This window comes from Schistocerca cancellata, chromosome 9 (genome assembly GCF_023864275.1).
Source record: "Schistocerca cancellata isolate TAMUIC-IGC-003103 chromosome 9, iqSchCanc2.1, whole genome shotgun sequence".
Lineage (NCBI taxonomy): Eukaryota > Metazoa > Arthropoda > Insecta > Orthoptera > Acrididae > Schistocerca > Schistocerca cancellata.
In genome coordinates, this window is record NC_064634.1 from 432,856,302 (window position 1) to 433,144,659 (window position 288,358).

Sequence of the window (288,358 nt, forward strand, 5' to 3'; positions counted from 1 at the left end):
GTTCAAATGGCTCTGAGCACTACGGGACTTAACATCTATGGTCATCAGTCCCCTAGAACTTAGAACTACAACCTAACTAACCTAAGGACATCACACACATCCATGCCCGAGGCAGGATTCGAACCTGCGACCGTAGCAGTCGCGCGGTTCCTGACTGAAGCGCCTAGAACCGCTCGACCACCGCGGCCGGTCTGGTACTATCCTCAGTTCGCTATGCACCCTGTGAAAAGATATGTCACACAGTTTGGTACAGTACAGCAGCAGCCATCAAATGCATCAGGACTCCGTTAATATTTTGCTGAAGTGAGTACTGCAAACGTTAGACAACAACTTATGAAAAATACTCCTCTAGTCCAGAGTTATTTGATGGTTCTTGTAGTATTTCACGAAGCTTTGTTGTATATCCGTTCACAGTATGCGTAGATACACCCGAAATCCAGATTGATATGATGACTGCTGTTGTATTTAACCATGCTTTGTGGTACATCCGTTGACAGTGTACATGGGTCTGAGGTTAGCACCAGTGAAGTGACGAAACTGGTAAATTAAAGAAAAATAAATAAGAATTGATTGAAATATCACTGTTGTTTGGTGTTCGTTCTACATACTGTTTGGTCATCCACTGTTCCGAGTTCATGATGGAAGATATTTGAAAAGTTTCTATTTTCTTCTTGTCTAAACTTTTTATCGTCCACATTTCGCTTCCATATAAGGCTACGTTCCAGAAAAATACATTCAGAAAAGACTTGCAGGCACGTAAATATCTATTAGATATTAATAACTTTCCATTCATCAGAGACTTTTCTTATCATTGGCAGTATCCTTTTTACTTCCTGTCTGCTTCGGTCATCGTCCGTTATTGTACTGTCGAAATGGCATACCTTTTAGTGTAGCTTTTCCTATAACAGTACCGTCATAATTGCCTTATATAATTCGAGTTTATTCTATTACCTTTATTACACTTTTGTTGATTATATCCTCATTTCAGGACACAGCTCTTTCCGTCCCAGTGCTCCTCCAGGTCGTTTGCTGTCTCTGACAGAATTACTAAATCATTGGTGATAGTGAAAAGTGTTCATTTCTTCACCCTGCATTTTAATTCCTTCACTCAATTTTACTTTGCTTTTCTTTGTTTCTTGCTCAGAGCGCAAACTGTGTGACAACTTAGCGTGTATCTACCTGCTTCCGGAATGTTCATAGTTTTTTTTTTTACATTGTCTCCGACATTTTCTGTGGAGCTAATACTGTGTGACTTTTTGGGACAGTTGAGATGGGACAGCGCGTGTGAGCATTTGTCAGATCAAGAACAACTGAGTTCATCTCTGTGAACACGGCTGTTGCTGTGTTGCAAGACGAGAGTACCGCAGCATACTCATCAGGAGAGTACAGAAGAAAGGGCAACGGAAGGCCACCGGAAAGTTGAAATGAACTTCTTAATTCATGTTCACGGTGCGCTGAACGAGTGTTCCTAATCCATGACAGGAAAAAAAACACACACACAGCACCAAAACATTTCGCATCCACTTCCGAAATGAGCTACATCCGCCACACAATGCAGACTAACGGCCTCGTTATGCCGTCTGTAATGTAGAAACATTACATAATTTTAATAGAGGCAAATTCACGACTGGTCGGAGCAGGATGCTGCCTATTGCTGCTGGTAGCCTTTCGACGTATACGGTCGTGCCCAATGAAACTCTTCTGTTCATTACGTTTCGACCAGAACTGCGATTGACATCTTCAGAGGGGGCTGCCCCGTTGAGTGTCGCCGATGACGGATTGTACGTCTGAGAGCGACATATATACTGCAGAAAAAGTGGAGTGGCCGAAGTTACACGTGATAAGCAGAAATGATCCTTGTGGAAGATATAATTTAGCTACTGTCCATATGTCGCCAAGTTTCACAGTCCCTTCTTCCCTATTAAAATCATCCCTTGAGGTCGTGTGGACAGTAGCGCTACATAATCGCTAGACTGTTTTTTCCTACAACAAGACGACGGTCATTGTTAAGTTTTATCTTAGCCAAGGAACATCTCTGGTTATCATGTGCAATTCCAGTCTAGCCTTTTTTTTTTTTTTTTTTTTTTTTTTTTTTTTTTTTTTTTTGCTGTAGATTTGTGGCTGTCGGACGTACGACCCGTCAGTCAGCAAACTCATCGGAGGAGCAACGCCTCTGAAGATTTCCAACGAAGTTCTGAGCGAAACGTTAGGAGCAGAAAACTTTAATGGACCACGACCGTATACTCCGAAAAGTTTAACAGCAGCATTGTCATATGGTCGTAAAAGCATTAATTCTGTTCTCATCATCAGGATCCTCTCTTGTTTCTTTGACTGGTTTAGCAAGTCCCTTTTATTGGATCGACTTTATGTTCTGAATTTACTACCCGAAACAAGTGAGACCACGCAGCGCCCATGAAGTTTTATTCCTGTACTGAATTTTGTCTGTTTTGCGTGTTCATCTTCGTCTACATGTGAAGGCTGAAACTGTATGTGTTGTGAGAGGTGTCTGCTGTGCAGTTTCTCATGTGAACGGTGAAAGTAAGGTTACGAGGGTGTATCGTTTCTACGAAAAAAATCTAAATATACTAACAAAATTTAGCAATAAATAATGATAATAGAGTTCACTGATGATAAAATCAGAATTCATTGCGGTAATTCTTGTCAAAAGTCGTGTGGTAAATTCTTTGCACACTTGAGAACTCAAAGGAAAGGAAAAGAGACATACAGATATTTCTGATCGTATAGACTTACTTGCTCGAGGAAAAATATACTTCCAAGAACATCAAAAAATATCTGAGAAACGGTAAATAGTGGATTTTTTAAAAAGTTGAACCCAAATTTTCTCCGTAAACGCCAAATGACAATGGAAATAACTTATCTCATCAAGTGCAGGAGACTTTTACAATGTTGAATTGGTATCAATAAACAAACTTCTATCTACATCGACGGAAAAGTATCACAACACGAAGAAGGAGTGGTGCGACATAAGCTTAAGTTAGTAGGCGTGTTTCTTCATCTGAAGGATGATGTGTGTTCAGATTTCGCGCTAACACCTCGTGCTTATGTTAACCTGTCATCCTGCAGAGTTAATCGCTTAAATATGTTCCCTAGACAAATTTATTCCCGAAATTTCGTTACTTTACATTAATTATTTTCTGGTGATGTTTTGCCGTAAGTGTATTTGCGTTCTTACTTATGCACAGGATAAGCTTTTTCTGTGTAACAGGGAAATACTTTATTGCTTTGTCTGTGTTGTAGGAAAACTGTAGTAGGAAGCAATTCCAAGACAGTCTGTAACTTTTCAGTAACTTACGAAAACGAAGCAAACGACATTGTAGAGATCAAAATGTTTCCGATCGACGGCTGTCAGCGCAGAAAGCGCATTAGGCAAAATCGCCGGGGGCAGTAAGGCAGCTATTAATAAAATACTAGAATAGTTAAAAAAACAAATTAGAAAAAAATTCTGCGACATCTTCTCATTACGTTCCCACATCTTATCTTTCAGATTTTATCGTTCAGATTTTTTCGTTCATTGTATCTCCTAACTACAGGGTGTTCCATTTATCTGATGAACGCAAGCTTGCAGTTGAGTTTGCCAGTCACAGCAGAAGCGTAACCCTGTCGGCTGGGTCCCACTTCTCCCTGTTAATGCCAGTGTCATTCGAACAGTGAATCAAACATCACGAGTGTAACAGTGAAGTCCGCGAACGCAACAAAGGCAAGATCGATTTACTCCATTCCGCAACGAGTGTTTATTTACGATTCGTATGTGCGAACAAAGAGTACTCTCACTTGTCGAGAATTTTTTGAACAGATCTTTCCAGGTTTACTGATTCAGAAAGTAGTGAATAAATTTCGTGGAACCGTAAATTTTCATGACAAGACCTGTAAACGAAGACGTACAGTGCTTTCAGCAGCTCAATTCGATGACATTGTAGACAGCCTGTGAAATTACTACAAAATGTCTCTTAGACGTGTTACACAGCAAACAAATTTTTTGCAACTCTGCACAGAGAGCCGCTAACATACTTAGGCCTGTAAGAAACAGCAGTACAAGAACTTAAAGTCTGTCATTCAACGAAGAGGAGTAGGTTTTGCAGTCCGCAGCTCGTGGTAGTGCGGTAGCGTTCTCGCTTCCCGCGCCCGGGTTCCGGGGTTCGATTCACGGCGGGGGCTGAGATTTTCTCTGCCTCGTGATGACTGGGTGTTGTGTGATGTGCTTAAGTTAGTTAGGTTTAAGTAGTTCTAAGTTCTAGGGACTGATGACCATAGATGTTAAGTCCCATAGTGTTCAGAGCCATTTGAACCATTTTTAGGTTTTGCGAATGCGTTTTTAAACAAGATGAGTTGGTGAAATGGATACTTATCTCATTCTCTTTCTAGACTTGGTATGGTTCAGTTTATATGAGCATGTTATTTCCCAGAACTGTCGATGTTCGAGGGCAGAGAGACCTGATCTACTACATGAGGAACCCCTTCACGATCATAAAATATTTAGTGGCGATAGAGTAACAGGCCAAGTTTCTTCTAACGACAAAGTTAACAGTCAAGGATATGTGCAAAATATTTTGACCTAGTTTTTAGTAAATCGAGTGAAAAGGAAAGACACTTTAGGTTTCTTTGAACAGGATATTGCATTTTGCGACGTGTTCCATGACAGAGTCATTACCAACACTACCTCGTGACCTCGAAGTGCTCATTTCCCCGTGCAATTACTATTTGTGAGTAGCGCTACGGCATGAAGTGTACGCAACAAATCCGCATACGTTACATGAACCCAAGGATAATATACACAAGAGAATTAACTCATTTCTCAAAGAGATATAATTCCTGTTATCAATAATTTCTTGAGTAGATATCAGAAATGCATGGAAAACAGAGGCATGTAGCTCCAACACCTACTCACTTGATGTTGATTAATACAAAATTTATTTGCATACGTTTAAAATTTACACTACCTGCCATTAAAATTGCAACACCAAGAACAAATGCATATGATAAACGTGTATTCATTGGACAAATATATTATACTAGAACTGACATGTGATTATATTTTCAAGTAATTTGGGTGCATAGATCCTGAGAAATCAGTACCCAAAGCAACCACCTCTGGCCCTAATATCGGCCTTGATATGCCTGGGCATTGAGTCAAACAGAGCTTGGATGGCGTGTACAGGTACAGATGCCCATGCACCTTCAACACCATACCATAGTTCATCAAGAGTAGTGACTGGCGTATTGTGACGAGCCATTTGCTCGGCCACCATTGACCAGACGTTTTCAGTTGGTGAGAAATCTGGAGAAAGTGCTGCCCATGGCGGCAGTCGATCATTTTTTGTATCCAGAAAGACCCGTACAGGACCTGCAACATGCGGTCGTGCATTTTCCTGCTGAAATGTAGGGTTCGCAGGGATCGAATGAAGGGTAGAGCCACGGGTCGTAACACATCTGAATGTAAAGTCCACCGTTCAAAGTGTCGTCAATGCGGACAAGAGGTGACCGAGACGTGTAACCGATGGCACCCCGTACCATCACGCCGCGTGATACGCAAGAATGCCGATGACGAATACACGGTTCCAATGTGCATTCACCGCGATGTCGCCAAATACGGATGCGACCATCATGATGCTGTAAACAGAACCTGGATTCATCGGAAAAAATGACGTTTTGCCATTCGTGCACCCAGGTTCATCGTTGAGTACACCATCTCAGGCGCTCCTGTCAGTGATGCAGAGTCAAGGGTAACCGCAGCCATGGTTTCCGAGCTGATAGTCCATGCTGCTGCAAACGTCGTCGAACTGTTCGTGCAGATGGGTTGTCTTACAAACGTTCCCATCTGTTAACTCAGGGATCGAGACGTGTCTGCAGGATCCGTTACAGCCATGAAGATAAGATGCGTGTCATCTCGACTGCAAGCGATACGAGGCCGTTGGGATCCAGCACGGCGTTCCGTATTACGCTCCTGAACCTACCGATTCCATATTCTGCTATCAGTAATTGGATCTCGACCAACGCGAGCAACAATGTCGCGATACGATAAACCGCAATCGCAATAGGCTACAATCCGACTTTTATCAAAGTCGGAAACGTGATGGTACGCATTTCTCCTCCTTAAACGAGGCATCAGAACAACGTTTCACCAGGAAACGCTGGTCAACTGCTGTTTGTAGTATGAGAAATCATTTGGAAACTTTCCTCATGTCAGCACGTTGTATGTGTCGCCACCGGCGCCAACCTTGTGTGAATGCTCTGAAATGCTAATCCTTTGCATATCACAGAATCTTCTTCCGTCGGTTAAAATTCGAGTAGTGTAGTACTGAGGTAGTAGGTGGGCGACTTGTCATCTGATTTGCCTGACAATGTAGTGCTCGATGCCGCCATGCGACTTTGCGTGCGATAATCAGATAAATGGAAAACCCTGTAATCAGCAACTCCCTGTGATCGAATTTCTGCCACGTGAGATTTTTCGTGATCAGCGCCACTACCAAACGTCTCACCAAGCTAGTTGTGGTACTGTTTGACGCACTCCGTTTTCCGTGGTTTTCCTAGTTCACTTGAGGCAACTTTTAGGATTGCTCAATTGAAGAGGGAACGACCTCTCATTCCTCCCAAATCCTTGCATAGTCAGATCTCGTCCTGAGCCTCCAATAACCTCTCCATCAACAAAACACTAGATAGTAACATCCTCTCCTTCTTTCCGAACGTCTATGAAGCTATACATTTGCCCGAACTAACAAGAGCACATTAAACTGTCAATTCTGATTTTTCGTCAAGTGTTTTCAACAGCATTAACGACAAAAATTCTCAAAGTGTGGATTCCCAGGCACTTAATAAACGCGAGGCAAAGCAATTCAATCTTCGAAGAGAAAGAATACAATAGCCTCACTTTCATATCAATGACAATAGGTTTAAGATCCAGAAAAAATCATTGGTGTCAGAGAGTTCATCTCAACCAGTTTCTGAGTGGACATTGCTGCGAAGGGAGCTGCGTGAAATCAAATTTTGGATTCGGGTACTTTGCCGCTGCGCCACAAGAAGGTACACGTCTTCAACGGGCCAAATATTACACAAACAGTAGCAGAGTGGAGCCTTTAACGTGAACCAGCGAGTCTTGATTTTGCCTCCTTTCAAATAGTGGAAGCGGTCAAGCGTACCGGCAGCACATTTAGGCGTTTAACTCGCAGTATGTGGAGGGAGTCGTTCTAGATACAGGTATTTATGTGATATTTTGGAGATACTTGTGAAACTAAGGCTTGTATCTGAGACGCCGGTGAGCTCTACAGTTGTTGAATATGTTTCATACTCGTAAATTTTACGACATTCCCGTAGGCCGAAAATCTACTCTGTAGGGACCAACATGGCTTCCGAAAACATCTATCGTATGAAACCCATCTCGCTCTGTTGAAAAGTCACTGGAAGAATGTACTTCCATGAAATATGTAGTAGTAAGCGTAGACAGCGATTTAAAATGGAACGGCCACAGAAAATGAATCGCGGGTAAGGCAGGTGCCAAACTGTGATTCATTGTTAGAACCCTCAGGAAATGTAGTCTATCAACAAAGAAATCCTGGGCTCCTCAATTAGCATTTCGAAGATGACAGGACAGTGTTTGAGACCGCTCAGAGAGGGTAAATCACTGGCATCACAGGGACTTAAACTCTCATCCTGCACATGGAAGTCACCCACGACGATCCCTCAGCAACGGAGACAGAGAAAGATCTAAGAGAGTAGAAATTAATGATTTCTCCATAGCTACTACTTGGTAATCGCCGTTCAACTGACGATGCTTGTGGAAAGTTTGACCGCCAGCCGGTAGTCGGGAAGCCCACTTAGTTACCGTGCTTGCGACGAAGCGTTCTGCAGTTAATAACTCAATAGCAGGAATGTGTATTCGAATTGTGAACTTGGCAGCGTCAAAGCGGTTCTACTGCAAACTGTGTACGGACACGAACCGCTCTCGCGATAGGAATGTGAAACATGATGCAAATTCCTGGCTGTGCAGACAGCTAGGGATGAACGTGAGTTACAAACGGCCACAAACTCTGCTCCGATGCGGCCTATGCCATTGATATGCTAATTTCCATTAAGGTACGGCTGTTCTCAGCCTACTATCAGACTAATATGGTAAACCGGCTTATGAGGTGCCAACATGAATCGTAATATCCTCGACACACAGGGCTGTGTTGTACTGCAAAGGACCTGCTCATATGAAACGAAATTATCCTAATGCTGCAATCAAGCTATCGGAACATGAGAAAATGTGCACCACAGTAAGACAAACGCATTGTCTGCAGTGAATACACTAATTAAATCTTAACATACAATACTAATGGACAGAGTGAAATATATACCCTATGAAAAAAATAAACAAAAAATTAAGAAACACAAGAAACAACAAAAACGTACCACGAAGGTATTATCTGAAGGGAAAGAAAATCAGTGCATGTGATGTACATGTGCAGACAAACAAATGATTAAAAAGTCAGAAAAACCGGATAATTGTTTGATGAGAAAATGATTCACAACTTGAAAAAATTCAATAAAGTGTTGCTCCACTCTGGCTGTTACGCCAGCAATTATTCTTCGTGGCACTGATGGGTAGAGTTGTCGGATGTCCTCCCCTGGGATATAGTGCTACATTCTGTCCAGCTAGTGCTTTACGTCTTTAAAACACTGAGCTGGTTGGAGGCCCTGCTCATAACGCTTTCGATTGCGAGGGATCTGGCGATCATGCTAACCAAGGTAGGGTTTGGCAAACACGAACATAAGCAGAAGAAACTCTCGCCTTATGAGGGGGAAAATTATCTTTCTAAAATGTAGTCCAACATAGCGGTGTGCTGTAAGGATGCCGCGGATTAAAACCAAACAGATTCTGCTATGAGAAGAGATGACACCCCGGACCAACACTCCCTGTTGTCGGGCCTCGTGGCGGGCAACAGTAGGGTTGGTATCCCACCACTGTGTGGGGCATCTCCAGGCACTTCTTTGTGGGACATCTGGGCTCAGTTCCCAGCAAGACTCATCACTGAACACAGACCAGGCAGAAGACGTATTTGGATACGTCATGGACAGTGGTGGTATGCTAACGTCTGCTGTAAGGTAAGATATCCAAGAGTGATAGTCTGGAGGCCATTTCATTTCATAGGAAGACTCCTGCGGTACCCTTAGAACACAACAATAGTCCAAGTTATTCTGCGCCCAGCTTCGTTGCCCTTCATGGCAGGCAATCTTGGGCTTACATTTCAGCACGATAATGCCCGCCCGCACACGGCAAGTGTTTCGACTGCTTATCTTGCCGAACTCTACCTTGACCCGAAATGTCACCGGATCTCTCCCCAATAGAGAACATTTGGTGTATCATGGGCACGAACCTGTATCGTTCACAATTTTGACGATCTAAATCTGCAATTGAACATTGTCTGGCACAGCACCCTCAGCAGGATATCAAACAAATCCATCAATAAATGTCAAGCCAAATAACCGTATGTGTAAGGGCCAGCGGTGGACCACTCGTGTTTGACTGGTTCAATTTCTAATGCCCTTTATCTTGAATAAATTATGCATTTGAAATTGTAGTCATTTGTTCGTCTGTACAAGTGCATCACATTTACTGACTTCTGTTCCACTCAGATAATTCCTTCGTGGCTGGACTTTTTTTTATTCTAGAGTGTATTTCTTGACTCTTCTCTTGTGACGTGTTCTCTCGGAACGCTGACAGTAAATCATACGGTGATGAAGAACGCTTCTCTTGCAGCGTCTGTCAATGGAGTTGCTTGATCACCTCCGTGGCGCTCCCGTGATTACTAAATTAACCTGTAATGAAACGAGCTCCTCCTATTTGGACGTTCTCTATTTCCTCTCTCGGTCCTGGTTGGTACGGATTCATTACTGACGAGCATTATTCAAGTACTGGTCTAATGACAAAATAGAATGATTGAAAGAAGCTGTCGTGTTTGGACGTTCCCAACCAAACCATAGTGAGTGAAACAGCACAGTAGCTTGACGTAAGCTCTAAAACATATTCAAAACTGTAGGTGTCTCTCTCATAGCCTCGTAACACAGCGTTCGAACAATGTCCCTAAAACGACCCTAACCGAAAGGGACCGGAAGCGAGTGGCTTGCTTTGTCACTGACAATCGGTTCCAAACCAGACTGGAATATCAGTATCAGTAATCAGTGATTGCAGGTATACCTAAACCTGTTTCCGACTGAGTGATACGAAGAGAACTGGATGCAACGGACATACGATGTCGTACATTAGGACAATACCAAGTATTAACAGTGAAACATGAAGTTCCACATCTTCAATGGTCCAAACGACACAGAAAATAGACATCTAGCAGGAGACATGCAATTTGATTCGACAAATATCGAGTTTTCCTCTTTCCCAATGATGTAATTCGTGTAGAGCACCGGCAACTGAACGAATCGTCTTACAAGCAATGTGTGGAGACTCCATTTGAGGCCGAGATCAGTGATTTTTTCGTACCATGACTTACACCTACTCAGTTATAGTAGATGAAACACGAATTTTTAAATTTTTTGAAATGTTCTCTACGAACTGTTTTCCTTTCTTATACGTTTTCATAGTGAGTGTACTGTGGACTATCTCGGCTTCCAAGACGGGAACAGCCGTCTTCACATGCATTGACTGTCAGATCAAGAATTTTCGGATTCCCCTACGTAATGCGGAATTCACCTCTAGATGCCAGGAAAGGCGAACTTTTCAGTGTAAAAACAGAGCAGAGAGTGTTGTGAAAGCAGTAGAAAAGATGTAAGACGAGAATGGATCGTTCAGGGGGCTCAGTGACTTGGAACGTGGAGTACTTAATGGATATTACAAGGGTGACTCACCCATCGAGATATTTATACTCTTCTAAGGCGGCCCAGGTCGACTTGTGTTAATACGACTGTCAAGTTGAAACACGAAGGAACAACCAGTGCTAACCAAGGACAGGCCGACATCATCTACTGACGAACTCGTAGGATGGAACGTCTGCAGTGTAATTGTGAAAAATTGAATGAAATGAGCAGATGGAATCACTCGTCGCTTCCAAACAGATATCAACCGTCCAACTTGCGCAATGACTGCGCATAAACAGTTACAGATAATGGATTACCGTTGTCGTGCAGCCTTCATAAGTCACACACTTCTGTAGTTAATGCAAACCACGCTTTGGGTGCTGTAAAAAGCGACACCACTGGACAGTGCATAACTGGAAATAAGTTGTTTGTAATGATAATTACGCTATACAGAGGAGGTGGTTTTATGATATGGGGGTGTTTTCGTGGTTAGTGTGTTATCCTCCTATTGCGCTTAAGTAAACACTAAATGTGAAAACATATGAAAACCTGCATACAGTAGAGGAATAGTTCGGAAACTGCTTCTCTCAACATAACGAGGCACCCAGTCATAACGCAACATTTGTGAGCCAATGGTTCGTGAACAGTAACTTTTCTAAAATGGAACAACCTGCGTCGAGTCCCTACCTGAACTCAATTTTCGGGTGAGTTAGAACGACGACTTTCCTCAAGACTTCAAGATTTCTGGTTTCGACTATTCAGAAAAAATTTACTATCATGCCTTCTCAGACATTCATATACCTCACTGAAATTGTTTTCAGTAGAGGTCTATTCTTCATAAAGGTTAAGGGTGGACACACCCCAAAATAATGTCCACTAAGATTTGTCCGAATCATTTTAATGAGACAGTGTACATTCCTGGTTTAAAGAACGCTCAAGCCTCCATTCATTTTTATTTTAACTTCCTACATGCGGTGGTGCAGAAGGCCTGCGATCTTTATGCGTATACCCAGCACGTCTTAACTGCAGCTTTTGGCCGCTTTAAGCAATAGTCCAATTGCATGAAATTTTATTTATTTACACACTTTGCTCTTAGCCGAGCTTCAGAATGAACTTAACACAGAGTGGCATTTCAAACGATATCAAGCTTAACTTTGGTTTTAACCCAAAGTTAATTGTTATTATTAACGGCGAAATGTAATTAAGATGCGCCCAGTACACATGCGTCCTACTGAACCTCGATTCAGCCACTAGATCAACCAACCGTAACCCATCAGGAAATGTCTGGGACTGTCTGGAACAACGGGTAAATTGAAGCCATTACTATCCCCAGAACTTTGAAAATCTACGGGATCCAATCATGTTTGAATAGTTTCACTTGATATACCGTATCTAAAGAAACTTGAGTTCTTCGCCGTTGATGCTAGATGCAGTCTTCGGGGTCACAAATTTGTTGTCTAATGTGCTTATTTAATAAACAATTACTGTAGAATTGAATACTATCCACAGTATTGAGTTTGAGTAACTACCCAAAATTAATATGGTGCTACTTGTTGCTCATGAGCGAAAAACATTCGTGCTAATAATGTGTGTAGTGTCAAGAGCGTCATTTTACATATAACTGAAATAGTGAGCTTGATGTAAACAAAAAAATTTACAGCTAGAAAACCACATGTTAGACGACACGCACACACACACACACACACACACACACACACACACACAGGGAGAGAGAGAGAGAGAGAGAGAGAGAGAGAGAGAGAAGGGGGAGGGAGTGTTACGGTGAAGAAGAAGGAGAAGGGGGGAGGGGGATAGACACGTTTTAGACAATACCAAGGTCAATACAAAGCAAAAACATTGTTCCACCTCATTAAAAGGAGTCCATTATCCCAATTAAAAGTAAATACAACAGATGACATATTGCAGTCCCATAGGCTTAGTAGCGTGATCATACACGGTGCACTCACATTAATGCTACCATCGCCTACGTTAGACGCCAACGTTGAATAACCCCTTACAGGTAGCAGGTAGCAGTACTAGCACTAGATGGTATATAAAGTGTGTCGGTGGGACACGAAATTAGTGAAATCGTTAGGGTAATGCGGAAGTGGAACTATTTTTCGGACATACAAAAGGGCATGGTCATTGGTATTGGTCCCAAGGATGGAAGCATTATCACGACGGTTAAGTTTGTAAACTTTTCACGTGCTGACGTTGTTAAGGTATATCCTGCATGGCAAACAGGCCTCTCCACAACCAGCGCCGAGGCAAGTATGGCGCACCACGCGCCGTGGATAACCGGAGTAAACTACGGCTAAGGAGATGTGTGCGGGAGGATAGACATGCAGCTGTTGAGCAACTGACCACACAGATGAAAACGCATGAATATTCGTTCAACAATAGTCGCCCATAGCATCTGAGGATGGCCCCTGAAGCACCAAACCGGTTATGGCTATATCATAAAAGGTGACTGAATCAAAAATAAAAAAATAGTACCTTACATATGATAATACAAGTCACCTGGTCATCATGTGCTGTGTTCCCTCGACAACCTCGTCACATTAATGTAACCACTTGTCAGAAACCTGAATAACCAACTTTTGCGGATGCAGGTTCGAATCCTGCCTCGGGCATGGATGTGTGTGATGTCCTTAGGTTAGTTAGGTTTAAGTAGTTCTAAGTTCTAGGGGACTGATGACCTCAGAAGTTAATTCCCATAGTGCTCAGAGCCCTTTGAACCATTTGAACCAACTTTTGTAGCTCGGGTTACTGCCAGACCTGTCGGAAGTGAGTCAAAGAAATTCAGGAAGGTACCAATAGAGATGTGGAATCATGCCGATTAAAGTGCCGTGCACAGCTGCGACGTGTTTATCGTTTGAGAACCCATGGGGCGAACAGCCCGATTGATGTGGTCCCACACATTTTCTATTGGGTTCTAATCTGCGTAGCTTGGGGGCTCTTCGAACCACCCACTAACAATGCGAGCAGTGTGACACTTGACATTGTCCTCTAGATGCCATCGTGCCCAGGAAATGCAAGCCACATGTAGCGTTGTAAATGGTTCATGCCTATGTTGATCCGCTGTACATTCCAGAAAGACGATATCACCGAAGTAAAGCCACGAAACAATGCCCAGACCACACGGCTCCCTTCCAGTACCCTTCCGACAACTGTTGCAGTGTATTTGGTTTCAGACGTTTCACCTCTCGCATGTCAACGGCCGTATGCCCATGGAGCATAACACGGATTCATATGAAAAGGGCCGCGTGAGTTAGCCGCGCGGTCTAAGACGCCTTGTCGCGATTCGTGCGGCTTCCCCATCGAAGGTTCGAGTCCCCCACCCCTTGGTCATGAGTGTGTGTGTTGCCCTTAGCGTAAGTTAATTTGAGTAAGATTAAGCAGTGTGAAAGCCTAGGGACCGCAGACCTCAGTAATTTGATGCCATAGAAATTTACCGCCACGATATGAAAAGGCCACCCGCCACCTCTCAGCTGACGTCCAGTTGCGGCATTGCGTGCAAATTCCAGTCTTCGCCGAAGATGGGTTGCATTCAGCGTGTGTGCGTGGACCAGGAGCCTGCCGCAGAGGCCAATAAACAGCGACGTTCGGTGAACGGTCGTTGAGGAGACGCCATTAGTAGCACCTTGGTTTATGTGTGTAATCAGTTCCTCAACAGTTACAGGTCTATTCGCCCGTACTTATCTCCGCAGCCATTCTTCACCCCACTCATCAAGGGCCGGGAGTGCATCCAGTTGCCTTAGCGCCGGTTTTGGACAGCTCCATTTGGCCATCAAGATATACTATTACCACGGTAGCACGCGAACCGTTTACAAACTTATCCTTGGCCCGAAAGCCAGTGATCATGCCCTTTCAGACCTGAGATAAATAGCTCCATTTCTGCATTACGACAACAATTGCACTATTTTCGCGTCCCTACGACACGGTTTATATGCGCTCCACTGCAAATGCTGCTAACAGATATGATCTATAATATGTTTTCGTAACGTTTCCTGGGTGATTTCGTCATTTTGGAAGGCAAAATGGGGACCATGTTCACCTCTAAGTGCTGCCACATATGTGAATGGTTGTCGCTTGTTTGCGTCGAACTCAGGCGATGGTCACAGTAATGCGACTGGACTGTGTACCATCTTCTACAGTCAGCGTCTGATTGCATAAATTTTGTCCGTTTTTCGTTGTTTTAATGAACAGACAGATAAAGTAGTCTCGGAAAGTATCAATTGGTGTTTCAAGACACCTAGATTATGATTGAATTATTATAAAATTCAGTATGCACAATGTAGCAGTTCTCTTAGAGCTACAGAAACCATTGAATAAGGAGAACAGAGTGTGCTTTGGCGCTCAAGTTAAGTCACCACCAAAACTGAAAGATCCATGGTCTAGAATAAATGAAGGGCCTCAGGTTTACATGATTACTACCATATGCGATATAAAATCGTGCGTATTTATATTCGCTAATGAGTAACAGAATCATTTTTAGAGGAAACTCAACATATAGCAGCAGCATTTTCGAATTACTTAAGCGTCTTATTAGAAGTATGTCCGATGCTTTCCTGTAGACCATTTATACATTCGGAATAGTTCGGAGAGAATTGTTAATTTGATACCTGTGTCACACTAAAAATATTCATTAACTTGTGTTGTTGAGAACATTCCTGTATCCTTAAGGCTTGGAGATAATAACATAGAACTAACAATCGTAGAGGAGACTTCAAGAAATAAACATAAGTACAGAATTGAGTGAAAAATGTTATTTCACAAGTATTTATTAATGATGCAGAGTATGTTAATTGTCTTACATGTAATGTGTGTGGAGTTTTGGAATGAATTAGAGAACTTATGACAAGTAGCTCCTTGTCCTTTATTTAATTTTTTCTTCACAGATAGCCTCTAAATTAACGTATATTTTTATAATTATCATTAGTACTGTAATACAAACATATATAATAGTTTCACTTCTTTTCACTATACTGCGCTTCAAAAAATGCACAGCCTTGCCTTTTTTCCATACATCAGAGAAGATTTTCCGCCGGCTCCATGTAATACGAGTAACGTGATCTCATGCACACGCTCCTCATTACGTTACAAAATCTTACACACCAAGCTCCGTCTGGAGGCTTTAAAACTGTGTAATAGAAGCTGTAAAATAGTACCCATAAATTGAAAGTAAAACTGGTGAAAAAAAAACAGATAAATTTTGACCAGTTCGTTGTTACTTTTTTATTTGCAAACACAAACTACCTGAGATGTCTGACAGATGGGCCGTAAGTACTGATGTTTCCTTGTGATCTCCAATATTCCAGTCACTACTCTTGTCGCTGCAGCCTAAATGTTTTTAATTAACTGCAAAGATGGTAACAGCCACTAAATAAAACTGTCGACAGTCAAGTGAATGTTGTACACTGTCGCATAAATTGTATCAGATAAAAGTAATAAGAAGAGAATGGAACAGAAGTCGTATACCGTAGGTAGCAGCAGGCCTTATGGTGTAGCAAATTACTAAAGCGGTTTGTCTCTCAAGTTTGCAGAACGGCTACATGGAGCGGAGGAGGATAGAGCAGGCAGAGTCTATAATTAGAGGCGCTACTGTGCAGATGCCGCCGTAATCGCATTTACCGGCTCCGACACTTGGCGTCAGGCGCCAAGAAGAATCTCGCCGATTCCACGCTGCTCAGTCCCCCTCAACTCCCGCCTCACCTCCCTGCTTTCTTTCTTCATGCGTCCTTTCTCTGGGTTCCCTGTTAATCCTGCTTAACATTATTTAAACTCTTTTAGAATTTTAGGTGACTTTCCCGACATCAGCTACCTCTTTTGTTGACAGAGTTGCTTGGTTTGCGTTCGTTGAAAAAGATGTAGTGTAAGAGTAGTACGTATTGTTATATTAGTACTCAGCGGCTCCCTTCTAGATAATGATTTTGGAGAAGAGCGAACGAGTACGAGACAGTGTTGGAGCGTGCGTGGCGTCAGGGTTTAGAAATGCAGTACGATTCTAGTAGGGAAATGACCAACTGTAAGTGTTTCATGGACATTTTGTAAGAACCACGTGGACAATGGTTGGATAAGGTTAAAACTACACGTAGCATTTCGAGTGTTGTAACAGTAGCAAACATCAGACGACTGCAAAAATTTGTAATTGTCGACTTTCGCAGTAAATTGGAGTTAATAAAACGCGCTACTTTGTTTCTCCTTTAGCCACAATATAAACTACACTCCTGGAAATTGAAGTAAGAACACCGTGAATTCATTGTCCCAGGAAGGGGAAACTTTATTGACACATTCCTGGGGTCAGATACATCACATGATCACACTGACAGAACCACAGGCACATAGACACAGGCAACAGAGCATGCACAATGTCGGCACTAGTATAGCGAATATCCACCTTTCGCAGCAATGCAGGCTGCTATTCTCCCATGGAGACGATCGTAGAGATGTTGGATGTAGTCCTGTGGAACGGCTTGCCATGCCATTTCCACCTGGCGCCTCACTTGGACCAGCGTTCGTGCTGGACGTGCAGACCGCGTGAGACGACGCTTCATCCAGTCCCAAACATGCTCAATGGGGGACAGATCCGGAGATCTTGCTGGCCAGGGTAGTTGACTTAGACCTTCTAGAGCACGTTGGGTGGCACGGGATACATGCGGACGTGCATTGTCCTGTTGGAACAGCAAGTTCCCTTGCCGGTCTAGGAATGGTAGAAATATGGGTTCGATGACGGTTTGGATGTACCGTGCACTATTCAGTGTCCCCTCGACGATCACCAGTGGTGTACGGCCAGTGTAGGTGATCGCTCCCCACACCATGATGCCGGGTGTTGGCCCTGTGTGCCTCGGTCGTATGCAGTCCTGATTGTGGTGCTCACCTGCACGGCGCCAAACACGCATACGACCATCATTGGCACCAAGGCAGAAGCGACTCTCATCGCTGAAGACGACACGCCTCCATTCGTCCCTCCATTCACGCCTGTCGCGACACCACTGGAGGCGGGCTGCACGATGTTGGGGCGTGAGCGGAAGATGGCCTAACGGTGTGCGGGACCGTAGCCCAGCTTCATGGAGACGGTTGCGAATGGTCCTCGCCGATACCCCAGGAGCAACAGTGTCCCTAATTTGCTGGGAAGTGGCGGTGCGGTCCCCTACGGCACTGCGTAGGATCCTACGGTCTTGGCGTGCATCCGTGCGTCGCTGCGGTCCGGTCCCAGGTCGACGGGCACGTGCACCTTCCGCCGGCCACTGGCGACAACATCGATGTACTGTGGAGACCTCACGCCCCACGTGTTGAGCAATACGGCGGTACGTCCACCCGGCCTCCCGCATGCCCACTATACGCCCTCGCTCAAAGTCCGTCAACTGCACATACGGTTCACGTCCACGCTGTCGCGGCATGCTACCAGTGTTAAAGACTGCGATGGAGCTCCGTATGCCACGGCAAACTGGCTGACACTGACGGCGGCGGTGCATAAATGCTGCGCGGCCAACACCGCGGTTCCTGGCGTGTCCGCAGTGCCGTGCGTGTGATCATTGCTTGTACAGCCCTCTCGCAGTGTCCGGAGCAAGTATGGTGGGTCTGACACACCGGTGTCAATGTGTTCTTTTTTCCAATTCGAGGAGTGTACATTCCGGTATTAGTCAAATATGGTTGGTTTCCAGGTGATGCATTTTATCACCGCAATTTAGAACCGCTGTATTACATTTTGAAATCATTGCTGGAGATTTACTAATATTTATTCGATGTGCCACTAATAAAAGCAAATACCGATAATGTAGAATCCCAAACCCACAACTCCTGTGGATGTGGTCACCTAGCGGTCGAAGCTCTCTAGGGTTTATCCCCATAGTTTCAATTTTTTGATTGCAGGGATTTGTAACTTCACAAATAACATCAAAAAATGGCTGAGGCTGCCTTTTTTACTCTGTTTATCCCCAATGCCTCAAACTGCACCCACGTCTCAATTACGACTCTTCTTATGATTCAAACAAAATTTCAGATGATTTTTCGCTAAGCTAGTAGCCTATTATAAGAATTCATTCAGATTTTCTAAATGTAATTCGGAGGCTCTCATGCACTGTCTGTTCCGTTTACATGCAAACTGCGTTCCTAATACACTGTGCAACAGAATTAAAGGGTCACATTTTTGAAAGCCCGCAGTAGTCTCCCATTCCGGAGAAGTTTGAAATTTGGCTCAAATGTGTGCAAAAGCGTTACTCCCTGCAACATCATTCTCAAACTCGGCGACCCTTCAGACAGCAAAATGTCGTCACAGGAGAAAAGAAGTCGACAGTTGAGAAGAAGTTCATGTCAGGTGGATGGTGGGTTGATGATATTACATTGGCAACAAATTTCGCCACAAGTCTACTAAACGCCACCTTGGACGTGTCACATGGTACAAAGATCGTTACACCCTCTCGTACTTGCAATTTACCTCTTCTCCTAACACCTGTGCGATAGATACCAGCCAACCTCTTGAACATCCCTCAGATTCTGCGTACCTGCAGGCGGGTACTAGAGCAGCAGAAGAGCACCACTGAGTTGAATGCGTATCGAAGACTTTGGATGACCTCATGAAGCCACCTTAAACGTCACGTGGACATCTGCATTCTGACTTTATTTCAACTTGTGTCAACAACTTGCTGTTTGAAGTGTTACTGATCCTGAGGGTGATAACACAGGGCACCATTACACACTAAGCCTGTAGGCAACTTTGAGCAAATTTCAAAGTTCTACGACACGCGGTTTAAAAAAATACTCCTTTAATTGTGTGTCGCAGTGTATATTGATCGATCCGGGCGGAAACTGGGCGGAAATGGTTTAAAACATGCATAAACGTAAATAACTAAAATGAAGTCTAAAATCAAGCAACATTTCATCAAAAGATGCCACTTTATTACAGGATTATGGAATTGAGTTTTGTCTAGGTAAAGTGTTACAAGAGTTATCCATGTATCTTAATTGGTCTATCATTAATCAAAAGTAAATAGGACATTGAGTTTCCATTAAAATCATTTATCAGGCACGAGTTACTTTGTCCCCGTGCTTCAAAAGAAATACTTCTACTATGTGAAAAGCCATTTCAAAAAAACTGTCGGATAGTAGACGTGCAGTGCTCTTACATAAGAGTTTCCGTGATTTTCTTCAAGCAATTTATGTCCCATAAAAAATGTCACTGTGAATAAGAAATTTTCTGACTTCCTATGCATGTTGGTAAAGGTGGGGATAATTTCTGGAACAGAAAGAAAATACTAAAATTTAAACCACACGAATCAAGATGATAAAGAACATAGAAGTAAAATACCGCTGTAGAAATAGATGGATAATTTTAACCCATTTTATGTAACGGACAAATGTGTGTACTATGCTACGTCAGAACCAACGAAGTTCTTTAACTAAAAATTTTGGTTGTGACAGCCAAAGGGACTCCTATTTGAAGAAATAGATCGAATTTGATGCAATGGTTACAATCTATAATTTTACGTTGATCAATATGATGGGTTCTTTAATTAGCACAATATAATCTCGCTCTTCCGGTAGTATGACACCCCGCAAGCGACTTCTAATATCTGTTGTAACTGTCACTGAATTAGTTTTAAAGGTACAAATGGTATCATTTAGTTCATCATAAATTTCATAATAGCTATAATGCCATTACGTAACCTCCAGAAACGTTTTTACAATATCGACTATTGTTAAGACCTTTAGGAAGACCGAAGAAGAAGTGGAAAGATCAATATCTAATCCGAGAGGTCGTAGCTGGCAAATACCTAATACATGCAGAAAGAAGCAAGAGAATAAAGACAATTTTTATTTATTTTTAGCTCTCAGATTCTAAAGATGATTTCTGGTGCTGGTCGCTGGGAACACCTAAGGGCGCTCATGAGGACTATTATTAAATTACCTTATTACGAATCGTTAAGATCTTACTGCAGCCTCGTACTCTTTCCTGTCTTGCAGCCAACACTGGAACTCGTTTGTCGACTTTTACGAGCGAATTAAAATTCTGCTCGCAGGGAGCAGGCAAAGACCTCCACCACACGCGCTCAGACTATGGAAGCCCTGCCTCTGGAACAGAGATTAGTTTCTCTGAATTAGATTCAAAATTCAGGAAACGTAAGCTCGTTCCGTGAGCTAGTTTTCCGCTCGTCTTACTGCATGTGGTTACCGAACAGGAGCCAGAACAGTGAACAGAACTGCTTTTGTATGTATTTCAGAATTAGCTCGCCAAGTACATCTGCAGATGAAAACCCATACTAATTCCGACCAGCATTCAGTACATGGTACGCGGACAGCGGCTTCCTTCGTAATTGCGATGAGGTTGAGTGTCACAACGTAACAGTGAATGGTAATAGTGATCCAGGCAAACGGGAAGGATTCTTGACCGTCCCCCTATGTTATCCAGTTTTATTGTAGCCGTAGTGTTATCTAAACGTACATTCCTACGCTTATGTAGTCTACAAGCACACATTGTCGTTCTAAGGCATCAAACATGCTTTTGTAAAACAAAGAGACAAACTCATGTATAATCCCTGATGGCTACGAATAAAGCACCCGTAATAGTTATCTTCTATTTGGCTGCTCCGTCGTTTCTCGGTAGAATGTTTTATACATTATGAATGGAAACACACACGACACTGGTGTTATATTCTACAATGTTTAATATTTGTTTCACTAACTGGTAAAATGTTCCACTTATTCACATGCTACATTTTCCTTTATTTCAGTTACTACAATTTCTATTGTTCTGTTAAAAAATTTACTTTGTATAATCAAAGCTTCTTCACTCTCCTGCTCAATATCAGTATTATGTCTTATTTGTTTGTAATGTATGACCTATTAAAGACTAGATTTGCTGTTCAGATACATATTTCGAATATGTCAGTAAATTTTATTGTCCAGTTATTTTCTTCTAAGAACAGTTTTGTAATTTGTCTGTAGGTCGTCAGTCAATGTGTCACATGTTTTATCTTAGTTAAAAACTCTTGCATGGCATTTACTCTGAAATATTAAATCTTGTTTTATTCTTAATTCTAACATTAACATTTTCATTTCTAGAAATGGAGGTACTCTGTAGATGCAATAGTTTAAAATCTTTGATCCAACAAAGTTTCACTCCATCACACACTTATCCTTCTACCTGATGATTGTGTAACAGCCCAAAACCAATTAGTGAATAAATAATAAATTTTGGATAGTATTACACCAGTGTTGTCTGTTATTATTCACAATTATATGTGAATACTTAATGAGAGAACGTTTCTGTATAGTGCTTATTACATTCTCTGGATTCCACTTTAAGTTCTACTAATTCTTTTCAGTATTATTTTCACACACCATGCAAAATTTTTAAAATGAGCTGAGCATGCTTGAAAACAGCCTCCAACCATCATACGTAAAGCAGCGAGAACGGGTTTATAATATCACATTTACTTCAGTTTTCGTGTAGGATGAATGTATGACACAAGAGACATTAAGGGAAGACAGATCGCGCTTTAATGCCAACGGAAGAAAGTGTCTACTGGTTCCCCATTTTCATACTACTAACAGTGCTAGCTGTGATTCACAATGTGAAGGAGAAGATGAACTATTTAATACAGTGCCACTCGCACGTAAACAGCAGGATATAAAAACAGCTTGTAGGTAATTCGGCCAAGCTCTTTCCAGATAAACCATTCGAAAATTCGTTTCGATTTGTGTAGGGGAACCACCGAAATTAAGTTCCGGATGTTGTATGGTGATTTGAATGCACCTGTGCGTTTATCAATATCTTTATCTACATTCTGTAAGCGATTGTGAAGTTCACGATACAAGAGCTTCATATTGTACTGTGTAGAAAAGTCTTTTACTTTTATATTCACCCGTACACCGGGGAAAGAATCAGAGCTTAAATGTTTCTGTGCGCGCAAAAGTAAGTCTCATCTTCTTATTGTATCCCTTACAGGAGAGATACTTGAACGTACATCCCCAGAATCCTTACCCTATACTGGTTCTTCAAACTTCGTATCTTGCTATGGCGGGATGGTTGGAGTCAGTCTTCAAGCGTCTGCCACTCAATTTTTTCGATGATTTATGTAATTCCCTCACATGGATCAACGAATCGTATGACCATTTGAGCTGCGTTTGTTTATTTTCGTTCAATATAAACTGTCAGTCCTGTTAGGTCTGGGTCTCACAAACATGAGAAATATTCTGGATTGACGCATGCGCTTTTCATATGCAATCAGATTTGTAATTGTAATGGTGGGCCATGTGACTGATCCAGCCAACAAGAGGTGGGGGCTATCCAACGGATGACTGCACTGTGACGTTGCAGCGGGGAGGGGGGGGGATCAACAGCTGCAAGTGTATCCAGTCTGAAATCACCCCTGCAGAATACACAGACATGTTGTGTGTGCACGGACACGTCATGTTAGTGCCCGTGCAGCTGTGGCAGAATAACAGAGATGTTTCCCTTATCTACGAACCCCTGTGCCATGGTATTTCCCGGGGTTTTTTGAACATTACGTCAGTCCGGATCACAACCCAGTGTACACATAACATCAAGAACGTGAGGCCGTCCAGTCAGTTCAGGAAACGGAGGAAATTTTTACAATGGTACAATGGAGTCCCACCACCGGTACATAGGCATTAGCCGTCAGCTCGGTATTTAAAAAACAAGACTGTAGCATAAATTATATTCCGAGGCCTTGTACCATTTCGATCTACATCCAGGTGACTCAGTAAGCAGACAATAATGATGTCGTGTAGTACACTTTATTTACTGATTTGGGTACATTTACACGAAAAGATATCACGAACACCCGCAGTTCTCAAATATGACCGATATTGAACCCACACGTCCCTAGGGAAACAAGATTCTAAGTTCGGTTCTCTGTGAACATCTGGTGTGGTATAACTGATGACCTGGTGATAAGGCCTGTGTTCCAACCAAAGCGCATGACAGCTGCAGCATACGCACATTTCCTCATAGAAGACCCACGAGCTCTTTTGGATGACGTGACATTAGAGCAAGAACGGCAGATGTACCTGCAACATGTTAGTGCCTACACAGGATTTAGGTATGTAATATTCACACTAGCCTTCATGTGTGTATAGTTTTCAACCAGCTTCAGTACCGTAATCATCTAAAATTGGACGTATGTTCGCAGGACTTTCTCGGTTTATTTTCGTTTACAGGATCACCTCACAAATTATGCGACATTCCACCTGAACCATTTCACATTGTGAAAAGTAATGATCCTGCATCACTCTCGTTGGGCACGCGCGAAGTTAATCTTACGTCGCAACAGTTCTCTCCGTTCATAAAGACATGCTGTGTTCTGTTTACTAGAAACTTTTCAGTCCATTTAGGCAGCTGATCCAATATTTCATACGATTGTACTTTTGTACACTAGATAGGAGTGCGAAAATGTGTCGAACGTCTTTTGGAAATTAAGGAACACGATATTTACCTGGGCACCGGCACGTGCTACTTACTGTGTCTCGTGGACAAACAGAGTGAACCAGGTTTCAGACGATCGTTCTTTTCGGAACCCATGTTGGTTTCTACAGAGATTTTCGGTTTCGAGAAATGTAATAATACGCGAGCACAATACATTTCCAAAATCCTATGACTGTTGACTTCAGAGATACAGTCCTTTAGTTTTTTGCTTATTCCGAACATTAGGAACGCTTCGCTCCTCAAGGGATTATTGCTGCTAGAACACGGCCACATTCATGATTGATGCCTTCGCTGACGGCTACGTCATTTTTTAGCGGGATGTCTGTCCACGTCACAAGATCACAATGATGCTACAGTGGTGTGCAGAACTTGACAGAAGAGTGACGTTGAGGTCCTGGCCACTAATTTCTCCTAATCTGAACCGGACGAAACACATCTAAGGCGCTATGGGCGGCAGCGACGAACCCACAACCAACCAGCTTGTTATTCACGGGAACTGGGTGACCTGTGTATAAACAACTGGTGCTACATATCTCCAGAAACTTAACAACGACTTGTCAAATTTATGCCACGTGGAATCGCCAATTTATTACGTTCCAAAATTGGAATCATCACGATATAAAGTAGGGGTTATAATTTTTTGTCCTATCAGTACACGTTCTTGTAGATACCAAGAATAGGTGCTTTATTGTAAGCTGTCCCACTTTAGGAGAATCACAGCGCTGAGAGCGCCTAAAGATTATGTGATGGAGAGGAGATAATACGAACCCATAAATGTGAATGTCTGCGATGACACCGACGATGGATGTGCATAGTTGTTGGTATATCTACGTAGGGTATAACAGATAAACATTTACGATTGGTGCTGGAAGCCAAAGACCCCAGAATCCGATGGGGAGCGCGATAGGACACTGCGGGAGACGAACACAGTGGGCCGCAGCTGCTGGGCTGTTTACAGGCCATTACTGCGGCTCCGGCCGTGATTGATGAGCGGAGTCTGCGTGGCATTTCGTCCTCAACTTGGCTGGGGGCGGCCTGGAGGCGGGCCAGGGGCGACCGGAATTCGTCGTGACTTGTGGCGCCGCCAGCAGGAAGAGCGCTGTTTGCGTGCGTGCGCGGGCCGTACCCTGCCTCTTAAGCGGATTACCAGAGTTATCACAATATTTGTGTCTCCAGAAGCGTCTGGCAACTTCTCCGCGGGGGGAACTTGGTCTGGCAAATTTGAGCGCAGAAATGCGGACAGGATGTGGCCCTCGAAGACTCCACTAATGTAGTTAACATTCGCCACGCCCAAGCGTATAACATATTGTGCATGTTTCTAAGTGACTGCAGTTCATGTACGAGGTGCATTCAAGTTCTAAGGCCTCCGACTTTTTTTCTAATTAACTAATCACCCGAAATCGATGAAACTGGCGTTACTTCTCGACGTAATCGCCCTGCAGACGTACACATTTTTCACAACGCTGACGCCATGATTCCATGGCAGCGGCGAAGGCTTCTTTAGGAGTCTGTTTTGACCACTGGAAAATTGCTGAGGCAATAGCAGCACGGCTGGTGAATGTGCGGCCACGGAGAGTGTCTTTTATTGTTGGAAAAAGCCAAAAGTCACTAGGAGCCAGGTCACGTGAGTAGGGAGCATGAGGAATCACTTCAAAGTTGTTATCACGAAGAAACTGTTGCTCGATGTGCGGGTGCGTTGTCTTGGTGAAACAGCACACGCGTAGCCCTTCCTGGACATTTTTGTTGCAGTGCAGGAAGTAATTTGTTCTTCAAAACATTTTCGTAGGATGCACCTGTTACCGTAGTGCCCTTTGGAACGCAGTGGGTAAGGATTACGCCCTCGCTGTCCCAGAACATGAACACCATAATTTTTTCAGCACTGGCGGTTACCCGAAATTTTTTTGCTGGCGTGAATCTGTGTGCTTCCATTGAACTGACTGGCGCTTTGTTTCTGGATTGAAAAATGGAATCCACGTCTCATCCATTGTCACAACCAACGAAAAGAAAGTCCCATTCATGCTGTCGTTGCTCGTCAACATTGCTTGGCAACATACCACACGGGCAGCCGTGTGGTCGTCCGTCAGCATTCGTGGCACCCACCTGGAGGACACTTTTCGCATTTTCAGGTCGTCATGCAGGATTGCGTGCACAGAACCCACAGAAATACCAACTCTGGAGGCGATCTGTTCAACAGTCATTCGGCGATCCCCCAAAACAATTCTATCCATTTTCTCGATCATGTCGTCAGACCGGCTTGTGTGAGCCCGAGGTTGTTTCAGTTTGTTGTCACACGATGTTCAGCGTTCATTAAACTGTCGCACCCACGAACGCACTTTCGACACATCCATAACTCCATCACCACATGTCTCCTTCAACTGTCGATGAATTTCAGTTGGTTTCACACCACGCAAATTCAGAAAACGAATGATTGCACGCTGTTCAAGTAAGGAAAACGTCGCCATTTTAAGTATTTAAAACAGTTCTCATTCTCGCTGCTGGCGGTAAAATACTATCTGCCGTACGGTGCTGCCATCTCTGGGACGCATTGACAATGAACGCGGCCTCATTTTAAATCAATGCGCATGTTTCTATCTCTTTCCAGTCCGGAGAAGAAAAATCGGAGACCTTAGAACTTGAATGCACCTCGTATTACGCACCTTTATTTCTTGTGAACTTCTGACTTCGTGTCTTTATTTTCTTTGTAGCCAACGTAGCCTGCGAAAACTTTTAGGATCATATCTGTGTAGCAAAGTGACGAAAGTTCATTGCTCATAGTTTCTATATGGGACCTTCGACTTTTACTAAATTCAAATATTTTTTTAGTTGCCTGGCGTGCGTCCTCTCTTCCTCCCCCTCTTGTTGGTCAGTTTTAAATGTTATGCTGTAGATCTTCCAGTGTGTGAAGACCATCCGCGTACTCCTCATCTTTCTGTTGATCCACCGGCAAAAAATGAAAGGGAGCGAGATCAGGTTATAGACGTCACCAGGAGACCGAACTGGCCCTGATGACAGTGTCGTATTCACCAAATACCTAATGTACTCATGACAAGATTCTGAAGGCGACGTGCGGTATCGTTCCGCCGTGCTGAAAATATCTTGATCTTCCGTCAGATGATGCATGAATAGATGGAACCGTATCTGGACATGAATAAACGCCTCAGGGAGTTCTTGCCGCGTCTAGTATGTTAATCTGTATATTTCTGCAACTTAAACCGTTGTCATTTTTAAGGGATCGGATCTCAGAAGAGTGTTACGTAAGTTGACTGAATTACGTCATGAAAGCACCACGTAGTCACGGAACTTCCATGTACTACAAGAAAATATGTTGATGTCTATGACTGAAGGACGTTTTTATCAATGTTGTTTCTTTTAGATTGCCGGCCGCGGTGGCCGTGCGGTTCTAGGCGCTCCAGTCCGGAGCCGCGCTGCTGCTACGGTCGCAGGTTCGAATCCTGCCTCGGGCATGGGTGTGTGTGGTCTCCTTAGGTTAGTTAGGTTTAAGTAGTTCTAAGTTCTAGGGGACTGATGACCACAGCAGTTGAGTCCCATAGTGCTCAGAGCCATTTGAACCATTTCTTTTTCTTCAGATAGATGAAACAGTTGATTTCTCTGTAGCCTTTCAGCATCAAGGGCTTACTTCTCGCTATCGTTAATGTGCGATTCTCACTGAGGCGATACGAAATGAAATGTGACACACGGTGCAAACTCGCCATACGAAGCTTAAGCATCTCACTTAGATGTAGTACGTAGATACAAACGTAGCTCAATCGACCTAACTGCTTCGCGCTGATAGACGACAGCGATACAAAGATGATACGATTCTCTGCCGTACTGCAGTACGCAACATGGAGTGTTGGTTGCCCTGTGCCTAACCTAACCTAACATATGATGCATGGAGAGAAAAGATTCAAATTAGTTAATGTGTGTAAGAAAACTATTTAAAGCGGTTCCAGAATGATTCAAAATCATAAAATGTTCAATTTTTATTTGCTTGCCTTTAAAAATCTAAGGAATATCCCCTTTCAATTGATATGTAACTTATTTAGTTCAGAAGACTACAATTCTTTTTAAAATATTTTTGAAGTATGTTTTCTTTAGGTGTGTTCCACTGTGGCGTTGTTAAACTGCTATCACATGTTGTAGTCATGAATCTGCATGCTCATCGTGTACATTATAGTGATGTGAGAGAAAATAAATGTTACGAAATAACTGTTGTGGCTAACCTGTAATAGTTTGATATAGGATACATCGCTCGCTCGATTTTGTGTTTCACATTCATCTACCTTTGGTAATCCTGAAAATATTCGTAGTGAATTCTGTTCATTGAAGTCTCCGTTTTATTAAAGGATAATCATGCGTAAACCTAAAGTGACTAGAAATTCTCTGAAAGCTTTTAAGAAAAGGAGAAATGTTGGAAAGCCAAAGGTAGGTGTCATTACCATGAACAATAAAGACTGCCGGCCGGTGTGGCCAAGCGGTTAAAGGCGCTTCAGTCAGGAACCGCGCGACCGCTACGTCGCAGGTTCGAATCCTGCCTCGGGCATGGATGTGTGTGATGTCCTTAGGTTAGTTAGGTTTAAGTAGTTCTAAGTTCTAGGGGACTGATGACCTCAGATGTTAAGTCCCATAGTGCTCTCAGCCATTTGAACCCAATAAAGACTATAACCAAGTGTGTGAACCTAACCTTGCTGCTACACCTGCCTATTGCAATGAAAGTGAGAAAGAAAGTACTTGGCAAAGCAAGCTTGATAGCGTTAGCAAAAAGTATGAATGTTTTATGGACGAGTCTGATGTGAATGAAATATATAATATCAGTTCTCAGCGGAATTCTTGCAAATTGTGTAAATGTATTTAGTGCCTCGAATGTCGGTCTGGAATTCTATAAGAACCGCGTAGGAAATTAAGTGTGGTAAGCGTTGATACATGACCACCTTTTGCAACAGTGTTGCAGTAGCCACAAATGAAGAAAATGGTAGCCAAATCTATGAACACAACATTAGATTTGTTTATGCCTTGCTTACAAGTAGTAAGGGTGCTAGCGCAGGTGCTGTTTTCTGCAATATGATGAATCTTCCAGGTCCCCCTATTATGTTTATGAACTATAATTTATAGGGTCTAAATTAAAATATGTCTGTATATAATATGTGGAGGAAGCTATTGAAGGGTCAGTGCCGGCCGGAGTGGCCGAGCGGTTCTGGGCGCTACAGTTTGGAACCGCGCGAGCGCTACGGTCGCAGGTTCGAATCCTGCCTCGGGCATGGATGTGTGTGATGTCCTTAGGTTAGTTAGGTTTAAGTAGTTCTAAGTTCTAGGGGACTGATGACCTGAGAAGTTAAGTCCCATAGTGCTCAGAGCCATTTTTTTAAGGGTCAGTAATAGAAAGAGTGATAATAAGGACCTGACTGCTGCATTCGATGGAACTGGCATAAATGGGGGACACGCGTCTCTTCATGGTGTATTTGCCACCAGTACGTATGACGAGAAAGTTTTATATGCAGCACTAATGTCTAAATATTGTAGGTGTACACGAAAAAATGAAGGTACACGTGAAAATAAATGCACAGTTAACTATAGTGGCAGTAGTGGAGGAATGGAAGTGATAGGTGTTGCTAGTAATTTTCAACGTTCTACTGCGTGTGATAAAGTGTGTTATGTAAATTAACTTGCTGTCATTGATTCCGAAAGTTTGAAATATTTTCAAGAACTGAAGCCCTGTGGTGATGATATTGCAGAGCAGAAATTTGAGAATAATACTGGACACGTACAGAAATCAGTGGGGTCAAGACTTAGGCGATTGAAAGCTTCGCACAGAAAACCAAAACTCAGTCATGGCAAAGGGTTGTAAGGGAAGAGAAAGTTAACTGACAGCGTAACTGACAAGATACAGAACTATTATGGAATGTCTACACGGCAAAACAGAAACAGTATAGATGAAATGAAGAAGGCTATTTGGACTCTCTATCTTTTTTTTTTTTTCACCCAATGAAAGTCCCCCATCGTTACTTGTGTCACAAAGGAGAAAACAATTGCTCTTAGTACAACAAGGGATTTCTAACTGGCGAAGTATACACTCACAAACGTAATCTGCCAGATGCGATAATGGAGGTGAGAAGACCTATTTTCAGAGATTTAGCAGCACGTGAACTGTTGGAAAAGTCTGTTCATGTTAAATCTCAAACCCACAATCAGCCACCGCAAGACTATGTTTGTTGGAACAGAAAGACTTCACGAAAGCGTGTGTGATGCTGTTGCTACATTCAGTGATGGCAACGTTGTAAAGTGCAAAGTATTTCGAATTATGGGAACAGAGATAGGTTTCACCATGGTACGAGCGATGCTTGCTTTAGGCAAGGAACGTCTTCTGGCTGCTGACAGGGTTGTAAATAGCATAGAAATACAAGACGGAGTATACAGGAGCCGACCGGTGTGGCCCAGCGGTTCTAGGCTCTTCAGTCTGGAACAGCGTGACCACTATGGTCGCAGGTTCGAATCCTGCCTCGGGCATTGGTGTGTGTGATGTCCTTAGGTTAGTTAGGTTTAAGTAGTTCTAAGTCTAGGGAACTGATCACCTCAGATGTTAAGTACCATAGTGCTCAGAGCCATTTGAACCATTTTTTAAAAAATCTCTGTGTTAAGCTGTAGCCATTACTCCAATATATAGCCAGTGGAAATTTCAACTTCGTAGCTGAAATACTTTCTGAGAAAACACATAATTTATAAGATGCCTTTTAACACTGGAAAGATAGGGCTTTCCAGAGCCCCTTAAGTGGATGAAGAAATACTACAGCCATCTCAGGGGCTAGTTTTTCACTAAACCTTTTACTTTTCCCATAAAAAAATTAAAAGCCATTCTTTCGGGTTCCGCGCTTGTCGTCTGATATTCAGTCTTTCTCAGATGATTTTGATGAAATAATCAGGCAAAAAATGACATATGTAATCTTATAGACTTATTGTTGTATAATGAAATTATTTGTCATTTCACTATGTCATAGTTACTTTGATCCTTCGATGTTAAATAAAACATGGCGCAGATTTTGAAAAGTTTGCTGCAAGGAATGTGTAATGTGTCAGGCAAATCCTACACCTTCCATGAAAACACTGACATGATAAGCAAACCCAGTAGTATGTCACATAGCTCCGAATAAATCGTGACATTAAATTAACTAAAGTAATACGAGTATCGAGTGAGCAAATGGAATACCACAGACTAACACAAGAATGCCTAAATGCATGTCATACCTTCCCACCGTGAGACAGACGCAGTTCCGAGGGGAGAAACGAGAACAGAAGCCGAGAGCAGAACCGTGTTAAGCTGGAAGGCCCTACGATAAGGGATGGACACCCACGTCGCCAGCTAACCGCTAGGACCACCTCCAGCCCATGTTAAAAGCTATAGCCCTCCAGAAGAACAGTATAGATCTTACGATAACACTAAAATGGCCACCCCAAACCGCAAGTTCTAGCGTGAGACTTTTTCGCGTCTCTGTTACGTCAGGAAGACCCCCCAGCCCATGTTAAAAGATAGAGCTCTCCAGAAGAACAGTACAGATCTTACGATAACACTAAAAGGACCACACCAGCTGCAAGTTTTAGCGTGAGGCTTTTTCGCGTCTCTGTTACGTTGCAAACTTTAAAAATATTGCCCCACCATGAACAGTATAACGTTTCTCATTGGGTAGACAGAATTTTTGTAGGGTTAAGGTTAAAACTGAGACCCTGATTGGTCAGATGAAAACACAGCTAGATAGTTTTTTTAAACCAACTTCGGTAAATTGTAGTAAGGAGAAGTTAGGAGAGAGTTGCTTCCGAGACGGCGAGGTGAGCGGAGCTGTGCTGCCTGCCGCCACCTGACGAATACCGACAAGGTAATGAACGCACGCGATGCCACATAACAGCGCATAAAGCTTCACTCAGAACTGCAGAAGTCTCATCTGTTACACCCCCTTTTTGCGTAATACTAGTGTCGATCATCAATTAAAGCTCATGGTGTTCACATTTGCCATTTGAAGTAAAAATCTGAAACGCGATTTTTTTTCTGTTATATAGTTATTGAGAAGCCACACCAGCCACTGTAATTTACGACAAGTTAGATAAGTAATTAAAGATAATTGAGGGTCACTGTAGACCATTTTGATAGTTTTCTCTTTTGTGAAACTTAATTAAAACCTAGCTTATAGATGTGATATGGCATAGGTCACCTGTCGATGCATTGTAGAACTTGGAAACCCATTCAGGGAATATTCGTTCACATTTTTGTTGAACGCAGTTAGTTTTTACCATCCTGTATTAAAACATTTCCTTTTATCAATAGTGCAATTTATAATCAACGTTTTGTGGGTAGAATAAAATTTCCAATGGTAAACTTAACTGCTTTTTCGACGTTATTTTACCAGCTAACTAAAAATAGGAAAGCCTTGAACCCCTTCCACTAAATTTAGTTAGTATTAAGATTCTATTACAGGGAGTGCAGTGGAGCTGATGCTGAAATCATTAAGTATTTGGTTATATCATCGCTAGTCTCACTGAACTCTTCTGCACTCTACATGTCATGTGTGTTCTGGCGTCTCCTTATCAGCAACAGGTTTCAGGTTCAAACCAATCAATTCCCTAAAAAACACGCTCAGAGCGTCGTTGCGCGAAAGTGCTAGGGAGACATGATATAGAACAAACAGACACCATGCAGAATGTTAGAAAATGGCGACACTGCCAGGATAGTGAAATACCATGATTGAAGGTCGACCACATGCCTAACTAGGTCAGAAAAATATCCTGTTAAATAATTTTCGTAATAAAAAGAATTTTTTTTGAAAGGCATAAATAGTTGAAAACAGTAGCTGCAGCGATAGATAGCGAGACATTCTAGCAGAGACAACAGCATAACTAAGTTATGAATATTAAAAATTGTTAGAATTAAGTTTTCTCCTCACTGCAAACGCACAGGTGGCGGGTACATCGTTGACAAGTTGGTTCTGACCCAACAAGTAAGTGAATGGATTGTCACACTTGGGTATAATAAGTGTCAAGTCGTGTGAACAAAAAGTTTATGAAACGCGTGAGATCGTATGTGCGCATGTTGACTCGTAGTAGGGCGCGCGACTTGCTTTTAAAACAGAAAATAAGGGAATCGGAAAGATTAGCAATGGCAAATCGAGACCTTTACTGAATTGTGGTAGAGACCCAGCATGGAAATGGACAGAGCATAGAGGGCAGTACAACAGACGATGCAGTATCGCGAGAAATAGGACATATAACGCACCATAACGAGGATAATGTACGTCAAGGCATAGAAAACATAAGTCAGCATACGACAGAGGAGCAGGGAAGTAGAGAGACAGTCGATGAGGATTCTAACTTGCGTCTTGAATACGTAGAACCCATAGTACAAGTAATCAGAGCTCCCTCACCATAGAGTACAAGGAATGCGAGCGGAAACGTGTCACAGCACAGTTCAATGCAATCGGTTGCGAACCAACACTTGGGCGAAAACACAGAGCGTAGGACGTCGGAAGAAAACGCAATAGGACCCACCAATCTGGCAGAAATATTACAACAAATTACGAAAACCATGACAAGGCACAATAAAGACATAGCGAACCAAATTCAAATTCAGAATGTAGAAACCACGAGACAAATGCGTGCGATTAAAGAACAAAACAAAAAAATTCAGTTACACGTAAGTCATATTGAATAGGAGGCAAAAGAATCTCGAGAAGTGATTGGAAACTTAATAACAGGTCACAATCAATTGAGAACAGACATTGACAAGGTACAAGCGGACGTACAAACATTGCGTAATGACATTCAGGACGAGATCAAAACATTACGTAACAACACCCAGGGAGAAGTCGAGAAACTAGAGAAACAGATAAACGAAATTACTAGACAAGCAGCAGCTACAGCGCGTGAAGTTGTTGAAAACAGTGTGTTACACAAACTTATCACAAAATCAGCGCTGAAAAGATATGATAACCACATAGTCAAAATAGAAGCGCAAACGAAGCGACAATTTCAGAAATTCCGAGCAGAGGTGTTGCAAACCATTGAAGAGCGCAGTGAACAGGATCGAACTAGCACAGAGTCTGCAACCACGTCCGTATCTGTAACAGCACCGGAAAAACAAGCAATTAACGAAGATATTACCCATTTGCGATTCCAATCACAGTCGGAAAGTAACATACGTGAAATCAGACAGCCTGCACAGCAACAAACACTTTTCGTAATTCTTAATGAACAAATATCATCACAACCGCATGCGGAACCACAAATGTATGTTTCAAGACAGTTTGGATCGTGCAATGAATCAGCAAAGTTAGCCAGACAAGATACCGAACTAATACCTGATAATGGAATGCCAGGTCGCGAAGAGTGCATTCAGCTACACGTTCACAGCCGATGGAAGAAAATTATTGCGTACCACTCCAATGATGCTACGCAAGGGTAGGCGAAAGTTACAGTGGGCAATATCCAATGGATCTACCACAACTGGAAAGAACGGCGGGAGAAATGATCAGAAACACAAGTGGCGAAGAATCGCGAATTTCATATGGAACTATAACAAAGTACGACAACGATCATTTCCTCACAGTCAGAAAATTTCAACACTTTCGAGAAGGAAACTCATTACATCCACGATCTTTTATTGATCAATACCGAGTAGGATTACCAGAACACTGGACGCTAGCACACAAATTACACTTTATATGTGCACACATGTCAGGAACAGTCGCAGAAACCATGCAGAATGTTGAAGCGATATGCCGATCGTACGAAGATTTCAGGGAGAAGTTTCTCTCACGATATTGGTCCAGCGAAGCACAGAACAGAGTGAAGTACGAATTATTACAGAATCCATATTTTGAGAATTCAGGAGAGAATAGTCCCGTGAAATTTTTCGAATTAATGGCAAAGAAAAATCAATGCTTAGATGTAGCATACAGTGACGGAGAGTTGATTAAATTATGCGCGATGAAGCTACCATTGAAATGCCAGCAAACACTAGCAGGTCGCAGAGGCAATGACGTCGAAGCATTTAAAGGTATTCTAAGAGAACTAGAGTTTATATTTTCGGAAGATGACGCAAGAAAAAGACGAAGCGCACGTAAAAATGAAAGCAAAAATCAGTGGAATCCACAAGACACAACGAAGGAACAATAATTACGAACCATCTGATAACTTCGCACCAAGGAACGACAATAAATTTCAACAAAGAACCGGTTATGGATTTAGAAGAGAATATGGCAATAACTATAGTTCACCCAGGAACGGCAACAACTATTACAGAGGGAATAACGACAACCGGAACGGGCACTGGAGAACCAATAGACCGACAAATTATCAACAAAGAAACCACTATCAACAAGCGGAACAAGAAAACAGAATACAGATAGAAGAGGTGGAGGTAAAACCACCAAACCCCGAAAAACGTTCGAATTGACAGCTAAGCGCCCATGCCAAAGAGAAGCACCGACCCAGGATAGTTGCAGCACCTTGAACAGAGAAGTAAAAATCTTATCACGAGAAGAGAAGAAGGAAGAAACAAATCCGCAGGGACCAGATGAGAACGAAGACAAGAAAATAACTATATCGTGTTGGGACGAAATTAATTGGGAGAATACCAGAGGCATGCACAACGAATGTAGGAGGAAAGGACGAAGTAATGAGTATTGCAGAGCTGTTTGAGATGGAAATCAGGGAAAGCGAGTTCAATGAGGATAATGGGCTGTCGACAGAAGTTGAAAATAAGTTACTAGTGGGCACACAACCCAACGTATATATTGAAGGAAATTATGAAGCGATATTAGAGCATTTAGATGCGATTATGTGGAAGTAGCGACGAAGAAGGAGAAGATAGACGAGGATGAGGAAAAAGTAGAGGATGTTGAAGAAAGCGTAAATGAAGGAAGAAATAGAGAAGAGGAAATAAAAGAGAGAGAAGTAGCAGTCGAAGCTTATTTTACAGAAAATTCGAATTCACAAGGGAAATTCCTAAAAAGGCTCATGTATGATTCAGTGGAGGATTCGTTGATGCAAGAAGAAGAAGAACTGAACCAACCCTTTCAAATTCAACCAATTGTGAAGGCCATGGTAAAGCATATCCCAGTCAATATTGTAACTGATAGCGGAAGTGAACTGACTGCGATCTCAGAAAATTTATTCATGCAGTGTAATGCCAATGAGGAATTGCCAGTTCTGAAAACATGTATAATTAAAGTAAGAGGTTCTATTAGAAACAATGCTGTGGAAGTTACGAGACAAACAAGGTTAACTCTTTCGTGTCAAGGTCAAAAGATCGAAGCCAACTGCGTGATTATACCTGAACTAACTGTAGATTTGATTATAGGTGCAGATTTTTTAAATGAGAGACGAGCGATAATAGATTTGGGGAAAGATAGCGTAACATTCGGGAATGTCACACTTCTCTTTGAGCAAAAGCTAAAATTAGAAAAAATACCAGTTATAAACAAACAATTAAGAATGACGCGAGATAAAGAGAATGAAGAATTATAATGGTATGCACAAAAGGGGGAATCGCCTCAACTCATGTTAGAAGCCCATAAAGAAATCGACGAAAAATTGCAAGAAGTTCAAGGTATTTCGGAAAACAGTAAAAGAGAATTAAAGGGTATTTTACGAGATAAAGCAGAGGTATTTTTACCTAAGACTGTCAGTATTAAACACTTTCAGTACAAGTTTGAAGTAAAACAGCACAAACCATTTAGAGTGCCACCCTATACAATCCCATTAAGCTACAGGAATGAAGTAATCCAGGAGATATCTAAAATGTTACATGACGATATTATTGAACCAGCTACCTCCACATATAACAGCCCGCTCCATATTGTACAAAAACGAGATGGGAGCATCAGTTTAGTGCTTGATTCCAGACAGATCAACACAATCATAATCACTGAGACAGATCGCCCAGAAAAATTAGAGGAATTGATACAAAACTTCCACGGTGCTAAGATATTTTCATCAATTGATTTACGGAGTAGTTTCTGTCAAATAGAATTGCCACCAGAATGTAGAAAATTTACAGCATTTATCGTATTCGGTAGATGTTACCAGTTTAAACGATTGATATTTGGTTTAAACATATCATCAGCAGCATTTATTAGGGGATTTAATACTATACTCAGTCCTGAAATTTTACAAAAAATTACTTGTTATGTTGATGATGTGATTATAGCAGAACCCTCTTGGGAAAATCACAACGACACATTAAATCAGTTTTTACAGATCATGAAAGAGCATGGGGCCACAGTAAATATAACAAAATCCAAATTTGGAATGCGAGAGGTCAAATTTCTAGGACACATAATTTCAGAGAAAGGGGTAATGCTCGACCCAGAAAAACTAACGGCATCATATAATAAGAAAACTCTCAGAGGATTTCTAGGTCTCACTGGATTGTATAAAAAATTTATTTGGATCGACTCTCTTGCAACACCACGCCTATGTACATTGACTGGAAAAAACACGCCATGGGCATGGGATCAACAAGCCAATGAAGAATTTTTAAAAGTGAGAAACGCACTAACAACAGCACCGATTTTAGCACATCCTGATCTAACACGAAATTTTTGTTTGGCCACTGATAGCGTGAAAACAGGTTTAGGAGTTGCTTTATTCCAAGAATACGAACAGGCAGGGATAAGATCATGTAGAACAATTGCATTTTCCAGTTGGGTACTCACAAAAAGCGAGAAAAACTAATCTGTCACGGAATTGGAAGCATTGGCCATAGTATTGGTCTTCCAACGTTTTCGATACTTCCTATTCGGAAGAAAAACAAAAGTATACACTGACCACAAAGCATTAGAATTTCTGTTATCCGCCAAACTAACTCATGGGAGGTTAGCCAGATGGATGTTAATATTACAAGAATTTGACTTCACTATTACACACATACCAACACCAGTGAATGTATTAGCAGATGCGTTATCACGATGTCGACAAGGTGCATCCAATAACATAGGTTTGGAAGCAGCAGAAGACCAGTTTACAATATACTATACGAAACAAGTACCTTTCGAAAACTACATTACGACAGCATTGAAAAACATAGGCAAAGAACAGGACAAGGATCCCTAAATACCAGGAATCAAACACAAGTGGAAAAGTAAGGATTTTCCAGACATTCGACAGCACTATCTCGTAAAAAACAATGTTTTATTTTTTAGACGAAATGTTGCAACAAACGAATGGTTAATTTATATCCCAGATGAACTAATTAATAAGTACATATGGTATACACATTTAAGTAATGGCCACTTTGGACCTAAGAAATGCTTTTTAAAAATAAAACAAACAAGCCATTTTCCTAATATGTGAAGACGAATTAGAACAGTATTAGTCAAATGCAAAAAATGTATGAGGACTAAATACGTCACTTTCCAAACCAAACCACCTATGTTTCCAATAATCCCTAAAAGATTAAAACAAATAGCTGCAACAGATTTGATGGGGCCCCTCCCACGCACAAAAAATGGATATATTTTCATATTTGTCGTTTTGGAACTTACTTCTAAATATGTTACCTTGACACCATTAAAACGGGCAACAGGTCTTACTATAAGTAAAGCATTTAGACAAGATTTTCTCAGACAAGTAGGTCGAGTGGAACGAATAATTTCGGATAATGGCCCACAATGCAAATCAGTGCAATGGCAGAACACGTTAAAACAACACAAAATAAAACCCATCTACATATCTAAGTACAAACCTAGCGTAAATCCAGCAGAACGATCTATGAAGGACATAGGCATATTATGCCGATTATATGCAGGCAAAAGACAGAATACTTGGGATATATATCTTAAAGATTTTCAAGAAGTAATAAATGAAATGTCACATAGCACTACACTACTACCTCGAGTTACTGTACTTAAAAATATTGAACCCCCAAACATAACCAGAGAAAATGTTAGATTTCCCGTTGTACCACGTAGACAGCACAAACAAGTCATAGCAACAGCACTCTCCAACATCAGAAAGGCAGCCATTAAAAGAAAAGAAAAAGGAGATAGAACAGCAATTAGAAGAACATTCTCAGAAGACCAGAAAGTATTTGTAAAAACACACCATCTCTCCAGCAAACAAAATACATAAGTTTTATGCTGCATACAAAGGACCTGTCATAATTAGCTGAATTGCTCATGATAATGCTGTGGGACTAATGAACCCAAAAACAGGCAGAAACTTAGGACTTCACCATGTGAGCCATATCAAAAAGTTTAAAGATTAATTTTATTACTGGTAAATAATCAGCACAATATTTAAAGATTATGTTGCAGATAAGATCGTCAAGAGAAAGAAGAATGAAGAGAGAGGAAGGTGGGAAAAAGAAAGTAGTTTTAATAAAAACAAAAACATAAATAACACTGATAGTACCATAGATTAAGGTGAAGGGATAAAGCATAGATAGTCTAACTGCATGAAATACTAAAATGCTATACACCATGACACTACACAAAAATAAAAAACGAATTTGAGGATTCTTGTAATCGTTAAGACTCAAAATATCTTAGAATTGTAACATGGAAAGGGCGCCGAAATTTGTAAAGCTTTTAAGAAGGTGAAAACAATGTAGATACTAGACATATGTTAGATGATTATAAGTAAAACTTTTGTAAGAACCATTGTAAAAACTCCAGCAAGGACGAGATGCAACGACCCACAAGTTGCAACACGAGAAGTATCAAGAAAGGAAAGGACGTAATTAGCAAGACACGATTCCTACAAGGCAGAAGTGTCGAGAAAAGGGAAAGGACAGCGAGACTAACAGAAGGCTCTTGTAGCCAAAGTGGGCAGAAAATAAATCTGCTGCCAAGCTGAACCACAGGGTGGCAGAACCCTGCTGGGACAGAACACGGAACCAGACAATGGCAGAACCCTGCAGAGACACAACAGGACACCGAATGCCAGAAGAGTCTCCGAACGCCCCGGCTCAGTGGGGTGAACAAAAAAACGGCCCGATGAGAAGACCGCTTGGGCAAGCCACCACTGGCAAAAAAAAATGTGTAAAAGTCACACTACTGCTATTAAATAGCATGCTGATGCACGAAACTGAAGAAAACTTCCACAAAGTAAAAATGACATGCCCAGAGAAGAACCAAGAAGCAAGTAAGAAGCAGAGAAGAAGCAGGAAGAACAGAAGTTGAAGATTCACAAGACTGAGACCAAGAAATAAGATGGGTGAAGAATAAACGACATACCTTCCCAAATCCCTATTCTATTGTAAACTAGTCGTCTCTGAAGTATTACAACGAAAAACGACCGCTTTCAGCGACACATAATGATGACTTTCACGCATACAACGCCAGTAAACCACGAGATTCTGCACTCACAGCTCCATCCCATTATGGGACATCCACAACAGCAACACACACTTGCAAAGCCAACAAGGAACGACGAATGAAGCTGTACATCAAATACTTGCCCACATTCATCTCGCTCAAGTCCATCACCTTCGTGCAAAAACATTCACCAACCTCATGCTTAAACATTCATAGGATTGTGTGAATGTGTGAAATCAAATTATGTGATGTAGGAATTGTGGAAAAGAAACGTGTGAAAAACTAAATAAGTTAAGCTCACCAGACAGCTAATAAACTACAAAATAACAGTCATTGACTATGGACTTAAGTAAAAAATAGACTATCGATAAAAATAAGTCATTAGTTCTGAAATGGACAGTATATAAAGAACAAAAGTAAGGTATAATAAACACTAAAACTATATGCCACTTATTTTCTCCTCATAAAAATAAAAGAATAACTATATTTTACTTATTTTCTACTTATAAAAGCAAAGAATAAAAAATTATCTTATTGGATGTTTTCCCTTTTTTAAACATTTGTACCATTTGTTAGGTTAATATCTCAATACTTGTGTATGTATATTTGTTTGTCAAAGCAATTCTTGGAAATAATTCTTATTTGTTATTGTAACAATGTTGAAATGAGTCTATAGAAACAAAAACATTTTACTTGTACATGATATTTAGAAGATGTGTTCGAAATAGATTTTACTTAATTATTAGATTTATAAAAACAATATTTCTAAGAAAATCGATGTGAAAGACTCCTCACTTTCTATAACAAACTTCTTAAAAAACAAACTTCACTATTAAATAAAGAAAGAAAATAATTGCAAAATAACAATTATAATAGAATAAAAATATTCTTCCCATGTCAATATAAACATATTTTTGATAATAATGTGGAAGAATATAACAATATAAATTAGTAATACAAACTAGCATAGAACAGAATAACGTGGCTGAGCAGTAGGCAACTAAATTTAGATAACGGAATAATTTTTGACTGGCTTAGACCACGATTCAATCATTGCCCAACTTCAGCACAAAAATTAAGTTCGAAGGGTGGTGATATGTAAGGTGTCAGGCAAATCGAACAACTTCCATGAAAACCCTGACATGATAAGCAAATCCAGTAGTATGTCACATAGCTCCGAATAAATCGTGACATTAAATTAACCAAAGTAATACGAGCAACGAGTGAGCAAATGGAATACCACAGACTAACACAAGAATACCTAAATGCATGTCATACCTTCCCACCGTGAGACAGACGCAGTTCCGAGGGGAGAAACGAGAACAGAAGCCGAGAGCAGAACCGTGTTAAGCTGGAAGGCCCTACGATAAGGGATGGTCACCCACGTCGCCAGCTAACCGCTAGGACCACCCCCCAGCCCATGTTAAAAGATAAAGCCCTCCAGAAGAACAGTACAGATCTTACGATAACACTTAAAGGACCACACCAGCTGCAAGTTTTAGCGTGAGACTTTTTCGCGTCTCCGTTACGTTGCAAACTTTAAAAACATTGCCCCACCACAGATAGTATAACGTTCCGCATTGGATAGACAGAATTTCTGTAGGTTTAAGGTTAACATTGAGACCCTGATTGGTCAGATGAAAACACAGCCAGATAGTTTTTTTAAACCAACTTTGGTAAATTGTAGTAAGGAGAAGTTAGGAGAGAGTTGCTTCCGAGACGACGAGGTGAGCGGAGCTGTGCTGCCTGCCGCCACCTGACGAATACCGACAAGGTAATGAACGCACGCGATGCCACATAACAGCGCATAAAGCTTCACTCAGAACTGCAGAAGTCTCATCTGTTACACCCCCTTTTTGCGTAATACTAGTGTCGATCATCAATTAAAGCTCATGGTGTTCACATTTGCCACTTGATTGAAAAATCTGAAACGCGATGTTTTTTCTGTTATATACACTCCTGGAAATTGAAATAAGAACACCGTGAATTCATTGTCCCAGGAAGGGGAAACTTTATTGACACATTCCTGGGGTCAGATACATCACATGATCACACTGACAGAACCACAGGCACATAGACACAGGCAACAGAGCATGCACAATGTCGGCACTAGTACAGTGTATATCCACCTTTCGCAGCAATGCAGGCTGCTATTCTCCCATGGAGACGATCGTAGAGATGCTGGATGTAGTCCTGTGGAACGGCTTGCCATGCCATTTCCACCGGGCGCCTCAGTTGGACCAGCGTTCGTGCTGGACGTGCAGACCGCGTGAGACGACGCTTCATCCAGTCCCAAACATGCTCAATGGGGGACAGATCCGGAGATCTTGCTGGCCAGGGTAGTTGACTTACACCTTCTAGAGCACGTTGGGTGGCACGGGATACATGCGGACGTGCATTGTCCTGTTGGAACAGCAAGTTCCCTTGCCGATCTAGGAATGGTAGAACGATGGGTTCGATGACGGTTTGGATGTACCGTGCACTATTCAGTGTCCCCTCGACGATCACCAGTGGTGTACGGCCAGTGTAGGAGATCGCTCCCCACACCATGATGCCGGGTGTTGGCCCTGTGTGCCTCGGTCGTATGCAGTCCTGATTGTGGCGCTCACCTGCACGGCGCCAAACACGCATACGACCATCATTGGCACCAAGGCAGAAGCGACTCTCATCGCTGAAGACGACACGTCTCCATTCGTCCCTCCATTCACGCCTGTCGCGACACCACTGGAGGCGGGCTGCACGATGTTGGGGCGTGAGCGGAAGACGGCCTAACGGTGTGCGGGACCGTAGCCCAGCTTCATGGAGACGGTTGCGAATGGTCCTCGCCGATACCCCAGGAGCAACAGTGTCCCTAATTTGCTGGGAAGTGGCGGTGCGGTCCCCTACGGCACTGCGTAGGATCCTACGGTCTTGGCGTGCATCCGTGCGTCGCTGCGGTCCGGTCCCAGGTCGACGGGCACGTGCACCTTCCGCCGACCACTGGCGACAACATCGATGTACTGTGGAGACCTCACGCTCCACGTGTTGAGCAATTCGGCGGTACGTCCACCTGGCCTCCCGCATGCCCACTATACGCCCTCGCTCAAAGTCCGTCAACTGCACATACGGTTCACGTCCACGCTGTCGCGGCATGCTACCAGTGTTAAAGACTGCGATGGAGCTCCGTATGCCACGGCAAACTGGCTGACACTGACGGCGGCGGTGCACAAATGCTGCGCAGCTAGCGCCATTCGACGGCCAACACCGCGGTTCCTGGTGTGTCCGCTGTGCCGTGTGTGTGATCATTGCTTGTACAGCCCTCTCGCAGTGTCCGGAGCAAGTATGGTGGGTCTGACACACCGGTGGCAATGTGTTCATTTTTTCCATTTCCAGGAGTGTAGTTATTGAGAAGTCACACCAGCCACTGGAATTTGCGGCAAGTTAGATAAGTAATTAAAGATAATTGAGGGTACTGTAGTAAATTTTGATAGTTTTCTCTTTTGTGAAACTTAATTTAAACCTAGCTTATAGATGTGATATGGCATAGGTCATCCTTCGATCCATTGTAGAACTTGGAAACCCATTCAGGGAATATTCGTTCACATTTTTGTAGAACGCAGTTGGTTTTTACCAGCCTTTATTAAAACATTTCCTTTTATCAATAGTGCAATTTATAAACAATGTTTTGTGAGTAGAATAAAATCTCCAATGGTAAACTTAACTGCTTTTTCGACGTTATTGTACCAGCTAACTAAAAAGAGGAAAGCCTTGAACCCCTTCCACTAAATTTAGTTAGTATTAAGATTCCTTTACAGGGAGTGCAGTGGAGCTGACGCTGAGATTATTAAGTATTTGGTTATATCATCGTTAGTCTCACTGAACTCTTCTGAACTCTACATGTCATGTGTGGTCTGGCGTCTCCTTACCAGCAACAGGTCCCAGGTTCAAACTAGTCAATTCCCTAAAAAACACGCTCAGAGCGTCGTTGCGCGAAAGTGGTAGGGAGACACGATATATAACAAACAGACACCATGCAGAATGTTAGAAATGGTGTCGTTGGCTAGTGTACTTTTGTAGCAATTTGGCCATACGATGCTGCATTCCAAGTATATTTAATATATAGAATTTATGTTTAACCATGGAAGAAAAGCTGTACCTCTTACCAGTCTCGAGTAAACGTGTCACATACTTTACAAAATGATAGCTGCACCTAACTGTGTAGTCACGTGTTCTTTGCACTGTTCTGAAGTTGTTTGTACTGACTGGCCAATGTAACTGAACAGGGCACAGACACTGTCATAAACAGGAAGGTTTGTTTGAACGCAACAGTGAACTACTACGTTTGGCCGTAATTAAGGATGGTGCGTCGTTACCTTCTTCCAAACTTCGAACTAACTTACCAGCCACCTATAGTTCAACGTGGACTACGAATCAAAGTGGAATTAAGCCTCTTTAACATTAACAAACATTGTAAGAGGTGATACAGACACTAGTGGCCGGTAAGAGTCGTAGAACCAGGCGAGTTTTGATTCCGGATATTTCGTTATGTAGTTCGACGCTGAAACATCGACACACCTAACAGTTGTTAAGATAAAAAATCTGTACATCGCTTGAATGTTGTTTGTGAAACATTCTGAATACCATCAAAGAAGTTCCTTATGTAAATAAAAAGTATTACCTCTCTATCTCAGTAGACTGAAGGTAAACTGGTGTCAAAACTTGCGGACGAAAGTAACTTTCGCAAGATGTCACTGACAAGTAACATAGCTCAATGAAACTTGGTCCATTCACAGAAAAAGCTGCCCTAGTACAGAAGTTACCTGACAGAAATAACACAATCACACGAACAGAAATGACGTTCACATTCACAGACAATAATTATATTCAGGTCATATTTATGATCTCTGCCTCAACATTATAAATTGCAGGCACGGTTCTTAACAGCGTTTGTGTTTACCACGGATATGAAAGTTTACTCTGCAACACGCTCTCATGCTTGCCACAAGGCATATGAGGTGTTCTTGCGGTAGGGCGTTCCTTTTCTCTATCAGCGTGGTTGACAAATACTGGATGATCGTTGGCGCCATGTACACGCCGTTCGCCTTAATGGATCGGCAACCCCTCAGACAATATAGCGTCACAGGTTTCCATACTTACAAGGCGTTCCCTCTCAAGACTGTTTCTATCATAACAAGGACGGTGGACGGCATGACATCCGCCAGCAGACTTCCCTTCTGCCAGGGAACTATTTCCTCCCCTGTGTCACTCGTGTGGAACTGGATTGGCATTTATTCCGCCGTTCACGGGCTATGTAGGGCGGTGCAAGCCAACATGTCTGCAGTTCGCTCCACCGGACCTTTGAGCCCATTCATACTCTTGCTCTTAGCAGTCCATCAGGCATATCCTGGTCCGAAGCCACCGCAGCAGGACCTACGAATTTCCAGCGATTTCCTTTAACGTACCTGTCGGCCAACTGTGCCGAAAGCTCGATATCCGTCATTAGGGATTACAGTGGCATGTCTTTACGTCCCACTACGTTTATTCACTGCGTGATATAGGCATATGTCTGTTAGTGACTGAGAAGTTGTATTACTTTTTATTAAGAAGAGTTATCCTTTGTTATTAAATCACTTTAGTCGTAATAGATGCTTGTTGTTGTTGTCTTATTATTTCTTATCAAGAACAGCAGTAGGTGCATGTGGACTTGCTGCATCACCTTTCCTCAACACATCTCACATGCGCTCGATGGGATTTAAGTAGGGGGAACGAGCAAGCTAGTCCATTCGCCGAATATCTTCTCACTCCATGAGCTCCTCCACCTGCACTGCCGGCCGGGGTGGCCAAGCGGTTAAAGGCGCTACAGTCTGGAACCGCGCGGCCGCTACGGTCACAGGTTCGAATCCTGCCTCGGGCATGGATGTGTGTGATGTCCTTAGGTTAGTTAGGTTTAAGTAGTTCTAAGTTCTAGGGGACTGATGACCTTAGAAGTTAAGTCCCATAGTGCTCAGAGCCATTTGAACCAAGCCACCTGCACTGTCCGATGCGGTCGCTCTCTATCATTCATAAAAATATGCAGCGATAAATGCGCATGGGTAAGCAGTACAGTAACATTATAACGTGTACCGTTATATAATACTTGGAGGTCAGTATGGCCATGCACATTATGCTCATCACCACTGCAACACTTGGACCACTGAAACGATCGAGTTTGTTAATGATGGATGTACCCGCATACGGCTAGGGGTGGGAACATGTAACGAACCAAGGAACATTGACGAACATTATCATAGTTCTCGGTTTGTTATAAGTATACTGTATGGTAGTTACCGTCAGAAGTTGCTTTGCCCTGTAAATATAAAACGTAACTCGTTCCACATCCCATGATGGGATCAACGATACCCGATATGTAAATGAATAAATGATTGAATAGCGCATGAGGTATGTAAATGGAACAGGAAGGAGGCAGTTGTACAGGTATTCAACGTATGCTATGCTATACACTTTGCTTCTGTTTGTAGTTCTAGATATATATTAATATTTTTTTTTTGTTTTCGCTTTCTCTCAAAGTCCATAGACAATGTGAAAGAGGCAATGAGTGGATTAGTTTCTCGTAAGACGACAAAAGCCCAGCATTTTGGGAAACGCAAATCACATGAAGATGTATAGGGACAACACAACTTTAGAGCTTGTGGCAAATCCGTGAGGAGCTTTGCAAGCATATACAGGTTGTGAAACGTGCACTATGAATCTCTCGCTTAGTGAAAAGTACCAAGCGCCTGGGAAGCAGCGCAAGTGATTCCTTTGTATAATAAAGGTAAAAGAAGGACCAGCACGATTTCGGAGCAATATATTTAACGTCAGTTTGCTACAGAATTCTTGAACATATTCTGATTTCGGATGTAGTAAATTTTCTTGAGACTGAAAATCTGTTGTCCCCAAATCAACACTGATTTAGAAAACATCGCTCGTGAGGCACACAGCTTGCCTTTTGCTTACATGATACCCTACAAACCATGTATGGAGGGCTACAGGCAGATTTCGTGTTCTTATATTTACGGGAAGCATTTTACACGGTGAGCCACTGCAGACCGTCGAAGAAGGTCCAAGTATATGTTTAGGTTCCCAGAAGTGTAAATGGCTCGAACACCTCTCATCTTATGGATCCACGTTGTCCTCAATGGCGAGTATTCATCAGCCACGAGGATATTGTCAGGAATGCAACACGGAAATGTGATAGAATCTTTTTTATTCTCTACGTACATAAGTTGTCTCATGGATAGGGTGAGCAGCTATTTACGGTGGTTATCTAATGATGCTGTGGTTGCGGGAAGGTGTCGACGTTGAATGACTGTCGGTGTGCACAGTGTGACTTACATACCTCTTCTAGGTGGTGTGCTGAATGACAGCACGATATAAATGTAGAAAAATGTAAGTTAATGCTAATGAACGGGAAAATCAATACTGTAACGTTTTAATTCTGCATTAGTAGGATGACGCTGGCTGCAGTCACATCGATTAAATATATAAGAGGGAATGTCGCGAAGTGATATGAAAAGAGATGACCACATCAGGTTGGTTGTAGTAAAGGCGAATGATCGGCTTCCTTTTGTTGAGGTAATTTTGGGAAATTGTAGCTGATTCGTATAGGAGACGGGGTATAGAACGCTAGTGCGACCCATTCTTGAATACTTTTCGAGTGTTTGGGATTACCAGCAGGTCGGATTCAATGGAAACATCGAAATAGTTTAAAGATCTTGCTTAATTTGCTATCAGCACTCAAGAACTTTTATTAAGGTCCGATGGGTCGCGAAATTGAAACCAGAGTGAAACTCAAAAATATTTAGTTTTGAAACAGTTAGCTAAAACTTACAACTACGTCTCTACATAGTCGCCGCTAAGACTTAGACGTTCGTCATGCGTTGCACCAATTTTCGAATGCCCTCGTCACGGAAGGCCATCACCTGTGTTTTTCCTCCTATTTTCTACTATTGTCTGCGGATAGTTGTTAGAGCCAGTACGTTGGGTTCATAGCTGGCAGTTTATGTGAGAAGAGATGAAAATCGGAGGAATCCAAGTCCGTGCTGTATGGTGGGCGATCAAACCCTTTTCGTCGGACACGCTATAGAAGCGTCTACAAATGTTGCCCAGAAAATAAATCACCACATTCTGTTTCTGAGCCGAAAACAATGCTACGAATACGAAACGTTAACTATGTGTTATTTGAAGTCTCCTGAGTGAGCGCACCACTCCGTCACTCCCGACAGATGACGTAGCTGCAGAACACTTTCAAAATGGCGCCTGTAGGTGATGAACGTTACAAGAAAAGTGCCGTCATTGAATTTCTCATTGCAGAGGAACAGGCTGTGGTGAATATTCACAAACGCTTGTGCAAAGTCTATGGAGCATCTGCTGTCGACAGAAGTAGTACAGTTAGTCGCTGTGCACGGAGGCTGAGGTCATCAGAAGGCGGGTTGCCGGAGCTCCACGATTTGCACTGGTCGAGGAGATCATCCACATCGCGAGGACAGAGGCATTACGGCTCGAGAAGACATTTTGAAGACGATAAGGAGGTGTTTCTCACAGTGCTGCACTGGCTCTGCCACCAGAACAAGGAATGGTACCGACAGGACATAGAACCTCATGGAGATTAGGTGGAAAAATAGGGTGTGTAAGTAAAACATCATTCTTACATGTCTGTAATTCTCATTAGATTGAATAAAGAATTGTTGAAGAAAAAATATTCGGTGCAGTTTCCCCTGCTGTGTGTGGCGGAGAGCTGTCGAGAAGAGGGAAATGCAATACTTTTAAGTTCTGTGGGTTGCATGAAATCAGGTGAAACCTATTAGCAGGCACTCATATTTGGCAGAAGACACTACTTTCTAGACATATGTAAGTGCTCACTGTGGGCTCAGAGCTCAAAGACCGTCGTGACGCTATCGACGTGCATATTGGAGACGCTGCCCAACATAGCTTAGCAAAGGTAAGCGTAGGCTTCCTCGACCGTTGTCACTGTCAATAAAGGTCTTCTGCGCTGTTGACCGCAGTGTCAGTACATAAAATTGTCCGACGTTTCGACCACTACTATAGGTGGCCTTCCTTACGCATTTGTGCTTTGCTGACTGCTTGAGGAAGATCACTTGGAATATTGGTCGAAACGACGGACTATTTTATATATTTACAATGCGGTTAACAGCCCAGAAATATTTTTTTACATCTGTACAAAGCTTCATCGGATTGTCACTGTGAATTTCATTTCGCGACCGAACGTAATAAAGGAAATCCACAGTATTTCAGAGATGCTCCTGGTGAGTAGATGACGCTCTTTTCTCAAGGCACTATAGCAGAAGTGTCGAGCACCGGCAATCGAGGCCAACTGCAAAACTACTTTACTGCCGCCAACGTATATTTTGCGTACGAACCACGAAGATAAAATGCGTCAAATGAGGGCTCATACAGGGGCTATTAAACAGTCATTTCTCCCTCGCTTTCATTGCGAGTGGAACAGAAAATGTAATGAGATGTTGTGGTATGTGGTACCCTCCGCTATGCATCTTAGGATGGCTTTTGGAGTATGTATGTAGTAAATATAACCTAAAAAACAATATGCTGTACTTGTAAGGCGGAATTCTCTTTCATCCTGCAAAAATAAATATGTAGTATCTGACATAGAACTTTAGATTCTGTACAATGACAGAAGAGACTAAGATTTGATTTGTAATTTGAGATAGAACAAAAGGAATGAACAAATTATTGTGTGTCGATTGCCAAAAATGCCATTAATTGAAAAATGTCATTAATTGGACGCAGCTGAGAAACACCGAGGCAGGGCAAGTCTGTCGTGGAATCTGGATGGAAAGGAATCTTCGCCGAAAACCCCGCTACGTGCCCGCGCAAGTTTTAGTCTGCCGCCTAACGACAGACATCTGCATACGCACAAAAGTCTGACGTCCTACAGAAATGTACACAGCGGGCAAATTAATCTCGGCTTGTTGGGACGAGACAGCTGACTTCCCTCACCCGCGAACGGTAGAGAGGGAGGAGACAAACTGACTCGCAGCACTCAATTACGCCGCAACGGCCCGCCAGGGAGCAGGTCCTGACTGAACGTAATTAGCCGCGGCCGCCTACCGACTGCTGCAACACACTCCACAACGTCCGTGCAGCCTACAGCACAAAGGAGAGAGGTTACTGTGGGAAATTTACCTGTAGATTCTGCTGTCTGCGTGTGGCACATAACAAAGCACTATCCCAAAATACATATGTATGTACTTTTCAAAATGCAGGGCCGTGACAAAGGATACTACAGGAGCATTCATAACCACTCCTTTGGCCACTAAGATAAGGCAAACACTGTTTACATGTTGCTTCCCGGAGTTTGTTTTAATAGCCTACTGCGAAACCTTCATTTCTTGTTACATGCAACGTTCACAGAGGCAAGTGTGTTTCTTCCCTTGGTTCTGCGCATAGGTAAGTTTGGTCTTACCAGGCTTCCAGACACCACTACTCGGGCTTCTATCACTCGCCCGACTTTTCTGGAGCTTCGTACGCAGTTTCGAAAGAGCCCCTTCGTTCATACCGAGCCGTCTAATAATGATAGAGGTACGGGACTCACTTTCTGTAGCGAAGAGGTAGTCTGATTGCATGTTTTAGATCATTGCTCCATTCATACTGCAAAACATTTTGTCCTGTATCAGACTACCTTGTACATCCAGCAACACCGAATGTCTGAATCTGTCGTACGCTCCACGGCGCTCTCTGAAGCCACTGAGCGATTTATACGTGCAACCCTTCAGCAGAACGGATCCAGAAATGCCTTGTACATCTACATCTGCATACATAAAGGAAAAGAGTGTCTTCTCCGATCCAGGGATTCCCCTTTGAAATCACGAGTCATCTTCGTAACACTCGCTTGTTGATCGAACATGCGGGTACAAATCTAGCAGCACACTTATGAAATGCCTCGAAATATATTTTTTAATCTGGCGTGGTGGTCATCCGCAACACTCTGGCAGTACTCTTCCTAGTGTTCTACATGAAGTACTTTTCCTAGTGTTCTATATGCGGTCTCCTTTACAGATTGGAAACTTGAGGACCTGGTGCCTTTCAAGTTACTCCTCACTTTAATAAAATTCTTCCAACAAACCGAAGTGGACCATCGTATTTTCTACTAACTCATTTTGCGTTTGCTCCACTTCATACTGCTTGCAGCGTTACGTCTAGATGTTTAAACGACGTGACCGTGTCAAGCCGCACCCTACCAGTGCTTTGTATACGAACATTATACGATTATTCTCTCTTCTCATTTGTATAAACTTTTATTTATTTACAATTGCAGCAAGCTGACATTCGGCATGGCAAATGTAAATGCTGTCTAGGTCGTCTTGTATCCTCAAACAATCACTCAACAACCACCCCTTCCCGTGTACCACAGCGTCATCGTCAAACAGGTACAAACTGATGCTCATTCCTCTCGTCAGATCATGAAAGAATGTACATAGAGAATAAGAACGGGCCTATCACAATTCACAGGGTCGCTCCTGACGGTACTCTTGCCTCTCATGAAAACCTGCTGTTGAGACCAGTGTACTGGATTCTAGGAACGGCGTTCAGTAAGTGATGTAAAGCGCTATTATCTTGCCCAATTTCGATTTAGAGAATGAGGAATTCGTTATGGTACATCGTTGAATATTCCTGATTCAGCCCTACAGTTTCATGAGGTCCGATGAATGGCGGCCTTCAACAAGGTAACTGTAACAGCGAAGCGTCCCAGGCAGAGAGCTGTCATTGAGTTTGTTTTGGCGGAAAATCAGAGGATCGTAAGTGTTCATAGGAGGATGAAAAAGTCTACGGAGACCCGCCAGTGAACAAAAGTAAGATGTGTCGCTGGGATCAGTCTTGTCACTATCGCAACAAGGTCGTGGAATCCTGTCCGATCTACCGCGTGCCGACTGCCGCACACACCTGGGACTCCTGCAGTATTGTAACGTGCGGACACTCTCATTCGAGGTTATCAACGAATTACAGTCAAACATCTCACTGCTTAACTGGGCGTCTCTGTTGATGCTGCTGACATACTCGTCCACCAGTTAGGGAAGTCAAAAATGTGTGCCCACTGGTTGGACACTCTCATTCGAGGTTATCAACGAATTACAGTCAAACATCTCACTGCTCAACTGGGCGTCTCTGTTGATGCTGCTGACATACTCGTCCACCAGTTAGGGAAGTCAAAAATGTGTGCCCACTGGTTCCTCGCAACGAATTTCTATCTGTCAGGAATTACATGAGCGTAACGAGGTTAATCGTGACAATTTTTTTCGAACATCGTCACATTCGATAAAACGTTACTTCGAACCGGAAACACAACGGCAGTCCATGAAGTGGCGCCGCATCACCTCTCCTCCGAAGACAAGGTTCGAGGCCTCAGCCGTAAAAGTAATGGCAACGGTCTTCTGGGACTCTGAAGGGGTTATTCTGTTTGATGACCTCCATTATGGTTTCTTCAGGAAATTGAAGAAACGACTTCAGTGTATTCTTCACCAGAAATACTGAAACGATATTCTCCATGTCACGCAAGGCTTTACAGCTGTCTGCTCAGAAAACTTCATTGGACTGTACTTTCTCATTCAGCCTGCAGCCCGGAACCCGCATCTTTTGACTTCCGTATGGCCCAATGAAGGATGCCACACAACGTGGCACTACACAAAACTGGCGCTAATACACTCCTGGAAATTGAAATAAGAACACCGTGAATTCATTGTCCCAGGAAGGGGAAACTTTGTTGACACATTCCTGGGGTCAGATACATCACATGATCACACTGACAGAACCACAGGCACATAGACACAGGCAACAGAGCATGCACAATGTCGGCACTACTACAGTGTATATCTACCTTTCGCAGCAATGCAGGCTGCTATTCTCCCATGGAGACGATCGTAGAGATGCTGGATGTAGTCCTGTGTAACGGCTTGCCATGCCATTTCCACCTGGCGCCTCAGTTGGACCAGCGTTCGTGCTGGACGTGCAGACCGCGTGAGACGACGCTTCATCCAGTCCCAAACATGCTCAATGGGGGACAGATCCGGAGATCTTGCTGGCCAGGGTAGTTGACTTACACCTTCTAGAGCACGTTGGGTGGCTCGGGATACATGCGGACGTGCATTGTCCTGTTGGAACAGCAAGTTCCCTTGCCGGTCTAGGAATGGTAGAACGATGGGTTCGATGACGGTTTGGATGTACCGTGCACTATTCAGTGTCCCCTCGACGATCACCAGTGGTGTACGGCCAGTGTAGGAGATCGCTCCCCACACCATGATGCCGGGTGTTGGCCCTGTGTGCCTCGGTCGTATGCAGTCCTGATTGTGGCGCTCACCTGCACGGCGCCAAACACGCATACGACCATCATTGGCACCAAGGCAGAAGCGACTCTCATCGCTGAAGACGACACGTCTCCATTCGTCCCTCCATTCACGCCACGGCACGGCAAACTGGCTGACACTGACGGCGGCGGTGCACAAATGCTGCGCAGCTAGCGCCATTCGACGGCCAACACCGCGGTTCCTGGTGTGTCCGCTTTGCCGTGCGTGTGATCATTGCTTGTACAGCCCTCTCGCAGTGTCCGGAGCAAGTATGGTGGGTCTGACACACCGGTGTCAATGTGTTCTTTTTTCCATTTCCAGGAGTGTAGCATAGGCACATAGGGAACACAGACGACACAGATATGTACGTCTAAGGTATTGGTGATGTTGACAAAACCGTCCCGAATCACATGTGCTACCAAACGCCACTATTTCCTGTTCATGTACCCCGACATCAGTATGATCACCGTGCACACGCACACAGGTCACACAACGGGTTGGCGTACTCTGGACCAAATTCAAATGTGTGTTAAATCTTATGGGACTTAACTGCTAATGTCATCAGTCCCTAAGCTTACACACTGCTTAACCTAAACTATCCTAAGGACAAACACACACACCCATGCCCCAGTGCCCCAGACCGCTTGGCTAATCCCGCGCGGCTACTCTGGATCAGGTGGTCGAACAGCTGCTATGGCCTCCCAATTTGGAACCAGTGCCTGTCAGAACTCTTGAAGTGTCGTAGGGGTTTGAAGACGAGTAACGATACGTCGACCGAGAGCATCCCAGACGTTCTCGATGTGGCTTAGGTCTGGAGAACAGGCAGGCCACTCCACTCGTCTGATATCTTCTGTTTCAAGATATTCCTCCACGATGGCATCTCGGTGGATCCGTTCGTTATCATCCATCAGGAGGAAGTTGGGAACCACTGCACCCCTGAAAAGGCGGAAATACTGGGGCAAAATGACGTCCCGATACACCTGACGTGTTAGTTCCTCGTTCAAAGACATGCAGGTGTGTACGTGCACAAATCACAGTCCCATCGCACATTAAGGGGTTGGTATCTGGTTCCTGGTTCACGCCAGATATAAACCCGGCGAGAATCACTGTTTAGATTATACCTGGTCTCGTCTGTGAACATAACCTGGGACCACTGTTCCAATGACCATGTACTGCGTTCTTGACACCAGGCTTTACGGGCTCTCCTGTGACCAGGGGTCAGTGGAATGCACCTTACAGGTCTCCAGGCGAATAAACAATGTCCGTTAAGTCGTCTGTAGACTGTGTGTCAGGAGACAACAGTTCGAGTGGCTGCGGTAAGGTCCCAAGCAAAGTATCTGTAGTACTCTGTGGCCGTCTGCGTGCACTGATGGTGAGATATCGGTCTTCTTGTGGTGTTGTACACTGTGGATGATCCGTACTGTAGCGCCTGGACACGTTTCCTGCCTGCTGCAATCGTTTCCATAATCGTGAGATCACACTTTCTGGCACACGGAGGGCCCGTGTTACGACCTGCTGTCGTTGACCAGCCTCCCGTCGCCCTAGTATTCTACCCCTGATAACGTCATTTTCAACACAAAGTTACCAGTAGCACGTCTGAAAACGTCTGCACACTTACTCGCTGCACCGTACTCTGAAATGCACCAACAACCCACTGCGTATGTGGACTGCTGTCAGCGCCACCGTGCGAAGACCGCAGGTCAAATGCGCCGCATGGTCATACCCCGAGGTGATATTAGCCCGCAAACCGCCCACCAGAGTGTTGTTTCACCATGTATCAGCATTATACAATACATATTATGAGCATGAGTGTAGGTCCTCCTACTAAGGTGGCGGAAGGCCGTCGCACTGAATGGAGCATTACTAAACACCGTATACTTCTATATTCGTAAGGAACTGCCACCAAACTAAACTCATTGTCAACTCTCAGATAAACTTTATCATAGACCCCAGATATTCAATTCTTGCCACCGAAAACAAAAAATGATTTTTAAAAAATTCTTGCATTGCGAAGAAATATTATTTATGTACACATAATACGATTCTGAGGGAGCTCTCAAATTAAACGCTTAAAATAATGGGTATCAGAAACAGAAAAGCAAATTTGATTCGATAACAAGTTTGTTACGTTCGTTAACTCCAAAACAGAGTTCTTTAACAAATATTTGTTCATGTGATAGCGATGATTCGATTAACATTTATCCATTTCCGCAAGTCACAAATCTGGTCTTTGGTCTCGGCAGGTGGGTCTTATGAAACATCAAGTAGTCCATATTGCATGGCACGCTATCTTGAAACTCAAAACCTAAAAACACCATCAGTCGTACCCCTAGTAAAATTCGTGCAATGAGTAACCATCTACCACTCCACTGCCTACTAAATTGCATACTATTAACCTTTAACGTGCGTTTCCAATAATAACTGTCTATTTTTGGAAACGTCCCTCCAGATTTTTGTCAGACCCCTAATACAATTTTTCTGCGTCGTAACTCACACAATATGTGACACCATTCAGGATTTTGGAAGCGGGTGAAAAGATTATGAATAATGACAATGAACCCGGAACGACAGTTAAGAAAGCTACAATGTTTGTATGAAGTTGGTTCAAATGGCTCTGAGCACTATGGGACCTAACATCTGAGGTCATCAGTCCCCTAGAACTTAGAACTACTTAAACCTAACTAACCTAAGGACATCACACACATCCATGTCCGAGGCAGGATTCGAACCTGCGACTGTAGCGGTCACGCGGTTCCAGACTGACTCGCCTAGAACCGCTGGGCCACACCGGCCGGCTTGTATGAAGTTAAAACGATCCGAATGACCTTCACTTTTTAGATGCAGCACGAAAAGAATATCTACGACAACCGCTGTCCATAGTCGAAAATTAAATTTCCTCCTGCATGGTGGTACGTGCTTTACAGCCTAATTCCGTATCCGTTGAAACGTCGAATAACACAGCTGACAAAATCACACGTAAACAATAAGCTGTTATAAAACTAAGACGGAAAACGGTGCATTATCTGTAGCCTGTTATAGTGACGGTATGCAATACCTTATCTAACTAAAATTATCTCCTTGCTCGAGATTAACTAGAGGATTTCGCGCAAGCCGTAGAAACGGGTTTTCTCCTCCTGAGCTGCTTCTCTTGGAGAGGTCATTAGTATTCATACAGTAGTCACTTAATGTTCTTGTGTATATCAACGCTGAGATTGTTCGATGGAACAGAATACCTAAATGGCCTGGGTAGTAGAATTGCAGAATTGGCATACGTGTGAAATCCCCAGATACGTGAGCTGTTCGAGGATATCTTATGTTACACGAGAGGCGTTCAATAAGTGATGTATCAGTTTTTCTCTGAAAGCAGGTGACTTTATTCAATATGGCTGTACACTATATTATTTCGTACTCTTCTGGCTATGTGTGTTTCTCATTAAATACAAAAATGGCAAAATGAATACCCGCATAATGAAGGGTTTGTCGCTAGCACACACACACACACACGTATATATATATATATATATATATATATATATATATATATATATATATATATATATATATATATATATATATATATATATACGTTGCTCATAAAAATGGCAAAATTCAATTTTCCAGTTTCTTTTAATGAGAAACGTAAAATTTCTATATGCAGGGCGCAGTTGCTTCGCCCGACTACAACGCGATGTTGTAAACACCTCTATGCCAACGCCTCTTCATAGCTCTAGAGACAGCTATTGTTTTCGCCTACAGCCTTTGGCTCTTCGCAGTTGAAAGCTGTCGATAGCGCTGCCACGTGCCAATGATCTTCTTAATCTGACCCGGCTGTAGGAGTGTCCGGTAGTAAAGAATAAATGTATTAAAATTTCATCCATGGTGGGGCATTTTTTCACGCATCTCAGTATTTATAACGTCAATCTCTTTGAATTATTTCTCGTATAACGGTAGATATGTGTAGGTGCATTCAGTGGCATACGTGGATACAGTCTGCGAAATAAGTTTCAAGAAGAGCTCTGGCCAAACGAGTAATATATTTAAACGTCATGCATAATGCTGCAGTTTTTCATTCATCTCAATATTTATGTTATATCTCCCGAATAATGGTAGGTAGCGGTTCTTACTTTCTTAGCGATTGTTGCCTGACTATAAGGGATATGTGTACCACGTTTGGTTGAAATCCGTCCAGTGCATTATCAGATGTGGAACACACACACACACACGCACCCACCCACCCACACACACACACAGACACACACACACACACACACACACACACACATACACACATTTATGATACTGCCTTAAAATTAGACTAAAAACAACTGTGGTGACAAGTAAACTTAAAAAAAAACATTGTTTTCTTCTTTCTTCGATTTACACTCAATCCATACTCTGTACTCATTAGACTGTTTATTCTATTCATCAGATCATGTAATTCTTCTTCACTTTCACTCAAAATAGCAATGTCATCAGCGAATAGTATCACTGATACCCTTTCACCTTGAATTTTAATTTCACTCCTGAACCATTCTTTAATTTCCATCGTTGCTTCTTCGATGTACATATTGAACAGTAGGGGCGAAAGCTACTTCCTTGTTTTACACCCTTTGATACGAGCGCTTCGTTCTTGGAAGTCCACTCTTATTATTCCCTCTTGGCTGTGGTACATATCGTATGTGACTCATCTCTTGCTACAGCCTACCCCTATTATTCTCAGAATTTCGAACGTCTTGCACCATTTTACATTGTCGAATGCTTTTTCCAGGTCGACGAATCGTACGAACGTTTCTTGATTTTTCTATAGTTTTGCTTCCATTATTAATCGCAACGTCAGAATTGCCTCTCTCGTGCCTCTACCTATCCTAAAGCCAAACTGATCGTCAATTAGCGCATTCTCAATTTTCTTTTCCATTCTTCTGTACATTATTCTTGTCAGCAACTCGGATGCATGAGCTTTTAAGCTGACTGTGTGATGGTTCTCGCACTTGTCAGCTGTTGCCGTCTTCGGAATTGTGTGCATGATGCTTTTCCGAAAGTCAGATGGTATGTCGCCAGACTTATACATTCTACACACCAACGTGAATAGTCGTTTTCTTGCCACTTCCCCCAACGATTTTAGAAATTCTGACGGAAAGTTAACTACCCCTTCTGCCTTATTTGATCTTAAGTCTTCCTAGGCTCTTTTAAATTCTGATTCTCATAGAGGCTTTCAATGCATTCTTACCTCCTATCCGCTCTCTCGTCTGCATTTAACAGTGGAATTCCCGTTTCACTCATAATGTTATTACCCTTGCTTTTAATGTCACCGAAAGTTGTTTTGACCTACCTGTAAGCTGAATCAGTCCTACCTACAATCATTTCTTTTTCGATTCCTTCACATTTTTCATGCAAACATTTCGTCTTACCTTCCCTGCACTTCCTATTTATTTCATTCCCCAGCAACTTGTATGTCTGTATTTATAAGTTTTCGTAATCATTTTTGTACTTCTTCCTTTCATCCTCCCTCTTTGATAAGGCTATTGGCAGAATGAGGGCGTCTTCTTATGCCGGAAGTCTTCGGCTGCCAATGCTGATTATTAATCAACTTTTAAGAAGCGGCAGGATTCGAACCCGGGACCAAAAACGTTTTGAATATGAATCAAAGACGCTTCCCCTAGGCCATGGGTGCAATAGCAAGGCAAAAAATAACATTTCCTTTCTCCAATGAGTCATCTTTTCACGTACCTGGCAAACTGAAATGTCATAAGGTTCATAAGAGTCAATCACTGGTGTTACACGTGATATAGACAGAGACACTGAATTTGTTAGATCGGCATGACTGATCCTCTTTTTTTCAGTGGACGTACTATCAGCAGTAATGATTAGTTGGTCATGGTACATGGGGCTACTGAGGCGTACTTGGAGCACCTCAACGAGACACTATATTCCAGCACAATGCGACCATCCCATTTGCCTGTCAAATTTTGAATGAAAAATTCTATAATAGGTGTATTAGACAAGATAGTAGGATTCGATGGCCACCAGTACTAAGCTGCTGTAGCCTTCAACAGGAATTCGTTATGTCTTTTACTTAAATATGCTACCGTATCGTAATCCAGCAACAAGTGGCAGAAATGACATTGCAAAACCGTGGTACACAAAAGATCTTACACAATTCCAGTGCGATCCCAATACGTATGTAACACAAAATGTACATAAGCGTACTTTGATAACCAGACTGAATCTATTGTTGTATCAAATGACTTGTATTATCCAGCTACTTTTCTTCTATAGCACGTAACTTCACCTGGTCGGCATGTTATTATCCGTTTGACAATGGTTTAAATGGTTCAAATGGCTCTGAGCACTATGGGACTTAACATCTATGGTCATCAGTCCCCTAGAACTTAGAACTACTTAAACCTAACTAACCTAAGGACAGCACACAACACCCAGTCATCACGAGGCAGAGAAAATCCCTGACCCCACCGGGAAACGAACCCGGGAACCCGGGCGTGGGAAGCGAGAACGCTACCGCACGACCACGACCTGCGGACGATTTGACAATGTTAGTAATAGAGGAAGGCGGGATTATTTTCCTGTCGCCACCACCCTTCCAACCCCCAATCCTCTCCTACCCTCTCACTGTGAAGGTATTCGTGTACTCCATCTGTGAACACATAGTGTACTTTGTGAAAGTATACCAACGTTTCCGAAATTATGCTGATTGATGTTGATGATGCTGGTTCAGTGTTTAAGGAGACCAAACTGCTTAAATCATCAGTCTCCCATACAGCCCACAGGACGGAAATAGTGTAACCAGTCTGCCTCCGTAGAGAGTACATTCTCCGTGTGGGCATGAGAAAGTGTTCCATACGCCTGCGTACCGTGTATCTGAGGCGGGAAATTGAAACCAGCCCTGTATTCACTACGTGGTGTGCTAAAAACCGAATAAATCCCAAATCAAGCCTCACTGGTACATAGGCCCTCGTTGTTAATCCGCCCTGAAGATTCTATCCCGGATCGACTTGTCTCCCCGAGCCCCTGAAGCAGCGTACTATCGCACGCCGGTATACAGTCTAGATACCTAACACCTTTGCCAACAATGGAATTTGGTGTTCTTAATTGAAATCATGATTTATCACTTTATTTTATCAATATCTCCTCTAGCAGATCTGATACAGATCCATAGAGCGATATAAAAAATAACCCACCTAGTTCGAACAAAAAGTTTGTACACTAGAAGATATTAACTTGGGAAATTTGAAGTTCAGTTTGCCCTGTAAAACAACCATTACTGTACCGCACTCTGTGTGGTACAGTGACGACTTCCTAAGATGAAAGTCGCTGTTTCAAGTCCAGAATCTGGATTTATTTCAAATATGTCGTCACACAGTGTATCATTCGTAGTGCTAATAGAAGTGAGGAAGAATATTTATAGATGCTGATGATGATAATAGATAATATATCAAAACTGTGTGTACAGTAATGGATTCATACTAGGTAACAACAGAAATACTTGCGAGCGCTCTGAGTGGTTACATTCACAGGGAAAACTGATTTTGTTTATTCAGATTAACATGCAACAGACAGTCCATTATGTTATCCGTACTAGAAGAACTTTCGTGTTTCGTCTACCTGCGAACGACGCTCACTGAACTGCTGTCACTTAACAGAGTGACCCAGCGCTATTCTTGTTCTGTGATATTATACAGTGGTGACAAGCAATTATTTTGTGTTTGCATTCCGTTTCAGGACAAGAACATATTTTGCTTCTGCGACTGAAGCACCACGTTCGTAATCAGGAACAGGTCTACCGCGCAGCAGCAGATCTCTGGCAAAGAATTTCAGCAGGATGACTTTACGATGGGAAACACCGCCTGCGTGTTATTACCACTGGACACGAAACGAAACGCTCAGCAGTTCCTGAAGGCGAACAGCTCAGGTGTGATTTATTCCTCCTACGCGATATCACACAATGGTAGAGCAACATCTGGAACCAGCGCCTCCACTATGCTACCTAAATACACCAGTTCCTTTCAGCACCTGTCGTTTATTTCGCGCTGCGCTTTCAACTTCCCTTAACGCATCTCTCCCTCTTTTTTCTTCACAGAACCGCTTTTTATTTGACAGCGTCCCTCATCCTGCCTCAGCGACCTGCTATAATGTTTTTCTACTTTTAGTCTCACTGTTTATAACTATTAAGCACCAACAAAAAATTTCATACCTCACACAGACTTCATATTATGTCTGTATTTCTTAATGGAGCTTTTCTGCAGTAATTACCGTCTGCAACAGAAACACCTGTTTCTGTGACTTGAGGTTCGTTTGGGTGCAACAATTATTGGTTCAGTATCATATGTTTATTTCACAGCTTGAAGGCCATTCTGTACATACGAACAGGTGTAATGTTTTCTATAATTTCACATATTTTGCGTTACGCAAGCCTGGAAAATATATTTGAAGTTATTTTAAAAATCCAAACCAGTCGCGAAAAATAGAGATTACTGTTCGGAAATATTATTGGCTCTAAAAATAAGTGAAGTAACTCATCAATAAACATCTTTTAGAATATCTGTTTCTGTCGACATTCAGGTAAACAATATCAGGCATGATAAGTTTTTAAAACAGTTTCTTAATTCATAAAACTTTTACTTCCGTTCCACGGCTCTTCTATATTCTCGACGTCCATAACTCTATTAAACATGCAAATCCTGTGTAAACAGAAATAGCATGCTAAAAGATAATCGCATGACAACTTTAGACGTAATTTCAACTCTTGGATTTAACTCGGTTTCTGTGCCACCAAGTGTGTGCTTATATTGGTGAAGGGAAATGATCTACTAATGCAGTAAATGAAATAACCAGATTGTAAAAGAGGGTACAATTAAGTTTTCAGTACACATTTATCACACATAGAAGAATGTATTTTATTTGGATATGTGCACAGAAACGCTAGATTTCCAGGTAATGATGCAAGTGATACTACATGGGAGATGTGGAGGCATAAATAAATATAGGTCTTATTAAGCTTGGTTAATAATACAATCGTAGACAGTCGCCGAGGTAGCTGCGCTTGTTAAAGCCCGGATTCTGGGACAGCGAATTGCGCCGGCCGCTGATGGAATCCACCTGGTGTTCTAACGACAAAACTCGGTGTGCCAGCCACTTTGGATGTGTTTTTAGGTGGTTTCCCACATCCTGAATGGTAAATATTGGGCTAGGACAGTAGTCCCACCTCTGTTACATGATTCGCAAACATTTGGAAAAATTTCGCTCATTTTTACATGTATAACACTGTAAAGTTTCACGGTCGGAAAAGTAAAAATTAATAAGATATTGCGAGCTACTATGCCGTTTCGTCTCCACCTGCGGAGGACATTTTGAAGGAGGATTGTGGCTTCTTTGAGTCACCGATTCACACTCACTATGACTAGTCGAAGACAGTTGTGGTACACATATTCCGTCTCGGGGGGTATGCTGTTTCGACAGGAACGGCATTAGTCCATCCCTTAAGTTAAGCACGCCAGATCCCTAATAACATCCCCGATCCTGCGACGCTGTGGGGAAAATACACAAGAAAAAGGAAAACGCCCAACCCCACTACACTGCCAATCAGACGTAGTCTATGCTTCAGCGATTTGGTTGGGAAACGCTGCAATACCATCCGTACAGCCCGGATCGTTCACGATGTGATTTTCACATCTTTGGCGGCATGAAGGGCATGCGTGGCTATTTGTTTTAGTCTGGCAAGGAAGATTAGGTGCGGTTGTGGATCCGTCAGCAGCAGACCGCTTCTACGAAACGGAATCTCTTCGTATCGTCTCCTAGTGTGGTAGATATCTTACCTCGTGTGTTGATTATTTTTCAGTAGAACCATTCCATGGTTCGGTTGTGGTGGGTCTTCTGTTTTCATTTGATTGCCCCTTATCGTATCAGTTGAATGCGACTACATAAGAAAAACCAGTGAAGCAGATGTGTGGCTTCTTTCACAAGAAAAAAAAAATTTAATTAAAGGAAAATTCAGTCACCCACGTTTAATAAACTATGAAGAATTATAGAAAATTAGTTGCAACTTGAAAATACACCGTTGTGAACCCATGTCCATCATAATATATTTTCTTCTTCAACGTGTGGGATTCAGTCCAAAATATTTGGCGGTATCTCTTTATTACGCTCTGTTATGTAGGTTACTCCAGGCTATAACGTATGCATGTGTACGTATGTGTCAAATTTCTTAGAATTTTTCCAATTTTCAGAAGACGAAGTATGCATAATGAGACACTAAACCGCCTCTGTAAGGGAATTAGATCAGTCTCATTACTAAATTTGAGTAGCGAGAGGGAGGTTCAGATCTTATGTAGCCTGTAAAATTTAGGGGAAAAAAATATGGTGGTAAGGTCTTATGGGACCAAACTGCTGAGGACATCGGTCCCTAAGCTTACACACTACTTAATCTAACTTAAACGGACTTATGCTATGGACGACACACACATTCATGATCCAGGGAGGACTCGAACCTCCGACATGGGGAGCCTCACGGACCGCGACAAGACGCCTTAGATCGTGCGGTCTACTCAGCGCGGAAAATTTTAGGAGGATACATTGAGGAAAAAATTCACCTATCTTATGGATTGATCTCCAGCATGCTACAGAGTGAGGCAAAAGTCTGTATACACCCCTATAAAAGTCGAACAGTATTACTAATCATAATGGCTTCTGTAGCTGTTAGCGCAATTTTTCCGAACTATGGTGACAGCGGCGGCCATCTTGGCACCCGCCGTCTTGGATTTGGGTTACCTGTTTCAGACGAAAAGGGGGTCATATTGAACATGGCTTTGAACTGCCTCTTTCTCAGAAATACACATGTGTAATGTTTATTTGTGTAGGAATTATGACTTGTTGTAGCGTAGGACACTTGTCAGAGTCGGCATTGCAGCATATGCTCAACATGACCTCCATTGTGGTGGACAGACAATCGGAGTCTGTTTTGCAAAACCTGCTGCGCGCATCACTGTGGGTCAACAAAGGCACACGCCTCCTCAGTACGGCGGCAAAGATGGTCTCCATTGTATATTTTTACCTCATACACAATTGATTTCAAATGTCCCCACAGATAAAAGTCAACATGTGTATGATCAGTGGACAGTGGTGGCCATTCGATAGGAAACCTCCTACCTATCCAGTGACCTCCAAACTGTTAATCTAGATACTGCCTGACTTACAGTGTCATAGTGGGGAAGTGCACCGTCTTGTTGGAATGATGTTGGTAAATCACCCTGCAGATTCAGCAGCGTTGGATGCGCATAATCACGCAACATGTTACGATACCTCTCCCATCCAAGGTTCCATCAATAAAAACTGTTCCCACGATCCATGTGTCCCAAATCCCATTCCGGACTATCACTTTTCCACCTCCAGCGTCTTCACAGGGATCCATCCACGTGAGATTTGCATCTGACCAATAACGGTCATTCTGCTTGTTTACTTTACCTTGCACATAAACATCAGCTTTGTCACTGATTAACATCTGTCGTATGAAGTTTGGATTCCAGTCACACTGATCAAGAGCCCATTTTGCAAACTGCAATTGCCGATTGGCGTCATCCTCTGAGGATTGATGTGGCAAATGCAACTTGTATGGATGCCATTGGTGTGTGTGAAAAACACGCAGGATTGAACACTAAATGACACTAGATATTGCTGATAAAGGACGCATACTTTGATTTGAACTTTTCACCACAGAACCTATTCCACGAAATTTGTCCACTAACTTGGATACTGTCGGAGAGCGAAATGTCACTTTTCTCAGGATGCAGGGCGCTGAATTCAGCAGCAATCACTCTGGTACTTCGTCCACCAATCATTAACACAATTTAAGCGCGTTCCTGGTCTGTAAGTGCGACTGTGGATCACCTGCAACAATAATTGATCACCTACTTGCAGTTTAAAATTTTAACAGGTCATAGCTCCTATACAAGTAGAGATATCTTAAAATAGATACCACATGTGCATTCCTGAGAAAGAGGCAGTTCAAAGCGATGTGCCACATTACCTCTTTCGTATTGGAAGCACGTAACACAGATTCAAGATGGCGGGTATCAAGAAGGCCGCCGCTGTCGCCGTAGCTCCTATAAGTTGCGCCACCACTTACAACACCCCGTACGAAACGTCATTATAGATCCTCATACAGTTCGACTTTCATAGGCGTGTCTCCAGTTTTTTGTATCACCCTGTAGATTGTGAGACAGGAACGCGATACACAACCAAATAGAATCCGTATGGCGGATGACAGACCGTTTGTCTTGTGTAACAGCCAGCTAGACTGTGATTTTAAGGCGTCTTCCACGCTCCTTTGAGCATAGTCTGGGATGGTCGTCAATAACCACCCCAGAAAGTTAGAGAACTGCAACATCTATAACAACATTTACTCGATTCATATGCCGATGGAAAGCACAACTAAGGCCACAGGAAAGCAATGGAACCATTCGACGATCTGAACAAAGAGAAAGACATAGACTTATAGAAAGGACCGAAATATTTTGTGATACTACGTCAGCTGTAAAGAGCAGTAGCACAGTGCAATGCAGAGATTAGAATATGTTCAAGAAATATGAAGAGATTGACACATGAGAGGAAGTCTTGATGGATCGCATCAAACCAATCCGGGCCCTGACGTCCAAAAAACAAAACAATTTAGACAGACAGTTTGCATTTGGATAGAAGACGGTACGAGTCCCTACTGCTACGATGTAGCTAACAGAAGAGCAATGACTGTCGGAGGTTGACCATCGTTGCATCTCCAGATGAATTTGGCGTCAAACATAAAATATGCCACGAAGAGAACACTTTACCGCCGAATGTAGTTCATGCTTTGAGGTGACTAGCTTTCACACAGCAACTATACATACTTATCTCTGTGGTGCATACGGACAGAAACGGCCACGGCAAAATGATGGTAACACATATTAACAACAGTAATTATTAATAGCAGATTTACAAATACTTAACTGTAGTGTACAGGTTGCTCATGACAGTAGTTCAAATATCACTTGTGCTGATCTTTCTTTAACTCTGGTCTAGTCCTGATTCCAGCTAATGACGACAGCGATAACTTGTAGAACGTCCAATTTGCCTCCTCTCGGTAGTGACAGTTTAAACCATACTGATGAGTCTGAAGTACTGCTTATACTGCGTGGATAGTGTTTCAGTGGAGTCGTGTGTGTATTTACATCCTTGTATCAGATCAAAAACTACAGATTCTCGGAAACGGCCACGCTGAAGAGGTGAACATTGGTGCAGGCGGGTTTCCACGAGAAGCGATGACACCTAAAACTACTTCCAGGGGACTTCGCGCGAAATATTGTGTGATAAAATCACGGAACAGGGACTATTATATTATTACAACAATAATTGAAACTAACGTCCGGAAGAGAGAAACAGTATCCTACTGTACGGACGTGTCTGACTGAGCCAAGAAAAGTGAAATGCATTCAAGTAAATATAACAAAGTAACAGAAAAGTATATCGGTACTGCTATATTGTTATTGTCTAGCGCGTTTTAAGTGGAGCTGATCTAGAAGAACGTGCCATTCTTTCTCATTATCTTGGGAGAAGAGGTAAATTTAACATCTAGCAGAAGCTTGGTGTGTCTGACTTTTCATGTGGGCTTAGTGGACTGAAGAAGGCCGAGTGGTATTCCTTCTTGGTAATCACTGGCGGTACTGAGGATCGTCTCAGCTCGCTAAAGTTAATACACAAACTCGTTCCTGTTACAACTGTGAAAAACTAGTAAATAGAATTACTATGCGTCATATGCGGAAATGAAAAGCGTAGTACAAGTGCTGACGTCTGTAATGCTTTCCTGATGCTTTGCTAAAGGCGTTTGGTAATATTAATGTATTAAACTTCAATTTATTGGAGTACCGCCTCTGTCGGTGGTCCACTCTTAATACGAATTTTAATACAATTGTCCCATTCTCAGTGAGCGTCGTTCCGTTGACTGTCGGCCGTTGAGTGTAGGCGTCAAACTGGACGTAAGCAGATCTACAAGCCCTTTTCACCTAAGACAAATTTTTTAGTAGTATCTCATCACTGTGCTATTCCCACGACATGTTAGTTACCTTATATATGTACTGTTTACGAAAATGAAATATTATCAAGTAATAAACGTATTTTATCGTTAAATTTTGAGCACATTTCACTGTCAAGAAGTGTCAAGAAGTCCATATGGTTACCATAAACAGGTCTACTTTTGTTTCAGGAAGTAGTGAAAGCCTTTAATATTCGCCCTTGTTGGACAACTAAGTGAAAGTAATTCTGTCGAACATCTAATGGATTTAAAATAGCTTCTAATGGGGCAGCGTAAATGCAACATTAACCACTCTATGATCCTCCAGCCTAGATTCTCTCCGTCATGCTTTATAAATTATGATGATTAAATAGTGAAATTAAAATTATCAAATATGCAGCAACCAGTCGCAAAATCATGTATTATTTATTCAATTTTGCAAATCGATTTCAACTGATTAACAGCCATCATCGGTGCCTTCAACCAATATGTGCCCTGAGTAGTACTACTGTCTTAAGCAGAGGTCAAACATAAAGTGATCGCTTTATGGGAGAAGTTCTCGTCACTGTTCGAAGGTCGTCCTCACTGTATTTTCCCTTCCTCTTTCACCACTACATACTCACCCTTTCATCCAATTTCGATCGCGTAGGGAGTGAGCAATAAAGGAAATTAGCTGAAATAAAACACTTACATGTCCCATATCCCTTTGAGAAGCCTTCTGGTGCAGTTTCCCCAACGCAAAATTTGCACGGAACAATTAACAATGAGTCAGCGGCATGACACACAGAGAGTACATTTCGGTAATAAATATGGAAATGGCTAGCCCTCAATTTTTAGTAGGAAGTAAGTAATCCTACGAAAAAAATACAGTGAGCGTGAATGATCAAAAATATATAAACGAAGAAGAGCTTGCATTTCACAACCGGAAGTATAAAACTGAAATCTTCTTCAAATGCAAGGGAAAATTATGAGACGGTGAGCGCACTGGAGTGGATCAAAAAAGAAGTGATATTGCTGAAAGGATGTGAAATATATATAAATCGTAACAAAGATAAGAGAAAGGACTACCATAGAATTGAAAGCTACTCCTGCTACAGCGAAGAATTACGGCTTCCTCCGGAGAGAGCGTGCACTCTGAGACTGGAAGCTATACGACGCCACGGGCGTTGCCGTACTGGCGCCTCTAGCAAGAGGCGCCGGTATGTGCTTCCGGTTTGTTGTGACCGACTGCACAAAGCGTCCTCACCGTATGAGAGGAAAGGCTATTAAGTACGACCTCAAGGAGTCGTTAACTATTTATAAATTTATTATTATTGCGTATCGTTCATTTCGTTATTTGACATTTTATCTTGGACATACTATGATGTACCTGTAATGGATGTTTTTAAGAGTACCACAAGACATGCTTTTGGTCCACCAACTAATCTCACTGCTTTGACGTATTGGTTTTCTGGCATCATTACGCCAGACAGAATGTGAAACATTTTTATGTAATGCTATGAATCACTACCGTATTCCACCACGGACACTTCCTACTACTTCCAACTATGCGACCTAGTAGGCGTGCTGTATTTTTGCGACAATGATATAATAGTGGAATTGTTTCTTTTTTTTTTTTTTTTTTCATGCAACAGGCTCACTCTTGCCGCTAGCTGTAGTACAGCTTGTGTTCCATCAGTCAGTGAATTGCATTTAAACACGAAGATATATTGAACGCCGACGATCACAGTAATCGACAGTAGGGACGTTGAGAATATCATCCCGACGCTACTCTGAATGATTTAGGGAAACCACGGAATACGTGGAGCTGCACCATCTCACTCGTAAGGCGCCTCTAGGAAATGTTTAGAAACAGACGATGCACAATGCACCATTTTAACATCCAAAAGTATCTTAAAATAAGAGGCCTCTTAGGTATAATGATATTTCGCCTGGCCCCGTTAATAACCCTGAGCAATAATATTCCTTTTACAAATAATGCGAATGATGTTATTTACTATATCGTAGGTAATGAATTCCAAAATTAAATTACTTTTTAGCTATTGGGATCAGTTTTCCTTGTGACGCTGTAAGCTCCATCTGTTTACAGGTATTTGGCAGAGATATTGCAACACCACGAGAACATGAATGCAGATGCCATCCAGACCTGCGCGTTTAGCTGTTGTATGGCACCTGCGCGACGTCCTTAATACATTTCAGGTCTCAGTTGTGGTCACAATAGTGGTATAAGTAGTTGCTGAGGCTGCTCTCTCTCTGTCTAGGTCTCAACTTCATCCTCTGAGAAAGTACTCTATTAAGAAATCGCGCCGAGAAAACCTGAGTGATCACATCACTAGTCATTGTCAATAGTTCATGAATAATACCCGCATCTAATTCACCTCTTGTGACGATCTCTTCAGTAAGAGATCTCTTCATTACTCTAACGCTTGTACCCTACGTCGTCAGTTCCTCGTTAGAAGTATTCCAAATTCATTCTTCCCCTATATTTTGTACTCTCTACAGCTCTCTTTAGTACCTTTTAAGCTGTTTCTCCAATGTCCATTACATGTCCTATCATCTTGTCGTCAGTGTTTGTTATATTTTCTTTATGCGCAAGTTCTGGGGATTAATTTCCCAATGCTTACCATGTTAGTCCACTGTATTTCCAAATCCCACCGTTTAGATTGACCTCTTGTCCTGTTTCCCCACCGCCTGTGATTCGCTACCGTACAAAGCTATGCTCCAAACGTCAAAGCTATGCTCCAAACGTACATACTCATAAATTTCTTGCTCGAATGACGGCCAATGTTTGATACCATCGGACTTTTCATGGCAAGGAACGCCCTCCGCCTATTTTAATTTACTTTACGTGTTCTCCTTACTCCGTACATCAAGTCTCGTGTTGCTTTGAAAGTAGCAGAATTCCTAAACTTCGCTTACCTCGTGGTCATCATTCAGTTTTTATTTTTAGCCCTAAGTTAATTCTACTACCCTTCGCTACTTTCGTCTTTCGTCGGTGTATTCTGTACTAACTACACTGCCGGTGCCATTCATCAAGGCCTGTGATTCTCCTTTACTGTAATTCCCCTTCATCATAAATTTTGATCCGGCTCTTGACCCTTCCTTTTATTTTCGACATTACTATTTCCGTGTACATATGGGCTTGGTAAAATCATGGTAACACGCGAGAAATACATGCATGAACATAAATAAAGGTGCCACCCAAGTCTGTACGTGGCGTTGTTGTACAGGACCACGAACGGCACTTTCGCAATGTCATCAATACGTTGTAAGTGGCAGTCTTGAGCAAAACACTGTCCTGTGTTGATATCAGTGCAATATTTCGGAGCTAATTGAGTTAGAATGTGATAAAATTGTTGGTGTTAGTGTGGCGAGCGCTTCGGTAACCAAGGCATCCGAAGTATTTGGTTTTAAAGTGGCACCGTGACGATGGTTATGCCTCATACAAGGAAAGCAGATAAACATCATCCGCGAAGGGTCAGCGCGGATGAAGTGAGTGATGTTAATGGGCAGTCATTGAGGAGGACCGTGGCGAAAGATGAGAGGACGATAACTATGTGTATTCTCGAACCCTTTCAGCACCAAAACAACGCGTAGGGGGGTTCAGGAGCAGGGAATATCAGGGCTAGCTGGGATTCCAAACCGCTCATCAGTGATCCAAATGCATGTAACGGGAACAAGTGATTCAGAAACAAAAAATCCTGGACTATTGAGCAACAAAACAAAGGCACTTGGCCACATGAATCTTATTTAACACCGTTTCCCACTTCAGGCCGTGCTTATGTCTCAAAAGTGGAATATGGAAAGGGTTCGGTGATGATTTTGGCAGCCACATCGTAGTATTCCATGGTTCCCACGGTTGCTCTAAAAGGGACCACTACTGTGAAGTATTATGTGACCAATTTGGCTGATATGGTTTATGCCAATGGTGATTCCGTGTTACAAGACAATACGTACCCTGTTCCGAGAGCTCGCAACGTAAAGGAGTGGTTTTGTGATCACGAAGTTGGATTAGCTCATTTCCCCTGGGCACCACAGTCACCAGATCTCAATATTACTGACCCTTTGTGACCTGCTTTGTAGAGAAGTGTGCGCGATCGCTACTCACCACAGATTGATTACTAGAACGTGTCACTGTCTTACAGGAATAAAATTTTTGTCCACCTCTGCACTTTGTCGGAGGCTTATGCCTTAGATTAATATTTTCGGAGGCTTATGCCTTAGATTTCCTTCCAGAATAGCAGAGTTCTTAAATTTCGACTGCTTCCCAGTCCTCAATTCTTACGTTAAGTTAGTCGCTAATCTTACTTCAGCTACTCATAGTTACTTTCATCTGTTTTCGATTTGCTCTCAGTCCACTTTCTGTTTTCATCTTATCGTTCATTCCGTTCAACAGTCTTGTAATTCCCTTTCAGTGTCGCTGAGAGTAGGAATGTCATCAGCAAATCGTATCACTGATGTAAGACCCCCTTCAGTTTTAATATCCTTCTCGGATCTTTATTCTCTTTCGGTAATTGCATCTTTGGTCTATAGTTTGGACAGTAGGATGAAAGACTGCATCGCCGTCTTACACACTTTCTAAGCAGCCAAAAGAACTTACCTAGGGGACTAAGTTCCGCATTATGTGTCACTGCTAGGTAACATAGCTCGATGAAACTTCTATCATTCTCAGGGAGAACTGTTACAGTACTGCACTGAAGAAAAGTGAAAGAAACATGCATTGAAACGGAAAAAAATCACAATTTTATCCAAAGACAGTAATTACACTAGAGTCTCCGCGATTTATAATGGTCCCCTGGACATTATATAAGGCGAGAGCTGATTCTTAATAGAGTGTATGGTCAACAGCATTGCATTTTCTGTAACGTTCTCCCGTGTTGGACATAAGGCTTCTTAGGAGTTATTGTGGCAAGGTGTTCCATTCTTCCTCTGGCGAGGCTGAAAACTTTTGTAGGTCATTGGTGCATTTGGACCTGCACAGTACGTTTCTCCAACGTATTCCACTCGTGCTCGATGGGACTGAAGACGGAGGAACGGCCTTTCCATTCGCCGGAAATCCTACCGTTCCAAGAGCCCATCCACCTGCGGTCGCCCATTGCCACCAATAAAAATGGAGTAATGGCGGAACTGACCCCAGAAAGTACGCACATGGGGAAGGAGTTTACTCTCACTATAACGTTGACCGATGAATGTACCGTTTCAAAACTGTGGAGATCACTGCGACTATACAACTTTATGCCACCCCACAGCATATCATCTGGATCACGTTAACGATCACGCTCGACGATGTTCTTGGACGCATTATATGACCCGACCTCTTCTCCTATATATGTCCGCCGCTCGTGGTCTCGCGGTAGCGTTCTCGCTTCCCGAGCACGGGGTCCCGGGTTCGATTCCCGGCGGGGTCAGGGATTTTCACCTGCCTCGAGATGACTGGGTGTTTGTGTTGTCCTCATCATTTCATCATCATCCAGGAAAGTGGCGAAATTGGACTGAGCAAAGGTTGGGAAATTGTACGGGTGCTGATAACCACGCAGTTGAGCGCCCCACAAACCAAAACATCATCAACACATCATCTTCTCCTATGAGGGTCCCTAAAGCACTGTCGAGGGTTGGGAAATTGTACGGGCGCTGATAACCACGCAGTTGAGCGCCTCACAAACCAAAACATCATCAACACATCATCTTCTCCTATGAGGGTCCCTAAAGCACTGTCGACCTTGATCGTTCTGGAAGTCCTGCTATTAAAATGGGGAGAACGATAATGTTGCTTGGCACGGCATACTAGTCGGGCATCGTTGTTGTGGACCTGTAATCTCACCGTAATTGCGTCTGTGTCCTTACAGGGCGAGTCCACACATGATACAATTTTTACAAAGGGAAACACGCGGCCGCATCGTAGAGCGCTCCTGAAAAAAGTGGATATTCGGTGAATGCACTGGTGTCCCCGTTATCCCGACATAAACCCCATCGATCACGTGTGAGAGGCGTTAGGGAGGCTTATTGCAGCCTGTTCACATGCATAATCTCCCATCCAACATTTGGCTGCTGCCATGGAAAACGAATGGAACACCCTACTACAAGAACCCTTACCAGCCTTGTAGCCATCAAGGGAATACCTTTTAGAGCAGGAACTGCTGTGTGTGGTGATTGCGCAACCTGTTGAGAAAAAAATTCTGCCTTTTGTAACGTCGAAGAGAAAATTATAAATCGCAGTAACTTCAGGGTATGACTGAATAAGTCATTTCTGTTCGTGTCATTGTGTACTAATTTCACTTAACATCTGTACTATATTGCAGAAGTTCCCCCGACGCACGATCAAAGTTTCAAGTGGTTCAAATAGATCTGAGCACTATGGTTGGTTGGTCTGTGGGATTGAAGGGGCCAGACTGCTATGGCCATTGGTCCCTTTTTCCAAAAAATTGAAACACCCACACATAAGAAAAGAGCACAATGGAGACGACAAGAGACGACACAGGACAAGGAAGACTCAGACAGAGACCAGACAAAAAGAATTAAAATCACACAGAATATGACTGGTTGGCCGACCATAGAGACAAAAAAGGAAAAGCCAATCACCCAGAAACACACTAAAAAGCCCAGTCTAAATTCGTAAGCAAAAGGCCAGACTCAATACAAAAAACGACAAACAGATCAAGTGATAAAAGCCCCCTGCCCGAATAAAACGCAAAACTAAGCCTGCCATAGCCGTGTCATCTGTTAAAAGAGCAGGGAGCGTATCAGGCAGTGCAAATGTCTGCCTGAGCACAATTCAAAGGGGGCAGGCCATCAAAAGGTGGACCACCGGCAAAGTCGACCCACAGCGACATAGAGGCGGGTCCTCATGGCGCAGTAAATGGCTGTGTGTCGAGCGGGTGTGGCCAATGCGGAGCCGACAAAGGACATCTGAGGTCATCAGTCCCATAGACTAACTAACCTAAGGACATCACACACAGCCACACCCAAGGCAGCAGTGCGGTTCCCGACTGAAGCGCCTATAACCGCTCGGCCACAGCTGCCGGCTCAAAGTGTCACTGAGCTATGTTACTTGGCAGTGACACATCGTGCCAAAGCTACTTTCGCCCATAAATTTTGCTGACCATTGTATTTCTTGGCCGATGGCTGCATCGAAGCTAGGTAGAAATCAACATTTGCCTGAGGCTACCGTTAGATGACTCAAGAATTCAGACTTTAAGTAGGATATGAACCCCCAGTATCAACTGAATCTTACAATGTAGGCCCCTGCTGTCCTTGGAGGTAATGCTGACTCCCCAAAGTAGACACAGCTACAGCCGCACGACGTGGGTGGGGTAAGACGGTCGCTGCCGCGCCCCAGGTGGCCGATGGAACTTCCACGTCCGTCTGCCCGCTGCGCACTTCGCCGGCCCGTCCCAGGCTTGGCTGTCAGGAGCGTTTCTTTTATTCGCCACCGCCGCTCGTCGCTATTGTGCGCGATTCCACAATGAGCCTGCCGCGAACAATGGTCCCGGAACCACCGCATTAATGTAAGCGCTCCCGAGTCTGCTGATGATGTGAGAAACAGCCGCCTAGAAACGATTTGGAAAAAAAAAAAAAAAAAAAAAAAAAGCCACTCGCGTGGCCGCCGCAATATTAACCGGGCGAGGTGTCGGCGGACATTCAGCGACACGTGGGGCCCAGTTTTGCACTAATGAATAAAAATAACGGCCAGCACACAGCACCTCCTCTGCCTGTGTTTCAGCTCGAGCAGCGGTGTGCAAATAAAAACGGCAAACACGCTGGGAAGCTGCGGCCTGCAGTCACTCGGCCGACACCGCTATAATCGCTCGCGTAAACAGCGCCTCTCCCAGTGTTTGTGTTTGTAATTACGTCAACCATTTGCAGTCGCGGTTATGGCATATCCGTTATATCTAGATGATGTTTACAAAAAATACTGCCGGAGAATGCGAGCGACGCGGTATTGTTTATCTAGTAACAGGCGCTCGTCCATTACATGTTTAATAACAGGAGCTATAGCGTTGTGTATGTATTTATACCGTTTGGTCTCTTTATTTTGCTCGAGCCGTGATTCCTCTTATCCACCCAACATTTTGTTTGCATTAACTCCTGCAGCTTTTGAACACTCTTCTTGCGCTCATATTTCTTCCTCTTATTTCTACCGCGACGAACATTTTAAAATAGTGTACGAATTCTCTTAAGCGTGACCGATCGGTATCTCTCCATAGAATGCTAACAAACGTCTGAGCATGCAGAATGGATTCTCTAATATGGTACTGTATCGAACATTTTTTGAATGCCCGCGAGTATTCATTCATAACGGATAATGGTATCGCCAGAAGTGCGTCAGATAAGATCGATATGACCACTCCCGTTCTACAAGTACTGTAAACCCGATGTTCTTGCCCCCTTTGTTACTTTGACCACTCATGCAGTTTTACGGCTCCCTGCTGGCTCTACGTTTTGTGTTTACCATATACTGTTTGGCGTTAAAGTTCCACTTAAAAATGCCAAATGGCGCCATGTTGTGTCAACTTTCTTGCCCAACAGTTGGCGAACCTATTGGGACTTACTATTATACACAGATGAGAAACGTTTTGCAACACCTCGGTTCCGAGAATTTCTGAACCTGTACAGAAAAGTGGAATACACATCAACATAAACATCTTTTCCGTCTATTTTATTGCTCATGAAAACCACACATTGCATGTTGTACCACCATACAGCGAGACCTTTACAGGTGATAGTCCAGATTGCTGTACACACCGGTACCTCTGATACCCAGTAGCACGACCTCTTGCATTGATGCATGCCTGTATTCGTCGTGACATACTATTCACAAGTGCATCAAGGCAATGTCGGTCGAGATTGTTCCACTCCTCAACGGCGATTCGGCGTAGATCCCTCAGAGTGGTTGGTGGACCACGTCGCCCATAAAAAGCCCTTTTCAATCAATCCCAGGCTTCTCGGGCTCATGTCTGTAGAGCATGCTGGCCACTCTGGTCGAGCGATTTCGTTATCCTGAAGGAAGACATTCACAAGATATGCACGATGGGGGCGTGAATTGTCGTCCATGAAGACGAATGCCACTCCAGCAAGCTGCCGATATGGTTGCACTATCAGCCGGAGGATGACATTCACGTATCGTACAGCCGTTACGGCGCCTACCATGACCACCAGTTGCGTACGTCGGCCCCAAATAATGCCACCCCAAAACAGCAGGGAACCTCCACCTAGCTGCATTCTTTGGACAGTGTGTCTAAGGCGTTCAACCTGACTGGGTTGCCTCCAAACGCGTATCCGACGATTGTCTGGTTGAAGGCATATACAACACTCATCAGTAAAGAGAACGTGATGCCAATCCTCAGTCGTCCATTCGGCATATTCTTAGGCCCTACTCTACTGCGCGGCATGTTGTCGTGGTGGCAAAGATGGGCCTTGCCATGGACGTCGGGAGTGAGGTTGCGCATCATGCAGCCTATTGCGCACAGTTTTAGTCGTAATGCGAGGTCCTGTGGTTCCACGAAAGGCATTATTCAACATGGTGGCGTTGCTGTCAGGGTTCCTCCAAGCCATAATCCGTAGGTAGCGGCAATCCACTGCAGTAGTAGCCCTTGGGCGGCCTGAGCGAGGCATGTCAGCGACAGTTTCTGTCCCTCTGCATCACCGAAGAACATCGCTCTGGTACACTCTGAGACGCCAGGACACTTTCCTTATTGAGAGCCCTTCCTAGCACAAAGTAACATTGCGGACGCGATCGAACCGCGATACTGACCGTCTAGGCATGGTTGAATTACGGACAACCCTTCCGTATGCCTCCTTCCTGGTGAAATGACTGAAACTGATTGGCTGTCGGACCCACTCCGTCTAATACGCGCTGCTCATGCATGGTTGTTTACATCTTTGGGCAGATTTTGTAACATCTATGAACAGTCAGAGGGACTGTGTCTGTGAAACAGCCGGCCGAAGTGGCGGTGCGGTTAAAGGCGCTGCAGTCTGGAACCGCAGGACCGGTACGGTCGCAGGTTCGAATCCTGCCTCGGGCATGGATGTTTGTGATGTCCTTAGGTTAGTTAGGTTTAACTAGTTCTAAGTTCTAGGGGACTAATGACCTCAGCAGTTGAGTCCCATAGTGCTCAGAGCCATTTGTACCATTTTTCTGTGAAACAATATCCACAGTCAGCGTCTATGTTGAGGAGTTCTGGGAACCAGAGTGATGCAAAACTCTTTTGATGTGTATATAAGTAAAGGTGTGTTACACTCATAATATCATTTAACCGCAGAGCGATAGGTGTTTCCAAGTTTGAGCAGTATGCTACTCGTTTCGTTCTCAAAACAGACCACTGATGAAGTTTTGTTGGCATGTGTATCACTTGCCACTATATTACGGTTTCTGAGGTCAGGGCATGATTTAGCTGCTTCGGGGTTATATTTACCATTGGTCATTGTTACTCCATGATTTCAGATATAAAATTTATGAAGCAATGGTGATGCCAATGACAGTGCGGAACTAAGGAATGCATTCATCAACAATCGGTATACAGACAAAGGGTCTTTTGTAATTGTTAATGTGCCCACAGCTAAGAAAAATAATCGTCAGTCATATATTGCGCAAACTACAGGTTATTGCGTTTCAGACAATGATTTAAGTACAACATATAATGTCGAATATCTGCGGAAATATAGAGTGATGTTCGTTTGGCGATAAGTGCCAGATATTGTTTCAGTAAATGAAGAACAGATGACCTTAACGCTAGCGACAGTGGATGTTTCTAAACAGAGATTTAGGTCTAAAATGGATGAAACTGAAGGTATGACACTTACTAAATTTGGAGTTAGGTGTGTAGTACTGCATCTTAGTACTTTTAATTATATTTGCAATTTTGAAAAAAAAATTTTCAAATTTGTGTTAAATCTTATGGGACTTAACTGCTAAGATCATCAGTCCGTAAGCTTACACACTACTTAACCTAAATTATCCTAAGACAAACACACACACCCATGCCCAAGGGAGAACTCGAACCTCCGCCGAGATCAGCCGCACAGTCCATGACTGCAGTTCCTCAGACCGCTCGGCTAATCCCGCACGGCACAATTTTGAAGATGGGTCATACTTATTTATGTACCGTGCTAGGCTTCTTTTCCTTTATGACGAGTCATAAGAAACTGAAGAAATCTGTTGATTAATGCACTTATTCCTGGGTGATCAAATTTTCATTGTACTTTTGAAATATTGACCAAAAATGAAATGATGGCTGACAATTGCGGTGGAACTATACGTCGGTCAGTGCATCCCTAAATTCAAGTTAACTTTGGTGATGTGCGTATTTTTTCCATTAGCTCCTTTGCGTTTTAGAAAGTATGTTGTACTAATTAGTATATAAAACTTTCATAAAAATTCCTCTTTTCACTAACATAATCTTCGCAGAAGTTAAGAAACAGCCACGATAATCATATCTGAATCCGAAAATCGGTCGACGTATATGGGGTCTACGGTACGTACACGGTGTATCGGATAGGCTGGGCAGTAACCTGAAACTGTTTTTGATGACACTGCTGCGTACGAAAAAGTGTCGTCGTTGGATAGATGTAGGAAGATTCAGGGTCATTACAACAGTTTATTTTTGGTAAATTTACTGTCTCTTGTTAGGGAGCAACGTCTAACGAAGGGTGACATCCATTTGCTTGCTGTGATTCCATCTTGCTGTGTCACTGACGTTTAGGAGAGTCAACTATGATAGATAGTTTCAGTGTTTTGACTAATGTTTGTTCCCTTGATAATTCATAGTTTTCACACGGTAGTTAGAAACAAATAATTTGTTATTTTAATAAATTCATGTTTCTGAATTAAGTTTTCATCTTGTGGCTCTTATACAGCTTTAAAAGTTTAATTATGGTGTCGCTACATACATCACAGAAGCAATTACTGTCGTTGTTACGTCTAGCGTGAACATTCACTAGCCGACACGGTTGACGGATTACAGTCTGTGAGAACACGTATCTGTTTTATTTTTGACGCATGTACAACTGCTGAACACGAGCGTGCCACATGCTACATGACAGACGGTAACATCGCTCCGGTCCACTGACAACTGCCTGTCACCTCAATCGATCTGTAGCTGCTCCAGTGGAATCCAATTTCCGCAGAACAGAAGTCGATGTTTTCCTTTTGCCATACTTGCTTTAAGTACGTAGTTTATGAGAGAAGGATAAGCATGTATTTACACTTACATATACTGATAAAATCCGTACCACATAAAGAAAGGTAACACATGATAGTTGAGACCAGACACTTCTGTTTCATTCTTTCGGCATAATAATCCCTCTCAGAAACTGGGTTACAATCTTTTGAAAGAATTAACACATGAGTACTAATTTACAATCGTATCCTATTACAATGACTATAAAGTTGTTCATATTGAACAGTAAATTTTGTGAGATTCTTTCGGAGAGTGTTCTGAGTCGCTTAAATATGCAATAAGTTTAAACATGTGGGTCAGTATGAAATCTAATTTACATGCGGTCCTTTATATTAGGTCGATGCACAAGTTCGTAGTGTTTCTGTTTTGAGTATTGGTGTTCCGGTTGCTATAAATATTTTTATCGATTATTATATTTCTGTTTATAGTTTACTTCTGCAATCTGGTTGTACATCGTGTCATTTTCTCATCTGGATACAAAGAGTGGAGCTGTGAACGCTGGAATATTGAGTGACAATCCGAGAAATAGGGAATTATCAGATATATTTTTCTGTTTGACTTCAGTAGAAGGGCGACATCAGTGGAGGCAGCCAGAAACATTTGTGCCGAGTATGGCGGTAGTGCCATTGGAGAGAGCTCGGCTATAACATGGTTTTGAAGCAGGATAATTTCGACACTGGTGACTCTCCACATTCAGTAAGACCTTCGGGGTTTGACGAACATCATTTAAATGCATTAATCCAGAATTATTCAAGTCAGTGTACTCGAGAACTGGCAAATGTGATGAACTGTGATCATTCTACCGTCGTGAGACATTTACATGCAATGAGGAAGGCCCAAAAATTGGGAGTGTGAATACCGGAAGCTCCAAGCCAGAGTCACAAAATTCAGCGAGTTGCTGTATATGCATCCATGCTTGCTTGTCATCAGTTGGTTAGTGAACAACACAGGTCATGTAAGTCTGCAGGCTTTCGTGGCCGTTATCACTAAAGTTAATATCTTCTGGGTTATTAGGCTGCGTCATGTTTCTTCTAAAATGATCGACGTTTCGACCCCTCTGCTGGGATCTTCCTTAGTATCTTCTGGTGTCCACTACTGCTGGAACACTATCAGAGGCGAATGTCGCGTCCTCTTATAAAGGGGAAGTTTTCACGTGTTCGTGCTGGAGAAGTGATAGTATTAGTTACAATTCATATGGCCACCATTGGTGGGCCATAGTCATAGGCTAATATTCCCGCTCTGATGCAGAAGAAGGGACGTTGTTAGCTAATCTCCTGTGGATACCATTGGCGGCCAATCGTCACTGGATAGACTATTCCACACTTACTCTGGAGAAGCAGACTTGCTATGGCAAAAAAGGCGTTTCTGGCCAAGAGAAGTCTGCTAATATCAAAATCCGGCCTTAATTTGAGGAAGAAATTTCTGAGGATGTAGGTCTGGAGTACAGCATTGTATGGTAGTGAAACATGGACTTTGGGAAAACCGGAACAGAAGAGAAGCGAAGCATTTGAGATGTGGCGCTATAGACGAATGTTGAAAATTAGGTGGACTGATAAGGTAAGGAATGAGGAGGTTCTACGCAGAATCGGAGAGGAAAGGAATATGTGGAAAACACTGATAAGGAGAAGGGACAGGATGATAGGACATCTGCAAAGGCATGAGGGAATCACTTCCATGGTGCTAGAGGGAGCTGTAGAGGGCAAAAACTGTAGAGGAAGACAGAGATTGGAATACGTCAAGCAAATAATTGAGGACGTAGGTTGCAAGTGCTACTCTGAGATGAAGAGGTTAGCACAGGAAAGGAATTCGTTGCGGGCCGCATCAAACCAGTCAGTAGACTGATGACCAAAAAAAATAAAAATAAAATAACTTAGAACTACTTAAACCCAACTAACCTAAGGACATCACGCACATCGATGCCCGAGGCAGGATTCGAACCTGCGACCGTAACGGTCGAGCGGTTCCAGACTGAAGCGCCTAGAACCGCTCGGCCACCAGCGGCCGTCCATCGGAAAAAAAGTCCACAGGAGATTACCTAACAACTCCCCTTATTCTGCATCAGAACGGGAATATTAGCCTATGACTATGGCCCACCATTGGTAGCAATATGAATTTTATCCAATACTATAACTTCTCTAGCACGAACGCGTGTAAACTTCCTCTTTATAAGAGGACGCGACATTCGTCTCTGACAGTGTTCTAGCAGTAGTGGACACCACAAGATACTGAGGAAGATCCCAGCAGATGGGTCGAAACGTCGATCATTTTAGAAGAAACATGACGCGACCTAGTAACCTAGACAATTTTAACTTCAACATAGGTCAATCCCATACTGTATCGTTACTGTCGACGAGATATGGTGTTTTTATGCTAATATAAGGAAAACAAAGGAATGGTTGAGACCAAACAAAGCAGCAACTCTCTGTACAATGATCTCAGCGCATCCATAAAAGATGGTGTTATGTATCAGGTGGAGCACCGATGGTGTGGTGGTACTACGAATTGCTTCGCAGAGGCCTAACCATAGTCGCTGGGGTTTATTGTCAACAACTGACACGTTTTGCTGGCGCAGTCCAGGGATAAATCCAGAAATACTGCTCGAAATGATGTTGCGTCACGAAAACGAACGCCGGCATTCTGCTATACTGACGAAAAAACTGTATACAGGAGTTGGTTTGGCAATCCATTCATCCATTCCGCAACCACCTTAGTCATCTGACAATTTTTACATTTTTCGTTCACTATCGAACAACCTTCAAAGAGCTTCCTTTAAGGAAATATTTTGCAATGCTGTAGCGTGTAATACATCTAAATTAGTTTCGTGATTTATACTAACATTTAAGAGCATTCCATTTCGTTGGCGAAGTGTACTTATGTATAGATTTGACCCAATTTAAGAGCATTATACAAATTTACTCACATAGATAGCTCTCATTCAAAAAACAAAAACAAAAAGGAATAGGGAAATAAACGCTATTTGCAATGTAGACTGTTTTCCGTTAATTGCGATAGAAGATCGATGTTTTGCCATATATGGCTTCAAAAACTGTTAAATAATGTCAGTACAGTTTGTACACTTAATAATGTTCATTGAGTTATGTTTGGAACACAGAAGATATTCTCAAGCGGAGTCCACGACTTTGGGATCACCGTTTTGTTAGAAAAATGGCTCTGAGCACTATGGGACTTAATTTCTGAGGTCATCAGTCCCCTAGATCTTAGAACTACTTAAACCTAAGTAACCTAAGGACATCACACACATCCATGCCCGAGGCAGGATTCGATCCTACGACAGTAGCAGTTGCGCGGTTCCAGACTGTGGCGCCTAGAACCGCTCGGCCACCCCGGCCGGCTAAAGTTGCATCTTTGCAGGCGAAAGCGCAGTGTAAATGTTCACTGTTCCCACATTATATGCTTGGTACGATGATGTCATGCTCCTGTCAGGTCTTTGTGAACTCCGAGGAATTTAGTCCACTATTCGTGTGACGAGGAATGCCCGCCAACGGGATGTCCTCCATTGTTAGCATCCTGTAAATGAGTCGTCATCAATTGGGGGTGCCAATTCTTGTATCTCTTCCACTGGTTCTGCCCAGTCGCAGTGGTCATCAATCCCAGAGACGTCCTCTGATGCATTTCGATGTGGCTGCCGGATGATTGTCCCTGAGTCTTCCGTCGGCAGTGCTGGGTCTGTGGATGTCAATGAAGAGGGACCGTCTGAAAGGCACGGCATCTGGTCACCATCTGAAGGGATCCTGTCAGCGTCCTCTAAAGGCACGTGTTCAGTGTCAGACATTTCTTCGGCTCGAATAACTTCCGTGTCCCTTAGGCTAGGGGAGGACGTGTCACCCGAACTATGGCGACGCCTTTTGCAACGCTACGGCGATCGCTGTTTGCGTGCCCTGTCCTCTGCCAACTTAGGCGACGCCTCACTGTTTTCGTCTAGCGTTAGTAACGGACCAACAAACGCTAGACGAAAACAGTGAGGCGTCGCCTAAGTTGGCAGAGTCCGTTACTGTTTCGACCTCCACTTCCACGCCGCGTGCCACGTCCTCCGTCTTGAGTCGGTTCAAATGGTTCAAATGGCTCTGAGCACTATAGGACTCAACATCTTAGGTCATAAGTCCCCTAGAACTTAGAACTACTTAAACCTAACTAACCTAAGGACATCACACACACCCATGCCCGAGGTAGGATTCAAACCTGCGACCGTAGCAGCCTCGCGGTTCCGGACTGCAGCGCCAGAACCGCACGGCCACCGCGGCCGGCCTTGAGTCGGCGCTAGGTAATTGTTGTTACCATTCACGCCGGGACCCATGGGCAGCGAGAGAGCTACACGTTTTCTACTAGCCGCTCGGCAAGGAAGCTGGATCGGATTTATGTGTCTGACAGATTAAGAGCTAACGCGTTGGCTGCTGAACTTTAGTTTACAGCTTTTACGGATCACCGTGCATATTTATGCACGTTAACTCTCCCATGGCAGCTTGTGTGGTGGAGCTCTTGGAAACTTAATTCATCCTTGAAACTTCCTGGCAGATTAAAACTGTGTTCCGAACCGAGACTTGAACTCGGAACCTTTGCCTTTCGCGGGCAAGTGCTTTACCAACTGAGCTACCCAAGAATGACTCACACTCCGTCCTCACAGCTTTACTTCCGCCAGTACCTCGTCTCCTACCTTCCAATCCATCCTTGTTGGAGGAACCCGAATGTCACCAGCATGTCTAAGAAACATGGCAGGCATGCAATCGCGTCTGCCGATGCACCGTACGGTTCTTTCATGTTGGCTGCAATGTGGAAAACCGGCGATATGAAGAGCTCTCATAACTTATTGGAAGGAAAAAGCGAAATGGCTCCGAGATACACATTATTATTACTACATGGTGCTCCGTGCCCTGTCCTTCAGGGCCCCATCGTTCGATTGTGCATTTTACCGACCATGAGACGTCGACTGGAGGGACATTTGATCCGTGCTCGGTGCTTGGACAACGTGTATAGGGAACGTATTAACATGCATCATGTGTCCAAGTGACATGCGCGTAGTCGCCAACCTTGATCACAGTGTTCCATGATGGTCACAACAGGACATTGTTTCTGGGTTTCTGGAGCATTATCGCCTCCTTTTCACTGGGACGCCGACGGACGATCGGATGGGAAAAGAAATTTTGAGAAAAGTGCAAACGGAGGTGGATGGTACGGATGCAGAGGCGTTATTGGAACCTCTAACGGAAGATGACATGCAGAGGGCACTCACGAAGTGTGCGGTGCACAAAATCCCCTGGGCCAGATGGGTTGACACTCGAACTGTACTACGAATTTGCGGATTTAATGAAGTTCCAATTAGTGTTGATGTACAATGAGTTGTTGAGCCCTGACACGGACGTTCCGTCGCAATTCATGTGGGTACCGCTCATACCAATACCGAAAACGGCAGGGAGTGCATGCGCCCATCAATTTCGACCACTCACAATACTCAATACTGATTATAACATCTTTGCGTGAATGTTGGCGCCAAGACTCAAGACTGTAACAGCCAAGACTTTACCACAAGACCAGGCTTGTACAGGGGTGCGGAGCAACATCCATTCTATCCTAGGCGAATACCGTGACATGATTTCCCTGTCTCATGCGAGCGGCGTTGGTGTCAGTGGATTTTGATCGTGCCTTTGACAGAATGAACCATGATTTCCTTGACACGACCATGCGACGCACGGCGATACCTCAGGATTTTGTTACCGTCCTCACGCGCCTACTTCGCGGCGCTCCTTCGACGGTGAGAGTCGGTTGCAGAGAGGTAGAACGAAGTACGTAAGGTGGTTGCCCTACGTACGGGGTAGCGGTGCGTAACACGGTCAACACGAATAAAACCAAATTAAGCACAACTGACGAAGGATGGACGCTCTGCACAGTCCATTTACGACGGTGGCCGTCTTACGATGCTTAGAAGTATTGTTCACCCGATCGCTACGGCAATCAGCGGCGGCGAGCAACCGACGTCTAATCCAGCACGTACGACTTCACGCACGCAACAATTCATTTCGAACCCGATACCTGATCCAAAGGGTGAAATACGCTAAGTTTCATTTGGTCTCGCGACTGCCACACCTGGCACCGGTATTGTCAATGCCATATGGTATTGCTGACAGGTTAATGGCGGCCTTTGGTTAATGGGTCAGCCAAAGAATGTTGTTTAAAGTCAAATACGAGACTTTAACTCTCCCAAACCATTCTGCAGGAATGTGCGGAACAAGGCTGTAGCACTGTACCTGCGAGAGACGCCACAGACATGAAACCAACGGCGACACGCCCTCACGTCGGCAATCCTGGACGTGCTCTCTTCCCCCGTGCTTTGAAGCGCCGGTGGCGGTAAGCGCAATATCACCTTCTTTTTCTCACGTTGGACGATTCTTTGTTGATTTTAGTTACGTTCAGTTTCAGATACCTTCTACAGGATCCCCACTACCCGTGAGATACACTCCTGGAAATGGAAAAAAGAACACATTGACACCGGTGTGTCAGACCCACCATACTTGCTCCGGACACTGCGAGAGGGCTGTACAAGCAATGATCACACGCACGGCACAGCGGACACATCAGGAACCGCGGTGTTGGCCGTCGAATGGCGCTAGCTGCGCAGCATTTGTGCACCGCCGCCGTCAGTGTCAGCCAGTTTGCCGTGGCATACGGAGCTCCATCGCAGTCTTTAACACTGGTAGCATGCCGCGACAGCGTGGACGTGAACCGTATGTGCAGTTGACGGACTTTGAGCGAGGGCGTGTAGTGGGCATGCGGGAGGCCGGGTGGACGTACCGCCGAATTGCTCAACACGTGGGGCGTGAGGTCTCCACAGTACATCGATGTTGTCACCAGTGGTCGGCGGAAGGTGCACGCGCCCGTCGACCTGGGACCGGACCGCAGCGACGCACGGATGCACGCCAAGACCGTAGGATCCTACGCAGTGCCGTAGGGGACCGCACCGCCACTTCCCAGCAAATTAGGGACACTGTTGCTCCTGGGGTATCGGCGAGGACCATTCGCAACCGTCTCCATGAAGCTGGGCTACGGTCCCGCACACCGTTAGGCCGTCTTCCGCTCACGCCCCAACATCGTGCAGCCCGCCTCCAGTGGTGTCGCGACAGGCGTGAATGGAGGGACGAATGGAGACGTGTCGTCTTCAGCGATGAGAGTCGCTTCTGCCTTGGTGCCAATGATGGTCGTATGCGTGTTTGGCGCCGTGCAGGTGAGCGCCACAATCAGGACTACATACGACCGAGGCACACAGGGCCAACACCCGGCATCATGGTGTGGGGAGCGATCTCCTACACTGGCCGTACACCACTGGTGATCGTCGAGGGGACACTGAATAGTGCACGGTACATCCAAACCGTCATCGAAATCATCGTTCTACCATTCCTAGACCGGCAAGGGAACTTGCTGTTCCAACAGGACAATGCACGTCCGCATGTATCCCGTGCCACCCAACGTGCTCTAGAAGGTGTAAGTCAACTACCCTGGCCAGCAAGATCTCCGGATCTGTCCCCCATTGAGCATGTTTGGGACTGGATGAAGCGTCGTCTCACGCGATCTGCACGTCCAGCACGAACGCTGGTCCAACTGAGGCGCCAGGTGGAAATGGCATGGCAAGCCGTTCCACAGGACTACATCCAGCATCTCTACGATCGTCTCCATGGGAGAATAGCAGCCTGTATTGCTGCGAAAGGTGGATATACACTGTACTAGTGCCGACATTGTGCATGCTCTGTTGCCTGTGTCTATGTGCCTGTGGTTCTGTCAGTGTGATCATGTGATGTATCTGACCCCAGGAATGTGTCAATAAAGTTTCTCCTTCCTGGGACAATGAATTCACGGTGTTCTTATTTCAATTTCCAGGAGTGTATATCGATACTTGCGGCGTCATGGCAGCAGTGTTGTCGGACTTAAAAAACCAACGAGGGATTGGCGGCGGATTTGGCGAGCCTTCTCCTCACCACGGTAGCGAGATCGTCTTGGTATACATAAATAAACCGCAAGACAGTCAACCGCCAACGATTGTACGACATTCTCATGGTAGTTACCCCGCTCTGTCTTACATGTTGCATGCTGGACACCGACGAACATTCCCTGCAGTGCGGTGAGGTAAAGGATTTTTGGCGGCTGACGCAGCACATCGTGAAACTCCTCCGACGCACCGACGAATCACCAATCACGACGGACGCTTTATTTTTGCCAGACATCGGCAATCCGCTGGATTGGAGGAAACGCAACGCACTACGTGCTCATGTTGATGTTGAGTATTGGCATTATCTACTAGAACAACTTTAAATCATCCGATGTCACTCGAAATGCAAAACGTACTTTGCAAACTTTCTAGTCAGCATGTTTCTTGACCCCCGAAGCGGTGGGGAGTCCAAGGTTTACGTAGTTTCGTGGGGTCGGATATTACTCCCAGTAAAGTGACGAGGATGACACTCCGGCCCTATATTTCTTTACTTTCTTTTTCATACGTGATTCCTTTTCTGAGACATTAAAATACATTGCATTGACTGATACTCAGTCTTAAAAAACGTAAGCACATCGCATAACTGTCACGCTGCTAGTTTCAAGGTAAGAATCAAAACAGATAACTGTTGTAACAAGATTTAAATTATTTTTAAACTAACTTCACATGTACAGCGCCTCCTATTTTCCTTGTTACCTATTAAGTATGCAGACGTACGACTGGTCGACTAGATGAACTGATAAACCCCCCCCCCCCCTCATAGCGGAAGTAATACCGTCTAACTTGTTGAGTCGGTCGAACAAGTAACAAGATGGGTCAATCGCAAAATGATCTATTGTAACATAATATTTTATTTAGAATTAAATTGTTTTTTTCCGTATTATAGACCTAAGTTCATACCTCTTTTGGGTCTCTGTTCTTAAGCGTGTAACTGCCATAAATTATACATATTATTAATGACGTTTATTTGAATAAGATCACTTTATACAGGGTGATATCTGCTCTTATCAATGTCGTTTTATGTAACCCACGATAAGTTGTTCCTATGGGGCAGATGGGACTGTACAAGTCCATTATGAAAAACGAAGAACCCCCAGAACAGCTGCTTAGTCCACATTATTTTACTGGATACATGACCGGTTTCAGAACACTCAAAGTTCCATTATCCGGTGATTTTACTTTTAAACCAGGCGATGGAATTTTAAGTGTATCGAAACCGGTCTTTTACACAATAAAAGATTGTGGATTAAGCAGGTCTTCTGCGGTTTCTTCGTTCTTAAAAATACAACCCGCAACATTACATTTGGCCTTCAAAAACCACGTGCGAGATTTTCACATTCTCTCGATTGAAAAGTGCAGTCTATTGCTCCTTCGGAAATATAAACACGATCTTTCTGCAGGATATTTAAAGTAGTTAAATTTTGTGCTGGGATACGTTTTCGCAGCTGACCACGGTTTTGATTTATTCATAAGAGATGTACAAAAGTGTCCATCAAACGCTTCTCCATCTCTACAGTGATCCCTTACTGGTTACAACATCTAGTATGTTTTTCCTGGTACTGCCACCAACCATTGTATAATAATGACTACACGAACTTTCCCCGATATTTTACCTTTCGTTGTCTCTATTGATTGGGCCTTTATGCCTTCAGCATAGTCGGCTATTTCGTTAAAATTATTAATTTAAACTTGCTCATGCGGAGAATGAAACCAAACTTTTGTAAACATTACCCTGAAACTCAATTAGGTTTGAGGTTTGATCGAAACTTAAAACTTACAAGCACAGTAGTTTCGTAGTCAGAAGGCATGATGGATGCTGTTAAAATTCACAAAATTTTTATGTAAGATTTTCATATTTAGTAGCTTCTTCCTCTTTTGATACCAAAATTGCCTTCCACTTACAATCTTATCATCGTCACCACCTACAGTTCGTGACAGTCACGATGATGTTTGTTTTTTGGGGTGCTCAACTGCGCGGTCATCAGCGCCCATACAAATTCCAAATTTTTACTAACTCCAATTATTTACACAGTCCAATCTAGTCACTGTTACGAATGATGATGATGATGATGATGATAATGAAATGATGAGGACAACACTAACACTTAGTCCCCGGGCAGAGAAATCCCCAACCCGGCCGGGAATCGAACCCGGGGCGTCGTGATCCACAGACAGCAACGCTAACCACTAGCATTCGTGGTAGTGCTGCGTAACTGTCATTTCTGCCATGCCGATCAGCCAATTCTGTGTTATAATCTCCGTCCCCTTCCACTGTTTCTACTGCAAATAGCAGTAATAATAATAATAATAGTAATAGTATATATCAGTTACAACAAATCCAAGATCATTTAATCAAAAATATACATATGTGCAACTATTTAAACTGTTTAATGGTCAAACTCCTCAGACTAAACACAAACGTCGGAAACTCAATCCAGTGTTGCACCTCGTTGGATGTTTCTTGTAGACTCTTGATGACACTGGGGAAAAGTCGTTTCAGACAACCACAAAGATGCTCATTGTCTGAGTGACACCACGCATCGTCAGTGCCACAGACCCACCCCTTCACGTTGTACTTGCACGTACCTTCTTCAGTCTGGTGTCCTTCATGCTGTTTCCACACCTCTTGCCACTTACATTCCACTCAGTGTCTTGGCGAATCCACTATAGAACATTTGAATTTTTATACATATCCTTGTATCCTGTATCTGAGACGTTTCCTAGATACTGAAAGAAATTCTTCGTCAAGAGGAACTTGCTAATTTCTAGAATCTTGCTGGCAAAGGTTGTAGAGACCCACCTTCCGTCGAAGATGAGCTGGACAGATGTTCGACACTTCTGGAAGCCAGCGCGCGGGTGTAGATTTGACCGCACCAGTGATGGTTATCAGTGCTGCATTCAGATAAACGTCAACTTTCTTCACATGAGGGCTGCGGAGCCAAACTGGTGCGCAATATTCTGCTGCGGTGTATACCAACGCAAGGGAAGTTCCACAGAGAACTAATATACTTGGTCCCCACGTTCTATCTGCCCGCTTCCTCATGGCATACACTCCTGTTTGTACAGTAACTAACAGAAGTAATGTTTTCAAAAATCATATTAAATAAACTCAATAATAATGTTGCACTGCAGCTACATTGTAGATCACTTGTCGACGAGGTTTTGGAGACTGCCGCTGGACACCCACGCTGTAGACTGCAGCCGCGGCTCACTCTGTTGGACAGTAACCAGATGCGTTGCAGTACAAACTCCGACGCTTGTGGCTGAGAGCTAAGCCGCGACTCGCTACTGCTGTCAGTGACTAGTGTCAGTGATTCGCCCACTGAAATTTAGAGGCCATGCTGCGTCACCTCCTGGTATGTCCTCAAACCCTAGACACTGCCACAACAAAGCGAACGAGCTAATGTGCTCACAGCCCGGCTTGGAAACCCAGCAGTCGTGCCGCTCTTGCTGCCTAGATACCTGCGCCGTCGAACCTGGGACCTCAGCGTGATCAACCAGTGCTGCACCGTCCACCAAAACTAGTGCGGCGCCGTAGTAAAAGTTGTGAGAGATGAGCGGAGACGCACCTCACACCAGATGCAATGAGATACACAGCTCTGCCAGCGTTACAAGTGGAGGCTGTAGGCGTCGTAACACCTTCGATAACACTACTTGCTCACTACAATTTAAAATGTTCCCTACACCAGTCGACTATTAGTACTACCCTGCCAGAACAGTCCCCAGCGCGGCGTTCCTCCTATCTGGGGACGTGTACGAATATTTTTTTAAATTGTGGTTCTTCAGTTTCTCCCAGAATATTTGCTGAGTTAACAGTCCACGAGTTCGTCCGCGCACCTGATGATTGCGACAGGTTTTATGGCCGAAATATTGTGCACTTTGGACTCTATGAACCGGCGGTAAACCTGTGGACTGTTCGCTAATTTTTAAAATCTTTCTGCTGTCAGTTCTCACACTTACAATCATCGACACTAAAGGAATAATTTAATTACAATCCAGATGAAACTACCGAAAACATTGGCCCACTATTTAAGTAACTAGGATATGCACACGGTATTACAAAATTGAAATACACTCTAATTGATAAAAAAAAAACACACCACGAAGTTTTTACCCGAATAGGATGGAAATCGGTAGATTTTATTTAGAAGCGCAGACAAACATATTATTACATTTTCAGAACTTTTGGATGATTTATTCAAGAGAACGATGGGTCACAATTACAGCGAGACACTAACACGTCGGTCGACTCCCAGCCCTCATGCAAGCAGTTTTTCGGCTTATTATTGATTGATAGCGTTGTTGGGTGCTCTCCTGAGGTACATCGCGTTAAATTCTGCCTAGTTGGCGCGTTAGATAGTCAAAACGTCACGCTGGGTGGAGGATCCAGCTAGCAGTGCTCCAAACATTATTTTACAGTGGAAAGAAAGATAAAACAGTTACTCACTCTGTATGCATGCCGTTAGAGAAAATTTAAACTGTAAGAGCGTTTAAGAATGCTTTCTTCCTGCACACTAACGGATATATGTGTTGTGATGTGTGAGAGTGCCCTGGACCAGGAATCGATCTTGAGTTTCTGCTGTTCGCGAGCAGTTTCCGTAACCATAAGACGATCTGAGCACGGCCCCCAGGTCTGACCAAAATCCGCTGACCCAGTCGTACTATTTCCACGAACCCTTCAGGAGAACCTCTGGTAAAAATTTTCGATATTAATTATAGAAAATACGATTGACAGTGACGTACAGCATGGTTACTTCGTCTTGGTAACAATGACTACTGTTTTTTTACTAATTTTTCAAACTTTTTGGCGGTATCTTCGGGTGTAACAATGGTGAGAAGCAGTTCGGGACCTCCTGAGACATCTAAAGTTCTAGATGTCAACGTTAAATTCAGAAAATAGGCACGAAGGGATCAACAGGAAACTTTGCACATGTTTTGGTTACGAGGAGTAGCGAGAACCTAGGCCACAATGCATATAGAAAACCGGCATCAACAGTCGATGCCCACACAAACTTTCAAACCTTCATTGTGTAACACAATAAAAAGATCTCGTTTTCAAAACCTCGCAACTGTTTCCTATTGCAACACAGAAGTTAATCTCGCTCGTGGATAAAACCCTGCCGGCCGTAGTGGCCGTGCGGTTCTAGGCGCTACAGTCTGGAACCGAGCGACCGCTACGGTTGCAGGTTCGAATCCTGCCTCGGGCATGGATGTGTGTGATGTCCTTAGGTTATTTAGGTTTAATTAGCTCTAAGTTCTAGTGACTAATGACCTCAGAAGTAAAGTCGCATAGTGCTCAGAGCGATTTGAACCATTTGATAAAACCCTCTTCTGTAATGGTTCAGGTCTTTAGCGCCTTGGAACGTACCCTTGGGGTCGGTGAGGATTAAAAAAGCAAGATGTCGACACATGCGGAAACAAGGCATGGAAAAAAGCTCAGGAATTTAAGTTCGAGGTGGGTTAATAATGTAGCATTGTCACGAAGTATCACCACAGTTCCGTCCAAAGTCCCAGCTGACTTGTCAAACAATGGGAAGATCGTCACACCCTTCTCACCAAAATTTCACTCTTTATTTTAATGCCTTTGCGGTGGAGAAGCGAACCACGATGCCCACCGTTAAAATTGCATGGTTTATTTATTTATGGGGCGCCGAGGAAAACATATCAGACACACCGCCGCTCAAAATCGACGTAAAAAGACTCACGGGTGGCATAATGAGCGTCAGTGTAACATTGATTCCCCAACATTTTGTGGTCGAAATCGAGAATTTGCAGTGCGACGAGAAGCCTGACGATGTTCTTGACAACGTTTAGCATAGGTGAACCGTCCTCGAACCCCCATTCCTTCCCCTTACCGAACGGCTCACATAGTCTCTTAAGGATATTGAGGACCTACAAGCACAATTAACGTGAGCGCACCTCTTTGGTGTGTAACGCTGTAACAGTCTTGGCTCTGATGTACGGATTGCAACCGCGACGGACCGTTTTAAATCACTCGACGAAATTTCAACGTGATCCGAAGCAGCAAACCATGCTTTTACTTTTGACAACCCTCTTGCTTCGCACCCTAATGTAGCGCGATCACAGAAGATGCAATATTGTTACATGCTTGAATAAAATAGCGGAGATTCACTCTAAGAACCCTGAAGTCGCAACGCTGTTAGTGCCAACATTGCACCTGGATTTCCTTTTATTTTGACTTTATTTCAACGGAAAGAAACAAAACAGCAGTGGCTGCAGCACACTACTGCCCGCGCCGAACCAGGGCTACACGTGTCTGTATCACTCCACTCCATAAAGCAATCGGTACTCTTAAAGAGTAGGACGACGCCGTTTACCAGTTTTTCACTAGACACAATTCTTCCGACACCTTTGAACCCTTGTATTCTTTGTCTTCTGGTTTCCAGCACTTCCCAATGGAAGTTTGTGTGTGCTTCATCACCTTCACCACATACACTACACCTACCATCCTCTTGCTCAAAACCCGTCGTGTGTAGATGTTTCTTAAACTTCCTACATAGCTCTAACATATGTTTAGTCTGTCTCATGTTCAAGCCTAGGATTACTGAACTTCCCCTAAATATGGCTTTGGCATCACTAGTTTCCCATCTTTTTGCTATTGGGCCATAATCCATGGTTTCTTCGGAACAACATACGTAGTTTTCATTTAACTATAGCCTTAATGATAGGACAGGTTCTGGTATAGTAAATTGAAACGTCACACCTGTCCTGGACAGCCTATCGGTTTGGTCATTATCCGACCGGTGTGGCCGAGCGGTTCTAGGCGCATCAGTCTGGAACCACGCGACCCCTACGGTCGCAGGTTCGAATCCTGCCTCGGGCATGGATGTGTGTGATGTTCTTAGGTCAGTTAGGTTTAAGTAGTTCTAAGTTCTAGGCGACTGATGACCTCAGATGTTAACTCCCATAATGCTCAGAACCATTTGAACCATTTAGAGTTTGGTCATTGCCATTGATCCCTGACTGATCATGGACGCACAGCAGGTTTACCGTGCTGCTTTCTCAAGGTGTTGCGAGGCCTTCGTGGCATTCTAAACCGATCATTGTTCTCGTTGGCGGAGCTGATAGAGGTATGAGGGACACTTGGCTGTCTGAATAAATGTAGATGCTACGATCTTTGTAGCCCCTACGCCAGCTACCCTCCACATTCACCCTGATAGGTGATATTTCCGTCTGGGATACTGTTATCAGCTTTTCCAAAGAGATAGCGGTCTCTAGTCTGGGCTGTGCCCCGTACACCACGGTCCCGGGGCCTCCGTCTGTTTTCGACTCGTCAGTGACACAGATGACGTCTTATACACAGTGTCGTAGTCCGTTCATCCTGTACACCTTACTTCCATTTGTTAAACTGAAACGTTTATTGCAGCAACTGGAAGTTATTGTATAGTCAGCTGGATTTCCCTACCATTTCGATGTTTACCAAATTCCCTATTTTGGTATGGAATTTTGAATAAACTACAGGTATCCAGTTAGATCCACTTTCTAGGCTATATTCTCCTGCCGCTGCCTTCATATTGAACCACAAGTATAATGGGCACAGGTCCAGCATTGTCTCCACTCCAACAGTGTGTGTGTGTGTGTGTGTGTGTGTGTGTGTGTGTGTGTGTGTGTGTGCTACAAATACTGCCTATTTTGGCTAAGCAGGCCAGTTTCTGCATTTTACCAAGCTCCTTAACAGCCATATTCTCTTATACTGCGTTCCGTAATACAGTAGCTACATAAGCTATTCTAAATTTCATTTGCATACTGTAGCCCCATAACCTATCCTAGATCTCATTACAATGAGATTGACCAAAAGTAAACAGATTTAAGTTTTACGAGACCCAAAATATTATTCTCTTTGAATGACTGTTTGGCTTCGTTTGGAATATATTAAGGGTGCCAATTTTATTCTCACTGAGTAACGGGACTTCGAGAATTTAATGACAAGTAGGCTCTAAGTGATTGCAATTCTTGGTATCTTAGTAGGACGGCCGCAGTGGCGGCTAAACAGATGTCCCCCAAGATTATTATTTCCGTTCATACAACAAGACTCGCGGACATTCTCACTGTCAATAACATGTTGAACCTCAATCAAATCTTGAACAAAAATAAGTAATTATTCTCACTTTCAGGAACTTACATTGATATAAATATGTTAATATATCAAGGATCGGAGGAGGAAAGGTAACGAAGACAATGACGAAATAAGAATGTGAGGGAGAAGACGGGTATTGATTTAAAAAGCTCACTTAGTTACTAAACTGATTATGCATGATGATCTTGTGTTTCATATTCGCGAGTTTCTTTTCTTTATCACACCTCGTAGTCAGCTTACTGCATCTATCACAATGCCAGTAACTCTGGCGGAAGGTCAGAAAAAATTTAAAACAAACGTCGGGGTATGATACCGAGACGAAAGCCAACAGGCAGTTCGTGAATGAGTTTGTTTTAATGACAAACTTTGGGCGAGAACAGATAGCCTAATGATTAAGGTGACTATTCAAGAAAAGCAGGAAATGAAGATTCGAGTCCTGGTCTAGGGTAAATTTTCTACTTTAATATTGTTAAGCTTGACGAGCCATGCTGACTTTCTGCTGCAAGATTGACTGTACTGACCTACTTTGTTCTGTCTTCAAAAATAATTTAGTCACAGTACAGGGTGAACCAAAACTCTAGCACTCTTGCTAACAATAGAAGAAGTGTTCATCCTGCGCATGTAATTTCTCTACAAAAATTGCGCTAAAAAGGGCAGTTTGGCGACACTGTAATCGGATGTACGACAAGAATCTTTATTCATTACTGTGTGCCTGTGCTGTCCATTTAATGCAGTGAGTAGATTTTAGCGTTAGAATACTAGATTTCCGGAGTTAGATATGGGGTGTAGATGTAGAAATATACTTTCTAATTTCGATCTGTCGAATAATGCTATCACATATGCTATTTCTTAAACGAGACATATCCTATAACTATAATTTCTTAATGTCAAACATAAGGCTAACTGTCAGAAAAAATCAGGAATTTTCGGTAGTGAAATACCGAAAGTAAATTCACTGTAATAGGATATAAATAACCAGAAACTTTTTAATTGTGGAGATGTTAAGCATAACTTACGTATTGAAATCAGGAAGATCGGCTAGTTGTGACAGGGTGTTTTTCACAAAACATAGTCTCCAGACCGGCTGCTCAAGGCGACCTCTCTGTATTTCCCATCATTTGCAACTTGCTAGATCAAGCTTCTCTGAACTTTTCGAAGGTAACCGAATCCACGGTAACAACAGCAGTATGCATGCGTGCAGTCAGTTCTTCCGCATTCAAACAGAGTTAGGTAAATAAATGTCGTGTGACTAGGGCCTTCCGTAGCGTAAACCATTCGCAGGGTGCAAGTCTTTCGATTTTGACGCCACTTCGGCGACTTGCACGTCGATGGGGATGAAAAGATGATGCTTAGGACAACGCAACACCCACTCTCTGAGTGGAGGTAATTCTCCGACCAAGCCAGGTATCGAAGCCGGGCACTTAGACTGACATTCTGTCACGCTGACCACTTTTTTTTTTTAAACCTCATTTTGTTCCTTCCTGTTCGTTGCCGTGTTTGGGGTGGGCGTCCCATGACACACGTTTAAGTTCCTTATTGATCCATTCACTCAGTTTTTTTTCGTAACAGAGGGCTGCTCACCCTCCGACCGAAAACGATGAACTACCGTGCCGGCGTCCACTCAGCTAATCAGGTGATTATGAGTGAGTGGGCTTCTAGATCTGCTCGAGAGATAATGTCCTGAAGAAATGTAACGTACGTGAAAGTGGTAAGCATGTTGGTACTAATCAATAGCACCAATATCAGAGAGTATACCGTAAACTGGATTCGAACATAGTTAATGAAACCGTGTGAAACAATTCTGTTACACCGTGTGACTGCGATTAGCATGGTTGCGAGGAACTAGCAATGGTAAAAGAAATAGGGGAAGACACATAAGGAGAGTGCTGGAGTTCTTTATCTTTATTTTTTCAAACTACTTTACAGGAATAGTATAACTGAAGAAAAGGAAAGAAATATTGTCAACGAATTGGATTACATAAGGGGAGAGAGGTATTTCTGCGTGGGCCTGAAAATTTGCAATAGTAACAATAAACATCAATTTAGTATTTACAGAAAACCTGCCACCACAGATGTCAGTATTAGCAACTCATCTTGCCACCTCCGCCAACAAAAAATGGCATATTTCAGAACGATGCTACACCGAATTAATAAAAGTACCAATGAGTGAGACAGACCAACAAAATGAAATCAATATAATTAAAACAGTTGCTCATAATAATGGATATAAACCCACAATGATAGAAAAACTCCACAACAAAATGCAGACAAAAACCACAGATCCACTTCACAGCAGTCACTTCAAGCCAAATCAGTGTGCCACTAAAGCCAAACTTAAATATACTGCCAGCCGCGGTGGTCTAGCGGTTCTAGGCGCTCAGTCCAGCACCGCGCGACTGCTACGGTCGCAGGTTCGAATCCTGCCTCGGGCATGGATGTGTGTGATGTCCTTAGGTTAGTTAGGTTTAAGTAGTTCTACGTTCTAGGGCACTGATGACCACAGATGTTAAGCCCCATAGTGCTCAGAGCCATTTGAACCTAAATATACTAAAATTTAGACTTTCACGGCCGGAAATATCATGCCCATTATAATTATTCGGGCTGTTATGCCCTGGTCGGTTGATGAATTTTGTCTCAATTCCCAACGTTTCGTCTCCGACTGCGGGAGACATCTTCAAGGGGGTGCTAGGTCGATGGAAGTTCCACCACACCCACTGGCTCGCTACTGACTGCTGCTAAATTCCGTGTCCGCGCGCTCCCGCGCCGCGGTGTGACGTCACGTGTTTTGAAAACGTCAGTGCAATTGGCCGCTGTCCGTCGCCGTCGATCGCCGTTCTAAACGTTTGGAAGAGCACAAGGGAAATTGTACAAGAGGAGAAACGGAACGATCAGCTGTTGCGGAGCATGCTTTCCAGCCAGGGAACCACAATATTCGTTTCGAGGAGACGCAAGTACTAGCGGCCACAAGCGGATACTACGAAAGGCTCTACAGGGAGGCAATCGAAATCGCTAAACACCCAAATAATTTCAACCGAAAGGAGGAGGGCGTGAAATTAAACGGTATATGGATGCCGATGTTAAAGAAGATGTGTACCACCCATCCACTACTGGGTAATGGCAACGGCGATCGACGGCGATGGACAACGGCCAATTGCACTGACAGTTTCAAAACACGTGACGTCACACCGCGGCGCGGGAGCACGCGGACACGGAATTTAGCGGCAGTCAGTAGCGAGCCAGAGGGTGTGTTGGACCTTCCATCGACCTACGGACCCCCTTGAAGATGTCTCCCGCAGTCGGAGACGATACGTTGGGAATTGAGACAAAATTGATCAAACGACCACGGCATAACAGCCCGGATAATTATAATGGACAAACCTAAGTATGCTACTCTCCCATACATAGGCCCACTTTCATACCAAATAGCAAACTTATTTAAAAAGAAGGAAAACATCACAATCAGCTTTTCCACAAATAATAATTAGAACAAAAAGTAATCCATGATGTAAATACCTCCAAGAGTGCCTACCGTATATCAGGAATATACAAACTCAAATGTGATACATGCCCAAAATTCTACATTGTAAAGACAGGTAGAAGTTTTGAAATTAGATACAAAGAACATATTGATGCTCTCAGACTTGATAACCTGAATAAATCAGCATTTGCAGCCCATATTGCTGAAGAGAACCATGCAGTGGGAAACATTGAGGACAACTTAAAAATTTTGCATCTAGCAGAAAAAGGAGTCACTATAAATATATTAGAAGAATAAGAAGTACACACACACAAAAACAGCATCCCAGACTATATCCTTAACGAACAAACAGAGTTAGCTAACACCCCTTTCCTGATTATTTCCAAAAATTACTTTCCAGCCTCCAAAGCAAATAATATTAGTACACCTATCTGCAGATCAAGTAGCAAATTTACATCTTACTGTAATTCTCATGATGCTAAATGTAATTAAATAATATACTATTTTCCCTATACAGTTCTAAATATATATAAAACTTTATAATTAATTTAGCAATATAAACTCAAAGAAAATAATTCAATGTCTCTGTACTAGTGTAAAAGGCATTACAGTTGTGTAAATGAATATATGATCCTTTCCAAACATAGGACATCATCGTCAAATGTTACGATATATCATAGCATCTGTGATACTCATACGTTTGAATGCTCTTTGTATGTATCAAAACATGTGGTCCGTGGTAGAAATCATCTCAGTGACAAATCTTAAGTGTTCAGTGAGAACAATTTACGTGTGCAACAATAAGAATGCAGAGGGAATGCATTTACATCTGTTGGACGAATTTTATGAAAACAAACACTCGAAACCGACGTTTCACGTAAGTCACATGGAACGAAAATCTGTAACGCAATCATCTGTGTGTGGTGTGTTTATAATTATGTGTTATGTATATTTTAGGACAATCTAAAAAAACACACCACATGTCATAAAGAAAGCATGTAAACCGTCTGAGGATGAATCACAGGCCGGCCGGGTTGGCCGAGCGGTTCTAGGCGCTACAGTCTGGAACCACGTGATTGCTACGGTCGCAGGTCCGAATCCTGCCTCGGGCATGGATGTGTGTGATGTCCTGAGGTTAGGTTTAAGCAGTTCTAAGTTCATGGGGACTGATGACCTTAGAATTAAGTCCCATAGTGCTCAGAGCAATTTGAACTTTTTTTTTTTATGAATCACAACGATTCGAAACCGGTGACAGTACCCTTTGAAAAAGGAACTGAAAGTAAATTTGTGGCTGGTTGCTGTCCTAACACGATCCTAACACGATCAACATTTGTTTTCAAACAACAGCCACGGTCTCCATCATGTCACCATATGACAAAATTACAAAAAAGTTAATCGTTGAATTCGTCTTTAAAACCAGAGTAATAAAAAGGACTGTACTCTCGTTTCTGATGCATCAGCAAATAATAAATATTAGAAAGGTAAACTATAACCAGAGCATAGCTAAGTAGTTCTGAGTGGAAACACACTGGCAGAAAAAAACGTAGCACCCTAAAAGACGGTTACTAGATTGACAAGTGATGTGACTGGTATTTCTGCATTGTATGAGTATATGATAACAAATCTAGACCAATGAAACAATTATGTGATGGTGAATTGTGCACAAACAGTCGAATAAATACCCTGTGTGCTGACTGCGGCGCCAACGCAGGCGTCTGTTCTCGCATGCAAACGATCGCAATCGTGACAAATGTCATCCTACGATAGACTGTCGGAACCGTCATGTACTTATTGTTGTAAATCGGCAATAGTTCTTGCAGGATATGGAGAATGAATAAGTTCTTACTTCACCATGACCCACAAGTGCAGAATCGGTGAGAGATCTGGTGATGTTGCTGGCCAGTGCATTTGTTGTACTCTACAAAGATAACATTGCGTCGAAGCAGCCGTCTTTCAACGTGCTTCTCCTGCTGAAAAAAATACATCACTTTCATTTCAGAGAAATGACAGTTGCATGGGGATAACTACCTCTGCAATGTAGCGCACACTGGTTACTTTACTCACCAGAGACACCAGATGTGACCGCGAGTTGTGACTGTTGGCCCCCGCACCGAGAAGCCTAGGGTGGGACCTGTGAGTTGCGGCCGTCCGCCAGGTAAACGCTGTACCCGTGTACGTCCATCACTCGCATACAGACAGAACCTACTCGGATAAATGAAGACAACAGAGCAGCATTACACTCTCAAGTCAACCGTTTCACGACATCGAATTTGCCATGCTCGGCAATGTAGGTATGCCAGTGATAGCCTGAGCAGAGGCACACGTGATCCCAATGCTGCTGCAGGCAGACGGTCCCACGGCCCTCGGTGGCACAGCAGGTGCAACAGATGCCAGGATTTCTTCTCTGGATGATGTTCAATCGGCCACCGCCGTTCTCACAATGTGTCGGCCTTGAAGTGCAACAGTACCATGGGAATGCCCAGAACCTGGTTTACGGGTGCGGTAGTGCTCGATGAACCACTGTAGAAGCAGCTACACACAGCTGATGCATTGTGCCAAAATGAGCAACAATCCATTGACAAGTCCTTCCAGTTTCTCACAGGCCCACAATACGACCCGTTTCAAATGGCTGAATCTGCGCAAAAGCAGTACGTACGCGTCGTAGGAGCGTGTGTCTACTACAGACTTAGTTTTGCACTGTTCACCTCTAAATGCAGCGTAAATACTGCTTGCAGTGTCGAACCAGAGACTGCACAGACCGGTTTTTGAGCGCCATCTGATCGCCTATGACGGTGACAAATGAATCACGATCACTACAAACCCTCACTATGCACATGATATACTTTGATGCCAGTGAAGACAATCCTTGAGAAATTGCGCTTTTCCCAGCAGAGTACTTGTCTTGGACGTGACTACAGTGTTGCCAGAATGACATTTCCTGACGTCCATTTTATACATAAAATGTGCACGAGACGTAATTTTATTACGCGCGTTTTTACAGTTAGTACGCAAGGAATCGAACTGTGGCGTACGAGCGCGCGAATATGGGTCCAAGCTATATATTCGCTACATAGCAGGTTAAGTATTTCTGAACGACTTTTGGGAATTTCATTTAATTTATCCTCCACTAATTTCATTTCATTTACAGATTTCGTTACAGATAGAGAGTAGCTCAAGTTTTAACAAATCAGGACCGAACGGTTGCTACTTGTTCGCCTCCTCGGACGCCGGTAGCCACTGCGTTCGCATTCAGCCCTCGACAATTGTGCCGGCTCCGTCGTCGCCTTGGGTGCTCCTTTGTGGCGAGGCGGTGGGATTAGGCCGTCCCTCACAGGGCAATAGCGTCCTAATGGCTCGCCCCCCCCGTTGCCCGTCGAGCCCTTCCGCTGGGCCCCTTTGCAAATTGGTCGGCTTACCTGCCCCCGCGGCACGGCGAAGTTGTCCTCGGAGGATCCGTAACCCACAGACACCACGACTGCTCGTTTCTGCGGTCCACCAGCCTGCACTGTGCGGCTTCACATGCACGTTCTACCCTAGTGTCTGAAAATCAGTTAGACAACCGTGAGTCAGTTCGACGTGTTTCGTCTGCACACGCACCTCCCTCATTTCGTAGTGCTACAGGAGGGAGTACGCGCGCTTTCTGAAAAATAATGCTTCCGAAATTTTAATCCTGTTCTTAACATCGGTTGAGATGTTACATGTCATGACATGCCACGCATATCACTCTGTCGACTTTCCCGCTTTGTTGACGCAAGTTGCAACCTCAGCCGCTTGAGAGGCCCGAACTGAAGTGTATACCTGTAATATGGGTGTGTGTAACGCAACTATGTCTGTGGGTGAAAAGCACTCTGACACCCGCAACAGTCCAACACCTTGGGTTCATTGTCATCGAACATCCCCCGTACAACTTGGTCCCATCTGATTTTCATCTGTTTCTAAAATTTAAAGAACTCATTCCAGGACTTCACTTTGATAGAGAAGTGTGGTTGTGGTTCCGTCAACAAAGGCAAACATTGTACAGAGGCGGTACCATCAAACCGGTCTCGTGTCAGGAGAGAGGTGTTCGTCACCATGGTGACTATACTGAGAAGTATATATACGTTGACATGAATAATAAAGATGTAGGATGTTAAAAAGGTTTGTCTTATTTAAAAAGCTTTCAGAGATTTCACATACAAAATTCGGAGGCATTTCTTTTCAGCAAGACTCGGCATATACCGCTGTTTTATAACATGGCATCACTGTGAAAACTCTGAAGCCGCCTACATTATTACACAAAACTATGACAATTATACTGGTAAGTCAGTTTTTAGTTAACAAAACATTGAGCTAATTTCCAGATACCCACACAATGTTGTACAATACCGCTTTTCCTCTCTGTGTTTCAACCGTGAGCTCTTGCGTCTTATGGTAGTCTGGTTAGGTTCAAAATGGCTCTAAGCACTATGGGACTTAACATCTGAGGTCATCAGTCCTCTAGACTTAGAAATACTTAAACCTAACCAACCTAAGGATATCACACAAATCCAAGCCCGAAGCTGGATTCGAACCTGCGACCGTAGCGCTCGCGCGGTTCCAGACTGAAGCGCCTAGAACCGCTCGGCCACAGTTGCCGGCTGTTGTTTCAGCTGCATATCTCGGATATTGTTTACTAGTCGAATACTTCGGACAGTTTTAAATAACGTGAACTTGTTTACAAATTAAACAACAAATGAACCCAAACATCGTTTTTTGCTAAATATAGACATTAACGGATGTGAACAAACAGTTATTGTTTCCCCATTAAATATTTTTTATAACTGTGTTTGTTGTATTGTGTGCGCTAAAGTCGGACAAATACTTTTTAGAGTCACTTTGTATATAGCTAGGACTGCGACGTAAGCCTACAAGTGCAGGGAAACAATAGCATCTACACATTAAACATATACATTATACAACAAATTTAATAATTTTTTAACGTGATTAATGTTCACTGATACAAGAAAAGACGTTACATCTGTAACTTCACTCTGTTAGGCGTCGATTTACCTTCAATTTTCTAAAGTAGCTTATGTTCTTCAGGGTTCAAGCTATCTCCATACCAGATTTCGTAACCATCGTTTCAGTGACTTAATCGTGAAAATTTTGCAGACAGAGCTACCTTCTCTTTTAAGAGTACTAATATGGAAGTACTGATAAACAACGTTGAGGATTGTCCAAGCAAATTCCAGACGTTATCCACTGTTGCACTCGGGTATCAGTAACATGAGATGAAACGGGTGGATGTCTTTATTTGTTGGAAACCCATTTGCGATGTTCGGCCACTTAGCTCAAATTATGTAAATTGAAGGTGAAGGTTGGAGAAGGGAAAGAAAAGGGAGGGAAGGAACTATCGATGTCAGCTGAATAGGAAGTGGTATAAGTCTTTCTATTTGACGCTACTTCGGTCTCTTGCGCGCCGGTTATGAAAAAAAAACTAAAGTCAGGACAACACACACACCCACTTTCGACTCCAGAACATTCGTCACTGTCTTGAACTGAAGCTGGGACCCCGTCATCAAGGGTAAGCAACACCACCATCTTTTGAAGCTTATCTGTAGTTTTATTATCTTGAGCGATGTTGACGATATAAAAACGAAATATGTGCTTTGTCAAATTACCGTTATGTAAAGAATTCACGAAGAAAGAAAATAAATAAATTGTTGTTGAGTTTAGTAGGCCCACAGATTTTATATATTTATATGTGCAGTAACTCAGTTGTCTTCACGTATCCGCTTCTTACACACAACTGCGCTTGAATATCATAATCAAATTTGGCCTAACTTAAAGTCTCCCATGTTCTATATGTAAAGGTATGACGTCTCTGGTTGTCGTACAGCATTTAGATAACGCCTTTGTCGTGCATCTTGAAGCGTTCCAGATGCTACAAGAGGCACGTGACACTCTGTGGCTAAAATGCGGCGGGTTTGTGACGTATATTAGTACGGAAGTTCGGGTTAAACACTCCCAGGATTATGAAAGCACTGTATTCACTACGTTAAAACGTATTACGTAGAACGTGTAAAACAATAAACGCATTTTAACAAATATGATGAAGTTGAAAAGGCAGGGTATATACACTCTTCTCAAAGAGTAATTATTGTTCCACATTTCTCGTTATATTCTTGAAATCAATAAACACGCTGTACTACCCATACTCTGCAGTAGCCTTTGTTCTTCCTCAGCGTTCAAGCTATCTCTACACTAAATTTTATCAAAACCGTTTAAGCGGTTTACTCGTGAGAGAATGTGTACCACAGGCCAGATTTGTTTGACTGGAATTGTGCAGTAATAATACGGATAAATAATCCCAGGGAATCGCTACAAAATATCTGTATGAGGAACGGAATAATATATTGCGAGTTATCTACAGCCCATTTTGACTTGTGACTGGTTTCCGTTGATTTGAAGCACAATATTAATTACTTTCATTATTTATTGTCTGAGGAAATGTTTGCGTAAAAGTGACAAGTTATTTACCATTAGATTCTGTGGTGTTTACCAATCGCAGAACTCGCGTATTCTTTCTACCATGGTACCACAAAGCCCGATAACTCAAATATTTCACAGCTTGTTAACGACTGTACACTGTGCAACACAGTTAAACGCTCACATTTTGGGAACCCCGTAATTGTCTCCCATTGCGACGCTTTAGTTTGAAACGTGTCTCAAAGATACCAAGAACTTTCCCCTGAAATGCTACAACAGCGTGGAGCGCTGTGGCATCACCATCGGGCTAGGCGACGCTTCATACAGCAATGTGTCGACACGCGCGAAAGAAAGACCAGAGCTCAGAAGTTCGTGTGAGATGTAAGGTGGGTTGCTGACGTCACAAATTTCAGCACAACTCTGCCCAACGCCTCCGTGTTATACGACAAGAAGGTCGTCACACCCGTTTTACCCGTATATTGTCCCCTGTACTGACGCCTCTCGATAGAGATCGAAACCACGATGCCCAGCGTTGTAATCTTGCAGTTTTCTTACGCGTGGCGGAGGAAAACATTTCCGACATGCTGGCGCTCAGTGTCGACACGAGAAGGCCTTGAAATTGTGCCTGTTCGGAGACAACCCGCGAGCAGAGTCGTAAACAGGCTATGACGCAGCTCTTGAGTCTGCTAGTAGGCAACACGAACAGAAGATGTTGCGAAGGATTGCCTGTCTGCAAGCATCTACAGGGTGTTTCAAAAATGACCGGTATATTTGAAACAGCAATAAAAACTAAACGAGCAGCGATAGAAATACACCGTTTGTTGCAATATGCTTGGGACAACAGTACATTTTCAGGCAGACAAAGTTTGGAAATTAGAGTAGTTACAATTTTCAACAACAGATGGCGCTGCGGTCTGGGAAACTCTATAGTACGATATTTTCCACATATCCACCATGCGTAGCAATAATATGGCGTAGTCTCTGAATGAAATTACCCGAAACCTTTTGACAACGTGTCTGGCGGAATGGCTTCACATGCAGATGAGATGTACTGCTTCAGCTGTTCAATTGTTTCTGGATTCTGGCGGTACACCTGGTCTTTCAAGTGTCCCCACAGAAAGAAGTCACAGGGGTTCATGTCTGGCGAATAGGGAGGCCAATCCACGCCGCCTCCTGTATGTTTCGGATAGCCCAAAGCAATCACACGATCATCGAAATATTCATTCAGGAAATTAAAGACGTCGGCCGTGCGATGTGGCCGGGCACCATCTTGCATAAACCACGAGGTGTTCGCAGTGTCGTCTAAGGCAGTTTGTACCGCCACAAATTCATGAAGAATGTCCAGATAGCGTGATGCAGTAATCGTTTCGGATCTGAAAAATGGGCCAATGATTCCTTTGGAAGAAATGGCGGCCCAGACCAGTACTTTTTGAGGATGCAGGGACGATGGGACTGCAACATGGGGCTTTTCGGTTCCCCATATGCGCCAGTTCTGTTTATTGACGAAGCCGTCCAGGTAAAAATAAGCTTCGTCAGTAAACCAAATGCTGCCCACATGCATATCGCCGTCATCAATCCTGTGCACTATATCGTTAGCGAATGTCTCTCGTGCAGCAATGGTAGCGGCGCTGAGGGGTTGCCGCGTTTGAATTTTGTATGGATAGAGGTGTAAACTCTGGCGCATGAGACGATACGTGGACGTTGGCGTCATTTGGACCGCAGCTGCAACACGGCGAACGGAAACCCGAGGCCGCTGTCGGATCACCTGCTGCACTAGCTGCGCGTTGCTTTCTGTGGTTGCCATACGCGGTCGCCCTACCTTTCCAGCACGTTCATCCGTCACGTTCCCAGTCCGTTGAAATTTTTCGAACAGATCCTCTATTGTATCGCTTTTCGGTCCTTTGGTTACATTAAACCTCCGTTGAAAACTTCGTCTTGTTGCAACAACACTGTGTTCTAGGCGGTGGAATTCCAACACCAGAAAAATCCTCTGTCCTAAGGAATAAACCATGTTGTCTACAGCACACTTGCACGTTGTGAACAGCACACGCTTACAGCAGAAAGACGACGTACAGAATGGCGCACCCACAGACTGCGTTGTCTTCTATATCTTTCACATCACTTGCAGCGCCATCTGTTGTTGAAAATTGTAACTTCTGTAATTTCGAAAGTTTGTCCGCCTGAAAATGTTCTGTTGTCCCAAGCATATTGCAACAAACGGTGTATTTCTATCGCTGCTCGTTTAGTTTTTATTGCCGTTTCAAATATACCGGTCATTTTTGAAACACCCTGTATGACTGCATCGCTCTCTGTTCAGACGCAGTTCAATAATGCTCAGCAAAAGTGGGCGAATGGAACAGGGAGTGTTGTCGAACAGGGGGGTCTTAGAACGACGCTTTCCCGTTTTATTCGCACATGTGTCAATTTGACATCTCTCTGTATCCACGACACAGGAGAATGCGAAACAAGAGGCCTGCAAAAGCGCAAGCACCCTCCGCCACCTCGTCCAGTGTTTCTCTAATGGTTCCACCCTGTTTACTGAAGCAAACTGCGATGACTACCAATGAGGTTGCTGGCCCGCGATTTGCATTGAAAAGGGTTTAATCGTCCAGAGAGTGTCACTAGAGTCAAAGGTTGTCAGAAACGTGGTCCAGCTGCTGACTGTCGTTTCCGACCGCGAAATCTGTGGGAATCAATGCCCCATGGAAGGGGTGATTTCAGTGACGCCTTTTAAGCCGTCCTGTACGTGTCGATACTGAACGGCAGTGCGTCAGAACTGTTTTCTGCGGTCACGCATAAGAAAACCTCGTGATTTCAACCCTTTCGTCTCAGTTCAGACCTTCATCGCAGAGCGTCAAAAGAAGGGTTTTATGTGGCTAAGTGAGGGTTCGGTGACGTTTCCATCGTATGACACATCCACTGTGGCGTTGGGCAGAAACGCGGTGAAATTTGACGCCAATGTGACGTCATTAACTCGCCTTTCACCTCACGTTAACTTCCAAAGTCTGGCCTCTTTTTCGCATCTGTCGACACTTTTCTGTTTGAATCGCCGTCTACGCGATGCATTCGCGCCATTACAGAGAACGTTACTTCCATCTTTGAGCCAAATTCGAAACTTACTCTGCTAAGGGTCCAGGACTGACGGACAATATGTTACTAGTGCCATTTGTTCCTTAGATCAATCCCACTTCCTTAACATTCTTCCAGTGAATCTCTTCAAGTATAATTTGTTTATGTAGCCACTCCATACCCAGTTACTACGTACTTCATGGGAGTTAATGTTTCCAGTTACCTGTCACCAATAATTTGATCCTTAAGTGGAGGATTTCTCCGCCTATATAGAGCTATTAACGTAGTGGTCAACAGCCAGTCCGTGTACCAGCCATCGAACTCCCACGGTCTTCCTCTATTTCTACAGCCTTCTGACGTTTTAAGCTTTCTATAGACAGCAGCATCGTCTGCAAACAGCCGAAATTCGTCGACCTGTAATGCGGAGGGAGCTATACAACCAGTTATAGTCGTGCATGAAAGATGGATGTTGTTATTCAGTGGTGATGCTCACTTTGTGTAGTCCAGTACCCGCATACCACTGCGTACAATCGTAGCTTATTCGCTAGACCTACACACGTCTCACCACCATCGTAGTAGCATGCTTTTCTTGATCCGAAATATCACAGTACGAAGTGCCAGAGACGGCACTTCTGCGTGGAGACACGTTAGCGTGCCAGTGTATCGTTCTCTGAGTCACCGAAGTGTTCTGATTCCTGACTTGGCATAAACTCTTGATGAGACAGCTGCTTAGTAAATATGCTTATAGAACGTCTCCCATTACATTACCTTGGACGTTGATGGGCAGAAGTATGGGACTAGAATTTTGTCTAGTTTCATGACGTCCCTGCAGGTTGGAATCGTAGTTCTTAACGGACCTACATCGACACTTAGAACGGTGATTTCGGTAGCCCCAGAGCGGAGCTTTTTAGTGCCAGTACTGTTTATCACATACTCAAGGGACGTAGCATACAACGTTGGAAACTCCACGGGGCTGCTCGGAAGTGTTGATGACACCCTCAGGAAAAATAGAGCAACACGACTGTTTAGAAATGCAGAGAGATCTGTAGAGGATCATTTAGTGGTGCATGGACTGGCAGTTGACCCCTAACGTAAGTAAATGTAGTGTGTGGTCATAAACAGTCGAATCGATCTCTTACTCTTCGACTATGTCCAGCAGAACAGATATCACTATTTTTGATACAGCAACTGTAAAAATCAGTATTTCGAGGAAGGTACCGACATCAGTCGCAATTGAGCACAGAAATAATTATGGTGCAAAAGCTGAAAATTTGTAAGAAACGGGCATCGAAAAAGGATTTCCCGCTATACTCGAGTAGTCACCTTAATCACTTCAGCTATCCAAACATACCATACAACCTACATTCTCAGCTTATCTTACACTACTAGGTAGCGTCCCTGTCTTTTAACCTCAGAAGTGACCCACACTATACACACATACCATACCATACCGTTGCTCGGCCTTGGAAGAACTTTTTCGTAACTGGCAATAAGCAACGAGGAACTGTGGGATACGGGAAAACGTCTGCCTTTTAGAGATGTGTGTGGCTGATCTTAATGTTTTACATCGAGGCCGGAGCAGATGTACACCACGGCTCATCCACCGCCCCATACTTATTTTACACTTAACCCATGTTATGAAAGATAGTACGCCAAATTTTACCTTTTAATCTCTTTTTTTTTTTTTTTTTTTTTTTGAAATTTTAGATATGCATCAAGGTTTCACAGTAGTTTACATTGATGCCTCCAAACAAGGGAATTGCACCGGTCATGTCACTAGGATTCGCCTTCATGATGAGCATACCATTCTCTCAGCATAGCTCCACCTGATCCTGAAGATAGCGGAATTGAAGCGTCGTGTTCAGGGTAAACGGCTTCTCATCTGTTTCGATTCGCTTGATGCCTTACAATCGCTGCATAACATGTACCCACTGAGAAGTTGATTCAGGTGATATATGATCAACTGTACTGGCTCCAAACGCAGGGAAAGCAAGTGCCATTCTGGTGGGTGTCAGGGCGTGTGGGTATATGGGGCAATGAACAGGCCGATCGGGCTGTCAAGGAGGTCTGCAGAGGACAGGAAGTGGCACAGTGTCCTATTCCCCCCAACGCTGTCGTTTCTGCACTACATAGAAAGTTTACACAATTGTAAGCTGAGGAATGGCTGGCAGTAACGGACAAAAAGCTGCCGTTGTGAAGTTAAATATCCGGCCGTGGCGTTCCTCCTGCCGGTTGCTCGGGCAGGGTGATGTGACCTACACACGTCTTCGCACTGGGCACTGCCCTCTTTCATATGGCTTTTCACTATGGTGCGAGGATCCACCGTTTGGTGATGCGTGTGACGTGCCAGTCTCTATGCGCCATATTTTAACAGAACAGATTGCATTTTATACTGTGAAGCAAGGCAGAAGCAAATATCGGTGGGGATCTGCCTTCTATTTTGCCTGATGATGAGACGCGTGTCTCTACAGTTTTAAAGCTTTGTGATGTGTCTGGACTCTGTCGTAAAGTTTCAGGTCGGAGGTTTTAGTGTGTTGCAAAGTGGCTGGCTCCTCCTTTTTTATTCTTGTGGCCAGTCAGCCACGTCCATCCGCTACATTGTTTTAACTTCTTCTACCACTTACTTCCTGCTTAGCTAATTTTCCAATATTGGCATGATACTTCACTTCGTACTTCCATGTAGATAGATCGTTTTCCATATTCTGTTACTTTTCGTTTCCGTGCCGTTTTATACTTCTGTTTAGTGTATTTTCCCGACGCTCGTCTCAAATTGTTTTCGCACCAGCGCTGGATACCTTGCAGTCATGAGTCCAAACGGGCACATCCACCAGCACATCAGAACAGAAACCACATTTATATCTCTAAGGTTCACTGCTATGATATCGTCAATGCGTATGCACAGTAGGGTCCAAAAATCTTGTGGGAATAACGGAAACCCTGCGAACAAATGAGGTAAATGGACAGGGACTCCACTTAGTAGCGTGCGATAAGTTGAGAATTGGGATCGGACGGAACCCGCACTCCGGTACCCGAAGGTGTTAAAGCGAAAATATAGGTTCCAGACCTGGTCTCTCACAAATTTTCAGCTCTTGCCATTAAACTATTTCAATTTCCAAATAAAACGCACGGTGGCGCTCCCTTTGATACCGTAAAACAAATTGGAATAAGCGACAGGAGCAGTCTAAAGGGGAATGACCTAAGAAAACTAATTGCAAGGAAAGTAGGTAATAGGGAGAGATTCGCTGGAAAACTCTTAACAAACTAGAACACACCACCGAAAGAATGATTACGACGAAGACATCTGAGAAAACACGGTATTTTGACACTCGTTGTTCCCACGCAAAATTCCCGGCAAGGACGAGAGACCGGGCCCTGGTAGGGGTTCGAGAAGTATTCTCCGCCACATACAGTAAGGTGACTCGCGGAATATAGGGGGTTGTGTAGACAAGGTTTTTCTGTAAGGTTATCTTTCGTTGCTGGTACATCTTTCAGTGCGTGCAGTAAGGGACGATCATAATGTTTCCGTTCGAATGGTGTACAGTCCAGCCGGCCGTTGTGGCCGAGCGGTTCTAGGCGCTTCAGTCCGGAACCGCGCTGCTGCTACGGTCACAGGTCCGTATCCTGCCTCGGTCATGGATGTGCGTGATGTCCTTAGGTTAGTTACGTTTAAGTAGTATAGGGGACTGATGACCTCAGATGTTAAGTCCCTTAGTGCTTAGAGCCATTTAAACCATTTTGAGCTATAAAGTCCAGAATCGGTACGTCACTCGGACTAAATCGCCTCGCCCTTTGAGGCAAATTTCCCACAGCTGCACCAGGTTGAAGATACCCGTTTGGTAAAATGCGGTGTCGTTCTAAGTACAGAAATCTGTAACTGTCTTAAATATTCTTCATCGTCCGACAGGAGGAATCAACGTTTCAAGGCCTTTCTTAATGGACCGAAGGCTTTATAATCGCATGGAGAGAGATGAAGACCATAGGGCGGGTGCTCGACTGCCTCCTGCTTGTCGGTAATGGATGAGGGTGGCCTCGCAGATCGACTGGCATCTTCTATCGAACCGCGAACAGTACGAAAGTTGAAACACCATTCCACTGCGGCGTTTTTCGACGGGCATGTTGCCCCTACACATTCTTCATTCTCAGATGGATGTATGTCTGTCCTTCGGGAGCCGAGAGAGAAATAACAGCTCACTACTCCTATTTGGATGCATTTGACAATCATGTTGCCGTAGTTCGCTTTTCTGTATGTGCCGCGCGGCCCTCAGAATTACATGTCTGTGTTTATGTACCCTCATATACGCATCAATAAACTTCTTCTCTTAAGTAAGTAGGGATTCATCATTCGAGTCACTGTTTTATCGATGGTGCTATCATCCCACCTGCCCCATCCCAAAATCAGGTGTTAAAGGCTATTGTAGGAATATACCTAGTACAGGATCGAAAGGGGGAAACACTGCTCTGACTTTTTGTGATGAAAGTACCTGCGGACACGTTTGAATTATTACTTGCGCCGGAACGTACTTGGACTGGATGATAAAATGCAGAAGTGTGTGTACTGAATCTATGTGAAATCAGGATTTGAATGCAGAAACGTATCATGGAGCGCCGTAGTAAGACAGGATTCGCGCTCAGGATGATGGCGGTTCGAACCCTCGAACCTCCATCCACAAGTAGGTTTTACCGTGGGTTCCCTACATCGCTTAGAGATAGTGACACAGTATTTAATTTAAAAACTTACGGCAGAAATAGCTTGCCATTCTTTCACAATCCGAGCTCGCGTTTCCATAAAAGGTAAAAACGAAGTAATATCAGACACTCATGTTTTTCAGTTCACTTTGCTTCAAAATACATAGCGCGAGGCACAAAGACGAGAAGCCTCGTCGGAAGAGGACAGATCGAGGCAAAACACCACGTCTGTAAATAATTCACGTACCTGCCATTTTTCAGACTTTCCATACGTAACGCCACATTTTCGTTGGCCTGCCCGCACGTCCCTGATATTCGTCGCGGATACAGGAAGTTCTGCTGGAAGCGCTGCATCGCGAGCCACACGAGCCGGATTTATTATAGGGCAACGCTCCCGAGAGTTGAGACGTGCCTGGTTTCGCAAAGTGTGGCCGCTGAGGGTCGGGCTCGGCAGAGCGGCCGATCTTAGAGGAGCAGTGCGCGGTAGGGCGGCTGCGGAGGCCCTGGCTCCACCTCGTCACCCTCGCTCGTATTCAGGCATCGAAGGCGTACTTACAGCAATGTTTCAACTTCCCCAACAACTGAAAGACGTGTTGTAACGTATCTTTGCGAAGCCGGTGGGAACGGGTTGTCATTGAAGTAATTATTCGGTCCTCGTTCCTTCATCTACATACACATCTACATCTGCATCTGTATCTAAACTCAGCAAGCAGCTTAGAGGTGTGTGGCAAGGTACACTTTGCTTACCCTTGCAACGTCCCCACATTTCTGTTCCAGTCACTGATGGTCTGGTTCCTCTGAAAGGGCACGGCCGACTTCCTTCCCCATCCTTCCCTAATCCGATGAGACCGATGACCACGCTGTCTGGTCTCCTTCCCCAAAACCAACCAACCACTGATGGTCCGTAGAAAGAGTAAAAAGAGTGACTGTTTACAAGCCGTGGTATTAGCTCGAATCTCTCTAACTTAACTTTCATGTATATCCGCGCTTTAATGTATTTGTGGACAGTTTAGCGCCATAAAGATGACATACGATTCCAATGAAAAACTAGGGATATGACAGTACACAGGTGAATGGGCTTCTGTTGCTGTAGGGATTCTTCGGCATCACTTTGATGGTCGGACTTTGCTTGGTGTCCATGATATGTAAACGGTTAAAGAAAGGTGACTCATGTTGTTGTTGTTGTTGTGGTCTTCAGTCCTGAGACTGGTATAATGCAGCTCTCCATGCTACTCTATCCTGTGCAAGCTTATTCATCTCCGAGTACCTAATGCAGCCTACATCCTTCTGAATCTGCTTAGTGTATTCATCTCTTGGTCTCCCTCTACGATTTTTACCCTCCACGCTGCCCTCCTCTTCTCCCCAATTCTATTCAACACTTCATCATTATTTATGTGATCTACCCATTTAATATTCAGCATTCTTCTGTAGCACCACATTTCAAAAGCTTCTATTCACCTCTTGTCCAAACTATTTATCGTCCATATTTCACTTCCATACATGGCTACACTCCATACAAATACTTTCAGAAATGACTTCCTGACACTTAAATCTATACTCGATGTTAACAAATTTCTCTTCTTCAGAAACGCTTTCCTTGCCATTGCCAGTCTACATTTTGTATCCTCTCTACTTCGACCATCATCAGTTATTTTGCTCCCCAAATAGCAAAACTCATTTACTACTTTAATTGTCTCATTTCCTAATCTAATACCCTCAACATCACCCCACTTAATTCGACTACATTCCATTATCCTCGTTTTGCTTTTGTTGATGTTCATCTTATACCCTCCTTTCAAGACACTGTCCATTCCGTTCAACTGCTCTTCCAAGTCCTTTGCTGTCTTTGACAGAATTACAGTGTCATCGGCGAACCTCAAAGTTTTTATTTCGTCTCCATGGATTTTAATACGTACTCCGAACTTTTCCTTTGTTTCCTTTACTGCTTGCTCAATATACAGATTGAATAGCATCGGGGAGAGGCTACAACCCTGTCTCACACCCTTCCCAACCACTGCTTCCCTTTTATGTCCCTCGACTCTTATAACTGCCATCTGGTTTCTGTACGAATTGTAAATAGCCTTTCGCTCCCTGTATTTTACCCCTGCCACCTTCAGAATTTGAAAGAGAATATTCCAGTCAACATTGTCAAACGCTTTCTCTAAGTCTGCAAATGCTAGAAACGTAGGTTTGACTCATAATTACTGGAAATTATATGGATTTATCGACTGTCTAAATGACTTTGGGCCGACTAAAACGACATAAGTCCGACTATATGGCAATGAAATACCACAGAACCTCGTTAAAGTGATTACTTGCCTTATCTGTCACTGTTGATAGTAGTTCAAACTGCTGAAATCTGTTGGTAGTATATTAATGTGATAATATGGTGTACTACTACTGACCCGTTGCCTAGACACCCTGCGGTAGTCATTTTGTAGGCTCTAATATTTCCGTTGTACTCGGGAACACCTACCTGCTGCCATGGTCAAATCCAGTCCCTAGGAATGCTATCGCTACAGCTTAGCTAAAATAATTCAGGATAAGAGTAATACTTCTGTTGAACATATACACAGTGTAAGACACACACACTAGTGTGCATTCACACTTTCATAAAAACTGGTAGAAATCTTAAATCACTGTGACATCTGTGTATAGAAGTGTTTGGAAAGATATACTGCTTCTCTGGTTTCTACCAATTGTTACATTTTATGTATTAAACATCCAGTTTACTGTATGGAACTGTGGGGGGATAAACCAAAGTAAATTATTAAATTTATAGAGCAATTTCTACGATATATGACAATCTGAATGAAATAAATGTTTCTCGGGATTCCAGCCACGTCAAGTGGTTTAAAATCCACGAGCTTTCGGCCGAGTTCTCCTAGGCCATTGTCAAGTGGTAACTGTCTTCTGGTTGCTGGTGCCGTCGTCAAATAGCCACGCTGCATTCCCTGACGGAACTGGAACCCTCTCCGGCTCCATATATGGTAATGTTTGCGTAGTGCGGCCACCGCGCCCACTTCAGCCTTCCGATGGCCGGGTCCCACGCTGTGATTAGCTGCAGGCCGCCGTCTTTATCGATTGTGTTGTCACAAACTTTTACTTTGATCGCTTCTTTTATTGTGCTATCCCAAAAACTGTTAGTCCATGTGATAATAGATGTCTCGTCGAATGCGATATGACAACTGTTTTCTAATTCATGCTCTGCTACCGCTGATTTCTCTGGGCACCCTAGACGAAAACATCTCTCGTGTTCTACACAACGCTGTTCAATGGTACGCACAGTCTGTCCGATATACAACGGTCCACACTAACATGGTATTTTATATACTCCTGGCATTCTGAGACGCCTTTCACAGGCCTGAAGAGTTGTCCAAATTTTACTGGAGCCCTGAAGGCTGAATCGATTTTATGGATTTTTAGGAGCCGGATTACTTTTCCTGTCACCACTTGACAATGGCCGAGGAGTACTCCACCGACATCTCGTGGATTTTAAACCACTTTAGGCAGCTGGAAGCCCGAGAAGCTATATCGTCGTGAAGCTATGCACTCCTATGGTCTGAATGAAGTTTGTCATCAAGATGTCCGTTAGTATTCACACAAATGTTGATATTGTCACCTTTGACGTCGGTGATGCATACCGGCACAATCTCGCACGTTTCCAGTTCGTCTGATGGCTCTGCACCGACTGATTTTGGAGCATCTTTGACCTGTCTGGTCACGTAAAAGAGGGCGCAGCTGTTCTAGAAACACTCAGATTCTGCATTGATTCAGACCATTCCTACTGGGTGCTGCAGTTTTCATTAAAAAAAATGTACATATGAAGAAATAACATATGGGTTGGCAGCTTTAGGATCACACGCTCTCGGATATTCAACAATACACCACACCGCGGTTTTGTAGCGGCTGCCGCTATAGTTCAGTGAACACAAGCCTGATGCTTTCGTGCATGCTAGACGAACCTGTGACGAAACGCACTGCTCATATTTCGGTAATTTCTATTTCTTCTACCAGTTTTAGCTGGTACTGTTCCCAGTCTGACAATCGAGTATCGGTCGAATGAGTATCTTGTAACCTACCACATTCTTCGCTGGCCTATTCGTCATGAATCTTACAGCAAATGTTCGTGAGGCATCTGCCTATCCTACGATAAATTTTATGTGGTCGTTCCCATTGAAGTATGTCTGTACACCTAGTGCTACATATTTAACCATCGGATTGTCAACGGGACGGAGGGGGTCCTTTATGACCACCTTTTGAAAATGTTGTTATCTAGTCATGTACATTGCCTACGGCCTTGTCGCAGTGGTAACACCGGTTCCCGTCAGATCATCGAAGTTAAGTCGATTACAAGTCTCTTGTGAGTATCTGGATATATGGGAAAAAGGAAATTTAACATACGAATAACAGTTGTGGGATCGGACTAGCAAGAGCAGGAACGTCGTAAAATGATGATTCAGTCTTGATAGGCCGAGTTCCTTCTGTAACCGAATTGGGACACATATTCAAAGAGGTTTGCCCTTCTTACACGAGGCATAAAGCAATTTTTCTAGTACCAATAGAAGTACAGACGCGTTTCCTGAATAACAAACCTCCTGCGTAATCTTTCCTTATGAGCCTACTACATGCTGTTGAACTAAAACGGAATTCATTTTTATATCCAAGCATATAGCACACTTCATGTCGAATAGTGAAAAAACCTTACGTACTGCAGTATCGATGAGCGTGTCTATTACACAAAAGCTTGCGTAGCGCTTCGTAGCCCTAGATCGTCGCAGTATCGGATTTGTAAGCTCCTGGAAATGTGCTGCGAAGTGCTGCCAGTAATATTTGCCGGAACGCGATTATTCGACTCAGTGAACCCATCAGCGCCAAATACCGCTAAGCCCACCAGACCACCGGCTACGGAAACTTCAGCGACACGTGTTCCCCTCTCCCACTGTCTACTGCGTATTGTTCCTCTCAGTATCACGAGTGCATTGAATATCTTAGATGGTGAAAATTCGTATTGGTGCTCAGAACTAATTTCACAACAAGTGACTTTTAGAAATCAGTGTGCACAGCCTCGATTGTTGAAACGAAAGGCAGCTCCACAGAAACTGAAACGTTTTTTCGTTTTTTTTTTCAGGTTAACCTTGTTGAAGTCAAGTACTAGCCAATCTCTTTCCTTGCTAAGAAAGGAAGGCAACAACAAGAACAAGATCCCGGACATAGATATAGAGAAAACCTCAACTATCAAATGACGCACGTTTATTCAAATCCTAAAATACCGGTAAATTTAAGATTAGCATTTACCCGAGGTCGGTTTTACAAGCGTAGACATATTTAATCCGAATGTCCTCTTTGATTTTGATTTACAAATTCATCTCATCACTAGTTTTGGTAATTCGATATTATCTGAAAGAGAAACTAACCAGTACAGTACTGACACTTTCTAAGATTTTTGAGTTTTTCAGATATCCAGACCTTACACAAACTTTCAATATGTACACTCTCTTACGAGTTTCCTCTCATTATTCGCGATCAAACACTTGCACCTCTCCTTCGAAATAAGTACCTTATCCACCTTCTTGTATAATCTATATTACTGAATGGCTAAAAAGCACACCAATCTCAATTGCACGTTGCTTCCAATGACAACAAATATTTCGTTTTCGGTGTTTTAAACAGTTCCTCCCAGCACGAATGGTGAATATTCAGGGATTAGACAGAAACAATCATTCGAAGCAAAAAATCTAACAGACTTGAGCACTTAAATGTTACTTTACGAACTATGAGCACTTCATCTTTGTTATTGCGAATCAGGTCTCTTGTACTGCAAGCTCTTTGCTTACCATATTTTGAAAAATGGTAATATGGAGCAAAACATGAAAAATATGCTCAGTAAACATGGGCTCTGTAGTGCACATCTTAGGAGATATGAGCAGGTGTTCATCCTTACTGATGCCAAACATCTCTTCTACTAAAGAAGTGCTCATTGCCCGAAAACTGCGCATTTTTGAGCTCCCCATGTTTAACAAATATTCTTGTTTTGCTCCATAATACCTCCTCACAAAATATGGAAAGCAAAGAGCTTGCCGTGGAAGAGATTTATTTCGCAGTATCGAAAATGAAGTATTTCGAATAACACATAAGGTATTCATTTTAGAGACATGTTTACTGGCTTTTTCCCTTAGAACGATTGTTCCTCAATATTGACCGAACCTAAATATTTAAAATGATGTCATACTCTACTCATTAAGGTGCTTTAGCTTACATTAAAAGTTTAGTACAATGAAATGGTTATTAATTTAACAAACTGTGTTTGCATCTTGAAGGAGCATAGCCCCTGTCACACGAATTACATAGACTATATTCCTTTAGCGTTGAAGAATGAGAGCGCTTAGCGCGACTTCCAACTTTCCACATAGTTACAAACATTTCTGAAGCTTTTCCTCGCCTACAGCCCCACTAGTGAAAGGTAAACGTAGAAACACTTAAAAAATGCTTGTTGTTCACACAGATAAGCTTAAGCGTTAAGCTTGATGTTTCAATTTGCTATTATTTTTGTATTAATTGCATTCGTTACCTCGCTGGCAGATACCGATAGATATGACACTTTTGCATCTTCAACCATATTTGTTTTGCATCTTAACGTTAAATTTTTAACATATTAATTCATTTATGAAGTAAATCAGACATCTGGAGGTGTATCATACACGGCAGTTTGCGTCGTCAAAGAATCGGGGATTATGTTACTGGCTAGAATCTGATATGTCAATCACAATCTGCAGCAAAAATACAACCATACCATCTGCCACAGTGGTTATTGTTTCATGGTCTTCGGGGTAGGGCACGCTACAGTCAAATCCAGATTTACGTCTTTTGTGGCAATCAATCACACGTTCCTTCGAAAAGAACAGAACTGATTACCTCGGCCACCATTCTCTTCTTCGAAATTAAGTGCTCCATCGTTAGTGACACAGCCATTGATGAGCTTTTAAATGCTGATCTTTATGCTATAAATGCCTCGCATCAGGATTAGTTCAAATTGCAGACTGGAACCCGAAATTACTATCTAAATAACGACTCAAACTCTCTGTAGGGAAGGAAAAATGGAAGTCGGCAACTGATCAATAAAACTTCCTGCCAATAATTTTTGACTACTACTCCGTCCGAACCGGCCTAGAGGGCCCAACGATATCGAGCGACCGGCGTGTCATCCTCAGCCGATAGGTGTCGCTGGATGCTGTTACGGAGGGGCATGTGGTCAGCACACTGCTCTCTCGGCCGTTGTCAGTATTCGTGATCGCAGGCGCTATTTCTCAGTGACGTAGCTCCCCAATTGGTCTCACGAGGGCTGAGTTCGCTCTGCTTCCCAACAGCCCTCGGCAGATCCAAACGGTCATCCATCCTAGTGCTAGCCAAAGCCGACAGCGCTTAACCTCGGTGATGTGACGGGACCCCTGTTACCACTGCAGGAAGGCCGTTGGCTGTACTTCTATGACTGCTTTTGTAAAATCGATATTTGAGCTTTCTATTACCATGAATTCTGTACAGGCGAATGGAAAAACTAGTAGAAGCCGACCTCGGGGAAGGTCAGTTTGCATTCCGTAAAAATACTGGAACACGTGAGGCAATACTGACCTTAAGACTTATCTTAGAAAAAAGATTAAGGAAAGGCAAACCTACGTTTCTAGCATTTGTAGACTTAGAGAAAGCTTTTGACAATGTTGACTGGAATACTCTCTTTCAAAATCTAAAGGTGGCAGGGATAAAATACAGGGAGCGAAAGGCTATTTACAATTTGTACAGAAACCAGATGGCAGTTATAAGAGTCGAGGGACATGAAAGGGAAGCAGTGGTTGGGAAGGGAGTAAGACAGGGTTGTAGCCTCTCCCAGATGTTATTCAATCTGTATATTGAGCAAGCAGTAAAGGAAACAAAAGAAAAATTCGGAGTAGGTATTAAAATCCATGGTGAAGAAATAAAAACTTTGAGGTTCGCCGATGATATTGTAATTCTGTCAGAGACAGCAAAGGACTTGGAAGAGCAGTTGAACGGAATGGATGGTGTCTTGAAAGGAGGATATAAGATGAACATCAACAAATGCAAAACGAGGATAATGGAATGTAGTTGAATTAAGTGGGGTGACGTTGAGGGTATTAGATTAAGAAATGAGACACTTAAAGTAGTAAAGGCGTTTTGCTATTTGGGGAGCAAAACAACTGATGATGGTCGAAGTAGAGAGGATACAAAATGTAGACTGGCAATGGCAAGGAAAGCGTTTCCGAAGAAGAGAAATTTGTTAACATCGAGTATAGATTTAAGTGTCAGGAAGTCATTTCTGAAAGTATTTGTAGGGAGTGTAGCCTTGTATGGAAGTGAAACATGGACGGTAAATAGTTTCGACAAGAAGAGAATAGAAGCTTTTGAAATGTGGTGCTACAGAAGAATGCTGAAGATTAGATGGGTAGATCACATAACTAATGAGGAAGTATTGAATAGGATTGGGGAGAAGAGAAGTTTGTGGCACAACTTGACCAGAAGAAGGGATCGGTTGGTAGGACATGTTCTGAGGCATCAAGGGATCACCAATTTAGTATTGGAGGGCAGCGTGGAGGGTAAAAATCGTAGGGGGAGACCAAGAGATGAATACACCAAGGAGATTCAGAAGGATGCAGGTTGCAGTAGGTACTTGGAGATGAAGAAGCTTGCACAGGATAGAGTAGCATGGAGAGTTGCATCAAACCAGTCTCAGGACTGAAGACCACAACAACAAGAAACAACAACATTACAGGATGTCAGTCAGTCAGACGAAGACCAAAAGTAGACACATATTACGCAGCAAGCTTCAGGATATGGGCCAATTTTCATTCCTTAATTAATCTTTTCCTCTAGGGCATTGCTGTTTAAATCATTTATTACTCTTTTCTTCACTGACAACAGAATAGTTTAGTCCAATGGGCCTGTGGTCTCTGGTGTTCTTCGTAAAGTGATTGTACTTCATTTTATTACCTACCCACACTTATATTCGTGCCTGTACTGTGATAAAAATACCAGCACATCAATGGAAATGTCTACAGTACGCGCTGTGAGTCTAGTTTGAAAAACAACTTGAGACATTCACTCATGGTTCTTGCCGTCCACAACGGTAATGCTTACTCTATTCTTCTTTCTGAATCGTACATTAGTCTTACCACATACGGGCTCATCTTTCTTTCCTGTAGTGTTATTAGTACGTTGACAGTGATACACAGAATTCGAATACTGCCTGTGATTGAGAACTGAATTTGGTAGAGAAAGGGAATCCCACAGTGATGTGATTGAGCCGTGCACCGCTCGCGTTCAGGCCATTTATTGTTTGTCATCTTCAATTAAGGTACTGCCGCCTCGTTTTCTTATTCCACTTACTGGCGTCACTAACTTCCTGCCGTACTTTCCCGTGAGCGGCAGCAGCAGCGCGTATCGATAAGTGCACTGTCGTACCATTTGTGGAGCGACAGATAGTGTTTCCGGGACGTCGTGTGTCTGGCAGTCAGATGGAGACGGACCAGCAGTGCAGTCGGGACGCAGCAGCAGTGAAGTCTTTGGACGGAGCGACGGTGAGGCTTCGACAGCCAGTGCTCGCCGACCGCTGGCGACACATACGAACCGTCCGAAGGAGGGAGATCGGAGCGGGACGACCGCTGGTGGATCGTTCGGTTGGTCGTCTCATCGATCACGTATATTTGGTCCTTTCAGCGTTTCCGGGCCTTTGCAGTTGTTCGGCTGGCGTGGAGTAGCGAGGATATCTGCGCGGCGCGTAGTTTGGTCGAGGCCGCTGGCGGCGTCCATTTGCAGACGAGGTGTGTGGTGCTGTTCCCATTGCTACGAGGTTCGTTGCTCACCGATCCTGGACGCGAAAGTTGAGTTTTGACTTAATCTACCAGCAAGTCACGACTGTTCACATTGTATGGTTTGGATTTCGTTGTCGGGACATTCCCGCGAGCAACAACGTGTGTTTTCAAGTTGGCAAATTTTAGCCACCATCCGGTGGAGTTTAACTGTACTTGGTTATTTTGAGTATAAGTGCAACAGCGGAATCTTCTGCCTTAACGTTCCGGTTACCTGCCCTGGCCGTTGACGTAAATGCAGGCAGTGTATTTTCCACATCGGGTTGTAGCTGTCCAGCACGGTGTGTAGTTTGACAGCTCAATGTATTGTTGGTTGTTGGCGCCAATACTTTATACGTTATTTCAATGAACACCCTATTGTGCGCTGGTTGGGTGGAGCGGAAGTTATCTTGTCGGTGGGTCCGTTGACTGTCGTTAGTATGAGGTACAATGTTGGATTATCTCAGATGGTGGAAGGAAATCGGCCTTCCTCTTTCAAAGGAGTCATCCTGGCATTTTCCGCGAGCGATTTACGGAAACCACGGAAAACCCAGATTTGAATGTTGGGACGTGGATCTGAACCGTCGTCCTCCCGAGAACGAGTCGAGTGTGCTAACCGCTGTGCCACCTCGCTAGGTAAAAATAGATACCATTTGGGTGTTTTATGTGCGTTCGATCTTAAGAAAGATAAATGAAAACTCTTACCTTATGTGTGATAAAAAGTGCTCCAAGGTGAAAGAACATACCCGTTAAGGATATTTCCTCGTAAAATCGGATGATTGTTTTGAAAATATATACTTTGCAGTCGTATGTACATTTACGTTAAAGACAGAGTCGTGTGACGTCGAAGGAATATTGTTGCCATAAACTGTATATTTCTTGAACGGCTTACAGATAAGACTTACTAAGGTCAGGACGGTAAGAAGAGCGAAGTCGAATGAAGCAAAGGAGAAATGGACAAGTCTGAATGAATAACGGAGATAGCTTTAAAGAGATGAGACAGAAATTTGTGATATACCGTCTACCTAGCGACAAGAAACAGCGCATCTCCCGCAATTAAACCGTCAGCAAGATACGCACAAGTATGAAATTATGGGTACACGTAAATACGAGTGGTAGCTGTGAATTAATTATCGTTCTGGGCAAACAAAGGCAAGTAATTATAATTTTTTCAGGTAAATATCTATGCTTTCGCTACTCATAGAAAATCCCGCACGACAGTAACGTACAACTACACAAGAACAGCCATTTCAAAACGATAAAGTGCAGTTCCGTGCAATAATTCGTTTTCTGCATTTACAGGGGAGAAACGCTGCATCAACCCGTGCTGAGCTGATGGACGGTGAAATAACTTCCATTACTTCTATTGCCTCGGTAGAAGGTCCCAAAATGAAACACATTTGTCTAACTTGTGCAACTGACATTATAAGCCTCCCTAATGCAACACGTTAAATAACGTATGCTAGAAAAGTTTATTGTATGTTATTCCAACCATAGAACCTAATACTTTAAGACTCTGAACGAAAAAAGGTGCAAAAACAATATTAAGAGTAACGCTACTTAAAAAACAAAGACGGCTGTATAATTTTATGGAAGCTCTGCAACAGTAGTAAATACGCTATAAATTAAGAGTCTCGACCTTATACATGTTCGTACGTCTTTCCTAGGTGATTTATCCTGTGCTTAAAAAACAAAGAATGCTGTATAATTTTATGGAAGGTCTGTACCAGTAGTAAATAAGCCATAAATTAAGAGTCTCGTCGTTATTCATGTTCGTACGTCTTCTCTAGGTGACCTATCTTGTAAATTGTGAACTCTTCCAAAGTGGCATATATTAGAGGGACTTCGTATTATTCTTTCAAAAGAATGAATCACCTACGGCAGACCCTGAGAGGCTCATTTTTTCATGCACCTGACGCTGACTAGCTTTATCGTGGAATATCAAAAAGAAGACAAATAACTACGGCAGCTTTTTCATTGAGAATGTTAATTAACTTACAATATTGCAAAATGTTGCAGAATTTTGAACTATAAATGACAGTGGTACTGAGGGAATCCATTCATTAAAGTACAAAACGTAGTTAACGTAATATTATTCAATCAGAGACTACTATTCTTGCAGCCAAGACAACAAGAATGTGTAAGTTTTTGGTCTGGCTCCCAGTAGATTTAAATGCTATTTTTCAGCTTTAATTAGCGTAGCTGTGGGACGGTGGTAACTAAATATTGGCGACCTTTCATAAGAAAGCAAATAATAATACAGCAAAAAAGACTTTTTTCTTATGAGGTTCCTCCATACGTGGCACTGAACTACAGTGAGGAAGTTTCTACGCAGCCATACAGGTCCGTTGTGGCACTACTGAAAAAATCCCAAAACCACATGGTAATCTCTTACTTGGACCTAGTTCTTTGTCTTTGCTCTACTCCCTCGCAGGATCCTCACCTTTCCTTTAGTAATCAGAATGGATTAATTAAATCACGACCCAGTGAAATCGGTAATCAAATTTTGCGTAACGGTATAACTTTTTATAATCAACAGATGTGGGAAATTAGGTTGGTGGAATGCATATAGCATTTTGACATGTTTCACGTAGTTACCATATAACCTCTCGTGCTCTTTATCATTACACAAGTTGTGATGTGGAAAAAGTGTCTGGAATGCTCTGGATTTCTGTGCATGAACGGAGAAATGCTTCCACAATTTACAACGAACAAGGTCAAGATCTCAAGACGCTCAAAAGCTCCAATTGTCTTAGCCACACTGTTTATTGAGCAGCTGCCTAACGCGTTTCGATTATACATCATTTTCATTTTTTCTTTTATTCCATCCTCCCATGCTCTTTATGGGCAGGGGGGTGACTGGCAACGGCGCAAGTAACCCACTGTTCTGCTAACTGACGATGAACAAGGAGCAAATAGTGAACAGATTTACACTCATGTGAAAAGTAAAATGAAGGTTTTTAGATATACGATAGATGACTTCTAGCGCTGATAGCTAAAACCAGTAATAATAAAAGAGAAAGTACGAAACACAATAAGTGCACATTTAAAACATGTTGCCGAAAGACTGACATTTAAGAGAGGAGCTTTCCTGTTAGTGGAAGGCCCTCCCATGACGTATGAAGTCCGTTGTTGAATGGGAAATGGTTGGCCCGTGAGGAGGGTAGGAATGTCATACAAAGCAGCGATGGGGTAGTGTTGGCTATTGGGGCAGAAGAAAGGGTGGAGTAGAGAGGGGAATTGGTGATACTTATAGTTGTTAGGAAAAGGGGATGGAGAAAGAACAGGAGATGGAGTAAGAGGAGATAAGGAAATTCGGGGAGGGGAAAAAGAGGGCGCCCTGATGAGATGGTGAGGTGGATCTACAGCCGGTAAGAAGGGTAAATGTCGGGGCGGAATTCATGATCTGTGAGGAGCAGGTGGTTGAAGTTTAGTTGGCCGAGCATATGGAAGGTGTACACGCCATTTTCAAATGGTGATTGGAAAATATACATAGTATTATTAGTACAAAAGTGGTTACATTGACTCCATACTAGAACTAAAGCATCTACAGAGGTCTTACCATATGCAGCAGATCTCTACATTAAACACACTGCACATATTAAGCATACGGGTACATATTATCTAGTCATGTGTTGTAATCAACAACTGCAAACTAATTCGTGGTGCTGTATGTGGTCTTAAGTGAAGTCGGCAGGTCGGCTATAAGAGGGAGCTAGGGTAGGACTATATCTATCATATCCATATAGTAATTTTACGCATATGCATAATGAATTAAACAAAGATTAAAAATTAAGTATGGATAAAACTAGTAGACTCCTATAGTAATTATTTGAATGACTAACTGCACAGTTAAAGACATTTGTGCTATACTTCATCGCTAGATAGGTCGCACTGCTTATGAAAAATAGTTTAATTATAGGCACGATTAACACTAACAGTAATTCACGAGTACCTCCTCCATTTGCATGCATTTAAAATGTATTTACAAACTCGCATTTATAATAGCAATCAAAACGTTTCCAGAAACAACGAGTAGTCCCCTAACACGCAATCGTTTAAAATTCACTCAAAATGTCAAAAACGCACCGATTGAGGAGGAACTGACGTAATGCTTCGAGATAAGGAAAATATATAATGTCTCGTATTCATCGCAGATATATGCTGAAACCATACCATACTTTTCACTACGATAAAACTGTGGTGATGGAGTGGGGATGTAGCACTGCCTAACGTGGAAAGGGCATCCTACGAAATTCTTACAAACGGAATAACTGCACAAAACGCTCCCCTGACATAACTAAGGTAATGTAAAAGTAAACTAAAACGATACATCATAAAACTAAGAGATTCTGATACATTCCTCCAAAGTCCGGAACGAGGTGTTTTGACAAGGACGTCTGCTCACTTACCCCGTTCAGCCAAAAGTGATTCGGATAACCACCTCGCTAGCGCAGCGACTTCTCTGTGATGTTACGAGACGGGGTGGGTGGTGGGGGGTTGGTAGGAAGATACATTGAGTCTGAGTTGAGCAATCCTACCTCACTCTCCCGTCCTAACTTTTTCATCTGTGTTCGAGTGTGCCTCCTTCTCTGTCGTGTCTACCACCACGCTATCCACAGAACGGTTCCTCTGTTAAAAAAGTACTGGAGAGAGATTCGTTGGGTTTTAAATGTCTGGCAACTCTTTCATTCCAGGCTGCGCTCTTTTTTTATCCTTATTATAGCTTGTTCCTTTCTCTTCGCGTATAACGCGACGTTTCCTAGAGAACGGTTCCTCTGTTTAAAACAATAGGAGTGGGTGAGGTGAAGGGAGGGGACGAGGGGAGATTCGTCGAGTTTGAAAGTTCGAACTCTGTCGCTGCGTGTCTGTCATAGCCCGTTGCCTCCTCTGTCTCCACGTCACATTAATTTTCAAACACCCAGACAATCATCCAATTACAAATTCTCATGGAATGCAGGATGAAGGAAATTAAAATAGCGTTCTCACGAATAAATAAAAATAAAAATTTATCTCTCCACAGGTTTAGTGCCGTGTTACCAGCACAAAATTTAGCGTGGCAGACTTGATGAGGACAGAGCAAACACTATGCGCAAGTGACAGAAGGGTCACGTTACATGAAACGAACGATGAAGTGGGAGAGCTTCCGTCGGTGAGGCGCCAAGAATCGAAAGAGAAATATAAGGCCAGGTGCTCGAAGATTGGCGATCTACGCTCGTGGCGATAGCGAAAATAAAGCTAAAACATAGATGTGGGTCAGTTCACAACGTCATGCACGAAATCCGGAACATGACGAACGTCGTCGCCCATTGGCACCTGCGAATGGTCTCACCCAGTAACGGCTTGTGCAACTTTTACCATTGTTCTACAGTGTGGTGGCATATAGTCTTTTAACTTACAGGGATAGTAAAAATAACTTAATTGAATACATTATAAACTTGTGGTGTGCGTACTGTAAGACCTTCGGTACACACACCATCAGATTATTTGACTTGTCGCTCTAGCGAAGTAGGCGAGTGTCAGCAATATGTCTCGTAGGCTTATCGTGGCGTGTTTATCTTCTGCCGTTAGGTCAGACGATAGAAATGCCACTTGCACGCTTAGAGTAGCAGATTGACGGTGACCAACTTTAAACAGAACTTGATTAATTTTCACACACATTTATTAAAATAAAATCAATCATAAACACTTACTTAACTTGATTCTGGATGCTATTTACAATTGACAATCAGAAGTTCCTTTGGTCTTGGTACGTTAATCTTATTCTCACATATCTCTGATACTTGACAAAGTGTCTATACATTTCTCTTCTTGGCTATGTACAGGAATATGAAAATCTTATTAGGCGCAGACTGAAACTTGGCTATAGACTGGTACAGACAAATGCAGGCTAATGAAGACTGATGCATACTAATGCAGACTGACTAATCGGAGGTCTGTACACTTGTTGTAATACCTCGCGCGTTCAGGTATCACTTTGCGAGTGTGATCCGCGAGGAGAAAAGGTTCTACGTTAGCAGCAATCTCATTGGCTGCGTTACATATTAATATGCGGATCGGCGGAAGCAGAATTCGGTCCGTCTCTAAGACAGCGCCATCTCGTAGTGCGGAGGCGGACGAGCGCTGCGCCTGCGCTGTTGTGCTTAGCGGGGCGCTCTCTAGTGGGAAAGTTGTGTATGCGCTGACTACGCGGAACTATGTACAGAACAAAACTGAAACGTTGAAATATATTTATGTTTCATAATTAATCATAGAGAATTGCGAGGAATAAAGCAGAAAAAATGGTAGCAGTGGGAATCGAACCCGACTCAACGAATCGCCAACCAGTGTGCTTGATCACTATGTCATGGCGTCCTTGTTTTGCAAAAAAAACTCGCGTACTCTACGCTTGCAGAATATGTTACAGGTAATAAAGAAAAAGGAAGAAAATGGTGACCCCTACCCCTCCTATCAACTTTGATCCTCCCCCCCACCTCCTGTGTCCTTTCCTTTAGGCACCCTCCTTCCCCCCCTTTCCCTTCCCTTCTCTTTCCTTTCCCCCCTCCCTCCTACCCTCTCCTCCGGGCTTCCCCTCCCCCTTCCTCCCTCCCCCTCTCTCCTTTGCCCATGGCATCTCTGCTCTCCCCTCTCCCATCTCCCCTTCCTCCTCCTTCACCTCCACTCTTGGCAGGTCCCTGGACTCGTACACGCTGAGTGAACATTCGTGCGCCGGGGGTCATCGCCATCAGTGTATCGTGTGTGCCGTCGTGTTTAGTGTTCAGTTTCGTCGTCACACTCCATTGTTCACCAGTGCCATTGTCTTCTTCAGTGTTCGTGCGTCGTGACAACAGTTTGTTGTGAATTATCGTCGAGTGTGAACGGCTCCGTGTTTGTCTTTATGTGTCTCCTTTTTATTAAACACCGTTATGTCACATTTGTGTATTCTTTCTGTTCTTTCTTATCTCCTCTACGGCTGAAGAGCGGCGTACCATGCTGCTGACAGCCTGCCTGTTTTGTACGGGTTTTAAAATAACAATAAAGAAAAAAAAATGGTGACCTGGCGGTGTGAAAAACATAGTGCTTACAGTGCCAGAAGGGATGACATCACATCATAGCATGCGCAGTTGAAAACAGACAGCGGCTTAGCTTCTATCAGCTGGTAGTAGCACAGCTGACCATCATTTCACCACTCGACACCAGTTTCTAGCTATCAGAGAGAAATCATTACAAAATATGAATTCGTCCGTTTAAATTGCATTATAGCATAAATTCAAAGAAAAATGTAATTTTAATGAAATTTCTGCCTGATATTCGAAGAGAAAGGGCATAATTTTCGTGCGATATTTGCAGTGTGCTGTAACACATTAGCATATGATAACGGACTGCCACTGTTCACGCCTATTCAAAGAGTCTGCCGAACCAAGGCAGCAGCTGTGTCAGGTCAGTCGTGATTAGTAATCTAGCTACCCAATCACGATGTACGAGTGCTGTGCACGGCGCCGGAAGGAGCCTGAGATGAAGGAACAAATCAAGCAGTGGATTCACCATCATCGAAAAACGTCAAGACCCAACCGTCATCGGGCAAGTTGATGCTGAGTACTTTTGGGACTGCCATAATATGGTGCTAAGTAATTGTGGTCGGAAAGGGCAAACCGCCAGTGGAGCATACTGTCTGAATTAACGGATGTGGTTTCTGGAGACTGTCAAGATGAAGTGACGCTAGTTGCTGATGTGTCGAATCTATTTTCCCTGCTCAATCTGCGATGAACACACTCACGTATGATACTTGTCTTTTCCAACAAACTTTTCCCAAATCCAGCAATCTCCTGACATAGTATCTAGTACATTCTTCTCTCCGGTAAGGAAAAAATTACGTGGGACATTTTCAGGAAGATGATGAGCTGCTCTTCGGGATACAATGCTTCCTGAACAGCCAAAATACAGACTACTACAGCCAAAGTTAACGCCAAGTCATGCGACGTTAAGTAAAATGAGTTTTATTTAACTTTGGGTGTTTAGCAAAGGAATCACGTCATCACCACATTTTGTGGTAGCAGCTTGATTTCTCCTTGATGACAATTAAATCTTAATTATACGCATTACACGCACCTTTTCAATGAGTTAACACATCTACAGAATGCAAAGGACACTTACATCCATTTCTCTATGTTCGTAAATATTTAATGTTGGCTGTTACATATAGCGCTACGCTACCCTCTCTCTCTCTGTCCCTTTCTCTCTCTCTCTCTCCCTCCCCCCCCCCCCCACACACACACACACTGACTCAATACAAACTTCATTAAACAGCAGACACTGGCGCCACTGATTTGGTAACTTCTGTAGGTCCTCCTCGAACTATATTCTTGCAGTGCGTCGTATGCACCGCATCATAGCTGCTCGCAGTTCCTGGACACCTGCGAAATATGAATCAGCGCAGCATTCTTTTTCAGAACAAGTGCTAATCCGAAAGCGCCAAACCAGAAGAATACCATTGGTGTGGCAGTACTTACAATTCCACGTAAGCGACCGCAGCTGTGATAGCCCAACTGGCATGGGGCAAGTGCTGTCATGTTGCAAGAACACTGCTTTCGCTCATTTCCCTGATAATTTCTTTTGAATTGCACGACGCAAGCTCCAAAGAGCCACCACATACAACCAGCTAGTCGATCACAAGGGTTCATTCCCTGGCGGAAAAGACTATGGCCATGTGTTTCTCTACCGAAGGTGTGTGCGGAAATTCTTCGGCTGGGACAGCCTGTACGTCTCCACTGTACTGATTGGACTTTGGTCTCTGTTTAATGGTAGTGGAGCCAGGTCTCGTCACCAATCACGAGTTTGGATGTAGAATCTTCGGGATGCTGGTTGTGGCGTTGAATTATGTCACTGCAGACGTTCTTGCACTGTCGTACTGCGTTCCGGAATTCGGGGATCCACTTGGCAGACACCTTTCTAAACTGAAGGTGTTCGTGTACTGTCCGATGCAGAGTGATTCTGCGAAGTCCTGTGGCTGTCTCCAGTGACGTGAACGTGATACACCAATTCTCTTGAATATGCTTTTCCACTCTTGAAATTCTGACTGGCGTTACAATAGCCCGTTTCCTTCACTAACTGGCTCCTTTCTCCGTTGATGTGTGGCTACTTTTCCACCCATCCACTCAGCTGTACGCGGTTCATTGCGACATAAAATCATCAATCGGGTGTGAATATCCACTGTGTTTACAGTATAATTCCACAGGAAGCACGACGCCTATCACACTCCATGTTGTCCCCTCACGTAATGACATTAATTGGGAAAATTTGCTGTATGGCGCAGGGATTGTGCTTCCAGTGATTGATTGTCGTACCAAAAGGCCAAAGAACAAACTACATACCTGCAACTGTAATCGTGCGTCAGGAGGTGCACCGTGAATGATAGGAATAAACAGGGCGTAACTCAACATGGAATGCCCCTCGTAGTCTGTAATTTACTGTATCTCCCCGCAAACTGTAATATCTAGTATCCACACACTCTTTACATTTACGATCAGTGTCTGTTTACCGTGGAATCAAGTGCACGAAAATGCCACGTGTGTGTGTGTGTGTTGGCCTGTGTGCGCCGGCAAAAATGTATCTCACGGAAATTAATTTGTATTCGATACCAAGATGCAGTGCATCACAAATATCATAAAACGTTCCGAATTTTTCATTTCGTACGTACTACGTTAGCTTATGCCTGAATTTCCTTAGTTATCACAGCGACCTTTGCATTGACATGCACATGATCCAGAACATAATGATCCTGTAACACCCTCGGGCATGGACGTGTGTGATGTCCTTAGGTCAGTTAGGTTTAAGCAGTTCCAAGTTATAGGGGACTGATGACCTCAGATGTTAAGTCCCATAGTGCTCAGAGCCATTTGAACCTGTAACACCTCCACCTCATAGTCAGCTTAAGTGGCACGAAAAAGAGTTTATGGCTCAAAAAAACTATATCAAAATACAAAACTGAACTTGCTGAATATTTCACATACAGAAACCGACAGTTTAAATCACAGCTTCATTTTGTCAACCACACTGGGCATAATGATAAAACTTAATGAGTACTCATACACGATGCTACCGATTACCCATATAACGTAACTTGCAGGTACGTTATTCAGGATGTACGAAATTGCTTCCCGGATGTGCACATTTCCTTACAGTGAAGGAGAGCGCACCGAAAAAGAGAACTAGATGGGGAAAAAAGTTGTTCTATATTGGTGCTCAACTTTCCCCGCGAGCTATTCTTCCGGAACGGTGCTGCAGTGCAGCGCGATATTTATATACAATGGAGAACAAAGGGCAGCACCCCTGCAGCCCAGACTACTAGCGGGGCGGAAAGGGCCAACCACAGCGCAACCCCCCCCTCCAACTCCCCCCCCCCTTACGTACTTTTAGTTGTGCACTGGAAGCGAGATGGCGTTACACCCACCTGGTGCAGCTGCAGAGAAAAGCAACTGTGGCAACTACAAAGGCTGATGCTGACATTCTGTTCCCATCTACACGTCATGTGTCAAAGGAAGTCTAGCACGTGAAACAATCAAACCGCCATTTTTGTTGTTGATTCAGATCTCGCATCGTAAATTCAGGCTGTTTTTACGAAGTGTCCTTAGGCCAAACCGATCAAATTAGTGTGTGCTCACTAAACACTTGCATTTCGTTTCATATATTGTCACAACTTTATGAATACTCGCGTACATCTGATAATCGTACTAAGGTTTTAAAATTTTGTCTCAGTTACGTTATGCTATATCTGGCCTCATGTGGGAGGATTTAAACAGACAGAAATGTTGTAAATACGTACTAATATTATAAATACGAATGTAACACCGTCTATCGTCATTTCACGACTAAACCATCGAACCGATTTTGGTGAAATCTGGTGTGGAGGTATGTTCAGCGCTGAAAAAGATCGCAGTCAACTACAAGACTACAAGGTTGGGTTGGGTTGTTTTGGGGAAGGAGACCAAACTGCGAGTTCATCGCTCTCGTCGGATCAAGGAAGAACGGGGAAGGAAGTCGGCCGCGCCCTTTGAAAGGAACCATCCCGGCATTTGCCTGGAGCGATTTAGGGAAATCACGGAAAACCTAAATCAGGATGGCCGGACGCGGGATTGAACCGTCGTCCTCCCGAATGCGAGTCCAGTGTCTAACCACTGCGCCACCTCCCTCGGTTCAGTTAATGGAAATCTTGTAAATTCTACTAAAATATTTTAGATGACATCAGATATAAACCTTCTGACATATATCAGCGCCTACCATAATTTGTCACAGATAAGAAACATTGATTGGTGAATGCTGGACCATACATACAAAGAACTGGTGCGCTGTAATACACAATGTGACTCAAAGAAACACGCTATGAGACAAACGGAAATGACACTTCTGTTCAAAGACAATAGCTGCACTGAAGCTACCGCGATTTATGATGATCCTCTGGACTTATTAAAGGCGGTATATGGTTCTGAATGCCGTTTGTTATGACTAAAGACGGCAACGCATGCCCTGCATTGTGTTCCCATGCATGCCAAGAGACTGTTGCGGTGTTTCTATGGTACGGCATTCCATTCCTCCTTGACAACTGCCGGGTGGTAGTTGGTGCATGTGAAAGTGCTGCAATGCGTCTTCCTGACGCATCCCACTCATAATGGACAGTCCTTTCAGCAAATATCCTGTCGTTCCAAAAGCTCAGTCATGAACGCGTATCAACACGCTTTTTATCCACAAAAATGGAGTGAGGATCGAATGCACCTCTGAAAGGCTGCAGATGGGGAAGGAGTACAGTGTCACAATAACACTCAGCAGTGAGATGCCGCGTTCAAAGATTCCGTCCGTGCGCCCATGCAACATTATGCCTCCACACACCATAACACCTTCACCATCAAAAAGATGATTTTCAACAACGTTCTCGGAAGAATTGTGTGTTCCCACCTCTCGCCATGTGATGGTACGTCCAGCATCGTCAGAAGTGATAGTTTGGTGGTCCAGGTGTTATTGCGTGTCGAGGCACAATGTTGCAAGGGCGTATTGATCCCCAAAATCTCTGAACACGGTACTCTCACCGGTCAACGTTGTGGCGAAACTGCACTCCTTCCCCGAGTGAGTCTTCCCATGGGTGCATTCAGCCATGAACTCATTTTTATGGATGGCAAAGCCCGACCGCATCGCGCAGGTGGAGTAGCTCCTGGAAGGAGAAGATATTGAGTGACTGAATTGGTCAGCCCGTTCCTCCTTAAATCTCTTTTGGATGGGTTGGGGAGACGGACTGTAACACGTCCACACACACCAACGATCATCCAGCACTTGCTAACCTCACAGACTCAGGAATGGGGCGGCCTACCACAAGAGCTAGTTAGCAGCCACTTGTTTCCACAAGTTTCGGAGCATACATTTCTGTCGGTACAGGTCGTACACACAATTTAGAACCAGATCCCGCCTTTTATAATATCCAGGGAACCATCATAAATCGCGGTGGCTTAAGCGTCTTTGACTAAAAGTGTCATCTCTTTGTCTCACTAAGGATTTATTTCAGTTATCTTCTGTACTATGCTGTAGCAGTTCTTTATATGTGTTATCCAACTTTCATCGAGCTACATTATGTGATCAAAAGTAGTATCCGCACACCTGGCTGAAAATGACTTACAAGTTCGTGGGGCCCTCCGTCGGTAATACTGGAATTCAGCATATTGTTGGCCCATCCTTAGCCTTGATGACAGCTTCCACTCTTGCAAGCATACGTTCAGTCAGGTGCTGGAAGGTTTCTTAGGGAGTGGCTGCCCATTCATGACGGAGTGCTGCACCGAGGAGAGGTATCGATGTCGATCGGCGACACCTGGCACAAAGTCGGCGTTCCAAAACATCCCAAAGGTGTTCTATATTACTCCGGTCAGGACTCTGTGCAGGCCAGTCAATTACAGGGATGTTATTGTCGTGTAACCGCTTCGCCACAGGCCGTGCATTATGAACAGGTGCTCATTCGTGCTGAAAACTGTAATCGCCTTCCACGAATTGCTCTTCAACAGTGGGAAGCAAGAAGGTGCTTAAAATACCAATGTAGGCTTGTACTGTGACAGTGTCACGCAAAACAAAAAGGGGTGCAAGTCCCCTGCATGGTAAACACGACCACACCATAATACCACCACCTCCGAATTTTACTGTTGGCACTACACATGCTGGCAAATGACGTTCACCGGACATTCGCCATACCCACACCCTGCCATCGGATAGCCACACTGTTTACCGTGATCCCTCACTCCACACAATGTGTTCCCACTGTTCAATTGTCCAATGTTTACGCTCCTTATACCATGCGAGGGGTCTTTTGGCATTTAACGTCGTGATGTGTGGATTATGAGCAGCCTGTGTTGATTATGAATAACGTTCTATTGAGTACAAAGTAACAATCATAATTATATTTTCTTGTGTAAACTATTAGTGTCGACGTCTCGTGTGCCGGCCAGTCTGTGGATGGTTTTTAAGGCGGTTTTCCATCTGCCACGGCGAATGTGGGCTGGTTCCCCTTTTTCCGCCTCAGTTGCACTATGTCGGCGATTGCTGTGCAAACACTGTCTCCACGTACGCGTACACCATAAGTACTCTACCACGCAAACACTGGGGTGACACTCTTCTGATGTGAGACGTTGCAGATGGGAGGGTGGAAGGGTCCCCTGGGGGCCGAACCGCACAATAACCCTGGGTTCGGTGTGGGGTGGCGGTGGGGTGAGTGGACTGCTGTAGCCTGTTATGGGGGTTGTGAACCACTGAGGGCTATGGTGAGGACGAAGCCTCAGCGTCATTTCTAGGCCCCGGTTCCTTACAATACAATACAAACTGTACTCGCATCGAAAGTACTTGCTTTGGGCACATAATTGCGCAGAAGTTAGGAAATTAACAAATTTGTATTTCTTATAAAGAGCAATTTATATTCTGTCACGATATAAAATACACAATGGAATAACACTAAGTGATGTGTCAAAACAAACAACCAAGTTAAACAATAAGTCGTCGGCTCCAAGTTTATCCCTTACAGAATTATTTCTTACCCTACAAATGCTACCTGTTCTACCGATAACCCTACCATTTACTGCGTCATTTGTGTAGTGTACAAAGACTAACGAGCCGTAGTTTTGGTAGAGCGAATCTCTAGAGTGAACTCAAACCACACCGTGGGGTATATTGGCCAAATCAGCGAACCTGTACGCTATATGTGGGAATTGCAGCTATCTGTTTTGAATGAAATTAAGTACATAGCTAACGTGTAAACCTACTCTGTCGGTAAATTCTGCGTCAGCTGCACGCCAAATGATACGTTAACGCACATTATTCAGTAATGTTTCGTTTTAGAATGGCATTGTACATGTGGATTTCTGTAAGAACTGATTTGGATAATTGTATTCGTTTGTATACTGTATCACGGAATGGTCCAGGACACAACCCCTCTGTATTTTGTAACCTCGAATGCAGCGTAGCTTCCTGCAAGAGAAAAAGGTCCATACTGTCAGCTTTACTGGGGGTGAAAATGCAATCTTTTAATTCAGATTTCGATCAAAGATGAAGCTGTATACTGTTCGTTGGTGTCCCTGTCAGTACTCCGAACGTGAGCAAGACTAGAATCATTACGCATCAGCGTGACTGCAGTTCGAATTTGAAAATAATGGTCCCGAACCTCTACAGATTTTTGCCACATTGTGAATTTTCTGAATTAATTCTCTGGTGAACACGAAGATTGCTCTACTCAGAGGAAACACTGACAGTTTCAGTTGGACGTAGAACTGATCTTAAGGCATAAACTGACTAATAAACTCTATCTACCTTTTAATGAATTATTTTATAATTCCCTGACTATCATCCCTGAACTCATGACTAGTTTCTTTATTTGTTAGAAGCTGGACTCAACAGCTACCGGATTTTTTCTTCGTTGTTTATGTATCTCAAGAATGTTTACGGGTTACAACCTAACAGCGATGCTGGAAACGTCCTTTATTCATCCATGAGCCGATGTGGGTATGAAGAACCTAAAAAACGTCCTGGAAGATTAAAACTGTGTGCCGGATCGAGTCTCGAAATCGGGACCTTTGCCCGAGTTCGAGTCTCGGTCCGGCATACAGTTTTAATCTGCCACGAAGTTTCATATCAGCGCCCACTCCGCTGCAGAGTGAAAATCTCATTCTGAAGACCCTAAAAGTTTGTAAACGAAAGACTTCATTGATATCAGATGTGGTTCTTAAAATTTTTCTGGCGTAAAGTGTATTTGACTAAATTTTGGGATTACAGCCTAAAAACGTTGATTTCTTGTCGCGACATTTCGGGTGACAACAACAACCATTCAGATGGGTATTTTCCGCCAGAGACTGCTTTGTTTGTTCTGGTAAGTTGCGACACAGCGTCACCAGTATAGAGCTGTCTAAAGGTCCTGTATTACAATGACATTATTGTACTGCACGTTGAAGGCTTGGTGGTGGGACTTGACGTCCCTTACTACCATCCGAGATCAGTGCGCTCAGTAAGAATTGATACAGATACATAGATAATTATAGTAGTGGCTGTTAGAAGGATGTCATAAACTAATGGCCGTATCGAAAGTGTCACATCATGAGAGACCATAACAGAGTTATCGTCAGCTGTGGTCCAAACCCGAGGTCCTAGGATGGTAACAAGAACAGGGTGGTAGTGCCAATGCCGGGGAGTCGTGGTTCCAGTGTGCTGCAAGCCATTGACGATGTCGTACTGGGTGCCCAGTATGTCGTATAGTCGCCTCGCATTCTATGGAATGCGTTTAGAGGAACGAAGTTTGTCTCCACCAAAGCATTTTATTCTGCAGGTGCCAGAGGGTTTACATTGTGGAGGCCCTAATCGTGGTTCACACAGTGGAGCTATAGATGAGGGGAGGGAAGAACCATAGGGTGCAGTTAGAGCTTCATATCTAGAGTCATGTTCCTGCTGGAGAAGAGCGTGTACAGTGCTTTTATCAGTTTCAGCCTCATTTGGGTTATGTACTCAGCAGGTCAGTGGAAGAGCAGTTTGCTTTCCGTCTGGAGTCCCAGATATATTGTATCCGGGGACCATGGGACGAGGAAGCATCCAGTAATGATCCTATGGCGGAGGACAGGGTGCCATTTGGTGAAGTAGACGGTCATACATTTGGCAGCGTTGATGCTGTCTTGTTTCAACGATACCAGGTGATCGTTGTGTTCACATGGGGAGACGGGCAATGAGCTGGTCGGTGCTGTAGCTGATCGTATAGAGTGCTATATTGTCAGCATATTGCGCCAGGCGACAGTGTGGGATGATTGTGGGATGTAATGTTGAAGAGGATGTGAGACGTTACAGAGTCTTACGGGGGACCCATCGACGTGTGTCATATGCTTAAGTGCTTTCCTTGCTGAGTAACCAGAAAGGTTCTGTTGCGGAACAAATCATCCATGATCATAATACAGATGTCTGGGATGGTTTTATGTGCAAACTTCGCTTACCAGTTAGCGTGCAAATGCACAAAACATCTGAACTGTCTTCTCAAGCCCAAAGTGTCAAACAGACATTCTAAATAAATATGATCCTGGCCCTGTAAGGCAGCTAATATCATGAACGGATCATAACAAAAGTCATTAGTAATGTTGTTGTCATGTACCTAGAATGAACAAATTAATAAAAGTGAAAGTTTTGGCTTGATTCTAGCAATACAACACAGCTATTCCATTTTTTAGTTTACATATAATTTATCAACTGTTGCTTTCACGGTTCAAATGGTGAACAACAGTCATGTTTACTTACTTTGGACACTCAATAACAAAATATCTAATTCTTGGACATATTGAAATGACGATTATTAAAATCGTTATCACTACTCACAAAAAATTTTTATCACAGGAAAAATTGAATATTAAAAATCCTCATCAGCTCATTTAAATCTATGTTGTCATAGCTGGTCAATGCACCAAGTTGGTGGAGAATAAATTTACTTTTTGAACCAATGAGAAACTCTCATATACTCAATGTCAGGGTAGGTTAGTATCCTACCTTTTGATATTCAATGGTCAAAGCGTATGCAAGTTGGAGTGTGCAAAATCTAGACTCAACATTTACTGTGACTTAATTTGCGATGATACTATAGCAGGCGGCATCTGCAATGGCGTTGTCTCCATGCTGGAACTGTAACACCAACTCCCTACTCTGGCCTTGACTGAATTCGCTCAGTCGCCACTTTCCTGTTTTCCGTAGAATGTTACTCTTTCCCTAGTCAAAATAATGGCTATTGCACACTCGCTATGGGTTGGAGTGACGTGCACAATTTCTTTTACCGCAAAAATTCCCGCTTTGCTATGTGTCGCCACAATACGTGAAGCATATCGTCCTCACTTTGGAGAAAACAAAACTCTCAATGCCTTCCCCACACTTGTGTGGTCCTCCGCGAGACGAGAGAGAGATAGAAATTTTACGTGTCAAAATGCTTTTATATAATGGGGATCTCGCCACTGTGTCCCATCTGCGTCACCAAGTATGGCTTCAGCCAATCACCGTCTCTCTAGAGGTGAATACATTTTTTTATTTTTCTTGCTGGGTCACAGCCTAGCCCTGTTAATGACGTGCAGCCACTTACCCTCGGTCTCAGCCTTATTTACGTTAAAAGGAATATTGTATTGTTCTTGCCTTATCGATTTCTGAACTGAAGCTCGCCGTTCTCTTGCTAAATGGGAGTTTTACGATATCATTAACCACCTGCTCGGCTCGTCTCCAAAATGCGTTTCTTTAACTTGTTTTTTTCATGCCAGTCCATATATTGGTATATATTGCTTTGTTAGTTTTCAGTACTTGAATTAACTGCAATTGCCTTTTGTTGATATAATTATTAATGTCCTGTCGTTGTGGATGAAGCTCATGCAAGATCCGTAAAATCCTGATGCCTTACAATTTTCGTCGAATACTGGTTTAGAAAATACCCTGTGATGTGTTGCAGACGTCTGCTGATTCACTACAATGATCTTCAAAGTAAGTCTGGGAACAAACCGATAACGGTGTAGACGATGCCCCGTACTATCGAACACACTACAATGCAGTGGAACCAAAAAACAGTTTGAGTGGTCTGAATTTTAGTATTCAGTGTTATGATGCATTCTACATTAGACCTCTTAGGTACGAGGGCGTACCACAAAGTAATGCAGCGAGTTTTTATTGGAATCTCACTTGTGCTTGCACCATTTAATCACTATGAAAGTGAAGTCCTCGAAGAAGTTCTTTAAGCTGTGGGTGGGGCCATGTCGGGACTGTATCGAGGATGAACTTGACAGTGAACCCAAACCGTCGGATAGTTGCAGACGTCACAGTGCTCGTGTGTGGTCTGGCTTTGCCAGTCTGAACGAGAAAGTGCTCCAAGTGTGAACGAACTCGTGGAATTCGTGCTTTCAGTATTCTGAGAAATTACAGCACGCTGTTTCCCGCACACCGACATAGTTACATCACACACCGCCATGTTACATGCTACAATTCTCAGCCCTCCAGTGGACGAGGATTGCAACATGTCAGCAAAGCGGTAAAGTCTACTGGGTAATATGCATGCCAAGTAACAGCTCAATCAATATTGTGAACAGAATAAAACATTCGGAGGCTTTACTTTTAAGGAAATCTTTTTCTAACGCTATTGATGGTTGTCACGTCTGTTTTCTTTCAGTGTCTCCATCTTTTAGGTCCTTCAGACATGCATGTCAAACAGAAATTGATATGGCCATTACAACTTTGGTAAATGTTACTAAATTTTGAATATGAATTCATGTCAGTTCTTTGTGACAGGTGAAAATCTGCGTGGATACGGAATCCGAACCCGCATTTTCCGCTTATCACGAGCGGCCGCCTTAACTACCTCACCACGATTTCGGAGCACGATTTCCGGGTTCGACTCCCGGTCCTGAAGAGGTTTTCAATTGGCACAAACGGCTGACGACAACACGGATTCGGAAAATGCGAATCAATCTATTAGTCTTAGCGCTAGTAGGGCAACATTATTTCTTACCTCTAAAATACAGACCGTTGCTGAAAATTACGCCATTCACCAGCTTAGACACTAAAAAACAAATGAATTTCATTTGTAACACAAATTCAACACCTACATCAGTCCATCTCTAGTGAATGGTGGAGTGATGTTAGCGCTTCATTCCAGGCAGAGCATACGCCCGCTGTTACGCTGAAAACTCGTGATCCAACAAATGGCCTATACTAAACGCCAGTTCATGTAAACCACAGTCGCCATATATATATATATATATATATATATATATATATATATATATATATATATATCGAAAGCACAACTCAAGGTGCAGTAATTATCAGGAATATATTCATCCAGTGCTGAAGAATGATAGTACTTAGAGGCTACCAACAATCTCTGCATATAATTTTAAAAATTTCGAAAGTTTTCCTCGCCGACACCCCTACCGTCCCTCAGAAAATAACGAAAGGAAGAACACTGATCGCTGACTTCACTTTCGCAGTTTATGCATTGAAACTTCAGTATCGAAAACGATGATTTAATTTAATACTTCTGTACTTCGAACTCCATTTGCACGCAATGTCCATATATACCACTGACTGTATCTCGAAAATTAGATCATGGTAGGACAAATAGCTTTTGGAGAACATTTGGTTTTGACTTTATCATTATAGGTGACTAAGCAGATACAAAAGAAACCATCGTGATTCGGGTTTTGTGTCGTAACAATGAATGTTTTACACGCTTACCGATAGTTACATTAAACATTGCCCGATTTGTAGACAGACGCTTGGAGCGTCGAGGGTTTATTGATATTAAATCAAGCCAAAGAGACAGGAAGCTCATTTAATCAATTTAATCTGTTTCAGTTTCTTATTTGGAGCGCTTGCTCATGTACCGTAATTAGTCTAATCAATGTAACCTGTAAGAGCTGAGTATATTCCTAGATTACTCGACGGGCCTACTGCTTCCTGAAGTCTCTTAGGCAAGCTTTCCCTGGATGGTTTACGCCGATTTTCATGTGGCAGACAGTCCCGGTTTTGATAATCTGAGAGAAGCCCAGAGAAACGTGTGACCATTTCTGCTATCACCCTTCGTACGCGTTCAGTAATCCCTGTTAGTCCTATTTGTTACGGGCCCCAAACACTCAAGCAATATTGTAGGAGCAGCACTGCACGTTAATCTGGAAGACACTAGCGTCTCCCAATGACTAACTTTTCCTTGAGGATAATCTACGTCTACGAAAGCATTCAATGATCCAGAGACTCGATTTTGGCGCAAATCACAATCTTTGTTATAATTAGTAATTTTTTAACAACCTGAGCATCGAGTCCTACAAATGAAGGAAAAATACTTCAGTATGTACTTATTGCTCGTGGCTGGAGATCTGAAGGTAAAGCGCATGCCCAGAGACTAGTGTGTCTCGAGTTCGTGTCCCTGTCCTACCACGAAACTTTTTAGTTTGTCTTGAACCCAGCTTACACTTCTCCGTGATGATTCGCCTAGAGTGACACTGGATTCAGATTACACGTGAAGCAGTAGATACCCTTTCCCTGGTAGGTTTACTGGGCCGCTTAGGAGCGCCCAAGTCCCCGAATTAACGTCCAATTGAAAATCTTGCAGCATGCCATTGAGCCACACGAGAGTACCATTATACATACACGGTGACTCATCTGTGCCTACAAAAACCACATGGGAGATTTTCTCATTCTCTCGCTTGCTATGCACAAGCAGTCTTACAGTGAAAAAATTGGAGGAAATTTGTAGGAAATTTAGTGTAGCTTGAAGGCCATTTTTGTCCATTTCTCTTGAATAAATGGAATTCTCTTGCCACCAGCGGAAATGTCCTGTCAATTATTTGTGTAGGACTAGCATTTTACAAGCGATGGATTATGAAAACGTCCCGCACGGTTTCTTAAAGTGCTGCAGGTTGAATAAAATCCATAGGTAGAAGCACTTGAATCCGCTTGTATGTATCGTCAACGTAGCGTAATGTAAAATCCATTCACAGGCTCTGGTGGGACCATCGGTACCTACAGACCACCGTGCTATCCTTCGTCAATTGCGTCATTGAATGTTATGGAGAAACGTAGCGTCAGCGCACCGCTCTCCCGGTCGTCCTCGGTTTTTCTGACGTGGATGCCATACTACTCGGCCAAGTAGCTGTTCAGTTGGCATCACACGTTTGAGAGCACCTCAATCTAGAGTCCTCAACAATGAAATATCCGATACAGTACCGCTAATCGATCCCGGATCCTTCGCATGGCAGTCATTCACGCTGACCATACAGCTAAGGCGGCGAACCAACCTATGAATCATCATTGTCTCTTCATCAATAGTCAGCCCCCCTTCCGTCAACTGAAAGCTTACACGTAAATTTGCATATCCATTAATTACTGAAGTTCGTGAATTGCATCTGAGGCGTCCTCTCACGGTCCACGCGGCTCTCCCCGTCGGTGGTACGAGTCCTCCCTCGGGCATGGGTGTTTGTGTGTTATCCTTAGCTTAGTTTAAGATAGATTAAGTGGTGTGTAAGCCTAGAGACCGATGACCTCAGCAGTTTGGTCCCATGAGACCTTACCACAAATATCCAACTTTTTTCTGTGAATTGCTTTTTAGGCACAAGTGTTTCATAGATCCACATAATTGTGAAGTTTTATCGCCACACGTTGCGGGTATTTTATTACACTTATATTATAATTTGCCAATATTTTCATCATTTCACTTAACATGAAAAAATTAACAGCTCCTAATTCTTGCGTTGTTATTCCATTCACCAGTTTACTAAATAAAGTATCGGCAACGATCAAAACGCTGTACTATGTCTGTATAGGTTAGAGTGTACGTAGACAGCCAGCGCAGCCCCTAGAATAGTACAGTAGTACGCCGTCGCGCTGGACCACCGCCTATCACATGTACACAGAGTGCTCACCCTCTGCCCGCTACGGTTGCGCTCACGCTGCCTGTTCAGCGGCTCCCTTCGTCAGTCACAGGTAGAGAGAGAGAGAGAGAGAGAGAGAGAGAGAGCTGTAGCCTACTGCATTGCCAGGTCTGTAGTTGACACACGCTGGAACCGCGTCTGCGTTTCCGCACCGCTGCGCAGCCTGTCGGCGGCAGGTACTGGTTCCAGCAAGGGTCTGATGGTGACGTTCACGTAACTCACCCGCAGCTATCTGCTTATTAAATCACTACACAGGAGCAGTTTAAAGCGACTTCATAAACCTGAATTACACAACGATAAATATTTATGCCTATTTCACACACACAAAAATATAGACAGCACACTGTTAATGTTAAGGATATTTTACTTCAAAATCCTGACGCGAGATCGAGTTGCTGAACCCTTGTATCATTCACTATGGCTCTCCAAATATCCCTGCCCCATGTTGGTACTGTTGCGATGTAATACAAGATTATTTGAGCACAAAAGTGGCTAGGTATTTATACGTTCATGGGTTGCACTTGCTTGGGTTCAAAATGGGTCAAATGGCTTTGAGCACTATGGTACTTAACATCGGATGTCTTCAGTCCCCTAGAACTGCTTAAACCTAACTAACATAAGGGCATCACACAAATCCATGCCCGAGGCAGGATTCGAACCTACGACCGTAGCAGTCCCGCGGTTCCGGACTGAAGCGCCTAGAACCGCTCGACCACCGCGACCGGCTACTTGCTTCGGCATTGCTACGCCATACGGCATGTGCACTAAACACATCCGCGGTTGCTCGTGTAGGAAGGCTTCCGCCTTCGTCCGCTTACATTTCCACACCTCGTCCCTGCTTGCCTCGCGACGAGCGACACCTCTGTTGTGTTTTGTGCTGCATAGATCCTCGTTCGCCTGTGGCTAGTTTGATGTAATCTACTTTCTGTATGTGGTGTTTCAGATCGAATATGGCCGGTTTGCTACAAGGAGACTGAACATGCTATCTTGGCAAAAAAATCTGTTTGGGGAAAGAATACATTATTTTAATTGGATAACATACAAATGTTTACTGGCGTACGAATTGAAGACAATGTTATTCATGGGCGTTTTAGTAGCGTAACGATACTCTTAAACACTTAGAAACTACAGCCCAAAGATATAAAATAAATCGTATCATTTTCTAATGTTATAAGAATTTTTATCGTACCATATTCAATAAGTTTTACATCTGTATATTGAGCAAGCAGTAAAGGAAATAAAAGAAAAATTCGGAGGAGGTATTAAAATCCATGGAGAAGAAATAAAAATGTTGAGGTTCGCCGATGACATTGTAATTCTGTCAGAGACAGGAAAGGACTTGGAAGAGCAATTGAACGGAATGGACAGTGTCTCGAAAGGAGTATATAAGATGAACATCAACAAAAGCCAAAGAAGGATAATGGAATGTAGTCGAATTAAGTCGTGTGATGTTGAGGGAATTAGATTAGGAAATGAGACACTTAAAGTAGTAATGGAGTCTTGCTATTTGGGGAGCAAAATAACTGATGATGGTCGAAGTAGAGAGGATATAAAAAGTAGACCGGCAATGGAAAGTAAAGCGTTTCTGAAGAAGAGAAATTTGTTAACATCGAGTATAGTTTTAAGTGTCAGGAAGTCGTTTCTGAAAGTATGACCATATGGAGTGTAGCCATGTATGGATGTGAAACGTGGACGATAAATAGTTTGGACAAGTAGAGAATAGATGCTTTCGAAATGTGGTGCTACAGAAGAATGCTGAAGATTAGATGGGTAGATCACATAAATAATGAGGAGGTATTGAATAGGAGAGTAGAAAAATTTGTGACCTAACTTGATTAGAAGAAGGGATCGGTTGGTAGGGCATATTCTGAGGCATCAAGGGATCACAAGTTTATCATTGGAGGGCAGCGTGGAGGGTAAAAATCGTAGAGGGAGACCAAGAGATGAATACACTAAGCAGATTCAGAAGGATGTAGGTTGCAGTAAGTACTGGGAGATGAAGAAGCTTGCACAGGATAGAGTAGCATGGAGAGCTGCATCAAAGCAGTCTCAGGACTGAAAACAACAACAACAACAATTATATAGATGTGACTGTCAGTCTGAACATGACATGAATATATTTACCATATCCCAGTGCATGACTCTGCTACATAAGTTCTTATTGTATTGAAGCTATGTGCAGCAGGCCGCTGTGGTCGAGCGGCTCTTGGCGCTTCAGACTGGAACCGCGCGACCGCCGCGGTCGCAGTTTCGAATCCTGACTCGGGAATGGATGTGTGTGATATCCTTAGGTTCGTTAGGTTTAAGTAGTTCTAAGTTCTGGGGGACTGATGAACTCAGCTGTTAAGTCCCATAGCGCTCAGAGCCATTTGAACCACTTGAAGCTATGTGCAACCACCAGGAGTTACATTATCATTGTGAAACTTCAGTTATCACAACTACCTTAAAAAAATACACATCGTTACATTAGCAAAAAAATTACTAAACGCTGTTATCACAAAACAGGAAGTACTGTACTGACTGGTGTGTCATCATGGAACCTCCAGACGTTAAGCAACGAAACACTCAGTCTGAAGGTTTTACGTATACAACAGATCAAGAGTGGCGATATGTACAGTGTGATTGTTTTTCTCAATATTTGGTATGTTAATATCTAAAGCTAATGCGTAAAAGACCTAAACTGGTTGTTTAATAGATTAAAACTACAAATGTATGCAAACCATTATTTTTCAAATATTTCTAGAAGCTATATATCATCGTCTCCTCAAAATGAGATACACTGTCAACACATTTAGCATGAGCAGTGTTCCAGAACTTCAGTTTATATAAATACACGCTTGGTAGCAGTAATGCCGGATACCAGCACTGATGTTAAGAAAGAAGCAGCTGTAGCAATGACGTGGCATACTTTTACAAATGAAACAGTAAGATTATTATATTTTATGTGTACAAAGCCTCGCTGCCAAAATAAAACTTCGTCGATTGAAACTGATCACGTGACTCACACCTGTTTTGACAAATAAAGTAGGATATATAGAAGCTTTTGATGGAATACAAAGACTCTGCTTAAAAATTCCTAAGCAGCATCAAGAAAGCCCGAATTTGTAACGGGTATTCTTCGGTATCAAAGGCACCTAGAGCCCTTTGTCGGGAAAATCGTCCTATGTGCCAAACCTCACATTTATCAGGAGAAAGGACAAACGATGAACCTAATTTGTATAAAAAAAAGGTTAGGTGCTCTGATACCCTAGAATTAAACTACTATCGACATCACCGCAAAAAGTAATGACACAAATTAGAAAATAAGTTTTTTGTATCATAAAAGGGAATTGACTTCTTCTTAAATGTCAATTACAAAGTTCTGGAAATTGATTCTTGCAAAGAAGTAAACAGCAACCAGCCACTACTAGTAATGCTCTTTATTCACACAAACAGCGCCGTTAACAGGTTTCGTGCAGACAGGTTTAGCTTCAGATGGTTGTTTGCATTTATATATTTGTTGTTGTTTACATTACAACACAGCCAACAGCCAATGTAAACACAGAACGAATATAACACGCACTTACACAACCGTGTGAAGATGGAACTGCCGATTCGAAATCGGTGCTACATGTGTAAATAAAAAACATTACTTGCAGTGGCTGGTTGCTGTCTTCTTCCTTGTGAGAATCAGCGTGTATTATTTACACTGCTACGGTCTAAAAAATTTCGGATTTCCGAAAAATAGCAGCAACACAACAGAAAGTAAGTTTTTGATTCCAGCCATTAATAGGGAGACACAACGTTTTATTCACGACAATTCTAGAGCAGAAATACAGCATTAGGTTTTTCACTAGTAGCACTACAGTCATACGTTTTAAATGCTGGAACTGAAAAATAAACGAACTGCTATCACATGTTAGAAGACTTCATCCATGGTTTACCAGGAGGAAGCTTAACAACATGTTGCAGAGTACTGAAAGCAGTGCTTGGAGAAAAATATTGTACTCTGAAAGTTTTTCATCTCCACTCTGCACTTGTTCTTTTCAAATCAAAATTTTTCAAAGGATCTCGAACGAATAGACATTTTAATCTAATCTAAAACGAGAATGATATGATCTTTCGTGTTTTCACGGTGTAATTGGTTGACGGTATACATACGGGTGTAAAGCACATTTGCTGATTTCATCTTTAGGCATAAATAAAAAAATAAAGAATGAGGATGATGTTTTGTGGAATCATTTGTCTAAAAGTAAGAAACGACGCTGACCAGAGAAACATTTGACAGTGATGCTCGAAATCATGTACAGCAAACGAAGCGTAACTATTTCTTGGTATTAGACAAATGATTTCAGAAAACATTTGACCATTTCGTTTTCCCAGTTTTTTGAAGTTTTATTCAGAAAGCATAAAATATAATGAATTTGAACGTCTATCGCTGGAGAAAGCAGGCAGTATCAATTTCCACAGTATTTTAGTATATACAATTAATTTATCACCATGAAAGGAAGAAAGGAAATGACCTTTTTGATACGTCTTTTACAGCGCGGGTGGCTGACTAGAAGGATAAGGATATCGTGTATAACAAAGCGGGAATTATATCAAAATGTTAGTAGTCACAATCAAACTACAGAAGCCCATTACAAACAGTATTGTAAGGTGCTTAAAAATGTTATTAGGAAACAAAGAGTATGTGGTATGCAAATAGAATAGTTAATTCACAGGATAAAATTGAAACCATACGGTCAGTTGTGAAGGAAGTGTCTGGTCAGCAGCACAAGGTCGACGATATAAAGACAGTTCGCAGTAAAAAATTTTCTGTTACTGATAAATCAGATATATGTACAATATTTAACAATCATTTTCTGAGCATTGCCGGTGAATTAAATGAAAATTTTGTTTCTACAGGAAATCATATAACTTTCTTGGCAAATGCCTTTCCGAGATTGATGTCTGAAATACTCCTCTGTGATACAGACAAGAGGGAGATTGAGTCAGTACTTAAATCACTGAAGACTAAGGACTCTCATGGTTATGATTGGATGTCTAGCAGAATATTAAAGTACTGTGCTGCACATGTTAGCCCTGTATTTACCCATATTTGTAGTTTTTCCTTTAGGAATGGTCAGTTTCCTGAGCGATTAAAGTACTCAGTAGTAAAGCCGCTTTATAAAAATGGAGAAAGGGGTAATGTAGGTAATTTTAGACCTATATCTATGCCATCGGTGTTTGCTAAAGGTATTGAAAAGGCTGTGTATGTAAGGATAATTGATCATTTTATATCATACAATTTTCTATCAAATTTACAGTTCGGCTTTAGAAGCCGTTTAACAACTGAAAATACTATATTCTCTTTTTTCTGTGAGATAGTGGATGGGCCAAACAAAAAGTTTCGAACGCTTGGCGTATTTTTTGATTTAACTAAAGCATTTGATTGTGTTGATCACAAAATATTGCTCCAGAAGTTGGATCATTACGGAATACGGGGAGTAGCTCACAATTGGTTCACCTCTTACTTTAGCAACAGGCAGCAATGTTGATAACCGCTGTGATGTGGTATCTGAGTGGGGTACTATCAAGTGGGTGATGCCCCAGGGATCAGTGTTAGGGCCACTCCTGTTCCTTACTTATATAAATGATATGCACTCTTGTGTTACAGGTATCTCTAAAATATTTCTGTTTGCTGATGACACTAGCTTGATAGTAAAGGATGTTGTGTGCAACATTGGCTCATTTTCAAATAGTGCATGGCTTGTAGAAAATAAACTAACATTAAATCACAGTAAGACTCAGTTTTTACAGTTTCTAACACACAATTCAAGAAAACCTGACGTTTTAATTTCACAGAACTAAACAGTTCAAATTTCTAGGTGTTCAGATAGATAGTAAGCTGTCATGGAAAGCCCACGTTCAGGATCTTGTTCAAAGACGTAATACTGCCATTTTTACTATTCGAACGGTATCAGAAGTGAGTGGTACTTCGACACGAAAATTAGTCTACTTGGCTTATTTTGATTCGCTTATGTCGTATGGTATTATATTTTAGGGTAACTCTTCCAATTCTACAAGGAATTTTTGGCTCAGAAACGGGCCGTTCGGGCAATAAGTGGTATGAGTTCACGAACCTCTTGTCGACCTCTGTTCACGAGTCTGGGTATTTTGACATTGGCCTTTCAATATGTATATTCCTTATCGTCGTTTCTTGTTACCAATATTAGTTTATTCCCAAGATTAAGCAGTTTTCACTCGGTTAATACTCGGCAGAAATCAAACCTGCATTTGGATCGGACTTCATTAGCTCTTGTGCAAAAAGGTGTGCAGTATACTGGTGCATCCATTTCCAATAAGCTGCCACTCGAATTCAAAAATCTTAGCAGTAGTCCACGCCCTTTCAAATCGAAACTGCAGAGCTTCCTCGTGGGTCACTCCTTGTATTCTGTCGAGAAGTTCCTTGAAAAATGAAGCTGATTCTTATTGTATGGCTGATAGCGTTTACATAAACTGATGGAATGACTTTTTTAAGCTTCATGAACATTTATTTTTATCTGTTATTTCTTTTATCTTGTAAGTTCATGTACTCACACGTTCCATGACGTTGGAGATTTGCTCCTCAATTTGATCCTACGGAACTTGACTCGTAAATAAATAAATGAAATAATAACCAGCAATAGCTGTACGTGAAATATTTCAATTTCTCCCTAACTCACTAATTAAGTTACTGTTAATTATACCGGTTACTTTCAAGTAAATAATTTGTCTGGAAAGCTATATCTCACTCTATTGACTTTGATAACCCATTCGTCCATCTCCCTCGTTCTCCTTGGCTTTAAAAATTTGTACAAAAAGAAATCCTTTTTGAATTTTCTATGGAGTTCTGTTTCCGCTCCGCTCAAATATTTCACAGAACATAGAATCAATAGCCCGGCCTAGTAGCAGAACGCACGGCATTAAAGAAGAGAATGATCCGAACTGCATCTTACGTGCCTCTGACCTGTAGCTGTGGTTTTTCTGACGAGAGTACTGGGAACGTGTCGTGTCAGAGGCGTTATCAGCCGTCTGTGTCACGAGCGCGGCCAGTCCCTCGTGACACGGACCTCGCCTGCGCGTCCCCCCCACGGCCTGTGGTTTACGCAACACGGCGGTGCCGGCGCCGGCGCATTACGCTGATGCGGCCGTGGCCGGCCGGCCTAGACCAGAAAGCCTCAGGGAGTCATCGCGCGGCGCCCCAGCACGCGAGCTGCCCACACGGAAATTCACAGACACGGAGCGGCGCACGGCCGGCGTGGGCGAACCGCAGCGCATTCGCTCGTGCCGCCCTCTGCCGGACAGTGATCCGCCAAAGCCGCCCGTCAGCGTGGGCCTCCCGTAAACTCATTCTTCTCCGTTCCTCCGTCGGGGTTAACTCCTCAGTCAGCCCTAGCTCCGTGAGGAATAGTTTTTCAGCCCACACTGTTTTCTTCCATACATTCCTACACATACGACGGCGGCCATTCAGTTTTAATTATTACGCCAAAACAATGAGTATGTTCATTGCTGCTGAATCTTCCTGGTGGTAGCGCAGTGGCCCACGAAACTTTTCCATTGCTCAAGTAACATCCAGAGCTGCGCGGGAAAAGTTCATAGGTGTTTGTGATTCCGATGAGTCTTGCCGACCAAAAGTCGGACGTAGAAGAGCGACATAAATACACTGTGGTGCAGCGATATGTACATACACCGAGGGCATTAGGCTCGAGTACACGAAGTATACGATGGGCGTTTGAAAAGTCAGTGCAGAAATAAAGTTACTTACGTGGTTTGGGTAAACCTTTTTTACTTTTCGACATAGTCTCCTTTCAGACTTATACACTTCGTCCTACGCTGTTCTAATTTGTTGATTCCTTCCGAATAATAGGAACTGTGCAAGTCTGCAAAATTGCCATTAGTTGCTGTAATCACCCCCTCGTTTGAATAAAATCTTGGTACCGCCAGCCATTTCTTCAAATTGGGGAATAAATAGTAGTCCGAGGGAGCCAAGTCTGAAGAATAGGTGGGATGTGAAACGAGTTGGAATCCCATTTACATTAATTTTGGGACCACAACTGCTGAGATGTGTGCTGGTGCATTGTCGTGATGGAAAAAGTATTTTTGCAGTCTAATCGCCGGCGTTTTTCTTGCAACTCGGCTTTCAAACCGTCCAATAACAATGAATAATATGCACCTGTAATAGTTTTACCTTTTTCCAGATGGTTCGTGAGGATTATCCCTTGCGAATTCCAAAAGACAGTCGCCATAACCTTTCCGGCCGAAGGAATGGTCTTCGCCTTTTTTGGTGCAGATTCTTCCTTGGTAACCCATTGTTTAGATTGTTCTTTGGTTCAGGTGTATAGTAATGTATCCATGTTTCATCCACAGCGACGAAAGGACGTTTACAGTCCTGCGAATCCTTCCTGAACAGCTTCCGTTTTTGGTAAAGCGTGAGAAGTCGTGGAACTCATTTTGCGGATAGCTTTCTCAAGTCCAAATGTTTATGCAAAATATTATGTACCCATTCATTCGAGATGCCCACAAAACTAGCAATCTCATGCACCTTAACTCCTCTCTCATCCATCACCATATCATGGATTTTATCAATGATTTGTGGAGTTGTAACCCCCACAGGGCGTCCAGAAGGTTCAGCATTACTTGCGCCTATATGGCGAGTCCGGAAATTTTGAAACCACTTACAAACTGTTCTAATCAAAGGTGTAGAGTCACCGTAATGTTTATCAAGCCTCTCTTTTGTTTCCTGAGGTGTCTTCCCTTTCATAAAGTAATTTTTAATCACCACACGAAATTCTATTTCGTCCATTTTTTTACATTCACTCGACTTCCTTGATTTACACAAATGCCAATCACAAATAAATAGACCAATAATGGTGAAACTTGGTGTGCGTTCTTCCCAAAGATGCTACTAACTAAACATGACCTTTATACGTTCCGATGGTCCCATCTCTTGGACTTTTCAAGGCCTTTTCAAATGTCCTTGGTAAAAGTGCAGCGCATTCGCGGGACTTTCATTTGTATGTGATTATGGCGGCAAGGCGAGAGTTAATCAGACTTTCAAAGCATAATAATAGTTGGAGCAAGACGCATGGGACATTCCGTTTCGGAAATCATCAGGGAATTCCTCTGTGATCCGCAGTGTCAAGAGCATACCGAGCGTAAAAAATTTCAATCCCACCACTGACAACACAGCGGCCGACGGTCTTCATTTGACGACCGAAAGCAGCGAAGCTTGCGTGGAGTGTCAGTGCTAACAGACAAGCAACACTGAGTGAAATAACTGAAAAAAATCAATCTGCGATGTACCATGAACTTACGTGGTAGAACAGTGCGGTGAAATTTGGTGTTAATGAGCTATGGGAGCGTACGACATGCGCGTGAGTCTTCGCTAACTGTACGACATCGCTTGCAGCGCCTCTCCTGGATTCGTGATAATATCAGTTCCATCCTGGACGACTGGGAAATCGTGGTGTGGCCAAGTGAGTCCCCGTTTGAGTTGGTAAGAGCAGATGATATGGGTCGAGCGTGGCACAGACCCCTCGTAGTCATACACCAAATTTGTGAAGAAAGCACAGTGCATGCTGGTGGTGGTTCCATAATGGTGTGGGCTGTCTTTACATGGAATGGACTAGGTCCTCTGGTTCCACTGATTTAATTACTGACTGGAAATTTTTATGTTCGGCTACTTGGAGACCAGAAATGGAGCGCGCCGCCCACTCGAGCGGGGAGGACTTTGTAAAACACATGCCCTTACGATATCGACATTATCCTGCGTTCTCATCGCTGAGGACGATCAGGCGACGTCCGCTTCAAGATTGATCAACTTGGGTGAAACGAGGCGACGCAGTGTAATATTACGTTGAGATGAGATATCGAACCATTTCACTCAACACTGAAGTATGTACGGAAAAGCAGTTGAACTATGTTCACAGAGTCGTTACTTTGGAATAAAAATTCAGCAGCGAAAACGAGATGATTTACGGTCCACTACACCCTTGATATTGGATCTGGACGCTCTAACGTACAAAACAACAGGTCTCCCACCCCGATATTGCACTTCCGCCACTGACATTACACAAGTGAAATCCATGTGTTCTTTTTGCGCCAACTTGTATAATGTAATTGTCTTTGTTTGTCTTTAAGCCCATGGTGTGCAGTGGAATCGACGCGCTACAGTACGTGGCAAGACAAGGCGAAACTAAACGGCACAGTTCATTCATTACCTATCAATAAGCTGCACGATATTTTTTTGTCTCATCTGGCGGCGTAGTACAGTAGTTTAGCTCGGGAATTTCTGTGTGTAGCAGAATAGCAAGCATGTACTTGAAAACAAACAAACAAACAAAAACGACTTTATTCTTTCTACTACGTGGTAATTATACATTTACATATACGTGATTATGCTGAAATTCACGATTATGTGCCTGGAAGAAAGTTCATCGAACCTCTTTCAAGCTATTTCCCTGCCGTTCCACTCTCTAACGCCGTGTGCGAAAAACGAACTATTAAATATTTCCGTGCCAGCTCTGATTTTCCTTATTTTATAATGATGATCATTACTCCCAATGTAGGTGGGCATCAACAAAATACTTTCACATTCGGAGGAGGAAGTAGATGATTTCTTGAGGAGATCTCGCGGCCGCGAGAAAAGCTTTTGTTTTAATGATTCCCACCACCATCCGCGTATGATATCCGTGTAATTCTCTCTCCTATTTCGCGATAATTCAAAACGAGCTATTCTTCTGTGAACTTTCTCAACGTCCTCTGTCAGTCCGATGTGACGGGATCGCACATCGCACAGTAACACTCCAGAAGAGGACGGACAAGCGTAGTCTAGGAAGTGTCTTTGGTGAACCTGTTGCATTTTATAAGCGTTTTGCACAATAAATTGCCGTGCTCAGTTTGACTTCAAATGGTTCAAATGGCTCTGAGCACTATGCGATTTAACTTCATTCCCGAGGCAGGATTCGAATCTGCGACCGTAGTGGTCGCGCAGTACCAACATCTGTGATTGCGCTTTTTAGAGGTGTCCATTCCTCTGCAACGGTACTGCCTATTGAGCTATTCCTTATTGCTGTACCTATAGTCTTAGAGAACTTCAAGCGTATCTCATCATTCATTAGTTCTTCTTTATGCTACTTCTTTGCACATAGATTCTTGGTGACGAACTTCTTAAACTTCAGTCTACTACACTCCTGGCTACTACTCCTGGCTAAGAATTGCAATCCAGTATCTGATTTCGAAATCTCTATCTGACTGTGACGTAATCTAACTGTCATCTTCCTGTATCACCTGGCCTTTTCGAAGTATACCTACTCCTCTTGTGATTCTTCATCAGAGTATTCGTTAATACTAGCTGAAATTTACTACAGAACTCAATTAGTTTTTCTCCTTTCCCATTCCTTGCCTCAAGCCCATATTTTCCTGTAACCTTTTCTTCTATTGCTTCCCTTACAAGTACGTTCCAGTCTCCCATTAATATTAGATTTTGGTCTCCCTTTACGTACTGTATTACCCTTCCAATACCCTCATATACTATATATTCTATATATACTATGTATATCTTCAACCTGCTACGTCAGCATGTGTACCTGCACTATCAATGTCAGTGTTGGTTTGCTGTCGATTCTCACAAGAACGACCCTATCACTGAACTGTTCACTGTAACGCACTCGCTGCCCAACCTTCCTGTTCATAACGAATCCTACATCCGTTATAACTTTTTCTACTGCTGTTGAAGTCACCCTACACTCAACTGATGAGAAATTCTTGTCGGCTGTCCATTTTACTTCACTCATACCTACTAAACGTAGCTTGAGGCTTTGCATTTCCATTTTCAGATCTTCTAGCTTCTCTACCACGTTCAAGCTTCATACATTCCATGTTCCGACTTTTTTTTTTCATTTTGTTCGTTGTTGATAGTTGCGTTTGGTCGTTGCGGACGTCACATGACATCCGTTCAAGTTCGTTGTTGATCTTTTCACTCAGTTTTTCTTTATTGCAGAGGCCAACCAGCTCTCTGACCCAATACGCGGAGCTAGCGTGCCGGCGTCTCTTACAAAGTTATTACTGAATCTTTTCTCATTGTCACCTCCTCAACTACAGTTTCAAAATATGTGACGTATATGATCCTATCTTATCATTGCATTGACTTAGAAGCTCAAATTATTTACAGCCCCAATGCATTCGTTATTGAGAAAATGGGATCTTTGCAGACGACCGAATCATTTGTTTGCACTGAATTAGAAACATTGGTTGAAAAAAAAAAATCACGGAGGCATAAGTTAGTGTGAGTGCTCAAAAAATACGTCTATACACCTAGTGACACAAGCAAGATGTTTCGTGTTTATAGCTGCATCCCACAGGTGCATTTATTGCAGTTAGCATCTGTTTCAAATGAGGGCCCTTGAATTTGCAACATCCGAAAAGCGACCTGGAAAACTGCAGCTAGTGTTGTATACTGTGCGAGAACGCACGTGAACACAGTGATAATGTTATAAAATATCTTATCTATGAGCTTCGTTGGAAAACTATCATTATTGCACTTCTGATCTATAGACCTGAAACGTTTATCCTTTTCACTCCTTACAAAGAATTATCAAAAAAATTTTACTGTGGACGAAAATGTACTCTCAACTTGTATTGACAACATCATCATCGAACTAGTAGCTCTTTTACATGCGTTGAATCGGAAAATTTTCTGACCATCGTCAGACTGTATTAGATAATACGGGGGTGGGGATATATTATTGATGGTTAATTTCTCTTTCTTGTTTTTCTGTTATATTCAGTAAATGAGAGCGAACCGGTATAAAATACGCTTTTTTCTGATACAAATGAATTAAAATTTACAAGGGCACCTTAATGACAGAAGTCTAACTTAACAATACAAAACTATCTGTAATACGATCCAGCCCAATACGTCATGCGTTAGCATTGTATTGCGTACTTTTGAGCCTGATGCAGTCTGTTATCTGAAGTCCTGGGTCCCGCCAAAGAAGCATTTCGGGGTTACCTAAAAAATATATAAAGTCGCAGTAAGAGTAGACCAAACCATTAACTCAGTTAAAAAATTATTCATCCCACACATAATCCACTGAATTGTGTGTTCTCAAAAACTGATATGTAAGTCAAAGTAAGCAATAAAACATTAGGTTCCGCAAGCATGGAATGTCACAATTTGTTTAATTTTTCACCTTTAGATCCATGGGATACTATATAGAAATTATGATAAGACTTAAGATGGTGAAGTTAAGATTTTATTAACGTTTTTCGAACTTGAAGCACATAGCTCGGTAAGAGGAGACATTCAGACGAAATTTTTAACCCTCTTGCAAGTTTAGACTGTTGGGCTAACACAGCGTTCCTCTTCATAAAGCGGCCACGTTAACAATTCTCTCTCTCTCTCTCTCTCTCTCTCTCTCTCTCTCTTTTAAATGTATTGATCCTTTATTTAATATTTTTTCACAAGAACACTTCATTTTTTATTTATTTGTGAATGTGTAGGATGTGATAGCAAGTGATGATGGTGGAACAAATTATAGACATAAACTGCTTCGAGCTGTACAAAACAATATTCCTTCCTCGTGGCCGCGTTCACCGCCAATACCGTTGTTCTATTGCAGCCAACCACGTCTTCGCATTCTTTTATTTTGTTTTCACAACCGTGAAACCTGCGGATACAGGCGGCTGGCCTAGTTCTGCCGAGACGACTCCTGCGGCCTGACCTTCCAAGCTTCAACTGTTATGGCTACGTCTTTCTCTACTGTGCCGAGTTGTGGGACTTCCTGCTGACCTAACTGAAAGACATCGATGGCGGAGAAAAGGTCTTCGCATTCAGTTTTACAATCACAATCGTCGTCGGAGACCCCAGCACTCTCTACTGCGACGTCGCCATCGTCCACCTGTTCTCGTTTATCTTCTCCCCTACGGAGATAGCAGTCGTCTGATGGGGTGCACCGTTTTGTTAACGTCTCTTTGTGCTGTCGTACACTCATCTCCATATCCGAATGCTGTTTGGTAGCCCCGTCGTCTTGGAAGTCGAGGACAAAAGCACCTGGCGGTACCAAAGCTGGCCGATTCCTACAGTCTCCTCCGTTCCCGCGACGTTGCACTTCTGTTGCAGCTGCTCAGCGGGGCGTTCGTCAAAAATGGCTCTGAGCAGTATGGGTCTTAACTTCTGAGGTCATCAGTCCCCTAGTCCTCCTTGCCACGACCAGGGCAGAACTGCCCGTTGTAAATAGGTATTGCTCTACTAACTACGGGTTTTGCTGGGAAGTGAACCACGTCTGGCGAATGAGTTTCTCTGCTCAGCGGAGAAATAATTATAACTGCTATTGAAGAGGAGAGCCGTCTACAGAATTCCCGGCGCTCTTTATTTATGATGTTTGAGTTGATGAATCTGGATACTATTCGCAACCCTACGTTACATCTAAATCATCGGGCTATGCTTCAGAATTTCGGCTGCCAGTAAACGCGGTAGCAGGCGGCGTCGCCACTTCTTCGAAAGGTGAGCTTTACAACTGCTAGCCAGTTGAGCACGTCGGCTGAGCAAACATATACCTTCTGCCGCTATTCTAATGGAAAACTGGCAGCATTGTAGAATACATGGAAGTTTGTAAAGTCTATGCAACTAAATCAAAAACAGTTTGTCTTTTCCCGTACGCGTTTCGCTTCTTTTATTTATGAACCATCTACAGGGGCCTGTAATGCATGTTTCTTTTTATACGTATAGCAAATGCTTATATACTAGAAACAATAATTTACTATGTTACATTTTTCTCATGTTTTTCTCTTCTTTTCTAAATTAGAAACCACCTTGTAGCCAAAATTTGGTTTCCTTAGTTCCAAAGAGTTATTTGCGATGTCCAGTGTGTATAGTCCACATGTGCGGTGCTGGAGATGAGTTCCTTCGGTCCCGATGCACCAGCTGGCCGATTTACGGCGTTTTATCACCCACATTTATTGCAAAACTTCACTTTCGCTTTTCATTTCGTGATGAACATGTGTGTTTCTACAGAGTGTAGTGTTTCCAACTGTCACCGCGTGTTTATCTTTCGTCTTTTGTTTGTGTGGTTTGATTTTTTCATTTTTATCGTGTGTGTGTGTATTTTGTTACGTGGTTCGTTGTGAAAGCGTTTTTTATATCTTAAATAAGTGGATATTTGTGTGTGTGTGTGTGTGTGAGTGAGTGAGTTAGTGAGAGATGAGAGAGAGAGAGAAAGAGAGAGAGAGAGAGAGACAGACAGACAGAGGGATATCTATTCTAGTTATGTTTCAGATTTCTGCGTGTTTTTCTGTTTGTAGCTAACATGATAAGGGAATATTGCTTCTATTGATTTGGTCATCAATTTCTATCTTTTTCTTTGCAAGGGTGCTTTGTACGTGAAAGTTTGCTTGTAATGGAATACAAGAAGCCCTTGTATTGAAAAAGAAAGTAATTAATGATCAAATCAATATGAGCAATAATTCCCTGATTATGTTAGCCACAAAAACAATAAGAAACAGAAATCTGGAACGTAATCAGAATAAATAATGAATGAATCTTCCTCTCCCCTCGTTTCTCGGTTTCTCTCTCTCTCTCTCTCTCTCTCTCTCTGTCTCTCCCTCCCTACACACACACACACACACACACACACACACACACACACACACACACACACTTATATTTAAGAGAAAGGAAAAAACCTCTCTCGCAAGAACGACACTTAAGAAAATACGACGACGCAAAACAAATGAAAAATATCAAACCACCCAAACGAAAGAAGGAAGATACACACGCAGCGATAGTTGAAAACACTTATGTTAATAAAAAAATGGAAAGTGAAAGTAATGTTAACCAATAAATGTGGGTGAAAAAAATGCAGTAAATCGACCAACTGGAACGTGGAGACTGAATGAACACATGTGCCAAATTCACATTATATTTCGTTGTCATTTCCGATAAATAATCTGAATGATTCTCAGTTATAGTGTAACACTAGGCTGTCAAATACATTACTTGATTCTAGAAGACCCATTCCACACAAAATCTATAACTACTCTCATATATAAAGTAATTAATTATCACTATTAATCACCAATATAACAGTGACATAGTGACTAACAGCATAGGTTTCTAATCCCGCAAAATACTTAAACATTATGTCTGCTTTTTATGTCTTCCCTTGCAGAGCTATAAGCTTCCAGATCGAAAATTGTTAGGGAGATCTTGCTTTCACCATTTTAAGAATCATCGTAGAGAAAGTACAATAGGGCTGCTTCCCAGCCAAGCTCTTGAATAGGTCTCTTTGTGAAATCAGCAATGTGCACAAGGCCGTTCTCGTAAAGTAGCAAAACTAGTTGCAGTTTTGTAAGTAGTATTTCGTATGCTGCGATTGCTAGGTGCCTCGATTGTTGAAACACAGGCCAACTGCGATGGACACACCTATGGGATGCAGTCAGCCGTTATTTCCTGTGTATGTTGTTAATACTTAGTGGTTCAAATCTCCGTCTACCCATTCTGATGATTATGTAAGTTTTCCGTTATTTCCTTAAATCGATTTTTTTTACCTTTGTTGCTCGTCTGTCTCTCTGTACATTTGTTAAGATTGCTTTATCTCAGAAGCCGACAGAGGTATCGACTTGAAGTTGTTTTAAATAATAATGTCCAAGGTCCCTTGGGGATGTAAAATTTTTAATGTTATAGTTCAATTCAGTCTAAAGATACGGCCGACTGCTAAGATTCCATTTTCTCATGAACGGATAGAAGTATTAAATTGAAGTTAATTTGAGATTCTAAAGTCCCTTGGGAGTGCAAAGAATTTAAGCTTCTGTGAATGCTACGAATAATACAGCGATATACGATTATGTCACATATTTTGAAACTCAAAAACTAAGGCATCAAGTTTTACAGATGAAGAATGTGGAGCCACATCGGTCCTGGTGGTCAAGCGGCAAAGCACGTGTTCGGAGGATGAAAAGCCGTGGGGTTGATTCTCAGTGGAACACTGGTTTCTGAAACTTCGTTTTAATCTTTCCGTCCCCTCTCAATGACACAAGGAGTCCACGCTTACCGGCTGGATAACTGGGGTAAGTTAGGTACACGCAAGAAAGACTTTGATTATGGCAGTGAGACACATGAAATAATAATAATTGTAATAATAATAATTATTATTATGTATAAACATAATGAATTTTGTATGGAATCCTCAGAGCGAGAGCCCTGTCTGCGCTCGCCCGTTTCTTAGAGAAGCTCTGCGCTGATGGATCACATACATTAATACTATTCACTTAATATGGTGCATGAGGAAAGGTCACTATGCCCTTACATACGTGAATATAGCAGGCGAAATGCTATTTAAAAAGATATCTATGAGTATACTGTAAATACCTACATCACCACAGAATCAAAAGCCGAAAGCAAAACGTCCAGCACAACTTTCCGAATCCTACCGTGTTGCCAGTTCGTGCAGCTGGGCCGTTATTTGATTTCATTTCAGTGACAAAGAACCAACACAAATGCGCCCATTGGCTAGACAGCAAGTGAATATCTACGTGGATGATCAAGGAAATGAATATTCAAGCACGTTCTAGTCAATCTACAGAGAGTGTGGAGCATTCTTCTTTACGAAACAATCATGTATCAGTCCTTCGTGTAGTTTGGTGGTTTGTTGGACTGAGTCAAGACACGTACGCCTATGGTTCGGGTTCGATTCACACATCAGGCAACCATTATTCACAAGCACGAAAAGACACCCTGGACCTCTGGTAACTTACGGTGAACAATGTAGGGTTGCGCCATGGCTCTAAAGCCACATTAAACATGTCCATTTGTTACCTACTGCAGGAGAATCAGTAAATGTTGGGGCATGATAGAAGCGGTAGTTACACCAGTTGAAAGTATGCCACGAGTTTGCTTTCTTACATGATTTAATATTACTATTATTATCATTATTATTATTATTATTATTAATGAGCGAATCGTATGAAAGGTCCAGGGACACTTGAGATATTGAAAATATTGATGCAGGATTTTGATTAGAACTCAGATTTCTTTAATCGCTGGTTTTGGCGCCTTTCATATGCGATTTATTCGATTCATTCTTTCACCAAGTTTCCGAACTGCTCAAGGTCTCCGTGAAGCGCGTTTCTCGATTCTAATCCTGAACTGGCAGAACGTTTTTCCATCGTGTCATTTCAAGTTTGCATGCGCACACCAACTATAGGTGACAGACGGTTATGATTTTTAACACCTCTGCGAACGATTTCACCAATTATGTTTGGTAGTATTTTCGACTCCTAGACTCAGAACTTTCCGTCGTATCATTTCAGGTTCAACAATGCCAGACTAGGTACAGGTGAAAGAAAATTCGATAGTCAACGACTCTTCTTGTGTAGTCAACGACGTGATAAGTCTAGGGTTCGAAGATCCAGTCAGCAAAGAACTTTGAGTTGTGTTATTTCCAGTTTAGATATGTGGTCATCTCCCAATTCATGAAATAAACCGATTTTTAACGTCTATTCATGATTAAAGGTAGACGACGAAAGGTACTGGGTTTGAATCTCGGTAAATGAAAACTTTGTTGTTTCGTCATTTCAGTTTTAGTCAGTTCATTGGTGAAATGTTACGATAACTGACATGTCAGTGTACTTAGTTAATAGTCTACTTAGATGCTGGGTTCTTTAATAAAACTGATTATGATGAGATAAATGTACTGTCCGATCTTGGATCACATGAAATGAACGATACTGTAAGAAAAACATAAAAAACAAAAAATCTAGTACTACATAGCTGTGTGAAAACGTTTAAATGTCAACGCTTATAAATACATGTAATTACAATGATAATTATGACTTCTCAAAATCAATACACAATTAATTGTTTTTTCTGTATGAAATTATGTCCCAAAGATATCTTTGTATGGACAGATTGATGTTCGATAGTAACTTCTTTGTTCTATTGTGCAGTTGGTTGTACGAGCTTGAACGGCGAGATTGGAGAACGAGATGTGTGTGTTTTATTGGTTTGTATCGTGAGTTGAAATGACTGAAAATGTATGTGTAGTCCTGCTGAATGTCTACCAGAATTCATTTTATTATTGAAACATCAACACGATAATCGTATAGGCGATTAAAGAAAGGTAGACCACAGGAAAGAAATGCACAACGAGCCATCAATATACAAGAAAGAAGAGAAACAAAACAGATGAGAATTTTTTATTATTAACAGAACTGGTTATTTAAATTCGCCTGTCCCTGTTAATCGCTGCAGTGTGTCACTATCTCAGCGTGGGCAGTGTTGTAAAAATTTGATCTGCCGCTCAAGTTACCAACTTATTCCAAACAGTAATAAAACAGCTTTGCACAACAAGAGGGTCTAGACGATCAGATTTCACAGAAACAGTCGTTACCGGATTGGACTGGTGGATGCCAGTCCAGTGCAAAAACTTTCGTAGTGTAATTTCAAGTTGAAACTTGCTTTTGAAGTGTCATTTATTGTAATAAATCGAGTTTAAAATCTCTGTTGCAATATTGGGATCTTTAATAATATGCTTGCTGTAATATCTGGTTTTTATTGTTTGATCCTGTATTGCAATCATGAATCCTTCTGTCTCACTGTATATATTGCCTTTTCTTAGCCATGCATTGTATGCATCTTGATCGATGTGTGGGTGTGTTAGATGATACAGATGCTTGCCATGTAGTGTTTTCTTTTTACAATTAACTTTCTTCGTATCTGTTGACGTTACGTGATCTACAGGGTTGTAGAAGTGGTTATGAAATTGCAGTGGTGTAGCCGATGTATTTATATGAATGATTGCTTTGTGGATTTTGCTAGTTGCTGCTCCTTCTATAAAGAATTTTCTTAAATTGTCTACCTGTCCATAATGTAGGTTTTTTATGTCGATAAATCCACTTCCTCCTTCCCTTCTGCTTAATGTGAATCTTTCTGTTGCTGAATGTATGTGATGTATTCTATATTTGTGGCATTGTGATCGTGTAAGTGTATTGAGTGCTTCTAGGTCTGTGTTACTCCATTTCACTACTCCAAATGAGTAGGTCAATATTGGTATAGCGTAAGTATTTATAGCTTTTGTCTTGTTTCTTGCTGTCAATTCTCTTTGCAGAATTTTTGTTAGTCTTTGTCTATATTTTTCTTTTAGTTCTTATTTAATATTTCTATTATCTGTTTCTATTTTTTTTGTCTGTTTCCTAGATATTTATAGGCATCTGTTTTTCCCATCGCTTCTATGCAGTCGCTATGGTTATCCAATTTGTAATCTTCTTGTTTAGTGTGTTTTCCCTTGACTATGCTATTTTTCTTACATTTGTCTGTACCGAAAGCCATATTTATATCATTCTTGAATACTTCTGTTATCTTTAGTAATTGGTTGACTTGTTGATTTGTTGCTGCCAGTAGTTTTAGATCATCCATGTATAGCAAATGTGTTATTTTGTGTGGGTATGTTCCAGTAATATTACATCCATAATTTGTATTATTTAGCATGTTGGGTAGTGGATTCATAGCAAGGCAGAATCAGAAAGGACTTAATGAGTGTCCTTGGTATATTCCACGCATAATCTGTATTGGCTGTGATGTGATATTATTTGAATTCGTTTGGATATTAAGTGTGGTTTTCCAATTTTTCATTACTATGTTTAGTAACTGTATCAATTTAGGATCTACTTTGTATATTTCCAATATTTGTAGTAACCATGAGTGGGGTACACTATCAAAAGCATTTTGGTAATCAATGTAAGCCTAGTGTAGCGATCTTTGTTTGGTTTTAGCTTGATATGTCACTTCTTCATTTATTATCAGTTGCTCTTTACATCCTCGTGCTCCTTTGCAGCAGTCTTTTGTTCTTCATTTATAATTTTGTTCTGTGTTGTATGTGTCATTAATTTCTGTGTAATGACTGAAGTTAATATTTTGTATATTGTTGGTAGGCATGTTATGGGGCAATATTTTGCTGGGTTTGCTGTGTCTGCTTGATCTTTAGGTTTCAGATAAGTTATCCTTTGTGTAAAAAGCGTATCAGGGACTGTGTATGGGTCTGCAATGTAACTGTTAAATAATTTAGTTAGATGTGAATGTGTTGAGGTGAACTTCTTTAGCCATAAATTTGGTATTTTATCTCTTCCAGGGGCTTTCCAATTGTGTGTAGAATTAATTGCTCAAGTGACTTCATGTTGCAAAATTATCACTTCAGGCATTTGTGGTATCATCTTGTATGTGTCTGTTTCTGCTTGTATCCATCGTGCATGTCTGTTATGTTGTACCGGGTTTGTTCATATGTTGGTCCAGAAGTGTTCCATGTGTGTTATGTTTGGTGGATTGTCTATTTTAATGTGTGTGTGTTATCTATTGTCTGGTAAAATTTCTTTTGGTATGTGTTGAATGTTTGGTTTTGATTCCTTCTATTTTCACTTTTTTTGGATCTTCTAAGTCATTTTTGACAATGCTTGTAATTTCTGCTTCTTTTCATCTAATTGCTCTATCGCTTATTGTTGTGAGAGTTTACCTAACCTTTTTCGTTTTTTGTCTGATATTTCATTTCTTATAAATTGTGTTAGCTGTCCAATGTCTTTTCTCAGTTCTTCTGTTCTGATCTGTAGCCTGTGTTGCCATGGTGGTTTTGTGGGTTTCTTCTGTGTGTTGGTTGGTTCTGATCTCTGCCTAGTGTGTATATTTAGTGTAGTGAGTGCTCCTATATAAACCAGTAGCTGTTACTCTTCCATAGTTGTATTTTCATTTATTTTGTTGTGTATGATTGTGTTGATAGTTGTTATTGTTGTTTCGACTTTTGGGTTATTTAGTGGTCTATGCATGGATTGTCTAATGTCTGTATTTGTGTCTTTGTATTCTATATATGTCAGCTGAAATTTTTCTTCTATATCAAACATGTGTGTCACTTCGTTTTCTATTTGTGTTTGTTCTGGTGGCTGTCTTAAGATTTCGTTTTTCTCTGATTGTTTAATGGATGCATGTTGTTCTTTGTTTGTTTGCTCTGGGATGTTTGAGTTCATTACTGCATTTTCTTCTTCTTCTGATTGCACATTATTTTGTTCCAGTATTTGTTGTACTTTTTGTTTGATGTTTTCTAATTCTGACTGGGGTATCCTGTTTTATTTGATTATTACACGGATTTTATCAGCTAGTCGTTGTTGTGTTAAAAATTTTAATTCTGAGTATCTGGTAATAAATATTGTTTATACTTGTTTATACTTGGCTAGCAGTGTCGTTACCATTGTGGGCGGGCATAGGGTTCAAGCGTCGTCCCAGACCATGACAGCGCTTGTCTGAGGCTTCATTACCTCTGTCCTGAACCAACTAATCACACTAAATGGGGAGGGGGGGGGGTTAGTACTAATAGTGGTTTGTTCTTTTCGTCGCCTTTTACGACTGGCAGAACATACCGGAGGCCTATTCTTTTCCCGGGCCTCCACGGGGCTTATTATTATTATTATTAATGAACGAATCATATGTACTATTAAGTAAAATATCTCTGCAGAACAGAAACGTACACAATTCATGTAAGAGAACAGGTTGTCGACACATAGTTTACCACATATGAAAGTTTGGATCTGGCAGTAAGTCATGCTCGGGTAGCCCAGTGGTAAGGCAGTTGCCTGCAACAAGCAGGAAATCCTGCTTCGACTTCCAGTCTGCCACAAATTCTCATTAACTTCATTCCATTATACAGGTAATTGTCTTCCATATTAGCAACTGCGAATACAGTTCATGAAAATGAAGAGCAGTCTGAAAGGCCAACTTATTTCACAGTTCCGGAAATGGAGTAGTCTTCTCAATGCTACATTCTGAATTATTGGTTCATAAGGGCTAAAAAGAAATCAGGGACCATGGACATATCCCGAAAAAGTATGGGGCATACTGTTAACGAGATTTTAGACATGAGAAAGCTCTCAGCCAAAAGGATTCCCAGATCTCTCTTTGCAGACCAAAAGGGAGAACGAGTGGTTGCTTCACAACCCCTATTTTCAAAATTCGATAGCATCCTGTAGGATTTTTTGATCGTCTTGTTACCTTGGATCAAACATAGACATACATCTTGAATTCGGAGATCAAAGGATGGTTTACAGAAAGGAGCCACAGTAGTTCTCCAGGTCGAAAGAAGTTCAGAACACAAAGATTAACAGACAAATTGCTTGCACCCGTCGCTTCACGAAAAGATGGAATCCTACGTATTGACTACGTCCAACATGGAAAAATGATCAAGGGAAAGCATTATGTTATTCTCAATAGTTGCTCAGCAAACGTAATTAAAAGCCGAAGAAAGGGTGCAGGTTTCTCCTCAATATGCGGCCACTATGAAGCAGAAATTCGCAGATCCTCACTTTGTATCCTCAAACATGTACCCTATTAACCCGACTTGGCCTCCTAAGACTATTATATGTTAGCAAATCTCAAGTAACATCTCATGGGAACACTATTTCTGAACAACGAGAAAACCAGAAACGCTGCAGATGAATGGTTTGAAGCACAATTAGAATCATTTATTTATTTATTTATATCAGTTAAAGACGGAACAAAGATACCATAAACGTGTTGAGGTGAAGATGGGAATATGTTGAGTAAAGAATTTTTTTCAATCCCGAAACAGCATTTCTTTCTTTGTGAAGCCAGGGTCTCATCAGCACCACTCTTGGAATCTATATATACAACCAGACATTCTTATGTGCATTAAAGTTACTGTACTGAGAGCCAGTGACAGAATGAATAAGAATATAGTCAATGGAATGCCTGTAGTTAGGAGGACGAAGGATTACAGGAGGAAGGCGCCAGGGACGATATAAAGTTAATTGAAACCTAGACCTGGAGGGAACTATACAGGAAAGTGTGGAGCAATCTCCAGCAGCTCACGAAAGAGATCTCGTATGACACGTGATGGTTCTGATAGTGAATTAATAAATCATGTCAAGAAATATATTTTACACAGTGAAGTCTTAAATAAACAAAGAAGAGCAGGAGGTTGAAGAAATATATGTGAGTAATAAGGGATCAAATTTGTAGTTTCACAACATGTCAACACATGTTATTAATTCGCAAAACATAAAGCTAAAGCTCTGTAGTGAACAATAATATCTTTCTGAGGTCAACGTCTCTTTCATTATGGAGGGACGTCACTGCTCTATTTTACATTGGTTACTGCAAAAGAGAGAGGATTATTACGATCTGATCAAAAAACCAAAATATACAACAGTGGTGCATATTATATCGGAAAACATGTATCTTTTCGGTACATGACAGTATTTATAAATCCCCATAGGAAGTTGTGTATCTTGTCGATAATAACATCATCGTTCCGAAGGAAGGAGCTTTGCATCAGTGAAACCATAACGTAAAACAACATACCGCGAAATACAGTTCGACATGCAGTTTACAGCAGAGGTGGATGTAGGCGGTTTTGCCTACAGCGTTATCAGTGTAGCTGAAACACGGAAGAAAATGTCGACATAACTGTCCGCTCCGTCATGTGTATCATGCAAATACAAGGTCGGAAGATGTTCTCGTTCCCAGCACGCTACGCCGCTGTGTAGTGCACGGCAGCCTGTCGTGTTTGTACAGCGTGTTGCGAATACAAACGAGCAGCGCCTCGCAAAACTCGCCCGACGTAAAGCAATGGATCAGCGCCGCTCGCCAGGGGATACAGAGCTGCAGGAAAAGCAAGGCGCAAGTTATTCCACGCTTAGCAGGCGTTCACCGCTCTTCCTGCGTTTGTGTATTCAGGGGCTGCATTTTAAAGCGTTGTCTTTTTAACTCGGTAACCGCGTTGCAGTACTATTTTCTTGTTCAAAAATTCCATCGACATGTAAACTGTAGAACAGTCGAGGTATCAAAACAAGTGGATTTTTATTTTTAAATATGTTCAGTACTCGACCGTAAATGAACACAGAAAATTAAACTTTTAGCAAACATAAATCTGACTGGATTATTAGTCCTATTGCAGGGAAGATTTACAAAATATCATATCGCAGGGCAGTCTGTAATTGTGCTTTTCTGAATCTTTGTACTTTCTCAGGAAGCATTAACTAATTACGTCAATGTTCACAGGCAAATATCAGATAATAACGACCACCAACCGAACATTGTCATAAGCTGGCAGGATACTTCTCAGTTGCCAGTAGTTGGTAATTCACTGATCAATATTACTTCTATGTCTCTATCTCTCTCTCTCTCTCTCTCTCTAAACACACACACACACACACACACACACACACACACACACACATACGTTTTGCGTTTTGAGGAAATGGACCTGGGTAAGGTACTATGGATGGCTCTACAAAAATTTTTGTGGTTGACAGAAATTTTGCCCTAGAGTGACAATGATTTCGAAGTATTTCTATTCTTGTATAAATGAATGCTTTTTGTTGGGATTGTCATCATTTAGAGAACCGAAGTTTATAAAAATGTAATATTTTGTGACTTTATGTCGATTCAATAGTAACAAATAGCCTTATAATGTTGACGTAGTGTGTTGAAACGAGAATTTTGGAGATCTTCAAAAAGCTCCTGTGGTTTTCCACTTAATTCTTTCCATCACGTGAAGTGATACTATCCGTGTAAACTAGTTAGTCCATAATTCAGGTATCAGAGACATCTAAGGAGTAGAATCCTTGCAAGCAGGGCATTATTAGACCATTAATGCCGCGGTGAATTAGCCGAGCGGTCTCAGGCGCTGCAGTCATGGACTGTGCGGCTGGTCCCGGCGGAGGTTCGAGTCCTCCCTTGGGCATGGGCGTGTGTGTTTGTCCTTAGTTTAATTTAGGTTAAGTAGTGTGTAAGCTTAGGGACTGATGACTTAGCAGTTAAGTCCCATAAGATTTCACACACACACACACACACACACACAAACCGTTAATGTACCTGCAGCTAGTAGAGTATTCCGATGGTTTGCTGACGGATTTGGGTCGTCCTTTAGTATTGCTACGGCGAAACAAAAAATATGTGAGGAATGAAAAATTTAAATTAGCATATTGTATGTGATGTAGGGAGGCCCAGAAAATAAGCCTATTGTTGTATGCATCGTAGAATCTCAAAGAAAACTGCTGGAATTTTGGAGTTTACCTTAATATGCATATTCGGAAAGAGTTTTTTAATATATTCAAGTTACTTGATACGATAACATGGTCGCATCATAAAGTTACATTCAATCTTTTGGGTTTGATATATTTATTGACACGTGGAAATGACACCAAAAGACTGTAATACCTGCCGGCCGGGTGGACGAGCGTTTCTACGCTCTACAGTCTGGAACCGCACGACCACTACGGTCGCAGGTTTGAATTCTGCCTTGGGCATGGATGTGTGTGATGTTATTACGTTAGTTAGGTTAAAGTAGTTCTAAGATCTAGGGGACTGATGACCTCAGAAGTTAAGTCCCATAGTGCTCAGAGCCATTTGAACCATTTGAACTGTAATACCATCTAGCTTACGTGTGGATTTGTGGCGCATATCGAAAAAGGACGTATCTATTGTCAACAAGTTAGTGACTATATATTATGGCTCATGCATGTGGGTGAGGCAGTCATAACATCTGGGTCTTGAAAGTTATTAGAATTCAGTTTTTGGGCTCCATACTGGAAATAAAGGCTGTCATATCCCTACCACCGACCCTGTTGTGCCAAAAAATTACCTCGTTAAAAGCGCGTAGATATACCTTTTGAAAGCAATGCAGCAGCGATTTGGCAGTGCTTGAATAGAACGAATCCTTGGTAGGTTTCTGCTGTTGTGTATAATCAGGTATCTACGCACATTATTACGAGCCGGTGTTTTGTGGGTGTGCAGCCCGATAGCATCATACATGCGTTCCACTGGGTTCTAAACATGCAAATTTGATTGCCCAAAATTAAATGTGAATTCTCTGTCAAGCTCCTCAAACCACTGTAGCACGATTCTGGCCCTGTGATACGAACTGTTATCTTGCCCGAAGATGCCATAACAGCCTTGGAAGACATGAAGCATGAGGAGATGCCGATGGTCCGCAGTACTGTTAGTATAGTCTGCAGCTGTCTCAGATTACTCCCACATGTCCCATGGAAGCCAAAGTGGATGTCTCCCATAGCATAAAACTCCACCAACATCCCTGTATAAGTCGTTGGGTGTATGTTTCCAACAGTCGGATGATGGTGTATTCGGACTCGACCATCGATCTGGTGTAAAAGGATACGGAAAACTTTTGGCCAGCCTACACATTTCCATTGATCCATAGTTCAGTCGATGATCCTATATCCACTGTAATCATAACTGACATCAGTTGTGCTGAACAGTGTGCTCAGAAACACGATAAGTAATGTATCCCTAGCAATACTAACGCATTTTCCGAAAAGTTTATTACCAAATTCAAACATTCTAAAAATACAAATTTCGCCAATGTTTACTAACTTTTATTGAGAGCATATTTTTTAAATGTGTGCCTAGGTGTAGTTAGGGTCCATATCCTGAAAACATCCGTCAGTTCAGTTTTAGCAGTACCAGCGTATTTTCCGTTACGCGTACGCGTAAGCAAAAGCGACTGTAGCATCATATTCCTCACAAATAAAAAGAAAATAAAAAAATACAAATTTCGTTAACTGTCGTTAACTTTTATTCACAATTTATTTTTAACCCTTTGACCAACATCGAGATATACGGGATGTTCCCGCAAGAGCGTGCAAAAATTTAGCAGAACATAGAGGATGCGCCACTGAACAATCTGAGGTGGCAAACCTGAGGTCGGAGAAGACAACTTGATGACATAATATGAAAAAAAATCACAATACTGTGTACGTGTTGTTTACATTAGTTGCAGTTAACTATAAATACCGTTAAGCCCGATAGCTGAGTAGTGAGCGTGATAGAATGCCGTCCTACGGGCCCGGGTTCAATTTTAGGCTGGGTCGGGGATTTTCTCACCTCAGGGACAGGGTGTTGAGTTGTCTTCATCATCATTTCATCCCCATCCGGGGTGCAGGTCGCCCATTGTGGCGTCGAAAGTAATAAGATCTGCACGAAGGCGGCCGGACGTGCCCCGCAAGGGCCAACCGCTCATTTCCACTGTAAATACCACCATTCACACCATGAACGTACGATTTGCACTGAATCTCCCAAAATGGAAACTGACGGCCATCAACCTCAATGCAAGCATGATGTTGGATAACAAGTTTCGGACGCACCCTGATAAATATTCCTGATGTGTTTCGAATCACATCATAGACAGCTACAGTTCTGGCAACTAATTCCATCTTCGTATCCACTGAGGTCTCTTACAGAAGCGATGTCCCCATAATAAATAACCATGGGGGTTTAAGTCGTGTGACCTCGGAGCTATGGAGTAGGACCTCCCGTTCCAATACAGGACCAGGAAATACGGTACTGAGATATTTGCGGGCATCCACACACAAGTGAGGCGGTGCACCGTCATGTTGAATCCACATCCTCTCACGAACAGCCGAGAGTACGTTCTCCATCAACTCAGGTAGGAATCCTCGTACGAACCTGAAATTCAGGTGGCCATCAGACAGCCAGGTAGATCTTACGGCCCAAAGAGGTTGTCTTCTACAATGCCGGCCCAGGCTCGTCCTCCTTGTTTTCTTGGAGGAAATAAAGAATGTACATGTAAATAAACAGGACAGTAAGTGTAAACTTTAGGGATGTTAGCTGTAAACAAGCTGGAAAACAAAGCGGTAGACAAGTTTACTTCCATATCTCCTTAAGTTGGTTTCTCCAATGGCAGGTTCCCGGTCTCACATTGTTCAGTCATTCTCTACGTCCTGTTCATATTCGCACGCTCTTGTGGAAACACCGTGTATGTGCCCCATAACAGGTTGTCAGACAACCAGCTGGAATTTATTGCATGTTACTGCTATACATCAGTGGTCCACTGCCAAAGCCTACTAATGGTTAGCATAATTTTTATACTTACAAATTGCACTTGTAGGTTGTGCTGTCCTGAAGAATCATTGTTAACCCTCTTCACCGTATTGTCACATCGAATTAGTTCACACCTGACCAATTGTCAGATTCACAAAGCGAACTGCCTTCTCGCCTTCCCAGACATATCGCGTCAACGACTTGAACCCATAAATTGACGCTTGCCACATCATAAGCGAAGGACATATTAAGCACCTGTAGTGTGAGTTACAAACTTGCAGAGATGCTCTGTCCACTGTTGAGAGGCTGTTTTCAGTGTGTTTTGTAGGTTTTACTGAGTCGTCTTCTGAATCCCTGGACGTACTTGCAAGTAGTCCTGAATGTCGTACCCCTCACGCGTCCCCCAGCCCCGATTTTGTTATTTATGGCTGAGACATTAATTAAAATAACCACACATTAATGTTTTTGAAATAAAACTGATAGTCAACGTATTAAAGACATAAAGATATGTAATAAGGGTCGTGAAACTGAACTTTTGAATATGGCATTAGTTGTGGAAGGTCACATACACTACTAAGAATTTCTAGGTTTTAGAAAATCACTGTGAGGTTTCGTTTCACTGATATATAGAATAATTTCTACATCTTCCATAAAAAGGACGATAAGAAGTCATCAAATTATTGTGCAAGCTCAACCCCAATTACACCTTAATGTATCAGGAATCTTACTTTTCATCCAAATAGCCGACCTGTGATTTGCTGGAACACGATTCGACATATTTTGGCCAACTTCCGCAACCAGAACAGCGTCCTATTTAAATCTGGAAGTTATAATTAACGCCGTATAGCTACTTGTCGCTTCTCTGCCACGCTGTACAATTTGACAGCGGTGTGGCAGCTGCCAGCATTCAGGGAAATTTGTAATTGCCCAATTACGCTCGATTATTCTGTCGTTACATTCAGCCACTCATTATCTTCAGTAAGCACCGCATCAGTTGCTACCCGATCATGCATGGAAATGCTTAAAATAATTCTTGTATTTCGCAAATTATTTTAATTTTTCCCGATCGGCAACAAAATATAATTTGTTTCGTAACATCTCATTAGTTTGAACTGGCTTTTCGGATGGGGGTAAACGGAATCACCCTGGTGCTAATAAAATTCAATTTTTGCGTCGACACTGTCCTGGCTCTTATACCAGATATATTTCTGCTTTAAAAACACTTCCAAATTGAACAAAACTTACCATACGAGACAAGGATAACGATTATATAAAATTAGGTTAGTTTACGCTGTCAGTCTACAGCCAGACGTTGATTTACGTCGGTGAAGGCTCCTCAATGTATCTCGCAAGAATCAATCCATGAGACTTCAATATCCACATAGAGTAATTCGTTTCATAACATTATTTAGTGCAATATCATACTCATGCTGTACATGTTCCATAGAGAGTGAATCATATGATGGGAACCGTGGGACTGCGTCCACCTCTTGCTAGAAGTGGTTAATTCTGGTCCTGTGGCATCTATATGAGGTCAGTCTTTGTTTTGCTATTTATATTACCTCTTAATGACTTACTGAAAAGAACTTTTAAGACACTTAATACGTTTTGAGAAACAGAACACTGTAAACCATCAAAATGGGACACGTCAACAAATACTTGCCTTGGACTTTGTTTGATATATGTAGGAATACTAGGATTCAACATCTAATGGACGATGATATCATTAGAAATACAGTACATGCTAACACAGACGAAAGACGGAAATAATACTTTTTCTTACCATTTACAATCTCGGGAGTTGCTTAAGCAGTTTAGGAAAACGATGTACAAACAAAGTAACGTTAAATGTTGCGACAGAACACCACTGTCTTCGTTTTGTAGTACGGAATTGATACTTCAGGATCGAGCAACTGCCCATACAGTTAGCTGAACTTCGCGGAAAGTTAACGCAATCTTCATGACCGACGGAGTTGTTAACATAGGTCAGTCTGGGTGTAGCCATAGCTGGTCACTTTGTGTGGGGAGCACTCAAGTCCAAGATGTATCACAGTAAACCTCATAGTCTTCAAGAATTGCTGGAGAATATTTTGGATGAAACTGCAGCAATTCCAGCAGTCCAGCTTCGATCCCCTTCAGCAACTTGCTGACAATATCTCATCATGCCAACAGAGGATGGTCACTTTCAACAGATTAGCACCGTATTTACTTTGCTGTATTTTCTTGTACCTTGGAACTCTGTTCTCTGGAACACTTTTATTTGCCCCACCCTGTCAAACAGTCAACAGTTTATTAATATTCTTTGCTTTGGATATAATTTGGCAGTTTAAACAGGGTGCTTGTAAATTATACTGTACCGTTGCTACTGAAGTAGCAGAAATGGACGAGAATACTGGGAAGCAACAGCTGTTAGCCTACGTTTATAAAGAGAAAATGTCAAGATTTACACTGAAGCACCAAAGAAACTCGTATAGGCATTCGTATTAAAATACAGAGATATGTAAACAGGCAGAATATGGAGCTGCGGCCGGCTACACCTGTTTAAGACAAGTGCCTGGCGCAGTTTTTAGGTCGGTTACTGCTGCTGCAATGGTAGGTTACCAACATTTAAGTGAGTTTGAAAGTGTTGTTGTAGTCGGTGCACGAGCGATGAGACACAGCATCTCCGAGGTAGCGATGAAGTGGGGAATTTCCTGTACGATCATTTCACGAGTGTCTTGTAAAACATCAAATCCTCGACACCGCTGCTAAGACCAGGACAAACGACAACTGAAGAGAATCAGTCAACGTGGCAGAAGTGCAACCCTTCGGCAAATTGCTGCAGATATCAATGCTGGGCCACAACAAGTGTCAGCGTCCGAACCATTCAACGAAACATCATCGATATAGACTTTCGGAACCGAAAGCCCACTAGTGTACCCTCGCCTGAGCCCGTTAGCACCGACGTTGGACTGTTGATGGCTGCAAACATATTTCCTGGTCGAAAAGTGTCGTTTCAAATTGTATCGAGCGGATGGACGTGTGGGGGTATGGAGGCAAACTCACGAATTCATGGACCCTGCGTGTCATCATGGCACTGTTAAAGCTGGTGTAGCCTCTGTAACGGTGTGGGGCGTGTGCAGTTGGAGTGATGTGGGGCCCTCGATACGATTCTGATAGGTGACTCGTACGTAATCATACTGTCTGATCACCTGCATCCATTCATGTCCATTGTGCATTCTGACGGAAAATTCCAGCAGGGACTTGGGGAAGTCTGTCAGAACAATGTTACACCCATCACGTCCAGAATTGATACGCAGTGGCTCGAGGAAAATTCTTCTGAGTTTAAGCATTTCCGCTGGCCACCAAACTCCCGAGATATGAACTCTATTGAGCATATCTGGGATGCCTAGCTATGTGCTGTTGAGAAGAGATCTCCAACCCGTCGTACTGTTACGGATTTATGGACATTTCTGCAGGATTCATGTTGTCACTTCCATCCAGCACAACTTCAGACATTAGTTGAGCCCATAGCACGTCGTTCTGCACCACTTCTGTGTGCTCGCGGTGGCCCCACACGATATTAAACAGGTGTACCAGTTTCTTTACTTCGTCAGTGTAATTCTCACAAGGAAAGCTCCGCAGATCGAATGGGTAAAATAGAACAAATATGATTATAAAATATGGAAATCTGTCTGCTCTACCACCTATTATGTTTATCCATCTACATTATAAAAATGGATGTACGGGTTTATGTATATACGTTCCACATTTCCAGCTAGATTCTGAACTGCATTGTACTAAAATAGGTACATATATCAATTACTGTCTAGAAGGAATCTTACTGGGGGTAAGAACCACCTACTGACGAAAGGGGTGGGGGTGGAAAGTAGTGTAGACGATTTGTGAACGCCATATTTTACTCATTCAGTATTTGTAACTGAGACAACCTAGTGACTTTCGACAAACTTTCCACATAATTTCCTAACCATGTGAAACTTCGACACCCACACAAGATGATGAAAGAAGTTTATCACTAGTGAGTTTCGGTGATCGTGCAGTAAAATTGCCGCATGAAGCATAGTGTTTGAATGTGTTACTTCCTTACTCCTAACTCTATTTGCAGCACATTTTGCAGTCAGTATTCGAATGTGTCGTCAAATGAATCTAGAGAAGTACATCACTGTACGACACGTAGTTCAGGAGATACATCATTAACAGTGAGATCCGTGGAGAACTGCTGCATCTTGCATGAAGTTCAGTTTTATTACATCTTTACTGTTAAATCCATTTACAAAAGATTTTAAAGACAGTATCCGTACATATCACTGGATGTACCTGCAAATTTATATCATAAGTCATAAAGTTCCTGGCGGTACGACGTCATAAAAATTCAGCTGCGTGAAAATGAAATTTTTTTGTACAAATACTTGTGAAATATGTCAAATACATGTCAAATATACTTTACATATGCTTACATTGGTAAAACGACGTGTGAAAAGCACCTTGAACTCCTGGAACGATTATAGTCAAATATGGTGGACGTATTACTATAGTTACGATCTGGGAAGAAATTCTATGGGCGTAAGAACCATGAGTCACCTAGTGGGGTAGGGGTGATAACGTAAACAGAGAAGAGGTGGTGGAGGAGATGGACTGACAGGGTGTTGGAAGGACAAGATGGGCAGAAATATGGGGCAAGAGGAGATGGACTGACAGAGGCAAAAACGAGGAGATGGACAGGAAATATAATAAGATGGGCAGAGGAGGCACGAAGGCAAAAAGACAAGAGGATGGTGAGGAAGAGTTGGGAGGAAAAGATGAGAAAAGAGAGGGAATGAGAGAATGGAATTACAGGGCCGAAAGAGGAGACGGACCGTGAGAAGAAGGAGGAGGTGGACAGTGACAGTGAGGAGAAGGAAAAAGAGATGGAGTAGGAGCAGATGGACAGAGAGAGGAGCAGCAGGAGATGGACGAAATGTGGGGAGTGGAGGAGGTGGGCCGAGAGAGGAGGGACGGGGAGATGGAAAGAGAGAGGGGGTTAGAGAGATATGGACAGAAAGAGGGGGGGAAGCTGGAGATGGTCTAATAGAAGTCTGTAGCAATACATATGTGGCATCGCCATGTACTCAGCTAGTTTGTCTATAAAACTCTGCACTAGTGTGCAAACAGAGTCTGAAGTAAGGGATCTAAAATTCACAGAAACAAAAACCCCCGTTCTGTCAACGCCGTATAACAGAATGTTACGACCATCCAATTCATAAGAATAATAACGAAGTATTACATGGCTAAAAGCTATCTATTTGCCTGAAACAAATGCAGCTGTTGCAGCGTAATATTACCAAAAGTAGAATTTGCTGTGTTTTCGTGTAAATGTGAAATTTCAATGGAGGCATTAAAGCACAGCGGAATCGAATACTAGACACGCTTGGCAAGGAAACACATTGAAATATTGCATTATGTTCCGTGTATCCGCACCGCAGTCAAATATCAAAAGCCATGGTGATAGAATTAATCAGATTATTAGCACCCAAAAGTTCCGTTTTCCTGCGTGTTAATCACTTCACTGAAAACCCACGTTTGCAGTTCAATGACGAATGAGGCAGAAACGTACGGGAATACAACAGCTTGTATTGTGACACTTTTTGTAGTGGTTATGGTAACGCATGTTGTCTGAAGCAAATATTAATCTTCTTGTCCGATAATATCTAATTTATGAATCTTGTGAATGTGCCAGTAATGCTCAAAAGCCTTCACTGACTACCTTAGTGGAATACTGACAGAAAGTGTTTCACGAAACACTAAGGAATTCTTGTCACATGTAAAGACTTTAGTTGCACTAAAGTGCGTCCAGTCACTCATGGACTCAGCATAAATTGAAAGTGAGAGTAGGAAAGCAAAGGCATAAATGCTTAACTCTGTTTTCAAGTGTTCCTTTACAGAGGAAAAACCAAGGCTATTGTCCCAATAGCCGTACCACTGAAAAGATGAGTGAAGTAGATATTAGTATCAATGGCGTTGGAAACATCTGAAATCGTTAAAACTGAACAAAGCCCAAAGTCCCGATGAAACCTTATAACATTCTATACCCAATCGGCGGCTGAGTTCGCTCGCATGTTAACTAGAATGTATTGCAGACCCCTCGGCCAAAGTACCATACCCAATAGCAGGTCATAGTTGTCTAAGAGAAGGGTAGCAGACGTGATCCGCAAAACGAACGTCCAGTAACCTTGACATAAATTTCTTCTAAAATCTTGGAACCTATTTCGAGTGCAAATATGATGAGGTGCCTCGAACATAACGAAATCCTCCACGCCCACTAGCATGGATTTCGAAAACACAGGTGAAGTGAACTCCAACTCGCACTTTTCCCACGTAACATACTGAAATACGTGGGTCAAGTCGGTCAGGTATTTGCAGTACTTCTCGATTTCCGTAAAGCATGTGGCTAGTACCACTCCTACGCTTATTATTAAAAGTATGACCGTGTGGGGTTTTCGACGAAATTTGTGATAGAATTTAGGATTTGTTGTTAGGGGGCACGCAGCATATTGTGGTGGCTGGGGAGTCATGAGAAGATGTAGAAGTAACTCCAGCTGAACCCCAGGGAAGTGCGTTGGGTCCCTTTCTGTCCACGTTACTCGGATATTAATGATCTTGCGGGAAATATAAATATCAACTTTAGATTGATACACTTACCTACAACGAACTAGTGTGGAAGAAGGTGTAAAAACAATCAATCAGATTTGGTAAGATTTGAAAGTTGGGCAACGAATGACGAATTGCCTTAAATGTTAGAAAAGTAAAACTGTAAACTTCACAAAACGAAAAAGAAACAAAACGTAACATCCTATGAACATAATATTAGTGGGTCACAGTCAGAATCTGTAAACTCATACAAATACCTGGGTGCTTCATCTAATAGGGACGCGAAATGGAATGACCACATTGGCCCAGTCGTGAGTAAAGGAATTGTTAGAGTCTGATTATTTTTAGAATACTACAGAAATTCATTTAGCCTACAAAGAAGATTGCTTACAGAACACACGTGTGGCCCATCCTAGATCACAGCTCAAGTGTGTGGGACCCGTGACAAATAGTACGAAAAGGAGATATTGAACATATACAGAAAAGGGATGGACAAATGGCCACATGTTTGCTTGAACGGCGGGAGAGAGTCTCAGAGATTATGAATGTACTGTACTGGCAGACTTTGAAAATAGACATGCACTATCCCGAGAAAGTCTATTAACAAAGTTTGAAGACCAGATTTCAAATGGTAACTCTAGGAATATACTACAGCCCCTACATATCGCTCTCATATGGACCGTTAGGACAGGATTACATCACGTAGAGTACGCTCAGAGGCATTCAAACTGTCACCCTCAGCGCACTCTATACGTGAATGAAACGGAGTAAAGCTCTAATAACCAGTACAGTGCGATGTACCTTCTATCATGCGCTTCAGACTGGCTCGCAGATTGTAGGAGTGGATCTAGATGCGAACGTAGATATATTGTTTCTTCAGAGCATTGTACTCTTTGTCTGTTGGAAGAGACACGTAACCATAATTGTCCATATTTTAAAATAATTTGTATTTATTTTTAATGGTTCCATTTCGTGAATGTCCCTTGTCAAGCCATTTCGGAACCACTGTTACTGTCCGAACGTTAGCCACAAAGTAAGAAGAGTAGAAATTGTGTCTGTGCCTTACAATTTAAGCATTATTTAATCAAAATCTGTAGTTCTACAGCTATAATACCGCTTTGTGTTTGTCATTATCTGCAAGAACGTAAGTACTGGGTATTACGACAACGAGTCGTAGCGTAAAACAGACAGCGGAATATACACGGTGTTCCGAGATTCCCATTACGGATTTCTAGGGCTTGGAGGGAAGTAATCGTATAACATTTTGAATAGGAATACATATCCAGGAATTTATCGTTTCCATTCTACGACCGTTTCAGTCTACTTCTGCTTGAGGAATTGAATTAGGCGTGGTGCAGTACAGTCATTAGATACGTTTCTAAAGGAAACATAACGAAACAGCCACTTAAAATCTAAGCATCTTCATTTGTACTAACAATTAAACATTGCGTTTTTACATTATTCCAAAACAAAAAATAACCCAAGATACTGGGCATACAGAACAGTACTGAGGCATTTCAACAGTGATTCGATTAGGCGACCACCAATGTTGCTACAGACATTGAACCTACGAAGCACCCTCTCCATCTCGCATAGTGTCTCTTCAGTTTCTAGTGCAGCGGGCAGAATTCGTGTCAACATATCTTCCTGTGTCTCTGCAGGTGTCTCGTAAATTCTATTTTGCATCTGGCCCCTTAAGAAGTAGTCCATGGGAGTTAAATCCGGCGACCACGGCAGCCACATGGCTGAGCCACCTCGACGCATGCATTTTTCACAGTATCGTCTGCTGAGATGTGTCCAAAGCGCCCGAGAGAAGTGAGGTGGTGCACCATCATGCTGAATTCACATTTCCTTTACAACATTCAGTGTCACAGCTTCAAAGAACGGGTCCAATACGTTATGTAAGAAAGTCGGGTGTGCAAGACCTTTTAACGTGAGTGGAAGAGGTGGCGTAATCGCATGATCATCCAGAATATCAGCACCAACCCGGTGCTAAAATCGCTGAACATGCATGTCATGAAAGTTTTCGTCTTTCCAGAATGGCTGTTTCATGCATTCAGAACAGAGTCGGTAGTGAATTTACGTTCATGTGAGAACAGAAATCGACGTGCAAACAGGGGTACGTCAATGCAGCGGTCCAGGACCCATTAACTGCAGGCAACGTGGGTGGAAAGTCGGCTGGACCCATAGCGTACACTTTTTGTGATTGGTACGGATGTGATTGTCGCTCACGCAGAACGTTCCAGACGATACTGTAACATCTATTGCACGCGCAGTTGTTCTGCTACTTTCTGAGGGTTTCTCTTGAACGCGATCCTGTACGTCTTTTCAAAATTGGGACGTGCGGCGTTGCCAAGGAGCACCAGAGTATTGCCTCCCCACGGAGAAGTTACCTGTTTCTCGGAACCGCTGCGTAACTTAAGCAAGAAGTTTGTGCGGTGGCATGCTTCGTTGTGGAAAACGTTCGTGATGCAGTCGACACGCTGCTCTTCCCTTACCTAGAGATCCGCCATAGACAAGAAGCATGTCTGTGTATTCCGAAGTCGTGTACCGATCCATGTTCACCATGTCGGAGACTCACAGGCGCTGACTATGTCTCCACGTAAGGCAGAGTGCCATCATTTGACCGTCTGACATAGTACGCTTCATCCTTTCTACGTGTTGTTTATCAGGATAAGGAACCCAGAGATTTTCATCTGCAGCTGTCGCCGTCTTACACATCTCAACTGAAACCGTCGTAGAGGGGAAAATGCACTTTCCCGGACATGGGTTCCTTTTGAAAATATTTTGTATCCAGTTCCCTCTACAAATTTTCCAACGGGAAAGTCCAAAGGCGCTGCATATGTATAACAGTCTCAAAACAATGTTATTCGTGTGGGAAATCACTCCATAAGAAAAACCATTTCCTAGAAAAATCGCATGTAAAGTGCACCATTCGTTCTGAGCACCTGTGCATAAGCGGCGACCAAAAAATATCCGCATGAGTACGTCGTTACAGTATATATGCAAAATGGTGCACCTCCGATGCGATATATAAGCTCGGACATATATGCAAGAGGTTAGTGTGGCATTAGTGTCTTTCTAAAGTGCCTACGGCAAATGTCTGAACGTGAACTAGTGAGACGTTATTGCCAAATGAGTCCAAACAGAACCAGCGTCCTGTTATACTCTTTTGGCGACCGAAGAAGAAAAACCGGTAGACATCCATCAGAGAAATAAAAACTTGTTTGTGGCAGCAAGTCTGTCGAAACTCACCATTTTGAAACAGTGCGCTATGGGGTGGTGCCGCTTCATGATTGTGCTACTCCCATATCGCTGTTATCGTAGCGTAGAAGTTTGGCCAACTCAAGTGGGAGACAGTCGAGTGCACGAACTGTATTCCTGATCTCTCCTCTAGAGATTATCGCCTCTGCGGCTCCTTGAAAAAGGCTTGAAGGGTCAACGATTCCTGTCGGATGAGCAGCAGACAGTTAAGGACTTTTTAATGCGGCACGACACCGTATTTCACCTAGCTGGTATCTTTAATCTGTTGTTTAGGTGGTATGACTGCCCCAATGCTCATGGCGATTTTGCCTGATTGGCATACCGACAGTGGATTGTGCGGCATTAGAATGGAAACTTTTTTATCGCACTATATAATTTAAGTAGAAGATACGTGAAAGTAGTAAATTTATAGGTGAAACAATACATTCCAACCGATGTGCCACACACACACCCGTAAATCGAGGTATAGCATGAGTGCAACAGAAGCACGATCAACTTACGCGTTATTAGGTCACAGCAATAAGTCAAGGAGAAAAGTAATGAAAATAATAAAAGAAGCATACGAAATATCGGTATTTGTTCTTATAGCGGAAACATCATTTAAAGAATTGTCTTTCAACCGCAAATCTCATCATTTAATAATGCATAAATAAAGCACCCTATAACGAGAACTCCGTCTTTAAACATATTTGGTTGAATCATGCTCTCGTCTGTGAGATCTAATATGTATGTGAATAATTTTTTCTTAAATATCTCTGCATAAATTCCGACTCATCTAGTGACTAAAAAGACCGCAATAACCACTGATCATCATTCCGGGTTACTCATTTTATTCAAGGCTGGTTATGGTAAGACTTCGTTCTTCTCATTCAAAAACCCTGTAGGCCAGGAGTGGTGCAAACGGACTCTTTATGGCAAACGCTTGGGGACTGGATTCCTGGTTCTGTTATTCGACTGATAGCCAAGGGAGAGGGGGATATCTTATTCCGAAATGGAGGAAAGGAACCCTTTTTATGTCCTAGACTATGTTTTCCATTGTCTCAGACTAAAATTAAAAAGTGTGTGTGTGTGTGTGTGTGTGTGTGTGTGTGTGTGTGTGTGTGTGTGTGTGTATGTGTGTGCGTGCGCTTGTGTTTCATGAGCCGTCCTTAGTTACTTTTTTAAAAAGACATTTACTGCATTCATGATAAAGTGGACGACTTGCACATATTTGACTGCCTGGCTATTTACTTCCCAGTATGGACGACTCCTCGAAGCTAATGTAGATAACTTATGTTGTAGAATGCATACAGAGGTCATTATCAGAAAGAGATTCGAGAGGTTATCTATATTACTAAACATCTAAAACTGTCAGAAAGTTACCCATTCCCAGTTGCACGTTGCGTACCTAACAGCTTCCAAGGGCAACAAAAATTTTAATCTATTTCATGTAATTGTTGATTGAATCTAAAATTTTAAAATGCTGTCATAATCCAGTCGTTAAGACTTTTAATCTTATGTTAAAGGTTGAATACTCGCCATACCAACGTACTTGCAATACCGTGTATTACCAATGGGTGGGGGTACTTTCTTCCCATCCTAAAAGAAAAAAACAAATATGATTATCGTCTTTGACATACATTAATAGCAGGCATTTTAAGGAGGTACTGATTTGTAAGCAGGGTCCCGAACTTGAAAAATGTATTTTATCACACCCTTCGAAATACCGACGCACTTTCCATAAAGCATACTATCATTGGCGGTTACTTTGTGATTAAAAATTTTTTTTTACATTCAAATTTCGCTACTTATTGTTGACTTTTACTCACAACATAATATTTATAGATACCGATATATAAGCAGAGTTAACTGAAGATTACATTATAGACACATAAATTTATAGTTTAAGTTAAACTGAAAACTGTAAGACAATTATGGAATCACTTAGAAGACCTCATTACAGAAATAAATTTCTTTCAAAATTTTGAAATATATAGTAGCGGGTTAGAGCACAGTATTCTCAAAATGAGGGCACAAGAAACCCATCCCCCCCCTCCCCCCTCAAAGCCAGCACCAATCCCCTAGTTCTGCGAGGGTTAACACAACAACTTAAACGTTAAAGTTAGAAATTGTACATGTGCCATGAGGCAGCATTATTCCTGGCACATAAATTACTCAGGTTGCATTAATTCACTATTGAAGGCACTTAACGATTTAGGAAAAACTATGCACCTAATTTTAAATCCTTTGGCCGCCATGCCCACAAAATATCGTCAAGAATTATTTCTATTGCTTCTATATGTTCGCTGTTCATGCAATAAAACCAGCCTCAGTCATTACCTTTCAGGTTTTTTTTACTTCTGTATTACTATCTCTGTTCGCAATACATTCTGCAGCCAGCATCCGCTTTTATCATTGATCGCAGCTGCAAAATTATATCATTGTACGAGACATTGTTCAGGAGATATTACGTCGTGATCACTGCGATTCATGAAAAATTAGCTTTCCTTAAAACGCAGCGCAAATTACATAAACAGTTATCATTCAGTGTTTGGTAATGAGAGTACATAGCGACTTCATAAGATAGTTAAAACATGATTGCAAAGCCTTTCTGAACTTTTCCTCACTTACATCCTCAAAAATAATGAAGCTCTTATGTTGTTGTGGTCTTCAGTCCAGAGACTGTTTTGATGCAGCTCTCCATGCTATTCTATCCTGTGCAAGCTTCTTCATCTCCCAGTACCTACTGCAACCTACATTCTTCAAAATCTGCTTAGTGTATTTATCTCTTGGTCTCCCCCTACGATTTTTACCCTCCACACTGCCCTCCAGTACTAAATTGGTGATCCCTTGATGCCTCAGAACATGTCCTACCAGCCGATCCGTTCTTCTAGACAAGTTGTGCCACAAATTTCTCTTCAGTACCTCCTCATTAGTTATGTGGTTTACCCATCTAATCTTCAGCATTCTTCTGTAGCACCACATTTCGAAAGCTTCTATTCTCTTCTTGTCCAAACCATTTATCGTCCATGTTTCACTTCCATACATGGCTACACTCCACACAAATACTTTCAAAAACGCCTTCCTGACACTTAAATCTATACTCAATGTTAACAAATTTCTCTGCTTCTGAAATTCTGGCCATAGCCAGACTACATTTTATAACCTCTCTACTTCAACCATCATCAGTTATTTTGCTCCCCAAATAAAGAAACTCATCTACTACTTTAAGTTTCTCATTTTCTAATCTAATTCCCTCAGCATCAAGCGACTTAATTCGACTACATTCCATTATCCTCGTTTTGCTTTTGTTGATGTTCGTATTATATCCTCATTTCAACACACTGTCCATTCCATTCAACTACTCTTCCAGGTCCTTTGCTGTCTCTGATAGAATTACAATGACATCGGCGAACCTCAAAGTTTTTATTTCTTCTCCATGGATTTTAATTCCTACACCGAATTTTTCTTTTGTTTCCTTTACTACTTGCTTAATATACAGATGGAATAACATCGGGGGGAGTCTACAACCCTGTCTCACTCCCATTGTAATCTCCCCACGGAAATTTACCCTCTACCACGCAATAATTAATAATGACCAATCAAATCATCCACATTTATTCACTTTTAGAAAGTATCTGATCGGATTGCTAGTAATATATGCGCCGACAGCCCGACGACGCCAAGGTATTTTGCTAGTAAGATTATTCTTTGGAATAACAGAGATACGTAGATGTATTCTCCATGGTTATTATAGATAGAGAGAGAGGGAGTACAGCTTCGGAAGTATCTGTCGGAAGATTGTCGGGTTGCTAAAAGAGATATTTGCTCTTCTTCTCGCTAAAACGAGCTAGTAAAGTTTGTGCCCTTAGCGTGTTATTGGTGGATAGAGAAAACCGGTAAACGAAAATTACGTAAGACTTGGAATCAACAGAAAACGGAACATGTAATGGAGATGGATTGAATATACTACTTTCCTCAGATTTAAGTTTTGTGACCCTTTTATTCTAGAGTGAATGACGAATGAGTTCTCTGTCTGAATCATTGATGATTGTCTTGGCCCTGTAATTATTGGGGAAGTTTCAGCTGTGACGAAGAGAGCCTGCAGTCTCCGAGTTTTGATAAAATCGTCCAAAAAGGCTTCGTCCACATCTGAAATTCTAAATCTGTCGTAAAATGAACGAATTGTTCAAACGATCGATTTTTCTCACCTGAATGCAGCGCTTAACAATAATAACAAATGTAAAGATCTTTTCCAGCAAACCAGCCGCTGAATATTAAGACGAAGGGCTCCACCAGAGATTCTATTGGGCTGACTCCACGTAAATAAAATAATAGATTTAAAACTGTACACAGATAAAGGACAGAGAGAGAGAGAGAGAGAGAGAGAGAGAGAGCGAATGAAACTCGAGAAAATACTCAGAATCCTCAATTAGCATAATTGTTTGCCTGTCTTACCACGGATAAGCCCGAAAGATAAAACAGGAGGCCCTAACTGTATTGTACCGATTTATGTGTGAGAGTGAAGGGCTAATAAAGGCGAGAGATACACCTCTGTACAGACAAAACATTACACCAAGTTAGCGGCAAGCTGCATTCACATACTTTCATCAATTACAGTAGAATTCATTATACCTTCCAGACCACTGCTTCCCTTTCATGTCCCTCGACTCTTATAACTGCTATGTGGTTTTTGTACAAACTATAAATAGTCTTTCCTCCCTCTATTTTACCCCTGCCACATTCTAAATTTGAAAGAGAGTATTCCAGTCAACATTGTCAATAGCTTTCTCTAAGTCTACAAATGCTAGAAACGTGGGTTTGTCTTTCCTTAATGTATCTTGTAAGATAAGTCGTAGGGTCAGTCTGCCTCACGTGTTCCAACATTTCTACAGAATCCAAACTGATATTCCCCTAGGTCGGCTTCTACTAGTTTTTCTCGTCGCCTTGAAAGAATTCGTGTTAGTATTTTGCAGCTGTCGGTAATATTCACATCTGCCACCACCTCCTTTCTTTGCGATTGGAATTATTATATTCTTCTTGAAATCTGAGGGTATTTCGCCTGTCTCATACATCTTGCTCACCAGGTGGTAGAGTTTTGTCAGGACTGGCTCTCCCAAGGCTATCAGTAGTTCTATTGGAATAGTGTCTACTCCGGGGCCCTTGTCTCAATTTCGGTCTTTCAGTGCTCTGTCAAACTCTTCACGCAGTATCATATCTCCTATTTCATCTTCATCTAAATCCCCTTCCATTTCCATAATATCGTCCTCAAGAACATCGCCCTTGTATAGCTCCTCTATATACTCCTTCCACCTTTCTGCTTTCTCTTCTTTGCTTGGAACTGGGTTTCCATCTGAGCTCTTGATATTCATACAAGCGGTTGTCTTTTTTCTAAATGTCTCTTTAATTTTCTTGTAGGCAGTATCTATCATACGACTAGTGTTATATTCGTCTACCTCCTTACATTTGTCCTCTAGCCACCCTGCTTAGCCATTTTGCACTTCCATTTTTTTAGACGTTTGTATTCCTTTCTGTCTGCTTCATTTATTGCATTTTTATATTTCCTCTTCTCATGAAATAAATTCAATATATCTTCTGTTACCCAAAGATTTCTACTAGCCCTCATCTTTTTACCTACTTCATTCTCTGCTGCTTTCACTATTTCATCCCTTAAAGCTACCCATTTTTCTTCTACTGTGTTTCTTTCCCCCATTCCTGTCAATCCTTCCCTAATTATCTCCCTGTTACTCTCTACAACCCTTGGTTCTGTCAGTTTATCCATGTCTCATCTCCTGAAATTCCCGCGGTTTTGCAGTTTCTTCAGTTTTAATCTACAGTTCATAACAAATAGATTGTGGTCAGAGTCCACATCTACCTCTGGAAATGGATTACAATTTAAAACCTGATTCCTATATCTCTGTCTTACCTTTTGTAGTGCCTAGAACCTCTCGGCTACCCCGGCCGGCTAGGAACGACAGTTCAGTGCTACAGTTTGTTGTCTTTCGAGAATGGCAGTAGCAGGGAAAGGCGCCGGAGTGTTTGGTGCGGCCAGTATAATGAGAATTCAAACAAAAACGTATTGGGAAATTGCACAAATCTGCCAGACTTGAGGTTCCAAGTGACACCACGGCACAGAAATGTAGGACATCATGAACTATGGCACACGACCATTACATAAAAATAAGATCCGTCAAGAGTTCTTGTGTCAAGGTGTAGCTGTAGTTCCAAGGTAAGGAAATGTTGCAGACGAAACAAACGATCAGTGGTACCATACACGCCACAGAAGCAGTAAGTCATAATTTTAATGTGTTTTAATTTACGAGATGCGAGGAGACCACCTTAGTGACGTTGTAAACTAATGATTTAACGTTATTTGTGAGTGTGCGATAAAGTATGGTACCAGTATGTTCCAAAAAGCCACATACAAAAACGCGATTTTCCAGGCAGTCACTTATATGCTTCTATTGGTCACAGAGTATTTTGCATAACTCTTGGGCTGGCTACCACCTGTATACCAATCGGAAGAATGGGCTTACTGTAACTATCCTACAGTACACGTTCAAAATTTGAACACTACACACTTCCTTCAGCACAGGCGAACTGAGCAAATTGGTTGGTTTTTTTGCATTAGGTGCGATATAGTGCAGGCCTCAGACAGCTCCTACAAGCCTTATCTAACTGGCAATTCATCTGAACGGCCCGGAAAACCATGATCTTTGCTTATAAGAAGTAGCGTTTGTGGTATTCGCTACTTCAATAATTTCTGTTCATGCAACTGATGGAAATTTTTACCTTGTCTTCTGAAGGTGATGTTCTAGGGGAACTTCTAAAATCGTTTCGATTTACCGAAAGCCAGAGGTTGAAAGTTGTTGTACTCATGCAGAAAACCACAAAAGAGGGTTTTTACCGTTTTTGAAGCGTCGGCCGCAATTAAGAAAATAAATAACCATATAAAATGACTCAAATTTTTGCTGAACACTCTTTGGACGTCTGTCTAGAAACACAATTTTACCGTTCCCAAAAATATTTATCAGTCACCTTGGCACACCAGAAGTTCTGAAGCTGGATATCAAAAGACCAACTGTGGGGATGACCAATTATGCAATTTCTGTTCACGGCAAATAATCGAAATTTTCACCAAATGTTCCCATGCTCATGTTGTCAAGGAACGTTGAAACATTTTGATACAATTACCTGTTACAGTGATCAAGATGTTCAAAATTAAATACCCACGTAAGATATGAACGATATACTCGTATGCCGTCTGAGGTGTAAGTGCAGTTTTGACTGACGTAATGAACATGTCAAGGGTTCTGGGTCATCAAAAGGCCAAACTATGTTGCTAGTCGCCATTTATTCATCAATAAAACTTCTTGTGCGCTGTCTCAGTATAATGGGTACATCACGCCTATACGGGCTCTGTTGACGGGAAATTATTCTACAGAGCCACCCAGCGGTGTAGGCACCTAGCAAAATATTATTTTTTCTTACTCAATTCTTTGCACTTGTAAATCAAACAACAAAATATTTAGTATACTTTAGGTGTATACTGAAAATGTCGTGCAGTAAAGTGAATTTCCTGTTTTATGTTAATCTGATACTATTAGTATTTTCTGTATGTGTCGAACTATGTAAATATATTGAAGTATATAAATAAATTGTAAAATCTTTGCTGACCTGCAGAATTCATACTATATAAGAAGCACACCCTGCTGAAAAATACTTCTTTCGGAGCACAAAAAGGGTGAATGTGGTCCTCTTTAAAAGACCCTGACACAGAAGTGTGTAACCAGCGGCTTCTATGTTCATTCCCCTTACCTCACTAGTAATTTTGGCAATTGAATATATTAGCGCTGTTTAGTGTTGAGAGAGACAGCGACAGAGAGAGGAAACAGTTCCAGTGGGAGAGCAAGACAGAGAAACAGTGGTGGTGAGACAGAGACAGTGGATGAAGACAATGTCAGTGGGAGCCAAAGAGAGAGCAGACAGTGGAAATTAGAAACTAAGATGAGATCATACATAGATTTGCCGTGTCTGGCCCCTCCGCAGTCCGCGAAGTTTAGCACGAAAAATTTGCCCCCTTTCCCCATCCCCTACACCAATGTATTTAAATTTCCTGATCCAGGGGTCAAATCCCCGAGGAAACTATTCCCAAGGACAAGTATGGAGAGGAGGGAATGGTGACTGACAAGAAGGACAGCAGACTTCAAGTGAGAAAGGAAGGTATAGTGATAATGAGAGAGAAAAAGTGGGAGAAAGACAATGGCAGCTGACGTGGAACGTTTCCCATCATTGGTGGGCCAGACGTGACTTTAGTAAGTGAAAAATTTCATTATAAGTTCGCAAAAAGATTAAAAGACAAAAGATTAAAAGACATTACACGAATGAGGACGGATTTCTCGCTTTTGGCTGCTAATGTACGTCATTAATTTCAACTTGAGGTGATAGATGTAGCCAGCTCTACGTCTGGTTTGTCCAATCCAGGGACTTCCAAGACATAAAATTTTACCATAAGAGCAATATCCTTGAATGCACCGATAAGCTGCCAAAGTTACTTCAGTATGTGGTGCAACATGTATGTTTCTTTCTTTCTTATGTTATAAAATTGACATACTCCCAACAACACTGGAATTCAACAATGCTCATCTGCAGAACTCCATCAGTTTGACTGCATCACGAACCATGGGGACATTTGCATTACATATTCAAAAACCGAAATGAATGTAAAGTATCATAATTGAATCTTGTATGCCTGTATTTAAAGGCTTTCGCAATTCTACTCGCCATATTATCAGTATCTACTGCGCATTTTTACTGAAATAATTAAATTTATTGCTTCGTACAAAACGTGAAAAGTTACAAATTAAAACCAACGAATGCTGCAAGTATTGCCTCTAAGAAGTGGCTATACTGTATTCCTAACTCGTCTTCCAAGGTTTCCCGCATGCGCAGCCTTTGGCATACAGCCGTCTCACCTGCTCGGAATAGCGCAGTGGTGGGGGAAGCCGGAACGCAGCTTGGCGTCGACTGGGCTCGTGGAGAGCGAGCGTGCTCTTGGAGCACAACTGTGTTTTAAGACATTATGAAGTCGAGTAACTAGAAAGGCCTGTCACAGCGGAACGTAAATTTTCTCTTGGATCAAAAACTGTGCAGTAGTTGCCGTTGACGGAGGGCGTTGAGTGCAACCACAGCCGAATGAGGCTTTGCAAGGTACCCAATCAGCCTAGGGGATATCACATACTCTGAATTTTTGTGACTCTACGTACGGCAATCGCAGGCCCCGCGATCGTGGCTGCATCTACCATCAGAAGTGATTACATCACCTGGATCTAACAGACTTACCAAATACCGACTCACCATTAACTGACAGGGAATCTTAATGCCCTAACGAAGTTTCTTGTATGACGTCGGTGTTAATACTAAAAGGAACATTCGATTCTTGACCAATATCACACCCGACTCAGAGCTTGAAAAACCCTCTCGTGCCACATCAAATTTCTAATAACTCTCCCATTTGAAAGAACATCTATTTCCTGATGTTTCCTACAGCAGGGAAATGTAAGAGGAAGAAGCTGTTTAAAATGTGATTCACTATTTGAATCAAGATGGTCAGTAAAATTCTTTTAAATACAAGTGCGTTGCTACAGTGTACCGGTATTTGCAATGTAGTGCAAGTTCGATACGGATATACAAGCAACGACGTGTACGAAATGGGTTAGTGTGGCATTCGTGTCTTTGTGACGTACGTGCGGTAAATGCGGAAACTTTAACCAAGGCGACATAATTAGCAGATGCCTCAAACAGGTACAACGTGCTGCTATTCTTTTCTCGGCCGCCCAGGGACAAACGTCAGTTGACATCCATCGGAGAATGAACAACGTATACGAAGCAGCACGTCTGTCTAAAACTACACTAACGTAATGGTGCGCCAATGGTTACTGCTACCTCATAATATCGCATGTCCGCATAACGCAACTATCCTTACGCGGAAGTTACGCAATTCTAGTGAAATACACTAGAGCAACGGGCCTACAGTTCTGATCTCTCCCCAGGCGATTATCTCGCATTCGGTCCTTCAAAAAAGGCTATGAAAGGTCAACGAGTCCCATCAGACGAGGATGTGCACCAGGCAGTTACGGACTTATTTACGCATCGGAAGACGGTGTGTTACTGAACAGATATTTTAAAACTGATACTTCAGTGGGATGATTGCTTCACTGCTCACAACGATTTGCATGATTGCCGTACCTATTCTGAACTGTACGGTCTACGGACAAGAACGTTTTGATTGTCCCTAATAGATTTTCAAGTAGTCTCTGTCACCCGAACTATGCAGCTTGTCGTCGCTGCACAGTTAAATGCTACATTAGCTCCTTAATATCTGGTACCTCTTTATCATTTTATAGTCAGAATACGGTGCAGCAATATGTAAATCTTAGCTTACATTTGAGTAGATAATGTGCGACATTTTTCTATATTCCAAAGCAATATGCACGATTCCTTGAGAAACTAGAAAAATATTTAATGTAGCAATGCAGAAAAGTCCATACAATGTTTTTACACTAAAATACAGGGTGATTCAAAAAGAATACCACAACTTTAGGAATTTAAAACTCTGCAACGGCAAAAGGCAGAGCTAAGCACTATCTGTCGGCGAATTAAGGGAGCTATAAAGTTTCATTTAGTTGTACATTTGTTCGCTTGAGGCGCTGTTGACTAGGCGTCAGCGTCAGTTGATGCTAAGATGGCGACCGCTCAACAGAAAGCTTTTTGTGTTATTGAGTACGGCAGAAGTGAATCGACGACAGTTGTTCAGCGTGCATTTCGAACGAAGTGTGGTGTTAAACCTCCTGATAGGTGGTGTATTAAACGTTGGTATAAACAGTTTTTGGTCCCTTTTTCTTCGAAGGTGCTACTGTAACTGGACTACAGTATCTGGAGATGTTAGAGAATTGGCTGTTTCCTCAGCTCGAACAAGAAGCACAACAATTCATATTTCAGCAGGATGGAGCGCCACCACATTGGCACTTATCTGTCCGTAACTACCTGAACGTCAACTACCCGAGGCGATGGATCGGCCGCCAAGCAGCCCGTGACAGAGCACTTCATCACTGGCCTCCAAGAAGCCCTGATCTTACCCCCTGCGATTTTTTCTTATGGGGGTATGTTAAGGATATGGTATTTCGGCCACCTCTCCCAGCCACCATTGATGATTTGAAACGAGAAATAACAGCAGCTATCCAAACTGTTACGCCTGATATGCTACAGAGAGTGTGGAACGAGTTGGAGTATCGGGTTGATATTGCTCGAGTGTCTGGAGGGGGCCATATTGAACATCTCTGAACTTGTTTTTGAGTGAAAAAAAAACCTTTTCAAATACTCTTTGTAATGATATATAACAAAAGGTTATATTATGTTTCTTTCATTAAATACACATTTTTAAAGTTTTGGTATTCTTTTTGAATCACCCTGTATATCTACTATTAAAATTTAAAATGCGTAGCTTCAAATTTCTTCGGACGTGAAATACTTCTGAAACGTTTATTTTTGTTGAAGTTATTGATCTGATGAAGGCGAAACTAAAGATTAATAAATTTCACATGCGTCTGAATCATCTTAGTACAATAATGGACGATTTAAAATTATCAAAATAGTTTAATATGCTATTGCGCAATCGCACGAAGAACAGCACGGCGGCTGTACACACACTTGGATTAGAAGAGGGGTTGGTAGTGGACTTGCCACTCTCTCAAGCTCCCGGCACTAACTTGCGCCTTCCCCCTAGCTATCCGACGCACTTGGTTCCCCACTGTACCCGGGCGAGCATTTAAACCGTCGTCACCGCGAACGCGAACACAATGTCCTGCCACTGATTGCTGCTCTAGAGCACTGTCGCCTGTGTGGCAGCAGAACGGCTCGGCCTGCCCTTGACCACCAGTCCAGCCCGTCCCCTGTAGCCTGCCCCAGCTGCTGCCGCTGCCGCCGCACGCAGCGGCTGCTAACGGTGCGGGACGCAGCTCGCAATTATCGGGTATCGGGCGCGGGACAATGGCCCGCCAGCGGCAGACAAAGCCGTATCTGGGCGGCCGGCGCGCCGTCTGCCGCAGCCCGGCATCGATACTGACACAGACACCGACGCCGCGCGGCGTGCCGTGTCGAGGCAGCCTCACGCCAGCTCGCATTTCTTCCAAACTTCCTTTGCCGTCATATAAAAATGGTCTGCTGAACAGTCCACCCACTCTTTCTGATTGTACCCTCATGCGCATAGTTCACCTCAACAGACAAGTATATTTTAGGGCAAGAACAAAATTATTAGACAGCCACAGCTACGGTCTTTATTTTAGAAGCCGGCCGGGGTGGCCGAGCGGTTCTCGGCGCTACAGTCTGCAACCGCGCGACCACTACGGTCGCAGATTCGAATCGTGCCTCGGGCATGGATGTGTGTGACGTCGTTGGGTTAGTTAGGTTTAAATAGTTCTAAGTTCTAGGGGACTGATGACCTCACAAGCTAAGTCCCATACTGCTCAGAGCCATTTGAACCATTTCATTCTAAAAACTGGAGTAATTTACCCTCCAACGTTCCTGCTGTGATTGTTCATGGAAAATGTTACACAGAGATTAACTGTCTGTTGTGTGTGGGAATGCTGCATACTCGGTCCTCTATACAATCAAACCACTGGTATTAATGAGTTGTATTATAACTAGGTAAGTACAAATACTTAACTATGATCTAAGAATTGTTGTAGTCCTTTACACATGACCGTCGACAATTGCAATTACACATATGCGTCGCAAGCAAAGGGCGACGTATAAAATAATCGGTCTTCTTCAGAATAGACAAATACAACTAACACTTCTGGTTCCAGCGACTGCTACAAACAAAATCCTGTCAACTGAACTGCAGTGACTGCTGATCTCTAACTGTGCTGCGTAGAGATTGCTAATGAAGAGGCTACGATGTGTCGGCTAACGAAGTGGCTAACGTTGAAGCTGCTATCGAAGTAGCTGCCACCAGTGACGCACGGCACTTAACGTCGTCTTCACGCAGGGGCCGTTGCTGTTGTGTTGTCGTCCTGGAGGCAGGTCGGTCAGCGTGTGATTGGCTGACCTCTTCTCACGGCCCTCTCTTCTCTGTCGTTTTCGACTGGCGTGCCGGCGCTCTCTTTACGCCGCAACACTGTCATTGCAGTTTATTCAATATTATTTACGAGTGTTTTTGCAATATACTTTTTCACACTGTACACATCTCCTTATACGGTTCCTCCGTTTAAATATTATTTTTTCTGTCAAGTGAGACTTGAAAACTCTTAACAGTTGTGGTAGATTGTATTTAAACATGTACAGATTGTCTTTTAAGACAGTAATGAAACAACTTCTGTCTAAATTTGATGTAACACAAGAATCCTGATGATATTGAACATTGGTATTTGCCCATTAAGGTAATTCATATTGAATTGGAATAGAAAGGCAACAAGCTTTCGCAACAGATGCTTGCATAATAGTGGTATAGGGGATATGCATTTAGCTGCTTAAGTTATCAAGAATCTTTAATATTATTGATTGCTAGACAAATACTTCTTTGTTATATTAATTAATGCTTTCATTGTCTCTAGCAGAGCTATTTACTGTTCACAAAAATATTGTAAGTGTCTACATTAGTCGAGGCCAAGTTTCAAGTTGGGCTTTATGTCAAAATTCAGTAAGAAATTGTTTCAGATATTGTACTGCCCAGCTTCTCTGCCGTTTTGAAAATGCATCAGTTTAAATCGTTGCACGCCATGCGCTTTCTGCCCGATTAGTTTACATTCACATTTGCCGCGTAATGGGGCAGCCTGTAACTCATCAGTGATAATGCTTGTACAGCTAAAACTGCTAAATGTGAAAAAAACTTAAGGGCTACATTATGCACATGTATATGATGTCTGTACGGCCTTCCATGTCAAACATTGTCTCAAAGAGAACCTTATGACCTTATGTGCAGACTTTATAATAGCATTTACATTTTCCAAAAATTTGAGCTCTCCCTTCGTAATGCTATTTCTCATCTAGTTAGGACTGCAGTACACTATACCCTGTGACACTAATATTTGTTTTATACTTCGTTCCCTTAGGAACGCCCTCCTTTTATAGCCAGTGAAATACGGGTCGTTCAATAAGTAATGCCCCACTATTAAAAAAAAAGGAAGCCGTTAATATACAATATCGTTTGTGGACATTGCAGTACCATGAAGCAAATACATGAATTCAATTAATTTAATAACACACGTTGGTACATGACAAGTAACAATCTGTACATGTCCTTAGAGCCCTACTACTCAGTATGTCGTGTGGCCCCCACGCCCTGCAATTAGAGCTCCTACACGCAGTGGCATTGAATCAATGAGGTTTTGAATAAGCTCCCGAGGGATTTCCCTCCACGCAGTTAGTATACGAGCCCACAAATCCGTGACACCAGCTACTGGAGGACCGTGAGACATCAGCTGCCGAACAACCATACCACAGACATGTTCAGTGAACGACATGTCTGGTGAACGTGCAGGCCAGGGAAACAATGGTATCCGTTGCTCTTCGAAGAAGGCGTGTACATTCCTCGCAGTATGTGGCTGGGCATTATCCTGTTGAATTTTGACCTGTGGAGTTGCCTCAAGCAGGGGGAGTACCTCAGGCTCCATAACCTTGCTGTTCAAAGTGCCCGCAGTACGTGTGAGACGAGATCGGTTGTCGTAACCAATGGCGCACCAAACCATCACACCTGGTGTTTGTCCGCTACTCCGCTCCAGAATGCAGCACTCCAGGTTGCGCTCACCGCGGTACCGCCGGAAACGTGTGTGGCCATCCCTGTAGGACACGTTGAAGTGGCACTCATCCGAAAAATTACATGTTGCCACTCAACACCCCAGTGACGGTCTTCACTTGCCCATTGCAGTCGGAGGAATTTAATCTGGACAATGGAAGCCGACGTAATGGCATGCATGCAGCCAGCCCAGTCTGCAACAGATGGCGACGAACTGCCGATGCAGACAAGGTCACAACTGTTGCAGTGCTCCAGCGATGCGCCCGCACTGTGGATGACGCCGAACGGTCCGTAATGGTCGTGCGGACAAAATGATGGTCATCCCGTGCTGTGGTCATGTTCCGTGGTCCAGTTCCCGCTCCTCACTGCGTACGACCTTCCTCTATCCACTGCTTCCACACACTCATTGCTGTCGAAGCATCAAGACCTGTGAGAGCCGAAATGTGACGGTATGACAAAGCCGTTTCCCGGAGACCGATCATTCTGCCCGTTCGAACTCGCTCAGGCATGCCGACATGGCTCCCTTTGACGTCGACGAGGCATACAGGCACCCACGGGTTTCTACCTTGTGTGACAGCACTGAGCCGATTACACTAGGCGCAACACCAACCCTGTCGGACCGACACGAGAGGGCTCTTCTCGGCCTACGTGTATCCCATCTCGCTGCAAAACGTATCACGCATTACTTGCACACAAGCCGCCACTTTCACAAAGTGCGGCGCTATTCGGGTAATTCTTTCTCAGTGTTGCACTATTCACAAACGGCTGTTTACATAGACAAACGTTGGTGCTTCACATTTAATGTTTGTTCTGAGCGCCGGTGAAGTTCAGAACCGTTCTGGCAGATTATGAAGCCGTAGTACAGCGTCAAAATAGCGTGTACATCCGACCCACGTTACAAGCAACGTACTGTTATTTAATGCTTGTGTGCAGAAAAAGAAACCGTGGTGAACATCCATAAACGTTTGCGTGCAGTGTATGGCGATGCTTCAGTTGATTGTACAACTGGGCAATGAGTGTAGAAAGTTACAGCCTCAGGAAATACCGAAACAGAACTACATGATCACACACGCTCGGGACGTTCTCTCACATCCACTACTGAAGACATGCGGAATCGTGCGGCTGCTTTTATTCGTGCCGACCGGCGCATCACAGCTCGGTTAAAGATTCTCTACGGGCTACACACTTTGAAGATGAAGAGAGTGTCAGTCATGCAGTGAATACATGGCTACGCCTACAGTACTAGAGATTTTACCTGCAGGGAGTACATGCTCTTCCACAACGTTGGCGTACGGCCATAGAACGTGGTGGACTCTACGTAGAAAAATATGCAATGGACATGTTGATGTATATTCTCACCAAACTCTGTCTCTTAACAATAAATATGTCCTGAGAGAAAAATGTGGGGCATTACTTATTGGACGACACTCGTACGTTACCGTTGTCTGACATAATGGCGTGAGGTTTACGTATTTTTGTTATGTTGTCAGTTGCCATTTTCTTTGTGATAGGTGCCGCAGTCACGCTTTTTATCGCATACAGTTTGACGTATTTAGTGAGGTTGTCATACGCTGCTAAAACGAATATCATCTCACCAATCATCTGGCTGTCGAAAGGGGACCTGCTGTGTCCACGGAAGTGAGATTCAGTGGAGCTACAGGAACTATATTCTACCCCCATGAACCATGGACCTTGCCGTTGGTGGGGAGGCTTGCGTGCCTCAGCGATACAGATGGCCGTACCGTAGGTGCAACCACAACGGAGGGGTATCTGCTGACAGGCCAGACAAACGTGTGGTTCCCGAAGAGGGGCAGCAGCCTTTTCAGTAATTGCAGGGCAACAGTCTGGATGATTGACTGATCTGGCCTTGTAACACTAACCAAAACGGCCTTGCTGTGCTGGTACTGCGAACAGCTGAAAGCAAGGGAAACTACAGCGGTAATTTTTCCCGAGGGCATGCAGCTTTACTGTGTGGTTAAATGATGATGGGGTCCTCTTGGGTAAAATATTCCAGAGGTAAAATAGTCCCCCATTCGGATCTCCGTGCGGGGACTACTCAAGAGGACGTCGTTATCAGGAGAAAGCAAACTGGCGTTCTACGGATCGGAGCGTGGAATGTCAGATCCCTTAATCGGGCAGGTAGGTTAGAAAATTTAAAAAGGGAAATGGATATGTTAAAGTTAGATATAGTGGGAATTAGTGAAGTTCCGTCGCAGGAGGAACAAGACATTTGGTCAGGTGAATACAGGGTTATAAATACAAAATCAAATAGGGGTAACGCAGGAGTAGGTTTAATAATGAATAAAAAAATAGGAATACGGGTAAGCTACTACAAACAGCATAGTGAACGCATTATTGGGACCAAGATAGACACGAAGCAAATTCCTACTACAGTTGTACAAGTTTATGTGCCAACTGGCTCTGCAGATGATTAAGAAATTGATGAAATGTATGATGAGATAAAACAAATTATTCAGGTAGTGAAGGGAGGCGAAAATTTAATAGTCATGGGTGACTGGAATTCGAGAGTAGGAAAAGGGAGAGAAGGAAACATAGTGGGTGAATATGGATTGGGGGAGAGAAATGAAAGAGGAAGCCGTCTGCTAGAATTTTGCACAGAATATAACTTAATCATAGCTAACAGTTGGTTCAAGAATCATAAAAGAAGGTTGTATACATGGAAGAATCCTGGAGATACTAGAAGGTATCAGATAGATTATATAATGGTAAGACAGAGATATAGGAACCAGGTTTTAAATTGTAAGACATTTCCAGGGGCAGATGTGGACTCTGACCACAATCTATTGGTTATGAACTGTAGATTAAAACTGAAGAAACTGCAAAAAGGTGGAAATTTAAGGAGATGGGACCTATGTAAACTGACTAAACCAGAGGTTGTACAGAGTTTCTGGAAGAGCATAAGGGAACAATTGAATGGGGGAATGGGGGAATGGGGGAATAAATACAGTAGAAGAAGAATGGGTAGCTTTGAGGGATGAAGTAGTGAAGGCAGCAGAGGATCAAGTAGGTAAAAAAGACAAGGGCTTGTAGAAATATTGAATTTAATTGATGAAAGGAGAAAATATAAAAACACACTAAATGAATCAGGCAAAAAGGAATACAAACGTCTCAAAAGTGACATCGACAGGAAGTGCAAATTTTCTAAGCAGGGATGGCTAGAGGACAAATGTAAGGATGTAGAGGCTTATCTCACTAGGGGTAAGACAGATACTGCCTTTGCAGATAGGAGAACCACTTGCATGAATATCAAGAGCTCAGATGGAAACCCAGTTCTAAGCAAAGAAGGGAAAGCAGAAAGGTGGAAGGAGTATATAGAGGGTCTATACAAGGGCGATGTACTTGAGGACAATATTATGGAAATTGAAGAGGATGTTGATGAAGATGAAATGGGAGATACTATACTGCCTGAAGAGTTTGATAGAGCACTGAAAGACCTGAGTCGAAACAAGGCCCCGGGAGTAGACAACATTCCATTGGAACTACTGACGGCCTTGGTAGAGTCAGTCCTGACAAAACCATCTAGTGAGCAAGATGTATGAATCAGGTGAAATACCCTCAAACTTCAAGAAGAATATAATAATTCCAATCCCAAAGAAAGCAGGTGTTGACAGATGTGAAAATTACCGAACTATCAGTTTAATAAGTCACTGCTGCAAAATACTAACGCGAATTCTTTACAAACGAATGGAAAAACTGGTAGAAGCCGACCTCGGGGAAGATCTGTTTGGATTCCGCAGAAATGTTGGAACACGTGAGGAATACTGACCCTACGACTTATCTTAGAAGAAAGATTAAGGAAAGGCAAAGCTAGGTTTCTAGCATTTGTAGACTTAGAGAAAGCTATTGACAATGTTGACTGGAATACTCTCTTTCAAATTCTGAAGGTGGCAGGGGTAAATTACAGGGAGCGAAAGGCTATTTACAATTTGTACAGAAACCAGATGGCACTTATAAGAGTCGAGGGGTACGAAAGACAAGCAGTGGTTGGGAAGGGAGTGAGACAGGGTTGTAGCCTCTCCCCGATGTTGTTCAATCTGTATATTGAACAAACAGTAAAGGAAACAAAAGAAAAATTCGGAGTAGGTATTAAAATCCATGGAGGAGAAATAAAAACTTTGAGGTTCGCCGATGACATTGTAATTCTGTCAGAGACAGCAAAGGACTTGGAAGAGCAGCTGAACGGAATGGACAGTTTCTTGAAAGGAGGATATAAGATGAACATCAACAAAAGCAAAACGAGGATAATAAAATGTAATTGAATGAAGTCGGGTGATGTTGAGGGACTTATATTAGGAAATGAGAATCTTAAAGGAGTTTTGCTATTTGGGGAGCAAAATACCTGATGATGGTCGATGTAGAGAGGATATAAAATGTAGACTGGCAATGGCAAGGAAAGCGTGTCTAAAGAAGATAAATTTGTTAACTTCAAGTATAGATTTAAGTGTCAGGAAGTCGTTTCTGAAAGTATTTCTATGGAGTGTAGCCATGTATGGAAGTAAAACATGGACGATAAATAGTTTAGACAAGAAGAGAATAGAAGCTTTTGAAATGTGGTGCTACAGAAGAATGTTGAAGATTAGGTGGGTAAATCACGTAACGAATGAGGAGGAATTGAATAGAATTGGGGAGAAGAGGAGTTTGTGGAACAACTTGACTAAGAAGAAGGGACCGGTTGGTAGGACATGTTCTGAGGCATCAAGGGATCACAAATTTAGCACTGGAGGTCAGCGTGGAGGGTAAAAATCGTAGAGGGAGACCAAGAGATGAATACACTAAGCAGATGCAGAAGGATGTAGGTTAAAGTAACTACTGGGAGATGAAGAAGCTTGCACAGGATAGAGTAGCATGAAGAGCTGCATGAAACCAGTGTCAGGACTGAAGACAACAACAGCAACAACAACAGGAACTATAGGGTGTAATTGAGCCTTCCTAGCCCTATTCGAAGACTGTGACATGTCACGCACGATCTCAATAATTGGTCGACCCGCCGTTTCACGCTGCGGAAGTCACAGTACTTTTCAGTTATTGCTATGCAGAAAAATTATCACATGGAATAGACATATACATTCACAACTACACAATAATACCTATTTAACAGGTTACAGACACACACACACACACACACACACACACGCACGCACGCACGCACACACACACACACACACACACACACACACACACACATTACACAAACACCTGATTTATCAAACAGATACAATTCGATCATAAATATCGAAAGCACACAGAAACGCGAGCGAAATCTGTAATTAAGCTCTTTTTAAAATGAAAACTTAACATGACCACAGACTTTACTATAATGTAACTTTAAGATACATCGTTTTTAACATGTAGTTGTTCATTGATGATTACAAAAAATTATTTTTGAGAAATAAAATACCTATTACATTTTCGGCATACAATGATCATTTGCGTTTTGTGAATGCTTAGAAAAAGGTTTATTATTCACCGATCGTAAGAAAATGTTATATCCTCACATCTTATAAATGAAACAAGAACTTGCCATTTATGAGAATGAAGGCTTTCTCGGCGAATCTCGATGATAAAATCGTCTCAGGATGACAGTCGAGTCAATGTGTCGTTCTCTGGAAACGTTTCGGCAAGTTGCTTCCTTGCCATCTTCAGGCACAGCGTCGGATTCACGTCTCGTCCGGGTCTTTATAGCTGCTGGACAATGGGCTTCTCTGCATCTTCGGGACCGGTGGAGCCAATCAGGCGCGGACGTTATCGGCGCGGTGGCGCGTGAGTGGGGTGGTAAGGTACAGGGTGGGGGGGGAGGGGCAGAGGGAGCCGTGGGCGCCGGGTCTCGTCTCGGTGCGGCCTGTTTATTCCATCCTCCGCCACCGTTCGCCTCGGACAAAAGGAAAAATCTGCGGTAGCCGAGCACAGCCTCAGTGAAGAACACACGTTTCAATTTGAATAAACACAGATGCTGCGCGGAGCGAAAGGTTTCTGGGACTATATTATAAAAGAGGCAGTGCAGGTACGAGTCAATGATAACCTGGTCAACCGGGATAGCGGCTTCCAACTCAGCACCGCATGGAACACATCATTAGCAAGAATAGGACGAGAGCGCACCGCTGGTGGCACGATGGTGGCGGCGGATGGAATACGCTGGTCGTGGTTGAACTTTCTTTATATACTCTTGTAATCAATCCTATCTGGAAAGGATTTCAGATCGCTCAGCAGTACTCCAAACAGAGGAGGGACAAGTGTAGTGTAGGCAATCTGTTTAGTAGATCTGCCAATAAAACGCAGTTTTTGGTTTGCCTTCTCCACATCATTTTCTTTTTCTACACTTTCCAGTTTAAATTGTTCGTAATTGTAATCCCTAGGTATTTAGTTTAATTTACGGCCTTTAGATCAGACCCATGTGGATGACCTCACACTTTTTATCATTTAGGAACAATTGCCAATTTTCGCATCATTTAGATATATTTTCGAATTAGTTTTACAATTTGTTTTGATCGTCTGACGAGTTTACTAGACGATAAAAGACAGCATCATCTGAAAACAATCTAAGACGGCTGCTCAAAACGTCTCCTAAATCGTATATATAGATAATAAACAGCAGAGATACTACAACAGTACCTTGGAAAAGGCCAGAAATCCCTTCTTTCTTTATTCGATGACTTCCCGTCAATTACCACGAACTGTGACCCCTTTGAAAGGAAATCACGAATCTAGTCACATAACTGAGACGATATTCCACAAGCCACTTGTGTGGAACAGTGTCAAAAGCCTTTTGGAAATCTAGAAATATGGAGTCAACTTGAAATCGCTTGTCAATAGCATTCAACACTTCATGTGTGTAAAGAGCTAGTTAGGTTTCACAAGAACGATGTTTTCTAAATCCATGTTGCTGACTGTGTATCAATAAACCGTTCTCTTCCAGGTAGCCGGCCGGAGTGGCCGAGCGGTTATAGGCGCTACAGTCTGGAACCGCGTGACCGCTACGGTCGCAGGTTCGAATCCTGCCTCGGGCATGGATATGTGTGATGTCCATAGGTTTAAGCCGTTCTAAGTTCTAGGGGACTGATGACTTCAGAAGTTAAGTCCCATAGTGCTCAGAGCCATTTGAACCAATCTTCCAGATAGTTCATAATGTTCGAACACAATATATGTTTCAAAATCCTACTGATTTTCGACGTTAATGATACGGGCCTGTAATTTAGTGGATTACTCCTACTACCTTTCTTGAATATTGATGTGACCTGCTCAACTTTTCAGTCTTTGGGCACGGAGTTTTCGTCACGCGAGCGTTTGTATATGAGTGTTAAGTATGGATCTATTGTATCAGCATACCCTGATAGAAATGATAAGATAAAAGAATTGGTTCAAATGATTATGGTGGACGAATATTTAATAGTGATGGGGAACTGGAATTCGATAGCAGGAAGAGGAAGACAACGGAAAATGGCAGATGAATGAAGTCTGGGTGAAACGAATGATAAAAGAATCTACCTGGTAGAATTTGCGCAGAGAATAATTTAATCATCGCTAATACTTGGTTGAAGAGTCTTGAAAAAGGGCTGTATACGTGTAAGAAACCTGGAGGTACCGGCAGGTTTGACATTGATTACATAATAGTAAGACAGAGAGTTACGAACCACATTTTAAATTGTAAGACATTTCCAGGGTGATGTGGACTCTGATCATAGCTTATTGGGTATGAACTGTAGAGTAAGACTGAAGAAACTGCGAAAACGTAGGAATTTAAGGAGATGGGACCTCAAAAACTAAAACAATCAGAGGTTATACAGAGTTTCCGAGAGAGCATTAAGGAATGATTGACAAGAACAGGGGAAAGAAATACGACAGAAGAAGAATGGGTAGCATTGAGAGATGAAGTAGTGAAGACAGCAGAGGATCAAGTAGGCGTAAAGAAGAGGGCTAGTAGAAATCCTAGTGGAAGAGAGGGGATACGGAATTTAATTGACGAATGGAGAAAATTTAAAAATGCAGTAAGTGAAGCGGGCGAAAAGGAATACAAACGTCTTGAAAATGAGATAGACAGGAAGTGCAAGATGGCTAAGCAGGGATGGCTAGAGGACAAATGTAAGGATGTAGTAGCATGCGAGGTGAGACAATAAAGTATTGAGACTGATGTGAAAAAAAATGTCGCTTATCGTTTTAGTCAAATTTAGTGTTGTCTCCTTCAAAGGAGCTCCCTTCTGATTGCACACACTTTTTCCAGCGCTTCTGTCATTGATGGTAACATTTCTGGTACTCATCTTCTGCAATATCCTCCAAGACCCTCGTCACAGCTTTTTGGACATCTTGTGTTGTTTGAAAATGGTGTCTCTTGACCGCTGTCTTGACTCCTGGAAACAGAAAAGTCGCACGGAGTGATATCTGGTGAATATGGCGGCTGTGGTAGCGCTGAAATTTGTTTTGAGGTTAAAAATTGCTGTACTGACACAGAAGTATGGGATGGAGCATTATCGCCATGCACAACCCAAATATCAGCAATTTTGGCACGGGCATGAAGAACTCTTTTCCGAAGTCTTTCTAAAATTTCTTTGTAGTAATGTTGGTTAACTGTTTGTCGAGGAGGCACCCACTCATTTTGAACAATTCCCTTGGAATCAAGAAAGCACACAAGCATGCATTACCCACTTTTGACTTTGACATGGGAGCCTTTCTTGATCTGGGTGATCCCTTTGAGTACCATAGTGAACTTTGGCGTTTTGTCTCTGGATCGTGCTGAAATATACAAGTTTCATCACCAGTGATAACACGGCTCCACAATTCTGGATTGTTTTCCATTTGCTCTGACAGATCGGCTGCCACATTTTTCCTTGTTTCTCGCTGTTGTAGTGTGAGATTTTTGGGGACCATTTTTGCATAAATCTTTCTCATACCAATATCTTCAGTTATTGTCAAGCGAACCGTTTCTCGATTGATGTTCAGTTCTTCTGCAATTATTGTCACGGATAATCTTCGATTAGATCGTACGAGTTCATGCACCCTGACCAAGTTGACATCCGTCCGTGAGGTTGATGGTCGTCCATTGCAGTCTTCATCTTCAACATTCATTCTGCCTTCACTAAACATTTTATGCCAACGAAAAACTTGAGCTCTTGACATAACCTCCTCTCCAAAATCCTTCTGAAGCTTACCGTAAGTTATCGTCGCGATTTCACCCAATTTAACGCAAAAACAAATGGCCTACCGTTGCGCAATATTATGCGGTTCCATTTACGTGACGAGAGAAACAAACACAAGTTAAGTTATTAAAGCACAAATCACGACTGATCAGTTGCATCGATATGCCGTTTGGCCTAGAAGCGGCTTATAGAGCAAGGTCAAAGATATTGTGCCTTAGCAACCCTGCAGGGTTGTCACATCTTGCAAAGAAAATCAGTCTCATTTCTTTATTGTCGCACCTCGTATATCACTGGGGGTAAGATAGATACTGCCCACAGGGAAACTAAAGAGACCTTGGAGAAAACACAACCACCTTTATGATTGTCAAGACTTCAGGTGGAAAATCAGTCCTAAACAAAGATGGAAAAGCTGAAAGTTGGGATGAGTACATGGAGGGTCTATAAAGGGAAGATACACTTCAGGGCAATATTATAGAATTGGAGGAGGAGCACATGAAGATAACATGGGAGATATGATACTGCGAGAAGAATCTGACAGTACATTGAAAAGTGTAATTCGAAACAAGGTCTCAAGAGTAGATGATATTCCATTAAAACTAGTGACAGCCTGGGGAGAGACAGCCATGAGAAAACTCTTAAACGAGAAAGATGTATGATACAGGCGAAATACCTTCATATTTCAAAAAGAATATAAAACTTCCAATTAAAAAAAAGCAGGTGCTCACAGATGTGAATGTCACCGAAATATTTGTTTATTAAGTCTTCTGATAGAATATAAGTTAAGGAAGGACAGACCTACGTTTATGGTATTTGTGGTCTTGAAGAAATGTTTTGACAATGTTGACTGGAATAACTTCTTTTAAATTCTGAGGGAGATAGCGGTAAAATACATGGAGCGGAAGACTACTTACAACTTGTACAGAAACCAGACGGCCGTTATGAGAGCCGAGGGGTATAAAGGGAAGCAGTGGTTGAGACGGCAGTGAGACAAGGTTGTAGTCTGTTCCCAATGTTATTCAAACTGTACACTGAGCAAGCAGTAAAGAAGTACTGAATAAAGACCAGGGAAAAGAAATAAAAACTCTGAGTTTTGCCGATGACATTGTAATTGCCTCAGTGACAGGAACGACCTGGGAAAAGGACACCGTCTTGAAAGAAGGATATGAGATGAATGTCAACAGAAGCAAAACAATGGTAATGGAATGTAGTCGAAATAAACGGATGATGTTGAGTGAATTAGTTTAGGAAACGAGACACTTGCTGGCATTCATTTTTTTCCGAGTTTCAGCTATTAAATAATTGGTTTATGGAAGACGTTGTAGTTGCACTGCCAGAAATAGATGAGTTCTGCTATTTGGACAGAAAAATAACTGATGGTGGGCGAAGTAAAGAGGATATAAAATGTAGACTGGGAATGGGAAGAAATGTGTTTCTCAAGGACAGATATTTTTTAACATCAGGTTACGTTTTGAAAGTATTTGCATGGAGTGTAGCAATGTATGGTATTGAAACATGGACAATGAACAGTTTAGACAAGAAGAGAATAGAAGCTTTTGAAACGTGGTACTACAGAAGAAGGTAGGCAACGTAACTAATGGGGAGGTAATGAATAGAATTATGGAGCAATGAAGGTTTTGGCACAACCTGACTAGATGAAGGGATCGGTTGGTCGGACATATTCTGAGACATAAAGGAATTCACCAGTTTAGTGCTGGAGGGAAATGTTGGAGGGGGAGTGGGCGGCGGGGAAATCGTAGATTGAGTCTAGGAGATGAATACAGTAAGCAGACTCAGAAAATGTACGTTGCAGTAGCTACTCGCCATACACAGGATAGAGTAGCATGCAGAGCTCAATGAAACCACTTTTCGGACTGGAGATCGAAACAGCAACAACAACAACAACAACCAGTTTATTACCCATGTGATACACCATTTTAATGTTCAGAATTATATTGTAGGACCATATTTCAAAAGACTATTTTCTTTTCTGGTTCGGTTAGTAGTCCATTAACTAGGTTAACGGCGCATAAAATTATCACAGAAGACTTCTCAATACTCGGTAAACTATGTTAGACGTTAAAATGTTTCTCTTATTTAGATAATCTTCCTTTGTTGTTGCATGTCTGTATTTCATACCTTCTCCATTTCTGCCATTGTCATTACTTTCCTTCCTCAAAATGACAAAGTTGGCTCCACTTCCAGCAAATCGTTTCCTGACCCAAATCACTAACCAGCACCACATTTAATTCCAATACATCCTATTACCACTATATTACACTTGTGTAATTGAGTTGGTGTTCATATTGTTACTTCTCTTCAAACTACTATCCACTTATTTGACAGATTTTCCCAAGACATTTGCTGCGACTGAGAGAATTACAGTTTCATTGGCAAATAATAAGGTACTTATTTTTTCACCATGAAACTCCTCAGTTTCGAATTTCATGCTTGGCTTGGTTGACAGCCGGCTCAGTTTACAGATTAAGGGCTTAGGACGCCGAATAGGCCGACATGAAGCAAGAGACAGGACATTTTAATTTCCACTGTTTAAAATTTTACAAATAAATTCATAAAAAGTTGTCGGAATGACCAGGAAGGATTCAGGATTCACGCTCACAGCAATGGAAGTTCAAAACATATTAAAATATTTTTTTACATGTGGAATTTCACAATTTTTTCACTTACTACTGGCTAATTTAGTTGCTATAGGTACACATTTCTCCATAAGTAAGAGAGATAGGTCCCTGAATTTTGCACAGCATACAAACCATACTTATATGTGTATGAAACTCAACAATTTTCAAAATCTAATAGAAACTGTCGTAAAAATTGAGTTGATTAATTACAAAATTTGAGTTTTTTTTCTAAACATGAAGTTTAAAATATAACAGCTTATTCATCTTTTTCATACATTATATAAATTCTAGTGTTACATACACCTGTAAGTATGGTTTGTGCGCTGTGTAAAATTCATCGAAGAATCTCTCTTACTTATTAAGAAAAGTGTACCTATAGCAAGAAATGCAGCCAATACTAAGTGAAAAAATGATGACATTTCACATGTAAAAGAAATTTTATTTTCTTATGTTTTTTGAACTTCCACTGCTATGAGTGTGAATCCTGAGTCCTTCCTGATCATGTTGACAAAGTTTTAAAAATTTATTTGTAAAAAATATAGACAGTGGAAATTAAAATGTCCTGTGGCGCCTCCCATGCTCCAAGTCTACTTTCTACCCCCCATAAGAAATGTGGAATTTAAGCTGCAAATAGGTCTCAGTCTCTTTTCATTTTCTGCTTCCATATCACGCACTTTGAGTGTCAAAACTGCGGTCTGATTTCTGTATGAGTACCACATAACCACATCCTGTAATTCATCCCTTTCAAATTCAGCTGTTATGTTCTAGTCAACCTTATCAAAATTTAAAACTAAAACTGATCTTCCCCAAAGTTAGCTCCCACCACTCTTTCCACCGTTCTGGAAATAATTCGTATCAGTATTTTGTGAGATGGCTTGTTACACATCTATCCATTGCTGTTTTTGGAATTCCAGTCGCTGCACTTTTCTTGAGGCTATCCTGCATACTACGCGGAAATTACTCATGGAATGTTAGTTCAAGCATCTCAATAATTATGAAGGATGTCGTTTACTCAAAGTGCCTTGTATCAATTTGGATCCTTCAGTATTCTGTCTCTTTCTTTTTACAGTATGGTGTCTTTTGTCAATTCTTTATCTTCTTTCTATCTCATTTTCTAAATGTTGTGCAGCAGTGTAATTTTATTGTACATGTTTAAATTTTCTCAAATAAGTCTTACCATTCGAGTTCAATACTGAATTTGTTAGCACAGGGTGGTGTGCCGGTCAGTATGCCAGCAAGGCGTGCCACCAGTGCAACAGACCTCGGAGCTACGTAAGCACAAACGCAGGCATTGCTGTGATACATGATAAAGCACTGTGAGGTAACGCAACGTAATATCATCGCCCAAGCACCACTAGAAAACCAAGCATAGTCAGAAAGAACCACGTGGCACGCAGCTATGCAGCTGTGGACTTGACCTGCGGGAGTCACTGACAAGGCGGCGTCAATTCGTGACAGCGCGCTTACCCCGGCCGCCAACTACAGCTCTAAGACAACCATAACTCCTTACACTTTGTACTAACACGTGTTATTACAGACACCGCTGTGTCACTGACGTCTCTGGGTGTGGATTGGGTGTCTCATCCACGCTACGCGCGATCTCCTGTTCGCGACACGCTCCAGCAATAGGGACGCAACTGTAATATTGTTTTCATGTTATGGCATTGACAGAAGTGAACTCTGATTCCGTTCTGTCAAAACGTGAGTCGGGCTTCGACTTGGTCGTTGGGATAATCATGACTTCCTGAAACTGATACATTGTATATATTTGGTACAAAACAATAAAGTAGGACCTCGGAATTGCCTAATGTTCTCTGGTTTCCGTGGTTTATCGCCAAAAAGAAAATCACCCTATTTGCGAGGAGCGAAAAAAAGACTGCTGCTTCATTTTCAGCAGTCACAAGCAGCTCATCTCTGATATCTCGAGTGTGTTCTGGAAGATGCCACATGAACGACAACCCACAAATCTGCTGAAACGAACGAACCCGTCGAAATAATGCACAATATGTTTTTAGACGATTGTTGATTATGGGTGTATGGAAAGCCTATGACATAGAGCCTAACCATATGAAAAGAAATAATACAATATCATAAACAATAATACTTAGCCTCGAGAAAATTTTATTCATTGTGGACACCACAAGTTTTTGAATGATGACGTTAAACGAATCTGTCACAAATCTTTGGACCATTTGAATTAGAATGCGATTGCTTTCATGCGTCAGTTCGATATGGGCAACGAGGCGCCGGTTTTCCACATTACGTCACAAGCGAAACAGTAATGAAAACGGTGGATGCTTTACTCGAAATAATGTTAAGGGTACAAATAAATTTTTGAGAATTTTAAATCCTTACCAATTACGTTAAAAATGATACACCAGCCGGTGCCATTTAATAAGCAATTTATCTGAAAGAAGGGAATGAAATAAAATAAAAACAGTTTTACATAAGATCGAAACTGTTCAACCTATGGGAAAACTGAGCAACTGGGTCTACTAATTCATCGGTTACCTGCCCTTTTCACCACTTCTGTCACCTCCTCCTACACGTTAAGACACTTGTACATGGGGAACCCAGTGCTCTGCTTATAACTCCATTGATATAAATGAACAAATGAAGATTTTAAATTCGTTCGGTGCGCCTCTTTTGTTTGTGAAGGGAATTTTAAAGTACTGGAACTCATTGACTCAGCCTGTTATTTAATCTATTATTGCAATCTATATTGCGACCTGGTCCTGACCTTGGAAAGCAATAACTTTTGTTTCCAACAGAAATAGCTACTTTATAGCCTTTTGTAATTGTGTTTTATTTATAAATAGCTTTTTGAAGAGAGTTGTCATTATTAACTAATAGTTACTGATCATCTTAAAACCGTGTCATCATAAAATGATGAACCTTGATCGCTAGTGTCTACATTGTTTTGATAGATCGCTGTGTATGAAAATTAAGTATATCATTATCTGCTTTAAAACACGTCTTGATGTGTACTAATTGCTGACCTCTGGATTAATAGTGTGGGAACTGTTGCACCTAAGCCAAACCGGTTGAGTTAGTATGACTAACGTTCGCCAGTATAGAGCCAAAAAATATATAGACATGCCACTGCTTCAGTCACTTGTAATAACCATTCAGCCAGACATTTGGGGACAGGGAGCAAAAGGAAAGTTAAGCAGATTAACATGGTTGATAAAGCGAGAGAGATACGAAAAAAATGCGAAATTAAGGGACAGAAGGAGAGGCGTAAGAAAGAAAAGCGCGGGGAAAAGCTCTGCAGTAGACATCCCGTGAGATAATTAGCCTGCAGGTGCGAGAACCTCCTATTAGGCTAACACAGCCTGCTCCTGTAATTCGAGTGGGAGTAAAGAGCGCTTAGAACGCTATTCAGCCTCACATTAGCACGTGTTACGGCCACCACGGACAGTAGCTTAAATTGGCTCGAAGTAAAGTGGCTCTACAGAAGGCTGACTGCGAGGAATAAGCTTTGGCTGTTAGAGAGCTATTGAGTCCTCCGACTTCTGGTACACTCTTAGTAAAGCTTCAGTTTTATTAAATTTATAGCTACAGAAACATTTGGTTTGCATCACACTTTAGAAAAAAAATGCAAGGAGAGCAAAGAAAGTATAATTTACTTGGGAGAATCTCGCGGAAGGATACTCAGAACTCAATTCACATTCATTATATCTGTGAATAATCTTCAACTTACCGTATGACACGAATATTGGCACGTATTGCTGATGACAACAGGGTTCATGTTACTGATGTTGATGAAAGAAGTACAGACAAAATACTTGATGATCTTTCTAAAAAAACTGCTGTAAATAACTCTCCAATAATTATGAAAAACACATTATTTCCTTCCTTGTCATGTGTCTAACAAAGCAGAGTAGAACCAACTATAAATCTAGCAAATGAGTAGAAAGAAGCATTCCAGCTGTTCGTATTATTCATGAAAATTTCAATAGTATGATGATTAATCTAAGTTTTGCTTCTCGCATTTTAAAATACTGTGGAACAAAAATTTCAACATAGTAACAGATCTATGCATTTCTACTCCTTAATTCGTTACTGAAGCATCTACTGATAATTTTATGGGGTAGTTGAGTTGTAATTGCAGTAAATCAGGCATCGACAATAACGTATTGTGTTAATGGCTAGCGTCCGACTGTTTAGCTGTGTGGTAACGTGCTCGCATCCCGTGCAAACTGGCCAGTGTTCGATTTCTGGGTTGGAGGTTTTCCTCCGGTCGGGGACTGGGTGTTGTGTTGTCGTCGTCCTCATTTTATTCTCATCACCGGCGCGCAAGTCGCCCAATGTGGCGACAACTGAAATTAGACTTGCACTTGTCGGCCAAAATTCCCCGGATGGGGCCTCCCGGCCAACAATGCCATACAATCATTTCATTTAACGGCTTGTCATCTCTTAGGAGCTCATCCCACGAATTACTAATGCTATCCACACTTTTGCGAAGAGTATATAATTTATAGTCGCCACATGCCATCACAATTTGAGAATAACATTAAATTCCAAAGCTATGATGCTAGAAGAAAGAATAGAGTTAATTACACATTACTGATGCAAGTGGCTGAGAAATCTGTTAAATATTAAGACTGTTGCTCTCCAACACTGAATTTCTGACAAAGAGGAAAGTAAATTTGAAACAAAATCTTAAATCCTTACTCCTGACTTGCTTTTTCCGTCCCATGGACACCTGTTTTATTAAAAACTAACACCTTGTATTGTAAGATGGCAAGAACTATGCTCCTTACATCAAGTCATTAAAGATCATCTAACTCACGTTGAGCGAACAGTAGGGCTGGACAAAAAATGACTGACAAGGCACAATGCATCTTGTAGAGGGTATAGGATGGACGTACTGGAATAATTAATGTCAGCTGATGGTTTTAAAGTAGTTCACACGACATGAAAACTTTGTGGAAACAAGTCGATTTACTGGACGCTAGTTTACCCCAGGGAAGCATTTAGAGTTGACGGTGGCCAGCTGGGGAACGGCGAAGGGAAGCGACAATAGGCAGCTTAGGGCGGCTCAAGTTCTGAGAAAGCGGTAACGCGGCGCGGCCTCCAGCTGCCTTAAGATGAGTGACAGTGAGTGGGTGGTTGACCCCAACTCCATGCTGGTGTACTGGGAAACAGACAGAGAACTTGTACGCCTGTTGATAAATGTCTGTCATCCTGTTTTCTGTGAAACATGCGACAAAGCCACTCAAAGCTATGGTTAAGCGGTCAACAGAGGTCAAAATATGCATGTTCGTGATTATAGCAACTTCACGGTGAATTCATGGTCTGCAGAGCCTGAAGTAAACCAGGTGAAGAGCGACAGCATGAAATACGCCGTTCTCCGATGGGAATGTAGGTACCAAGGAATTTGAAGTACTCTCCTGGGAGTCAGAATTCCGGAAAACTTGGTGTTTGTGCAGACGCTAATCTTGATGGGTGGCCTGGGGGAAGCTAAATAGAAGAAGGTGAGAGGAAGGGAAATTTTGTGGGAATCTGTTCACTTCCCAGAGCAGGGATTGGTCAGCGCTGGGAAGCGACGCATAATTAACGCGACTTGCACTGCAATTGGCGTAAGTGATTTTGCTGGAGGGGAAACCGAGGCGAAGAGCAGACTGGCAGAAGTCTCAGTAGAGGTCTTCCGTTCCCAGCTTACCTAGAGTGTGGATGTGGCATTCTTTACTCAGCTTGCCTGAGAAAGAGTGAGCATCTCTGCAGTTTAGGACTTAGCAAATGGAAAGATTGAGCTTGGAGATAGAAAGATTTGGTTCAGCCATGTACTGAGCAAGATAGCTAGGAGTGAATAGACGATCGCAGCCTTGCAGCACCATGAGGTCGGCTGACGTCCACACAACGACGCTGCTCCGCCACGCTGTATTCGGTGATATTGCGCCCGCTCCGGCCACTGATTAATTTGTTGGATCATGTCGGCAAAGTTTCCACGAGGGTTTCATGGGCCATGTACTGTAGAATTCTGCTCGCACTTCGCATTACTCCTGGGTCTGTCGATAGGAATTACTTTTGAGTTGTCGAGCTTTACTCCACGCAAACGCAATTTATTACCACTGCCTGGTAGGAGAGTCTTGTAATGTGATGATTGAAGGTCAGGAGTTAAAATAAATTTGTGATAATCGACTGCATCTGTTTTCAATCAAGTGGTTGAAATCCCAAGTCACTTTCTTAATTAATTTTATGTTCAACATTTGCATCTGGTGTTCAATAGCTGCATATAACATCAATGTGCACCCCCTTTTTAATTAAAAGTGATCAATTCTGAATCAATTAATGTCAACACTGCCACCGCAGTTCAATCAGGAGTCACAGGGCCTTATTACTTTCTTTATGTTATCCGATATTGCGGCAGGTTTGCACTCTCTGTTAATCTGTTAGTCAGTTAGCTGGGGTGAACACACGCCAAAACCAGATAAGTGATGGATGGGGTGTTACAGTATAGTCCGAAAGACAAACCATTTACTTTCCTTGTTTAAGTGACATCAGTTTCCAAGAAACAAGAATAACGTAAAACATATAAGTTTAAGTCACTTCGCTGTGCTGAAAGTTTTATATATCCATCATTCCGCCATTCAGACAAGTAAATATCGTAAATTTAGTCTCTAAACTGGCTCACTGTATATCATTTTTATAGATGTCTGTGACGGAACTGTAGATAAAGGAATAGAAGATATTTTATGATAAATATTATGCACTTGGAACAGTTGCTTCATCCACTCAAGAATAAAAGTTTTAACTAGTTCATGACCTTCTGAAACTGGTATCGAAAACATGTCTTTCTTTAGTACCACCTTTGCAATACTTTTTCTCAACAAGAGAATAAAATATAAAATAAACGACTTACTATATAACGAGCTTTTGATAGCATCTTTCAATAGAAAAATGCGTAACTGCGCAGCCATTGTGTATGATTACTCAGAGCACGTGCCTCTCGCGTATTTAGATTTACGGAGCCATCATTGAAAAACTGATTCTCCAAAAACATACGTAAATTGCGGAAGAACACTTAAACGCCAGCATTCGGCACTGGCCGTCACTACTTCATGTACACCAATAAAAACTACATAAGAACACCGTCTAGGAGAGGCTGAAACTTATCTGTATGAAATTTAATTACGACACAATTTACATAGTGATTTGGAGACTCTCGCATGTGGGGTAGCACATTTCCGTTCGAAATTTCCCTAATTTTTGGCAAAGCACTTGCCAATAAAATAGTTACTAATTCGCACAAGGAGCAATCACATACTAAGTTTGCTCATTAAATTAGTAGCACTTCTTACCTTAGCTCGCATATTATATCGTCCGAGCACGATCTGCATCGGACTGTTGCAGAGAAACTTCCTCTGCTAGAAGCGTCTCTATCCCCCACCTCTCCCCCACTCCCCACTCTCCTGTTACCTGAAGGTTGTTGCCTACTGTCGACAGTGACGACGCATCACATGAACGTCGGTAACTTACTTTATTCTCAACGGATAATTCGCCCGTATGACTATCCTTAGCAAAGATATGTACGTTGCCAAATCCTGACTGATTATAAGTGTTTGCCGGGTCTTGTCTCGAACATATGAACTTGCTTTCGCGGTCAGTGCTCTTACTCGCTGGAGTAACCAGGCGGAACCGTCTCTTACAGCTCTTTTCCCGCCTGTACCTACTTTTCAAACTTTCAGAAACACTTCAGCTTCACTTGCTGATGTTGCACTGCTGGAAGAAAGATTAGTCCAGGCAAACGGCTTAGCGACAGTCTAGGAGATCGCTTCCACTGCACATTGTTTCCACTGCAGAGTAGGTGATTCATTCTGGGCATACACGTTTCCTGTGACAACTTCACAGTTTCTGTTATTAATAGTGATTGGTCAATAAAAGAATCTATGAAAATCGGTTCTAAACATCAAACTTCCGTCATCAACTTTCTTCTCCAGCTACAAAAGTATTCCTTTGATGGCCACCTACATAGAGAGAAATGATCATTATGAGAAAATAAGAGAACTCAGAGCTCGCACAGAAATATACACACTGGAGAGCCAAAGAAACTGGTATATTTGCCCAATATCGCGTATGGCCACGGCGAGCACGCAGATGTGCCGCCACATGACGTGTCTTGTACTCGACTAATGTATGAAATAGTGATGGAGGGAACTGACACCATGAATCCTGCAGGTCTGTCCATAAATTCGTAAGAGTACGACGGGTGGACATCTCTTCTAAGCAGGACGTTGCAAGGCAGCCCAGATATGCTCAATAATGTTCATATCCGTGGGGGGTTTTGTGGTAAGCGGAAGTATTTAAACTCAGAATAGTGTTCCTGGAGCCACTCTGTAGCAATTAAGGACGTGTGAGGTGTCGAATTGCCCTGCTGGAATTGTGCAAATCCGCTGGAATGCCAACGTATCACCTCTCAGAGTCCTATCTAGACGTATCATGGGTCCCATTTCACTCGAAGTGAACACACCACAGACCGTTAGAGAGCCTAAACCAATTTGAACAGTCCCCTGCTGACACGAAGGGTCCATGGATTCATGAAGTTGTCTCCATACCTGAACACGTCCACCCGATTGATAATATTTTAATCGAGACTCATCCGACCAGGCGACATATTTCCTGTCATCAACAGCCCAGTGTCTGTGTTGACAGGCCCAGGCAAGACGTAGAGCTTTGAGTCGTGCAGTCAACAAGGGTACACGAGTAGACAATCGGCTCCGAAAGCCCATATCGATGATGTTTCGTTGAATGGTTCACACGCTGAGACTTGTTGCTGGCCCAACATTGAAATATGCAGCAGTTTGTGAAATTGTTGCTCTTCTGTCACGCAGAATGGTTCTCCTCAGTCGTCGTTGGTCAGTTCTTGTAGGATCTTTTTTCGACCGCAGCGATGTCGGAGATTCAATGTTTTACTGGATTCCTGATATTCACGGTACACTCGTGATATTATCATACACGAAAATCCCTACTTCATTGCTACCTCCGAAATGGTTGCCCCTTCTCTCGACCGCCGACTATAACGCCACGTTTAGAGTCACTTAAAACTTGATAACCTGCCATCGTAGCAGCAGTAACTGAACAACAACTGCGCCAGACCGCAGCGCGGTTTTCTGCCTTTTTATATATCTCTGCACGCCTATACCAGTTTTTCCGGCGCTTCAGTGTAAGTGCTGGTTTTTCCCGCGCGCTCTTCAAGAGTGGAACAGCAGAGAAGAAACAATGAAGGTTTCAATGAACCCTCTACCACACATTTAATTGTGAACTGCTGAGTAATCAAGTGGACATAGATGTAGATGCATATCTAGGACTTTGAACTTTATTGCTTATGTCTGGTCAGGAAGATGTTTGACCCCTTTCTTTCCCAATTATACATAATTGTGTTGATTAAATTTTATTTTAAGTGAACTACAGGAAATCTGAGAGTTTTGCGACTCCACGTGGCTTTGAATTGTTTCTATACTTCTTATTCAACAATATCCTCGTTGGAAGACTTGGTAAACTAATCTTCGGCATTGACGAACGCGATGCTGGGGTAGTAGATCGTGCTAAATTTCACGTACATGACCACTTGAAGAAAATGAATGTCCTCAATATCAAGGAATCGGTACTTCTCTGCGGTATTATTATAGTTCTGTAGTTTCTTTTTTTAAAATAGCTTCCAATAATCGTACTGATGCCAATGTCTTCTTTCATTTCAGGTGAGTACCTTGCCTTGTGAACCACTTGTAATCCACAAGTGATGCAGCAGAAGGTTCACAATGTCTTCCAGTCGGTGAGTAATGAAAGAGAGTATGATGCAATCTATCTAAGTCTTCCTAGCGTACTGTTTTTATTTTATAATTTCAGAAATACTTTTATTAATGTTTTTATTTCTTTATTTAAATTCTACTAAAAACTCCATTATTACAGGCCCGTTATTATTTCTTCTGCTGGAGAAAGTTAAAGTATAATTTAATTTAAAGAACTGGAAAACATTATTAGCAATGTGTCAAGCACCAATGTTATCCTTCGGTACATTCTTCAGTATATGTATTTGGCGTAAGGACGTCTACCTGTTCCCTTAAATGTATTTTGGGAGCACTGTAGAGACTTAAATTTATAATTACAGAAGAATGGTATTTGATTATACATTATCTTTCAGCCGTTAGAAACGCGACCCTACTTCAGTTGTCAAACTACAGCCCAAGCACAAGACAGGCAGTTCTGAAACAAATTATATAATGCTTCGTAATTATGTTAAAAATGAACACAAACTGTTTTAACCGTAAAAACATTTTTTTATTGCGACAGCAACCTATTTCAGTCTGTTTTTGAGCATCCTCAGACACTTATACCATGACGGTAGGCGGTGGCGGTGGCGGTGGCGGTGAATCGAGCGCGTGTACTCCACGAACGTCCACTGTTGTTTTAGTCCATTTTAAAAGCCCTTTTAGCCTGATCGCTGTTCTTCGCGAGAAATTTTCTCAAAAATTAGTCCGTAACTAATTTCCTTAGAAGCTCAATCAGAGGCCTCTCACATTTTTGCACAATGTTGGTGCAATCGGCGAGGACCAAGCTGTAGGCAAGGGCGCCGTCTCGCACTTTTTCTTTCCTTCGGTACTTCAGTCTTCCATATTAAACAGCACACCATGAAATATGAAGTAAGATGTATGTGCGCAGTCCTCCAAAACCAATCTTAATTTAAAATAACTGTATTTGGGACGTCAGGTCTCTGTGTTACGAAACACTGAAACTGTTGTTAAGCCGACCATTTGACCCTTTTACAGTGATCCTCTTCAGGGTGAATTTATTTTGCACGGACGGTCACTGAGTTGCGTGACGCGTTAAACTAATTGTTTTGTAGTTCTCGCCCTTTTCTGTCCTTCCTATCTTTGTTATTACGTGGACAATTTCTTTACGGAAGTCTGATGATACATAGCCAGAGTCCTTGATTCTACGAACCAACTTTAGTAATAGTTCGGTTGGAACTTCCACCGATGATTTTTGATATTTCGAAGAAGTGTTATATACGTCTTCTGCGTTATTTGATCTTAGGTCTTCCAAGTAAGGTATACTGATCAAAAATTATCTTCTCTGTGTAACGAATGATAGTTTATCGTTAACGTATATTAACACACAAATAACAGCGAACTAAATGCTGATAAACAACTGAACTACGGCATATAGCTTAATAAAGGAAAATAACGTCAATGTGCGTACAATCACCACTCGTGGCTCATCATTAACGTCCATAAATATAGGTCACAATTAGCAATTGATTATAGCCTTCTGCGGTTAACAGATGATCTCAACGCACAAAATATGTGTACCGCTTCAGGTAGGCACTTTAGTCGCTTTAGAATGCTGTAGATGTATACCCGGTAGCAGCTGGTGATGAGTCCCTAGACCGCTTACCTACGTCTACATCATCTACATCTACATCCATACTCCGCAAGCCACCTGACGGTGTGTGGCGGAGGGTACCTTGAGTACCTCTATCGGTTCTCCCTTCTATTCCAGTCTCGTATTGTTCGTGGAAAGAAAGATTGTCGGTATGCCTCTGTGTGGGCTCTAATCTCTCTGATTTTATCCTCATGGTCTCTTCGCGAGATATACGTAGGAGGGAGCAATATACTGCTTGACTCTTCGGTGAAGGTATGTTCTCGAAACTTTGACAAAAGCCCGTACCGAGCTACTGAGCGTCTCTCCTGCAGAGTCTTCCACTGGAGTTTATCTATCATCTCCGTAACGCTTTCGTGATTACTAAATGATCCTGTAACGAAGCGCGCTGCTCTCCGTTGGATCTTCTCTATATCTTCTATCAACCCTATCTGGTACGGATCCCACACTGCTGAGCAGTATTCAAGCAGTGGGCGACCAAGCCTACTGTAACCTACTTCCTTTGTTTTCGGATTGCATTTCCTTAGGATTCCTCCAATGAATCTCAGTCTGGCATCTGCTTTACCGACGATCAACATTATATGATCATTCCATTTTAAATCACTCCTAATGCGTACTCCCAGATAATTTATGGTATTAACTGCTTCCAGTTGCTGACCTGCTATTTTGTAGCTAAATGATAAAGGATCTATCTTTCTGTGTATTCGCAGCACATTACACTTGTCTACATTGAGATTCAATTGCCATTTCCTGCACCATGCGTCAATTCGCTGCAGATCCTCCTGCATTTCAGTACAATTTTCCATTGTTACAACCTCTCGATACACCACAGCATCATCTGCAAAAAGCCTCAGTGAACTTCCGATGTCATCCACAAGGTCATTTATGTATATTGCGAACAGCAACGGTCCTATGACACTCCCCTGCGGCACACCTGAAATCACTCTTACTTCAGAAGACTTCTCTCCATTGAGAATGACATGCTGCGTCCTGTTATCTAGGAACTCCTCAATCCAATCACACAATTGGTCTGATAGTCCATATGCTCTTACTTTGTTCATTAGACGACTGTGGGGAACTGTAACGAACGCCTTGCGGAAGTCAAACGGCATCTACCTGTGAACCCGTGTCTATGGCCCGCTGAGTCGCGTGGACGAATAGCGCGAGCTGGGTTTCACATGACCTTTTTCGAAACCCATGCTGATTCCTACAGAGTAGATTTCTAGTCTCCAGAAAAGTCATTATACTCGAACACAATACGTGTTCCAAAATTCTACAACTGATCGACGTTAGAGATATAGGTCTATAGTTCTGCACATGTGTTCGACGTCCCTTCTTGAAAACGGGGATGACCTGTGCCCTTTACCAATCCTTTGGAAAGCTACGCTCTTCTAGAGACCTACGGTACACCGCTGCAAGAAGGGGGGCAAGTTCCTTCGCGCACTCTGTGTAAAATTGAACTGGTATGCCATCAGGTCCAGAGGCCTTTCCTCTTTTCAGCGATTTTAATTGTTTCTCTATCCCTCTGTCGTCTATTTCGATATCTACCATTTTGTCATCTGTGCGACAATCTAGAGAAGGAACTACAGTGCAATCTTCCTCTGTGAAACACCTTTGGAAAAAGACATTTAGTATTTCGGCCTTTAGCCTGTCATCCTCTGTTTCAGTACCACTTTGGTCACAGAGTGTCTGGACATTTTGTTTTGATCCACCTACCGCTTTGACATAAGACCAAAATTTCTTAGGATTTTCTACCAAGTCAGTACATGGAACTTTACTTTCGAATTCATTGAACGCCTCTCGCATAGCCCTCCTCACACTACATTTCGCTTCGCGTAATTTTTGTTTGTCTGCAAGGCTTTGGCTATGTTTATGTTTGCTGTGAAGTTCCCTTTGCTTCTGCAGCAGTTTTCTAACTCGGTTGTTGTACCACGGTGGCTCTTTTCCATCTCTTACGATCTTGCTTGGCACATACTCATCTAACGCATTATGTACGACGGTTTTGAACTTTGTCCACTGATCCGCAACACTATCCGTACTTGAGACAAAACTTTTGTGTTGAGCCAACAGGTACTCTTAAATCTGCTTTTTGTCACTTTTTCTAAACAGAAAAATCTTCCTACCCTTTTTAATATTCCTATTTACGGCTGAGATCATCGATGCCGTAACCGCTTTATGATCGCTGATTCCCTGTTCTGCGTTAACTTTTTCAAATAGTTCGGGCCTGTTTGTCACCAGAAGGTCTAATATGTTATCGCCACGAGTCGGTTCTCTGTTTAACTGCTCAAGGTAGTTTTCAGATAAAACACTTAAAAAAATTTCACTGGATTCTTTGTCCCTGCCACCCGTTATGAACGTCTGAGTCTCCCAGGCTATATCCGGCAAATTAAAATCTCCACCCAGAACTATAACATGGTGGGGAAATCTACTCGAAATATTTTCCAAATTATCCTTCAGGTGCTCAGCCACGACCTGCACCCAAATCATTTCACATTTCGGATCTCCGTCAATTTCCTTCGATACTATTGCACTTCTTATCGCTATAAACACGTCTCCCCCTTCACTGTTCAGCCTGTCTCTGCGGTATACATTCTAATCCGAGTTTAGGATGTCATTACTGTTTACATCTGGTTTCAGCCAACTTTCTGTCCCTGGTACTATATGGGCGTTGTGACCGTTTATTAATGAGAGCAGTTCTGGGACCTTTCTGTAGACGCTCCTGCAGTTTACTATTAGCACATTAATATTGTTATTCCCTGTTGCATTTTGCCTGCTCCTACCTTTCCGCGTCTGAGGAGGCGTCTTGTCGGGCTTAGGGAGGGGATTCTCTAACCTGAAAAACCCCCATGTGCATTCCACACGTACTCCGCTAGCCTTGTAGCCGCTTCCGGCGTGTAGTGACGCCTGACCTATTCAGGGGGACCCTACATTTCTCCACCCGATAGCGGAGGTCGAGAAATTTGCACCCCAGATCTCCGCAGAATCGTCTGAGCCTCTGGTTTAAGCCTTCCACTCGGCTCCAAACCAGAGGACCGCGATCGGTTCTGGGAACGATACTACAAATAGTTAGCTCTGATTTCACCCCGCGAGCGAGGCTTTCCGCCAACACCAATTCCGCCAACCGCCTGTACGAACTGAGGATGACCTCTGAACCCAGACTGCAGGAGTCATTGGTGCCGACATGAGCAACAATTTGCAGTCGGGTGCACCCAGTGCTCTCTAGCGCCGCCAGTAGAGCCTCCTCCACATCTCGGATGAGACCCCCCGGCAAGCAGACAGAGTGAACACTGGCCTTCTTCCCCGACCTTCCCGCTATTTCCCTAAGGGGCTCCATCACCCGCCTAACGTTGGAGCTCCCAATAACTAATAAACCCCTCCCCCCGTGTGCCTGCTCGGACCTTGCTGAAGGAGCAGCCACATGTCCACTCACAGGCAGAGCGGCCGATGCCACACGGCCAGCCTCCACATTGACCCTCCGCCTCGTGCGCCGCGAACGCCGCTGAACCCGCCACTCCCCTTGGGGAGAGGGTGGCCCAACCGCGCCCAGTACACGCGAAGATGTCTCGACAGCAGGGACAGTGGGTGAAGCATGTAACACCTGGGGTGTACCTTGCGACGCACCAGACTCCCCACTGCCGCTACACTCCGAGGCAGCAGCCTGAAGACGGCTGACCGCGGCCATCAACACGCTCAGCTGTTCGCGAACAGTGGCCAGCTCCTCCTGCGTCCGTACACAGCAGTCACACATCCTATCCATCCTAAGGAATCAATTTACTGAAGAGAGTTAATCAACCTTTAACTAGACTGCTAATTCACTAAAGGCGGCTGTTTATTCACCAAACTGTGGTTGCTGGCCACTTCTTGTAGAAAACAATGAAAATAGCACTACCTGTCTCTGGACAGTATTGAAAACAAACACTAGCACTACTGGCACTATGGTTGACTAAAGGGACTCTTTCTGACTGTATTCAAAACAAACACGAAATCTATGGAACTATTAATAGCATTCGACAATTAAAGCTTCCTAAAAGCAATTACACACGGGAGAAGAAGTGACAAGTAAGAAAAATACAGTTTATACTTAAATTAAGGTAGCTCGCTGCACAGCAGACGTGAAGCAGACGGCAGTTACGACGACACTGACTCTACTGGCACTACGGCTGACTAAAGGGACTCTCTCTGACTGTATTCAAAACAAACACGAAATATATGGAACACTATTAATAGCACCCGACAATTAAAGCTTCCTAAAACAAATACACACGGGAGAAGAAGTGACAAGTAAGAAAAATACAGTTAATACTTAAATTAAGGTAGCTCGCTGCACAGCAGTCGTGAAGTAGACGGCAGTTACGACGACACTGACTCTGGCAGTGGCAGTTGGGTGGTGTTTAATTGCCAGTTTGTTCAAAAATGTTCAAATGTGTGTAAAATCTTATGGGACTTAGCTGCTAATATCATCAGTCCCTTACACTCTACTTAACCTAAATTATTCTAAGGACAAACACACACGCGCATGCCCGTGGGAGGACTCGAACCACCGCCGGGACCAGCCGCACAGTCCATGGCTACAGCGACCTAGACGGCTCGGCTAATCCCGCGCGGCGCCAGTTTGTTCTATGAGGTCAACGCAGAAAGGTCTGTCGACATGGTGCCTTCACAGAATGTCAGAATGAAGCTACTGAAATTTCAGCTGTCCATGAGCACACCATGAACGAAGTTACCCAATTTGCTGTTGTATCCATTTGGAATGTCCAACGTCTCGACAAGCAACTGCATACTGGTAGTAGTCATGCAACACTGTGTGACAACAGTGGTAATTGAAACATCATAACTGACATGGACTACAGGTGTCTACCACTCCTTGACTATGTCAGCTGGTCTTAAATTCGACAGGAATTTCTGCTGACAGTGATTTTAGGTCAGTTTTAACCAGTTTCTGACTGCTTTTGGGATCTGCTTGTGTAGCGTCGATACGGAGCTGGATCCCTGCATAGTCGGTCTCTCTCGGTGCCGGCACAGCGTTTGTGGCCTGCGGGTTGCCGGCCGTATGCCCGCAGGCGCTCCCCTTCACGATGTTGTTCACGCGCCTCGCTTGTACACCACATATTTTGGTTCAGTGCCGATTACATACATTCTGTTTAGAGGCTTAATGGTATAAGGAGCCAGCACGGACTGCCATAATTCTTCACAGGTATCAACTACGTCGTCGCTGGTATCAAGGGCATTAGTTTGCATCCGCGGGTCATGAAGTCATCAAGATTCCGCGTATATCTCTCCACATACGGTGCACTTAGGCCGTGGTGAAACCTCCATCTGGTAGCTGCAGAAGCAGGTCCGCTCGAGACCATTCACGCCGGCCCCCTAAAGCATCCCACTTGTTGGAGCTTAAACTGAAACTGCGCCACACCACATTGCTCTGCATCATATCGCTCCTCTACACCGCCGAACAGATACCTGCTACATGGGGACTCAGTGCTGCTGTGTAGCTGTGCTACGCCGATTACTGAACTGACATTTCTTTTGACTTTCAGTTGTTCTTACCTCTGATCATGGACGATCATTTCTCTCATAGTTATCTTACATGAGAGACTACTTCCCTGTGGTGATGCTGCAATAAATGTCTTTCGTCAGGTCACCTGCACAATCATCATTCTTCGCCGTGCTGTTCACTGTCATCACATCAGGTGGCATTTGGAAACGCTTCGCCGTTTGGATCCTTCTCTGGGTTGCACTATGGATTTCTAACGCAATGCTGGGATGCAACGTTGATGCTGACGTGCAATCGCCTCCGAATCTGACTTCCCTGTTCCCGCATTCTATCCCGTCTTGTGTTTGGCTCGATAACCAAGCAACTGTTCAGTATTCATTGTATTGTGTGCTAAATACAATCCAATGAATATTTGGAGTCCGATATCTCACAGCGCCACATGCAGCTGCCTGTCTTCAATGGATCTGAACCCTCAGAAACAGGACAGTGACTGGCTGATGCGCGTAGTGTGCTCCGGGAGGTTTTAGTTTTCCCTTTTCTAAAATGACGTGACGCTACGAATTCACGCGCAGCTCAGAGATGCGTTTAATCACAGCGTGTGGAAGGATTATTTCGAGACGTGGCACGTAGTTCTGTAATTTATCAGGGGTCCGTAAATCAATCTCTGCCTGTCTGTTGGTCAGTCAAGGGCCCCTTATCTCATAAACGGGTAGAAATAACAAATAGAAATTTATGACACATACTAAGGACAATGGCCACTTGACCATGGAAATAATATTAACTTCTAAGTCAATGCTATCAAAAGATATGGCCATCTTGTTGTTGTGGTCTTCAGTCCTGAGACTGGTTTGATGCAGCTCTCCATGCTACTCTATCCTGTGCAAGCTTCTTCATCTCCCAGTATCTACTGCAACCTACATCCTTCTGAATCTGCTTAGTGTATTCATCTCTTGGTCTCCCTCTACGATTTTTACCCTCCACACTGCCCTCCAATGCTAAATTTGTGATCCCTTGATGCCTCAAAACATGTCCTACCAACCGATCCCTTCTTCTAGTCAAGTTGTGCCACAAACTTCTCTTCTCCCCAATCCTATTCAATACCTCCTCATTAGTTACGTGATCTACCCACTTTACCTTCAGCATTCTTCTGTAGCACCACATGGCCATCTATGTCTCATATTTTGCTACGTGCGAATCACATATCAAAGTCTATAGGGTATTTCCGTTGACTTAGATGCATATTTGGCAAGCAGCATGACTTTTCAGTACAAATAAAGGAAAAATTCGAAAACTGATAATTGGTGATTGCAGATCACCAGAAATTCATTTTTGTCACTTATTATCCACTGTAGGACTACCCGTCTCTTAAGACCACTTTTCCTCATGAATGCTTACACGCATAGAGTTCATATTTAAATTTCTCCAAGTCAGTGCATTCAAAGGATACTACCAGTTACGTTACCTGTTTGGATACTCACAAACCCACTCATCAAAACCTGCGAGGTACTTCCCGTTGGCCCCGAATCATGAAATTTGGCAAAGAAAAAATTTATGCTTCTTAGTCAAACGAATCAGAAGATGAGGTCATTTATGGCACATACTTAAATAATGCAAACTCACTCACGAGAATCTGTAGGTTACTTCCAGTTTTCCCATGACATTTTAGAAGAAGGAAGCTTTCACGATACATGTATATGAAAAAATTAGAAAACTGTTAATTTGTGACTATATCAGAAAAAATCTTTGTAATACTCATACTTCTGTCTTTCTATCCATCTGTTACGACCGCTTTTCCTCAGAAATTTCAATAGTAAGTATATTAAACAAAAAAATGTAGGCATAGAACATTGTCGAAAGTCTCGGATTTCCCTACACTGATGTCTTGTCAGTATTGGTATCGATGAAAGGAAAAAAATGTTCTCGATACCCAGGAAGGATGTACTCTCTATATACGTAATTAAGTTTGAACGGAACCCTCAGAGTGTTAGTCCCACTCACACTTGGCCAGTTGTTTATTTTAAATAATTAAGAGCATAGCTAGCTTGTAAATATGCCCTCTTTGTGAGCTCTGCGTCGTTTCTACATAAAATGATTCATTATAAAGTATTAGTGAAAAATCTGAATTGCAATAAACGTGTTATTCCTTCATATCATTTTTGTCCGCTCAAACAAATTTGCGCGAACGTGTGAACTAGGTTGTTTAATTGATCGTTGTCGGTGGTTAGCTACTGCTCATTCTCATAAACCCATATAATGAGCATTTTTTGGATACTCGCACATGTCAACAGCCTTGTTCATAGTGCTGCAAGTGTTCATTACTGGTCTGATAAACACTCAAGCATCCTTTCTCTCCTCGAGCGACGTGCTAAATAACCCGATCTCTGTACAACAGAAAACATTAGAAACAATTCGAAACAATGAGAAAAACAGAGCAGTCAACATTGGGTAGTCAACAATACTGTAGTAACCAATAAGCGGTTTTAGAGCACCTGAAGAAATCTGATCCTCTTCCCTGCGGATCAGAAATGGTTATGAAGCTGTAGGCTGTATTTCATGGTATTAGTACACTCCCACACATATGCAGTCGTTTCACTAACTGCTGTGAAATTTGTTATTGTCTGACAGTTAGAACGACACTTGCGTTCTTGGAAGCAAGAGAGCCACCCGTTTGGTTAATGTTCGCTTTTAAATAATTTTCTACTTAACTAACGAAGTATTCATTATACATTTTGGTTCCAGGCGTTAGTAAATTATCAAGACACCTGAATGACGGTGAAATAAATGTACAAAACCGACAAATCTCGCTAATTCAGTGACAAAAGCTGCAACTTACTAACGGAGAAGTGCTTTCGAATAAGTGTGTAATTACAGCTTAGCAATAGATTGGAAACACATACGACATGCATGAGAAGTATGTAGAGAGTCTGACGGGTGTAATTGCACGTATTTTTATATGTGGTGCCTTAATATGTACAAAAATCAATGTGTTGGTTGTCTTTTCTATGCGTCGAACAGTCTCCTCACAAACATATGACAAACTTCGCCATCCGATGTCATAGCTGCAGCAGTAAGTGTACTACAACTGTCTGTACAGCCTACCCGGTTTGTATCCACGAGTCCACATTTCAACAACTGAATTGCTATCCAGAGGAAAATATGCAGTAATGGCTTGCTCTTGCCACATGCACGAGGTCTATTCGGAAAGTAAGGTCGGAACGGTAGCAAAATGGAAACCATCGTAAAAATCCCAAATGTTTCAACAGTTTTCTACATCTTCTAGCCACTTCTCTACATAGTCACACAGTTTTTCTGTTGTTGTCTGTTCTAGGCACTTTCCTCGATACATAACACTTTGTGTGCACGCTAATGTTCCCCATATTCGCCTCTACACTCGACTTTCTAAAGCAATAAATGGTTCATATGGCCCTAAGCACTATGGGACTTAACATTTTAGGTCATCAGTCCCCTAGACTACTTAAACCTAACTGAGCTAAGTACATCACACACATCCATGCCCGAGGCAGGATTCGAACCTGCGACTGTAGCAGCAGCGCGGTTCTGGACTGAAGGGCCTAGAACCGCTCGGCCACAGCAACCGGCTTTCTATTTAACTAACATTTCTTTAAAATAATTGCTTTTTCCTCTTAAGTGAATGGGTTGAAGACTCCTGACTTTTGTGGCTCGCATGGGACATATTAGACCTTATGTTGACAAACAGACCCGAACTATTTGAAACATTTAACGCAGAGCAGGGAATCAGCGATCATAAAGCGGTCACGGCATCGATGATATCAGCCGTAAATAGAAATATTAAAAAAGGTGGGAAGATTTTTCTGTTTAGCAAAAGTGACAAAAAGCAGATTTCAGGGTACTTGACGGCTCAACACAAAAGTTTTGTCTCAAGTACAATATGCGTTAGATGAGTAAGTGCCAAGCAAGACCGTAAGAGATGGAAAAGAGCCCCTGTGGTACAACAACCGAGCTAGAAAACTGTTGCGGAACCAAAGGGAACTTCACAGCAAACCTAAACATAGCCAAAGCCTTGCAGACAAACCAAAATTACGCGAAGTGAAATGTAGTGTGAGGAGGCTATGCGAGAGGCGTTCAATGAATTCGAAAGTTAAGTTCCATGTACTGACTTGGCAGAAAGTCCTAAGAAATTTTGGCCTTAAGTCAAACCAATAGGTGGATCAAAGCAAAATGTTCAGACACACTGTGACCAAAATGGTACTGAAACAGAGGATGACAGACTAAAGGCCGAAATACTAAATGTCTTTTTCCAAAGCTGTTTCACAGAGGAAGACTGTACTGTAGTTCCTTCTCTAGAGTGTCGCACGGATGACAAAATTGTAGATATCGAAATAGACTACTGAGGGTTAGAGAAACAATTAAAATAGCTCAAAAGAGGAAAGGCCGCTGGACCTGATGGAATACCAGTTCGATTTTACACAGAGTACGAGAGGGACCTTGCCCCCCTTCTTGCAGGGGTGTACCGTCGGTCTCTAGAAGAGCGTAGCGTTCCAAAGGATTGGAAAAGGGCACAGATCATCCCCGTTTTCAAGAAGGGACGTCGAACACATGTGCAGAACTATAGACCTATATCCCTAACGTCGATCAGTTGTAGAATTTTGGAACACGTATTATGTTCGAGTATAATGACTTTTCTGGAGACTAGAAATCTACTCTGTAGGATTCAGCATGGGTTTCGAAAAAGACGCTCGTGTGAAACCCAGCTCGCGCTATTCGTCCACGAGACTCAGAGGGCCATAGACACGGATTCCCAGGTGGATGCCGTGTTTCTTGACTTCTGCAAGGCGTTCCTTACTGTTCCCCACAGTCGTTCAATGAACAAAGTAAGAGCATATTAACTATCAGACCAATTGTGTGACTGGATTGAAGAGTTCCTAGAAAACCGGACGCAGCATGTCATTCTGAAAGGAGAGTGATTTCAGGTGTGCCACAGGGGAGCGTCGTAGGACCGTTGCTATTCACAATATACGTAAATGACCTTGTAGATAACATTGGTAGTTCACTGAGGCTTTTTGCAGTTGATGCTGTGGTATATCGAGAGGTTGTAACAATGGAAAATTGTGCTGAAATGCAGGAGGATCTGCAGCGAATTGACGCATGGTGCAGGGAATGGGAATTTAATCTCAATGTAGACAAGTGTAATGTGCTGCGCATACATAGAGAGAAAGATCCTTAAGGAAAGGCAAACCTACGTTTTATAGCATTTGTAGACTTAGAGAAAGATTTTGACAATGTTGACTGGAATACCCTCTTTCAAATTCTGAAGGTGGCAGGGGTAAAGTACAGAGAGCTATATGCTATTTACAATTTGTACAGAAACCAGATGCAATTATTAGAATTGAGGGACATGAAAGAGAAGCAGTGGTTTGGAAAGGAATGAGACAGGGTTGTAGCCTATCCCCGATGTTATTCAATTTGTATATTTAGCAAACAGTAAAGGAAACAAAAGAAAAATTCGGATTAGGTATCAAAATCCATGGAGAAGAAATAAAAACTTTGAGGTTCGCCGATGACATTGTAATTCTGTCAGAGACAGCAAAGGACCTGGAAGAGCAGCTGAACGGAATGGACAGTCTCTTGAAAGGAGGATATAAGATGAACATCAACAAAAGCAAAACGAGCATAATGGAATGTAGTCGAACTAAATCTGGTGATGCTGCGGGAATTAGATTAGGAAATGAGAGGCTTAAAGTGGTAAATGACTTTTGCTATTTCGGGAGCAAAATAACTGATGATGGTCGGAGAGGATATAAAATATACACTGACAATGGCAACGAAAGCGTTTCTGGAGAAGCGAAATTTGTTAACATCGAGTATTGATTTAAGTGTCAGGAAGTCGTTTCTGAAGGTATTTGTATGGAGTGTAGCCATGTATGGAAGTGAAACATGGACGATAAATGGTTTAGACGAGAAGAGTATAGAAGATTTCGAAATGTGGTGCTACAGAAGAATGCTGAAGATTAAATGGGTAGATCACATAACTAATGAGGTGGTATTGTATATAATTGGGGAGAAGAGGAGTTTGTGGCACAACATGACTAGAAGTGATCGGTTGGTAGTACGTGTTCTGAGGCATCAGATTCAGAAGGATGTAGGCTGCAGTACGTACTGGGAGATGAAGAAGCTTGCACAGGATAGAGTAACATGTATAACTGCATCAAACCAGTCTCCGGACTGAAGACCACAACAACAACAACAAGATCCTTTATCATTTAGCTACTATGTAGCAGGTCAGCAACTGGAAGCAGTTAATTCCGTGAATTATCTCGGAGTACGTATTCGGAGTGATTTAAAATGTAATGATCATATAAAGTTAATCGTCGGTAAAGCGGATGCGAGACTGAGATTCATTGCTAGAATCCTTAGGAAATGCAATCTGAAAACAAAGGAAGTAGTTTACAGTACACTTGTTCGCCCACTGCTTGAATGTTGCTCATCAGTGTGGCATCCGTAGCAGAGAGGGTTAATAGAGGAGATAGAGAAGATCCAACGGAGAGCAGCGCGTTTCGTTACAGGATCAATTAGTAATCGCGAAAGCGTTACGGAGATGATAGATAAACTCCAGTGGAAGACTCTGTAGGGGAGACGCTCAGTTGCTCGGTACGGGCTTTTGTTGAAGTTTCGAGAACATACCTTCACCCAGGAGTCAAGCAATATATTGCTCCCTCCTACGCCATGAGACCACGAGGATAAAATCGGAGAGATTAGAGCCCACACAGAGGCATACCGACAATCTTGTCTACCACGAACAATACGAGGCTGGAATATAAGGGAGAACTGATAGATGTACTCAAAGTACCCTCCGCCACACACCGTCAGGTGACTTGCGGAGTATGTATGTAATGTAGATATTTTGGATTTGGTTTCTTCCGTCCTGGGAAAGAATTTTTTATCACGTCTGCGCAGTTCTTCTTACATTTGTGGTAGCATCATTGGTACAATAAATAGTGTAAATATTGGATTACATACAAGTTTCATATATTCCAAATTCACTGATTTGACTGAAAGTGTACTAAAGCAATCCTCAGTTTTTAATAGATATATGATGTCTTTCTGCAAAATGTCAGGTCTCTTGCTGTGAATGTATGTATTAGACAGTGATATTAACGTGGCGTCTCTTGAGGGTGACGTAATTTTATGTCGGGTGTGGCTGTACGTTACTTGAAACCCGGCTACGGTAATGAATGAAAAAGACGAATGGGGTGCAGTGAGTGCACCTCTATCAGGGCGGGCACACAGAGCACGCTCGCGGTCATTGTTTAGAAGCGCGTGGGCAGAGGTGGGGTCACCAGCTGACCTGTTGTTGCAGCCCTGGGTGCGCCGTTTGTGCTCGTGTCTGTTTGCACCACTGTTTGCTAAAGCACAGCTGTCCTCCTCTGTCAGCACGGTACAGCACGCTAATGCGGTAAGCAGCCGCATTCAGCGTTGACCATTACACAGAACTCACAGACGGCTCCGCACACCTGATAACGTGCTTGTGAGCACCCCCATCGTGGCACAGGTGTATTTCTGGTGACGCTAGCCCACACGACACGTCTTGCAACACCACCCACTAACTACACGTCGTTGCAAATAATTTGTCTTTGATATTTCTTAAGGGGAGTAGGACATCAAATGGGCTGCCTTGGGGCAGGAGAGGCACTACAGGACATTTTAATTTCCACTGTCTATACTTTTACAAATATATTCATAAAACTTTGTCAGCATGACCAGGAAGGGTTCAGGATTCACACTCATAGCAGTGGAAGTTCAAAAACATAATAAAATATTTTTTTTACTTGTGAAAGTTCATTATTTTGTCACTATCTATTGGCATTATTTGTTGCTTTAGGTACACTTTTATTCAGAAGTAAGAGAGATTCATTGATGAGTTTTGCACAGCATACAAACCATACTTAAAGGTGTATGAAACTCTAGAATTTATTTAATTTATAGAAAAATAAATAAGCTGTTACATTTTAAATTTTATGTTCACAAAAAATTCAAATTTTATAGTTAATTATCTCAAATTTTACCACAGTTTGTAATGGATTTGGAAAATTCTAGAGTTTCATACACCTATAAGTATGGTTAGTATGCTGTGCAAAATTCATTAAAGAATCTCTCTTACTTATGAAGAAAAGTGTTTCTATAGCAACAAATGCAACCAATAGTAAGTGGAAAAAATGATGAAATTTCACACGAAAAAAAAATATTTTCGAATATTTTTGAACTTCCAGTGCTATGAGTGTGAATCCTGAATCCTTTCTGGTCATTCTGATAACGTTTTATGAATTTATTCGTAAAAGTATAGACAGTTGAAATTAATATGTCCTGTGGTGCCTCTCCCGCTTTAAGTCAGCCCGTTTGATGTCCTACCCCTCTTAAGTCATCATTATTCGACCGGTTTGATGCTGCCCTCCATGTTTTCCCATCTTTTTCTAACGTTTTCGTTAGTACATTGACGAAATTTTCCTAGTTTGTGTATTTACATTTTTTTCTTTATTTCCGTAATTAACACAGAGCGATTATAAAAGGACATTATATCTTCTCTTACAGTCAGAATTTTATTGAGACGACATGCAAGGGAACATCACCAACTTGATCGCAGGTTTTAAGGACAAAATCGCACACTTGCGAAACATTTGCTCCAGCCGTCAGTCGTGGTATAAAATTTGGGCCATAATTGTGATATTACGCAGCTATGACCTTCTGAATGGACGGCTCTTAAACATCGCGCGCACCACCGCTTTTCTGTAGCTCTCTGTTCCAATGCAGTCGCTTAATGCTCGTGCGCCAAGTACTGTACTTTACAGAGAAGTGATAATCACAGTCTTCCTATTCGCGGAATGAGGACGAAGAGGGAAAAGAAGGGGTGAGTAGGTCACTACTGCAGAACGTGTTTTGAAATCTTTTACGACAACTCGCCGGCCGCGGTGGCCGAGCGTTTCTAGGTGCTTCAGTCCGAAACCACGCCACTGCTACGGTAGCAGGTTCGAATCCTGCCTCGGGCATGGATGTGTGTGATGTCCTTAGGTTAGTTACGCTTGAGAAGTTCTAAGTTCTAGGGGAGTGATGACCTCAGATCTTAAGTGCCATACAGCTCAGAGCCATTTGAACATTTTTTTTTTAAGTGAACTCGTCGTTATACACTGAAAGTGAATCTAACATATGACTCTCATGACTATAAATATTCCGTGTTACTTACATATATTCACCTGGCGGGACTGGCATTGCCTGGGTATTCATTATCTCTTACAAAAGAAAACAAGAAAGGAACTGTGTTTGTAGCATAACATCGAAAAATTTTCATTTCCATGTATTCGTGAAAATACCTCAGAAATTGTGACGTAGTCGTACAAAGAAATATGAATGATGTATTACGCATAGCACACAAAATACAAGTGGTCTCTAATGTTTATTTCTTACCTTGGGCGCAGCAGCTTTGCGTATCTGAAACGCGATTTTGCAAACGTCCACATGACAGAATCTCTTATAGCTGTATAGACGCTATTGTTTTTGCCTACAGCCGTTTCAGCTGCGAAGTAGAAATCTGTCGAAAACGCTAAAAACATCAGGAATTTACAAGACTCACCTGTAGGAGTGCCTTAGTTGAAAAAATATAAGTATTTAAACTTTGTGCATGATACTCTTTCCACGTATCTCAGTGCTTGTGAAGCCGTATCCCTTGACGTATGTGTCGTACAATGACAAATCTTTGTAACTACATTCAATGGTATATGTGGACACTGCCTGAGATATATGTTGCGAACAGAGTCACTACCAAAGAAGTAATACATTTAAACGCCATACAAAATGTAGCAGTTTCTCGCGCACCTCATTGTTTATGATGTCTTATTTCTTGACTTATGAGAGGTAGGTGGTTCTTACCATCAGTACGATTCTTGTCTGACACAAAGGGATACGTTTACCAAGCTTGGTTGGGATCGATGAAGTGGTTTAGGAAGAGCTGAAAAATAGACACACGCACACACACACACACACACACACACACACACACACACATACACACACACACACACACACACACACACACACACATATATATATATATATATATATATATATATATATATATATATATATATATATATATATATATATATATATATCCTTTAAAGCAGATTGAGTAAAGGTAAGCTGCTGAAATAGAATTAATGTTTTTTTATTTACAATTTAATTATGTCTGTCGTGTTGATGAATAGTCCAACTCCTGCATACGTACTTCACCTTAACAGTCAGTTTTGCAATAAAAAGAAAATAATGCACAATAGCAGTAATAATAATTAAATATGACTTCTTTAATGACATATTCAGTTCGTTAACCTGGGTGCATTTGTGAATCGCTACATAAAAGCTTTCACAGCGAAGAGATCTATGGCGCGAATTACAGGTTAGGAGCCGCGCACTTTCACATACTGAACAAAACAGTATCGCTTGTTTGTTCATCGGCATTATGAACTCGATCCTCTTACTCATTCCGCTGAACGGTACGTCGCGCTCGATCATTAGGCGGCTGCAGGGGGATAGAGCGACTGTACAACAGACGGTGTTCGCGAAATTTAAAATCTGTTCAATGAAGTCATAACAGCGTACTTTCTGAATTATGGACAAGATTTTCGCGGAGTGTGGATTGCTGGGCCTGATATAAGAGTAGTTTCTTGTATTTAGAATATGAGATCGAGTTGGTGATCTTTCCTTATTGAATATGTGGTTAAGGTGTCAACTTGTAGTACAATATTTCAAGTTTGATTCCTCTGTTGTTGTAGTACCGAATTCTGCTACTAGTAACGACAGCAAGTTGAGAACCAAATAGTAGACTTCACAAGATCTGAACGTGTTTCTGGTATGTTTTGGATGGCAGAAATAAAATCAACAACAAAACTTCAACAGTTTCATAATGAGTTCCACTAAGATCCTCCTAGGAGACATGCAATTAACTAATGGCTCAGAACCTAGACCAGAGTGGTTGTAGCATTTGTCGTTATATATCTCCACTAGTTTCAGAGGGTCTCGTCGCGCGAATGAGAGAGAGTTTTGTTCGCAGAAAAGACAATTTGCGTCGCTATAGCTTGGAGTACCTCATTCGTCTGTCAGAAGAGCGTTACGCAATAGATTGCACCTAAAGCCTCACAAACAGATATAGGAGAAGTGAAGCCAATTATAAAAGATTGACTAGAAACTGATGTCAGATGGAAATTTATTGTATGGCCAATGACAAGCATCTGCAGCGAAAGTGAAATTTGAAGTGGAAACTAAGTGAAAGCGACTGTGTGGTATGAAACTTGGAGTATTTTTCTACAAGATGAAGCCTTTATTGCCTGCATAAGTTTTCTCACTGAAGTTCTATATGTAAGTAACGTTGCTAAGTCCTTTTAGAATCACCATATATTAACTACTTCACCTGAAATATTTGTCTTCAGTAAGGTATAGATGCTACTAATTGACAGGCGAGGTCGAATTCCGTATGTAGAGGAAGACCTTTTGAAGAATAAGGCATATACGAGAAGGAACATAACATCGTTGAATGAAGCCATAACAACAGTAGTGAACGCGGTAACGAGCAATACTCTATGCCTCTCATTAATTACGGGATGACTACATAGTAAGCTCATGACATTTTGATGAAAAGTAGCATGCCATCGAATACGGATGGCTGATGTACTGTGTCAGCTTAACATCCTCACCAATTAAGAGCATTATGTGCGGAAGCTGATGATCATACACCAAGCATACATAGACGAAGTAGCGGAATTAAAATCAAAGTATTAATAAAGTACAAATTTACTGTCATGTTCAAAATACGTAACTTAATAACTGATTTACACACACTTGCATCAATTGGTAGCAGGAATGCAAGGCTCAAGGAATCTTATTGGTTCTGGATATGATCGCAGCTGGAATAAAAGAATGCAACAGCGGAAGTGTGTTGTATTAAAAATACCTTTTTTTTTAGAGTGTAACCATTTCTTTCGTTTGCGAAAAGTCATGTATACTTTATTCTTAACCACAAGCGACATACATTTAACTTCACTCTGTACAGTGCCGTCTTTCTTGGTTTCCAGGATAGACACAGGAACACCAGTATAAAATGGATTAACTCCTTGGAAGAACTTATTTTGTTTTTCAAATATTCGGAAATTAGTCCATTCCGTAACTTTATCAACGTGGAAGTCTTTGAATATTTATAAATATATGTCCTTCATGCAATACCAGTTGATTCAAATCGTAGACCATTACTACATATAGCACGAATACTCACCATTGGACATTGTTCCTCAAAAAAATAATTTCTGAGCGTATGTATCAATAGTTGTCCTCTTTATACATACATGTATCCTATACACAAATGTTACTTCCTTATTTACAATTCATTCTCATATTTGTTACTAAAAATTTAAATGCATCACATATATTAAAATGGGATAGGTAGAAAAGATTTTAGCATTCATATCGAAAGAACTCTGATCACATACTTTACTACTGTTGAATTCCAGGTTGAATGTATCAACAAACATGGTTGGCCATCTATACAAAAGGGCCAAACACAGACGCAGTAGTCATACGCTTATGATGCATACACTGACGTTGACGACATCGTTTCCTCATAATCATTATGTTCTTTCTACGATAAAAAATTGCACTACACATCCATGGCGGACGGTGTCTCCGACATATCCGTCTTCTCATTTTCATAGAAACAATGGATTATATGACAATTGGCACGGAAACCGCCAAGCCTAAAAAGTAAGTTCAAGTCACTAATAGAATCACTGTTAGCAACGAGTATTACTAGCCACCCTATGCGCAATTATTAGGTCATGTTTATTCTGATCATTGATCGTCATCTTGTAGGGAAGCAGCCTACTCACGCCGTATAAAATTCACATCAGTCTTCCCATTGTGTGCCAGCCTAGTCCGCTGCAACTAGCTCTGACGTCATAAATGTTGCGCAATACTTTAAAAATCAAGTAAATAACCTGAAACGTTTCTAGCATGTCAGGAGTAATACTAAATCAATATGTGTTGAATATCAATACAATAACTTTAACCGTTTTCGGAATTTGGACCTTTTTCTGTAAAAATCATTGGCGCAACAGAAAAGGGCTAGAAACTTAAAAATTTATTTTTAGATTCCTTTTGTATAATATTTTAGTAGAAACAGTATTCTGGATCTCACAAATTAAAATTTTAGTAGAAATTAATGATTTTCTGGTTTTTGTCTTAGAAATTAAGGAAGCAAGATAGATTAAGTAGGCGAATAAATAGGGCTACGATGTTTAAATTTAAGTAGAGGGGAGATACGCTATAATCATAAAGATGTGAGAAGTTTCAACTGAATAACTATAAAACTATAGCGATAGCGTATTTCCAAAGGGCACGTTCAGAGCTCGTCTACTGCGTGTAGTGTAATTAAATTAATTCTCTCGTCCAAAATATTTGACTTAGCCACGTCAGACTTTTATTATGATTACTTATCTGTGTGCTGATTGCACATTTAAATTGAGAGCTTCATCGGTCATCAGTAAAGGAAGCAATGATTTATTCGATAACTTAAAGTGGTGCATTACTACCCCAGCGGCTAGTCGGGAGAGTGGATTTGATCAGGCGTTCTCTTAGCCGTCCGCACCGCGGCTTTATATAGAAGAACGTTGCGCGAGAAAAAAAGGCCTCAGTTCTCTCCAGATGCTGATTAGCGCAGCACCTGTGCCGGGAGTCGCGTCGCGTCGCGTCAGAATCATTGCAATGAACAGCCTCATATGACGTAATAAGTTACTCGGGATACGCGTAACCATGAAATCGTTTTCGAGTGAAGTGTTAATTCTGGGATGACTTTAATGATCTATCTTCAGTTTGCGTTGTTGTATTTTCACATTCTGCCGCGGGTTAGACATTCTACCATTATTTAGCGTGGCGTTTGATGAACATTATCATCAAATTATGGCGAGCATTCACTTAAACATTTAATTTGAACAGTTATAGTTGCATCAGCGCATTAGACTCTGAACTGCTCTGGTAGTTTGATTGTGTGGAGTCTCTTTTGGTCTGTGACTTTCAGAATATAGTGAACATTTCAGAGAGAATCGTTTTTGATTATGAATCCCAGACAATCTCCTAATTCCTCAGAGCTATAAGCTATAACTATAAATGTATTTCTCAGATGAAGTGGGCACTAGGAATTCTAATTACAGGCTTCAAATTTTGCTAAACACTTTCTGGTTGTCAATATCGTAGTTAGAGAGCCAGTGTTGAGAACGGCAAACAATTAAATAAATAGTAGGAACATTTTTAATAACAAATAAATCCACCCACCGCCCCACAATCTGCCTACCTTCAACAATCCGATTTGGTACAGATCCACACTGTTTCCATTTCCACCTTTCAAATTCTTCGAACGTTATAATCTTGTGCTCCCTTTCATGGTAACCAATGAAGACAAGTTCAGAAAAATAAGACATGTTTGGCTTTGGAAAGGGATCAATCCTTTCTCTGTCAATGTACTTTTACAGATATTGGCATATGCAGATGAGTATAGCTGCTTCTCTCAAACCTGTTTTGACTGAAACGACGCAGTTTTCTGTTACGTTTGTAGTACTCTAGTCGCATTACAGAACGACAACGGAACTATATTTCGCACCACATTCAAAAAATTAATTTTCGATGCCATTCATGGCCTTACACGCACAAATTACTATTTGCAATTTCATTTTTTCACAAGGTCGACACGTTTTAAATTGAAAGACATTTGCAGTTGTGCAGCTATAGTACTTGAACCGCCTAGAAAAATTCTGAAGTTCTTAGCAGATAAAATTCATCATGATAGGTACGATAAGACTTTGAGGAAATTTAATTTTATAAAGCAACTTGGTACAAGGTGACACTCAGCCTCCAATTAAAACTTCCGTTTGCTGTAATCTAGAGTAGAATAGATCCCGCGATTAGCAGGTTTCCTATCTGCTCTTAATTTACAATTCTGCAGCAGAAGTTTCGTCTTCTTAGCTCTGATAAACTGAAAGTGACCTTTCGCAGTGCCAGACAAAGGATAGGGGAGATGTGTTTCGGTAAATATACTGATGAGTAACTTAGATTATAACACGCTTAAGAAAACTCATACGTACAAATGTGTCCCATAGAAGTCGCCTCTTTCAATAACCTAACAGTGTACCTACAGTGATCTGTAAATAACTACAGAACACATTATGGCAATAACGCAGATACCATTTACATTTACTTCCGATACGTTAACAGCTGATTACTTTTCAAAATACAAAGTGATACAACAAAACTACGTTTAACTGCATGCTCTACGGGTGGGGAACTTAAATTTGAAAAACTTTCGATTCCATTTAGAACCTGTGCCTATTTTTTAGGTATGTGTTGGGAAAACTGTTCTTTTGGCCATGTGCATAAGAACAAAGACCACACACACACACACACACACACACACACACACACACACACTCATATATATATATATATATATATATATATATATATATATATATATATATATATATATATATATACTCCTGGAAATGGAAAAAAGAACACATTGACACCGGTGTGTCAGACCCACCACACTGCGAGAGGGCTGTACAAGCAATGATCACACGCACGGCACAGCGGACACACCAGGAACCGCGGTGTTGGCCGTCGAATGGCACTAGCTGCGCAGCATTTGTACACCGCCGCCGTCAGTGTCAGCCAGTTTGCCGTGGCATACGGAGCTCCATCGCAGTCTTTAATACTGGTAGCATGCCGCGACAGCGTGGACGTGAACCGTATGTGCAGTTGGCGGACTTTGAGCGAGGGCGTATAGTGGGCATGCGGGAGGCCGGGTGGACGTACCGTCGAATTGCTCAACACGTGGGGCGTGAGGTCTCCACAGTACATCGATATTGTCGCCAGTGGTCGGCGGAAGGTGCACGTGCCCGTCGACCTGGGACCGGACCGCAGCGACGCACGGATGCACGCCAAGACCGTAGGATCCTACGCAGTGCCGTAGGGGACCGCACCGCCACTTCCCAGCAAATTAGGGACACTGTTGCTCCTGGGGTATCGGCGAGGACCATTCGCAACCGTCTCCATGAAGCTGGGCTACGGTCCCGCACACCGTTAGGCCGTCTTCCGCTCACGCCCCAACATCGTGCAGCCCGCCTCCAGTGGTGTCGCGACAGGCGTGAATGGAGGGACGAATGGAGACGTGTCGTCTTCAGCGATGAGAGTCGCTTCTGCCTTGGTGCCAATGATGGTCGTATGCGTGTTTGGCGCCGTGCAGGTGAGCGCCACAATCAGGACTGCATACGACTGAGGCACACAGGGCCAACACCCGGCATCATGGTGTGGGGAGCGATCTCCTACACTGGCCGTACACCACTGGTGATCGTCGAGGGGACACCGAATAGTGCACGGTACATCCAAACCGTCATCGAACCCATCGTTCAACCATTCCTAGACCGGCAAGGGAACTTGCTGTTCCAACAGGACAATGCACGTCCGCATGTATTCCGTGCCACCCAACGTGCTCTAGAAGGTGTAAGTCAACTACCCTGGCCAGCAAGATCTCCGGATCTGTCCCCCATTGAGCATGTTTGGGACTGGATGAAGCGTCGTCTCACGCGGTCTGCACGTCGAGCACGAACGCTGGTCCAACTGAGGCGCCAGGTGGAAATGGCATGGCAAGCCGTTCCACAGGACTACATCCAGCACCTCTACGGTCGTCTCCATGGGAGAATAGCAGCCTGCATTGCTGCGAAAGGTGGATATACACTGTACTAGTGCCGACATTGTGCATGCTCTGTTGCCTGTGTCTATGTGCCTGTGGTTCTGTCAGTGTGATCATGTGATGTATCTGACCCCAGGAATGTGTCAATAAAGTTTCCCCTTCCTGGGACAATGAATTCACGGTGTTCTTAGTTCAATTTCCAGGAGTGTATATATATATATATATATATATATAAGGCGATGATGGACAATTATGTCTTCAGTGTGGATGCTCGAGCTGTTACGGGAAATGGCAAGAGAGTAAAAACGATAATGAGCAACCGGCATTACATGTATGAACTGACCTCCGTCCGAACAGGTCTTGGAAGGCGCAACGGTACCGACCGGCCACCGTGTCATGCTCATCCCACAGGCATCACTGGATGCGGATATGGAGGAACATGTGGTCAGCACACCGCTCTTCCGGCCGTACGTCAGTTTATGAGACCGGAGCCGCTACTTCTCGAATCTCAGTCTGCCACAAATTTTCAGGTTTCTCTATTGATTTAATAAATGCCCACTCGTAGCCAATGTCCGTAATTCCGTAACTACTTTGTGAGTATTTAACTACGAACACTGACCTTATTAATGACGATGTACACTCCACTAACCATGTTGTTCATGTGGTTTGCTATTTAAGGTACCAAAGAACTTATTAACGGTTTTACCTTTGAATTTTACACTTTTGAAAAAGGAAATACCTTACTGCCGACATAGACTGATTGATTGAATATAGCGTTTTATTCATGCATGGAAAATAAACGAAGCACCCAGAAGTTGTTTGTCGATCTCAGTCCAACCTCGTACAGATACGGGCCATCGGCGGATGTGTAAGTGATGAAAGTTGCAGTTCTTGGAGACAGGTACAACGGTCGCCATATTGCATTAGTTTTGTTAGTGTTTATCCATTATATCGTATCTGGTAGGATGTCTAAGGGGTTTGAACAGCTTCAGATGCTGAGTGACCACTTTGAAGAACACAGAAATACCGCATACCCGTGAGAAACATCGTTATCACCTCCGGAGTTTGACAGTTCCCTCATTGTGGGTCTCCATTTGGCCGGTTACTCGAATCGAGGGACAATGAGATTGTGAGATACTCGAACGTGACACTGGCCGGATGTATGACTGCATTGGAACGTGAGGGCACGCAAACTTGCCGACAAGGTTCCAATCGACCGCGTCTGACAACCACAAGAGAGGATCGTCATATTGGGCGCTATGCACATCTCAACCTCTTCATACACGACTTGCCATTAAAATTGCTACACAAAGAAGAAATGCAGATAATAAACGGGTATTCATTGGACAAACATATTATACTAGAACTGACTTGTGATTACATTTTCTCGCAATTTGGGTGCATAGATGCTGAGAAATCAGTACCCAGAACAAACACCTCTGGCCGTAATAAAGGCCTTGATACGCCTGGGCATTGATTCAAACAGAGCTTGGATGGCGTGTACAGGTACAGCTGCCCATGAAGCTTCAACAAGATACCACTGCTCATCAAGTGTAGTGACTGGCGTATTGTAACGGCCAGGCTACCATTGACCAGACGTTTTCAATTGGTGAGAGATGTGGAGAATGTGTTGGCCAGTGCAGCAGTCGAACATTTTCTGTATCTCGAAAGGCCCGTACAGGACTTGTAACATGCGGTCGTGCATTATCCTGCTGATCTAGGGATTTGCAGGGATCGAAAGAAGGGTAGAGCCACGGGTCGTAACACACCTGAAATATAACGTCCGCTGTTCAAAGTGCCGCCAATGCGAACGAGAGGTGACCGAGACGTGTAACCAATGGTACCCCATAACATCACGCCGGGTGGTACAACAGTGTCGCGATGACGAATACAAGCTTCCAATGTGCGATCACCGCGATGTCACCAAACACGGATGCGACCATCATGATACTGTAAACAGAACCTGGATTCATCTGAAAAAATGACGTTTAGCCATTCATGCACCCAGGTTCGTCGTTGAGTACACCATTGCAAGCGCTCCTGTCTGTGATGCATTGTCAGGGTTGACCGAAGCCATGGGCTCCGAGCTGATAGTCCATGCAGCTGCAAACGTCGTCGAACTGTTCATGCGGATGGTTGTTGTCTTGTAAACTTTCCCATCTGTTGACTCAAGGATCGAGACGTGGCTGCACGATCCGTGACAGCCATGCGGATAAGATGCCTGTCATCTCGACTGCTAGTGATACGAGGCTGTTGGGATCCAGCACGGCGTTCCGTATTACCCTCCTGAACCCACCGATTCTATATTCTGTTAACAGTTACTGGATCTCGGCCAACGCGAGCAGCAATGTCGCGATACGATAAACCGTAATCGCGATAAGCAACAATCCGGCGTTTATCAAAAATGGTTCAAATGGCTCTGAGCACTATTGGACTTAACATCTGAGGTCATTAGTCCCCTTGAACTTAGAACTACTTAAACGTAACTAATCTAAGGAAATCACATACATCCATGCCCGAGGCAGGATTCGAACGTGCGACCGTAGCGGTCGCGCGGTTCCAGACTGAAGCGCCTAGAACCGCTTGGCCACACCGGCCGCCCCAACGTTTATCAATGTCGGAAACGTGATGGTACGCATTTCTCCTCCTTACACGAGGCATCACAATAACGTTTCACCAGGCAACGCCGGTCAACTGCTGTGTGTGTATGAAAAATTGGTTGGAAACTTTCCTCATGTCAGCACGTTGTAGGTGTCGCCACCGGCGCCAACCTTGTGTGAATGCTCTGAAAAGCTCATATCACAGCATCTTCTTCCTGTCGTTAAATTTCGCGTCTGTAGCGCGTCATCTTCATGGTGTAGCAATTTTAATGGCGTGTAGTGTATTTGCACTTACCGTACGAGAGCAAGTATGGCCTCCCTGTAACGTTGTGTGTAATTCGGCACCATTGTCAGGAGGCTAGCACCAGAAGGGCTATGGAATTACCGTCCAACGCATCGGCTGTCGTTAGCACAACAACACAGAGTGCTGCTTTTGGAATAGCGCCGCGATCGGGAAGTATGTATTTCTGAAGTATGGCGTCTGATTGTGGTCAGCTATGGATCGCAGTTCTACACTACCCCCGAAGACCACAATCGGCAAGGTTTCAAAGAGGCTCAGTTGTCTTACTGTTGGTATCAGCGTGGGGCGAGTTGTTGTGTGTGGCTTGACGTCACGGCTGGTATACTAGAGAACACAGCGGCAACCGCCTGCTGCTTGTTCCTTTGGGCTACTGATGACAGCTGGTTGGTCGATAACGGCTAAGACACTGGAATTCTCCCGTCATTGTAGCATTCAAAATATAAAAAGAAAATTATAAATTTCTTCGAAATTAGTTCGCTGACTACGTTTCCTTGTGTCACCTGTAGTAGGTACAGATCTGTTACTCAATAGTGATACACGGAGATTTAGGCCAGATCGGGTCACGAACCCGGATTTCCGGCTTATCACCAGCGGCCACCTTAGCCATTGCGACTACCCTTGGGGTAATACCTGAGAAATAAGTTACTACAGCGAAGAACGCAGACAGGGTTAGAAATCCAATATATAAAATACCTCCTAGCAATTAGGGTGCCAGGCACAGAAGAGAACTAGTTTTCGGTTTGACACAATAGAAAATGTAATATCAGAACACGTTCAGTCGAAATAATTGAGCAGCAGTGTGTGTATTCGACCGATACCATTGATTCGCATCTGTGGCAATTAACTCAGTCGAACGGAAGGGCTGTCAGTTTACGTGAGCAGTGGTACGTCAAAAAGTAATTGCAATTCGTTCTGTTTTTTTTTCCTGGCCTAATATGTTTGTTTTACGTGAACTACATAACGAATTCCGGTATCGTGGCTATAATCTTGCAACCTGTAGCAGAATGTACGTTGCAAACGTCCAGGCGGTTTGGAACTGCGTGTCTGACAAGTTCTCGAACGCGTGCCTTTTGCTCATGTAGCAACGTCTCACCAATTGGGACAACTGAGCACGGTTTCACTTTACTGGATGTGAAAACGATTCGCTGATATATTCGCTAGACACTTCCAGTCATTTTGTGGGGGTACGTGTCCTAGTCACTAAGAATTCGGACACATTTCTGTTTTCGAGTTCCGCTACACAACAGAGTTTTCACTGTCAAATTGCTTGGCGAAGGACTTTTTCGGCTTGACTCCGAAAGCTTCGTTACCATAACTGTTGAACAGAGATACTATGAATAGGTGTGGAATTTTGGGTACCTACTAAAGGATTGTGACTCCTGAAAACGATGAATAATACAAACAATTAATTTCACAAATTGCCTTATATCAGAGCTTAACAAAAGAAGAAGAAAGTGTCAGCTGGATCCTAGATTATATCCGTTATATATTATTGATATTACAGCAAATCGAGTCGGTTGCTTATCTGTTAAAAATAGTTTTCCTTATTCTACTGTATTGTACGTTATAGTAAACCATTATCGTTTTCTTAGAGAAAATAGAGTACAAGTGGCTGTAGTGTTTTCATTCTGTATTGAAGAACGGTTAAACTGTTACGTAATCTAAAATCATCCTTTCCTCTTCTGCCTTAATGAGACTGCATTTTTATTTATTGTCTATACAGACAAATGAAAATGTAGTTTATAAGATGCACTGATGACATTTCAGATCTTGAGTAGTACATGTTAATAAGTTTCTTTATTGCTTGTATTAAAAGTATGCTGGGGTACAGAACTGGGAATATGAGATTAGAGAACTGATGGCAAACGGTAGTAGACAAACTGACGAGCTGTGATGGGTCTGACAAAACCATTGAATCTGTAACAGAAAATAAAAAAAGAAAGCGGACTGAAAGATCCAAATGATGTGCTCATACCAAAAGATCATTTCCTAGATGATATTTAGTTTTCTTTACTTTCGTACATATTTTGTGCTGAGAACTGTCATAAGGGTTGGAAAGTGAAATACAAGAAGCAGTATAGAACAACAAATAGTAGGTATATAAGACCATCAAAGCATTTCAGATGTGTTGTTGTTGAAGGATGATTAAAATTAAGTTGCCTGATATGATATGAAATTAGTTGGTCCGCTATAAAATCTGCGAGGAAAGGAGTATGTGGGAACGCTATGTAGAAGAAAGAATAGCTTGATAGCACATGCGTTGCGACATCAGCGGAAGGTTGCACTATACTAGAGGGAGGAACAAACTGCAACGGTACTAGGGCAAGACAGAAGTCCTAATGTGTTCAACAAACAATAGAGAACGTGGCGTATACGTGCTGCTTTGAGATGTACAGGTTGTTGGGTGTATAAGGTCAGATATTTTTATCGGTGGTTGAGGGCAGTGTTCTGATGAATACCGTGTCATAATTTACTTAATTAATGGACTAATAAAGCACTCCTTCTTCAGGCCACAAGTAACCCATCGGGACCATTCGACCGACGTGTCATCCTCAGCTGAGATTGTGGATAGGAGGGGCCTATGGTCAGCACACCGCTCTCCCAATCGTTATGATGCTTTTCTGTGACCGGAGCCGCTACTATTCTCAATTGACATCACGAGGCTGAGTGCACCACGAAAAATGGCAACAGCGCATGGCGGCCTGGATGGTCACCCATCCAAATGGCAGCCACGCCCGACAGCGCTTAACTTCGGTGATCTTACGGGAACCGGTGAATCGACTGCGGCAAGGCCGTTGCCAGTGGAATAATAATTATAGCTATTACAAGTAGTACGTTTTAAGACTGGTTTGTACTTCCAGGTACGTGTGATGCAAACACGCTTTTTTTTTTTGGTAAGTTCCCATGGAACCAAACTGCTCAGCTCATTGGTCCCTAGGCTTAATCTAACCTAAACTACATTACGCTAAGAGCAACACACACACACCCATGATAGAGAGAGGACTCGAACCTCCTGCAGGGGGTGTCTCACGAACCGTGCAAGGTGCACTAGACCGCAATTCTACCCCACGTGGCCAAGCTTTTATTGTTTATTTTAACCCTGAGCAGCATGTAAGGTACTTAAGTGCGGACGTTTGGACGCAATACGGGTAGACAGTATACGACAGATCTAGTCCACTTCATGGCTCAGTTACGACCGTATAGAAAACATCAGATATTAAACTAAGCGAAGTGTCTGCGGGAAGATGGTTAGACGTCGAGAAAAATCACTTAACACGTTGAAGCTGGTACATTTTAATGCACCAACTATGACAATTTCTTTATTAAAGTTGAAACTAGTAATAAATAATTAATTTAAAAAAATGATTATACCAGCTGTGTCCCACATTCATCCAATTTAAATATGGATGTACGAAAATTATGACAGTACCTGTGCCTATACAGCTAATACCCTATATACATTATATGACGTTGGCGAGAAGACAGCATGAGGAAGCATATGTTTGAAAAACCATGGTTGTTACTTATTCGTGTCCTATACCACTGTAGTGCCCTTAGGGGCATATTTACATATTTTGTAAAAATTTTGACTCTACCTGTTACGTATGCAGGTGGAAAATGTTTTAATTGTGGTTTTAATGTTTTGACTAGAGCGATGTCGGTCAAATTTCATTTTGACCATATGTAAGGTAACAATTTCTTATGAAGAAGGCGCCCCTACTTGGCGTTGAAAACTAGTTAAAGAATTTTAAATTCTATTTGCAACCGGTCCGTTGGAAATTTGTGACATTGTAATTAATTACGGTTGCTGATCACAGCCATGTTCAAAACATTATGTTTGAAAAACATCCACAAGACTTCTATTCAAAGTTTTGGCCGGGTACAGAGTATCAGATGTAATTAGCAACCACTGACTTTAGCATTCGGACTGCTTAGAAACGACCGTAATGAGTACTGAAGGTCAGACTTGACGAGAGTCGAGTTGCATTTCTGACTTATTGATCGAGTGCCTTTTCGGCAAGAAATATCAGAATCCACTCGGAAAATGCGACAGCTCCGCTTTCCGGGCGGTGCTGGAATACTGATGCTCAACTGCAAGCCTAGAGCGTCGAGCAGGCAGACGGAGCAAGACGAGGGGCGTGGGATTGCCCTGGGAAGCAGACCTCCATTCCTGTCGCAAACTCGTACTGGCTGCCAGCGCGGGTCAGACAATCCCATCTACCGCGCCGCGTCGCGCCGGCCCGGAACGCTGCTGTCATAAGGCTGTGTCTGCCCTGCCCCAGACGTGGTCTGCAGCGTTATACCACCTCACACTGGCCTCTAGCTGATATGGGATTCAACTCTGCACGGCTATATGGTTTCTGTCCGCGAATGCCTAACATGGACCAGCTCCTCGGGGACACAACGCTGCACTGCACCCGGCAGAGAAAATGCGATGTAAAACATAAGGCAAAAATTGTACACCTTGCTCCTTTAACATTTCACTCTGGCAGTGAAGTAGCCCATGGTTGAATGCCTGGACTACATATTGGTCTAGTACAGATAAGTCAAAAAGTGAAATGTGCAAGGTATATATACTTGCGTATTGTGAAATTGGATGCATGAATGATTGTACGTTGTACATCTTGTAACGGAACCTATTAAAGTATTTACTCTACCGAAGTATGCAATACCCTCCAAATTCAACCAGTTTATGGTGTATTTATGATTATAGAAAAGTTATTGTGTATGTTAACAATGATTGCATAACATGTCTCCATAAACGGTCTACCCATTAAATTATACTGAATAACTGACCCACACAAATGTTAATATCACTTGATCACTGATACAGCAAATGTCATCATGTAAAAACACTAAGTTCATCTTAAATAATTAATACGAAGTACGAAAAATAGTGGCCAACGTACGTATTTTGGATCTCCTTAAATAAAACCCAGTGAAACCTATTTGTTCACTAGGACCGTTTTCACTCAGTATTCACGTAAACACTCCTATTTTAGACGAAAAGCTATGTAATTCATAATAATTCATGCTATTTACTTATTTATGCAAATTAGAGAAGTCAATTGAGAAACTTCCAAAAAATGGCCTTTTTATAACCAAGAATTATTCTGTCAAGTCAACAAATCTGTCCGTCATTTAAACAACCTGTTAATATATGTCACTCGATATCAATTAATAACATTTCTGTACAAATTACGATAACAGATGTACATCTGACTTATAAACTATATCTCTTTTTAGTAGTCCTTTGACAAGGTTATAAATACAAGCAGCAAGAAGGGTCGGGAGCGGAGTCTGAATGTCACTTTGGTAAAGCGTATGTGTGTTATTGTTTGAGGTGGATAAAAATTAGTGCTACTTTGTGTTGTGTCATTGTCTTTGGTGGACAGTAAAATTAAAATGGTCACCAAAGTTATAAATATTTGAAGTTTAAATATTTGTTGGTTTCGCTCATTATTTATCATCAAAAGCACATCAAAAACACGGGACCTCATCTTTTTACACCTAGACATCCAGATTTAGAGCCAGCATTAGCATCGAGACACAGCAGCGATCCAGCAAGCAGCACCGATTACCACAATGCATTTTAATGACGCCAACCTAACATCAAGTGCTAACAAGCTCCGTAAATGGGAGTGAAATAGTGCGATTGTAGCAATATCTCCTCCTACACCACTACACCGATTTCAACGGTTCTTTGTACACCTGTCCTTTACTATAAGACGACAATGCTTGTGAGCATTAGAACCACCTATCTATCACACTTCATGCAAATAACGTTATAACCAGTGAGACATGTGAAAAATTGCCTCATCCTGCATGACCTTTAAATTTATTACTTCTTTGCTACTAATTTTATTCGCAATAAATTTCACGCACCATGTCGCCATATGCATCTACAGGGTGTTTCAAAAATGACCGGTATATTTGAAACGGCAATAAAAACTAAACGAGCAGCGATAGAAATACACCGTTTGTTGCAATATGCTTGGGACAACAGTACATTTTCAGGCAAACTTTCGAAATTACAGTAGTTACAATTTTCAACAACAGATGGCGCTGCGGTCTCGGAAACTCTATAGTACGATATTTTCCACATATCCACCATGCGTAGCAATAATATGGCGTAGTCTCTGAATGAAATTACCCGAAACCTTTGACAACGTGTCTGGCGGAATGGCTTCACATGCAGATGAGATGTACTACTTCAGCTGTTCAATTGTTTCTGGATTCTGGCGGTACACCTGGTCTTTCAAGTGTCCCCACAGAAAGAAGTCACAGGGGTTCATGTCTGGCGAATAGGGAGGCCAATCCACGCCGCCTCCTGTATGTTTCGCATAGCCCAAAGCAATCACACGATCATCGAAATATTCATTCAGGAAATTAAAGACGTCGGCCGTGCGATGTGGCCGGGCACCATCTTGCATAAACCACGAGGTGTTCGCAGTGTCGTCTAAGGCAGTTTGTACCACAACAAATTCACGAAGAATGTCCAGATAGCGTGATGCAGTAATCGTTTCGGATCTGAAAAATGGGCCAATGATTCCTTTGGAAGAAATGGCGGCCCAGACCAGTACTGTTTAAGGATGCATGGACGATGGGACTGCAACATGGGGCTTTTCGGTTCCCCATATGCGCCAGTTCTGTTTATTGACGAAGCCGTCCAGATAAAAATAAGCTTTGTCAGTAAACCAAATGCTGCCCACATGCATATCGCCGTCATCAATCCTGTGCACTATATCGTTAGCGAATGTCTCTCATGCAGCAATGGTAGCGGCGCTGAGGGGTTGCCGCGTTTGAATTTTCTATGGATAGAGGTGTAAACTCTGGCGCATGAGACGATACGTGGACGTTGGCGTCATTTGGACCGCAGCTGCAACACGGCGAACGGAAACCCGAGGCCGCTGTTGGATCACCTGCTGCACTAGCTGCGCGTTGCCCTCTGTGGTTGCCGTACGCGGTCGCCCTACCTTTCCAGCACGTTCATCCGTCACGTTCCCAGTCCGTTGAAATTTTTCAAACAGATCCTTTATTATATCGCTTTTCGGTCCTTAGGTTACATCAAACCTCCGTTGAAAACTTCGTCTTGTTGCAACAACACTGTGTTCTAGGCGGTGGAATTCCAACACCAGAAAAATCCTCTGTTCTAAGGAATAAACCATGTTGTCTACAGCACACTTGCACGTTGTGAACAGCACACGCTTACAGCAGAAAGACGACGTACAGAATGGCGCACCCACAGACTGCGTTGTCTTCTATATCTTTCACATCGCTTGCACCGCCATCTGTTGTTGAAAATTGTAACTACTGTAATTTCGAAAGTTTGTCCGCCTGAAAATGTACTGTTGTCCCAAGCATATTGCAACAAACGGTGTATTTCTATCGCTGTTCGTGTAGTTTTTATTGCCGTTTCAAATATACCGGCCATTTTTGAAACACCCTGTAAATGCACCAACAAAATTGTATCATTGTGTGACGAAAGATAAGGAGGTATGACGTAATAAACATTGAAATGCATGAAAAACTTGTTCATCATGCATATCAAATAATTTATTTGTACTTTTTACTAACAATATTCGCAACGAATTTCGCGAATAATATTTAGATATACTACTGAATTTACCTGCAAAACTATATTTTTGTGCGAGACATTTTTCAAAAGACACGATGCAACAAAAGTTGTGCTGCGTGAAAACGAAACTATGTGGTGAAATTCGCCACACATACAGACGAAATATGTGTACAAAAATATGTGAAATATTTTAAGCATTTGTGAAATATATGTCAAATGTACGTACTCTGGCAAAACCACGGGTAGAAAGCTCCTCCTATACCGAAAGATTGATTTCAGCCAAACTTGATAGACGCATTTCTTACCGTCTGGAAAGAAATATTTTGGAGGTAAAAACCGCCACCATGTTATTGGGGTGGGGGCAATACCTTGGACGAATAAGGTCGGGAGGAGGAGATGAACAAAGACGAGGAAGGAAGAGAGGGGCTCAAGTAGGGAGAAAGTGTACAGAGAAACGGTGAGGATGAAATGGGCACAGAAAGGAAAGAGAATGAGATGGACGGAGAGACGTGGAGGAGGAAATGAGCGGAGGAGGACAGAGAGAGGAGGGATCAGGGAATGGACGGAGGAGGAGTATGGAAATAGACTAACAAGTCTCGAATACGTATCACGGCAGCTACGGGTATTCAGCCACTAGGGCTACACAATAGAAACGAACTTGAATTTTATATTTAATATTTTTCAAACGAAAGAGGTAGTTGAGGATAAGGGGACTGTTAGACTGTGAATAGAATTTGACACAACACTGACATACCTAAGACGAAACAAGACACTGCAGCAGATGATATTCCCTCAGAATTATTGACATACTTTGGAGAACTCCGTCACACAATATTTAACTGTCTGGCAACATACACTAATAAACTAAAAGATTACGATCACAGACAATCGCGACGTTGGATGCCGCCTGTTGGTGTTGCTGGCACGTGAGTCGGTAACAAAAGTACGTAAGCGGAGCAGACATGGCCAAGGCAGCATCCTAGTGAACATACGGGCTGAAAAAGGGAAATACATTGAGATAAGCAACTTCGACAAAGGACAGATTGTTCTTCTGCAGAGTCTGTGAACGAGTATTTCGAAAACTGCGAAGCTGGTAGAATGTTCAGCTTCTACTGTTGTGACCACTTAAGGAATGAGGTGGAAGGACAGTGGAACTACAACTAGGCGCTAAATGTTTAGACGTCCACGACTCTTCACAGGACGTGGGATTCGGAGGCTTGTGTGCTCTGTAAAGGAAGGTAGACGGTGAATTGTGGCATCTCTGGCGAAACAACACATTGTTTGTGCTTTCAACAAGTGTTTCGGGGCACACCGTTTATCTTACTTTTTGAATATCAATCTAAGCAACAAACCACTCCTACGTGTGTATATGTTGACCCAGCGACACCTTTAATTAGGACTGCAGTTTGCACGAGATCATCGGGATCCGACCGTCGATCAATAGAAACGTGTTAGTTCTTCGTGTGAATCACACTTTTGTCGCACTAGGTCGAGCGTCGTCTACACAAATGCTGTCATCGAGTCGAACGGCGGCTCTAAACATGCAGCGCGCCACAGACGCAGCTGCTGGCAGTAATATTGTGCCATAGGATACATTCTCCTGAGTTTGCAAAGGACCTGTGGTAGAAATCGGAGGCTCACTGGTAGTTGCAATCCACCAGCGTCCCTTCGTGCTTGGTCTCTTCCCCGACGGTGATGACATCTTTCCGAAGTATAGTTGTCCGTGTCTCCGAGCCAGATCCGTTCTGCAGTGATTTGAGGAGCATTATAGTGAACTCACGTTTATGTCTCGAGTACAGAATTTGCCTGAGGTAAATCCTTTGGAACCTGTCTGGGACGCTATCAGGCGCCATCACCGTGTACGAAAATCAGCGCCCCTTCATTACGCGAATTGCATGACATCATCTTCTGGCTCATTGGTGTATACTAGACAAAAAGGACACCCTCACACCTCAATAAGAATGTGTAATTCCAGTTCCGAAGAAGTCACATGTTAATGGTAGGTGTGAATATTAGTGAACCATCGGTTCAACAAGTCACAGGTTAAAGAGTGTGAATAAAATTCAAGGTGAAAGGATATCAGTGATAAGAATCGGTTATAACATTGCTGTCCTCAATAAAAGTTAAGAAGATTGGTTGGTTTGTGGAAGGAGACCAGACAGCGAGGTCATCGGTCTCATCGGATGAGGGAAGGACGGGGAAGGAAGTCGGCCGTGCCCTTTTGAAAGGAACCATCCCGGCATTTGCCTGGAGCGATTTAGGGAAATCACGGAAAACCTAAATCAGGATGGCCGAACGCGGGATTGAACCGTCGTCCTCTCGAATGCGAGTCCAGTGTCTAACCACTGCGCCACATCGCTCGGTGAAAGTTAAGAAGAATTATTAGATTTGTTGAAAGGTATGAAGAATCTAGTGATAACAGATTACAGATTGAGAGTAAATCTAAGGAAGACAAAAATAGTGGGAGGTAGTAGAAATGAGAACAGAGAGAAACTTAAGACCCGAAGTACCCCAAGTTAAGGACATCTGCTACCTTGGAAACCATGCAACCCATGACGAATGAAGAAAGGAGGACTCAAAAACCCGGCTCTCACAGGTAAGAAGCGCATTTGTGGCCAAGAGAAGTCTATTAGTATCGAACATATGACTTAAAATGAGGAATAAATGTCTGGGGATTTACGTTTGGAGCACATAAATGTATGATAACGAATCGTTGATTGTGGAAAGGCCAGCGTAGAAAAGAATCGAAGAGATTTGGTGCTACAGAAGAATCTAGAAAATTAGGTGTACTGATAAGGAATGAAGACGTTCTCCGCAGAAGTGTCGAAGGAAGGATTATACGCAAACTGCTGACAACAAGAAGAGACTATATAGTAATATAGCACAGCATAATGCCTCATAATTTTTCTATAAATTAATTCTGTAATTTTATAGAAATTTTTCCGCGCGGGATTAGCCGAGCTGTCTGAGGCGCTGCCGTCATGGACTGTGCGGCTGGTCCCGGCGGAGGTTCGAGTCCTACCTCGGGCATGGGTGTGTGTGATTGTCCTTAGGATAATTTAGGTTAAGTAGTGTGTAAGCTTAGGGACTGATGACCTTCGCAGTTAAGTCCTATAAGATTTCTCACACATTTGAACATTTTTTATACAAATTTTTCCGCGCGTATGTACTTTAATTGTCAGTATTCACTGTTTAAATAACTGTAATACAATTATGAAGAACCTATTGAAAAATAATATTGCAAAAACTTTGTAGCAGAAGCGCTGGCAAAGTCAGGGAAGTTCTTATCGCGTAGAATTCATAGAATCTGTTTCAAATTGGACAATAATATCGCTGCGCTTGAGCGAGTGCATATTTCGTAGCAGAGGGAGTGTTGTAAGTACTATGTGGTGAAATTATGCACGCAAAGTAGCCGAGCTGAAGGGCATGAGGGAGAATGATTTCGAAATTGTCTTTTAAGTATGGCAGGACTATGTGACTGGCGGAGCGAGCACATATCCGGGCAGAGAACATAGCACGTAGAAGAATATTGATAAATGAAGAAGAATACTGTGTGACCAAAATTATTGGAAGTTTATTGCTATTAAAGAAGAACCTATTGGCAATTTGAGTCGTTACAAGAATCTTTACGTTGCATCATATTCAACTAGTCACAAAGTAAGATCAAGCAAGTTGTCTTTTTAGTTGTGTACATAGCTTGCAGGCGTTGTAGTTTCAGCACTTTGAACACCATTATTTTTGTTAACGGAAACATAAATATTGTGAGTACTGCTAATTACCACAATTAATTAACCTTCAGCAGGTCCCAGAGAGAACCATGAGTGAAAGACACAAAGTTATTTCAACTGAGAGAAAAGTAATTACATTTACAGTTATGGAGTTACCTCGGATCACACAGTTGGTGAAACTAGATGGAACAATACTTAATATTCTTTGGGAATTGTAGTGCTTCTGCTGCATCCGATCAGTACCCAAGTAAAGACAGTGAATCCAGAACTAACTTTAATTATAGATAAAGTAAGGTGTGTATGCTATTTTGACTTAAGTGATTTCCATAATTTTTATTGTGTGTTTCGAAATATATAATGTCGACTTTCGCGACATTGACATTGGTTAATTGTTTGTTGTTAGGTAGTGCAGTCATCACGAAGTATCTGAGATAACATTTATTAGGGAACAATGACTAGTTATCGGTATTTTCTTCACCAAACCTGAAGACAGCTAGCATTACAGTGACTGACGTCTTCCAAAACATCATGTGTGACTTGCTGCTAATAAGTAAACATTATAAGTTCTTGTAAATTACAAGTAGGGCATTTGTAATAAATTAAAATCAATTTGTCACATGTGGTTCTTAGTTGCAAAATCACGCCTGTATCTGGTAACTTCAGTTTACATTCAGTTATTAACAAAGAAACTTTAGCTCTCTTAAGAGCTGGCGACTGTAATTTTTTATTCTGAAATCGAAATTTCATGCAGTTTCAGTTATTTATTCAAAAATACAGCTACTTTCAGCAAATCATTGAGCTTTTCAAAAAATTTGCTTTCCGATTGCTTTCCGATTTGCTTACCGTTCGGTTTTGATCGAGACTGCATTCTTCCGGTTAGCATTATTTTTCGGAATAGTTGCATTTCCGACTAAATTATGAGCATTATATCACAGAGGTCCTTAAAATAACTTATTCCAAAAATGTAGACTCGTTATATTAGTCTACCCCGTGGGAGAACTTTGTAGTGTAACTTAGGGCAACACCACTAAACTCCTTGTTACTAGAGGAAACCATAGAGGTTAAAAACCGTAGGGGAAGACAGACATTGGAAATAAATCCAGCGAATAACTGAGAACGTAGGGTGCAAGTGCTACTCTGACACAATGAGACTGGTGAAGGAGAAGAATTCGTGGTGGGAAGCAGACTGAAGGAAAACGAAAAGATTATTCAATCAGTACTGGAAACCAAGGAGTAACTTGGAAAGGGATACACTGTACAAAGCGAAGAATGAAAACTCTTTGGGTTTACTGATGACAGTGAAGTTCCATCAGGGGCAGCATAGGACGTGCAAGATCCGTTCAACGGTACGAATAGTATTGAAAAAGTTTTATAAGATGAACATTAACAAAAGTATGACAAAGATAATAAAATTTAGACGAATTAAATTAGGTGATCCTGAGGGTGTTAAGTTATAAAATTAGACACTAAAAGTAGTAGAGGAGTTCGCACTCTAAGCAGCAAAATAACTGACTATGAACGACGAAGGCTGACAATAATAAGAAAATCATATTACGACTACATGGAATGCTAACGAACATGTATTTAGTTATAAAACGGATGGAAACACATACAGAACTGATGTACAGTATCTCGTCCGTATAGCCACAGACATTGTAAACATTGATACTATAAATACGTGGAGTACTGATGAAAATGCTTTTAGTCATAATGTGAACAGAAGTACATACACACTTAAATGGACACAGTCTCGTACTCATCACACATAGTTGGACTGCTTCGATCTTGACAAGATTGCCCAGTCATCGACATGTATGATTGCCGAAAGAAATTGTGAAGATTCAAACACGTATAATACAGACATTGTAATCTGGACGGATGTGGCCATGACTTAGCTAGCTAAAATGTTGGTAAGATATTCGTCTTTCCTTGTGCGGGAATCACGAAATGTGCGGACGTTAGACTTGTGGACTCCGTGACAAATTGAAGTTTGGGTCGGCTCTGGAGACGTGATTGTGTAGCTATAGTGACTAAGACGACCGCTGGCTATAAGCTGGAAATTCGGGTTCGAGTAACCGGTCCGCCATAAATTTTCATTTGTCAGGAACAGCTGACATCCATCCAGATCTGCCAAATACTGATTCGTTTAGTGGCAGCAATCATGATAGTGCAGGTTAACTGCCGCCTGTGTGTCGCTTCTCTTGATACAATGATCCACATACATAAGGACGATCAAAAAGTTAGCGTTCGAAAGCTACAGTAATTCGTTACATATACACTCCTGAAAATGGAAAAAAGAACACATTGACACCGGTGTGTCAGACCCACCATACTTGCTCCGGACACTGCGAGAGGGCTGTACAAGCAATGATCACACGCACGGCACAGCGGACACACCAGGAACCGCGGTGTTGGCCGTCGAATGGCGCTAGCTGCGCAGCATTTGTGCACCGCCGCCGTCAGTGTCAGCCAGTGTCAGAGCTTTATCGCAGTCTTTAACACTTCTAGCATGCCGCGACAGCGTGGACGTGAACCGTATGTGCAGTTGACGGACTTTGAGCGAGGGCGTATAGTGGGCATGCGGGAGGCCGGGTGGACGTACCGCCGAATTGCTCAACACGTGGGGCGTGAGGTCTCCACAGTACATCGATGTTGTTGCCAGTGGTCGGCGGAAGGTGCACGTGCCCGTCGACCTGGGACCGGACCGCAGCGACGCACGGATGCACGCCAAGACCGTAGGATCCTACGCAGTGCCGTAGGGGACCGCACCGCCACTTCCCAGCAAATTAGGGACACTGTTGCTCCTGGGGTATCGGCGAGGACCATTCGCAACCGTCTCCATGAAGCTGGGCTACGGTCCCGCACACCGTTAGGCCGTCTTCCGCTCACGCCCCAACATCGTGCAGCCCGCCTCCAGTGGTGTCGCGACAGGCGTGAATGGAGGGACGAATGGAGACGTGTCGTCTTCAGCGATGAGAGTCGCTTCTGCCTTGGTGCCAATGATGGTCGTATGCGTGTTTGGCGCCGTGCAGGTGAGCGCCACAATCAGGACTGCATACGACCGAGGCACACAGGGCCAACACCCGGCATCATGGTGCGGGGAGCGATCTCCTACACTGGCCGTACACCACTGGTGATCGTCGAGGGGACACTGAATAGTGCACGGTACATCCAAACCGTCATCGAACCCATCGTTCTACCATTCCTAGACCGGCAAGGGAACTTGCTGTTCCAACAGGACAATGCACGTCCGCATGTATCCCGTGCCACCCAGCGTGCTCTAGAAGGTGTAAGTCAACTACCCTGGCCAGCAAGATCTCCGGATCTGTCCCCCATTGAGCATGTTTGCGACTGGATGAAGCGTCGTCTCACGTGGTCTGCACGTCCAGCACGAACGCTGGTCCAACTGAGGCGCCAGGTGGAAATGGCATGGCAAGCCGTTCCACAGGACTACATCCAGCATCTCTACGATCGTCTCCATGGGAGAATAGCAGCCTGCATTGCTGCGAAAGGTGGATATACACAGTACTAGTGCCGACATTGTGCATGCTCTGTTGCCTGTGTCTATGTGCCTGTGGTTCTGTCAGTGTGATCATGTGATGTATCTGACCCCAGGAATGTGTCAATAAAGTTTCCCCTTCCTGGGACAATGAATTCACGGTGTTCTTATTTCAATTTCCAGGAGTGTATGTCTGTGCTTACGTCCACGCGTTGGAGTCGAGCATGGTAACATATAAGCTGCAGCAGCACATTCATACAAAGTCTTTTTAATCGTCACTTACATAAACTGCTGACGCCACGCGTCTACAGAAAAGTGAGTAATAGTTTAGTTAGACTTTTGGCTAACAATACATCCAAAATGTTTTTATTTTACCTATTATTCACTTACAATACTTGTTAGTTAATACAATAATGATTAATGATGCTGTGACAGTGTCACAAAGAATAAAGAAGTTAGGGACAGAATTTTTCAAATCATGATGAATAATTTAATTCGAATATGTATGGAATAACTTTAGTTCCATTGTAAGCTTGGGGTGTACTAATTTGCTAACCTTTGCTGACAAAAATACTCATGACGCAAATGCTAAAATTTCTCTCTTAGTCTGATACACTGTATCCATACAGTGTGCCGGCACTGCTGGGAGCGGCATATAGAGTAACAAGCACATACAAAGGGACAAAACGCTAGCCTGGGCGTGTCGGATCACACAGGTAGCCACCGCAAGAGACAGCTTTGCCTCGTTCCGGTAATTAGGAGAGTCGCTAACACACGCGAGTACCTACCTGCTGAAAACATGGCAGTCCTCCACCGATAACGGCCAATACAGCGCCGCTACCTGCTACACTCTGGTGACAGCAGCCGGTTACGTTACCTCATCGTCTTTCACGACACTCAGGCATGCTGATAATGGTTCTGCTTATCACTTACAATGGTTGGTTGCAATTTAATTTCACGTCGATGTCGAGTTCATTAAAGACAGGATTCATTCAGTCATCTTTCAGAAGCGCATTCGGGGCCACAGCAAGTAATCTGTTTTACTCCAGCTGTTTGCGGACTGGGTGGACACACAAGTAGCGGTTGATGTGGTGACCACCGACGTCAACGGTACCTCCATGGTATGTTGTGCTACACATGATCCAAAAACGGTTCAAATGGCTCTAAGCACTTTGGGACTTAACATCTGAGGTCATCAGTTGCCTAGACTTAGAACTACTTAAACCAAACTAACCTAATGACATCACATACATCCATGCCCGAGGTGGGATTCGAACCTGCGACCATAGCAGCAGCGTAGTTCCGGACTGAGGTGCCTAGAAACGCTCTGCCACAGCGGCCGGCACATATTTTCCTTGGTCGTCCATCATCACCCGCAGCCATAACACGCGCCGGTAGGTCTGCCTCGCATGCCACAGGGATCTTGAAAATAAAGGATATCATGTGCTCCCACAGGTAGTAGTTTATTTCAAATTGGAAGAACGTGATGGCCAAACAGTCGGACCACCACGACTTGTCCACTGCTCTCCAAGTCACTGGTCAAGATAATCTCAGGCAGCGAGTGGAAAATAATGCGGTGCGCATGTTTTGACACACGTACAGCAGAAAATCTTCCAAAAGCCCATGCAGTACGCCTTCAAGGATTCGCTAGTACATGGCTTCCCTGAAATGTGGAACTAACGTCCATGCAGGCATCCAGGAACACCGCCCAAATATTGAGACCTCACCTTTCCTGAAACCCATGGATCGCGCAGCATGCGGGTTTTCATCAGCCCTGACATACAGTGCCACAATTATAGAACTATACGAAAGAAATGTAAATTAGTTACAAACTACGGCTTGCACACATTTTATTCAACCTGTAGACGTCGCTACAGATATTCGGATTTAGGTTATGACATGTTCAATATTCCGGCTGTCATTGGCGGTGATGTGACGCAGACGAATAGCGAAATTCTGCATGACCTGCTGAAGTGTCGAAACGTCAATGCGGTCAATGACCTCCTGAATGACTGTTTTCAGCTCAGTTTTGATGTTATTGTTGTACGCCTCGCCCCACATAAATGATTCGCATATGTTAAGATCCGGAGAATATGGAGACCAATCGAGATCCATGCCAGTGGCCTTTTGGTACCTCAAAGCCAAAATGCGGTCCCGAAAGCACTCCTCCATCACATCACACACTCCGTGACTGAACACGGCACACCACACAGTCACCCGTTGAGGGCGAAGAGACTTCTCGATCTAGAAATGCGGATTTTCAGTACCCCAAATGCGCCAGTGTTGCTTATGGACGAACCCATCCAAATAATAGTGGACTTTGTCGCTAAATCAAATCATGGATGTGCACACTAATTCTCAATATGCACCGCGGCCAACCGAAGAGTTTGAACATCTTATCCGCGAACCATTAAGAATTTATAAAAATTTTATGTGATATACGAGGGTCACTCCAAAAGAAATACACACTATTTTTTTGAAATCCATCTTTTATTCTACATTTTTGAAAGTCTTACAATGTGCAGATACATTCTTTAGGAACAATATTTTCATTTCTCGACAATATCCATTCCTCTCAACTGCCTTCCGCCATCTTGGAACCAGCGCCTGTATACCAGCACGGTAAAATTCTGGACCAACCTGTTGGAGCCACTGTTTGGCAGCGTGCACAAGGGTGTCATCATCTTCAAACCTTATTCCACGAAGAGAATCCTTCAGTTTCCCAAAGAGATGATAGTCACATGGAGCCAGGTCAGGACTGTAAGGCGAATGTTTCAGTGTTGTCCATACGAGTTTTGTGATCGCTTCCATGGTTTTTTGACTGACATGTGGCCGTGCATTGTCGTGCAACAGCAAAACATCTTGCTTTGGCCGATGTAGTCGAACACAGTCGAGCTTGAATTTTCTTCAGTGTCGTCACATATGCATCAGGATCTATAGTGGTTCAACTTGGCATAATGTCCACAAGCAAGAGTCCTTCAGAATCGAAAAACACCGTAGCCATAACTTTTCCAGCAGACGGTGTGGTTATGAATTTCTTTTTCTTGGGTAATTTTGCATGATGCCACTCCAGTGATTGCCTCTTCGTCTCTGGTGAAAACTGGTGTATCGATGTTTCATCACCTGTCACAATTCTTCCAAGAAATTCATCTCCACCATTCTCGTACTGTTCCAAAATTTCGCTGCATACCGTTTTTCTTGTTTCTTTGTGAGCCACTGTCAACATCCTGGGAACCCACCTGGCGCAAACCTTTTTTAACGCCAACACTTTCGGTATTCTGCATACACTTTTTTCCCCTATCCCAACGTAGCGTGACAATTCGTTCACTGTGATGTGTCTGTCAGCAGTCACCAATTCGTTAACTCTCTGCACATTGTCTGGAGTGTGCGCAGTACAAGGCCTGCCACTGCAAACACAATGCTCAAAGCCGTGCCCGCTTTCATAACGTAACCTGCTTGCCCACCGACTAAGTGTACTTCGATCGATAGCAGCATCTCCATACACCTTTTTCAATATCTTGTGGATGTTTCCCACTGTCTCGTTTTCACAGCACAGGAGTTATATGACAGCACGTGGCTTCTGATGGACGTCAAGTGTAGAAACCATCTTGAAGACATGCTGTGACGGCAGCACTCATGGGAACAAGTTGATTTAAGTTTGAAAACAAGCGGGTTCAAATGGCTCCGAGCACTATGGGACTTAACATCTATGGTCATCAGTCCCCTAGAACTTAGAACTACTTAAACCTAACTAACCTAAGGACATCACACAACACCCAGTCAACACGAGGCAGAGAAAATCCCTGACCCCGTCGGGATATTTTTACAAATATAGTGTGCATTTCTTTTGGAGTGACCCTCTGTTGTCGGAATTTAGGACATTTTCCCTGGTGAACTTAGCTGCATCCGTGAAACTTATCTTTCGTGGCAACTCGGGTGTGACGCATAATCATGTGGCTTCATTACCTATATCATTCTGGAAGTGGTACGGGTGTAGTTATTGCCCACGCAAAACGCACCAGACAGTTTAGTGATCCACATTCAGTCTTCCTGCTGCGTTTCTGGTACTCGCACTGAGTACAACCTCTTCAAACTAGGCTGTGCGTCGCCGCCGTCCAGCATTTCAATCGGCCCTGCTGTTACTGAATTCATGCGTCTCGTAGGCCCATTGGTACCCCGTAGCACACGCGCAGTGGGAAGGTATCTGGCAGCGTGCGAAGCGCTTCGCATGCAATTGACCATCAGTTCTCCCTTTGCACTGAGCTTTTCCGTACAATAGCATCTTGTCGGCGTATTCCACGAACGTGTAGTTCGCCATGATCAGCAGCAACACAGTAAAAATGAAATGTACGTGTAGTTAGCATTCTGTACTGTATTTAATGATTGCTGCTTCACAGTAACACAGTATGACCATCGACCACAACCACAACAGCAGAATACACGACTACGAACCACTCTGGGCGGATGCAGTAATACAGTATGAACCAAAAACACAAGCACAAGAACAGGTGCAACACTATGTAGGCTGATCAAATACCGAACAGAACGACATCAAAATAAACCTGTAGTGTGCATGGAACACCAGGTGATCGGTGAATGACGTACGTAAATTCCCAGTTACAAGCGCCAAAAATGCGGGAGATTTGAGCGTGTGTTGTGGTATTTGGCAGATAGCGGGAAAGCATTTAGTCTCGAGACATGAGTTCCTATGCTAAGCTTAACCACACCGGTTCCCACTAAATGCCGTCAACGCCTATAAAGAGAATTTAGTTATTCCATAATCTTGGGAGTAAAGGCGCGTGTGTCAGAGACATGAGAGTTTACGCAAGAACATAAAACTTAATCGCTCTAACAATAAAGCAAAGTAGGGGCAGCTGGCCAATCCCCGATACTTACAAATTATATGCCTAGTTGCTAAAATGGATAACTTGTGTTGGAATACCAGGCAGTGTAGACTCAGATAAATAATTTCAGTGAGAGCGAGGACATGATATGAGTGGTTTTCCATGATTTGTCAAGTTGTAAATCCTCGTTTCGGTTGATTAGGTAGTCTGGAAGTTATGCTTTCAGGGCTGTATTGACCACTGAGTCAAAGTATAATGAGGACGTTTCTTGACTCTTACGTAATGCGTGAAGGGGCCTACACAATACAGTGCTTAGCTGTTACACATTTGTTGGGCTGTAGAAGGTACCGCTGGGCTCGACAGGAGTGGAAATGTAAACTGACGTAATAAACTCGCAGAATTTTTAGTGACCGCGACGAGACAGCATGCTAACACTGTGCTCATGGCCTGTAACGTCGGTAATGGCTTCAATCTGGAGAGGAAAAGAGTACACACGTTGATCAGGACATGACACCTGCCGCGTAAGAAACTCAGTGATGATTAGAATGCGTAACGCTGCTGAAGTGAGCGGATGTTGAAACCATCAGATATTCTGAACGTGCATTAGAACGTAGACCAGTGAGATGGAATACCGCCAGCTCGGCTGATCGACTAACGTTTTTATGGGAATAAGACGATATGATTTTGTGAATAAGTCGAGGAGCGATCGGTTCCCCGGGTGTTTGTCAAACCAGAAACATCTGTGAAAAGGGCTATGGTCATCTTGGAAGATTGGTGTGTCCAAAGTATATTCTCAACGGAGATGTAGGAGGGAGTGCAACGCTTGGTTACGGAGGAGGTCGAATTAAACGTCGTGGCTCATGCTCGAGGTAAACTCCTTGAGTGGACCCAAGTCGCACAGAACCATTATCTTAAAGATATTGGGAATTAGCGCCTCAGTGGGACGTCCCTCTAATCTAAGCTTTGCGCCATTTGAAAAGAGGCCAAACCTTGAACGTCGAGTAGCATTAGATGCCCCTCTAAAGCCGTTGGCACACGAACCTTACTTTCAAACGTCAACCTGGAGTGTGCCGAGAAGGAAATGCTGCTGAACCTACTTGTGCATACCGTACGTGTGCCTCAATGTGGCATTCAGGATCACGTCACGGTTTAGCGTCACTCATCGGCTGTGTGCGTTTAGTAAATCACGTTGTTTGGGAAGTGGACTGGCATAAAATTCCTACATTAGCTCTATTAAAACGCAGACTCCCTCCCTTGTCCATATTCTACTCATGTTTTTCTGTCTGTAGTATACATAAATAAAACATCAATATCCATGAACATGTTATAAGGCAACAAGGGAACTACCATGTCCCGTCAATAAGGACATCTTGTAAATGATTCATTAAAAATAGTTAGATACAAATTTGTAATATTCCACGAGGTAAGGTAAAATCCATTCCATCGTTCTCACATTTTTGTAATACCGTAATGTTATTACTTGATCACTGTTCACTGATCACTTTTTTATATGAGCATTTCTTGTGCACTCGATACGTTCCACATCATAACGCCTACCGTACCGTGCGATTGATCCATGGAACACGCAACCAACTAAGCAACTAACTATCAGCCGTTTTCTTGCGCAGCATGATGTTTTTTAGCTCTGAGGCTCCACTAATACACTTCGGTTTACCAGAAACTAATAGACGACGTGATGGTTAGTAAAAAAAATATGTCAATCCAGTTAGCCCTGAAGCAACAACACAATACGAATTACCATACAATTACGAGTCTCGTCATCTACTGTAAGCTTTAGGCGTAGATATTTTATCAACTAATGTTTAACTGTGACAAATTGTAGCAAGAACAATGCTTTTTGATGGATCCCAATTATGCAGTTGCCTTGAAACGGCATAGATTTATAATATGCATGTTACAATAACCGTTTAACCACCAATATCACCTTTCCCATCACTCTACGTACAATTAACGAAAGGTTTCGAGGGATATTCAGTTTTATCTGTTTGCTGGTGCTTATATATGGCATATCTACCTAAGGGAATCAACTGAAAGCCAATATGGCGTCTCGTAGCTCGGTGCTGAAGAGAGACGGCTAGAATCAACTGAGTCGGCGGTCTTCCATCTCACTTGTGTACGTTCCAATGCACGTTCAGAATATCTGACTTGTTAGATCTTGCTCTGCACGTTCGGAAATACTCCCTAATGTGCTTACGCCACACTGTGACGTCAGAAACTCGGTACGCTAAATTTTAGCCCTTGAATGGTCGCTCTGTGTGCCGACGGCGTCAGTAAATGCCTCTTTCGAGTTACGCGATGGAAGTAAGATTAGACTTGAACGTCCCGTCAACAGCTCCGTCATTACAGACGGAACACGTTCTGCGAACACGAAAGAACTGGGAGGAATTCGACAGTGTCTTTTTTGAAGGAACCATCTCCGCATTTACCTGGAGCCATTAAGGGAGATCACGTAAAAAGTAAATCTTTCTGTCAGGACAGGTATTTGAACCGTCTTCCTTCCGAGTGCGAGTCCACCATCTCCGTCGGTGTGAGCTGCTCGACTCCACATATACATTGCACTGTTCCCGCTGCAACATTCCTGCTCGGATGAAAGGTAGTATCCATCTGCATTGAGTGACAGTAGTAGTTCCTGGTGGATTCGAAACTGAAGGTCATTCACCAGATTTGACACTCGTCTCCGGTTCCTGTTGATTAAGTTCCTTTTACAAACACTCTTCTGGCTCAGAGCTGTACACAATGACTTGTAGACACGATGAAAAATTGTTATTGATACACCAACAATCTGGACAATTCATTAATTGTCTCTTTATGGGGACACATCCGCACACGAAAGCTCCATCCTGCCATTTTGTCAAGTCTCCTTGATCATTCTTATTCTCCTCATCCATACAGCCGACTGACGCTTCTACTCCGTCGACAGTGATTGAAAGCGATAAGTGTGCTATTTTGGGAGGTTCACTGACATTGCGTCCAGTCGTGGTCGTTACTGGTTATTAGTTGTAATCATCCATTTACTTCTGCTGAGTTTAGAACTGGCCTGTTCAGGGAACAGCTAGGCGAGCACAAGCGTTCACGCTAGCTTGCCACCTTAGTAGTGAGCGTTAGCTGCAACATATGGGCGCCAGAATTCATTATGTAGCGCAGGGAAACTGGAGACCGTGCGCTGTCTTCAGAGGAAAGCAATGTGTTAAGTTTCGGTAGTTTCAATCGCAAGCGTATATACTTCACGTTGCAGTGTTTACAGTGGAGAGTAGCTCTTTTAAAGTGGAAAAGTGGATGAGAAGCAGTATTATACCGTTTTAAGAACTCCACAGCGAAGGTGACACTCACCAGTACCAATTTGTCGTTATAGCTTACACAAAATATTTGATCAAGTGAACATCCGCCTCTGAGGAGTACATTGATGGAATAAAATTCCGCTTCAGTTGACAATTACGTTTTAATTTAATTCCAGGCCAGTTTAGAAGCATAAAATTTCATATTCAGCTGTCTTTTGGGACATTACACGATTCCGTGTCATGCTGTCCAGGTGGACGCTGCGGTAGATGGTTCTACGCTATCGTCCATTTGTTTGTTGTAGGTGTGACCCACATGACTGACTGGCTCGACCAGCACATACTTATGTTCCTACAATTATTTGGTCGCACCTGAAGATGAAGCTTTGACCTCCGGAACCGGTCGTGGTATAAATTAAGAACTTACTGGTTACTAAAGCGGATTTTCATTCTATAAATAAAACTTACAGGACAGCAGTGCGGCACGAAGGTGAGTGAGATGACTGGTATACATAATTTTTAAAAATAAATACCCACGATGTCGCAAGTTTCCAGCTACGATCGTGTCGACGTTTGGACCTACATGTTTGTGCGAGCAACTTCTTTTCAGAATGAAGGGAACGAAATTTATTCAGAGAAGATCACTGACTGACTTCACTTTAATAGCTTGTCTTCGAATTACGAGTGCTCAGAATGAGGTACCAGACACTGATGCTTTAGTGGAAAGCAAAACTAATAGTATTCAGTGACACGCCATGTTTCTGTGATTGAAGTGTGGGTAAAACACTCACAAAATAGATGTTGAAGTCAATTTAAACTTCGACCGAGAACGGCTTCCTTCATAATAGTCTTTGGTGCCTAGCTCCCTTTCCCTGCCCCTTCCTTCATCCTTCCAAGTGAGCCGCCCGGTTGCTCACCGTTAAGGCGTGAGCATGAGGGAACTCCCAAGAGCAGGCAAGGTTGAGAGTACCTTCTGATCTTCTGTAAGTATCGCTGAATAGAAACCACTTAATGGTAGGGCGTTTATGGTATAGTTGCAAGAATCTTTGAACATCACCATCAGTTCGTTTCAAGTAACATGGGCTTAACTTGTCACTTCCGTGCTAAGTTTGTAGTCCGCGACGCTGTTCACCCTGGCAAGACTGCTCTACACCGATGGAGGGATAATGGACCACGTGTATTCCATTCGTCATTGTCGTTGGATGATTGTGTGGTTGTTTGAAAATAAATGTAGCACGTTGACAGGCTCCGGGTGAGAGTTTGAAGTTTCAAGCTCAACGAATGTCTCCCCCCCCCTCCCCACCAACATATTCCTAGAGCAGTGGAGCCGTTTCTCTAGCGGCGGTGTATTTCGAGCGCCTCTGCCTGAATTAGGTAAGGGAATATTTCTGTCTGGTCTGGAGAGAAAGGTATCAGAATGCATTGTTTTGCGATTTATGTTTTTCGATTGCGTTCATTTTAGTTTAGTAACGATAGGGAAACGTTTTAATGTTGTTATTCCATACTGGAGTGATTTTTGCATTTCATTAGAGTTTCGTAGTCTTTCCATCCCACCGTAGGTGTTTTACTTCCCCACCCTGTAACCACTCTCTTACTGTAGTGAGAAGTAGTTAACAGAAAGGCATGTTTCCCATTTGCATCTGTGATGAATGTGATACAGTAATACACTAAAGCACCAAAGGAAATGGTATATATAAACATCTTCAAATACAGAGATACGTAAACAACAACAAGTGTCTGGCGCAGTTGTTAGATCGGTTACTGCTGCTACAATGGCAAGTTATCAAGAAATAAGTGAGTTTGAATGTGGTGTTATAGCCGGCGCACGAGCGATGGGACACAACATCTCCGAGGTAGCGATGAGGTGGGGATTTTCCCGTGTGATCATTTCTTGACTGTCCTGTGAATATCAGGAACCGATTAAACAACGGTTCTTCTAAATCGCTGTGGCTCGAAAAAGATCATGCAGAATGGGACCAACGACGACTGAAGAGAATCGTTCAACGTGACAGAAGTGCAACCTTTCCGCAAATTGCTGCATATTTCAATGCTGGGCCATCAACAAGTGTCAGCGTCCGAACCATTCAATGAAACATCATCGATATGGTCTTTCGGAGCCGAGGGCCCACTAGTGTACCCTTGATGACTGCACGACAGAAAGCTTTACGCCTCGCCTGGGTCCGTCAACACCGAAATTGGACTGTTCATGACTGGAAACATGTTGCCTGGTCGGACGAGTCTCGTTTCAAATTCTACTGAGAGGATGGGCGTGAACGGGTATGAAGAAAACCTCTTGAATACAGGGCCCTACATGTAAGCAGGTGACTGTTCAAGCTGGTGGAGAGTGTGCAATGGTGTGGGGCGTGTGCAGTTGGGGTGATATGGGACCCCTGATACGTCTAGATACGACTCTGACAGATGACACTCTTATGTAAGCATCCTGTGTGATCTCCTGCATCCATCATGTCCATTGTGCATTCCATCTGACTTAAGCTATTCCAGCAGGACAACGCGACACCCCAAACGTCCAGAATTTCTACACGATGGCTCGAGAAACACTCTTCTGAGTTTAAACACTTTCTTTGGGCACTAGAATCCCCAGACGTGAGTATTACTGAACATCTCTGGGACGAATTGCAACATGATGTTCAGTAAAGGTCTCCACCCTCTCGTACTACTACGGATTTATGGACAGCCCTGCAAGATTCATGGTTTCAGTTCTCTTCAGTGCTACTTCACACATTAGTTTAGTCGATGCCACGTCGTGTTGCGGCGCAACTGCGTGTTCGAGGAGGATTTACACGATATTAGGCAGGTTTACCAGTTTCTTTGGATCTTTAGTTTTCTTTCATCTCAAACTATTACCTCATTTGCTCTCCTAGAATGCATTTCTTTACATTTTAACTGAATCTTATCACTTTTTATGGGACCAATGGTTGTTTTTGTAGGCATTTTGATTGCAAATAGAAATACAGGTTGGACCATTTGATCGTGTTTTAACAAAAAGAGGTTGTTATTATAAAATACGAAAACATTTCGCTGTTTATGCAGAAAGACCCCTATCATTTCCGAGACTTTTCCCACGCCACAGCTTGTATATCAGAAAGAATCTGGAAGATTGTACAGTAAGTCTTTTTAGTTTTTAATCACGTCGGCATGAAATTATGAGCAACATGTCCGGATGCCGTATGCACTCTACCAAGTCACTTTTCAACACTTCTTTGCTCATAACTCGTTGTTTTGTTACGCGAAGTTATATTACAGCTTTGCTGCCCCGCGATTTATTCCGCTCATCGTAATCGCTTTCGCTTCTTCCCAAACGTGGATTCGATTGAAGTTTGTACCTAGTGCTTGTTGTTGTTTTCGGTAGTTACTTCGAATCCATAACGTACAGCTAGGTTTGATGGCTGGTTTACATGATCAACTGATCGTTGAACAGGATTCTCAAATAGAAGCGTTGTACGAAGAAGAGAAGATGTTTTTAGTGTGAACACTTTTCCTCAATATGGCAGGTTGCGCGTCAAATCCCGTTCCTAAAATGAAATGGAAAATAGGTAAATGCAGATTGCTGTCAAATGATGTGTTAAGGACCAAATTTCTAATATTATTCAAGTGTGGTTGAAGCAATTGGATATGCCACTCAATTAATTTCCAGGGTATTTTTAACTTTACCCCGTTACAAATCACGTTTGTTTTGAAACGATCATGTTACCAATGTATTAAGACCCTTAGAATCGTTTACACTGCTAAGCCAAAACATCATGACCACTGCCCATCGTGGCACTGAATGCCGCCTAGCGGCGTTGCTGGCACATGACGCAGTATAAAAATTATGGAAACGGAGCAGAGACGAACGGGGGATCATCATTACAAAGAAAGGGGCTGCAAAATGGGAAATCCATTGGGATAAGCGACTTTTACAAATGGCCGATTATTATTACTCAGAGCCTGTGAGTGAAGACCCAGGAAACGGTGAAACTCGTCGTATGTTCACGTGCTAGCCTCGTGAGCATTTACGGAAAGAGGTGAGAGGACAGTGAAACTGTCACTAGGCGCTAAATGGCTGGACGTCCACGACTATTCATGGAACGTGCGGTTCGAAGACTTGTATGCTGTGTAAAGTAGGATAGATAGTTACCTCTACCATTCTGCTGAAAGAACACAATGCTGGAGTATGCAAAAGACGATCGTGTGAAACCCAGCTCGCGCTATTCGTCCACGAGACTCAGAGGGCCATAGACACGAGTTCCCAGGTAGATGCCGTGTTACTTGACTTCCGCAAGGCGTTCGATACAGTTCCCCACAGTCGCGTAATGGACAAAGTAAGAGCATATGGACTATCAGACCAATTGTGTGACCGGATTGAAGAGTTCCTAGATAACAGAACGCAGCATGTCATTCTCAATGGAGAGAAGTCTTCCGAAGTAATAGTGATTTCAGGTGTGCCGCAGGGGAGTGTCGCAGGACCGTTGCTATTCACAATATACATAAATGATCTTGAGGATAACATAGGAAGTTCACGGAGGTGCTGTAATATATCGAGAGGTTGCAACAATCGAAAATTGTATAGGAATGCAGGAGGATCTGCAACGAATGGACGCATGGTGAAAGGAATTGCAATTGAATCACAATGTAGACAAATGTAATGTGCTGCGAATACTTAGAAAGAAAGATCCTTTATCATTTAGCTGCAATATAACAGGTCAGCAACTGGAAGCAGTTAATTCCGTGAATTATCTGGGAGTAGAAATCAGGGGTGATATAAAATGGAATGATGATATAAAGTTGATCGTCGGTACATCGGATGCCAGACTGAGATTCATTGGAAGAATCCTAAGGAAATGCAATCCGAATACAAAGGAAGTAGGTTACAGTACACTTGTTCGCCCACTGCTTGAATACTGCTCACCAGTGTGGGATCCGCACAAGATGGGGTTGATAGAAGGGATAGGTAAGATCCAACGGAGAGCAGCGCGCTTAGTTACAGGATCATTTAGTAATCCCGAAAGCGTTACGGAGATGATAGATAAACACAAGCGGAAGACTCTGCAGGAGAGACGCTCAGTAGCTCCGTACGGGTTTTTGTTGAAGTTTCGAGAACATACCTTCACCGAGAAGTCAAGCAGTATATTGCTCCTTCCTACGTATATCTCGCGAAGAGACTATGAGGACAAAATCAGAGAGATTAGAGCCCACACAGAGGCATACCGACAATCCTTCTTTCCACGAGCAATACGAGACTGGAATAGAAGGGGAACCGATAGAGGTACTCAAGGTACCCTCCGCCACACACCGTCAGGTGTGGATGTAGATGTAGAAGTGTTTTGGAGCACACCGTTCACTGTACAGTGCTGAACATGGAGCTCCCGTAGCAGAGCGCTTCTACCCGTTAACATGTTGACACAACGACATCGTGGTCCACGATTACACATTGGGTGCGGGACCATGTGGATTGGGCCGTCGATCAATGCAAATGTGTCGGCTCTTCGGGTTAATCACATTTTTGCTACACTAGATCGATACTACACTAAACCCGTCATTGAGGTGAATGGCTGCTCGAAATGTGCAGCGTGCTACTGGCACGGGAACAGTATTATGCTGCAGAAGGTATTCTCCTGCCCTTACTTGGGACTTGTGACAGAAACATTAGTAATCGAAGACACGCTGACAGTTGCAAACCATCTGCACCCCTTCATGCTTGATGTTTTCCACGACGGCGGTGCCATCTCCCAGCATTTGAACTGTCCCCGTCTCGGAGCAAGAGACATTCCACAGTGGTGTGAGGAGAATTAAACTTATGTTGATGTTTTGGTGACTAAATTCGCCTCATGCAAATCCTATGAAAGCGCCCGATAGCTAACCATCTGGGTCGCTATCTAGCACTATCTCCACGTCGCATTTACCCGAATTACATCACCTGTGGGTAAATGCTGTATACGTCTAGAAATCTACTAACGAACTGTCGGATCCCTGATATGCAAAATCGGTGAGGTATTTCCTTCCAAAAATGAACACATTAGCTATTAAGCGCATGGTCGAAATGTGTTGGCTCATTAGTGTACTTTAAAATCTGACGTTGTGAAATAAGATGAGATCATATTCAATATTTACATAGCCTATGATTGATTCTAACGGGTTGTGGATACCTAGGACATAACGCTCGACAGCATACAATTGTGGTTCTTGCAGCACACCTATGATGATTTTTCGGCGTATACTCGTAAATGCAGATGTAGACGGCTTTACGACCGGGGAATGGCTGCGGGCGAGGGATGCATCTGAGACACCACCACGGCTCTGTACGACTTAATGCGACCATAGCGGGCCGTTCGCTGTCTGTCGCAGCGGGGCGTAACCAGCGGCGGGACGCCTTTACGGACGGCCGTAAAAGGTATGCCCAGATTACGCTAAAAGCACGTATCGAGGCGCACTTAAACCGCTCTTAACGGGCGTGTATCGCAGATAGGAAGGCTTTACAGTAGCGCGGGAACGGCTTGCGGCATCCACCCTCACGCTATGTCTGTGGGCGCCTGTTGCTTGAGGTATGCATGCGACGTGCCAGAGTAACCGCGAGCGATAACCAGAGGCGCAACGACAGTGCCACCCACCATGTAGGCAACACTCACGTCACGTCTACTTCGCAGTGTCCTCTAACGTGTCTGGCGCGAGAATTTCTATGCAAACACCTGATAGTACGTGGGACTGCTGATCTGCTCTGAGGGTTTTTCTTCACGGGGCGCAATATAACCTTATAAACTGACTTAGCAAATGTCATGGGATGTGCACGTAGCACCGCGTGGAATCTCCTCCTGCCATGCGGACTGCACTGAGACGCCGTGTAAGTGAGTCTACAATTCCCTGGTACTCCTCTGTAAGCAGCTGATAGTAAATAGTTCGCAGAGCTGCAGCCAATACGGATATGTTCGTCGATGCAACATCCACACCTGCGCCCTGTGTTCCCCACTGTCTCATGACATTTGCTAACGCAATATATACGTTGTTATTATGATCTTGGTTTCGAAGACTTAATTGACACAGTACTCAAGGTAGTCGATCCTGCGAAAGACGGCTCACCTATGCATACATACTTCGGTTTACATTCCTTTCTGTCTGCTCACTGGATTCAGACCTTGGTGTCTATCTGAAATAAATTTTATCGTCCCGGCATATACACCACCCCATCACCATTTAGACGAATCTTTTATGTTTAGGGATTTGTCAGTTGAACCAATTCCCTCCTTAGGCTAACTGCACCATAAATGTCTTCTCTCCCTCATTAGATTCAGTTTCTTCTAATTAATTACTCGACCCATTCACCTAACCTTCAGCATTCTTTTGTAACACCACATTTCAGATCCGGTGCTGTCCTCTCGTTTGGACTATTATCGATGTTTCAGTTTCGAACTTTGGTTACACTCCAGACTAATACACTCAGAACAGAACTCCTAATACTTAAATTTTATGGTAAAGCACTCCGTCTTCGGGCCAAAAGTGGCCCATCGGGACCATCCGGCTGCCGTATCATCCTCTGCTGAGGATGCGGATAGGAGGGGCGTGTGGTCACCACACCGCTTTCCCGGTCGTTATGATGGTTTTCTTTGACCGGAGCCGCTACTATTCGGTGGAGTAGCTCCTCAATTGGCAACACTAGGCTTGGTGCACCCCGAAAAATGGCAAAATCGCATGGCGGCTATGATGGTCACCAATCCAAATGACGGCCTCTCCCGAAAGCGCTTAACTTCGGTGATCTGACTGGAACCGGTGCACCCACTGCGGCAAAGCCGTTGCCCAAATTTTATGTTACATGTTAACAAATTCATCTTACGAAAAACTATTCTTGCTGTTTTAAAAATGCATTTTATTTCTGTCTACGATATATAATTTACACTGCACAAATACTTTTAATGTCCCATTTCCTAATCTAATTGCTTCAGCCACACCTGATTTGATTTGGCTTTATTTCATTACCCTTGTCACACATTTTTTTGTTGCTCATCTTATAATGTTTCCTGAAGACGCTATTCATTCCTTTTAGATGCACTTTGCCGTATCGGAGGCGTTTGTAATGCCCTCGGCAAACCCCAAGGCCTGTATTTCTTGTTCTCTTTCCTAATTTACGCTATGTTTTATCTGCTGCTTGCTGAGATTACAGATTGAAAAGTATAGACGATATGCTTCAATACTGTTGCACTTAATTTCAACTACGGCTTACTTTTCATGTCATCCATCTCGTAGCTACTGTGTGGTGTCTGTAAAATTTCTTACACAGAAGGAACTTACACTGCAGATCTGGCTTTTTCTGCCATATCTTGATAGTACGCTTATCTGCTTTATTCTGATTCACATGGACGTATAAAAAAGGACAGAATATCAGATAGGTAATTTGATTTAACTCTAAAGTTTATTATGCTCAAAAATTAGGGTAAAATCGAGAAATGTTAAATCAGTTCCCACTCAGAAATGACTATCAATATCACTGTCTGGTTGTAGCCTCGCACAAATAGTGCCCTCCCCGTGTTTTGGCGCTACGTTAGGTCAGGATTATCCAAGGATACTGAAAAAGAACAACAAGAGAAAACTGGTTTTTCTTGTGATGCAAGTGTTTTGTCTGCTAAGGGTTTACTGTTAAAAGAAGTGTGCTCATTGAAGCAGGAACACTGTAAAGGAAAATTGCTAATTCTATAACATTTGATAACTAAACTAGGCCGCTTTTAAAAGCTGCATGACATTACCTTTATGGTGGACTCAGGCAATGCAGCTAGGACAAACGCTTAGGACCAGCAGCAAAGTAGACACTGGACTCGTGTTTGGGTGCAATGCCCAGGTAAAAAGGTAACACACAAAATGTTCCTTTGAAAAGTGCAACGAGGATATCATTTTGGATCCCTCTGAGAATGTCCAATGTCGTCATCGTCGATGGTACATCAAACACTGGTACTCCTTCTTTATAAAATTTTTAAATAATTGGGAGGTGTCTGTCACATATAGATTTGCGACATTGTTTCATGCTTTGCCAATATTGCGTCATTATTTTATTGAGAGTACTAGGCATGTTTGTTTGGCAGGAAAGATTTGAGTTTTTCTCGATGGGAATGTGTGGCCTCAGTGTGGTCTCTAGTTCCAGTTCGTCAGCAGACAGCACTCAGTAAATCTCAGTATGAGGTTCGAGCATCCCCAGAGAGTTGAGCAAATTCAGGTAGGTGACGCCGCTACCCGCTCCACGCCTTTGTTGGTTAGAGCCAGCGCCTGATCTCGATGAGTGCAGAGACCACCGTGCTGCCACTGCCGGCCTCAGACAATAATTGTGCGTGACATTTCTGCCTTTTCTGTACGGACACCAAAGAGGGTGGACGCCATGGCGCCACCCGAGTAGCGTGAGAAAGTTGATTGCCTTCGGTCGTAAACTTTGATGTATCCAATCTAATGAGTCCCCCTGCCACTGTTGTTGGAGCGAAGAGGTTTACCGATCAGTACGCCACTGCTCCAGCCTGCACCAGCCTCTTCTTTTCTAGTGTTCGTTTTGTTGGCCAAGAACGTGAATTTTCTGTTGTTTTCCCATGTTTTTTTTTCTTTTTCTCGTGGAACAAACAACTCGTAGTTTCGTTTTCCACTTCGGTAACGCCAGTGAGTCCTCTCCTATATGTGTCACTTTTTGAAATCTGGAGGTCGTAAGTCGAAGTTTATGGGCTATTCGTTGCCCGGATGCCATCTGTTGCTGATTGAGGCACACTAACTAACTTTTGGCGATAAGGTATGTGTGGCTACTGCGGTAGCGTGATCAATATTCTGAGCAGCTCCCAAATTACTTGTTCTGCCGCTGATATTGTTGTTACCTGTTTCATTACAATTTGTGATCTCTTTTGTCTTGTTAAATGTAATGAGCGAGCTTCCCAGGTGAGGAAACCTTGCTGCGATTCCTCCACAGGTCTTCTTTACCATTTGGTATCTCCCACACAATAAGCGTCATTTTGTGCAGTTTGTACTGAGATTTTAGACGACTGTGTTCGTTGTCTGGTTTATGTGAATTGTTTCCACGAGAAAGAGCAAATAAAGATTTGTTGCACTCAAACTCGAATTGTATTTCTAGATTCTCTAATCGACCTACTACTTTTCGGAATCAGCCGGCCGACAAATAACAAATACCTAAGTTGTTTATTTCTTTTCTAAGACTAGCCGACACACAAGCAAGAAATACAATCTGTCGTATACCAAATTTGATGTGGTGGTATTTCGGTTTGTGCAGTAGCCAAACACAGCCAAATGCTGCTTGAAGTTAAAGAGAGATGCCATCGAGTTTCCTGATGAACACTTTATTGTGAAACTACTACAGTTAAAATACTTAACTGTACCTCAGAGTTTCCATAACACAATCAATATTCTAAGAAATCACGCCAAGGGGAGCTGTTCGTTTAGAGATGTCCGAATACTGCTCCCGTAATCATTTCCAGAAAGTTTTCTTTTTATTTCTTGAAATAGGTCTTCTACATTGTTCTAATATGAGAGAATGTTTGCCTGGAAACGAATTTCCTGACGCATAAGCATAAATTATGAGTAATCCTCCTATTGAGCAGTGGGTCGGGTGCGCTTGCAAACGAATACTTCATTCGCTTTCATCAAGTAGTCACAATTTAAACTGTTGATGACTTTGGCCAATGAAACTCAAATGTAAGCTGAAGGCAATTTGTTATGAAAGATTCTGTTAAGACGCAGCAGTACGTCTCAAAGACTGCAGGGCAAGAGAGGAGACATTGTCTGTCAAACGGGATAATTGCCTGTAAGTGGAAAGGAGATTTATTAAGTCGTTCTGGCAGAGTTATCGTGACTCTGAATTACTTTCTTGTTAACTGTAGTGAAGATTTCATTTCCTTCAAAAGACTGCAGGGAAATTGTGAGCTGTTATAGAGACGAATGACCGAAAATTTTATGTGTACAATTGTCAGCAAGCATACCATATTCTTCTGCCAGGCTGCGTTCCATGATTCCTGAGAGAAGACAATCATAAATAACTGCGAATTTCCCCAAAAAATATATTCACAGTGGCAGTCGTTAACACAAGGGAAGACATGATACGAGATATTTTGTCATAATACCATATGTATGCAGTAGTAAGAAATACTGTTGATTTATCGGGCGTACATCCGGGACAGCAATAATCAATCTTATGATATTTCGACTATTAACAGTAGTCATATTCGAAGTGACTGAATTAAAATAAATTGTTACAGGGATACACTGCGGATGAAAATGTGCATATGTCAGCTATAAGACTGTCTATAAAATAGAGCCAGTCATAGATAAAACCTTACACGTCATTATGAATTTCCTTGTCAATGTGATGAAGGTTATGCAGTACATAAACAACACACTATACAAGAACGGTGCTTCGAACGCCAGCAATACACCCGTCTTCAGCAGTCTAAGAAATCAGCTATGGGTTAACATTTTATTTACACGGCGCTCAGCCTTCTCCTATTAGGCTTCAGAAGGCAAGCAATTTGTGGAAATACAACACGGCCCACCAGCTCAACCGAGACGATGATTTCTAGTTCAACAATTCCTCACGGGATACTTCATGGACGTGAGACTGCCAAGCAGTCAACAGACTGCAGAGGGAGACCTGAAAAGAAAACGTCGTGTATTATAGAGTTCCTTATCCACAAAATCCTAAGAGCTAATTTTCCAGGAAAGTATTCCATCTTGCAATAGACATCGTAGTGAATAATCGCGGCGATCTAAATATTGAAACTGGACTGATAAAACGGTGCAAAATTATATAACGTACGAGGGCTATTCGGAAAATAGTAACGCCTATTTTTTTCTCCTTTGTTACGCTGGTAAAGTGGTGATAATTCATCTGGCCCAATTCCGCATACTTTCTTTTGCTGCAGCCCACTCCAGTAATAGCGTCCTGCATCAACAAATGGCGGCACTATAAGAGACAACGCTGTGCTACTGAATTCCTTGCTGCAGAAGGTGAACGCCCAGTTGAATTCATAAAAGGCTGAAGGACGTGTACGGAGACAATACAGTAGACTTCAGCACCGTTGGATGATTGGTTCGTCACTGAAGAGAAGCTGGAACACATATTTTGATATAGATGTAACGACTCCGAAGCAGTTTCAATGTTAGCTCCTAAATTTTCCTACAGCTACAGGTTATTAATCATTCAGTATGTTCAACTAATAGTGCAGCGTGATGTAGCGCGGCTACGTATGTGGAGTATTGAATGCCACGTTGATTACAGCTGACATATGCCAGACACTGAAACCAGAGACTACATGGAGCCCTTTCAGAAGCGTGCTCTGAGAAACAAGGACGAAACTAAGGTTTCTACTGTACCACAGTACCTAAACTATAGATAGTGACTGACTTGGGGAGTGTGCTCGCTCCTGCGAGAAGAAAAGCTATAGCCTGCCTTGCGCAGTTTCCATTTCTAGCCCATACTGGCGCTGCCTACCGCCCAGGAAAGTGGACCGCCCCCTCATCTCTGGGACATTATCCTGCACGAGCCCATCTCATTATCAGACCATCTGCAACCCATTCCACACACATCGGATGACCCGCGGCGAAAAGCGATCCACCATGAAAGCTGTTTCGCTGCGTCGGCAGCGGAGATTACCGACAGGGCGAAAGCGTTCATTAGCGGACGTAAGCAGCTTTCGGGACCAGAGTGCAGGGGATTGTCCGGATATTGCTAGCGCTCTTAGTTCTGACGACAGCAGCCAGTCAGCTGATCCTCGTGGTTCACTGATGCCGCCACTACATCCAGTCGCACTGTCGCCAGTGAATCAGAATGGTTCGTTGCCAAGGTAACCACAGCTCACAGGCACTAGCGAAGCTGTCAATGCTTCGCAGTTGCTAAATTGGATGCACATCCTAACATACTTCTACTGCACTCTCTGTCCATCACCTCCTCCCTCTACTTCTACCGAGCGAGGTGACGCAGTGGCTAGCTCACCGGACTTGCATTCGGGAGGACGACGGTTCAATCCCTTGCCCGGCCATCCTGATTTAGGTTTTCCGTGATTTCCCTAAATCGCTCCAGCCAAATGTCGGGATGGTTCCTTTGAAAGGGCACGGCTGACTTCCTTCCTCGTCCTTCCCTAATCCGTTGAGACCGATGACCTCGCTGTCTGGTCACTTCCCCAAACAACTCCTTCTACTTCTGTACATCTCCTCCCGTCCCATTCCTCTCTCTCCCTGTTCATCTCTTCCTCCAGCCGCCGTATGTCATGTCTCTCTCGCACTCTGTGTCCTCTTCGACCATCTCTCTGACCTTGAACCTTGTTTATTCGTACAGCAAATGAAACACTGTCTGTGAACTGAAATAGCTTAAAATGGCTGGCTGGGAATCACAGGTATACCGTGTATGACAGAGACCTCTCCAGCTGTTGAATATTGGAGGATGGTGGTTGCACTGACAGTATTTCGCATTGTTTTAAGCTGATAATCAGTAGCATTACAAAATTTCTTACGATTGACATTGCGTAGCACTTTTCCAATCATAAGCCGATAAGCCATAAATACAAGTTCGCTATATTCTGTCAAACTCAACTGCGAAAAATGAAAGATATCTGCACAATGTTATGTGTACAAATTTTTTTTAACTTTATGTATAAGGGGAAAGAATTTATATGAGAGAACCAACGTCCCTAGCACTTTTAACACACGCAACACCAAGTGGGGTGCGGTGGGGGGTGGTTACTTCATGCCCACCTGTAGAAAATAAATTAGAGAATTCTTCTACTTGTTTCCATGAATGTTTAAAGCTTTTTCAGTTATGCCGAACCCAAAAATCGAAGTCCCCGTAGCTAATATCACTTAGCCAATGGATGTCATATTCAGTATTTCCAAGCTCAGAGCCTTACTCACACATCATTATCTGGTTAAAAGTATGTCGAGAGTAAAAGTCTACAACAAGTAATCAAATTTTTAATTTTTTGTGGTGATCAAAATGTCTGTAGTACATGTGATTGAAAGTGCGTTGGTATTGCTGAGACTGTGCTAAGCAGTATTTGCAGCTCCTGGACCTTACTTATACATCAGTTGCTCTTTAAGAAGTATGTTTTGAATATAATGCAACAACAATTCACGAATTTGGTTTCTTTTTTAATTTTTTTCCGGCAGGCATATAGTATCCTTCCATCCCCTCCACCCCTTCCACCCCACTCCACCCTTCGTATTGCGCGTTACGGAAAACGCATTTTACGACTACGGCTGATGATCTACTATAATAATTAAAACTGACTGCGATAAAGAAAACATAACCACACATTTCCACAGCACAACATATTCTGTCCACGGTTCATTTTAATAGAAAACCTGTACATTGTTGTTAAAAACGAAATACATAGCCTACATGCGTCTGAATGATTATTAGCGTATCATGTAAAAATCAGAAGTAAGTCGGTCAAAAATTCTTCGATATTTTTGCTAGCAATTTCTCATCGTTAGCTGTGTCTAGCGAACTCGGCAGTATTTCATAGTCGCTAAATACGTCTAGGAATAGGATATACACCCTCATCTCCTCCTTTCTTTTCTCTCTCCCCATCCCCCTCCCTCTCCCCCTATTTCTCACCGCCTCATTCTCCACCGTCCCTCTATTCACCACCTCTTCTCTACTCTCTATGTCCTCTCCAGTTGCCCAACCAGTCCGCTTCCTCCTCACCTCTTTCACTGACATTGTGCAATTTTGATTCTTGCAGGTAACGAAACTGTGATGGAGAAATGAGGTTGCTTAAAATAATCCGGTAAATCGATTGGCGTAATTCGCACACAAGCATTGAGAGACCACTCTAACTTCTGATTCTGCCACGATAGCATTTTCGTTGACATTATATCGCATAGCTTCAATCTATTAACGGGTAAGAAAGGAAAATAATATTATTCTAGCAGTAATTAGATAAGTTTTCTAAGAAATGACGATGAGAAAGGAAACAATATCACACATTTTCATAACACAGCTTACAACAGTATTTTATTTTCCGCAGTAGATTTTAATAGGTAATCTGCACACTAGTGTATAAATAAATGTGGCCTTTGATTGTCTGAATATTTATTAGAATATGGACTAAAAATTTGAAGTAAACCGTACAAAAACTTTTAGAGATTTCTACTAATGAAGTTGCTGAACTCGGGGGAGAGTGCAACAGCGCCCACTTACATCTCTTTACTAACAAAAATAAGTGGTGGCCAAAAACAAAAAAAAATGGTTCAAATGGCTCTGAGCACTATGCGACTTAATTTCTGAGGACATCAGTCGCCTAGAACTTAGAACTAATTAAACCTAACTAACCTAAGGACATCACACACATCCATGCCCGAGGCAGGATTCGAACCTGCGACCGTAGCAGTCGCTCGGTTCCAGACTGTAACGCCTAGAACCGCACGGCCACTCCGGCAAGCGGTCAAAAACACCGAATATATCAACGCCCTGGTGGCATTTTAAACTGATACCAGAGATGAACTACTGGCCATTAAAACTGATACACCACGAAGATGACGTGCTACAGACGCGAAATTTAACCGACAGCAAGAAGATGCTGTGATGTGCAAATGATTAGCTTTTCAGAGCATTCACACAAGGTTGGCGCCGGTGGTGAAACCTACAACGTGCTGACAAATCGAAAGTTTCCAACCGATTTCTCATACACAAACAGCAGTTGACCGCCGTTGCCTGGTGAAACGTTTTTGTGATGCCTCGAGTAAGGAGGAGAAATGCGTACCATCACGTTTCCGACTTTGATAAAGGTTGGATTGTAGCCTATCGCGATAGCGTTTTATCGAATCGCGACATTGCTGCTCGCGGTAGTCGAGATCCAATGTCTGTTAGCGGAATATGGAATCGGTGGATCCAGGAGGGTAATACGGAACGCCGTGCTGGATCCCAACGGCCTCATATCACTAGCAGTCGACATGACGGTCATCTTATCCGCACGGCTGTAACGGATCGTGCAGACACGTCTCGATCACTGAGTCAACAGATGGGGACGTTTGCAAGACAACAACCATCTGCACGAACAGTTAGACGACGTTTTCAGCAGCATCGACTATCGGCTCGGAGACCATGGCTTCGGTTACCCTTGACGCTGCATCACAGACAGGAGCGCCTGCGATGGTGTACTCAACGACGAACCTGGGTGCACGAATAGCAAATCGTCATTTATCGGATGAATCCAGGTTCTGTTTAAAGTATCATGATGGTCGCATCCGTGTTTGGCGACATCGCGGTGAACGCACATTGGAAGCGTGTATTCGTCATCGCCGTACTGGCGTATCACCCGGCGTGATGGTATGCGGTGCCATTGATTACACGTCTCGGTCACCTCTTGTTCTCATTGAGGGCACTTTGGACGTTACATTTCAGATGTGTTATGACCCGTGGCTCTACCCTTCATTCGATCCCTGCGAAAACCTACATTTCAGCAGGATAATGCACGACCGCATGTTGCAGGTCCTGTACGGGCTTTTCTGGATACAGAAAATGTTCGACTGCTTCCCTGGCCAGCACATTCTCCAGATCTCTCACCAATTGAAAACGTCTGGTTAATGGTGGCCGAGCAACTGGCTCGTCACAATACGCCAGTCACTACTCTTGATGAACTGTGGTATCGTGTTGAAGCTGCATCGGCAGCTGTACCTGTACACGCCATCCACGCTCAATGCCCAGGCGTATTAAGGCCGTAGGTGGTTGTTCTGGGTACTGATTTCTCAGGATCTATGCACCCAAATTGCGTGAAAATGTAATCACATGTCAGTTCTAGTATAATATATTTGTCCAATGAATACCCGTTTCGCAAGCTGCGACATCGTCGCGAAGAAAGACAGTGCCCGTACGTGTAATAAGGTTCCTTTAATTTGCGTCTGTGGTCACAATTTTTTTCTGTTTAACAGATTACCGGTTTCGGTCTTTAATGACAGTCATCAGATCTGCAGCAAAAATGGGAAAATATAAATACACTCGCAAACTGTATACAGCTTAAGAACAATACATAGAGCATATTGAAAAGTAGTACTGACAAAATTTACATTTGTGCGCTTTAAATGTGAAGAGGCATACCTGTCTCATAAAAACAAAGTCCTAATACACTGCATTACAAACATCTTGTGGCTACTGTACGGCAGCTTGTTTTAAACAGTAGTTTTACTGACAACATGACTCGTCCATGTGATGTGATTTATATGTATTTGACGATGCTGGTGCTGATTCCGCATTTAACAGTTGACTATGCCACCATGGCTGCAGTGCATTAGGACTTTGTTTTTATGAGACAGGTATGCCTCTTCACATTTAAAGCGCACAAATGTAAATTTTGTCAGTATAACTTTTCATTGTGCTCTATGTATTGTTCTTAAGCTGTATACAGTTTGCGAGTGTATTTATATTTTCCCATTTTTGCTGCAGATCTGATGATGGTCATTAAAGACCGAAACCGGTAATTTGTTAAATAGAAAATATTGTGACCATAGACGTAAATTAAAGGAAACTGAATACCCGTATATCATCTGCATTTCTTCTTGGTGTGGCAACTTTAATGGGCAGTAGTGTATATTAGTATGGTTAACAAAATGTCCAGCTGAGAAATATGCATTTACATACAACACAACAAAACTGGCATGCTCCCCCACCACGTGGGAAACATGCCAGTTACTGCGGGGGAAGACACAACATACCTTAAAATAACAATTGTGAAAAACAAAATCAGAAAATTTATTTTAACGTGCAATTTACACTACTCAGTATCCATTACAAATCACTGAAGGATAGAAGAGAGAAACACGGAATAATAAATTTGTTTTGTTGTTTTCTATTTAGCATTTGTTGCAGTACAAATTATCTTTGCTGCGAATTTAATGTAGCCATTTCTTGCATGTTATACATTGAAAGTCAATGGCATTTTGGTCCCA